Source organism: Siphateles boraxobius, unplaced genomic scaffold, assembly GCF_051911475.1.
Source record: "Siphateles boraxobius isolate OS27281-9 unplaced genomic scaffold, OSU_SipBor_1 25, whole genome shotgun sequence".
Taxonomy (NCBI): domain Eukaryota; kingdom Metazoa; phylum Chordata; class Actinopteri; order Cypriniformes; family Leuciscidae; genus Siphateles; species Siphateles boraxobius.
Genome location: NW_027508866.1, coordinates 12759360 through 12999494, shown reverse-complemented (window position 1 = coordinate 12999494; position 240135 = coordinate 12759360). Strand labels below are relative to the sequence as shown.

At 38.7% G+C, this 240135-nt stretch overlaps 13 protein-coding genes across 22 annotated transcripts; 5 read left to right on the top strand and 8 right to left on the bottom strand.

The window, feature by feature from the left end:
- Nucleotides 1-1220: 1220 nt before the first annotated feature.
- Nucleotides 1221-84393, top strand: mtus2a (microtubule associated tumor suppressor candidate 2a). Of its 2 annotated transcripts, none has more exons than XM_077242732.1 (15): nt 1221-1348; nt 47159-49222; nt 49540-49807; nt 53069-53275; nt 68576-68734; nt 72854-72952; nt 75227-75501; nt 78665-78731; nt 80558-80772; nt 80855-80960; nt 81053-81126; nt 81211-81309; nt 81394-81513; nt 82311-82408; nt 82491-84393. In XM_077242732.1, the coding sequence occupies exons 2-15, from the start codon at nt 47438-47440 to the stop codon at nt 82837-82839; spliced, it is 3921 nt and encodes a 1306-aa protein (XP_077098847.1). In that variant the 5' UTR covers nt 1221-1348; nt 47159-47437; the 3' UTR covers nt 82840-84393. The 2 variants fall into 2 exon arrangements, with proteins under 2 accessions (XP_077098847.1, XP_077098846.1); XM_077242731.1 differs by having other exon boundaries at nt 82308-82408.
- Nucleotides 84394-98854: 14461 nt separating this feature from the next.
- slc46a3 (solute carrier family 46 member 3) lies at nt 98855-104002 on the top strand. The gene is made up of 7 exons (XM_077242729.1): nt 98855-98981; nt 99266-99461; nt 100619-101278; nt 102355-102601; nt 102692-102775; nt 103000-103156; nt 103413-104002. Exons 2-7 carry the CDS (start codon nt 99279-99281, stop codon nt 103510-103512), a joined length of 1431 nt encoding a protein of 476 aa, XP_077098844.1. The 5' UTR covers nt 98855-98981; nt 99266-99278; the 3' UTR covers nt 103513-104002.
- Nucleotides 103724-109126, bottom strand: stoml3b (stomatin (EPB72)-like 3b). Its single transcript, XM_077242730.1, has 7 exons — nt 109016-109126; nt 106983-107086; nt 106611-106683; nt 105392-105474; nt 104581-104784; nt 104369-104503; nt 103724-104218 (listed from the first exon to the last, which is right to left on the bottom strand). The coding sequence occupies exons 1-7, from the start codon at nt 109068-109070 to the stop codon at nt 104030-104032; spliced, it is 843 nt and encodes a 280-aa protein (XP_077098845.1). The 5' UTR covers nt 109071-109126; the 3' UTR covers nt 103724-104029.
- Nucleotides 109127-110218: 1092 nt separating this feature from the next.
- Nucleotides 110219-117660, bottom strand: proser1 (proline and serine rich 1). Of its 3 annotated transcripts, XM_077242727.1 has the most exons (13): nt 117636-117655; nt 117122-117235; nt 116912-116977; nt 116765-116833; nt 116590-116684; nt 116399-116492; nt 116187-116297; nt 116012-116095; nt 115767-115845; nt 115527-115619; nt 113230-114658; nt 112369-112516; nt 110219-112049 (listed from the first exon to the last, which is right to left on the bottom strand). In XM_077242727.1, exons 2-13 carry the CDS (start codon nt 117164-117166, stop codon nt 111924-111926), a joined length of 2439 nt encoding a protein of 812 aa, XP_077098842.1. In that variant the 5' UTR covers nt 117167-117235; nt 117636-117655; the 3' UTR covers nt 110219-111923. The 3 variants fall into 3 exon arrangements, with proteins under 3 accessions (XP_077098842.1, XP_077098841.1, XP_077098843.1); XM_077242726.1 differs by having other exon boundaries at nt 117122-117660; XM_077242728.1 differs by lacking the exon at nt 115527-115619 and having other exon boundaries at nt 117122-117647.
- Nucleotides 117661-117956: 296 nt separating this feature from the next.
- Nucleotides 117957-127649, top strand: vps36 (vacuolar protein sorting 36 homolog). Of its 2 annotated transcripts, XM_077242724.1 has the most exons (14): nt 117957-118140; nt 118740-118808; nt 118952-119022; nt 119152-119266; nt 119454-119543; nt 121473-121559; nt 121917-121949; nt 122053-122130; nt 123464-123598; nt 124431-124496; nt 125409-125473; nt 125794-125878; nt 126785-126861; nt 126949-127649. In XM_077242724.1, exons 1-14 carry the CDS (start codon nt 118045-118047, stop codon nt 127028-127030), a joined length of 1149 nt encoding a protein of 382 aa, XP_077098839.1. In that variant the 5' UTR covers nt 117957-118044; the 3' UTR covers nt 127031-127649. The 2 variants fall into 2 exon arrangements, with proteins under 2 accessions (XP_077098839.1, XP_077098840.1); XM_077242725.1 differs by lacking the exon at nt 123464-123598 and having other exon boundaries at nt 117969-118140.
- Nucleotides 127650-128197: 548 nt separating this feature from the next.
- On the top strand, nt 128198-133309 carry thsd1 (thrombospondin, type I, domain containing 1). The gene is made up of 5 exons (XM_077242718.1): nt 128198-128404; nt 129003-129127; nt 130198-131157; nt 131328-131486; nt 131558-133309. The coding sequence occupies exons 2-5, from the start codon at nt 129070-129072 to the stop codon at nt 133003-133005; spliced, it is 2625 nt and encodes an 874-aa protein (XP_077098833.1). The 5' UTR covers nt 128198-128404; nt 129003-129069; the 3' UTR covers nt 133006-133309.
- A 90-nt stretch (nt 133310-133399) lies between these two features.
- fgl1b (fibrinogen like 1B) lies at nt 133400-137793 on the bottom strand. Of its 3 annotated transcripts, none has more exons than XM_077242721.1 (8): nt 135866-137793; nt 135546-135593; nt 135218-135452; nt 134714-134873; nt 134497-134594; nt 134331-134419; nt 134017-134207; nt 133400-133930 (listed from the first exon to the last, which is right to left on the bottom strand). In XM_077242721.1, the coding sequence occupies exons 1-8, from the start codon at nt 135965-135967 to the stop codon at nt 133747-133749; spliced, it is 1107 nt and encodes a 368-aa protein (XP_077098836.1). In that variant the 5' UTR covers nt 135968-137793; the 3' UTR covers nt 133400-133746. The 3 variants fall into 3 exon arrangements, with proteins under 3 accessions (XP_077098836.1, XP_077098837.1, XP_077098838.1); XM_077242722.1 differs by having other exon boundaries at nt 135546-135619; nt 135871-135978; XM_077242723.1 differs by having other exon boundaries at nt 135546-135619; nt 135866-135976.
- tpte (transmembrane phosphatase with tensin homology) lies at nt 137794-148717 on the top strand. The gene is made up of 20 exons (XM_077242720.1): nt 137794-138026; nt 138161-138264; nt 138413-138482; nt 138644-138721; nt 138805-138852; nt 139033-139194; nt 139515-139634; nt 139729-139828; nt 142853-142916; nt 143097-143161; nt 143271-143331; nt 143440-143521; nt 143637-143725; nt 143804-143865; nt 143948-144028; nt 144136-144241; nt 146047-146144; nt 146333-146428; nt 146546-146616; nt 146713-148717. The coding sequence occupies exons 3-20, from the start codon at nt 138433-138435 to the stop codon at nt 146813-146815; spliced, it is 1536 nt and encodes a 511-aa protein (XP_077098835.1). The 5' UTR covers nt 137794-138026; nt 138161-138264; nt 138413-138432; the 3' UTR covers nt 146816-148717.
- On the bottom strand, nt 148458-154359 carry smpd1 (sphingomyelin phosphodiesterase 1). Its single transcript, XM_077242719.1, has 6 exons — nt 153849-154359; nt 152511-153286; nt 151505-151676; nt 150475-150551; nt 150001-150146; nt 148458-149534 (listed from the first exon to the last, which is right to left on the bottom strand). Exons 1-6 carry the CDS (start codon nt 154071-154073, stop codon nt 149137-149139), a joined length of 1794 nt encoding a protein of 597 aa, XP_077098834.1. The 5' UTR covers nt 154074-154359; the 3' UTR covers nt 148458-149136.
- A 492-nt stretch (nt 154360-154851) lies between these two features.
- On the bottom strand, nt 154852-173217 carry ilk (integrin-linked kinase). 2 transcript variants are annotated; one of them, XM_077242716.1, is made up of 13 exons: nt 172999-173217; nt 170583-170863; nt 164402-164567; nt 164027-164122; nt 162223-162319; nt 161989-162072; nt 161734-161819; nt 161536-161645; nt 160256-160383; nt 159934-160055; nt 156870-156969; nt 156433-156563; nt 154852-156350 (listed from the first exon to the last, which is right to left on the bottom strand). In XM_077242716.1, the coding sequence occupies exons 2-13, from the start codon at nt 170669-170671 to the stop codon at nt 156201-156203; spliced, it is 1359 nt and encodes a 452-aa protein (XP_077098831.1). In that variant the 5' UTR covers nt 170672-170863; nt 172999-173217; the 3' UTR covers nt 154852-156200. The 2 variants fall into 2 exon arrangements, with proteins under 2 accessions (XP_077098831.1, XP_077098832.1); XM_077242717.1 differs by having other exon boundaries at nt 170583-170858; nt 172999-173149.
- Nucleotides 173218-177297: 4080 nt separating this feature from the next.
- Nucleotides 177298-179684, bottom strand: timm10b (translocase of inner mitochondrial membrane 10 homolog B (yeast)). Its single transcript, XM_077242715.1, has 3 exons — nt 179511-179684; nt 179261-179356; nt 177298-178081 (listed from the first exon to the last, which is right to left on the bottom strand). The coding sequence occupies exons 1-3, from the start codon at nt 179535-179537 to the stop codon at nt 177533-177535; spliced, it is 672 nt and encodes a 223-aa protein (XP_077098830.1). The 5' UTR covers nt 179538-179684; the 3' UTR covers nt 177298-177532.
- Nucleotides 179685-179821: 137 nt separating this feature from the next.
- On the bottom strand, nt 179822-184924 carry LOC143749970 (uncharacterized). 2 transcript variants are annotated; one of them, XM_077242714.1, is made up of 6 exons: nt 184830-184924; nt 184039-184152; nt 183866-183929; nt 183655-183722; nt 183469-183542; nt 179822-180903 (listed from the first exon to the last, which is right to left on the bottom strand). In XM_077242714.1, exons 1-6 carry the CDS (start codon nt 184834-184836, stop codon nt 180511-180513), a joined length of 720 nt encoding a protein of 239 aa, XP_077098829.1. In that variant the 5' UTR covers nt 184837-184924; the 3' UTR covers nt 179822-180510. The 2 variants fall into 2 exon arrangements, with proteins under 2 accessions (XP_077098829.1, XP_077098828.1); XM_077242713.1 differs by lacking the exon at nt 184830-184924 and having other exon boundaries at nt 184039-184218.
- A 1852-nt stretch (nt 184925-186776) lies between these two features.
- LOC143749969 (nectin-4) lies at nt 186777-195396 on the bottom strand. Of its 2 annotated transcripts, XR_013207097.1 has the most exons (10): nt 195038-195379; nt 193366-193728; nt 193166-193284; nt 192933-193086; nt 192705-192820; nt 192466-192619; nt 190081-190455; nt 188475-188583; nt 187626-187719; nt 186777-187522 (listed from the first exon to the last, which is right to left on the bottom strand). XR_013207097.1 is itself a non-coding variant. In XM_077242712.1 (9 exons), the coding sequence occupies exons 1-9, from the start codon at nt 195093-195095 to the stop codon at nt 187426-187428; spliced, it is 1530 nt and encodes a 509-aa protein (XP_077098827.1). In that variant the 5' UTR covers nt 195096-195396; the 3' UTR covers nt 186777-187425. The 2 variants fall into 2 exon arrangements, 1 of the variants encoding a protein (XP_077098827.1); XM_077242712.1 differs by lacking the exon at nt 188475-188583 and having other exon boundaries at nt 195038-195396.
- Between the last annotated feature and the right edge of the window lie 44739 nt (nt 195397-240135).

The following is a 240135-nucleotide window of genomic DNA, read 5'->3' as shown; positions in this document are numbered from 1 at the left end:
AGTCCTTGAATTTGAGGATATTGGACCTGGAAAGTCATTGAAAGGTCCTTGAATTTGAAGTTAACCAAGGTGTGGGAACCCTGTATATATATAATGGTAATTCTCAAATGTTTAAGTAACGCAGAAGTTTCCCCAGAATCCCCAACAGTTTTCTCAGGAGCATTATTGCCATTTGTTTTTAGCTGGATTACAAACAACCCTTGATCAACCAATCTGACCTCAGGATCATTTAGTCTAGAATGTATATTATGAATTTATATTAAGAGCATATATTTATAAGTTCTAGTTAAACTTCATAATCGTACCTGCTGACTGGCCTTTAATCATGCAGACTTCACATGCTTCACAATCAATTGATCAACATACTATCTTTATATTCCATGAGTAAATGATTTGTAAATAACAAATCCTGCTCTTTATAATGCTGAAAACAATTACGCATGTGCAGAGGCCTTGTTCACCTTTATTTAAGTAGGTTTTAATAGACTAAAATTTCTTCTTATAATATGCAATAATGTTCCTATATGTTAGTTGAACACATTTCACATGGTTGTTTTGAACTCTTGAAATGTAATTCAACCGTGTGTTTGTGTGTGTGTATATATATATATATATATATATAGGCTGCTTAAATAAAATAAAAAATAATAAATTTGTAATGAGGCAAGTAGCTAATGATAACTAACAGCAAAGTACCATCTGAGATGTATCCAATATTGCTTATTTATATACTATAAGAAAAGAGAAAGAAATTCTGAAATTCTTATTACATCACCTGCTTCATTCTAAAGGTGTTTTTGTCATTTTGTGTGTTTATTTTTTGGACCATTTCAAATGTGGTGAATTTAGTATAACATTACCCATCTGGAGTGGTTTAACGTATGTCTGCACTGTAAATGACTGTACTTACTGTTTAAACTTGATGCTGTAAATAAAATACATTTTGGAATTTATGTTTGTTATTTTTATTGTTATACCATATTTATTGATTTAAATAAATTGCCCTTTGTTTAATTAATCGGCTTTACGCTTCGAAAACCCAGTAATTTATGCTTTAGCTTCAAAATGTATTTATGTTCACGTTTGTTGCCATGACAATAGCCGCTTGGTGACGGCGTTCCGCAACTGTGGTGTGATTGCAGTTCCCCGCAGTGGCCGGAAGAGGGCAGCGTTAACAGGTACCACACAGCAGCTGCAGCATCCCGGATGAGGGAGAGAGCGAGAGAGAGAGATGCTCCACTCAAAGCATCACGCCGGAGCGAGATCGTTCAGTCAGCGAGTCTGCTGGGGAAGAGAGCGGCCGGTGAGCGGGCTGAATGAGGGAGGACTCAACCTGGGATGCTCCAAGGTGAGTGTCCATGCACTGAATTATGGGCTTTTGTGACTTATGGAGAAATATTTACATGTAGGCCTACGGGTGATTTGAAGCGAATGCATTTTGAAGCTAGTGCTGTTTTGCTATTCAAGGACACGAACTTAATCTTTAATGTGATGGCAGATGACCCTAAAGGCTGTTTGAGTTTACTTTCATTTGTTTGTTTTTTCTGCACAGACTTTTAAAAGATATATGCATGCATTTACATTATTATGGTGTATCACTCATAGACACGTTTGGATATGCTGAAATAACCGACTAAAGTTATAAATATTTGTATTGTTTTTAAACTTATGCAGTAATTTTCCACATAATTTCTCATTTAATGTTGCTTTTCTCGATGGATAGATAGAAAAAATAGATCTAGAGCATACATGCACAGGCATGTTTCTACAGTCAAGTGTGATAAGGAAACACATCCTCCAAAAACTCAAGACTTATGCACATACACACCTTCATATGATGAGATAAAGATGTAAACATCCCTCTAAAGCATTCTAGATCTGGTGTTGAGAGCTGCTGTCTCCATGGGATGTATCAGAATAAAGGCAGAGCCTCGGGCACAGCTTAGAACTGACTTACTTAGCCTGGAAATGAACTTGACGATCGGCACATCCCCAGCAACCGCCCCTATAGGAATAAATGTTTTTCCATAATTAAGTTTTACGTCCTGAAACGCCTTTAATCCACTTTTATCTTATTTTGCTTTCGCTTAGTGGATAGACCTGGGTCGTGACCAAAACAGAAAAGTATTGCAGCTTCACAAACACCTATCTGATAAAATCTGTAGTCTCTCTCAAGGGGATACTAGATGTGTTGAACTAGAGGAGGACGACTGATGTGAAGTAAATAGGTAGAAAAGGAAAAGGAAGTGTTCTTAATTCTAATTCGAGTTGTTCTAATTGCCGATAAGGATTATAAAGGCTTTCCCCCTAAACAGAATTGTGATCCACTTCTCAGTCAATATAGGATGGACAAGAATCCAAGAGAGACCTCCAGTTGTCCGTTTAAACGGGAAGTCACTGATTATTGACTTATTAAGCTTGGAGTCTAACCATAAATCGGCTTCAGAACATGACCCGTCTGTTACCTTTGGAAAACGGCTTTGCCGGGACGTTTTTCCTGCCATTAGCTTCAAACCATCGCTCTACCTCTAAAAAATCCTCCAGTAACACAGAAGTGCTTCTATTCCTTGACCCGGTACGTGGATCACAGATTTAGAGTAGTTCTAGCCTGCTGAGAACATCGCACTTTTCACTCTTTACCTGTCCTAAATCCCTTCTCTCCTGCAGAGAGGCCTTGTAAAGTGCCCTGTTCTCTGTCTCCTCAGCCTGTCTTAATCTGGCAGCTCTCCCCCTGTAGCACATCGCCCCTTTTCCCTGAGATGCCCATGAGGGCTCTCTGATCTGTCAACTGGATCGATCTTCCCTCCCCTTACGCTGCTATTTAGGCTCCTTTCCAGCTTTTACAATAGCTAAGCACAATTTGAGTCACGCCAAGTGAGTCGGGAAGGCTAGAATCATATATCGCTGTAGTGTTTTGAGATTGATTTCTTAATGTCGCCACATGAGATGATACATGTCCTTGAGGCTGAGAGGAAATGGTATCTGAAGCATTGGCACTATGTGTGTTTGCTTCTGCTAACAATCCTCTGGCCACTCATTGTTCTTTATTATCATATACCGCATTATTAAATTAGCTATTTTATCATGTGTTTGCTCAGACACAAAGCTTTGTGATAAGTCAATAAAGCAGCCAATTTTTAGCTATTTTGAAATGAGCTGCTTAGCAGACACATTAGCTTTGCTTTCTGTCAGTTCCAAATACAACAGCTTTAATTCATAATGCAACATTTTCAATCAGATATGTCAAAGATGTTTATGTCTTGCAAACATACTAAGATAAAAAGCTAGTTGGTGAAATCACAAGATATTTTAAGACTTTTTCTTCTGCTTATACAAATAGTCAAATTACAAGGCCTGTTATGATACATTAGCCAATCACAATCTCTTTCTGATGGTTTGAATGTGCCTAAAGACTTTTGTGAATCAGGCCTGGCGGTTAATAGTTAAAAGTCATGCTTATGCTAGTCATCTCATCAAGTAACTGCTTACAATGTTTACCAGTCATATGGAGGAAACGCCTCGAGAGGCTTTATTATTTTAGTTTTATGTAGAATTTAATGGGGTTGTTTTGTATTTTATGTAACTTAAAACCCTCAGTGTGGTTTGTAAACCAATTTGATGCATTGCGTTGCCTACAGCGAAACTGGCTCGCTTGACTTTTTTAATGCTCTGTTTTTTTGGGAAATGGTGAAAAATGACTCCCTCGAAATGCGCTCCCAGACACGACCACGCTCTCATTTGCATGTGATGTGTCATTAAGGACTGGAGATGAAATAAAAGAACTGTAAAAAGGGAGTGATTTGAAGAGCTTGGGACCTTCTATATTTCTTTCTCCAGAAACCATAGCCTTTCATCTATTAAACTCTGGCAAGAACCGATGCGAGGAGCCGCTCTGTAATATCTAAAACTGTCCTTATGAGTGGGTAGAACACTTGAAATATGATTCTAAAGTTGATAAGTTAGAATCACTTAATAACCTTTTACACAGTGGATGACTAAAAAACAATTGATTATTACACTATGAATGAATTGTGCGCTCTGGTACTATTATTTACTATGTTAATGTGATAGCAGATGACCCTTATAATTACCGTTATGAGATTCCGACTCGTAAAAAGCGTTCACGTCCATGTAGAACTCGTAATTACAACTTGTAAACCGAATTTTCTGAGAGCTCCGACTTGTATCACATTGTCATAGAAAAATATTAAGCAGAGAAACTGTTTTCAACATTGATAATAATAGGAAATGTTTATTGTGCATCAAATTAGCATTTTAGAATGATTTCTGAAGGATCATGTGACTGGAGTAATGATGCTGAAAATTCAGCTTTGCTATCATTGGAATATAATCATTTTTTTAAAATATTATTATTAAAATAGAAAACTGTCATTTTAAGTTGTAATACTTTTTCAAAATATTATTGTTTTTACTATATTTTTGATCATATAAATGCAGCCATCTTTCAAAAGCAATAAAAAATATCTTACTGACCCCAAACTTTTGAGCATATATATGATTAAGCTTTTTTATTACGAGATAAAACATTCTTCAAATTATTATTATTATTGTTTGCACTTATGATCGAGCACACCAATACATAGTTTGTTGACTTGTGGGTGTTTTGGTAATGTGCTTATATAATACATTGTTCTGTAACAGAATGAACTATTTGGATGAGTATAATGAGTGTGTATGCTGTGTTTACACAGGTGCTTTGTGGCATAATCTATAAATCAAGAGTGCTTTGTTTGTCTGAGCCTTCTCATTGAATCAGAATAATGTACCTTTGCCGAATAGGTGGTGTAAAGCCTGACATTTTTCACTGCGGTTATGGATACATTGTCTCTTTGAAAGAAAATTGAGAGACTAGCTGATAAGTGGTGACTGAAAGCTTCCGGGATTTTCCCAGGGGCGCTTCTGTAATGGCAACCCACAGCTCACCTCTCTTCCACCCTCCACAGTGACCTTGATAGCTCCGTTGAATGATGCAGTCACACAGTCTTGAGTCCAGAACTCACAGATCTTCTTTCGCCCACAGAATCAAACTGCCAACCCATCCGCTCGCTCCTATTTCCTTGTGCTACATCCATTCGACACGTTCTTCGAGCGCAGCGTGGAGAATGAACTTAGTCAGAGCTGGAAAATCAGTTTTATTATATAAAACGGCAGGTCAGTTCAGGGTTATGGAGCATTTTTACCCCCTGAGGAGTGAGTTACCCCTCGTTCACCTCGCAGGAGCATCACCACCCCATGGTTTCTCACCCTCCAAAGCCCTGAAGTATTTATAAGAATCCCACTTTCCCTCCCTCTCGCTCTCTTTCACACGATCACACCATTACAGTTGGCCTTAAAGGGATAGTTAACCCACATTTTTTTGTTGTAATTATTTTCCCACCAACATGTCGTTTTGAGCCCATATGGTATGTGTGTGTGGGGGTTGGTTTCCATGTTTTATGGGGACTTTCCATGGACTTTTATACTGCACAAACTGTATATTCATGCCCTAAATCCTATCCCTAAACACAACCCTCACGGAAAACTTTCTATTTTCTTCTAAAATATTATTACAATTTAAATATATATATATATATATATATATATATATATATACAGTATCTCACGAAAGTGAGTGCATCCCTCACATTTCAGCAAACATTTTAGTATATCTTTTCAAGGGAAAATACTATAGAAATGAAAGTTGGATATATTTTAGAGTAGTCAATGTGCTGCTTGTATAGCAGTATATATTTACTGTCCTCTTAAAATAACTCAACATGCAGCCATTATTGTCAAAATAGCTGGCTACAAAAGTGAGTACACCCTAAGTGAACATGTCAATACTGTGTCCTAAGTGTCAATATTTTGTGTGAGCACCATTGTTATCTAGCACTGCCTTAATCCTCCTAGTCATGTAGTTCTGCTGGCGTTAGACACATGACGCTTCTCCACCTTCCGCTTGAGGATCACCACAGGTGCTCAATAGGGTTCAGGTCTGGAGACATACTTGGTCACTCCATCACCTTCAGCTTCCTCAGTAAGGCAGTTGTCATCTTGGCGGTGTGTTTGGTGTCGTTATCATGCCGTTCGGCCCAGTTTCTGAAGGGAGGGCATCATGTTCTGCTTCAGAATGTCACAGTACATGTTGGAATCCATGTTTCCCTCAATAAAGCTCAGCTCCCCGGTACCAGCAGCACTCATGCAGCCCCAGACCATGATGCTACCACCACCATGCTTGACTGTAGGCAAGACACAATGTTCTTGGTACTCCTTACCAGGGCATCACCACACATGCTGGACACCAACTGAGCCAAACAAGTTTATCTTAGTCTCATCAGACCACAGGACATGGTTCCAGTAATTCATGCTCTTGGACAGGCTGCTTTCAGCAAACTTCAGCGGGCTTTCTTGTGAGCCAGCATCAGAAGAGGCTTCCTTCTGGGACGACGGCCATGTAAACCGACTTGTTGCAGTGTGCGGTGTATGGTCTGAGCACTGACAAGCTGACCTTCCGCTACTGCGACCTCTAAAGCAATGCTGGCAGCAATCATGCGTCTGTTTTTTGAAGCCAGCTTCTGCACCTGATGCACAGCACGAGGACTCAACTTCTTAGATTGACCCTAGCGAGGCCTGTTACGAGTGGAACCCGTCTTGGAAAACCTCTGTTGACCCTGGCCTGTACTGTAACTCAGTTTCAGGGAGTTACCAATCTTCTTATAGCCTAGTCCATCTTTGTGGAGAACAACAATTCTAATTCTCAAATTCTAGAGAGTTCTTTGCCATGAGGTGCCATGTTGAACATCCAGTGGTCAGAATGAGAGAATTGTACTCAAAGCACAAATTTTAACTGCTCTAATACTAGATACTACAATTTATATGGTCCTGTCAAGCAGACAAAAACATGAAGATGATGAATAGGACATGTGGCTTTGCATGGTTAAACGACGTACAGCTATTATCACTTAGGGTGTTCTCACTTTTGTTGCCAGCTATTTTGACAATAATGGCTGCATGTTGAGTTATTTTCAGAGGACAGTAAATATACAAGCAGCACATTGACTACTCTAAAATATATCCAACTTTTATTTCTATAGTATTGTCCGTTGAGAAGATATACTAAAATGTTTGCTAAAATGTGAGGGCTGTACTCTCTTTTGTGAGATACTGAATGTATGCATGTATGTGTATATATATATATATATACGGTATATATTCATAGTTCAATAAGCTGATTTCTTCATGGGGGCAAAAAGAAAATCCCCACAATATAAAAAAAACCAAATACTTATTCACACATACAAATCTGACTGTCAGTCATTCACATCCTTTATTTTTACACCCATTTATCTACTAGTCACTTGCTCATTAACAAATTCTCATCTTCATACCTTTCTGTATTGTCACCATCTTTTTTCCTTTCTCTCACTGCCACATCCTCCATTCTCTTTTACACCTCTCTTATGTTCTCATGGTTCCTCATTTCCTTCCTCCTCATTAATTATAGCCTTTCTGCCTGTATAGGAAGCAGAATCTCTCCGTATAATTACTGTCAACGGCTTCGGTCCGTTGTCATGGTCTAGACGGCCGCTGAGGTCGGCGCAATAATAAGAGCTCACTGACCACAGTCAAATTCATCTGGAACCAGTGCTGGTCAAATTAAAGCCTGCCTGTCTTTGTCAAATGAATGCTTCTGGAAAACCAGAATTGTGAAAGTAATGATTGATGATTGATTGATTGGCTCTCGATTTGTCTGTAATGGTCTCTGCTGATGATTAATCAGAGGTTAAAGGTTAAACTGTGAGGTTAAATATCAACAGAGGTGGATTTTATTGTTGCATTTGAAGGCCAGAACATCATATTCCTTCGTAATTCAATTTCATAGTCAAAAGGATTTTTTGTGACTCTGAAGAGAATGAGAAACGACGCAGTGTGTATGTGTGTGTGTGTGTGGGGCGGGGTCTCTGCAGTATGCTGTCACTCCTCCCCTTCACGCTGCTCCACACGAGGCTTCGTGTGTGTACTCAACCATGCCTTTCTGTTTACAAGGCTGACGCGTGATGGGGGAATGAGAAAGAGTCAAAGAAAGAGACTAAAGCTTCCTTGCATCTTTAAAAGAGGAGAAAGATACAAAGAGAGGAACATCAAAATAATGGTCTGATCGGGAAAAGAATAAGTGTGTATTTTCTATATGTGGTGGTTGTCCTAAAATGAAATGAACTTTGTGGCTGAATGTATACATAGTGACCGAACGAAAGAAAGGTGGCATTGTGACAATGGAAGAATCTCAATAAATATGTGCTGATATTGGCTCAGACCTGATACCAACCCCCTTTTCCTCCCCCCATAACTCCCCAGACGCTTTGCAGAATATTTTAACCCTTTTGGGGAATCTATTTTACATTCCACCTTTTCCGAGGGAGGGATAAGCCTCTTCCCATCCTCCTAGGACTGAGTCACGGACCTTTTGTCTAGTGATTACTGTTTCAAATAGCTATGAAAGAAGATGTTTAATCTTCTACCTCAGTACTGCGAGCATTGTTTTTACCAGAACGTGTGCTGTCTCTCTGTTGTTCTCTGTCTCAATATGAGGTGTGAAATTAAGATTTTAGCATCATGAAGATTTGATCTTGATTTAAATTAGCCTCAGTCATACACTATATGTATGGTTCCCACAGTAATTTAAAATTTGGAAATATCAGGAGATTTATCTGTGAAATTATTAAATTCTTATATTGAATAATATATAAACGCATTTCGGCTCAGAAAGCAGATTATTTTATTTATATTCTATTAGCCCAATATATTTATTATTTATACATTTATTTAATTCATTTTAATAGTTTATTTTAATTCATTTTGCTGTTTTATTTATTATATTTTATTGCATTATGCATTATTATTATTGTACACTTTTTACAGCATTTATTCATCCTGGTTAATGTTAATTTATAAATATGCTTTTGTTCATTGTTAGTTCATCTTATTTCATAATACAATAACCCATTCAATTTTTGATTGTTAAAAATATTACTATTAATATATGTAAAAATTGTCATTAATCAAAATTAATAAAAGCCGATCAAATACATTGTTTAGTGTTAATTAGTTTTAACTGTTGCATTAACTAATCTATACCCCTATTGTAAAGTTACCAGTTATTATAAAAATACTCATATTAAAAGAGTTATATTAATAGAAATGTTTATAAATCTAAATTAAAATACTAATAATCATTTTGCCCCAGTACAAGTTTATTGGCAAGAGAATGATGAATTATCTGCTACTGTAATTTTAACCAGTTTTATATTTCATGTAACAGTGCTATATTGTCTGTGGGATGGGTTTTCTCTTTACAAAGTCTATAATTTGTACAGGAATCTTTGTTGCAATGCAGTATGTGATCAGGGGACGTGTGTGTGTGTGTGTGTGTGTGTGTGTGTGTGTGTGTGTGTGTGTGTGTGTGTGTGTGTGTGTGTGTGTGTGTGTGTGTGTGTGTGTGTGTGTGTGTGTGTGGATAGAGGACTCAGCATCAGGACAAAGATACTGCGCACACGTGGCGGCAATGCGCAGATGCAGTCGCCCTGCGAAGGGATAAAAGCGCACGCTTGTGTGTGTTTATGTGCTGAACTCTCTCTATAAGCAGTCTAGACAAAGAGCTGGCCCTGTTCACCCTGTGAGAGAGAGCGTGAGTGAGCGCATCGCTGCAGTCAGAGGTAATAAAATGTGTCTCCCGGTCCAGGACAAAGCAGCTGAGGTGGTAAGGGGAAGACCGAGAGAGAGAAGGAGGTAGAGAAAGAGAAAAAGATGTTGGGGGAAGGGTTCCACTCTTTCTTTGTTCCATTTTTCATGAAAACCCCATTGTGTGCAGGGAGCCCTGTCCTGTCCTGCCTTGTCCTGTGGGGAGATTGCTGGAGTAATTACTGTTTCTGTTTTTTTTAGAAAGAGATGAGAGGGTTGAGGAAGGCTGATACTGGGGTTCATTTCAAACCCCAAGAGGACCAGCACCGTCCTAAATTCTTTCCGCCACCAGTGTAGACAGACACACATTGCAACCACGGATTCATAACAGTAAAATCTCTCTTAGGCATTACCAAGCCATCAGGGTTTCTTTAAGCACAACATGTGACACTTTGACCTTTATATGAAAATACAGCATCACGGAAAGTTGATTTTTAAAATTTTACTATTTTGAAGAGCTGTCACTGACTTGATCAGTTTCAAGAAAACTAAATAACATTATTAGGTCATCCACATTTTGTGTGGATGACACTTAAGCCCAAAGTATATTTCAGTTTTTGCAGTAAATGTTTAGCGCATGCATACTTTCAAACTATACCCCCATTTAATAGAGTATGCAAACACAGGTGTCTAATGTTATCCTAGTATTTTTAGATATACTTATTTTTATAAGTAGGCCTAATTAACTTTTTTTTTAAAGTAAAATTTGGGCTTTATAGTGTAGATTTATGCATTCTCACAAAAAAAAACTACAACAGATTTTGTTTCTTATACTGGATTAATGCAAACATTGAAGTCTATGCAAATGTGCAATGATTAAATAATACACACTTTATGGACTTACAGTTTTTTTTTACTTTTGTCAAAAAACGAAACTATGCATTTTGTGGAAGAACATTGTTTTGATTGTGCTTTTGCTCTGCGTGACTGTGAGGATGAATATGGTTATCCTACTGCTCATAAAACACTTGAATTCACTATTAGGCTTAACAGTTTAGATGGAAAGGATCTCAAGCTCACTAGCTGAAGACGTTAATGTAGCTATACCCAATAATAGTACTTCCCCGTACTTCCTCGAAAATAACCCATAATGAAATGACCCTTCATAATAGATAATGCTTTACAATGCAAAAAGAGCTCATGAGCTCAGTCAGGTTCTCCGTTTGCCAGCACATTCTCCTCTGTTTGACGTTTGATTCCCCAGAGGTTCGAGATTCAGCGTTATCCATGTCAACCTTTCTCTCTCTTGTTGTGAAACTAAACTATGCCACACCAAACATGCATGAAAGTAGCCGTATTCTCTATTTACGGATATGACAAGACATGCACGGGCGAGTGATTTATGAACGCAATTTTCCCCATGAACCATCCCACTAGGTCTAAAATATAAACACTTATAATATGCTTTGTACCATGTTTTGTACCATGCAGTTCAATGCATTATAGGCAGCAATGTCAGTCATATAATAGGGCTTTTAGTTTCTTGTAACTGAAATTGCAATGACAGTGATGGCACATTTGTGTGCAAGTCTGTAGGTATACAAATATGTGAGACTAGTTTGTCTGCTACTCTTATGGGTTTATCCTCCTTTCATGATCTTTATTGTTGCACGCTGAGCTGTTGTTGGAATAAGAAATGCCACTATTAAGAAAGAAAATAGGCAGGCAAAGACTGTTTTTCATGAATGTGTTCATGGTATGTTTGCACCTGTGTGTGTGTGTGTGTGTGTGTGTGTGTGTGTGTGTGTGTGTGTGTGTGTGCTCGTGTGAAATGCTGTGTATCTCAGGTTAAGTGTTGTTTTCTCACTCTGAGGTGTGGATGAGGCGGTAATTATATGGCTCAGGGTCAGTGTTTTTGTTTCTGGCGTAAGTGTGTTTAAGTGTGTGTGTGTGTGTGTGTGTGTGTGTGTGTGTGTGTGTGTGTGTGTGTGTGTGTGTGTGTGTGTGTGTGTGTGTGTGTGTGTGTGTGTGTGTGTGTGTGTGTGTGTGTGTGTGTGTGTGTGTGTGTGTGCTTGACTTCCTGCTCTGTCAAATGTCAATCACACAAAGTGTTTGTGTGAACCAGCCGAGATGCAATTAAGCACGGAGTGCTGGTGTGATAAGGTGCCGTGAGCTTGTGTGATGTGTGAGTGACGTCTGTGTGCGTGTGTGTGTGTGTGTTTTATCAAACATGCAGGCATAATTGCTTCAGGATTGCTTCAGGATGGAAGCATAAAAAAAATGCTGTATATTGGTTGACTTTAGAAGAATTTACATGCTATTATATATGGTTATGTCTCTGTATATCAGTTTCCATAATTTGTAGCTGGAAATGTCTCTTCTTTATGCGTGTAGCTACAGGAAATGTGCAAGTATGCCCTCTCTTTGTGGCTGTATGGGGTGAAGATTGGGGAGGTTTCAGAGATACACAGATTGGAATCAATTGGTACAATAGCAGTCTGTCAGTCAGTTGGGCGGTTTTAAGTGAGGTTTGTTTACTGTGTCTCACAATGTCCCCTTCAGTTTATTCTGTCTATTGTGTTTGGTGATATTATGTGTTAATGTTTCCTCTCAATTTCAAGGGCTTTTCAAGAGCTTTGCAAGAGCTGTGGAGTGTGTACTGTTTGTGTTTCCTGATGAAAAAGCTTCTTAAATTAGCCTGTGGTGGTTTTTCCAAGACCAAGTCTGGTCAAGCTGTTTTTTTGATTCCAACAAGCTAAAACCAGACAAGGCCAGCAAAATTTTTAAAGGGGTCATATAATGGTACATGCACTTTTACAAGTTGATTATACTGAAATGTGTGTTGGCAGTGCCTGTACACAACCATCATATAATGATAAAAATCCATCCAGTGTTTTTGTTTTAATCTCCTTATATGTTTTCCCCTGCCTCAAATTCATACTTTGCACGTCACGTCACAAGTACTGGCTGGCGGGCAAGAACGTCGTTCTCTAGCAACGAAACCCAGTAAACTAATCAAGGATCTTGCCAGGACGTCGCCAGTTTTAATATACAAAAGTTGGTGTTTTGTAAACAACATGTCAGATAGTTGTTGTGCGGTTGGATGCACTATTATTCAGCATAATTTGGTTAAGAAGGTGCATGTAAACGTCCTCATTCCCCGAAAGTGAAAGTAGAAACTGACTGAGCTTTCAGCATCTGTCGCTGCATTAACGCCGCGTTCTCTCAGAGACGACGACTAACGGTATAGTGACGACTATCTTAATTTACTGGCTTAATATTTCTCTTGTGGACCTACATTAATGACAGTAAAAAATTAGAAGAATGTTTCTTTTTAAACAAGTTTTTCAAGCTGCTTTTGATTTTCATAGATGGCAGAGTTGTGCTGTTCGTGAACTAAAGACAGTTTTTAGGCCTATATAATTTTTGTGATATTATTACTATTTAGTAATTGTATTGTTTTTAGTAATAATAGTGTCATTAAACATTTTGTTAATGTGCTATGGAAACAAAATAGCCTCACTATATAATTGATTGTAGTATTGGAAATTTGCAAGGCTGCAATTCCCCTGCAATTCCACTGTTTGTCGCCATTTTGTCAGCGTTTGTTGCCCGCCAGGTATCCATGGTAGTCACGTGACTGCAAAGTGTGAATTGAGCCATTCGTTTTTGTGACGTCAATAAAACGGACGCCCCTCCCACGATTGTTAATTGACAGCAGCGTTTGTATGGTTTCAACACAGACCCGCCCTGAGCGAGCAGTCATCATAGTCCGCCATTGTTGATACACTGAAGCACAATGGCTTCGAAGCGATTGTGGTGTTCTGTTCTTGGGTGTAATAATAAACACAGCAGTCATTTTAATGTTCCTAAATTCGAACCGCTGAAGACGCAGTGGCTGAGTTTTATTTTTGAAGGGAATATTCCCAACGATCTACGTAAATGCTTTTATGTTTGCGCTAATCATTTCTCACCAGACTGCTTTATAAACGAGTGTCAGTGTAAAGCTGGTTTTGCTAAGAAGTTGGTCCTGAAAACAGAATCGGTAACGTTACCAACTATTCGTGTTCCTGCTACACCTCCAGAAGAAGTGAGTGTAACGTTTTATTAACCTTTAAATATTAATCTTTGCAACTCGCTTGCACGCTTCATGATGAATGCGGCTAATGTTTACACTCAGGGTATATTACGGCATGTTCTCTCTGTAATGTTATGACGTTCTCAATATAATTCATAATCCCACGTTTATAATGAACAACTCGCTATGGTTAATGTTTCAGCACTGACAGTTGTACCTAACACTGACATAACGTTACGCATCACTGACAAGCCTACATTTACCCAAAAAAAGTTTTTCAAAATCAATCTGTCAACGAACTAACCTATACATCAGTAAACACATAGTGTCTGTATCTCACTACTCTAAGTTACCCTGCCAGTACATAAGTTACAAAAATAGTTTACAAAAATGACATTACGTTAACCAACGATTCAGAAACGTCCTGTTCGAGCCTTAATTGTCGAACTACTTCGGGGCCGTCATCTTTTTCCGGGTCCGACTCCAGTTCAAATTGATACGGTAGAACAGATGTTTCCTCAGAGACTCCCGCTGCCATTCTTGTTGCAAAACATACCCTCAACTGATGTCAAGGGCAGGCAACACTCCGCGTGCATTGTCAAAACGCCCCAAAGAACAGAGGGGCGGAGTGAGCAAAGCTCATTATCATTTAAAGGCATATGCACTGAAAGGGTGTGCTGAAAACAGAGCTGTTTTTGACCTGGTAAAATGAGTGTTTTCTTACAATACTAATGATAATTTTTAATAAAAGTATATTACAAAGTTTTCATTTAGACCCTAAAGATTCATATTAACTTGTACAAAAATGGCATTATATGACCCCTTTAAGATGGTGGTTTTGTCTGTAATTAATGTTCCTTTATTTAAGAAGGATTTTTTTTAATTTAAAATAGAAATCGTGTTTAACATTAAACATATCTTTGCTGTCAGCTTCGGTTGATTTGAATGCATCCTTGCAGAACAATAGTATTAATTTCTTTTTTTAAAATCTCTTGAACGGTAGTGTATGTGCTTGCAAATTTGTTTTTCTGTCATCGTGCATGCTGTTAAAGGAAATAACCTGTAAAGTCTCACCTGTAACATCTTTTATAAATGATTAGACAATTCTTGTATTTATCATCTCTTTAGCATTAATTTGCATGTCAAGTCCATGTATTCATATATTTAATATGAAAAGTATGTAGAGATTTAATATACTGCTAAGTCTTAGAAAAGAGAGTGTAAGATACTATATGCCCTTATGAATTGTGATTGACAGGATTATATGAACGTTCTTCTCCTGAACGTTATTACACTCTCTTTTATACCGCATTCACATCATTACTGTCAAAATACAACTGTCTAAGATACAATTTAAGACATTTACCCTGCGTGTCACACATCTCATCAGCCTTTGGTTAGGTCTGAAATGACAAAGGTGGTAGTTAAGCGGATTTCTTCAGACCTGCATTGTTATGGAGGGCGCGGGGGTGTAAAGAGAGGTGTGTAATGATTCTCCTGTCTTCTGCATATCTCCTCATTATTCACCTCTCTTTCTCAGTCTGCAGGATCTGTTTATCCCGCTGAAATCTTATTTGAGAGTCCTAGAGTAATAACTCTGTCTATTTTCCTCCGAATCACCTGACCTTCTGATAAATGGATCGGAGATTATGCATCTGACAAATGGATTTACATGTGACATAATTAGGATGGATTTGGTTGCAGGGGTGCAGTAGGCAGATCATTCGTAGCCCTCGGCAGGAGGGATTCATTTAGAAGCCGAAGACGGAAATCTTGTTAGAGACACTGGGAGGGATTGTTTTTTCTACCACCGTTCCCCAAATCTGAGCAGCACTAGAGGCTAATGATGTGTTTTGCTCTTCTGTTGTGCAGATACCTGTGGAGATTTGAATGGGCAGCTTGGTTTCATGTTCCCAAGCCCCACCTGTGCATTTTGTATTTGTAGAAAGGAAGACAAGAAAGTATTTAGGAGGAAGAGAGAAGCAGAATAGGATTGAGCCGTGTTCGAATCACTATTTCCCACATGAGCACCACAGCTCGACTAATCACTATGCCATGGAACTGATGTATCCGTTTAATTTTTACTCTTCTCTGTGGTTTACGGAAACAATAGCGACAGTCACCTGTTAACCTAGGAGAATTAGGGCAATACCGCTTGTGTTTGAGCTGAATGTAGCCCGTAGCTTTCTTCTCAGATCGATGAGTCCACCCAGCCGCACTGCAGGTGCTGAAGCTGCATTTAGCTCTGTTCCCATGACTCCGTCTCTCTCTGACCCCTCTCTGCATATCCATACTGCACTGGGTTAGCACAAGAAACACTGATATCATACATCTCACAAACCTACTGTAAACAGATTCTCATTTGAGGCAGGAATCTGGGTCATTCAGTTTTGGGTCTCTCTCAGACTAGTTTTAGCCTCAGATGCACACCCACTCAGATTGCCCACAATCCTTTCACTGACCATGCTGGGGTGCATTTCCCGGAAACTTTGTTAACCAACTATGGTCGCAAGTTCTGTTTTTACCAACCTAGTTCACCCAATTAGCGTCTCCCCGAAACCATAGTTCCAACAAACATTTGCAAACAACACAGCAAAGTTGTGTGGTTAGAAGCATTTTCTCTTTAGTGTAATGTGGACTTACATAGATCATTGTCTTAGGCACAATAAGAAAGCTAACATGCAGTACATTCTGATCTTTCACTCAAGTCAAGTCAAGTCAAGTCAAATATATTTATATAGCGCTTTTCACAATACAGATTGTATCAAAGCTGCTTCACAGTATCAATCAAAACAACTTAACAATGTTTGTTTATTACTGGAAAAAAAAAAGACAATCCAAGTTTGGTAGAGCTAATCAATGGTATGATTGGTTAATTAATTTGAATATCCCCAACTGAGCAAGCCAAAGGCAACAGTGGCAAGGAACCGAAAAACTCCATCCAGTGACCTAATGGTGTCCTAACACCCCATCAAATGACCCAATGGAGAAAAAAAAAAACCTTGGGAGAACCCAGGCTCAGTCGGGGGCCAGTTCTCCTCTGGCGTTTATGAACTAGAGGCCGAATTTACAGTAACTGTAAGATAAAAATTTATATGAATGCCTGGCTAAATAGATGCGTCTTCAGTCTAGTTTTAAACTGGGAGAGAGAGTCTGAGCTACGAACAATATCAGGAAGGCTATTCCAGAGCTTCGGAGCTAAATGTGAAAATGCTCTGCCTCCTTTGGTGGATCTGGATATCCTAGGAATGACCAAAAGCCTCGAATCTAGTGATCTTAAAGAGCGCGATGGATTGTAAGGCGATAGAAGATCCGTTAAATAGACTGGAGCTAAACCATTTAGAGCTTTATTAGTCAAAAGCAATATCTTGTATTTAATACGGAACTTTATAGGTAACCAATGAAGTGATGATAAAATCGGTGTTATATGATCATATTTTCTTGATCTAGTAAGAACTCTAGCGGCTGCATTTTGGACTAACTGTAGCTTGTTTATTGAAGATGCATGACAACCAGCTAATAAAGCATTACAGTAATCTAGTCTCGAGGTCATGAATGCATGAACTAACTTTTCTGCATCAAAGACTGATAGCATATTACGTAGCTTAGCAATGTTTCTAAGGTGGAAAAAGGCTGTTTTTGTAACATATGAAATATGCTTTTCAAAAGACAGGTTGCGGTCTAGTATAACACCCAGGTCTTTTACTGTAGCGGATAAAGTAACAGGGCATCCTACTATGTTAAAGTCGTGCTGTGAAGGGTTTTGTGGACGGTTTTTAGAACCGATAAGTATTACCTCTGTCTTGTCTGGATTTAATAAAAGAAAATAACGCGTCATCCAATCTTTTATATCATTAACACAATCTGTCAATTTGGATAATTTAGCGTATTCATCTGGCCGTGATGAAATATATTTGAGTGTCATCAGCATAACAATGGAAACTAATTTCTTGTTTCCTTAGAATATTACCAAGTGGCAGCATATATATTGAGAATAATAAAGGGCCTAACACAGATCCCTGCGGCACTCCATAGTTTGCCGAAGTTATAATCGATTTTTCTCCATTTAAGTAGACGAAATGGTAGCGGTCAGATAAGTATGACCTGAACCAGCTTAATGCTTGTCCTTGAACACCAGTGTAATTTTGTAGTCGATCTAAGAGTATTGTGTGATCTATAGTATCGAACGCAGCACTAAGATCAAGTAAAACTAGTACTGAGATACAGCCTTGGTCCGAAGCTAAAAGTAAATCATTTGTGATTCTAACAAGGGCAGTTTCAGTGCTATGATGTGGCCTGAATCCAGACTGAAACTTTTCATAGATGTCGTTTTCTTGCAAGAAAGAGCCGAGTTGAGCAGACACAACTTTTTCTAATATTTTTGACATAAATGGAAGATTCGAAATGGGTCTGTAATTTGCTAGGTTATTTGGATCTAATTGTGGTTTCTTAATAAGAGGTTTTATAACTGCCAGCTTGAACGTTCTTGGAACATGACCTAAAGATAAAGATGAGTTAATAATATTGAGAAGAGGCTCTTCCACTATAGGTAACACTTCTTTCAGTAGTTCAGTTGGTATAGGATCTAATAAACATGTTGTTGTTTTAGATGAAGTGATAAGTTTATTTAACTCTTTTTGTTCTATGGTTGTAAAGCATTGTAATTGTTCTTGCGGGGTGATAATTGCGGCTGAATTATAAGGCGCGAGCAGAGATTGAACGTTTACGATTTTGATTCTGATGCTTTCAATTTTCTCGGTGAAGAAGTTCATGAAATCATTACTACTAAACTGTAACTAGGTATTTTGTTCAGACGACGTCTGTTTATTTGTTAGTCTAGCCACGGTATTAAATAAAAACCTTGGATTATTTCGGTTGTTTTCTATTAATTTGCTGAGGTGCTCCGCCCTGGCCGTTTTAAGGGCCTTTTTATAACGTGACATACTGTCTTTCCACGCGATTCTAAAGACCTCTAAATTAGTTTTTTTCCATTTACGCTCTAAATTACGGGTTTCTCTCTTTAAAACATACGTAGTATTATTGTACCATGGTGCTATACTTTTTTCTCTGACCTTTTTTAATCTAATGGGTGCAACAATATCCAATGTTCTAGAGAGAATGGAGCTCATAGTGCTAGTTAGTTCGTCTAGTTCATCTGTTTGTTTGGGTTCAGGCAGCAGCTGGGACAGATCAGATAAGCTATTTGAGAAATGATCTATGGTGGATGGACGAATTGTTCTACCTGGTCGATAACGTGGCGCAGCATGACATATTATAGCAGTGCGTAATATGCAAGTTACCAAGTAGTGGTCAGTGACATCACTTTGCGGTACAATATCTATATCGGTTGGATCGGTTCCATATGATATAATTAAATCGAGTGTATGATTAACACGATGAGTTGGTCCGGCAGCGTTTTGATGACCCCGAAGGAGTTTAATAAATCTGTAAACGCAACCCCTAACGCATCATTTAAATTATCTACGTGTATGTTAAAATCTCCAACAATTAATGCTTTATCGACGTTGACCAAAAGATCTGATAGAAAGTCAGCAAACTCTTTTAGGAAATTGGCGTAAGGCCCTGGAGGTCTATATACGGTAGCCAATGCTAGAGATAATGTGTTTTTTTTTCTTACATCTAAGAGCGTAACATTTAGCACAAGCACTTCAAACGAATTAAACCTATGACGAGTTTTCTGAGAAACATTAAGGGTATCTCTGTAAATTGTTGCAACACCGCCACGACCGATCAGACGGGGCTCATGCTTATAACAGTATCCTGGCGGAGTAGACTCATTTAGACCGAAATAATCATTTGGTTTAAGCCAGGTTTCAGTAAGGCACAGAACATCGAAATTATTATCTGTGACCATTTAATTTACAATAACCGCCTTAGGTGTGAGCGATCTAATGTTTAGGAGACCTAGCTTTAGAAATTGTTTTTGTTCACTACTAGCGAGATTTTTTGTTTTAATAACAATTAGATTTTTTCTAGATCCCGCAGTAGATTTATTATTTGATCTTAGTAAACGAGGAATAGACACAGTTTCTATGCAATGTTCTACACTAGTATTAATATCAATTAAATTGGTGCAGTAGAGACTGTGATTTGGATTTTTGGTTACTTGTCAAACGGTATTTAACATCTTGGAGATGTTATCCGACAGAAGATCTGCCCCGATTCTACTTGTTGTAAGCCATCAGCGCGGAAGAGCCTTGGTTGCTCCCAAAACAGATTCCAATTATTTACAAAAATCAGTTTCTGCTCATTGCACCATGACAATAATCATTCATTTAGCGCGAATAATCTACTGAACTTTTCATGCCCTCGTCGGTACGTAGGAAGCGGTCCAGACACAATAATCGATGTTTCAGGCGATGTGCTGCGTACCGTATCGATAAGGCTCCTGAAGTCTTTCTTCAGAGCCTCCGTCTGTCGCAGCCTAATGTCGTTAGCTCCCACGTGCAGCACAACAGCTCCGACGCGCGCTCGTCACCGTTCAAGATCTCAGTTACCCGCGCATTGATATCGAGAACACGAGCACCAGGAAAGCAGTGACTGTGCACCTTACTTTTACCTAACGTAGCGTGGACGTGTCGGACGGTGGAATCGCCGATGATCACAGCATCGCGTTCCGTTTCACGAAGAGGGGAGAATCGGTTCTGAGTGGAGATTTCGAAAACCGGGAGGGGCGAAAAGATTCTTGTCCTGGCTCGCGGCTTCCGCGGAACCACCCAGGCTTCGTGGTGGTGTGTTGGAGCCGGAGTGAATGAAACCAAGGCTGATCGTGACCTGGACGCTTGGGACCAATGCTGAGAAACGCACGGAGTAGACGAGGTCAGCGTCAGCGGGTTACTAACGTTAATCACTGATCCGTGTGCATCAGCGCGTGATGTTTCAAGAGCTAAACGCCGGTCTCTCAGCTCAGCTTGTCTCTCTAGAAGGTCACGGATCTGCTTTTCTACAGCTTCTAATTCAGACTGCACCGCGAGCAATTCAGATTTATTCTCATCTGATATGTTCGCCATTTTAACAGATGGACAGTAAGCAATGATGCAACGAGTGATGCTATTAATATTTATACTAATTTATGACTCAAGTCTTGGGTAAAAACCGTCTTTTTAGTGGTATGGGTGTAATGTAGACGCACGATAGACGGGAAAACAAACAAACTCACAGCAGGCAACGAGGCTGACAAAAGCAGTCGATCGCAGGGCGAGCAGCAGTGAAGCAGTGTCTCGCTCTGCGACCAACAATCAATGTTCAAACCGTATTTGCGGTTCCAGCCGTATAATGGCCAACAGTCCGAGTTGTAATTATGAGTTAAATGATGGTTCAAAACAGAATAAAGAGAGAAATACGGAAAAACAGAAGGAAATACGAAGCTAATACGAGGCTTAGACAGCCACGACGCAAACAAACTCACAGCTCACATCAGGCAGCGAGGCGGACAAAAGCAATCGAGCAATCGATCATGCAGTGTGAATTTCCGGTGCCAGGTGTAAGTGTAGGGTATTACTTTATTGCAGTTATGTTGCATATAACTGCCTATACAAATTGTATTCTACATCTAATACAAGTCAAGGGAACGAAAGCACAATTTATGAAACATAATCATGAACAGAGATGTGTATTTTTGTTATGTAAGCTATTAAATGAGGGTCATACGACTAGTTATCTTTCCAGAAATGCATTTCCTAACAGCCAAATGCCACTCTTCACCCACGGACTGTCAGCACAGCATGCCAAAATGTTTCACTTGTGACATAACACCGTCAAACCATTACCTATAACCTATTTTTACATAAACATATATCATTTTAGGGGTTTTGTAAGAATAAGAGTAATTTTATAGAATTTTATCGTTTTTTATGGCAAAAATCCTTACAATAATAATTTGTAGAATACCTAAAAGAGCCCTCTGTTAGCATTATGCTAGCAAAAAGAAATATTTTTGAATGGGCATCAATGGAGAAAGATGTGTTATGGTGACAATGGGCTAAGCTTGAGCATGTTAACCATTCTAACTAGCAAAGCCCTTATGGTGCACTAATGTTTGATAAAGTATGTGGTAATGTGTGTACTAAGACATCTTTTAAAAGGCTAATTCGTTTGCAATAGGGATTCTGTTGTGTGTGGTTGATGCTAGTCATTTGGCACTCTGTGCGTGCAGTGTGTTTGGTATGTCATTTGGAAAGAGTAGCATTGTGGGTAGACCCAGCAGGGCTTGATACTGCAGGTCAGGATTTGGAAGTGATCTGCCATTGTTGGCCCAGCAGCTCTCCACCCGAGCGAGAATAAGCCTCCCCATCCCACTCACTGTTCCTGTGGACAAATGTTTTTTTGGGCAGAGTAATTTGATTTTAGCTTCTCAATTCCTTCTCACCCCTAATTCAATCTCTCACCCCTAATTCAATCTCCCGCCCCAAACTGTGTTTATCCTCTTTCTATGAGGGCTGCGTGATGAACAGACCTGACTTTTTTCTGCAAAGTGCCTTTCAAATTCTTTCATTCATTGTCTTTTTTTTCTGTTTGTCTGCCTCCCTCACCCTCTCCCTTTTAATCTCTGTCCGCCTTCTTTCCCTCATCATTTTAAGGTGGTATATGCTCATATTGCTGTCGATTCTGAACAAAAATAACAAAAAAGCCTATTTGACTGCACAACGTTGCTCAGCAGTGCTGTTTATGACTATTTGTCATTTTACCATGTATGTCTGAGACAGCTTGAACGCTCCATGTTGCCATGCGGTCTCCTCAGTCCCATACTTCATCTTTCCCGTCTGCTGCCGTACTCAGCCTTTTGCTCTAGACAGTCATTTACCAAACAGATAAGAGCCTCGATGACTGAGTGTTATTTAACACAGGATCAGATTTGGTTTAAGATTGGGTGACAGTTTGGTTCGATAAGCTTGTCAAGGACAGTACAATATGAAATTTATTATAAAAGGTCATTTAAATATTGTCAAGATAAGCACTATCCATATGAAAAAGTTAAATAACAATTTTATAAGATGGATATCATTGCCAAATTTAGATATTATTAGTATTATTATTATATTAGATTTATGAAAAAATATGTATAAATTGTTATGTATAAATTATCTGTGTATAATTATGTGTATTTTTATTGCATTTTTATTTATTTTTTTAACATGGGCATTGGGCAACAGTTTGGTCAGATACGCATGTCTTTTTTATCCACTTATCAGGAACAGTACATATAGAAATTATTTTAAAATATCCCTTTATCCTTTTATAAGATAAACACATATCCATTAAGTTATACAAGAATCTTTTATAGTAGATTTATTGCAAAACATAGATCATCTATAACAATATATATAATTAATAATTGTGACCAGTATAATATTATTAATAAACGCATACAAATAAAAAAATATAAAAATTTATCAATATATACATTTATTATATTATTAATTTGTTAAACAATCCTAATTTTACTCTTTTGCATATTGGAAGGTATTTGTCTGCAAATTTAGGTTGTATGCAAATATAGTCAGTCTTAAAACATCTAATTTCATCGCTGATTTAAAAAGGAATCTGAAAAAAAGTTTCACAAAATTTTCAGACATAAGTGGAGATTTCAGGACACTCAATAGAGCAACGAGATACCCATTTTTTACCTTGATGGGATCATATTGCTTTATATCTCCTTGACCGAGTTCTATCAGCAGTGAAGATTAAGGTTTAGCCGTGCTGTACCTCTCCAGGTGACTCCTCCATGACAGAATAATCATTCCAGCACAGATAAATAACCCCAGAATGGGATGTGATGGAGTGGGAATGGATTTGAATTGCACACCCACTGCAAGCTATTTTCAGTAGACAAAGTGTGTCCGAGGACATGTTAGTGAGCAGCATACTCTACCTGAAGTGTGTGTGTGTGGGTGTGTGTGTGCTTTCCCAACCACCATATTTCAAGGGAGTTTACCTCTTCACTGATTGGTCAGAACTCAGCTTTCGTCTCAGACTAATAACAGAGTAAAAAAAAAAAATAAATAAAAAAACAGTAAATGTCATCTATTTACCTAATGGGGCTATTTTTTGGTTTAGTTGTCCTCCTCACCTGCAGAGTGCAAAAAAAATGAACATTGAGCAGTGATCGGGACAGCTCTGTAAGGCACATGGCGACAGGCCGTCTCTCCCACCACTGTGCCTCACCTTAACACAAACACACCGAAGAAAGAGTTCTCAAGCAGTCTGCGAGATAGGGTTGTCATGGCAACGAGACCAGACCTGTAGTTTCCCTTGAATTATTTTCATAATAACCATGTTATTGTGTAATCTCGTTTTCTGATATTATCCTCAACACCCTCCATGAGAATATTTAGCTCAAGGAATTCATTGTTTCCTCATCAAGCTTTCTGACTATAACCCTTAATACATGTTACCATGGTAACCACCATAGTGTCCACCAAAATACAATACAGTTATTGCTTTCTACAATAAAACCATAATTAATACAGGATCTCATTCAAACACTTTAAGAAGCAATAGTTCGCCCACAGACGAAAATTCTGTCATCATTTACTCCCCCTCCTTTCGTTCCAATTCCTGTATGAATTTCTGCCTTCCGACAAACACTAAGGATATTTTGAAGAATTGGAAGTCAATGGAAACTTCCTCAAAAAAGTCAACTACCAACATTCCTCAAAATATGTTATTCCAAACCTGTATGACTTTATTTATTCTGCGGAACATAAAATAACATATTTTGAGGAATGTTGGTAGTTGACTTTTTTGATAGCTCCAACATGCATTTTAGTCTGGGACTAGTCTCAAGCCTTGTCTGTGGAACTGGGGGAGAGTGTTTTGGTGGAAACTGGTAACTTTTCATAAATTATGTTGTTGTATACTTGTGTTAGATTTTGCTATATTTGGCTGAGCAGTTAGATTTCTCTAATGCATACAATAATTAAGTTTGACCAGAGCTCTTGTGGGACAGAACTTTGTACATGAAGACAAATGGGCTACAAACAATAGGACACTTTTAGGACCTCCTACAGGAGATTGATCTACCCTGCAATCATCTCTGAGAAATGTGGTTTCTGTTATTCACACTAATCAGTTTATATGGCCCATACATCTGTATTTGCTTCACACCTTTACAGACACAGGCCCTGTTTACACCTGGTATTAAGATGTGTTTTGGTCGATCGGATCACAAGCGGCACTAAATACAGGTGTAAACAGGGTTTAAAACGCTTTGAGCTTGTCCACTTGGGACCACTTCCAGAAGTAGTCAAAAACGCATTTAAACGGATTGCTTTCATAGTGTAAACTTTTATGTGGTCGAAAGTGTTCGAACAGGTGCAAAAGTTGCCTACTGACCTAATGCGTAAACATTATGGGAAGCGCTAGCCAGACGAGATTTAAAGTTTGTTGGCTGAAAACCCAAATTTGGTTTGAAGATTTGTTCTCTCACCATTCCTAAATTCTAATGTGTCTTGTGACTGTCAGAGCAGAAACAAAAGCTGCTGCTCTCCGTTTGTTTTTCAGTCTTCGTGCGCGTTCATATGTAAGTTGCGTGAGCTTATATTGTCCGTTAGGTCGAAAGATCTGAGAAAACTATAGATTAACCTACCCATAGACCCTCCCCACGAAGAAATCAGGACTGAAGTGGTTGAAAGTGGACAAAGCGCTATGTGTTATTTCACCTACACTTCTTGGCTTGTACTTGATTTACCTTAGTTACGCACATTTATGCATTACGTTACATTAAGTGTTTCCCGCGTGAGGTGCTTTGTGTTGTACGTTGCCATGACTTCACGCTCACACGAAACTTCTACGATGGTACCTTAACGTTTCACAGACACACCGTGAAACATTGCAAAAATAGGCTGAAACCGCTGAAACGTGATGCCTGGAAAATGCAAGTTTCAAGATATTTGGAATGTTTTATAATGATCTGCATATCATGTTGTGATATGTTTTCAGTGCTTACACCGAACCCAAATATGTTCAGTCAATAGTCCTATCGGACGGTTATGGTTTTTATGGGGTCGTAAGGTATTTTCATAATTTAACTTACAGTAGTTGGTCTGTGATTTTATTGCCGTCCGAATCCAGAATGTCAGTGTTTGTCTCCCATCACCCGCGTCATTTTTTTTTTTTTTTATAAACACCAAGTTCGTGTGATGGTTTAATTGCCATCCGAATCCACAACTCGAGTTTACAAGAAGAGATCACTTAAAAAAAATAACTGTTTAAATCCTTTTTGATCTCTGCCGATCACCATACGTATGATAACTGTTGAGCTAAACTATAATTTTAAAGATTTAGCCTACTTTATTACTGAAATGCTGGAAAGTATTTACAAGAAATACTTGTAGATTTAATTATCTGCTCCACCTCAGTGAACAAAAAGGAGAAAGAGAAAAAAGGGTAACACTTTACAATACGGGTGCACTAATATGCATTAATTCATGATTAACTAATGCACAGATAATTATGAGTTAATGTATGATTCATGAAGAACTAAACCATTAATTAATTCTTACTGCATCAGCAACTAATACAGAGTCTATATGATTAATAGATTAAGTAATACATGAATTGATATTAATTCAATGTGTCATTGTGTATTAATTCCTTAATAACATATTTTATTAACTAATAGTGTAAATTAATGTGTTAATTACCACATTTGATAAAAGCTATGCACTTCAACTACCAGTTGTCTGCTTTAATTAATCATTAGCTAATGATTTGCAAAGGTATCATTATGTTATGACTTTACTTGTTGAGGCACATCATTATTAACTAGTCATTTAGTAATTGTAGTAATTTACACGTGAATTTGCACTAACAATGAAGTAATTAATCATGTATTAATGTGTACCTGTATTATCTGGAAGTTGAAATACAAGTCTTTCGCTCATTCTGGTAATTAACATATTAATTAACACTATTAGTTAAAAAAAAATAGTTATTAGGGAATTTATTCACAATTACATATTTAATTAATAACTATTCATGTATGAACTAATACATTAACCATACAGACTCTTAATTAGTTCCTAATGGGGTAATCATTAATGAATAGCTTAGACAATCATTAGTTACACATTCATTCAGTATTATCTGTGCATTAGTTAAGCATGAATTAATGCTTATTAGTGCACCCGTATTGTAAAGTGTTACCGTAAAAAGCATGTAAACATTTTGAAACGGGCCGTTATTGTGACAGCAATATATGTTCCAATTTTAAAATATGTAGGCTATTATGCACAACATAAAAAATACAAACCATGCATCTTTATTTTAACCTCAAGAGGCTGCATTCACTTTTTTTGAATTACATCCTTTTGAGAAAATGCAAAAATATAAGAACCATTTCGATTCGAATATGGCATACGCGCGTCTAGCTTCCTATTTTATAAATGAGGATTAAATAATAAAATGATTCATTATTTTATTAAATAAAATACAAATTTATCCGTATTATTCCAAGCATTTGACATTTTATTTACAGCAGGCAGTCATGTGACTGACCACGTGAGCAGTGCGTTCGTGTGTTTGTAGACTTACAAAACCGCTCTATAAATCGCCATCCGAATGCATGAGTTTTATCACTGAGGTGTCATGCATGATGCAAATTTATTTTTACAGACGTCCACAACACATGAGAAACAATTAATGTCCAAATAGGGCTTGTACATTGTTTTCAGTAAACATAAAACATTTGTAATAATCTGTTGCCCAAATATTTTATGTAATGTTGAATTGCTTTGCTTGTTAAGATAATGTAAACCCATGAGGCAAGAAAAACTTAAAAGCATATATCTTAAAAGTGCAATGTGTAATATTTAGGAGGATCTGTGACAGAAATGCAATATCATATACATAACTATATTTTCAGAGATGTATAAAGAACTTACATAATGAACTGTTATGTTTTTATTACCATAGACTGAGCCGTTTCTATCTACATACATCGCGGGTCCCCTTACATTGAAATACCTATTTTGCGCCACCATGTTTCTATAGGAGCCCTAAACAGATAAACGCGTTTGTTTCGTCACTGTTGTTCTTCGTGCAAATAAGCTGCTAAAGTCAGCGAATAGAACACTGACACAATGATGAACAAGTAACAATAATATTTGCAATAACCTATTTTACTGAATAATTAAGTAAACAACCTCTTCATTTATCTTTGTCTCAGACGACCATAACTTCTGTTGGTTGCAATTCGCAACCTCACCACTAGATGCCGCTAGAAATTACACAGTGCACCTTTAAAACTTCTGGTTACATGAGCCTAAGCTATTTTCAATAAAATCCATGCAAAACTTAATATACCGAATATTCTTCAGTTTTATGCAAAACAGAAATACGACAAATAGTCAGATCTCTGTCATGTGGCCAAAAAATCTTTTTTGCATAGTCGTTTGACACAACTAACTGTAACTGTAACAATGTATCTTACAAGGTAACACGATGTAACCTTGCTCTCACTTGAAATGTGTCCCTACATTAAGTCCTTGAATTTGAGGATATTGGACCTGGAAAGTCCTTGAAAGGTCCTTGAATTTGAAGTTAACCAAGGTGTGGGAACCCTGACAAAGGAGATGGTTTAAATTCCAGTTGTAAACGGGTATGTGTCTCCCTCGTCTACTTGTGATCCGATCGACCAAAACACATCTTAATACCAGGTGTAAACAGGGTCACAGATAGAGTTGACTGCATTCTGAGCCACAGTCACAATGTAAATGCATCTGACTAAAGACTGAAAATAAACATAATATTTCACTTGTTAATGTGGCACTTTTAGTTGTTATTTGTTTGTCTTCTAGACTATTTATCTAATTATCTAATAACTGTCCATTGTGTCTCATAACCTTCCTGCAAATAAACAACCTTGTCTCCTTGACGAGGTCGGAGCGCATGGGATTCACATGTGCAAATTAAAAATTAAAAAAACCGTGAACATACAAAGCACACTCATATTATATACATTTGTAACACGACCATGTGGATAAAGTGTCAGATCCAATCCTTTCCTGTGTGTGTGGCTTGTAGCCTGTTTTTATCATTTTCTATTGTGGCTGAAAGGTGTCATCCATCACTTGTATTGTTAATGTGCTGATATTATTCCCCATGTTGCTCATGTCTGCGGCTGTAACTTCATCGACCTGACCTGTAATATATATATCAAAACCCCGGTTTATATCTTTATATACATCAGAGGATCTAGATCACTGAACACATGAATCATATGAAGCGCTTTTTTGGGGGGGTTTGGAGCTTGACAGCCACTATGTGGAAAAGAGCAGCATGAACATTCTTCAAAATATCTCTTTTTGTGCTCCTTTTGGTCCTTTTCAAAATTACATTTGTTTAAATGTGATTGTGCATTAGCTTTGCTTTGCTTTGAGATGAGTGTGTCTTGTTTACTCCTTGTCTGCAACAACAGCTCCCACATCATCTCTTATCCCTCGGTCTCTCTCTTATTCTGTGCTGTTTAAGGTCTGCAGTTTAATTGAAGTTCTTTTTGGGCCTTTCTTAAGAAGCTGAACTGAAGGTGCTCAGTGCAGGAGATGTGACAGCTGTGACTCTCACTCCTTTATTCTCACCCTCTCCATTTAACACTTCCCTCCTGCTTCTCTATCTCTCCATATATTTATCTCCTTTTTCTCACCCCCTTTCACACATCCCACCCTCCAAGAAACCTTTTCAGCTCAGGTTAGCTTTCATGATCTCACTCTATGCCTCTCTTCTACTGTCTCTCTTTACCCCTTTCTCTTTCCATGCGCTCCTCTCCTGGCCTTTGTCTGTCTGTCTGCTTATCCCTCGCTCTGCCTAAAAATTCTGGGCATCCTGGAAAAAGACACTGTCGCTGCCAGATGGCTTTCTTGGCAATCAGTATGGTTCCAATGCATCCTTTTAGCTGGCAAACTACATGCAAATATTTACCCCGCTTTATTACAGGACTCCAATTATCTCTCATGTGCCTGTACTTCTTTACCAGCATTTGTAAGAGGCAGAATACAGATGTGTGTGTCACAGCTGCCACACTTGAGCCCTCTTTACACCTGGTATTAAGATCCATTTTGGGGGAATCTAATCAAAAGGATTGGTGCTTTTTTTTTACCTGGTAAAAACTTAAGGTTTGAGGGGAAGTTCTCGAATTTTATGAATGAAAACATTATATAAATTATATAAACATGCCTGCTATGTAACGCTTTACTTTAAACCTGCACTATAAATTCATTGATAAATGCATTATAAATCTATATTTTTAATTTTTTTTATAATGTTGTTATTAATATAAAATTGTAGATTTAAAAAAAATATGTTATTTTAGAAAACCTGTTTGAGTGTGTATAGAAAAATGTCTATATACTATATATATATACAGTGTATATATATATATATATAGAGAGAGAGAGAGAGAGAGAGAGAGAGAGAGAGAGAGAGAGAGAGAAATATTGTTTATGAAATTAGATTTTATTAGATTAAATATTAAATCATAATATATAATCCTATATTTAATGAATTTTCATGAAAGTGGTCCACTTTTTACATAATAATAACCTGGCCTATAGAAGTACATGTACTCCATAACACATCTGACACATCACATCTGTATAGAACTCTCTCCCCCGATCACTCTGTTGTGTTAATACTATTTCTGAATTTAAAACTATGCTCAAAACTCACTTATTTTCTGAATGTCACCATTCTTAAGTTGTACTACATTTCGTTGTGTCTGATTGTATTCTGCTGTATGCTGCCCTGTCTACATAATTCTCCTTTACTGTACTTTTACTCTCATCTACCTACTGTTGTTTTGTTTGTTATCATTGTCCATTGCCATTATTGTTGCTTGTTCATTTTAAAGCGTCCTTGAACCCTAGAAAGGCGCTATATAAATAAAACTTATTATTATTGTTATATAAGCATTACGTTAAGACTAGTGAATCAAGTGATTGCTGAATGATGTGAGGCAAATTTCCAGTCATTCTGTAAAACGTATCCGGAATGTTTGTGACTAAAATCTCACTCACTTGTCATAATGTTTTGAGGCACTGTCAAATCCTGTCCCAGCGGAGGAGTGAGAGGAACTTGACAGACAAACTAGAGCATGCTCGACTGTTGTAAAGAAGCATCTTGCATCCCGTTCAGTGGGAGTGTATCAACATTTTCTAGTTGCTGAGACATCAAGGACATGAATTTTCCATAAGCGAAGTCTCTCGGGGTACTCTGTGAGAAGTGTTTTTCAATATCAGTGTAAATGTGTGAATTGCTCATAAAGTCTTAGCTCATATAGGGGTCACCTGAGTGAATACAGCTGGTCTAAAATTTTTACTTGCCTAACAAAGTGCGTGCATATTACCAGCATATTTATACACGCTGTATCCTCGTATTTGTTAAATAATAAATAATAAATGTTAATATACAAACTTTTGAAAGTATACCGTTGTGTACCTGAGCAATACAAATGTCAACATGAAAGTGGTGTGATGTTATTGATTAGAAACCAAAGTAATATCCAAATTTCCAAACATTGTATCCTTCCATGACCATGTAAATCCAGTAAACCCTACATGAAACATTTTTGGATGGAAATAATGTAACAAATATAAGACCTCTATTTTTTGTTTTTAAATAAGCCTGAAGTCATCAGATTGATCATGTCTCATGTTTACGGTGGCATTACAGAAATGTACACCATGTCAGGGTCTCTTCAGGCTATGTGTATTTGGCAAACAAGGTCAATTAATCAGACCGGTTTTAGTAGATGAGATTTGGCCAGAGTCAAGCTCTACAACCAGGTCAGTGTGTCACAAGCTCCCTGTCGAGCTCTGTTAGGAGATATAGCAGATCCATAATCAGGGATACTCTTTTGAAAATATGTACAGTCACAGAGTTATTATTATTTAAAATGTTCCCTAAATTCCACTTATCTTATTAAACATTTTTGTTGTGATAAACATCAAAATTTGTTCTTCTCTCCGAACTGTCCATTGTTTGCTACTGTGCCTTTAAGAACTTCCTATTGCATGTAAAAGTTTTTTTGTATGTATTTATTTATGTAGTCACCAAGGCTGCATTTAATAATATTACAATTCAAAATAAATGTTTTCTATTTGAATAGCTTACATTTAAACTAATTTCTTGTGATGTGATGACAAAGCTGAATTTTCAGCATCATTACTCCAGTCTTCAGTGTCACATGATCCTTCAGAAATCATATGCTAATTTGCTGCTTAATTATTTTCAATTATTATTGCTGCTCACTTATTATTATTATCAATGTTGAAATGTTTTTGCTGCTTAATATTTTGGGAACCCTGATACCTGATATGAACAAGAAGCTTATTCTTTATATAAGAACATTAATGGTAGTTTAAAATGACCAGGGGTTGTGAAGCCACAAAAGGGTTAAACATTTTTTTATTTCTCATGATATGGCCCCTTTGAATAATCTCACTTTGGTCTTTGTGAACTAATACCAGAGATTTTGGCTCCCCTGATGTGCCCTGCACTGACTGATCCCCTTATAACTACAGTACAAAACTATATTCATGCAAGCCTCTTATGTGACCACATGCATTGTTGTGCTGAAATATTTAATTCTCCTCTCTAACTTTACATTTTTCACTGTGAAGTTGCCATGGTGAATGTCCACATGTTTTGGATACCCTCACTTCTCATATTCATTGTTCAGGCCTCTTCTTTCACATCCTTCTTATTTTGTCTCCGTGGCCTTTGATTTTTGCTCTGCACCTTGATTGACACACACATCCTCAATCCATGACAGGAAGAGAAGGGCTAAGTACTATTAGTCTCGCTGAATTAAGCCTGTTTTCTGATCTGCCACTCTCTTCCCTTCCTCGGGCCAGTCCCCAATCGCCCCCGCCGTGGCCAAGCAACAGCAAAAATATGGTGATGATTCATGCGAACCATCAATAATTCCCAAAGCAGTTTCGATTTAATTAAGCCCATCTACTTGAGCTCGTTGTCTCTATTGAGTAAATTGAAGGTGCTGACTATTCATTTTCTGTTATTATTAGGAGTTAAATGTTGGACGGGAGAGCTGGTGCCATGTCCTGTCACACTCCGCCATGCCCCAGTTACACACTTGATAAACCCTCTTTTCAAGATTGGCTGGCACATTCACCCTGACTCAGGCATCTGTTCCTGCCGCGTCTGGCTGCTCTGAGGAGCCTCATGGAGCTTTTTGGTCAGAGCACATCGAGTCAAACACAGCAAAGAGGATGCTTTTCCTCATGGTGCATTCATTTATTTTTTTCTCAAAAAATAAATACATTAGTGCCAGCTTGCGATAGAGGACCAGTGGGCTGGTATCAACAGCATTAAATAAATATCAATTAAATAAATAAATATATAGTAATTAACTAATAGAATATTCGCTGAGACATAAAAAATATAAAAAATATTTGTTTTTTCCAAATTTTTATGCATTTATTTCCAAATTTATTTTTATATTTTAACATATTTTTTATATTTATTTTGATGTGTGAAATACTTATTCATTTTTTTATTTTCAAATTTATCTATTTATACATTTGTTGTGTTTGTTTCAGTTAGTTATTAACTGCTATTAACTCTTTATCGATTTAGCTTTTATTTAAAAGATTTAGTTTTCATTTTAGCTTACATTTTTGTAATTTTGTTGTGTTTTTTTCTTTTTATTTGTGAATTAGGTTTTTGTTTTACTAAATATTATAAATTAGTTTTACTTATTTTATTACTTCAACATTTCTAATTTAATTTTTAAAGTTGAAGTTTTCATCTTATATTTCTATTTTATTTTAGCTTTTTATCAATCACAGAAAATTATTATAATAGTTTTAGTTTCATTTAACAATAACAACACCAACTTTTTTCTGCATTTAATATTTTCTTAATTTCTCAGTCTTTTCTTCATTTCTCAGTCTGTAGGAATAAGGACCAATGTTTTCTACTTCAGGCATTGAGCTAAATTATTTAGATTTAAATTTATCATATTTGAGGAAATTTTAGACCGCTAAATGAATGTGTTGACAGGACAGAAGTAGAAAACAGACTCTTTGGCACATGCTGAAGTTGTGAAGTCTGTGCTCTATCTTTAGGCCCAGGTTAATTAACTCCAAAGGGGGCTTGAGAAACACCCGATGGCCAAGACAAGCCTCCAGACCTGGCTGAAGCACATAGCAAACCTGTCTGTCTGTGTGAACCTTCCTTGCCCAGCTGTCACTTCAGTTAACCACAGCAGAGATACGTAAACACAAGAAAACCATGCGAGTTAACATTGAGATACCATGCCAGATTTGTTGCTATATACAACAATTTTCCTGCTGTGATGTTCATTTTTTTCTTAATTACTTCAACCAGAATTTGTTAATTAGTGTTTATTTATTAATAGGTTGTTGATTGTTGTATAGATCAGGTATAAAATTTTAATTAATTTGTGTTATTATTGGAGGAACAATATAAGAGGAGAACAACAAAGAATTTAAAGGGATAGTTCACCCAAAAATGAAAATAAGTCCATGATTTACTCACCCTGAAGCCATAGGTGTATATGACATTCTTCTTTAAGACGGATACAATCGAAGTTATATTTAAAAAATGTCCTGGCTCTTCCAAACTTTATAATGGGAGTGAGTGGGCACCATTTTTTAAAAGTCCATTCAAGTGCATCATATCCATCATAAAAGTGTCCCAAACGGCTCTGCGGGGATTAATAAAGGCCTTATGACGCAAAGCAATGTGTTCTTGTAAGAAAAATATCCATATTTAAAACTTAATCGACTTAAATAACTAGCTTCCGGCAGACGGCCGTACTCAAATCGACTTGCGCCAAAAGAGTAACACTTGACGATGTATGACGTAGGATGTAGGAGTAGCGTAAGCTTTGACGCCTCTCGCTGATCAAACAAACAGGCCTGGGCAACCGAGATCATCATTACGTTGTGCATCTAGTTCAAGTGTTACTCTTTTGGCGTAAATCGATGCACTCTTCAAAGGTTAAGCATAGACCCGGGTTGTCATTCACTGTTACTGTGTTCTTTCATCATGGCTAAATGGGGGTGTACACCTCACATTGGGGTGAATTCAGTTCCCCAAAATTAGACGATTTTTAAATTTATAGAGCTACAAGTAAAGACACATTTCAACTCGTGTGCAATTTGCTGCATTTTCACACCATAGTAGAGTTGATTTAGTCATGCACAACCCTACAATTTAAAAAAAGTTGTTGTATAAGAGTACATATGTGAGTCAGCTCAAACTTTAGCAATCTTCTTTTCACATGCAATAAAAAGTCACTCTGTGTGCATCTCACAACAGTTCCTATACGAGCGATTTATAGATTATCATGACAAAATATGCTAATTGTAGATAGTTAACTCCACATCAGCAACAAATACATCAACTAACCATTCAGAGACGTCCTGTTGCATTTCTACATGTCACTTCTTCTTGAGTCTCTCCATCTTTGCCTGACTCTGTTTTAACATTAAAGGCAGAACAGTTTGTCATTTTAGTGTGTCTGCCTGAGGTAATCGCAGCTACTAATACACAAGAGCTCTTGAAACTCCGCCCTCTGAGGCAGCTCATTTGCATTTAAAGGGCCAGGCACAAAACGGTGCGTTTTAGCTAACCCTCAAAAAGTGACAACTTTAACATAAATTATATAAATATATCTGTGGGGTGTTTTGTGCTAAAACTTCACACACACACTTTGGGGACATCAGAGATTTATTTTACATCTTGTGAAAAGGGCATTTTACCACCCCTTTAAGAAGCTTATCTAGTCAGCTAACATATTGTATGTTACATTATGCTGTATGTTAGCAGAATATATACTAAGTGAATTTGGGAAAAGAATATGATTTTTATGTAGATTTATAATGAGAACATTAACAAGAAACAATAGATTGTTTGTCTTACCCGCTGAGCTCACAGCGTTGGCGTAATTTATTTGTGCAGCTCAAATTTACACTTTGCAAATACATATAGATCAAACATGCTGTAATTACCAATTAGCAATATCAACAACACTATCAGATCTGACCATACAGACTGACAGGGCTGGAAATGTCAGGGGGCTGAGTCACGTTACTGGCACTAAGTAATGACTTGAATGCACTTCCAGGAGCAAACAAGGATCTTGATCCGGTAATGTCCTATTTGTGTTCCAGGTACCTCTCACACCTGTAGAAAAATATCAGGTTAGCTCAGCATGAACTGCTTTAATGTTTTGTAAAAGCTACAGTATGCAAGCCTTGGGAGTTTATCAGCTTGAAGGCAGTGTGTTTAAGTACAACATGGTCTCAGGACAGAGTTCTCCTTCCTGTTTTTCACTTCCTCCTGACCAGGCCTTGCTTTGGAGTTAGTCTGTCTGTCAGTCTGTCAATAAGCTGGCTATATAAAAGCCAAATGAGGGCATTTTCTAACTGCGATAAACAGAATGTGTTTTTGCTTTTAAAAACGAGATGCCTGCCCTGTAGTGGACTAAAAACAATCGTAGAATATACAAATGTCGTTGCACGTGCAGATTCACGTTCTGCGAGATGTTGAAAGAAAACATATAGTAAATACTTGATTCTGAATGGTGAAACGCAGCATTCAGAGGTCTAGTGTTTCTTACTATCTTCCATGGCAATGCTGCGTATCAGTCCATTCCACAACTCCTGAACTGAGTAGAAATCTTACCTATAGGCTTCTGCTAGAAAAATACCCGCTTTTACTTACAGTGATTCCGCTCAGTTACAAAAGAATCAAAGGAGTAAACTCAAGATGAAACTTTTGAGGATGTGAATTTTCCAGTATACACAGTAGAAGAACTGAATATATCATTACAGCAGGCGGTTTCTCATACTGTCATCATGCAAGCCATAACATAGCTCACTGATAAAGCTTGATTGTGCATCCTGGGGTTTCAGATTAGTGCCCCGTTGATATTGTCATATACTGCTTGTATTTATATATGTGACCCGTACTGGCAAAAGTGCTAGCGATCCCAATGCTCTGAATAGCAATAAAACATCTATGAAATGTGATTTTCAAACTCAAGTTGATGTAAACAAAATGATCTTTCGTGATTCCAATACAGTAGGCCTACATACTGTAACAGAATTAGAGTATTTCAAAATATCTGTCTTGGCGAAATATTTATGTTATGTCTTAAATAAACATTTGGTTAACTGTAAGGTAAAATCATCTGAGGTGAAACATATTATATCCGTGTGGCACAGTAGGTATGACATTATTTTGCATAATGTAATGATAAAAATTAAACTTTCATATATTTTAGATTCATTGCACACCAACTGAAATATTTCAGGTCTTTTATTGTTTTAATACTGATGATTTTGGCATACAGCTCATGAAAACCCAAAATTCCTATCTCAAAAAATTAGCATGTCATGAAAAGGGTCTCTAAACGAGCTATTAACCTAATCATCTGAATCAACTAATTAACTCTAAACACCTGCAAAAGATTCCTGAGGCTTTTAAAAACTCCCAGCCTGTTTCATTACTCAAAACCGCAATCATGGGTAAGACTGCCGACCTGACTGCTGTCCAGAAGGCCATCATTGACACCCTCAAGCAAGAGGGTAAGACACAGAAAGAAATTTCTGCACAAATAGGCTGTTCCCAGAGTGCTGTATCAAGGCACCTCAGTGGGAAGTCTGTGGGAAGGAAAAAGTGTGGCAAAAAACGCTGCACAACGAGAAGAGGTGACCGGACCCTGAGGAAGATTGTGGAGAAGGACCGATTCCAGACCTTGGGGGACCTGCGGAAGGTCAAGGTCTTGACCCCCCAGGTCAAGCCACTTTTGAACCAGAAACAGCGGCAGAAGCGCCTGACCTGGGCTACAGAGAAGCAGCACTGGACTGTTGCTCAGTGGTCCAAAGTACTTTTTTCGGATGAAAGCAAATTTTGCATGTCATTCGGAAATCAAGGTGCCAGAGTCTGGAGGAAGACTGGGGAGAAGGAAATGCCAAAATGCCTGAAGTACAGTGTCAAGTACCCACAGTCAGTGATGGTCTGGGGTGCCATGTCAGCTGCTGGTGTTGGTCCACTGTGTTTTATCAAGGGCAGGGTCAATGCAGCTAGCTATCAGGAGATTTTGGAGCACTTCATGCTTCCATCTGCTGAAAAGCTTTATGGAGATGAAGATTTCATTTTTCAGCATGACCTGGCACCTGCTCACAGTGCCAAAACCACTGGTAAATGGTTTACTGACCATGGTATTACAGTGCTCAATCGGCCTGCCAACTCTTCTGACCTGAACCCAATAGAGAATCTGTGGGATATTGTGAAGAGAAAGTTGAGAGACGCAAGACCCAACACTCTGGATGAGCTAAAGGCCGCTATCGAAGCATCCTGGGCCTCCATAACACCTCAGCAGTGCCACAGGCTGATTGCCTCCATGCCACGCCGTATTGAAGCAGTCATTTCTGCAAAAGGGTTCCCGACCAAGTATTGAGTGCATAACTGAACATAATTATTTGAAGGTTGACTTTTTTGTATTAAAAACACTTATTTTATTGGTCGGATGACATATGCAAATTTTTTGAGATAGGAATTTTGTTTTCATGAGCTGTATGCCAAAATCATCAGTATTAAAACAATAAAAGACCTGAAATATTTCAGTTGGTGTGCAATGAATCTAAAATATATGAAAGTTTAATTTTTATCATTACATTATGGAAAATAATTAACTTTATCACAATATGCTACTTTTTTTTAAGGACCTGTATATATATATATATATATATATATATATATATATATATGCTGTCTGTTAAATATATTAAATATATAAAAATATATATATAAAATATTAAAATAAATAAATAAAAGTCAAATGAACAGTATGTTTTTACGGTTTTAAAAGTATGGATTGTTTCAAAGCAACTTTACAGCTATAATAGAAATTATCCTAACAGATTGTTTAGGCTTTACCACAGCTCTAGGACAAAGTTATTGTCCAGCTAAAGATAGTCTTGATTGATTCACTTCCATTGCGAAGATCATTAGTTATTAACTTAGCGAACATGACACCGTTCTAACAGAAAAACCCTTAACACACTCCGGCCACCCATCCTCACAAAACACTGCCTGGTGTCTCGAGAACGCACTCCCTGAAATAGGTTCAAAGTTGAAAACGCTCTGCACAAACCTCAAAAACGCAAACCCGCGAAAATGCATCACGTGCACATGTGCATCACGTGTTCAGTCGATAGGTATGCGTGTTTGAATATATACTGTATGTGCGCAGACGTGTAGTCCTTCTTCACAAATCATCTGGGGTTGAAGCTTTATTTTTCGTCAGTTTAGCCACTGTTTCAAATAAATACCTAGGGTTTCGTTTATTTTCTTCTAATAGGGTTGAAAAATAAGCAGATCTAGCAGCTTTTAAGGCCTCTCTGTATGCAATCGTGCTCTCTTTCCATGAAATGCGAAATGCCTTTAGTTTTGTTTTCTTCCAGTTGCGCTCCATTTTTTCTGGTATCATGATGGGAAAATAAAGTTGAATATATATTTTTCCTGTAGATATTTGGTTTTTATTTGGTTTGTGCCAAATTTGGTGTTGTGGGATTTTAAGGTATGCTTGCTAGGTGATTTTGTTTTGGAACCTTCAGAAAACTTTAACTTGATTTTTCTCAAAAATGACTTAGCTGACTCTGCCGACTTCACAAAGTTGTAGCTCAGTAATTTTTTTTCCAATTACTCATTTTTGAAAATTTGCTCATTCCGACTCCTTTTTCCAGCACGAGTCACATATCTCGCAATTATGGGATTCACTCCATGCAGTGTACCTTGAAATCAGTCTTAATTTGCCTGTGGGTATGTGGGTGGGTGATTTTTTGCACTTCATCAACCTGCAGTGTTGGGGGTGGAACTAGTGACAGTCTGATGCCGCAACGTCAATATGCTTGTTCTCAGATTGTTGCCCGTTTAACCGACTGTGATATGGATTGTATGGGCTGTCTCTTCTCCATAGACCTCCTCTCTGATTTCCTGCAAAAGCATTTGCATCTTGCACTTGATGCTTGAAGTGATTTAGTGGTCACTTCTTCCTGTCATTCCAGCATAAATTACTCAAGTCTGTGCAGCAAAAATCATTATAGTCAATGCTTGAAGCGAGTCCGGTGTAAAAAAAGAAGCAACCTCTCTCTTCTTAAAATCTATATTGTGATTGATTGTAACCTACCTAAGTCACTGACCACCTACCCACCCTCTCTACCTAGTCAGCACATGGAGTAACCCCAACCCCCTTTTCCCTATTGGGAAAATGTCAAACTGACCTTGCTTTATTCCCTTCTCTGGTTTGCACTATATCTACGTAATGAAACAGCATCTGATTTCTGTTTCCATGTCTAAATCATAATTATAGACATACAGCTGTCAATGTTTTATAGAGAAGCAAAAAACTCACCTTCAACCAATGGTGTATTTTCATCATTTCTATCCCAACTGACTGCAGTATTTTTGTTTGTTTGTTTGTTTGTTTTTGTCCCATGTGAGCACTGTTGTTAATTACAAGCCATTTCACACTCTCACTAATTGTCTTTTTTTGTTTTTTTTGTTGGGCAAACTTGTACAGTAAGAAGCCAACAGCTCATCTTTTTTTCATTTATATATGTCTTTTTTTCAAATTGGCTGCCTGATTTGGTGCTGTAGTAATTTTGACCTGGCCACTGAGATTTTAATAGAGAATGCCATGAAATATGTAGATAAATTAAAGGAAATAATCAATTCATTTTGTAGAGGTGCCATTAATTCTGACTTATTAAAAATGATGCCACACATGGAGTAATCTTTTTTGTAGTCGCAAGAATTTGTAGCTAGTTTTATTTTTCATGCTTGAGTCAAATACTTTACATTTTATGCATTGCTTTATGGATAAAAGGTGTAAATGTAAATGCACACCTTTTACTTTACTATGTTTACAGAAGTGGTGTGTGCCTTTAAGCTGTTTTATAGCCTATTCATTGTAAACTGCAATAAAACAACAAACAGCCATTCGTTCCTTCAATAAAATAACAATGATTTTTGCTTTAGAATTGGTAATCAGGAAAACGTCTCGGTTACGTATGTAACCCTCGTTCCCTGAGTAGGGAACGGAGACGTTACGTCGGATGACGACGAATGGGGTTTCGCTTAGAACACCTATCGACTTCGAGTATTACAAAACGAGCCAATGGCAAAGAAATGCCATGGGTCTGCGGAATTTGCATAGCGTATCTCCGCCTTACCTCGTGGGTATAAAAGGAGGACGCCGGCAACAGGCAGATATGTTTCTTCGCTGAGGAGCCAAGACTGAGCTCAGGCGATCCCCGCGGTACAGCGGAAAGTGGCAGGAAGACGTAACGTCTCCGTTCCCTACTCAGGGAACGAGGGTTACATACGTAACCGAGACGTTCCCTTTCGTTGTCACTCCGAGTTACGTCGGATGACGACGAATGGGGTTACCAGTCTAATCACGCCACCTTCTCAGCTGTCTTCCAGTGCCCTGCGTAAATCTGAGATCCCTGTCGTGAGACTGGCACGGACGAAGGACTCTTATTTAGCACAGGAATACCAAGGTACACTGGGGAGCATATCCCAAAGTTTAGGGGAAATATGCAATTACTGCCAACCCAGAGGGGGGGGACTTAGAGAATACACATATGACCCGAAGGAGACATATGGAGAACACTGGGGTGTCCAGCCGCAGGTGGAATAATTCAACCCCAGGGGTGGCAAGGTGGCTTGCCAAGGGAAAGACACATGCTCAAAGAGGCTTACAGTGGAAATACACATGTGGGGGTCGCTCAGAGGAGGGACCATGCACACGGGAGGCACCTAGCCGACGCACAGGCAATAGACACTGGCGCCAACGTCAGGAGTGCTGGAGGAACTCAGGGCTTTTCGGGGAAGCTCACCTGAGGAGAATATCGCACGTATCCAGTCCGTGGAGTGGAACGGCGAGCAAGCGAAGACACCTGAGCGGGTCCAGTACTAGCTGGTTGAAGCGAGTACATGAGAGGACACTGGCTCCACTCGGAGATTGTAGAATCTGGCGAATGTGTTAGGTGTCGCCCAGCCTGCAGCTCTGCAGATGTCTGTTAGCGAGGCGCCATGCGCTAGAGCCCAAGAGGATGCCACACTCCGGGTGGAGTGGGCGGTCACACCAAGGGGGCACGGTCGACCTTGCTGCTGGTATGCCAAGGCAATGGCGTCCACTATCCAGTGAGACAGCCTTTGCTTGGAGAGAGCCTTTCCCTTCAGCTTCCCACCATAACAGACAAAGAGCTGGTCTGAGGTCCTGAAACACTGCGTCCTGTCTACATAGGCGCGGAGGGCGCGTACTGGACAGAGCAGTGCCAAGGCTGGGTCTGCCTCCTCCGCGGGCAGCGCTTGCAGGTTCACCACCTGGTCCCGGAAGGGAGTGGTAGGAACCTTGGGCACATATCCAGGCCGGGGTCTCAGGATCACGTGAGAGTAAGCCGGCCCAAATTCCAGGCACGCTTCGTCAACGGAGAATGCATGCAAGTCCCCCACCCTCTTGATGGAGGCCAATGCAACCAGGAGCGCTGTCTTCATAGACAGGAACTTAAGCTCCACTGATTGCAAAGGCTCAAAGGGAGCACTCCGCAGGGCAGTTAGAACCACTGAGAGGTCCCAAGAGGGAACGAGAGGAGGACGAGGAGGATTCAGTCTCCTCGCTCCTCTCAGGAACCTGATGATCAGGTCGTGCCTTCCAACAGACTTACCTTCGACTGGGTCATGGTGTGCGGCAATAGCGGCAACATAGACTTTCAGGGTGGAGGGAGACAGCCTTCGCTCCAGCCTATCTTGAAGGAAGGAAAGCACGACACTAATCGAACATCTCCGGGGGTCTTCTTGAAGAGAAGAGCACCAGTTGACAAAGAGGTTCCACTTCAACGCGTAGACGTGTCTCGTGGACGACGCTCTAGCGGAAGTGATGGTAGCCGCCACCGTAGGTGGAAGGGTACTCAAACCTGCTTCGTCCCGTCCAGGAGCCACACGTGGAGGTTCCAAAGATCGGGACGAGGGTGCCATAGGGTGCCCCGTCCCTGAGAAAGGAGGTCCTTCCTCAGGGGAATCGGCCAGGGAGGTGCTGTCGCGAGGAGTACTAGTTCGGAGAACCAGGTCCGGGCGGGCCAGTATGGCGCGACCAGAATGACCTGCTCCTCGTCCTCCCTGACCTTGCGCAGGGTCTGCGCAAGAAGGCTCACTGGGGGAAACGCATATTTGCGGCCCCGCGGCCAGCTGTGCGCCAGTGCATCTGTGCCGAGCGTGCCCTCGGTCAGGGAATAGTACAGGGCGCAATGGGTCGAGTCGTGAGAGGCAAACAGATCTATCTGTGCGTCCCCGAACTGGTCCCAAATCAGCTGAACCGACTGGGGATGGAGTCGCCAATCTCCCGGGAGGGGCTGAAGCCGTGAGAGCTCGTCGGCTGCACAGTTCAGGGCTCCGGGGATGTAAATGGCATGAAGCGACCTCAGATGCTTCTGACTCCATATGAGGAGGTGGCGGGCGAGTTGCGACATACGGCGGGAGCGTAGACCACCTTGATGGTTGATGTACGCTACAGTGGCGGTATTGTCTGAACGGACTAGTACGTGTTGGTTCTTGAGCACGGCCCGGAAGCGGCGCAGAGCAAGACGTACGGCCAGCAACTCGAGGCAATTGATGTGCCAGAGGCGGCGGGGTCCTGTCCAGGAGCCCGCGGCAGCACGTCCATTGCACATGGCACCCCAGCCCGTGGAGGAGGCATCTGTCGTTACAACAACATGCCGCGAAGCTCGTTCCAGGGGCACTCCGGCCCGTAGAAAACTGAGGTCCGACCACGGGGTGAAGGTCTGACGGCAGGACGGAGTAACAGTTACTCGGAAGGTGCCGTGTTGCCATGCCCACCTCGGGACTCGGTCGCGAAGCCAAAGCTGAAGCGGTCTCATATGAAGCAATCTGAGCGGCGAACCGCGGCTGCAGATGCCATATGCCCCAGGAGCCTCTGAAGAAACTTCAGTGGAACCGCCCTCTTGCGCTTGATAGTCTCAGGCAAGTCAGCAATGGCTGAGTGGAGAAGGCGACCAAGTCCATACCGAGAAAAGAGCTCCTCTGCACGGGGCAAAGTCTACTCCTTCCCCGGTTGACCCGAAGGCCCAGACGAGCTAGGTGCCGGAGCACTGGGTCCCTGTATTCGCAAACCTGGTCTCAGGAGTGAGCTTAAGACAGCCAGTCACCGAGATAGTTCAGGATGCAAACCCCGTGTTCCCATGGAGGAACAAAGGCAGCCTCAGCAACCTTGTGAAGGCGCGAAGAGACAGGGCTAGCCCGAATGGGAAAACAGCGTACTGATATGCGCGCGCCCTGACAGCAAACCAAAGGTATGTTCTGAGTCGAGGGAGAACGGAGACATAAAAGTAGGCGTCCTTCAGGTCGATCGCTGCAAACCAATCCTGTGGCCGCACACATCCAGAAATGCGTTTGGCCAGGAGCATCTTGAACGGCAGCCTGTGAAGGGAGCGGTTCGGACCAGGATTGGCCGTAACCCACCAGACTTCTCCGGGACAAGGAGGTAGGGGCTGTACCCCTGGACCTCCTTTCGGCTGGAGGGACAGTCTCAATCGCACCCTTCGCCAGTAGGGTAGCAACCTCCGCTCTCATGATAGGGCATAGCCATCGACCAAAGTGGAGCGGACTCCCCTGAAGTGGGGAGGAGACCGTGCGAACTGAATCGCATAGCCGAGCCGATGGTTCGCGCGGAACAGAAGGGAAGCTCTAGGCAGGCTCCCAACTGTGCCAGCGGCGTCGAGAACCACAGACGTCCCTCCGGTGGTGCAGCGAAGCGGAATGACCGGCCCAGACGTGGACGGCATAGCGGCCCGGTGTGGGGGCAAGGTCAAAACCGCACCCTGACAGAGGAGGCCAGGGAAGGACCAGCGTTCCACAGGGGCCTGCTCTGTCAAGGGTCTGGCGACAGAGGGGGACAGGGGCGAAGCGGTCGTGGACGGCACGCCGTGTCAACCACCTCCGGGACAGAGGGGGACGAGGAGAGCACGGCATGTGGGCGGCGCTCTGTGTCGTCCGAACTCTCTGTGCTCAGAGACGGGAGAGTCAGTTCTTTGGAGAATAAGGATTCTTCCCCGGCCCTCACCCGGGGAAAGGAGTGGTCCTGCTACCAGCTCCTGGAAAGAACTGAGTCCCATCTCTGAGGAGCCCATCCCAAGAGCGCCGCTTAACCCGGCGTGTAGCGGGGGGCGGGGCTGGAGAGGACTGTTTTGGCGTCCGACCGCGGCCTCCAGAGCCGGCCCGGCTGAGCGGGCGGGGTGGGAGCCGCGGGGGAGCGCCCACGGCGGAGGGCAGACCGAGGGACCTGAGCGGACGGCGGGGCCGTCGGGACAGAGTCAACCTCAGTCTGCTCCATCCCCGAGGAGCCCGTCTCAGGAGCGCCGCTTAACCCGGCGTGTAGCGGGGGGCGGGGCTGGAGAGGGGCTGTGGCGTCCGCCCGCGGCCCCCAGAGCCGGCCCGGGTGAACGGGCGGGGTGGGAGCCGCGGGGGGGCGCCTTCGGCGGTGGGCAGACCGAGGGACCTGGGCGGACGGCGGGGCCGTCGGGACAGAATCAACGTCAGTCTGCTCATGAGCGGCTGAGAGCTGTTGGTCAAGCCCTCAACCGCACCGCCGGAGAGGGCGACCTGGGATATGGGAATGTCGGACAGACGGGTCCGTGCGACACCAGCACATCAGACAGGTTCAGCCACAGAATGGTGAGCATCACCTGACCCAGGGAGCGTACGGCCACTTTCGTCGCTCGGAGAGCAAGGTCAGTGACGGCGCGCAGCTCAGTGAAGAGCCCTGGGTCAGTCCCGCCCTCGTGCAGGTCCATGAGCATCTGGGTCAGCCATGGCATGCAGAGAGGCGGCTGCCAGTCCCGTGGCACTACAGGATCTCGCCACAAGCGTAGACGAAAAACTACAGGCCACGGGCGGGTGCTTAGGATTGCGCCGAGAAGAAGCACTCTGACACATAGCATCGCAACAGAGCGTTCAGCCGGGGGAACCCCAGTGTACCCAAGGGCAGCGGCCCCATCGAGGGGAGGAAAGGCGGATGAGATCAGCGAGCGGTCCTGAGAAGACAAGGGGGTCTTCTAGGACTTCGAGATCTCATCATGCACGTCCGGGAAGAGAGGTATTGGGGTTTGCCACGGACGAGGGTCGGCGGCCTTACCCAAAACCAATCGTCCCAGGAAAGCATGGCCGTCATCTCCGGATCAGACTCAGGCACAGCCGTATGCACACCGGAAGGTGGCAGCTGTGACGAGCCCTCACTTCCAGAAGACTCAAGCCCACCTAGTGATGCTGCAACAGACATGGCATCTTCCTCTGTAGCTTCAACTGAAACACGCGGGCCACCAGAGGGTAGACTCGCGGAAATCAGCAGTTCACTAGCGGGCACCGTCATTGAAGAGGGGGGCTGGGGTCACGGACACGTAGTCGGCGCCTTGTTCCAGACCGTAACCCTCAGGTCACCCTGGCCACCAGCCGAAGATCGGGGGGTGGATGAGGGGACTCTCACTCTTGCGAGTTCACCGAGTCTCGACCTATATATGACGCGATGATCATGTTCCCTTGCGAAAACATGAGTCACCCACGAGCGCTGTTCAAGCATGATCAAACACACTAGACAGCGCTCGTGCCCATCAGAGTCCGATACCAGTCCGCTGCAACCAGAAATGCACGGGCGAGCCGTCTTTAAAAAGACGTGCCGCGTGCGAGCTCTTTTATGAGAGGAGAGAAAAAAAAACTCCGCGATGTTGAAGCGCACAGGGAGACACACACACACTGGCAGATTACTGCACAGATCAGCAGGCACTGTGAGCTCGCTGCAGATCGCCGTCACACCAACACCGGAGAGAGAAGCTCGTCTCGTAGAGCGAAGTCAGAGATGACTGTGGAGTGAAGAAATACTCTTGGCTCCGAAGCGAAAACATATCTGCCTGTTGCCGGCGTCCTCCTTTTATACCCACGAGGTAAGGCGGAGATACGCTATGCAAATTCCGCAGACCCATGGCATTTCTTTGCCATTGGCTCGTTTTGTAATACTCGAAGTCGATAGGTGTTCTAAGCGAAACCCCATTCGTCGTCATCCGACGTAACTCGGAGTGACAACGAAAGGGAACTAACCTTTAATATAAGAATGAATTGTTGCTTAAGATTTGAGTATCAGTAAAACTAACCAAAAATATACTTAAAATGTAAAGAATTTAAACCCTAAATATTTAAATCTAAATAAATGCAAATCTTGTAAATGTTGTAACAGAAATTTAACAACCCGTTTGGACCCGTGCTGATGCACTCTCTGCACTGTTTACACAATTTTATGTCTTATCTTCTGTGCAGGTTTGGCACCAGATGAATGAACAAGGCATTTCAAGGTCCTGAAAGCTGATATGATTTCATCAAGTGCATTGCCCTGTTGAGAAGCAAACAAATACAGCTCTGTCCTTTGGCGGTATATTGGAGTAGAAATGGAAAGAATGTGAGATGATGTTGTGATACTGCACTCCATCCAAACTGCAAAATTTGCAGGACAAGGTGAAGGCAAATGAGGGAATAAGACCTTTGATGGATCCAGGATTACCGTGGAGCTTTTGAGAGAGAAGCTCAGACTGATACAACATGAATGTGCAAGAAAATATACAAACCGGTGAAGACAACCAACAAGGAGAAATACGTAATGACGATGAGCATCCTTTGCTAGAAACTGTGGAAGACGCCAATGCCAATCAAATCACCAAAGAGAAAAATCATTCAAATAACAGAGAGCATGGCAGCCCACTTCCCCCTCTTGTATCACACTCCGAAGCCCAGGAGAGGATCATTATCTGGGGAACACATGCTCAGAGTGAAGACCCTGAGCTGGAAGAGTTTGAACTGCTTGAGTGTCATGGGTTAGAAACATTTATTGTGGAAGAAGAAGGGATAGACATGTCGAGTGTGAGAAGCAGAAAGAGAGCAAAGAACCTCTCTGACAGGACATTGACATCCACATCTGTCAGCGCTAGTGTTGGATCCCCTTGGAAAGACCACAATGAAAACCACAGTGTGGATGGAGATGCAAATGAGAACTCACAGCCCCTTGACCTCAGGACCTCTTGCTCTCGCTCTGGGGTAAACAGGACCCTGAGAGAAGCACGAAGTGGTTCTGAAAGCAATGTTTTTTCATCTTCTCTTTCTACAGTGACCAGTCTCAGTGGAAGTTTAGCCAGTGCTCTGGACAGTGCAGGCCGCACACAGTCTCTCTCTTCCCAGTCCATCAAGTCTACCTCAGGCATAGGCAGGAACCAGCAACCATTCTACAACCACTCAGAGAGAAATAGGGAGCTTTCCAGGGATTTGGACCAAAACCATAACTCTACTACTCTGCCTCAGGAATCACAATATGACCGAAGTAAGCTGATCACTCAAAGTGGAGTGTATCCTTCAAATGGAGCAGTAAAAGTGCAAAAATTCCCAATGGAAACAGAGCAGAATGGCAGGAAAAGGATGTCAACTGAGGTGGCGAAAGGTATGGTGAGGGTGCTACCTTCTTGTAGGCAGCTAGTCCGCCCTCTTTCTACTGAAAAACGAATAACCTCAGGATATCCCAGCTTAGACACCCAGGCAGACCAGCAACAATCCCACTCCTCAGAGACAGATCAAAGCCATCAACAAGTGCTGCCGACTACAGAAGTCTGCAGTAAGAAGTCAAGCACAGAAATGCTTCCAAACCAGACTTTCACCCGAGAGTCCCAACACTTGAAGAGGCAGAGCTCAGTAGATCGTGCTGCAAGTCCCTCCAGCCAAGAAAGGAAGACTCACTTCAGTCGGCGGACCTACAGCAGTCCCACTAGACCTTCGACACCTCCATCCCCCAAGACTACAAGGTCTCCTCAAAGACAGCCTCCACCCTCACCCATCAAGACTTTACCTTCTCGAGCTCCTCAGTTGGGTTATGCTGGGTACAGCTCAGGCTTAAGAGCCCCAGTCAAAACAACTATAAACACAAGCAACCATAAACCTCCTCCAACAATGGAGGCTTCAATGGAGACCTCCCCTCCAAGCAAGTGCCCGCCAAAACCGAAAAGTGTCCGACCCAAAATCATCACGTACATTCGAAAGACCCCGCAGGTGAAACCACAGTCTCTTGAGGGAACTTATGAGGTGTCATCCTTACCTACAAGACTCTCAACATACAGCAGCACACAGGCCAAACCAGCGGTAGGAGAACAAGGGGAAGCCACTGTGCTCAGTGCCTCAAATTTACTTTACGATAAGTATCGACAAGAGATGCAGAAGGTTCGGTTCTTCTCTCCTGGACTAATGGTGTCTGGGATTAAGCCACCCAGCAACACCATGCCCCAAAAAATGGCAGGCCGAGCAGACAGCTTCTATGGTTCTCTTAACAAGCCTCTATCTGCAGCTGTAAGGAATCCACTAGACATTTAACAATATGCTGTTCTTTAACTAAATACTTTTGTTAATTTATTGGTAAATCTAATTACATGTCAAATCTATTACATGATTAGATTGGTAAAACCGTGAGTAATTTGATAATGAAATAGTGTGCTGTAGAGTATTTAACAGACTACTCCCTGAATTTTTTATTGAGGGAATGTAAATATTTTATAAGTTTTTTAAAATGTAACACTTGTTATCTTCAGTAGATGAGTTTATGTACTACTGGAAGAGTTTATTGACTGCAGCTGCAACGTGTGGTAATGTAATGTTTTTTTATTTAGGTGGGCAGGTCTCCAGTCACCTTTGGATCTCCTGTATCTGGAGCCGAGGATCCTTCTGGTCCCCTTATGGAAGCAAAGGATACAGGGAGTCTTTTTCGTCCACCACGGGGCCTAAGACCCCAGCTTGGCGTTGGTGCAGTAAACAGGACTCCCTCTGCAGCTGCGAAGAACAGGATGGTCCAAACAGGCCACCCGAAGTCACCATTGACCTTCAGTCAACCAATGCAGGCAGTAAACCCGACCACTCAAACCCCTCAGGAACCACAAGGTAAGACAATGACAATGATTTACTTTGCAAGGCAAAATGAGTCAAACGACTTGGCTTTTATACAATTCACACAGATTTTTAGTAGTAAAATTGAATGCTTTACATGCCACACTGGTGTAAGTTCAGTAGAAACCCATGCCAAAGTAGTCATAGAAATGTTTTTTGACTGATAGAAACACCAAGGCTTCATCCTAAGGGTGGAAGTGACTCTGGAGTATTTTGAGATGAATAGATTTAAATAGAAAGAAGGAAGATAACACCAGAAGTCTTCTCATCCCTGTCAGCTATCCATTTGTAATTGTTACAGATAAACTCATCCCAGTCTCTAGTCAGTGTAAAATACACTTTACCTCCTGGCATTCAGTTAAATATAAATAAAATTCACATTCATCTTGTGCCATGAGGGAGCTCTGTCTAAGCTTAAAAGTTACTTACCGTTTCTAAAGCACACTTCATTTCCGACAACTTTGCCTGCCAAGGTAAAGATATGAATTATTTCATCTTTATATAACTACCAGCATTGCCATCATCCTACATGTTTTTTTCTAGAGGGCATCTGTCTATCTGCATACCGTTATCTCACAGCAAACCCATGACAGTCTCCATTAATGCGGATGCCGATTTCTTGCTGCTTGGCCCTGTTTGTGATGCTTTGAAGTGCAAAGCAATAAACAATTTAGTCATGCCAATATTTGTAACTACATCTGGACACAATTCATAAAAATATTTTAACCATTATATGATTTTTATGGTGTAAGGATGCTACAGTAAAGTAGATAAAGTCACAGGCTTGTGGTACAGAGTTTTACTCTGATAGTTTGACCCCTAAAGAGCTGTAGAGTACCTTCTTTTGGCATTGTGCAATGTATTTTTTTTGTGTTTTTATTAACATGACATATGTCACAGTTATGTTCAGTTAGTTTGTTTTCAAGGACTTTCAGTTTCTGTTTCTGTTTTGTCACATTGCATTCCCTTGGTTAAGTTCCCGCCTGTCTTCTGTCTCCATGGTCACACATCATTATTAGTTAGTTTGGTTCAGCTGTGTTTAATTATCACCATTGTGTATATACGTTCTTCCTGTTCACTCAGTGTTTGTCCGGTATTGTTTGTGTTTACGTTTACATGCTGTCTCGCTTGTTAGTTCTGAAGTATTTAAAAAAAAAAACTTCTTGTTATTCGTTATCCTCTTCGTCTTCCTTGGTTATCCCATTACAAAATACTGTTTAGCAGCATTTCATTATTATTAATACAGTTAAATGTTTATCACTGAACCAATGATGGCTTGTTAAAAGAGCTCTAGTAATGTATTCATGCATTTTAACACTCAGTAAGAAATCAATGAGTTCTTGAGCTTCAATCCATAATTATACATTTACATACAAACACACACATACACACACATTCCTTTTCCTTTTTCTTTATTTGTAACACTTTGAGTTAATGACTCCACTGTGGTGTTAAAGGGGCAGTTCACCCAAAAATTTCAGAATTGCTAAATTTCCAAGCTTCTCTTTTCCATACAGTAAACAGCTGTGGTCACCATTCACTTTCTTTGTATGGAAAGAAATAAATAAACATTGAAAATGCTAAATCAAAGCTATGTTGGATGACTAATGATCTGGGCAATCTGGAAATACTGGGAAGTAGGAACAGGAAGGAATAAAGACGATTGATGGTGGGGAAAAAATCCCAGAGAGAGAGAACAGGAACACATTTGTCTTTAATGACCACAACCCTCAATTTCATTAAAGACCTTGATGGCCCGGGGTTGGGGTGGGAGGGGGTGCTGGGGGAAGCGATTGAGCCAGGGAAACTTTGATTAGAGATGAATGGATGAGAGGGTGCTTTATTGTGTGCATTTGCTTGAGTGTGTATGTGTGTGTTTTCATTTTTGAAGAATGCGTCTTTGAAGCATACTGCTGACACTGCAGTCTAATAAACGTCTGAGAATGCGACGGACAAAATGAAAAACGGTAGATTGTCATTTAGTATGCGCTACGGTTTGCTCCAATCACAGCGTCTTGGGAACAGGGAACTCGAGGTGCTTTATCTCCAAGAGCAGGAGGGGATCATTCTCTCCACCTGCCCCAAATTATGACCTTAGGTGGGAGGAGACTGCCAGTTCAAAGCAAGCCTGGAAGTGGGTCCCTAAATTAATTTGTGCGACTTCCCTATTCTTCCTGTGCTTCCTAAAATCATTTTTTTTATTTGACAGCAGGACAGTTCCCATGGTGCCAGCAGTAAGAGGTATCTGATATGAAGACCTACAGTGCAAAGAGCTGAGAGCGGGGGGAAAAAAGATAATGATCCTTATTAATTGCATGTAAACAGATTTGATCATCTTTACTGGTGTAAAAATAAGCACGTAGGGTTAAGAAAACCCACTACTCTATTCAATTGAGGCCATTATTAAGAACTGATATCATAATAATTTGTGCACAACTGCTTTTAGAGGAATCAATGGCCTCTTTAACAACTGACCTCCTGGACTAATTAAAAAAGAAAGGGCTTCTGTGGAGACCTGCAAACTCCTGTTAAGCACCAGACGCTGTCCAATCAGAAACACACAATTGCAAGTACATCCAGAAACCATCCATACACTTTTATTGCACATATTTAATAGATTAATGAAATTCTTAATAATTTATATTAAAGCTTTTTGAGCTCATATAGGGGCTTTATGAAACATCTAAGATTATGTTTTGCAAACATTTTATATTAAATTAGACTCCCTCCGTGGATGAGAAATATGACTCATCGCTCTTTTCCATGTGAAAATTACAGTGATATATATGTTGATGAATGGCCAGTCATGCTGTGGGCAGAGGCGGCAGACAGCCGCCAACCTCTTTATGATTCTTTAAGGAGTTTTTTAAAGCGATTTTTACCTCTCATCAGAGAGAGGCTGTAAAACACCACAGTCTCTCTCTCTATCCTACTGTGAGTATCTTTAAGGCCTGTCTGCCTAGAAATAGTTCATTTTAGGACACAACGCTCATTTTCTTTTTTTTCTTTTTCTCTGAATTTATTTTCCTGCGTCCGTTTCTCAGTTGCGACAGTCATGTGATCATGCATCAACAGAAAACATTTCTGTGTCTCATTTTGTCACAGCATTATATCAATGCAATTAAACATATAACTATATGTTGTCCATAGTTGACCTCCATGGACTGAAAAAAGCAGTATGTGGTGGTTTTTATTTCCTAGAACTCTTTTTTTTCAGTGAATTTGAGTACTAATCATAGTCTTATTCACCCTCAGATCAGAGAAAGACTGTGGCGACTGGGTTAGCTGCTAAATCCTTCCTGCCGAAGCCAGCTCAGACTGGCCTCCGTCCTCCTGGATACTCGCGCCTCCCGCCGGCTCGTCTGGCTGCCTTTGGGTTTGTTCGAAGCTCTAGCGTTTCCTCCGTGTCCAGTAACCACTCGACCGACAGCACACGGAGTGACCCCTGCCGACCCGCCTTCCGTGAGTTACTGAAACACAAACACAATGCATTCAGATATATAAATGTAGATTTGTACAGTGGGGCCTGGAAATCTGAAACCACATTAAAATGTGTTAATGTTTTTGAAAAAAGCACAAAGAGGCTGCAAAAATGCAGTAGTAATATTGTGAAAACAAATATTCTAATTGTTAAAACAAATACTTCAAATTGTTGCCCTAAAAATTTATTAAATTAGAAAAATGATAAACATAAGCATTTTCAATTGAAGTCTCAGACTTTTAGACCCCTCTAAACACCTGTACACACTACAATTTAAGATGCCATCTAAAGTTAAGTTCATTGTTATGCGAGATCCCTGAGGAACAGTTTACATAAAAGCATAATGCTCCAGTTAATTATAATGCAATTTGCATCATTTTATTAACTCTGCGTACAAGGCAAGCAGTACGCAGATCCCCTTTCATTAACATTTTCTGCTCATAACTGTGTGCTCTAAAATGGAATCATGGGATATTAGGTGTAGTAGACCACAAAACACACAAAAAGTTGAGTATTTGTTTTACAAAATCAGACTTTTCTTTAGTTGGCCTTTGTTTTAGGTCACAGAAGAAACTTTGTGTTTGATCCGAGTGGGCTCCTTTCATAACTAGCTCCGTGAGTCAACATGAAAGATCCACAGAATGATCAGAGCCTGCTGAAGTAGATTCCAGTCTGCTTTTAAAGGGGGCCGTCTTTGAAAATTGGCATCGGCATGCGGCGGCGCATGTGTTTTTAATGCGACCTACATAAGTGATGTTGGCCGGGCTTCTCCTGGTAACAGTTGACGTAGCTCCAGATTCAGACATCTGGAGTTACATGCGTCATTGGATGAGTTATGTCATTAGGTCTTTTTATCCTGGAATCACTTGGGAAGAGGAATCCCTCAGTGTTCATAGTCCTGTTTGTATGGAGCAAACAGATGCACAAGAGAAATACTGAGAAAATGAAAGTGGGAAGGTGTGTTACAGTGGCCCCAAACTCTATTTTGTAAACAGGAGTCCTGAAATACGTTAATTTTAAAGATAGACAGCACACTTTTGAAGTTTGTTTAAAATTATAAAACAGATCAAATGTTTTATTAAAAGAATTAACAAAAAGGATGTCTTCGTATATTCATGTTAAATGAAATAAAGGCCAGTTAAAGATAAATTAAAGGGATAGTTCAGCCAAAATGAAAATTCTGTCATCATTTACTCACCCTTGTGTCATTCCAAACCTGTATAAAAAAAAACATTTTATGACAAAGATATTTATACAGGTAGATGATGATAGAATGTTTAGGTGAACTATCCCATTAAGTGATTTCTGAGAAACCTTGTTGAAACTGGATCGGACCGAACACTACAACACACTTGTAGCCAATCAGCAGTAGGGGCCGTATACACTCATGATGGGAGAGGAGAGCGAGTGAGCAAGTGGGAGATTTAAAAAAGACTGTAGAAAGAGAGATGGCTGAGAGACATTACAAAAGAGAAAAGGTCAGAGGAATATCGCTGGAAAAACAAGGGTTATGATCAGGCAAGAGTTTTAGAATTCTTTAATATTAGAGAAGCTTTCCAGACCTAAGCGAGGAGGCCTGTTAAGCGAAAATGGACGCTGTGGTTTCATTGTTTTTGCTCCGTATGTGAGTAACATTAGTTTTGCTATGTTTCACAGAACCAAGATATGCTATTGTTTTAATGTTATCTAACAGGACAGTTTTTGAGTGTCATTATCTGGTGTGCTGCTGGCGACTCTTGCTTGTATATGTAATGCATGTTCCTTGTCGTTCATTCGCCATCTTAGCTTTATTTTTCGTGAAGCATTATTTTGCTTCGCTTAGGCTATAAAGAGACATCAACTCTTGCATTGCGTGTTTGTGCATTTTGGTAGAGCAATGAATGGAGGGGTGTGGTTTTTTTTGGGTTGTTTCTCAGAAACTGCTTACTGCACCTTTAAGGAAAAGATCATTTCAGTTGTAGTTTTTTTTTTTTTTAGTACTTTTCAATTAGTTGCTAAGGCAACATTTCTAATTTTCATCTAATTTTTATATTTAATTTGATTTCAGCTCTATTTCATGTACTGGAAACTGTTTTTAATAGTTTTAGTGGTAGCATTGCAGTTGGTGCAGTTACAACTTTGTTGGTTGATATAAACCGAACAGCATGCAGACATTATTAAGTGTCCAAATACTTTTTTAGGCCACTGCAGATGTAATTGGGGTCGTTACAAACAGTGTTTTGTATCTGCAAAATGTCTAACATCATTTCTCTCACCATAGTCATGTCCTGACATATACTGTGTGTCTAAGTTAGAACTCATTACTGAAATTTCCATAGCAAAGTTTATTATTCCTTGTTGAAATTAGGCCTATGATCCACCCAGCAGGGTGTGCATAATATTTAGTACAGTCGTGCAATGCTTATTGCATACATTCAATGTGTGTACGTATGAGATCTATTTATAGTCATTGTATTTTCACATTCCTTCCACACTATTTAATATGTAAGTCAGAGGTGCAAATGACTCTCTCTCTCTCTCTCTCTCTCTCTCTCTCTCTCTCTCTCTCTCTCTCTCTCTCTCTCTCTCTCTCTCCCCCCCTCTCTCTCTCTCCCCCTCTCTCTCTCTCTCTCTCTCTCTCTCTGAAGTGTTGAATGTGTTACTGGGTTGATTGCTGATCTGATGGTGTTTCGAGTGCATATTGACATTCTGGAGGCCTAGAACAAACTCAAAAAGCAGTCGAACATTAGATCAAATGAATGCTGTCACTGAGAATGTGGCTATTGTTAGCAGATATTAATGATCTTTAGGTGTGTAAATAGAACTGTGGAATATAATGGCACAAGTGTATGAATTTTATGAAGAAGCTTTACCCCCTGAGAGCATCCTTGTGTTGTGACCACCTGTCCTCTAGGTAAACAAGGGCATTTGCAGGTTGTGTGTGTTGTACTCAATGTCTTGTGTAATGACCGACTGTTGCTTTAGGCTTGGTGGTGAATCAGTGTGAAATATTGACCTAGGACTCCTGTAGATACCAGTGGCCTCCCTGCGGGACTGGACGTCACATACAGTTGATCGATTTCTCAGGTCTGAACCATTGAGGCATGATCCAGTTGTAATTGGCTGAATTGGAGAGTGTGAATGATGACGGCAAATCCTATTAGACTTATTAAGGTGTCATAAGTGTTTGAGCAGCCGGATAGGTAGAGTCAATGTTTGCCTCTCATTTTCAACCTTGTGTAGATTATTAGGCTATGCTTTAGGAGATGAGATCTGTCATGTGGGCTGTGTTAGTCTCATGTCATGGCTTGATGTTGTCTAAAATATCAGAGGAACCTTTAAAAGTGATAGTGAAAAAAAAAGTGTTATTCTTGTCATTTCATGTCGTTCCAAACCTATGTGTCTTATTTCTCACATGGAGCAGAATAATAGATATTAGGTGAAATGTTAACGCAGCTCTTTTTCACACATTGAAAGTGAATGGGAACTGGGGATGTTAAACTCTAAAAAATTACAAATTGGCGTAATGAATTTTCCATAATAGTAGTCCATATGAGTTGTGCACTATATTCCAAATGATTGAACCCACAGGATAACTGTGTATAAGCAATAAAGTGAAGTCTAAGTGTTAAAATCATACCTTCTGCCGTAGTTTAAGGACGCAAATGAGATTTGCGAGCTGCAGTAGTTATTTTAGTTGTATACTATTATAGTATTAAATAATATTTTGAAATAGTTGTTGTTCTACATTTTCTTTTTCATTTTAGTTTGTCATTTGCTTTGTTATTTTTATATATATATATATATATATATATATATATATATATACACACACACACAGTGGCTTTGATCTGTTTGTATTCGTTTTGAGTTCTTTACTTTAGTAATTTAAGTTGTTGTTTTTTTAAGTTTACATTTTTCAGCTAATATTTATATTTGATTTTATTTCAGTTTTTTTTTTATTACCAACAAAGATTTTTTTAAATAGTTTTAGTTAAAATAACAACACTGTGTGTTAGAAAGGAAGATTTTCATTAAAATGCATTAAATTATACATTTGCTTTATTCTTTATCAGTGTTGGGCATGTTTCTTAAAACAAGTAATTAGTTATAGTTACTAGTTACTTCTCACAAATAGTAACGGAGTTAGTAACTAAGTTACATCATTATAAAAGTAACTAATTACCAGAGAAAGTAACTATTGTGTTACTTTTTAAAAGAATGTTCAAATAGGCCTATGTCAAATAACTTTGATGCCCTCTGTATTAAATATGTTAAATGAATGAAATCGACACTTAATAGAATAAATTATTATTATAAAACATTGAACACTAATCTACACTATTTTAATGAGGCTGTGGGACAATGTGAGAGACACCTATTAAATTCAAAAATTTTTAACAAAATTATTTATTAACATTAAATAATAAATAAAACATTAAATAATAATAAAAAATATACATACTCTTTGTAGTGCATATTAACATATTAACATGAAGTGCTCTCTCAATATAGTACTGAAAAATTTACCAAAAAAATAAATAATAATAATAATAATAAAATAGCCTATAATATTTTGGGAGTTTATTTTTATAACCTACAGAGGACGTCATCAACAATGTTTTCTGGGAATGTTCCTTGCAGGTTATTTTCTGGGGGTTTTCATAACCTAAAGTGAACGTTCCCTATTATTTTTAGGTTTTATTTTTATAATCTAAACAGAACCTTCCCAGAACGTTCCCTGCAGGTTATTTTTTAGTTTTTATTTGTATAACCATGTAAATTAATTAAAATGTTGTAGATGATACCAAATAGGCTATAGAGATTATTCTAATGCTGAAATTTGTCATTTATTTATAAACAAACTATATAATGCTCGGACACCCTCAGTCTCTCTTGCGCAACTGTTGAGCGCGCTCTCGGACACACTCGGTCTCTCTCGCGCATTGTTGAGTGCGCTCGCCGCGTTCGCTTCGCTTTTGTCCACTCCGGCGCCTCATAAACACACACACACACACCAGAGAAAAAACTTTGCAGGTCCTGCTATGGCGGTGAGAGAGCATACTCGGTTGAAAACCGCTTCAGTGAGTTAAATTACAGTAACGCCACATTTTTTTGTCAGTAATGGTAACTGCGTTGTAACGGGGGAAACAGTAATTCGTTTGATTACTTGTTACTGAAAAAGATAGCGCCGTTAGTAACGCTGTTTATTTATAACGCCGTTATTCCCATCACTGTTCTTTATGTATAGCTAACGTATGACTGCAGAAGACTTGAAATATATAGCGCACAAGTCATAATGGGCTACTTTAATGTTTTTATGTCTTATTTGGTATTTTTAGAAATTGACCGCACCTGACCCCATTCAATTTCGTTGTATGGAAAAGTGTTGCACATCCTACTGTGTTCCACAGAAGAAAGAAAGACTTGGGGTTTGGAACGATGTGTGGTTAGGTAAATAACAAAAGAATTTTCTTTTTTTGGGTGAACCATCCCTTTAAGAAGATGTGAACGATTATATCTAACAGTGGTAGTTGTAAATGAATTTAGCTAAAGAACCAAATGAAACAACAATTAATTGACATTTATACACATGAATCTATCTTTGTCTCTGTCTGTCTATGTCCTATTTGTCTCAGTAGGGGAGTGAATAGCTTTAGCGGGCTGATATTAGCCACTGCGCTGAAAGGCAACACTTCGTTTGAAGCTGTTGGCTTCTGACTGTGAGCTTCTGAGAATCCCAGCATCGTCTGACCTTAACAAAGACCCAGACAGAGTTTCTTTATATAGAGACATCACAGCCCCACCTTCACTCTTAGAGAGAGCGCAATAAAAGATGCAATTTTACAGCAATTTCAAAATATCACTCATCTATTCCCTCTCTCCGGCTGGGGCAACATATCCTCTTCTTTATCTTTTTTTTTTTAATCTGTCTGAGTGTAATTTATCTTTGGAGATTGCTAACTGTCAGTTTGTTGGTGTGAGCTCCCAGCTTGCATGCAGCATTGATGGATGTGATCACATGCCGCAGCCTGTCGGGAACATGCCATAATCTCTTAATTCTTGCGTTTTCTTCATCTCAGTTCATTGTCTATTGGGGTTTCTTCAGTGACATTCGCTCCTTGAACATGACTGGTCTCTGGGATATTTCAGATCTCCTCAAGTAAAATCATCAAGAGTCTGAAATTCAAGTCACAAGTTTGAAGTTTTTCTAGTTAAGATGCTTGTATAAAATAGATTTCATATAGTGTGCAGTAACACTTTTAACTTGAAGCACTAACAACTTGAACATATCAGATGTGACCTTTCTTGTAACAACAAAGTAAAGTACACATTGAGGAGATTACACACACATTCACAAACATACATGCCTACACTACAACACAAAGACAATGACCTTCAGTCAAGGTGATGCTGCTTTCATTGATTTTCATTTGTATGAGCTCGTCCTTAGATATGTTTTGTTTGTATGTGAAAGTCTAAGGGTTCTGTAAGGATATTGATCTTGTAGCCCCCCCTTGTTTCCATGGAAAGGGTTAGGGTCTGTTCTAATGTTCTATACACTAAGTATGAGCAACTACGGTATATGAGCAACAGCGATACTTGCTTCATAACTAAATAACTACCTCTTATTCTTTACACTCCACATTTATGTCCAAGAGAGAACTGGTCTCTTTTATGGTCTGTGTTTAGAAGAGTTTTGGGCAATTGTTTCAATCCAATAGTGGATTTAACATCGAAATGTTAAAATGTTTTAAATGCAACCTTCTCCCTTTAAATACTTTGATGAGTTACACAAATAATTTATGCAATTTTATATTATTTATTTGAAAGTATAAGTAAAGCAGTTTCATGCCTATCTTTGTATTGTTCAACTGGTTCGAGGTTGATATGGGATTTAGAAAGTAATTAGTAATACGTAATACAATACTTTTATAGAGAGCAATCAGTACAGTAATCACACTGTTGAAGATGTAATTAGTAGCTAGTAATTAATAATTTTTTTTAGAGTAACTTATCCAACACTGACTATATACTCAATTTGAGTTATAAAACATCCAGCTCCCTGGACAGATATTAATCTGGGAACAATCTCTGAGGAAAACATGTGTGAATATTGTCTGAGATCAGCATTGTGTTCTGCACTTGGGAACTTGCACCACTTACACAGCTGTTGAGAAGTAAGAGAAGAGAAAATGAAAGGGAAAAATATCAGTACTGAAGTGATATACCCGTTTTCATAGTGGAATATCTACTACCTTTTTTCGATTTTTGCAAATACTAGGCATCCACTGCTGAACAACTCTGCCAAGTGAACTACTTTCTTACGTCTAGTTGACTTCTTTTTTTTGTAATACACACTGCATTGTGCACACTACCTTATTTCTGTTATGACAACTCTCGGAAGATTGGTATGGTAATAGAGATTGGCATGGTAATGGATATGGCAATGTTAATGCATTTGGTCTTGCAGCTGTTGCAGAGCAAGTAGAGACTTGCTACTGCCAATACATTCAAGTACATGTCCAATACATGTAAGACATGCTGCTGCTGCTGCTGCTGCTGCTGCACATGTAACATACATGATATAACCCCCGTAGCAGATCTATACAGGTGGAGCTGGGGAAGGTGGAGGGTTTCTGAAAGCACTCTGCAGACTGCTAACAGCAACACTACTGGCCACTGATGCAACAACAACAACCAATTAGCTGTGCTATGTAGATAATGACATGATCGCTACCAATTGAGTTAAAGACCTATCAGCATAGAGTTCCGTGCCAGAACTATGTATATATAACTAGGAGGACAATATTGTATTCTAATTTTGAGGTACACCTTACATGTACCTATGCTATGCACACTACATAACATTGGCTCCATCTCAATTTGCATAGGCTTCTCGTGGTAAAAGCAAAAGTATTTTGTGTAGTAAGCGGTGTTATTTTAGTATTATTTTTATTTTTATATTTTCAGTTTTCATTTTAGTTTAAGTTTTAATAAACTAAATCCTTTTTATTGTTAATATTTATATTATTATTACATTTAAAATGATTGTATATTTATTTTAAAACATTTCAATATAGCTATGATTAATGTTTTATTTTTGTTTTCAGTTTTAGTAATTTAAGTAATTTAAACTAATTTTTTTAGATTTTCTAGATGCCAAGGCCACATTTCTAATTTTCACTTCATATTTTCATCTATTATTTATATATTATAACAAATATAATATAATTAAGATAATATAATTACTATTATATTATTTTAGAGATTAATACTCCAAATACTCCAGAAAAAGTACAGTTTACAAAAGTAAATCATCCAAGCACAATTTGCATACTATTTAAATGTACCATACTATAATTTAGGTTATGCTAATTCTAATCTCACATATTATTATTCAGGACAAGAAATACACTTCTCATATTGTAATTGTAAAACTACATAGTATGTAATTTAAACACAATTCTCATTCACTGCACTACACACTATCTAGAGCACACTTTTCATGTAGTCTGAAAAGAAACAACGGAAGAACAGGATAGAAAAAGAGTTGGAAAAGAGGAAAAGGAGCGACAGTAGGAAGATGTTATAGACAGTGAGGAGAGGTGGAGAGGGGGAGGTGTGAGAGCACAGATGCCATCGCTTCAGCCCATCTCTGACTCATGCACACTGCTGAGAACAGATGGTTCACCACAGCATACATGCACACTCACACGCACAGGAAACATTCTCACACACTAAACATGTACGCTTTCACTATAGGTTTGTTGCTCTAGATTGCGTACGTTTTTGTCTCATTGGTATGTTTAATAAGTGTGCTTCTAAGTCCCACATCTCTGTGTCTGTCAGATTTGACGGTGGGCAGTCTGTTCTCGGGGTACCCTACTGCTGACTCACACACTCACCAAACCGCTGAGCTCTGGATGATCCTACTGCGCAGAGAGATGCTAATGAACTTTTTCTCTATTTTTACCCCTAAGTACTGTCTGTTTCCTCCTGCCTTCACAATCTCAGCTGTACCGTGTAAAGACTAGCTCTGATTCTAATGTATGGCCTATATCATAAGCATTACTCTTCAATATTAATATGACACCATGATGATTTTGAATGACATTACATGTGCCAGCCTGCGTTAGCACTGACCTGCTCGCTCCTTATCGATAACCACATAGGAGCCTGATTACCTCACATGTCTTAATCCCATTCTATCTATTTCCCTGAAAGCTTTTACAGGATTTCTTCTGTGGATGAAGATTCAAACCAGGCTTTTCTTCCTCAAAATCCCAAGCCATCTCCAGCTCTCTGTTTCAGCTAACTTCCGTTTCCATTATCCCTCTTAAGCCTCCCAGAGAGAGCGCAAGAGAGAGTGCGTTTCTCAGAGTGCTGCCAGGCCGGTTTTTTATCTTCTACTATTCCAATACCTCCATTTTTTCCCTCTTTCACATGAATGTTTAATGTTGTATCATGGTCAGCTTGATATCATGAGTTAGGTATTGTGTTATGAGTAGTTATAGATAGTAAAAATGTAAAAAGCATCTTCTCATAGTCTATCAATGGTTAAAAAAGGGTAGAAATACCTAATCAGGTAGTACAGGGGCAGGGGCGTAGCCATCATTTCAAAAGTGAGGGGGACAGCATGTCAAGTGTAATACCAGTTTTATTTTTCTTCAGACTTTTGTTGACAGATTTTTGCTTAATTGGCTTAATATGCTATTTATTTTAAAGCAGAAAAAAAGAAAGAAAGTTGTCCAGTACTTTATATTGCACATGCAGGGTTTTTCCTGGCTTAAAACTAGGCGAAGGTGGTAAAATCCTGATCATGTATTTTAATAAGATAATAAAATGTGTATTTTTCATAGACCATCATATAGTCTACTGTTTTACCACAGTATTTTCGTAGGTGGATCTCTGTACCTCTAGGGGGGTCCGGGGGCATGTCCCCCTGAAAGAAGATTTTGTACATTTTAAAGATAAATTCACTAATCTGGTGCACTTTGAGTGCCCCGAATTCGCTGTTAAAAATAAATAATCCAACTGCCCAAACATATGATATTCTCTGATTTAGATATCTGATCATCGCATTACAATTATTCAAATTATCAGTGTTAAGCATGATAATATGGTTAAATATCACACTGAAGCTGATTTAAAAATAGCATTTACTTAAAATAAAAGTTCTTCTTTTGGCAAAATTACATTTTCTTACTAGCCTAAACAAAGTCTGTCTTACTAAACTAAAACTTTCCAATTGAAAACCTTCAAACTTCAAGCTTTTAAAACTACTACAAACTTTCTAGTTAGGATTTTTCAAGAGAACTTAAAGTTTGTCTACAATTTTTTTTTTATCTAATTGTAAAGTGTTACCAAATTATGATAAACTTCATGTACACATGTTACAACGCTGCCTGATTCAAGCAGATCGTGGCTGTTAATGCATGAAAATACAAGTTCAGCATTAACATTCACCATGTTTATTCTAAATTGAAGGGCTTTGATAACATATCTGTGAAAATAAAATGCATTACGAGTAAAAAAAGATTGAAAATATGGCATGTTTGTTCGGGTAGTGAATTTACAACAAAACCTGTTAATTATTCAACAAGAGAAATAGGCGGAGTTATTCATCATTGTGCAACACAATTCGGATACTACATGACAACTTACTTACAGTGCTTGACTTTTTCGTGAAAAAGGAGTGAAGAGTTTTTTGCCATTTTGAACTCTATGAAACTGATGGATTCGGCGCGGGTGCGGGCATGTCGTAAGCAAATGCACGAGTGACTGATTACCATGGAAACGTGAAAGTCACGTATAGACTATCCTTGACTCTTTTGATTTTAAATATCGATGTATACACACCCGTGAAAACCTCAGCTTGTCTTTGAAACACTTGCCCTATGAAAAAGTGCGGGGGACGAATTTACATTGTATAAAAAGTGGGGGGGACACGTCCCCCCCGTCCCCTACGTAATCTACGCCCATGTACAGGGGTGTCTAACTGGGGGTTTGCAATTTTCAGTGGATCCATGATTGTAATTCAGGGGATCGACCAATTATTGTTTGATCTCTTTTTTGAACTGAATAAGGTATTTTAGTGCACACTACACAGGTGTACTAGTTTGTATCTAGTGCACAATGTGATCGTGTTTTACTGCACACCACTTTGTGATTTCATACTGTACTATGCTGCCTTGTGCACACTGATGTCGTTACTGCACACTACTTTTTGTACATTATTGAACATTACATAATGTTCTGATGTTTTACTACCCTTAATGACAGATAATGGTGTGGGACAAAAGTGCACACTTCTTAACATGATATTGTTTCATTTTGTGGTTTTGTGATTTCGTACTGTACGCTAACTAGTGCACACTACGTTTTGTACTATGGTACTATGTTGAACATACTAAATACTTTATTTCAATAGTCCACCTTAGACAATCTACTAACTATAAGTAACTTTGCAACTACATGTCAACTAACAGTCATTAGAGTGTTTGTAGACTGTCTGCTTAATATCTGCTAACACGTTAATTTGATGATCCACCAACAGACATTCTACTGTCTTTAAGTAACTTTGCAAGTACATGTCAATTAAGTCTACCAACCCAAACACTAACCCTAACCTATACTCATACTCCAATGATAGTTAGTTGAAATGTAGTTGCGAAGTTACTTATATAGTAGTTAATTGGATGTCTAAAATGGACTATCGAAAATAGCCAATCTTAGTCCAAAATAGTCCAATAGTGTAACCTAAAGTTTTAGTGTACACTACTTTATGTACTAGTTTTGTACTATCTAGTGCATATTTCCTAATGTGGTATTTTTACCTAGTGCACTCTATAATGTCCTACTACCGACTACTTTTTGTACTGTATTAGAGTATACTACCTAGTCCATATTACATAGTGTCCAAATGTTTTAGTGCACACTACCTAAAATACCAGTTTGTTGTTCGTTTTGGCCCATTGGTCCACTTCCTGTAAGCAGTGCTGAGCAGTGAATCAGTATTCCACAGGTCCGTTTGGTATTAGTATTGGAGTGGCACCCGTCCTGCCATGTGGCTGTGAGTGGAGGGGTTTCATTTGCATAATGTTTACTTCCAGGCATCCTCAGGAGCCCCTCTGATGCTCTGTGCTTAATAATGCATCGCAAGCGCCATCTCTTAATGGGTCACTGCTGTGTTCACCGGGCCTGATTTTTCATTCTGATTTTTTCGCTGTGCCATCTAAATGTTGGTAGATGGGAAATAACCTTCTGTGCTGGAATAACATCTGGGCCCATTCGATTTCCTCTGTCACTTATAAGCCATCCCAATCCTTATCCTTAACGTGAGCTCTTTCCTCACGATATTTTCATTCCTCTTGCATCATTTTGCTTTCTATTTTCACTTCTTTGTCTGTCTGTCTCTCCTTTCCTCTATAGTGGGCTTGTCAGTGGTGATTTAACTATCTATCCCTTATTTTATCTCCTCCCCAGCCTATCATTTATTTCTCTAATAGTGGTGCACAACGTGGGGTGCATTACTATTCTCTCCTCCTTTCCGACACATTGCTTTCCTCCATCTCTGCTAAAATCCTTTCTTTGCTTTTGTCCTATCACATTACATTTGTCTCTGTTGGCCAGAGAAGAAGTGCTGATTATTTGGTTCTGAATTTAATCCACACCAGAACCGCATTAAATTAATCTTCTGCTATTTTTCGCATTCCCTTCTGGTGCATTGTTATGATACATTATTCAGCTCAAACTGAATTGTATATTTGTATTACACGTATTAAGCTGAGAATTTGTCTTCATTATGATCGAAATGTCAGCAGCATTGTTTTCAATTTCAATTCAGCAAGTGTGAATTGCTTCTCTGCACTGTATTTCCAGGACCGTGTGTGTGCGGCGTGTGCGTGTGTGTGTGTGTGTGTGTGTGTGTGTGTGTGTGTGTGTGTGTGTGTGTGTGTGTGTGTGTGTGTGTGTGTGTGTGTGTGTGTGTGTGTGTGTGTGTGTGTGTGTGTGTGTGTGTGTGTGTGTGTGTGTGTGTGTGTGTGTGTGTGTGTGTGTGTGTGTGTGTGTGTGATTTTATTTTTATAAACTTAATTTTATATAAGATTTTTTGCTTTTTTAAGAAGATTAATTAGATCTTAGTCCATTCATTCCATATTTGCCAAATACCAAGTGTACTCATTTCTGAGCTAAATAAATGAATTTGAGATTTCCCTTGATTAAAAACATACTTGTCAACAACTCAAGCACTAGAACAGCATAAGAATATAAACACACCTGCAGATGATAGTTGGGTTCAGTATGTAAAAAGACCGCTGCATGGCATGTGTGAATGGAAAAGTTCAGTGAACTAGAGAGAAACAGAGGCTAAATCCTTTGGCTTCATAAATCAAAATGTAAATCATGTAATCCTGTGTTACTACAATGCACCCTGCCAGTTATTTATATTATATATATAATTGTGGCGAGCAGGACGAGCAGTGAAGATCAAGAGAGGACAGGCCTGGACTTGTGTTGTGTGTGTTTTATTATGTGACAGCTGTAGTCCGTGAGGGGCTGCTGTCTTTTACTTTCGTTTTGTATTTGTTTATTTTATTATTAAATTGTGTGTTGAATGTTCGCCGGTTCCCGCCTCCTTCTTCCCATAACATCGAACATTGCTACAATTAAATTTTTTGATTGCATTTATTAATCTCAGCAATTGTGCTACCAAAGTTATTGAAATAAAAATGATTTTTGTTTTATTCTATACCAAATATAAATTATTAATTTAGGCTTAAACTTACAACCTGTTATATATACCTGTTTTATTTGATTCAAATGTAATATTTAATGTTTAATTAATGAAAATAAGAAAATCACACCAATCCAGATTTTCAACTGTATTAATACATATTCCAAATGTTGTAATAGGGTTGCAAAATGTACAGATCTCATTTAAAACAAAACAAAAAAATAAACAAACAAACAAACTGCTCATGTACTGTAGAGGTTCAGTCTGTTTTTAAACCATTTTCTTAAAATGAAAAAAGTTTCAGATCATATATTGTACTTTCTTTCATAAAAAGTGATGTGTATAGCCTATATAGAGCACGATGCTTTCTACTGACTTTTAACGGTAGATATCTTAGGTGCACAATGTTATCAAATCCACACGAGTATAATATTCCCATCATTTGGATGATTATGTAAATCCAGAGAGCTGATGAAACTAAAAAAATCTTAAGGATTGAGTCTCTGTGCTACTAACCCAGTTACACACAATGCAAGCAGTTAGGTGGTTCTCACATTTGGGGGAGAATCCACCAATGAGCAGCGAGATTCATTTCCCGGCAGCCAATCAAATGCGTCTCTCAGCTGCTCTGCACCGTAACATATCCTGCTGTGAGAGCTGGAGGGCTGTGTGGCACTTCCTGTTGTCTCCATCTATGAAGCCAGAACTTTGTTCCAGTTCTTTACCCTTATCCAATCACCCTCAAATTGCCTTTATCGCAGAATATTCTTGCCATAGATAAGTGATTCTGTTAGTATGTAAGTGTGGTTATGTTTAATGCCCAGTAAAGGCTATATATTTCATGCTAACAAAATCTCTTTGAATTAATGGCAGTTGTTGGCTGCTCTACTCTTCAGGTTATATGGGAGTTATAAAATATGGTATTTAAAAACACTTATGACAGTGTACTGTCAGCATTTCTGCATCTGTCTGCTCTTCTCGGTTCCTGGAGTATTCTTTCAGCACTTCATAAATCATAGAGATAGCACAGCAGCAGAGCAGCATTCTGTACGGGCTCCCTAGAATGGTGTCACCTTACAGTCTGAAACTAAGCTAAAATAGAGAGGAAAGTGTCTTTCAAAGGACCTGTTATATAAAAGTGCCTATGTGATTTGTGAAATCTGTAATGGCTCATTGAAGAGATACTATGTCTTGAGTTCTTTTTTTTTTCTTTTACATGGCAAGCAGTTCTCATTTTATTGCAGCATTTAGTCATATTAAGTTGAGCTGCGGTTATTGATCAAGCCTAGACTGGGATAAACGGATGGTCTGGGTTCAGTTGTGGGGTTAATGAGCAGTTGGATGAATTCTTATCCACCACAGATGATGAATAATGTGCTTAGATAGCAGCAGAGTGAGACAGCGAAGGTGAGAGCGAGATGAGCACAGTCTGATTAAGCATTCACAGTAAATCAGAGAACAAGAAATTGAACTGCAGTATTCAGTGTCTAGACTACTGTGTGATGCACAATGAATTATATGCAGCTCAATTGCAGAGCAAAACTTTTTTTGAAAAAAATTTCAGGGCCCAACAGTATAAATGATGAGCCACCGTTTCACCGTGTCACCACATCGCCCCCTGGAGATGGATCCAGAGCACCCTGCCGCAGCAACCCTCAACCCCCCAACACTCCTGCACCCACACGCCGCTCGATGCTGCCCCCTTCTCGAAGCTCCCCTGTGGGTAAGTGGACCAAACCTCCAAATTTTCAGCCAGTATGCACTTCAAGAAGTATGCTCTAAACAAGATTAAATCAAACCATAATGCACTACAAGGCATATGCACCACTAATACAAACAATGATATTCAGTGCTACAACAAGCATGTTTAAATAAGCATGTGCTACATGAGGTATGCACTACTACAATTTTTTTCTCAACTTGCATGCATCACACAAATATGCTTCAGCTGTTATATACTATAAGAATGAACATCAAATAGTGCATTACAAGTTGCTCTCTGATTAGTATGCACTACGAAAAGTATGTGCTTCAGTAAGTGTACACTTTAAAATGTATGGACTACGTACTGTAGCTAGTATGTGCTTCAATATGCTCTATTAGGAGTATGAAATGTATGAATTTCAATTAGAATGCACTCTAAGAAGTATGTCCAAAACAAGACTAATTCCATTAGAATGCACTACAACTAGAGTGATCTGCATCCAGTACTACAACAAACATGTGTTTAAACAAGTACGGACCACAAGAGGTATGCACTATATAAGTATTTGTTTCAACTAGCATGCATTACATAAATATGTACTTAAGCTAGTATACGCTTATGCTATAAGAATGAATTTCAAATAGTTTATATTACAAGATACTCTCTGATAAGTATGCACTTCAACTAGTATGCACTACAAAAAGTATGTTCATCACTAAGTGTACACTATAAAACATGGACGTAGTATGCACTTCAGTAAGAATGTACTATGAGTATGTAATTCAGCTAAAATTTCAATAAGTATGCACTACAAGAAGTACGCTCTAAACAAGGATAATCCCATTAGAATGCACTACAAGAGGTTTAGACTACTAGAAGTATGTTTCACATAGTTTACATTAGAACTACTGGCATTGCACTAAATATGCCCTAGTATGTACTAGAAGTTTTGTTTGCTTGTTTCTTCATAATACAGGATGAATTTAGTTCAGCTGGCGTGTTGAAATATCGAGGTTGCATGCTTCTTCCAGAGCTAGAAGTGACCTGTCAAATGTCATGATGAATTCTCAGACAGCAGCTCCAGTTTGAAGACAGACCTCCACTGATCCATGGGCACAGAGCTGAGAGTGTACTTGTCAGGCATAAGTAAACAGCGTTACCTCCCTGTCCATGTCCTCTACAGAGTCATTAATCTCCTCTGTGTGTGTGAATAATGGGACAGTCCAGTTGGTAGGTGTTGAGGCCTATGTTTAGTCAAGACTGAAATGCAGAATTTTCTTTGAAAGAAAAAAAACAACCTTTCTTAGTGTTCAAGAAGTAGGCCATTCAGACTCATTCATCTTCAGCCCAGCAAAGGGAAAATGGCTTGTCAACTTTTATGTGCTGTACACACGTATTGAAGCACATACTTTTCATGGAGTTGAAGTGCATACTTGTAGAAGTGCACACCTCCTATAATACATACTTTTTGAAATATGCTTGTTGTAGTACTGGCTGAAGATCACTTTAGTTTTAATGCTGTCTAATGTGAATAGTCTGGTTTAGAGCATACTTCTTGTATAGTCTAATTATTGAAGTGCATTCTAGCTAAATTTCGTACTTGATATAGCGGATTCTTATTGAACTGCATGCTAAGTCTTTATAGTGCACACTTTTTGAAGTGCATACTTATTGTAGTGCATACTGGTTGAAGTGCATACTTATTGTAGTGCACCAGTCGTTGTAATGTAAAATACGTGAAATCTAGACTTAATATCTTGTAGTCCGTACTGTATGAAAAATGCGTGTTCTAGTATTTTTTGAAGATCAATCTAGTTGTAATGCTTTCTAATGGAATAAGTCTTGTTTAGAAAATACTTATTTGAAGTTTATACTCATTGAAGTGCATACTAGTAAAATTTTATACTCCTTGTGCATTTTTATTAAAGCTGATACTAGCTGAACCCTATATATTTTATCGTGCACACTTAGTGAAAGTGTATTGTAAATGTAATGTACACTATTGGAAGTCCATTCTTATAGTGTATATTAGCTGAAGTACATATTTGTGTAATGCATGCTAGTTGAAACGATTACTTGTAGTAGTGCATACCTCTTGTAATGCGTACTTGTTGAAACGCATGCTTGTAGTACTGAAGATTACTCTATTTGTATTGCATTCTGTTATAATTAACCCTGTTACACCTTGTAGTGAAAACACATTAAAGTGCATACTAGCTGAATTTCATACACTTGCTTGCAATCACCTATTTATCTCAGCTTAGTTAGGTCGATCATTAAGAAGTAATCATCCGATTAAAGCAAGTGATGAACCATTGTGCATGCTGGTGACATTTCAGAAGAGCCTATCCAATCAGAACTCGTCTATGACCATTTAACCAATCTTTTTCCTTCTGCCAAAAGGATAATGAGGCTATTAAGATGCCTTGGTCCTCTTCTTTCCTCTTCATCCTCCTCTTTTTTATAACATGTCCCCCTCTGTCTCAAGTGGTGTTATCAGTTCTGTCCCATTTTCAGCGTCACGTTTTCCGATCCTTAGCCACAGCTCTAAGAGCATATAGCTCTGCCTGCTGCTTCCCTCTTTGTCATCCTGAAAAAATCTCCAGAACCCTGGAGGGACAAAAAGGCTGCCAGGGCAGCTGGCCCATCATGAATTACCGATTTAGGGTTAGCATGCTGTCAAGGTAGTGAGCGATGACAACATTCATGAGACACTGCTGTTAAAAAACATTTCAGAGATCCTGTGCAGCTATCATATAACTCACTGGGATCGAAGGAAACCAAGTATTTATAACACACATGCAGGCTTTAGGCTGCCATACTTGAGTTAAGCATACTCACATGCACCCACCCATGGTGCACCAGTGCCTCTGATGCCGTAGGTGCTGTCTCAGCATGGGGGGTGGGGTAGAAGTGTGGTCTTAGGGAGGGGGCAGTCTATTGGGATTCTAAAAGGGTGTCTATGGCTGTCTGCTACATGTCGAAATGAGCTGGCAGTAATTAGGTGCCCTGGGACCCCTGTTGCAATGTGATGTTTGTGTGTGTGTGTGCTGTGTTGGGGAAAAGTAAGCCAAAAGCAGCAACCCCAAAAACATAAGCACCCCCTTCTGTTGTGAGATGGGAGATTTGAAACTAGCTCCAACCCAGCAGTGTCTTCAGTCTTTTCCTATTATTCCCCAGGCAGTACCAGTCTCTTCTGTTCGGGTGATATCACCAATAATAATAAAATACTAATTTGTACATGTAAATACTATATTTATAATTGTATTGTACTATCAGTGTTGGTATGTACATTTTCGGTCATAACACAACAAATAAGGGATCTTATTGTTAAATTAAGAAGTCAATCATGCTCTTCAAGGCTGTATTTATTTAATCAAAACTATATTTAAAATATTACAATATTTTTTGTTATTTATTATATACAATATATATATATATATATAATTTTTTTTTCTGTTTAAAATTTGATTTATTGATGTAATTGATCCTTCAGAAATTATTCTAATATATTCTGCTTTGTCGCTCAAGAAACATTTCTTTGTATTATCAATGTTGAAAACATAATGCTGCCCTAATACATTTGTGGAAACATTTGTTTTTCAGGATTCTTTGATGAAAAAAAAAGTCCAAAAGAACAGCATTTGAAATAGAAATCTTTTGTAACATTATAAATGTTTATGTCACTTTTGATCTATTTAATGCATCCTTGCTATGCGTTGACCATTTTATATTATGATCAGGGCCATTTTTTCAAATCAATTTGGGCTGACCACAGATCTGAGATTTGTGAGATTGATTTTTTTTATATATTTATACTGTATTCTGTACTGTATGTGCATGGATGCCTGCAGCCTCTCAGAATATCATATTGTCCAGCCTGTGTGGCAGCAGCGTTATTTTGTGGTTGGCTGCCTCTTATTGGAATCGATCCAAGGACCACTGAGACCATATTATGACTCCATGGAAGAGGAGAGCGATACGAAAAGAGATAGAAAAGGGGGTGGTGTTTACTGTTGCAAATGCATTCATGGATTTGAAGTCACATACACTGTATGTTTGCCCCAAGTGAATGTCCTTGAATTCAGGAAACACCTACACTGCCATTAACTCACCAATGTCTTTCTTTATCTATAGCATCCCGTAAGGAATTCCAGAAGAGTTCTGATGGCACCCGTTCATCTCTCTCTTCCCCTAAGAGACTCGCTGTAGTGTCTCCTAAACCACAGTCTCCAGGTAACCAAAACAAAGATCAACCTAAGATTGCTTTCCTTTCTTAGCTGTCCCCTGCTGCTCTACAAAGTACAGTGCTTCCAGTAGATGATGTCACACTATTGGATGAATCTCATCTGACGCTCACATCTCCACTGAAAACCTATTTCTTTTTCTATCTATACACACACACACACACACACACACACACACATAAACATAGAATGAGAGAGTACTACATTTAAGATGTAATCAGTGTGGCCACTGGGGTCACTGTCCAGCTGTCATTGTTGAACAAAATGAAACAATAATCGAAACAATACCCAATATTCAGCATTTGATCCCCACAGTACTGTCTGTATCCCTCCTGGTGTGCAAATTATGGGTTTTGGGGGTCCGAACTCATAATTAGAGTTTGAATCCATTCGAAATTGACATTAAAACCAAATGTTTGGGGTTCTTGAGAAAGGCAAACATATTAGGAGGTTTCAGAGTAAATCTTTGCCCGCTTGCTTTCTTTGTCTTCTGATGAGCAGGGAATCTACCTAACATCAGTTTCGCCCACCTTACTACCTGAAAAGCAGTTTTTCTCTTTGTTGTCATAGAGACTGATTCTCAGACCAAAGACTAAGCCGCTTTAGGAGGACGTGGCTGTCTGTTTGTTCGTTTGTTTGTTTGTTTGTGTGTGTGCGTGCGTGCGTGCGTGCGTGCGTGCGTGCGTGCGTGCGTGCGTGCGAGTGTGTCAAATTGTGTATAAGTCAGCATAATGTTTAAAATGTTTATTTAAATTGATGCTAGTTTTGTACAGGAACATAATTTTGATTAAGCTTAGAGTATTAAGCTTATACACTATACACAGAGTATTAAGAGTATACTTTAAAAAAAAATTTTTTTTTAAAGATGTCTCTTGTGATTACCAAGGCATTTATTTGATAAATATTTTGTATAATTTAAAATTTATTCCAGTGATGGCAAAGCTGAATTTTCAGCATCATTACTCCAGTCTTCAGTGTCACATGATCCTTCAGAAATCATTCTAATATGTTAATTTGCTGCTCAACAAACATTTTTTTTTTTTGCTTTTAAGATTACATAACAAATATGACATAATATGACAACACAAACGTGACATAAACATTCACTTATTCACATACAGATAATCGAATGAAAAGAAAGGGAACAAATCAATATATACGCTCAAGAAACATTTAATATTAAAACATTATGGGTTTTTTTCAGGATTCTTTGATAAATAGAACAGCATTAATTTGAAATAGAACTCTGTTTATAACATTATTAATGTATTTACTCTCTTGATCAATTTAATGTGCCCTTGCTGAACATTTTTTTTTTAAATCGCCAAACCTTTGAACGGCAATGTATCTCAACATTCTATACAGTATGCAGCCTACAATGAACATAGGACAGCCATAGCTTGCTAAAATGTATATAGAGGTTAATTCAATATCTAATACGTCAGTAAAGGACATTGAAAAAATTTTATGCCAGTCATTAACAAACAAATTGCTTGCACACTCAACACTAAGGACAACAATGACTCCATCACAGCAATTAACAGCTCTACACAGACAAGTCTTTTTTCTGAAGATTGGTTTCTACAATAATGATGGCCGTAAATCATCTTGTCATTCCATTTGGCTCAATGTGTTTATCAAATTCATCAAGAGATGAATGCTAACACACAGCTGCAGTAAGAAGAAAAACATTAGCTGCTATTAGCATTAGCATGAGTAGTTCTTTAGATTCCTTGCTTATCTTGAAGCACATTATGCCTTGGTTTTATATTTTATAAATGAAAAATCTTTTACTTTTATGCTAGTTTTTGAGTTTATCTCTATATAGCATAAATAATCGATAATGTCTTTATGTAACTTCCATGAGGGCTCATCTGTCTTGATGTGACTAATCTATAACCTACATCCATTGTAATGCATATATTGTGAATTGCAAGTATTTTATTATTATACTTGAACTATAAGATTTGGTTTGTTTAGCCACTGTGCCATTAGCTGTGGGTCACATACCTCATTTTAACATTACAATGAAACCAGTCTAGTCTTTGAATAGTCCATTTGCTTTACTTATAGAGTATTCACCTAATCCAGTTAGGTATAGAAATTATGGTAAAGCTTCATGTAAATTGTTTCGTGGTTGTTAAGCGCACAGTACTCCCTGGGGTGTCTTAGCATTATGGAGGCCGTTTTATTCACACAGGGCAGTTCTGATTTTAATTAAATAGTTTTTTTAGTGCTGTTTCTTTTGTGTTTCCCACTTTAGTGCTTCAGAGGCAACAGAAGGCAACAGTGGCAGTCCGAGGCTCAAGCATTCAGATTTTGCCTCGTACTGGCTCCCCAGGTCCAGAGAAGAAAAGAGAAGAAGAGCAGAAGAAAGAAAAAGAGCGAGATGAAGTAGAGAGACACGAGGAGTTGCAGCTCTTGCAGGGTCGCTATGAAGAACAGGCCAAGCAACTGCAGGCTCTTCACACAGAACTAAAGAAAACCGGCCTGGGTCTGGAAGTCTTTGTCATCTGTACTCAGCACTTTTCCCTCAAGGTATTTTATTGCAGATATCATCTAAACATCACATTTTCTTTCACATGTGACTGAATCATTAGGCGTTGGGCATACTCGTCTAGTTTTTTGTTATTACCACTTTACACATTTTAATATCCTTAAAAGTCATCAAAACTATTAAATGAAACAACTAATTTTATTTTTATTTTATTTTATTTTATTATTCATAGGTAAATGTTTGGCAACAGTTCTTCTAACCCTAATTGATGGAGTTTGCAGCTTTCCATTTCTTAAGCAACCATGTAGGATATGGCCATATTCCTGGATGACAATGTCAAGATTTATCAGGCTTAAATTGTAAAAGAATGGTTGGGAGGGAGCATGAGGAATCATTTTCACACATGAATTGGCATTTTTCACACATGAATTGGCAATAAAACGATCTTGTATTGACAATGCAAGAGTTGAGCACTTTTGTACACACTCCATCAATTAGGGTTAAAACTGTTGCCAAAAATTGCTATAAAAATAATAATCACAATTTTATTCATTACATTTTTGGAGATTTGGTCATCCCAAAGATGCTGTTTTCTAAATGTATTGTTGTTAAGCAGATGCAGTACGTTCAATCAATCATGATTCACAGTACACTAACTATAGTGACATTCCTTATGGCACAAACCCTGTGATCAAATGATTTGCACAATGATGTTACGGTCTTCACATGTCATCACTACATGAGATGTTTGTGTTACCATGCCAAAGCCTCAACCATTAGGCAACCACTAGTTTACTGAAGAAATGAAACATCCAGTCTATCTCAACCACTGCAAACTGAACACTCAAAAAACAAAACTAACAGCCTAAAATAACAGCCTTTTTCTAATCTATCATGAATAGAAGGATGAGGTAACTGTGTGCAAGAGCAGACCGTTGAGTCACTGTTTGCACACAGAATCACAACAAGCATATCACTGTCTCATATATATGAATCATATATGTTATCATCCTTATTTGTAATTCGCTGTAGATAAAAGCATCTGCTTAATGAATAAATAATGTAAATAAAAGATAAAACATTTTTAGAAGCACAGTGCCCCCTGCTGTCCATCAGTGAATGATTGCCTAAATTATAGATCATGATGAAAAAAAAAACATTGGTCCCCTGTTACCTCAGGAAATGCAGGGCCGGCACGAGGCATAAGCGAACTAAGCGGCTGCTTGGGGCCCCTTGGCCACCAGGGGGCCCCCCAATCGAGTCGAAAAATCGAAGAATTTTTTTTTTAGATGACTTAAACAAGTGACATAAATGAATGAATTAATATGAATGAATGAATGAATGAATAATTTAAGACAAGTAAATTCAGATTTCATGATCAATATACCTACCTACAACGGCTGCTGGGTTTGCCAACGTTTAAGTCATGCGCATAATCTAGACACCTCGCGCGTGCATAGACAATTCGTGCGCAACTGTGCATAGTCACGGTAATGTTAAGCCATGTCACAAAAAAGGACGTATACCTCTGGTGCCGAAAATAGAAAGACAAAAATGACAGAGGAGGGGACAAAAAGAGCAAGATAAAAGTATGTTTGCATGATTATTTACAGTGTGTTTTGTGCAGCAATTGACCCATTCCTATCTACGGCAAGCCCCGAGGGGAAAAATACATTGCATAAACACATATACAACGAGCGCCAGTACATCATTACTGCTATTATAGTAACAGGCTTTGTTGGATTCTGTCATGTACAATCCAACAAAGTCTGTTACAATAATAAAAAAAAAAAATAAAAAAAAGATTTTGAGGACAGTTACACTGTATTGAGACAGTTGAGAAATAATAATATTTTTACAGTTTTCAACAATAATTGTCATTGTTGAACCCTTGCTCTTATTATGTTTCTGATTTCTCAGTTTTGTCATTATTTTAGCAAATAATTTATATGATATGTTTTGAGACAGTTTGTTTTAAGAAGTTTCAGAGAGTTAGTAAAAGTAAAGTAAAAGTTAAAACTTTTTTATTAAGTATTTATTTTGTATTAATAAGACATAACCTCACTGTATTCATTTATAATGTTTCGTTATTGCGTGGTATTTGTGTCAATAATCGTCAAGCACAGGTGACTCCGCGTAGTGGGAGGGGACCCCAAATTCAAATTCTGCTTAGGGCCCCCAAAAGGCTCGGGCCGGCTCTGAGGAAATGCATACTAATTCGAGACAAACTTTAACAAGTCAGTGAGGGGTCTGAAACATGATGGCTTAAAGTATACACCCATTTATTCAGTATGTTCCAGCCTAATGCCCACATATACTACATTAATATTAGTTGCATTCCTCTCCTCCACATGCACTCCTGTTTGTCTGTTTAGCAGTAAAAGGGTTTACGGATAGAAGCTGAGTGTCAGTAACCTGCCAATTCCTCCCACGCCTGGCAACTCTAACATAAAGCAATCCACATTTTATTAGTTGTTATAATGCATGTTTCATTTTTAAGTGCTTTTCATTATCAGGTTGGTATACTGTACATTTTCTGTTAAATGCACACTAGAGTGATAATGCTTCTGCAGCATTGCATCAATTTATTTCTTCCTCATTACCTTACACTTACAGACTTGTCATTTGTGTTTGATTTTGTTTTATAATGTTTGTCAGTTTCAAACGCAACATTATCCGTATTCATAATTAGATTTTATTTAGGCCTTAATAGTAATGCTAAATGCAGTATGCAGTAGGTAGTCCACACTAAAAGTACAGTATGTGTTTATGTGAGGGTACATTGGTTCACTGTTTATGGATGTGATTATTGAACTATTAATTAGTAAGACTATGTTAACCATTAAAAAAATGGACATACTATAAATTGAATCCTAAATGTTTTATTTGTTGTTTACCCTGATATTGCTGAGACCAAATGTCCCTACAAAAATGGTTAAACCTGAAATCACCTTCATTACAGAAACTAGCCTAAAGGACTGAAAATGTTCCCCATGAGGAAATAAGCTAAATAAACTTAATATAATTAAAATAAATATTCATAAATAATACAATAATCCTGGAATAAATCATTAATAAATAATGAAAATACACTTAGATAGATATAGATGTCAATGGAAAACTAGCCTTGAGTAGCCTAATATTATATTTAATTGTTAGTAGTGGATCAGAATAAAAGCAGATGTGTGTTATTGTTTGTTTCAGAGTGAAAGTGCTGAGGAGAAGGAGAGAGAGTTGTCTCAGGAACTCAGTCGGATTCAGCATGAAGTGGGTGAGTTTCCAGAAACTTCTTAGAAAAGAACAGTTGCCGGTTGCATAAACGTCTTAGACTAGTCTAACAATTTAGTCATCAATTATGTCAAGGGTGTGTTTAGTTTGGTCTGTGTTTCTTTAGTACTTTGATTTGGTTTGTCTCTGCTGTTGTTTATTGTTTGAGTTGTTATCCTCTTAGTTGGTTTGCACTGTTTCTAGATCAGTTTCCTTTGTCTCTGTTCAATAGTTACCATGGTTTGTCTAATTTGAATCCAAAAAGTGACTGAGTACCTCTTGAACTACAAACACAAGTAAAAAGTGTTCAGAAAACTACAAAACATGGCGGATCTACGCGACCGACGGTTAATTAAAGAGGTTTAGATAAATGGGTTTAAGTAACTAATAATCAACATTTAAACTGATAAAAAATATTTATGTAATGTGATCTGTGTTATATTTCATCTGCAACAACGACGTGAACTTTTATAAAGATCCGTTTGGCCTTTAACTTTTAAATGCATCTTTATGCATGAATATGAGGGAGAGTCTCCGCATGAAAGACCCGTGACTGGTAGATCAACGTGCTACTGCATTTCTCTCCGATACGGTAGGAAAAAATAAATAAAATGTGGAGGATTTTATCTTTGACAAGATGATTGACAGGTCAGTTTACCTGACAGGATGCGTGTAACTAAGCAACAGAGAGCAACAACACTCTATTTTATGACATGATAGTATGCCTAAAAGCTTGTCTACTCTTCTGCTACACACTCAAAATTATGTACTTTTTCTCCACAAAAAGAGCCCATACTTTTAGGGCATAGTATATGTAGGCGTATTGAGAGGCAGCATTGGTCTTTTCTCCCTTCCCAGACAGTTAAACGGCTTCTCGAACAAGAAAAATCTAGGGCGGGACCTGATTTTGTTAATCGAGAATTGATTGGATGGTTTGCTATTGTTGTGATGTCATATGAGTGACAGGTTGCCCCACCCTCATGCCAGTAAACACATCATCAGAGAAGAGAAAAGATGTCGCTGCAAGGGAAGGGAAGTTATTGTGATTAACTCTTTCCCCGCCATTGACGGAAATGTACGGTTTTCCTTGTTTTCACTGTTATGCGGTAGGGGCGCATTGCCACATCTTCTGAAAGAGCACTGAATCTCCTGATCAAAACACAGGCGAAGAAGCAGCAATATGTAAAATAAGGCGATCATCAACATTAAACAGCATATAAATCAAAACTGCCTAATGTTACTGAATAAAATGTTGACCCAGGATGAGATATAGGACTGTGCAAGCATTAGGGGTGTTGATGGATTCGATCTATCTGTGTTTTGATTATCGTTCTGAATCCGATCCAGACATAGTCTTTGACAAAAGCGCAATTTTCTCAGCTTTTTGCTCAAAATGTTGCTTTTTTTAATGAAACCAGATTCAAGTGTTGATAAAAAAACAATACATTAAGCTATAATAAAATGTTTCTTTTTTTTCTTTTTCTTTTTATAAAGCAGAGGCTCTGTTCTTTCTTTTGATACATACCACAAAATATTCTGGGCACCATGAAACTTTTATTAAATGATCAAAAATGCTGGTGGGGAAAGAGCTAAAGATTATGAGGGTTAAAGATTATGAGATTATGAATCATTATAAATAATGATTATGAGCACATTATTATTATTTTTAATTATGTGCACGATAAATCATTTATAAACTGCAATATTTCTTTTTTTTAAAAGCATTGTCAATTTTGATTTCATTTCTTCTTTAACAGTGGCTACATTTTTGCAACTGGCCCCTTATTTGCGATATTTATATCCATATGCTCTGTTTTTCATATCGCCCAGCCTTCAACGCAGCTCGCTGGGAGCGTCTTCAGAAGGAGAAGAGAGAGCTGGAGGAGTGTTTTGAGAGGGAGCTGAGAGAGTTACAGGTCCAGCAGGAGTCTGAACTCCTAACCTTAGAGGAGAACTTGAGATTACGGCACGCTTCGGACAGAGACCATCTCAGAGCAGAGCACCAGTCAGAGGTGGAGGAGTTTCACACCCAGCATCAGGAACAGGTTGGATCATCAGGCTGAGGGTCATGGGAGATCATTTAGGATGGCATGAATTTGAAAACTCAACTGTGTGTTTTGTGTGTAGATCGAAGAATTGACTGCCAACCATGAGGCCGCCCTTGAAGACTTGAAGACCATGCACAACATCACCATGTCAACACTGCAGGAGGAGCATGCCAGGACAATGAGAGGTGAGGGTGCCATTTGTAATACCGCCACTAACCAGCTGACAGAAGTGTGGGGAAGAGCGTAAATTCTATATTCCTCATTTCATTTCTCTTAGACTTAAGAAAAGCCCACGAGCAGCAAAAAGCCAATCTAGAAGAGGACTTTGAGAAACTGCGCCTCTCACTTCAGGTGATTTGTTCAGTGACTCAAGGTTTAAGATTTTGTTGCTACTCATCCAAAGGGCTTCATTAGTAACAGTACCGTTTCTTTCAGGACCAGGTGGACACTCTGACTTTCCAGAACCGAACTCTGAAAGACAAAGCCAAGCGCTTTGAAGAGGCCCTGAGCAAGAGCACTGATGAACAAATCGTGGTATATATAAAGGGACATTTATAAAGGGATACTAGGATTTAGGCACACAAACGCTGAAAGTAAGTATTGTAAATGTATTTGTAGGACGCACTGGCCCCGTATCAGCATATCGAGGAAGACCTGAAGAGTCTAAAGGAGGTTCTGGAGATGAAGAACCAGCAGATTCATGACCAGGAGAAGAAGATTTGTCATTTGGAGAAAGTGGTAAGCTACAAATGAAAAGGTGTGCAGGAGAATTGGGAGTTAAAGTATCTTCCTGTATTCAGTTTTAAGTTAAGAAAAGAAATCAAATTGTGGCCCAATTTACAAATTTGTTCCCTTGTTTTAGTTGAATCAAAATGAGGGAATAAATTAGGACAGCATAGCCACGATTTATTACAACAAGGGAATGAATTAATAAGTCACGGTAACTAATTTTTAATTCATGGCCATGATGTACTGTATATATTGTTGTCCATGTCATGTATGGGGCTAGAATTTTTTTTTTTTATCTCAAGTAAAACCCCACCTTTGATCAAGGACCCCATGATATTTATCGCAGGATGTTAAATAAGGATTCATTTCTAATAAACTGAATTGATTTTATAGTGAAGTATATCTACACTCCTTAGCTCTGACTTTTTACAACCCCCTAATAACAATCAACAAAACAAATCACACAAATAAAGAATTGTATAAATATTAAAGCAAGGACAATAATCCTTTCCTGATCCTTTTACTGCTACAGTACATTATTTATGATTTGGATATTAAATCACTTTCCCTTTAAAACAGCTTTTTACTTTCTTTTCAGCTCCTTTCAAGGTTATATTATTTATGATTTGGAAATAAGAACGCCGTCCATTTTAAAGCCTCGTTTTACTCACTTTTCCTTTCATCTTTTACGTTTCTCATTGTTTCGTCCTCACGTAAAACACATTTCAGTCCACTGTTGTTCAGGCAGGGGAAGTTTGTGTAAGAATTTAATGTGGAGCTCTGTGTTCGCTTGATCCTTCGAGCAGGCCCAAAAGAACCTGCACCTGGAGGAGCGGGTCCAGGTGCTTCAGCAGCAGAATGAAGACCTGATGGCCCGCATTGACCGCCACCTCTCAGTGTCAAGGTCAGGATTTAAAATAAGATCAAATTATTCTTGCAAATTCATTCTTTTGACTAATCCTGACCGTTTCATCCTGGATGTATAGACAACTGTCTGAGGAGAACGCAAACCTTCAAGACTATGTGGAGAAGGAGACCAGCGAGAAGAAACGTCTGAGCCGCAACAACGAAGAGCTGCTCTGGCTCCTCCAGACGAGTCCTCACCTGTCGCCTTCCTCTTCTCCCATCCACAGAGCCTTCTTCCCCGGCCCTGATATTCCCCCTTACCCTTATTCTCCAGGCCCTGGTAACCCCACACACTCCTCTTCTCCTGGCCACTGTACGCCCACTCACAAGGTGGCTTCTCCGGGACCTGGGACGCCCACTCTGAGAGGCTCATCAGCAGCACGCTCGTCCCCCGCACGGATCCCGAACGCCAACACTTTACCCAGATGAGCTGTCTTACTGAATCTCAGCTGCCTCGCTCATTTTCTGTTACTGTCCGTCCTGGACGACAGTGCTTTGTTTTGATGTGCGGGCCATGATTTACTTTAAAAAATGTGGCAAATTTTATTACGATTTTACCAACCCCAACTGCCAGACAGAGATCTAACACCCTCTGTTATTTTCATTCTTTGAATTTCAGCTCAAAGAATTTTGAATTGGAGAATTGAACTCTTGCATCAGAATGAAAGAGCTACTGATGCTAATGCTAATGACGTGCTGCCGACAATGCTTGGGAAGCAGAATACTTTTTGTGTATACAGAAGTAGATCGGCTTTAGATCTGACTCTTAAACATGCTGTTGGACTCCAATACAAATGTCTGTAGGTTCTCCTGAATGACATGCGAGAACTTTATACAACAAAAAGCACTTTAGGTTTCTGTCCTTCCTTCTTCCTACAGATAAATGCACCAGCATTTTTTGCTGTCTGTTTTATTTTTTTATAGGATGTCTTCTGATTTTTCAAATCTCCCAGTGTTTGAGTTTCGATCCAGAATGTTTCAAATTTGTCAAGAAATAGGCAATACACTGCAAAATTTAATTTTCTTAATATTTTTTTCTTACGGTGAAAATATCTAAATATTCTTTAAAATATTCTCTAAAAATTACATGACCAAATTACATAGGATATGACTTGTGTTGAGCCAATTTTATTGAATTATTTATATATCCCAGTTTGCTTTTTTAAAAGTACAACTTAAATATATATTATTCATACACTACTGTTCAAAAGTTTGGGGTCTGTAAGATTTTTTTATGTTTTAGAAAGTCTCTCATGCTCACCAAGGCTGTATTTATTTGATCAAAAATACAGTATAATAGTAATATTTTAAAATGTTTTACACTTAACTGTTCTATTTTAATTTATTTTAAAACGTAATGTATTCCTTTGATGGCAAAGCTGAATTTTCGGCAGGCATTAATCCAGTCTTCACAGTCACATGATCCTTCAGAAATCATTCTAATATGCTGATTTGCTGCTCAAGTCACATTTCTTATTATTAGAATGTTATGGGTGACTGTATATAGAGTTCAACGACGATTAAGAATGCAAGGAAATAGTCATCACAGGAAACAGGGCAGAATCAAGGGGTAACGTCCACTTTACACAACCTAAATGAGGTAATTAATGAACAACAGGTGAACAGAATCATTAATTAAACACATGAAGGAACTAGGTCAAAAGACAGGACACACAGACAAACAGGAACAGAGCTAAAACACAATGAAACTCAACCATTACAGAAAAATAATAATATTTTTGTGCAAACCATGATAATGTTTTTTAGGGATTCTTTGATGAATAACAAAGTTTGAATAACAGCATATATATGAAATTTGTAACAATACAAATGTTTACTGTGATTTTGATCAATTTAATGCATCCTTGCTGAATAAAATTATTAATTTCTATTTAAAAACAAAAATCTATAAAAAATGAATAGTAGTGTATAATAATAATAATAAAGCTTAAATGTTTAGATATTTGTAATGAAAAACAAAAATTCTGATTAAGAAAAAATATTTTTTGCAGTGTAAAGGCCTCTTCACTTTGTCTTAAGCTGCGATGCCTCCCACTGGTGCATGAGCAGATCATTTCCTGGACCCACCAAAAGACTAATCCAGCTAATATCAAAACCAGCTTTTCCAAGCAAGTGTTTCTTCATACACAGTTCAGTTTGCCTGCTGACATGATTTTGACCTTCCGTGGCACAGATTCATTGCGCCAGCTCGATTAACTTGGCAAAAAACTCTTCAGCATCAAGTCTGTTCTTCATACTGTATCTGACAAAACAAAAGCTCTGACTTCATGCATGACATAAAACAGTAAGATCAGGCAAATGTAAAGGTACCGACTACAGGAAATGTTGTAAATTGTAGTAGTCATTTTTATTAGTAATTTGTATTTTAATGTGCATTTTGCTACTTGATGTGCATGTGATGTAAGTCTTCCATTCTTAAAGGGATAACTTAGGTCACCCAAAAATGAAAATAACCCCATGCTTTACTCACCTAGCCTTCCTTCAGTAACGTCAGGTGCTTATGATTTTTAAAATGGCAGTGAATGGAGGATGATTTTTTTTAAGCCCAAAAAAGTGCATCCATCCATGATAAAAGTAAATCTATACAGCTCCATGATGTTAAAGGACTTTTGAAGTGAAGCGATGCGTTTGTACAATAAAAAAAATCCGTATTTATAACTTTATCATCTATAAAATAACTAGCTTCCGGCAGTCGGCCTGCGCAAGTCGACTTACGCCAAAATAGTAATATTTGACGCGATGTATGATGTAGAATATAGGAGTAGCATAAAACTTTGACTCCTCTCGCGGTTCAAAACAAATGTTTCGAAACAGGTGTTTTGTTTTGCTCTATCCTCTGACTGCGCTTCCGCGTTCGTCAATACGTCATCATGCGTCAGATTACTCTTTCGCCGTAAGTCGATGCGTAAGACATTCTCTGGTACGGCCGTCTGCCGGAATTTAGTTATTTTACTTTGTAAAGTTTTAAATGTGGATTGTTGTTTTTACACCAACACTTTTATCATGGATGGGTGTACTTTTTTGGGCTTCAAAATATCATCCTCCATTCACTGCCATTATAAAGTTTGGAAGAGCCAGGACATTTTTTAATATAACTCAGATTGTATTCGCTTGAAAGAAAAAAAAGTCATATATAGCCTATCTAGGAAGGCTTGAGGGTGATTCATGGGGTAATTTTCATTTTTGGGTGAACTAACCCTTTAATGTGAATCCTAGGATAGTTGTGATGTTAGGGTAGACACATGGACTCCTGGGGATGATAGCTTCCACCTCAGATTTTTTTGTAATGTTTGAGGACAATATTTTACCCATAGTAATAGGACAATATATTAAACCTAATGTCACACCTGTCAGAGATCCTACTACCAGGTGTGTTACAGGTGTGGACAGGTTCACGGAGGTATGGTGGTTAAACGCGTATTTGGATTTAAGCTATCTTTATTGTAATGCTGGTTAACTTTTGTATTACCTCTGTAGAGTGTAGCATAACCTAGAGAGAGTTTTCTCTGTACGAGTGAACTAGAAAAGAATGTAACTGCGTCTTTAAATGTTGTATGATAAAGTTCAGGGAAATTATTTTGCTCTGTCTCTGAAAAGGTAGTTTTCTGAATTAAAATTTTTTTTTTTAATGAAAAATACGACATTCCTCATGCAAAGTGGGTTTTGATATTTCAAAGAAAAAAGTTAATTCTTTTGGACATTTTGGAAAATTGGATTTGTTTTCTTTTCGTTTGTGTGTTTTTACAATTGATACATCTTTCAATGGTCAACCTTCTACACTTTTGATACAAAGAAGATTTTTTGTAAACTCTTCACTGATAATATTTTTTCTATAGTATTATCAGTTGGTGCTTGTACAGGGTATCGTACACAGAAGTACAATAATCTGCTATTCAAGACCAGCAATCTACAAAAATCCACTCACAGAGAAAATATGTTTGCAAATGTTTTTCTTCATTTGAGACTATTGTTTACTGTTTATAATGTTTGTTTTACTGTGAAATGTATTTTATTTTAATTCTAATGCATTTTCAAAATAAGTAGCTTTGCATTATGAATTAATTTAATTTGCTTCTGTCACTGTGATAATAACGTGTCGTTGTTAACTTTCCATTTCTGCTACTCTGGCACAGATGCTAATGAGTTTTTTGGATGTTTCCTGTCAAGCACAATAACATTATATACCACCACGTTAAAAAAAAAAACATTTAAAAAGCACTTATTTTTAACCATTTGATTAAAATGTAAAACAGGAGCAGATCAGCTTAGCCTAGTTATGTCATGATTCTGCCCTCGTGTCCTTGATTTTCTCTAGTCTTGAGGCAGGATCATGACAGAATCATGTTTTGTGTGCAAGCACATGGTCTTGTGTTTTGAGCCATGTGCTTGTGTTGTCACGTCACCCCGCCCCCTTGTTATCCTCGTCTCGTCATTATTGTCTAGTCAGTTTCACCTGTCCTTGTCTAGTCAGCTTCACCTGTCTTTGTCATTAGTGTCTCCCTATTTAATCCCCTTGTGTTTGCTGTCCTGTGTCGGTACATTGTCTAACTTTGCGTGTTAATCCCTGTGAGTATATTGTCTGAAGACCTGTTTAATCAGTATTGTGAGTTTGTTTCCTGTCAAGTCAGAGTCTTTGTTTGTCATTGTGTCTTAGTCTTGTTATACTCTGCTCCAGTCCTGTTTTACCCCCTCGTGGGTTTTGTTTTCTGTTTTGGTCCAAAATAAATCATTTGAGTGTCATCTGCTGTCTGCGCCTGGGTTCTCCTTCCATCTTCTATGACAAAATGTACCGACCAGAAAAGAACCCAGCAGACGTTCAGTCCTTCTCCGCTGATCTTCAGCCTTCTGACCCGGAACTGTGGTGGCGCGTGGCTATCTCTGACAGTTCCAATGGCAAGCTTCCTTTCCCTCCCCAGGGTGAGTTGACCCTGAAGAGGTACGCCCAGGTTGTTGAGGAGAGGAGGTTCTTCCTGCCGGAGACCCTGGTCAACCGCTACCTCGTCGCGGGTCTCAAAGTCCTCCCTCCCCTTGCTGAACGAGAGAGTTTGGTCCGCCGTCCGTTTCGCAACATGGTGGACTACTTGTCTCGGAAGGAGCAGCCAGGTCCCCCTGGTTTTTCACCTCCTGCCACACTTCCAGTCATCCCTGAGGGTCGCATGTTAGCCGTCGTGACACAGGAGGACCAAGCGTCTTCCACCCTGACTCCCGATCCATCACCCGTGTCCGTCAGCCCCCGTGGAAAGCGTGGAAGACGTTTGTCGTGGGAGTCAGCGTCTGAGTCGTCCTCCACGGAATCCCCCTTGCCTGCGGTGGAGTCGCCAGCACCTGCTTCGTCTCCCTCTTCGCCCCCCTTACCGGTCTCAAGCCTGGCTACGGACTCAGCTCCGCGACCCAGAAGGAAGAAGAGGAAGGGAGCCTCTTGTCCTCCGTCTCTGTCTCCCCCTGAGTCCGCGATCGCTGCCCCAGAGCCCGCTACTTCAAGCGCCGTCAATGAGCCCGCTCCAGCAAGCGCCGTCCATGAGCCCGCTCCAGCAAGCGCCGTCCATGAGCCCGCTCCAGCAAGCGCCGTCCATGAGCCCGCTCCAGCAAGCGCCGTCCATGAGCCCGCTCCAGCAAGCGCCGTCCATGAGCCCGCTCCAGCAAGCGCCGTCCATGAGCCCGCTCCAGCAAGCGCCGTCCATGAGCCCGCTCCAGCAAGCGCCGTCCATGAGCCCGCTCCAGCTAGCGCCGTCCCAGAATCTACTGAGAGACTTGCGGCCGATCTAGCCGCAAAAGAGGTTCTGAAATCGGTTTCTGCTCGTCAGGAGATGCCCATCTTCCTTGCTGCCAAGACCCTCTCTGATTATTTGTCTTGTCTAGCTAAAATCCTCGAAGTCCCTGTTTGTCCTGTCTTGTCTCCAGCCCCCGAGCCTGCCGCTGTGATCGCTGCACCCAGTCCTGCCCCTTCGCCTGCTATGTCCGCCGTCAGGAGTCCCGTTTCCTCACCCTCTGTCTCTGAATCTGTTGCTGCTACCACTGAAGCAGTATCCCAGTCTGTCTCCACTAATTCCCGGACTGTTTCTCCGTTCGTCCCTGTCTCCACCAGCCCCCGGACTGTTTCTCCGTTCGTCCCTGTCTCCACCAGCCCCCGGACTGTTTCTCCGTTCGTCCCTGTCTCCACCAGCCCCGGGACTGTTTCCCCGTTTGTCCCTGTTACCACTAGTCCCCGGACTGTTTCCCCGTTTGTCCCTGTCACCACTAGTTCCCGGACTGTTTTCCCTGTCGCCACTAAACCCCGTACTGTTTTGTCCAAGTCCCCCCCTCGTGTGTCCCCCTCCAAGCCAGCCCGGATTCCTCGTTCCCCATCCTCATCCCGTGGACCTAAGACCCCCAGCACACCCATTCACCCTGGATCACCCCCCATGAACTCTGTGTTTCCTCCACCACCTCTTCCTTGTTTTTTATTTTTAATGTTTCATCCTAACCCGGTTGTTGTGTTTTCGTGTTTGCCATTACTGTTATTTGTCATGTTTTGTTGGTTTGTGTCGATGTCTCAGTCTGTCATGTCCCGTGTTTGATGTCCCCTTGAGGAGCGTCTGGTAGCCGCTCCTTAAGGTGGGGGTTCTGTCATGATTCTGCCCTCGTGTCCTTGATTTTCTCTAGTCTTGAGGCAGGATCATGACAGAATCATGTTTTGTGTGCAAGCACATGGTCTTGTGTTTTGAGCCATGTGCTTGTGTTGTCACGTCACCCCGCCCCCTTGTTATCCTCGTCTCGTCATTATTGTCTAGTCAGTTTCACCTGTCCTTGTCTAGTCAGCTTCACCTGTCTTTGTCATTAGTGTCTCCCTATTTAATCCCCTTGTGTTTGCTGTCCTGTGTCGGTACATTGTCTAACTTTGCGTGTTAATCCCTGTGAGTATATTGTCTGAAGACCTGTTTAATCAGTATTGTGAGTTTGTTTCCTGTCAAGTCAGAGTCTTTGTTTGTCATTGTGTCTTAGTCTTGTTATACTCTGCTCCAGTCCTGTTTTACCCCCTCGTGGGTTTTGTTTTCTGTTTTGGTCCAAAATAAATCATTTGAGTGTCATCTGCTGTCTGCGCCTGGGTTCTCCTTCCATCTTCTATGACAAGTTAGTTGTTAAAATAGAAAAGGAAAAAATACACTACAACAAGTACACAAATGTTTCAGGGATGTGCCTTCATTTAATGTGCAAAGTAGCATAAATGAAAAGGGTTTTCACATTACAGCAGCCTTACAAACAGTTACTATGCTTCTAATATCTGGATTAATGCAGGAAAATAATGCAGGCATCTTTTTTGCTTATTATTTTTATTATTTTATATATATATATATATTTCTAAAATTATAAATTAAGTGGTTTCCCTTCTAATTCATTTAATTTTTCATTTTTTTCATTTTTATTCTTTGCATATTTATGTTTTAAATGTATGTCTCAACAACAAACCTCAACAACCTCAATTAAACAATCATACTGCACCTGCTCTTGTTTATAACCAAGTACAAAATTGTCAGTAATCCACATTTATTATAAGGAGTAGCCATGTACTTACTTGCATACTTAAAAATCTTGAAAGAGCTCATTAGTTTATTTCCTTTCTGCCCTCAAGACAGACTTCACTGTGGCAATAGTCCATAGATGGTGATAAATGATATAAAACAACAGTCAGGTTCTGAGACACACTGACTCTTTGTCCTGTGGACATCTAAACTACTGAATGTCAACTTAGCCCTGAAAATACTGACTGTAAATGTACACTGGGAGTGGTGGAGTCACTTATTGTACTGAATGAAATTCGTCCATCTGTCTATTTACTAACATTTGACTTCTCATGTCTTTTTTGACTGAACTTTCAGTCGCTTGTAAGGTACTATTTATTGTGTTGTAGTGCACAGTAATCAATGCATGTTTGTCTTGGCGGATCATTACTTCTCTGTGTACGTTTTCAACTTGTGATGGTTCACGCTGTAACTGTAGCATAGAGAATATAATAAGGAATGGAAAGAATTTATATATAACTCATTTGTATTCGCTATGGGGGAGGCGATGAATATTAAAATGTTTCAAAAGACAATGCTCATATGCTTTGGTTTATTTGTGGATGTTACTATACTATAACCACACACACACACACACACACAAAAACTATTTAAACAATTAAGACACCATGCAGTGTTCATGTTTGAAATAGTTAACCCTGGGTCATTGCAAACTCCGGCTAAACTGAATCCTGGGTTATTTTGCTTCACATTTTACACTGCTCATACTTAACCCAGGATTAGTATAATAACGTCCTGGTTGCGTATGCAACCCACCGTTCCCTGAAGGAGGGAACGGAGGACGTAGTCGACGCGACTGAAATGGGATCACGCTAGGGAGCCTATCATCTTCGATTACTATTGAACGAGCCAATGGAATTTGGCGTGCGTGATTTGCATCACACACTCCGCCCCCGCGGCGCGGGTATAAATACGGAAGTGGATGCACGCACTAGTTGCTTTTCGCTGAGGAGCCGAGAGTAACCCGGGGTCAGCGGTGGTCCAGCGGTAGTGGCAAGGGGACTACGTCCTCCGTTCCCTCCTTCAGGGAACGGCGGGTTGCATACGCAACCAGGACGTTCCCTTTCAGTCGATAACGTCGGACGTAGTCGACGCGACTGAAATGGGATCAACCATTGAACACGCCACTAACGCTGCCACCTTCCAGTGCCTAAACCAAAGCCTCCTGATGCCCCCGCAAACTTAAGGCGGGGAAGGACAGGGCTTAGGCCAGGGAAGTCACTGCTGTTCCTACAGGACCACTGGGAAAGCGTTCCCCGTACGTTGGAAGGAAGGGACGCTGCGGAAGCCACATCCAACCCGAGGGAGGTAACGTGGAGAATACACATATGAACTGGGCGGAAACCGGGCAGTCCAACATATGGAATGTCACTGGGGTGGCTCCAGCCTAAGACGGGGGGAGACACACCGGACAGTGACGGCAGAGAGACTCTGCCGAGGGAAGACACGGGCTCACCGCAGCGAGCCGTATCGTGGAAGAATACAAATATGGGGTCACCGAAGGGACCGCAACATATGGACCCAGCCTAACACAGGTTCCACACTGCTTACGAGTGGTAGGCCTAACACCAGACGTTCCGCACGTCCGACGTCGGAGGGGTGTGGAGGAACTCAACAGGGTTCAATTTTAAGGGAACTCAACTGGAGTAGAAAGGCGCACGTATCCAGTCCATAGGAGGGGAATGGCGCAGCAAGCCGACACTTGAACCGGGCTCACGGTGAAACTGGCTTCATGAGAAGGGAGCCTACGGGAAGCAGCGGTTCAACCAGGTGTCGTCCAGCCCCCAAGTCTAGAATCTGTTTAGCAAAGTATATCGTCAACGCCCAGGCGGAGCACTTTACACTCATCATAGAGGAGCTCAACACCTAAGTGGACATGTTGCATCTCGGATCTTTGCCGAAATGAAGGCAAGCACTAAGTGCAACTTTGCATGGAAACAGCCTTCCCTCTCTGCTGAATTCCAACAGATATTTGAAGAGCTGGTCTGAGGTCTATGACTTGCATTCTGTACACGTCCAAGCGAACGGACAGAGAAGCCAGGGCTGGATCTGCCTCCTCCAGGGCAGCGCTTGCAGGCTCACCACCTGCTCCTATTACGGGAGAGGTAGGAACCTTGGGCACAATCCGAGCCGGGGTCTCAGCTTGTGAGAGTTAGCCGGCCCAGACTCCAGGCACAATACGTTGACCGAAAGCGAGCAAGTCCCAACCCTCTAGTAGAGACCACGCGAGCAGGAGAACTGATATAACAGAATTTTTAACTCACTACCTGCAGTGGCTCAGGGGCGGTCTCTGCAGTGCAGTCGCACCAGGGACAAGGCCCAAGAGGATAAAGAGGGACACAAGGATTTACAAGACCTTGCTCCTCAGGAACCTGACGATCAGAACGTGCTTCTGCATACTTCTGCAACCCGATGAGCGTCGTTTAAACACCGAGGCAACACCATTTTGAGGGTGATTTAGGAAAACAGCCTACTGCAACCCATTTTGCAGGAAAGAGAGCACTGAAGTGATCGAAAGCTTTCAGGATCTCCTCTGGAGAGAAGACGCACTCAACGACTAGGTTCCACTTCTAAAGGCGTAAGCACGCTACCCCATTCTAGGGGGTGCTCGCAGAAGTGATGGTAACTATCACACATTCTTGTGATAGCCACCTGAACCTCCGCGTTCAGATGTAAGACCGGCCGGAATCCCCGGGGGAAGAACGCGTGCCATCGTGCCCCGCCCCTGAAGAGTTTTCCGGGGAAGTCAGGAAGCTGTTGATGGGAGCCAGGTCTAGTTGGGCCAATAAGGGGCAACTATGAAGACCTGTTCCTCTCCTGACTTGGCACGTAGGTGCAAGTGACGGGCGCAAAAGACAGGAGCATTGCTCAACACAACATGTGAAGATCACTGGGCTTCAGGAGCATTTTCTGCTCAGCACTTGGGTGTGACAAGTTCACTGAGCTTCAGGAGCATTCCTGCTCAACACCTGAGTGTGATAAACTCACCGAGCTTCAGGAGCATTTCTGCTCAACACTTGAGTACGAAGAACCTCACTGAGCGACAGGAGCATTTCTGCTCAGCACTTGAGTGTGACAAGTTCACTGAACTTCAGGAGCATTCCCTCACTGAGCTTCAGGAGCATTTCTGCTCAACACTTGAGTGCGAAGAATTTCACTGAACGACAGGAGCATTTCTGCTCAGCACTTGAGTGTGACAAGTTCACTGAGCTTCAGGAGCATTACTGCTCAACACCTGAGTGTGATAAACTCACTGAGCTTCAGGAGCATTACTGCTCAACACTTGAGTGCGAGGAACTTCACTGAGCACCAGGAGCATTTCTGCTCAGCACTGCGTGTGATGAATTCACTGCGCTACCTGTGATGGACTCACTGAGCTACAGGAGCATTGCTGCTCAACACCTGAGTGCGATGAACTTCACTGAGTTTCAGGAGCAACTCTGCTCAACATGAAGTGTGATGATCTCACTGACTTGAGCAGCGCAAGGCGACCCTGAGTCGCCGTCACTTCTTAGAAGGCTCACTGGGGTTAAACGTATTCTGCGGGCCCCTGGGACAGCTGGGACCCAGTGTTTGTCCAAGGGTAGTCCGCTCGGTTTACCCAAACACTGGCGGAAAAATAAAACCGGGGGGGCAATTGAGCGGCCCCGGAATGGTCAAGACCCAGCGGACCCAGGGGATGGAGTCTCCACTTGCCCTGGCTATAACTGTCGTGAGGCTCGATGGCGGCACGATTGAGTAAGCGGGAGGGGTGGAACAAGGCGCCCTCAGAAGCGTCTGACTCCAAGGAGGAGGTGACGGGAGAGTTTGTGACACCCGCAATGTCTAACAACTCGAGGCACGAATGCCCGTGTAGTCGGGGGTCGCCCAGGCCCCCGTTAAAACACGCCCTTTGTACATGGCCCCTCTGCTGAGGAGGGTTTGGCAGCAGACCGGGATGAACTATAGTCACACAGGGAGAGCTGCTCTGCCACGGTCACCTCGGGACTCGATCGTAAAGCTAGCGCTGAAGCGGTCACATACGGAGGAAGCCAACTTAGGCTGCGCTATCGTATACCCCAGGAGCCTCTGAATCTTTTCAGTGGGACCCTTTCTCACTTCAACACCAGCTGAACACATTCTCACTGGAGAGACGTGTTGGACCGAGTACCTCCCCAAAACTGAAAAAGAGATACTCAGCCCGTGGGCGAGATTACTCTCTTCCAGTTGACCTGAAGACCCAACGGGCTCTGGAGCACTCGAGGGGAAGGACACCACGTGTCCTTCAGGTCAAAGCTGCAGACCAATCTTGGGCCAAGATGGTCACGACCCACCACCTAGTAGCACGAAGAACGAGTTTACAACTGGCCCTCGTACCGGCTGGAGGAGCGGCTATATCAAATCCTTCGCCAGCAGGATAAGATAAGCACGCACAAGTCAGGAGCACTGCTCAACACTTGGTGTGAAGAATATCACTGAATTTTCAGGAGCACGTCTGCTCAACACCTAATGTGATGTTACTATCACTGACTTGAGCAGGGTAGCCGAGCCTGAGGTGGGGCAGCAAAGTAGAGATAGTGGTGTTAGTGTGCAGTGCAACACTTACCTGTCTCCACTAGCGGCAGGGGACGTGAGAAGGCGGATGACCGGGTCCTCGAACGCCCCAAGCTGCCTGTTGGCGACCAAGGGAAGCTGGGGGATGTAAGGCTATTATACAGGGTCACATCCGCCATACTGGCCCACTTGGGACTCAGGAATAGAAAAATTGCTCTTTTTCTGAATATGTGGGTACCGCTGACCCCGTTTTTATAGGGGCCAGCGGCGGAACAGACACACACATAACAAAAAACTCCAGCCGGCCCTCCAACCAGCCAGAGGGAGTGGATCGGCGACCACTCCACAAGCAACTCTTCCATCCCTGAGAGCCCGTCCAGGTTCAGCGTTTTCTTTTGCGCTGGAGCTTACCACCTGGCTTGGCAGCGCCTGGAGCGGGCTGGGCGCCCCTTCCGCGGCCGGCTCCGCGCCGGAACCTGGGTGAAGGCTGCTGCGGTGGTCCGGCGGGAGCTGAGGCGGCTGCAGGCGGACGCCCTCGGCGACGAGCAGGCGGAGGATCTGACCTCGGGGGGCGGGTGAAGGCAGCAGCGTCCCTCCGAGGCAGGATGTGCCGGATGGCCTCCGTCTGCTTCTGAGCTGTAGAGAACTGTTGGGCAAAGTTCTCCACAGCGTCGCCGAATAACCCAACCTGGGAAATGGGAGAGTCCAGGAACCGAACCTTGTCCGCATCTCTCATATCGGCCAGGTTGAGCCAGAGATGGCGCTCCTGGACCACTAGTGTGGACATCGCCGAACCCACCGCGCGAGCTGCAACCTTCGCCGCCCGGAGGGCGAGGTCAGTTGCAGTGCGGAGCTCACCCATGAGCTCAGGGTCCGAACTACCCTCGTGCATGTTCATGAGTGCCTGGGCCTGGTGGACCTGGAGCAACGCCATGGCATGCAAGGAGGAAGCGGCTTGCCCACAAGCTTTGTAAGCCTTGCCCGTAAGAGCGGACGAGAACTTACAGGCTTTAGAGGGGTGACGAGGATCACCTCTCCAGGAAGCGGCCGCCGTTGGGCATAACTGCATCGCAACGGCCCGCTCCACCGGAGGGATAGCCTCGTAACCCTTCACCGCTCCCCCATCAAGGGTAGTGAGGGGGGAGGAGCTACTCAGGCGGTTTCTGGCAGAGAAAGGTGCCATCCATGCCCTCGTAAGCTCCTCATGCACTTCAGGAAAGAAAGGAACCGGGGCGGCGGACTGAGAACCAGTACGGCCCGCCCCGATATACCAATCATCCAACCGAGACGGCTCGGGACACGGTGGAGGGTTCCACACGAGCCCTACCGCCTCGGCGGCCTTTTTCAGCATAGCTGACATCTCTGGATCTGGCTCGGGCAACACTGGTCTCCCGGAGGGAGGCAGTGCAGCCGAGTCATCATCTCCAGAGTTCAGCTCCCCCTCCGATGCTGCGATTGACAACGTATCCCCTGGAGGGGCCCCAAATGACACGGCTGGCCCGTCCATTACAGAGGGACCAGCGGGATCAATGGGGAGCTCCACCGGTTGCGGTGTGAAAGAGGAGTGAGGGACCCACGGGGCGTGGCCGGGCGGATTACCCCTCACTGTGATCCTCAGATCACCCAGCTTGGACGGCACCCCAGTCCTCCTCTGGGAAGGTAACCCAGAGGAAGAACAGGGGCGGGGCCCAGAGGTGGGGACTGCACCAACGCCTTTAACGAAGGCGAGTCTAGATCTCAACACCGAGATGGACATGTTCCCGCAGTGAGAACATGCCTCATCCACGAAAGCTGCCTCAGCATGCTGTAAGCCCAAACATGCGACACAACTTTCGTGACCGTCAGAAGGGGATAGTGCCAGACCGCACCCAGAAACGCACGGATGGAATGGCATCTTGAAAAAGACGCACTCACACCCGTGTTGCTCTTTTAGGAAATGGGACCGTCACCAGTGCCGGAGCACACAGGGAATGACCGCGGCAAACACTGAATAGTCTTTCAACTAACAGTGAAGCACTCACTTCTCGCCCTCTAACCAACCGTCAACACACAAACAAACAGTAGAAATTTGATGCTGTTAAAACAGCAGTTGAGAGCTGAGAAGCTCGCGATCACCGCTGCACCACGCTGTAGAACACCAACACTGGAGAGGTCTTCCCGCAAGAACACCGACACACTCGCTCGTTGAACACAACAGCACTCTTCAGAGACATCAAAGACGAACGGCTCCGAAGCGAAAGGCAACTAGTGCGTGCATCCACTTCCGTATTTATACCCGCGCCGCGGGGGCGGAGTGTGTGATGCAAATCACGCACGCCAAATTCCATTGGCTCGTTCAATAGTAATCGAAGATGATAGGCTCCCTAGCGTGATCCCATTTCAGTCGCGTCGACTACGTCCGACGTTATCGACTGAAAGGGAACTGCTGTTCCATTCATTTCAGATGACTTTGTCCCATGACATGCAATGCGATTAATCTGAATTTAAATGTAGAATAAGTCCACACATGCACCGCATATATTATGATCACATATCTTAAGTCAATAAAGAATGCAGAGGTTTTTTTTAACTCTTCTTTTAATCCAACACTAAGAGGGGTTGCTTTTGAAAGCCAGACAAAATGTAAATTCGATTCATTCCCGACATTTCATTTTTTTTATAACTTTTTTAAACTACTTTTTCAAACTCATCCTATTCTGTTTGTCTCACTAAATGTATTTATTGTAATATTGAGGTGTTCCGTTTTATTTCGATTTTAGAAAATTCAGCATGTGATTGCTCTCCTCACAAATCAACTGTTTCTTGTTTTTCACTGGCATGTCAAGTGGTTTTGGGTTTAGTAACTAATTAGTTAATTGGTAAATTAGTAATGGAGTCATAGCTACTTTTATTTAAGTATTTTATTTAGGTATTGCTACTTTTATTTATGGTGTATACTCTTTACACCTCTGTAAAATTGGATTTGCAAAAGTTTAGAATTTAAGTTGGTATAGTTTTTGGTTAATTTAATGGTTGTGGAGATGTAGGCTGATATATTCTTGGGTGTGGCTCATTTGTACTAATTGGCCTTTATTTTGTGAATTCAGGAAACAGGACACTGAGAGAACATGCCAAATTTCTGGGCGTTGGTTTCAAGGTGAACACCTTAACAGTGTGTGATATAGTTTTTAAATATATAAATATACATTTATTATACATTTACTTACAATTCTCTTAAATGTTCTTAAATATTTTCTAATCTAATAATTAATTAATTTTCTTATAAAATAGGCCTATATATATATATATATATATATATATATATATATATATATATAATTACTTTTTATACAAATTTTCTAATTATAGTATAATTTATTATATATAGGCTGTAGTACTATAATTATTTACTAACTTATACTTTTACTAATTACTAATAACTTTTATAGATAGCGCAAATATTGCTGCTTCAAGTCAAGGTTCCGGATGCTCCTAAGATTTTGTCCCGCAAGACGCTATGGTCCAATAAGCATGTAAACGAAACTCATGGCAGGCCGCCAGACTAAACCCTGGGTTTGGGTTAACGTCCTTCTTTGCATGTTTGCGTTGCAAGTGTTCTTGATTGGTAGGATATATCGGATTTATTCCGCACGCATGTTAGGCTATAGCTAAAGGCTCTAGCATTGCGCAGTGCGGCGACTAAACTATCAATTTGATCCAGAATGGCCTTTTTGGATTAGAATGTAACGGTCTCTTCATTCCATTTGTGGCGTTTTCTGTCACCATTTGACATTTTCCTTCTAAAACGCTGATAGGCTACAATAGCCTACACTCTGTTTCGTGACTGCCCAATAGACTTGAGTAAGAGACACGCTATTGGTTGTCGGTTGTTGAAAACGGTTATGAATTGTTCCGTTATCCCGGGTTAAAATATGTGTTTAGAATGACGATAACCCAAGGTTAAGCGTAGTCTTAAAAGCCCTAAAACGTTTGTAAACGTCTTTGCAAACAAACTTCACAATGTTTCTGATGTTTTAGCTCGATGTAAAAACATATTTGTGGGTGCGATGTTTCTTTAAAATAAATGGCACTTGTTTTTTGTTTGTTTAGGCTATTTGATTTTTGCATCTAATGCAAAGACATTCTTATATTTTTAAACGTGACTGAAATTACCAAATGCATCTACTCATAACATCTCTCTTATTGGTTTCCACTCCTCCCATCTTTCTGCTACACAAATACGTGTTCTGAGGGTGTGTGTTCCTTTGAGGATTTGTAGTCTTGACAAACAAACGTAAGGAGTGGAAGTCTTTGTCTTACAGGTTTTAAAGTCCCAAACGAATGATAAGATCAGACAGTGCATAACATGACATGATGGGATCTTTCTGTTCGCTGTGCCCTGCGACTTTTCAAGTGGATTTGACGGCAAAGGCAAACATGCTTTAAATATGGAACGATTTCTCCCATTATAACTTACAGGTAAGAATCACCTCTATCTATCTACTCTTAAAAAACAAAGATTCCAAAAAGATGTGTTTGCTGTTATGCCATAGAGGAACTATTTTTGGTTCTATTTTTAGTTGGATGTTAAAGGTTCTTCTCCATTGATTTCAATAATAAAGCAGACTGTCTGTCTGTCTATCACTGTAACCAATTGACTTTTATTATTCACAATAGATTATTGAACTCATTTTTTGTCATTAGGTTTAGTCACTGTTTTATGTCTTCTCAAACATCTCTCCTGCTCCTTTTCCCTGATATAGAGCAGGAAGTGTAATGGGTCGTGTGTACCTGATCGAGCTGGCAGTTGGCATGTATGCGTTTGCCATGTTTATGATGTACCCTCTGCTCCAGCAGTATGTGTACCGTAGGCTGTGGTTTGAGCTGAGCGGAACAATTTATCCTGCTGAGAGTCTGTCTCACTGCTCAAACAACCACAGCTATGTCACCATTCACCAGGTGATTCTTTTTTGATTATTCAGTTATGGCCAATTTCTGAATTCTCTTTTTAATCTCTTCTTTAATCTTATTTTTAATGGTTTTTATCTATGTTAAGGCATTTATCACATGTTCTGTGCAGATCTGAGTCTAATGGTAATGATATTTTTAAGTTTTTGACAACACAGGTTAGCTACCAGTCAATTAATCTATAACTTGTAAATGTATAAAAAGGAAAAACAAATGGATTGTTTCTAAAATATGCCAAGCTACTTTATAGAAAAGTTGTTGGAAAAATTATCTATAATGCTTTGCGTTATGGCAATGACAGCTGTATTAAGGACAGCAATTCTTTGTTTTTTTATTTACTTGCATCTTGATTTAATACCAGTTTAATTTAAATTATGGATATTTTTTTATGTTTCTAGAAATGATGCATAAATTGATCATATAGGGGAAATTAAAATGTCTGGGTATAATGAAGCTAGAATAAAATGAAGGATAAATAGGTGAAAAACTTAAACTAAATGAAAATGAGAAATGTTAAATATATTAAAACAATTAAATAAATAAAAAAGACAAAAGCACATAACAAAATCACTAACACCTAATATAAACTGAAAACTTTAATAGTACATAAATAATACTTTAAAAAAGAAAACTCTGGTCCAACCCCAAAATTGTAACCTTCAATATTTAGAAAAATTCATGAAAAAATCCTTGAAGAGTCACAATGAACAATTTAATGCTAATTTAATATATATTTAAAAAACTAGAAAAACTTAAATACTTAAATTCAGAGAGAGACAGATGAAAACCTTTGATACAGAATCAGGTTTGACATTCATTTTGTTTATTTAGTTCATTCAGTTTGCTGCGTCACTGTAAAGTTTACATTGATGTTCATATCTCAATAAAGGAGTTCTAGAGAACCGGTTATATTAAGTTGAGCTCAAGTTGTGTGTGTGAGAAAATTTCTTTTCAATTCACAAGCCTTTGTTGTGGATCTGCTTGTCATTTGATACATTCGAAATACCATTATCCTGTTTCTAGTTCACTTTCACTATCTACTTCTCTTTCTAACTAAAGCCAATCAACTAAGCTTTACAGGCATAACTAGGCAGAATTTGTGGGTAATGATAAACATTTGAACCTCCAGTTTTTCTCTCCTCTCTCAGGCAGTGCAGAAGGAGACATCTCTTTTCCTCCTCAAGAGTGAACTGTGCTTCCTCGTTCCCAGTCTCATATCCGCGCTGCTCCTGGTCTCATACAGCGACTACTGCGGGCGTAAAGTTGCCATCGTTCCTCCGCTGGTGGGCGACACTCTGTTTTCCCTGAGCTACGTTTTGGTCAGTAGATTCTCCTTCAGCCTCAATTACCTGCTAGCTGCCTCCTTCCTAACAGGCCTGATGGGCGGACCCACCAGTCTGATCGGCGGATGTTTCGCCTATGTGGCCGACCTCTGCGGAGAAGATCCAGAAGGACAGAAGACTGTCCGGATGGCTCGACTGGACATGATTTTAGGGGTTTTGTCTGGCTTAGCTTCCCTTTGTACTGGATTCTACATTGAAGCAGCTGGCTTCACTTGGCCCTTCCTCACCACTGCGTTTGTGCATCTGGTAAACCTCCTCTATGTGCTGGTGATTTTGAAGGAGTCCCTGGTTCTTCCGAATCCCATTCTGTCCGCGTCCTGCCGCTCAGCTTCAGAAGCCCCTCGGCTGCGACAGTCTCAGGCTCTTACCGCCCGTCTGCAGGGCGTCTACCTGCTCTTTGCGGCCTCCAAACGGAGAAGGAACGTAGTGCTGTTGCTCATGCTTGCTACTTTTGCCTTTTTCAGGGTGATTATGATAATTCTGACCTTTTTTACAAGCTCCATTAGTTGGAGGTACACCATAAGTAAGGGTGAAGTGTGTACGCTTTGTGCCTTTACACTGTAAAAAGATTATATTATCAATAAGTTATGACATGATATGTTTCTACATTGCTTTAACTCAACAAAATAAGTTAAGCAATTTTCATCTTTTTATATAAATTATAAAAGATTCAACTCATTTTTAAGTCAGTTTAATGTAGTTAAAGTTGAAATGACTTGTATAGGCATTGGTGAATGTACTTAAAAATTTAAGTCAGCAACTTTTTTCTTCTTTTTTTTTTTTTTTACAGTGTAGTGGAAAAAAACTGAATTGCAAAAATAATGATCAGGTTATATTGAGAGGTTATACTATAAGCTGTCTGAAGTCATACGATACAATTGACCCGTTTCAGCTTCAGAGTAAAAATAAATAAAATAAAAGGTTAATTACACATTTATTTACTATTTTTAAGAGAGAGAAAGTTATACTTTTATTCAGCAAAAATGCATTACATTAATCAAAAGTGGCAAAGAAATGTATAATCATACAATCATTACAAACATTTTCTATTTCAAATAAATGCTGTTCTTTTGAACTACATTAAAATCAATTTACAGCATTGATAAAAAGAATAATTTCTTGATCACTAAATCAGCATATTAGAATGATTTCTGAAGGATCTTGTGACACTGAAGACTGCAGTAATGATGCTGAAAATTTAGCTTTGCCATCATTGGAATAATTATCAAATATAATAAAACAGTTATTTTAAAATGTAATAATATTTCATTATATATCTTTTTTTACTGTATTTTTGATCAAATCTCTTATTGAGAAACTTCAGAATCTTAAAAAAAAAATCCAACCTATCCCAAACCTTTGAACGGTAGTGTATATGCAAAAATAAAAGTAGTGTGTGTGTGTGTGTGTGTGTGTGTGTGTGTGTGTGTGTGTGTGTGTGTGTGTGTGTGTGTGTGTGTGTGTGTGTGTGTGTGTGTGTGTGTGTGTGTGTGTGTGTGTGTGTGTGTGTGTGTGTGTGTGCGTGTGTGTGTCCCTCACAGGTAGCTCTGCAGGGTGGCATGTCCATCTTCATCTTGTATGAACTGAACACTCCTCTGTGCTGGAGTGAGGTGTTTGTGGGTTATGGCTCAGCTCTCTCCACTGCTATCTATCTGGTGAGTTTTGCCGGTGTGGCACTGCTATCCCGCTGTGTGCCTGATGCCTACATCATCCTTCTGGGGTTGATGTCTGTGGCAGCCGGCCTCATCATGGCAGCGTTTGCAAAGTCTACCTTGCTCATGTTCCTGGGTAAGACTGAGTTTGGACATTGATGGAGTTTCTAATGGATGGATGGACTATTTTCAGGTGTTACAATGGTGTATGTTTTATTCATTGCAGTGCGGCTGCCTTTGCTGCTGTCCATCATGCCGACTCCAGTCCTACGATCCATGATGTCCAAAATAGTGTCTGGATCTGAGCAAGGTAAGAAACTAATAGTGTAGAACATAGTAGAATAACGTTTTTAAATAATTTTAAGTTCAGTTTAATCATTACAGTATTTTGCACATCATTCCCACATTCCTAGCAAAATAAATACAGGAGTTGCAAAAAAAAAAAAAAAAAGTAGGACATTCCCAATTCACATGAACTCTGAATTATTGATGGCTGTGTAAGGAGGTTTCTTGTGGCTGTGTGTTTGTGTACAGGTGCCATGTTTGCATGTATAGCCTTTGTGGAGATGTTGAGTGTTGGCGTTTCATTTACAATGTTCAGCAGTATCTATGCATCTACACTGTCCTGGTTTTCCGGGTTTAGTTTCCTGCTGGCTGCAGGCCTCACTGTCATACCAGCCACCCTGATCTGGTGAGTGTCCCACCGCTATAACCTCCATTATCCTTGTGAAAACATGTTTTTATTCAAGAAATAGTTCAGCCAAAAATGTAAACTGGTATTTATCAAGCTTTCTGAGGCCATAGTGTAACAATCCAATGCAAGGCCTTAATTTTTAAGTGCATAGCAAATCATTTCCAATGATGATATTATTATCCATTTAATTCTATTTAAAATTGTCACAGATTAAATTTTGATATGTAACTTATACTGTAAATCTTCCTATTAGTGTTATTCTTTGTCTCCGTCTGGATGTGTATGAAGAATCTGTGATACTGACACAGGAGAGCATGGAAAACCACACAGAAATCTTTGAAATTCCACCATGACACGGACACCGGGAAGTCTTTGACACGACAATAGTGTCCTCTAGTGGAACGTTAGGATATAATTACGGGAATGGAGAGGATAAAACTCCGGGATTAAGAACGTCCAAAAGACATTCTTGGTTTCTTCTTCTCCTAAATGAAGGATTCTTTATGATGAAGAACAGCTTGAAGACTTCCATTTGTAAAAAAAAAAATGGCTAAAGAAATTCTGTTTTTACGGTAGATTTTATTTAATTTCATGCATACTTCTATAAGAATATAAAATTGGCATTTGAAAGTTGCATAATACTTTGATATACTTTCTGAGATATGACATAGTATTTTTTTAAATAAAGTCATTTGTTAACCTTAATTTGCGTCACTATTTTCTGGTTATATATATATATATATATATATGACATCATTCCTACAACATGTAATAAACTGAAAAATGTGTAAAACATTGCACATATGAAAATAATGTAAAACCTCTTAATAAATGACTAGCAAACATCTGTACACTTTGAATATTCAGCGATCATTTCTTCATGAAGTGACTGATGATGTCCATGGGCAGAGGGAAGATGATGGTGGAGTTCTTCTCAGCTGCGATGGTGCTGAGAGTTTGGAGATATCTGAGCTGAAGTCCGGATGGAGACTCAGCGATCACCAGAGACGCCTCCTTCAGAGCCCTGGATGCATTCATCTCTCCCTCTGCTGAAATGACCTGCATTATCACAAAAAGTATTAAGGTGTGGCATCACATACAGAGCCAATGCACACAGAAACCAAATGTTGCATGTCGCCAGACTTCTTTTTGTTTTTTATCATTAGAATACATTAGGACATATTAGGAAGGTTTGGTTGAAACGCTCACTTTTGCTCTAGCCTCACGGGCTGCTTCGGCCTCGGCCGCCATAGCTCTCTGCAGCTGCTGTGGTAGTTTAACATCTTTAATCTCCACCCGCTCCACCTTGATACCCCACGAATCTGTGGCCTCATCTAGAGTCACCTGTAGCAGGGAGAAGAATTGTTGGACAAACTGCAATTATAATCGGGGGCACCATTGTCTCTTTTCATCAAGCACACCTGCATACTGTGGGAGATGCTTTCTCGGTCAGAAAGGACCTCAGCCAGGTTTTTGGTCCCCAGGACGTTCCTCAAGGTGGTCTGGGCCAGTAGGCGGGTGGAGTAATCCGCATTGGACACGTTTGCCACTGAGGCAACAGGGTCACTTACCCGGAAGTACACAACACCATCCACAGATATTGTCACTGAGTCTTTGGTCAATATCTAAATGCAAACAAAAATGAAAAATGTGGAAACTTAGTAGGGTACATTGCTTAAGTAAATACTAAGTGTGAGTCTTAAACTGATAAATGTACGCTACATTTTGTATTAAACATTAGGCTGTACAACAATTGAGTAATGTAGTCATTCAAACTATTGTTTAAAAACACGGATTCATTCAGGAATAAAACTAGGGACATCTTCATTAGTGAGTCAGTCATTCACTTAGGCTGAATTCAAAATTGCATACTGCCATTAGGCTACAGTTTTTCCCATATAGTATGGCACAAATAGTCAAAATATTATGCTAATATTCCGAATTCGGCCTTAAACTTTGCATTTAAAAACAGTTTCATGCAAGAACGAAACATTTGGCTTTCCTTACGAGTGAGTTATTGAATCGTTCACGGAAACAATTAATTCGAAACACTGATTTGTCCAGGAACTAAACTTTGCTACTCACTAAGACAGTTACTGTAAGTCCGCTTTTACTTCGATTGGAACTATTTTTGTTGGTGGAGCTAAAATAGACAAATTAAACGGCATTTTGTTTGTTACATGTAAGTTAGGCTACTCAATATTAACTTCTCGTTTATTGCTTTTACTTTACCTCTTGGGGAGGGATGTCAAACGAGATGGTTCTCAGATCCACTTTGACAAAAGAGTCCGTGCAGGGGATAATGAAGAAGATTCCTAGACACATTTTGTGACACACAAGTGACATTTTTTAATTATATTTGTTATATGATCTGTGTTATGCACATTGATTTGTCTGACACCTTGTACAGGAGTTTGAGCTTGCTTGTGGGTTATTATTGTTTTAGAACAAGTTCTGTAAAAGTCCTCAGCTGATGTAAACAATTGAAACATATACATATCAGAGGAACGTCCCAGGCGAACATCAAAAGCTGGTGTTACTCCAGCATTTGTTTAGCTGAGAGACAGAAAGTTTCTTACTAAGTTCTAAAGAAGGTACTTAAAACCCCTTAAGTGTCACGGGCCCACCGGTGGGCCCAAATCCTTTACATTTCTAAAACAGTAATATCCTATACTAAACCTAAACTAATCTTGACAAACTATATATCATTTGAAAGCTTACAATATCTAGTTTCCATATTTGGTGATTGATTTTCAAAATAAATTACAGAGGAGCCGTAATTTATCAATTTGCAACAATAATATTTTCATACTCTTAGACCTTTATTTTGAAATAGTGATGAACATGAGTGTTCTTTTTATGTTTCTTAGAGGTTGAAATCATATCAAAATCTGCCAAACTTCTCATATTACTTCTGAATAGGATGTCTACTTCATAAATTGTATGAAAATTGTGGAAATAATGGTTCATATCACTCAAAACACATATGGAAATGGAGGCGCCCTTATATGGGCAGTAATGGAGTCTGGTTGTCATCTAGTGAAAAAGTTTGGTACTGCGCCCTAACAAAATCTTACTGAAAGCTCATTTTTTGAAATATCAACCTAAAATTTGAAACACAACTTGTTCAGATTTTTGGCTTTGATATTTTTGCAGTTTTAGAGTCGCCCAGGTTTTGAAAAAATATATTTTATATAAAATATGAATAATTAAATGTTTTACATTGTACATTTTCATAAACTCAAACTTCTATAACTTTTTTTCTGTTTCACTTTCTTAATTTATTTCACTTCTACAAAAATCTGCCAAATGTCTTCTTTAAAACAAGACCAATCTTACGTCTATATTCCTAAGCATTCTTGAATTACAACCATTTAAGTTCGAAATGTGCATTTTCATGTATATTCAAAAAAAGGGGGGTGACACTAAAAGGGTTAACGTTCTTGTTTACCTGGTCCTTTGGCTTTTCGATCTGTTATCCGCCCCAGCCTAAATATGACAGCACGCTCATACTCTTTCACAATCTATAAAACAGCAACGAAACACATAAAGTGGGTTATAAAACATTTGAACAACACGTTCAGGCATCTGCTTCCTGTTAAAATACAATACTTATATATCAGGAAAGTGTTTAGTTATCTTACTTTATAAGATTAATTATTAAAATTATGGTAGGCTATAGATAAGTAAAATACCGATATGAGTTGTAATTTTGAAATGTGAAATTTTATTTAATACCTTAATTTTTTTATTTGAGAGCCTAGTAATAGTAATAAATACTTTTCAAGATTATTTGTTTTCTTTGTTCTATTGTTGTTCATACCTTAATGCTTATGAAAACGCTGATTGGAAATATTAAGATGCTGAAAAATGCAGAGATAATCACAAGGATCCACCCACAGCAGCCCAAACCCCCATTATTTTCACCTGCAACAACAGAAAACATTATTTTCACCTGCAACAACACATGACTATAACATGAAGTTACATAAGAAGTCAAATTCAAAGTGTAGCAGTCGACTACTAAACTTAAAATTAGCATTTTATTTTGATGGTTTTGTTTGAAGAGGTGCTAGCAACTTATCCATGACACTCACACCGTGAACCACATCTTACCAGATGATCAGTACCAAAACAAATTCCTTGTGTGTGCAAGCACAATTGGTAATAAAGCTCTTTCTGATTCTGATCTTATCTTTTACCTTTAATCCTGAGTAAAAGCACTTTAAACCAATACATTCAATATGGGCCCCTCACTGGATCAACTCAGATAAATGTGTCACCAGGGAGACACGCCTCATCACCACAAATCGATTCTTGGTGGCCCTTTATGAGTGGGTGAACACTGGCCCACACACCCTCTCATTACTTATTACTAATCATGTAAGTGTGATGGATAACGGCCGTTTCACACCGCAAGCATGAGCGGCGCGTGAGCAGCACGTCAGCGCAACTACATCGTCACTGAATCTGCAGACGCGCGCGAGTATTCACCTATTCACACTGGAAGCGTTTGTACAGCGTCACAACAGCGGCTCCCTGGCTACATAAGGCTACATATAAGCAAGCATTTCTTTACAAGGACTTTTGAAAATTTTGTTTTTAGAAGTTGGTGGTCATAAACACGTTTGAAGTTTGTTCAAAGCCCAAACTGAATAATTAAAAACAAGTTTGATGGGTAAATTTTCTATTAAATGTTATTTTCTTTATGTTAGTCTTCATTTCCTTTTCTGACATACTGCAATTCTTGTTAAAACACACTAGACATGCAAATTCTATGCGTTTTGGGCACTTTTTGTGTGAAATCATATTAATTGTGTCCATCAAAAGTGTGCTTTCACTTTAATTGAGCGTGAGCAGCGCAGCAAAAATAGACTCGAAGCCGAAACCCCCGCTTCACTGCTGCTCATGCGACGCTCCTGCTTGACGCTAACGCGCTGCTCCTGCTCGCGGTGTGAACGCACTCATTGATTAACATGCACGCCGAAAAAAATACGCGCTGCTCACGCCCCGCTGACGCTTGCGGTGTGAAACGGCCGTGAGCCTACACTAACTTTTCCTCACACTCTACACACGTACAATTTGCAACCAAGAACATGTTTTATACAGTCTATCATGCTAATTTAAGATAACAATTAACACGCGTGCGTACATTTTCACATTTGACTTATCAAGTTCAAATGCAGTGTTAAAAGTAGCCTAATGACTCACTGTACTGATTATTGTAGAATACAGTCAAGAGTCTATAGACTATTTTGTGTCAAACTGCTTAGAGCAATCTATTCACTTAAAAGAAGAAATCATGAAACTCTCTTAATCTGATGTGATTATTCAAATCAGAATAATGGGCCAACTTCAAAACCTCAAAATGCTGAAAGGTTCTCTGACTGTCACCTTCTCTTTTTCACTTATATTGAGAATCATTTTAAATAGTCCTGCGGTTACTATTCTGTTAGCTTCCCTACATTGGGTGTAAATCAATTAACTTCAAGCTTAGTTAACCTTTCTTGTCTGTTCCTGGTAATTATATCTGAACAATATCTGACTAGGAATACTAAAACTACAATTAAGTACAACACCAATATGAACTGTATATTTATTTATTTCTCTTCCCTAATGCAGGAACAATTGTGATCCGGTGTGGAAAATTGACTACTTTGCAAATCAAACTAATGCAAATTATATAAACCTAACAGATGTCAAACACAAACTCATTCAACAGTAAACCATACTAAAGTGCTGTAGTAGTTTTAGTTAAGACGGTTACTATATTACTGTATAATATTCTCAGCATGTTACATGTTAAAGTCCACAGTTCAAAGACAGAAGGACAGAAAAAAACAGAGATCATCTTACTGATTAGAGTCTGTTTGCTCCGGGCACCTCGCTCCATCTCAGACTCCATTTCCATGCGGTTGTGTTGCTACACAGTGTGTGTAAAAGACAGTACTGGCTTTGTGGGTAAGTGAGAGATGTATTTGTTCCGCTGAAGCACTTCCCATGAAGGGTGTGGCCTTGCTTGCAATGCAATTAGAAGATCATTTACAGACCTTAATGGTCTTATGACACCACTCACTGTGTGTTATCTAGCTGATGTTTTTAATGAAGGTTATTGTGATTTCTCTGAAACACATCCGTTCGTTTTAGCCTGCTTCCCCCTATAAACGTTTGAATACATTTTTCCAACTGCTTAAAAACCTTTTTTTTTTCTTGTCTTGTAGCAAAACCAATAAACCATATCAGCAAATTATGAAACAGCCTGGTTGGTAAATCAGTGAAAGAATTCAGTTGTAAGAATTTATTGCTGTTAAACTGTGGGGTTAAGTGGTTTTGTAATGCATATTTATTGCAGATCATTCTGATGCGTTTATGGTTAGTAATTTACTATATAAATATTACCATTGTATTACTTATATCTAGTCTTGGGAGGATTTCCATTCATTGTTTACACGGAGGAACTTAGTCATAGGTAGTGTTGCATAAATCCAAGTAAAAGGGAACGAAAGGTCGAGTAGAAACTAGTCGTGATGAAAAGAGTCTCATGATTCATGACGTGGAAAAGAGTAATGCCGTGATTTCATGTCTGCTATGTGGCCAGTAGAATGGGTTAAGTAAATCAGTCAAAATAATCTTATATTTAAAATCAGTTCTCTGAATAAGTTCACAAGCAAAGACCTCAATATTTACCTAGCCAAGTTTTCTCTAACATTCAAAAAAGAGAAATCAGTAATTCCTTACAACACATTATTGGTGGTAAATTAATATCACTTTTCTGAATAAATAATAGTAACTAATAGTAAGTTTTTAGTAACTAAAAACCGACTGTTTAACTAAATTATTTTTTAAGAATTAATCTGTACATGAATGCAGAATAGAATCCTGGAAGCAAATCTATTTGAATTTGGTTTTGTCTGTAGTGACTACTGGCATTGTATCTCATTTTAAAAAGTTAATGTGGGTTTATGGTTATTCTGGAAAGTCCTTAACTGACAAGTGATAAATCATTTTATACCACTGCTAACCAAAAAAATACAGAATAAAGACAAACAACAAAGAAAGTCTAAGAAAAGAGCTTTTATTTTATTATGTTGTTAGAACATACTAACGATTATCTAAACCTACCATATTCTTTATTATATTTTATAATATATAATGGAAACAAATGAGATCTACATATATTGTATACATGCAAAATCCATGGTTCTGACTCTTAATATCAGCAAAATTGCACAACAGTGTAAAATCTGTAACGCTAAAGTCACTTTGGAGTTGCAAAGCAACTCAGTCAATTCCTGTAGAGATGTCTGCAAGGTAAGTTGGGGAAAAATTAAATCCAGAACAGCTACAGTACAAAGAGCAAACATCTTATTTACCCAATCTCAAAGGGTATTTACATGTACAGTATTTGACCAACATCTGAAGAAAAGATCAGTTAACTCACTACTTCGTGATACAAGGAAAGTAAAAAGAAAAAAAAATTAGACACCCACACTATTCACAGTTCATCTACTGGTGTATATTTAAAATTAATTTTAGTATTTTTAGTAACATTTAAAATTTTTCAAAATAATCATAATGCTTAAACAGAGTTAAGCCCGAATTACTTCTACACCCCCCAAAAATAATACTTAATTTTAGTATCCATTTCATCCTTTCAAATACATATGACAATACAGTAGTCCATTTCTCAAAAGTCAATCAAAATGATGATCTGCTAATGCAGAGCACTATACCACAAGTTTATGTCTCGATCTGAGACATTTGAGTCTCTTCTACAGGAAATTAGTGGAGAGTAGAGCTGCCACATAAGTTTGCATTAAAGGGTTAGTTCACCCAAAAATTAAAATTCTGAAATTAATTACCCTCATATCATTCCAAACCCATAAGACCTTCGTTCATCTTCGGAACACAAATGAAGACATTTTTGATGAAAAATAACGATAGCTTTCTGTCCCTCCATAGACAGAAACCCAACGACCACTTTCAAGGCCCAGAAAGGTAGTAAAGACATCATTAAAATACTCCATGTGACACCAGTGGTTAAACATTAATGTTATGAAGCGACAATAATATTCAAAGTGCGCAAAAAACAAACAAAAATAACAACTTTATTGAAGAATTTCTTATTTTCTGTATCAGTCTCCTACGCTGTTTATGTAATCACAGTGCAGCACTTCCGGGTTCTTCATCAGAACGCAGACGCCAATTGGCTGACGCTGTTCACGAGAGCACCACGACACATGCGTGAGAAGCTGACGCAGGAGCTGGCCAATACAAAGCCGGCATTCTGACATATAACCCGGAAGCGCTGCACTGTGTTTACTACGTCAACAGCGTAGGAGACTGACACAGAAGAGAAGAAATTCTTCAATAAAGTTATTTTGTTTGTTTTTTGCACACAAAAAGTATTCTCGTTGCTTCATAACATTAAAGTTGAAGCACTGGAGTCACATGGACTATTTTAACAATGTCTTTACTATCTTTCTGGGCCCTGAAAGTGGTCGTTGGGTTTCTGTCTATGGAGGGACAGAAAGCTCTCGGATTTCATCAAAAATATCTTCATTTGTGTTCCGAAGATGAACGAAGGTTTTACGAGTTTGGAAAGACATGAGGGTGAGTAATTAATGACAGAATTTTAATTTTTTGTTGAACTAACCCTTTAAGCCGCGTCTTTTTCATGCAGAGCACCACCGTCCACAATGTTCTGCATTGTTTACTCACACCACACGCATAGTTTTCGATATGCCTGTCCTCTTATTGCGCTCTACTGCCAGCCCAGTGATGGGTGCAGGCCAGGCTGCAGAGGGAAGCTCGAACCTGTGGCTGCAGGGTAGTTAGTGAATCCATTCGGCTGGGGAGGGTAACTGTCCAGCGCTGATGCTGAGTGAGCCTGCAATCACATGCAATGAAACAAACTATTTAATTGAGTCCCAAATTCTTCTCAAAATCTTGCTCGTAATCATAATAACAGGTATAATAATAATAGCCAGTGACCCTTTAATAATCAATTAGCAGAGACAGATAGATAGATAGATAGATAGATAGATAGATAGATAGATAGATAGATAGATAGATAGATAGATAGATAGATAGATAGATAGATAGATAGATAGATAGATAGATAGATAGATAGATAGATAGATAGATAGATAGATAGATAGATAGATAGATAGATAGATAGATAGAGACAAAGAACATGTGTGCTCTACCTGTAAAAGTGCAGATTGCATTGCGGAGTTGTGTAGACCAGAGAGGGCAGCAGAAGATGCTGTCGTGGAGAAGCTGGGCATCCCTGGAGGGAAAGACAGCAACCCTGGGAAAGCTCCACCTCCAGGGGCCTGAAGACTTCCAGTTAGTCTGAGTAACACATTATGATTATCTTACTTGATTATCTTACTGTCACAAAAAGATTGAATTTGTTAGGTAGTTTCACAAATTCAAAGTCAACCGTGCAATCAGAAAAGCTATAGCAAATGACATACAGTATGTGTTCACTACAATAACACCCCTTGACAGCACTAATTCACGTGTAATATGTTGATGAGAGACTCACTATCTGAACTTTGAGTTAATAAGCCATTTGACCATAAAATACTTGAGTGGTTATGGTTTACTTTGACAGATTTTCAATTTCTTTGAGGAATACATACCACTCTGATAATACGAAGAATAGAAAGTATAGACTTTGGACTTTGCAGAGAGCATATCAACTGGAAAATGTTTGACATTACAAGTTCCCAACCCAGTGACCTGCCTTACTGACTACTGCCTACATAGTCCTTCTAAGGCAGCATCCTAACTGAGATGAAACCCCATACACACAAGTTTTGAAAAAAACAGTCCATTTCTGATTATATTCAACGGTTATTGATACTTTTCAGTATGTATACATAACTTAATCAAATGTAATTAGGCTTCCTACATTTTGGAAAAGCCTTTGTGTTGGATAGTGCACTTATATCGCTGGCTAATTAGGCAGCTCACAAGGTTTTAGAACAGTTGTTTCCATATCAGATACAATTCATATGATCATGCAAAGTAATTAAACAGAAGAAGAAGAAAAAACATACCCAGCCTGGCCAACCAGAGCAGGGTTGAAGTTAGAGCTGAATGCAGAGGCGAATCCAGGAAGCACAGGAGAAGAGGAGGAGACTCCTGCTGCTGCGGCGGCTGCTGCGACTGCTGCCTGTAGAGGTGCCACGGTGGCTACTGAGGAAGAGGCTCCTGGAAGCCCCATTAAGGAGGACAGCACCGGACTACCTGCTGAAGGGGGCCCCGAGCCTCCAAACCCTGGGAAGGCAGGGTTTGGGCCAGGAGGAAGACCCGGGAATACTGAGGGAGACGTGGTCAATCCCAGGCCAAAGGGGGAGTGAGTGGGAGCACTAGAATGAGCCAGGCCAGAATACACAGATGAGACCGGAGGAGTAGGAGTTGACGGGGAGGAAATGGAGGACTGGGCTCCGGAAAAAGGAGACATTGCTGAAAAATGCGGAGCAGGGCTGCTTCCAGACTGAGAGCCCAGAGCAGAGGAAAGACTGTGTAGTCCGGCTATAGTGCTGGGCAAAGAAGACTGTGGCGAGGCAGCACCATGGGCCATGCCCACAGGTCGGGTAAGGACAGCCGAGTTAGGCATTACTAGAGAGCTAAGAGAAGGGGTGCCAGAGCGAGAGGGACCTTTGAAAGCGGAATGGACAGGACTGTTGCTACCACTACCCCCACCATGCCGGGCCATGGAGTTGGCATGCTGCTCGCTAAAGAAAGCAGGGCTAATCATGGCTGCCTGGGATGTCAATCCAGGAGAGGGTTTAGGACTATGAGCAGCAGGAGCCACTGATAATCCTCCAACACCTTGCATGATGGGAGTAGAGCGTCCAGGAGTGAGAGAGGACATTCCTGAGGGTGTGTAACTACGGATAACTGAATGTGCCTGGGTAGAGGTAGTGCCAGGGTACGGAAGTGCTGACTGGGAATCAGAGGAAGGTGGGTAACCCTTCTTTGAGGGTAATCCCACAGCTCCATGAGGAGTCAAGGGGTCGCCAGTCGCTCTGGGAGTAGGTGTGAGGCAACCGGAAGGCGTTTCAGCACGGGGAGCATTGTGGAACGGAGAAGGAGGCATGCTTGTACTTGGCCCGGGTGTACTACAGGGTGTTCCAGATGGGGTATGACTTCTGATGACTGAAGGGGTGTTTCTACCAGAAGGGGGCATGCCAGGGAATGGAGAGGGAACAGGTGTAGTGTGGCCACTGGAGTTAGAAGCAACTTGGGGAGAGCCAGCTGGGGCAGGAGGCCCTTTGATGACTGAGGGCGAGGGTGCAGGAGTAGGGGAGGGGGTTACAGGATTCTGGGATGGGACCATGCCTGGGAAAACTGGAGTGATTGGTGTGGTAGGCTGAGGCTGGGGGGTGACAGGAGTAGATGGGGTGGAGCTATGAGGAGAAATAGCAGGTGTGCCAGAGATACTGGAGGCTGGATTTTGTTGACTGACATGTCGGCTGTAACCTGGATATATGAAACAATAAGCACAATGAAATATTAAAAGAAGAAATCCCCATTAAATTTAGACACCACATGCATCTTAGTTTATTAGTGTTAGACGCATTAGAAAGAAAGCACGAGAGAATTCAGGAAATGTCCCAATCTTCTAGAAGCACCATAAGATGAGCAATGCAACAGAGCAAGCATTCATGCTCAAAACATTGACTGACAATATGTCACAGTGCCCCCTAGTGATAAAAGCAAATCAGGCAAAGTGTTCTGGGTTCAAAATTTCCACTCATCCCCTTGGTTTGTAAAAATATAAATACTTGATAATAATACTAATAAGTTATATCCAATAAGTCCTTTCATGATAATGTAAAGCTGGTAAATTGTAACATTTGCACAATTGTGCAAAGACACATAAGGACCTTTTATAAAGAGAAACAAAGTTACATTTAGGCATATTACTAAATCTAAAACATTACTTTTCATTACAAAAAAATGTTGTGCACATTTGTGCTCTTAACTTTCAAAGTTAGTGTAGAATACTTCCATTGCAAGTGCCTTAGAGTAACCTAGTGTCGTTAAAAAAAAAAAAAAAACTCAGAACTTTGCTTTCACACATGGATTCCGGAAAAATCACAGTTAAAATAATATGCATTTTAGAATTTGAGCTCCTTATAATCAGTCGTAGCAAATAGAAATGACAATATTAGCTCAGTTAGATCAGTAAAGAATGCCCTGGAGAGAGTTTTAAGCATGAACATATTGCATGCTATAGGTGCTGCAGGCAGATTTTTTAGCATGCCATGGTGAGGTAGCGTCTACATTGCCGTTGCAGCTGTTAAAGGCAGCACACAGTGCTAGCAACAGCAACTGCACATTGTACCTGCCGAATTGAGAGTGGCTCGGTAGGATGGGGGTGGTACAGTGGCAGTGATGACCCCACCTACTGACACCAGACCTGCGTTGTTGTACGCACCTGAGCAGCATCCACAGAAGAGGGTAAGAACATTCTGCATTCACTTCCATATTGTACACAGACACTCTGCTGGCACATACATGATCTACTTTCCAAGACAACTTATTCTTGATCATTCTTTTCTAATCTGAAGAAAAAGGGTCTTACTTGGAGCAATGGTGGCGTGTGGACGACATGGCGGGATAGGATATGGCACAGGTCTGTGTGGATTGTATGTTGCTGGTGACTGTTGGAAAAATAGAAATATATGCAATAAAAGGACCAATAAAGATATGATATCAAAGAGACCAATCCATTATCCAAGATAACATGATTATTTGCCATTAATGAAGTATAAAAAGCTTTCAAAGATAAATTTGTTAGGGCAGTAACACCTAGCCAGTAAAAAATACCGGTTTGCTTGGTCCGAGTATGCGCGCAGCAATGCCCTTTCCATCCAGGGTTGCATCCTCTCCATCCTTTTTGGCAGAAATTCCCTTGAAAGTTTCAATAAAAGACATAATTATTTTTTAATAGTTCAATTAAAAGATATGCATTTAAATATATTTATTAAGTAAAGGAACTCACAGGGAATGTTCCTGTGACCTGACTGGGTTTGCCTTTGGGATAAGGGTTCCCTGGGATCATCCCACAGGATGAAATCATCGCCACTGGAGCTTTACATCCCACTTTACACACCTGAACAAATTACAGACGTGGCCTGCATTAAAATCCTCATTCATTTAATACAATCAAGACTTAGCAAAGTTTGTAAATCCACTTGAAGGAGTACGTTTTACCTGCTCTAGGATTCTTCTTGCACGTTTCTTCTCAGAGAGGTGAATACGAAACGCATCCTCCACAGGACGGTAGTTTAGGGCATCAGAAATATTTCTATAAAAAATACATTACATATTTGAATGCTTGATTATATTTGAATTGTTTGGATATTTGCTGATGCGTATAATCATTTCTGTAGAGTGTAACTTACAGCGCTATGAGTTCCAGTACAATTATTCTGTCCTTTGAGAATGTGAAACAATTAAGGATGTTTGCAACCTTTGTTGTTGGAATTGCAACCATTTTCTGCAGGAAAAAAAACATGTTATGTGGTTAAATTGTGTCACAAGATTGAGGATAAAGAAATAAAGAAGCAGAATTCTTACATGTTGCAAGGCTTTGACAGCCTTTATCTGTGGCTCTGCCCAGGAGAAGTATTTCAAAATGTCAATCACCTGAGGAAGGAAGTTTGACAGGTAAGCAGATGTAAAATGCTGCAATTACTGTTCACTCATGTTACAATGTCAACATACCTGTTCACTGGAGAAATACCCATGAACCTGTTCTATAGCTTTGATTCGTTGATCTGTCAAAACACACTTCAGAACAAAGAAATTTTTTTTACAATATTAATGTTATACTGTTGCTTATTCAATATTGAACATAATAATTACTCCAACTGATCAACACTCCCTCCTTCCTTAACAGATAACTCAATATTATTTTATAAATATAAATGGTACCTTTCTGATTTCGTCCAAAACGATATCAAAGGATTTCTTGTCCATCTTCTCTGATCACTGTATTGATTATCAATCTCTCTTACAGCATCTCAATGACAAGCCTTCATTCACCTGCTGATGGGAAATTTCATGCAGTAACCCCTTTTAATTATTCACAGCACTGCTATTTGAATTCATCAACTTTCTGCATATAATTTTATATATTTTTTGTGAATCCAGAATCTTTTCGGACAGGTTCAGCGAGTCCAACAGAAGGCTGGCGGTCTCTTTAAGTGCAGACTGGCATAATTGACATGAGGAACAACAATAGTCCAGTGCTAAATCCACACACTCTACGTATGCATCATTCTTCACAGACATGCAAGTCTTTTATCATGCTTGTACAAATTTAAAAAATCCGCCGAAGTGATTGAAGTTCATAGTTCACGCGTTAATTTAGCTTATTTTGATATAGCTTAGGTGTTTGTTGGGGTTTAGCAGAGATGCTAAAGGCTGCAGTTCGTCTGCGACTTACTTTGTCAGGACCCCGAAATGAAAGAGTCTGCTTCAAAATGTGCCTCAAGAAGTTGACATTTTATTTTGAAATAAATGCCATTTAGTAAATTATTTATATTTTACTATCCATATATTAACTCAGTTGTTGTTTTTAGATTTGTCAAAAATATTGACGATTACTTGTAACAATGATAAACAAATTATCTATGATTACAATTCTCACAATATGAAAACGGAAATATGTGTATATTTGAAATGTATTTATATGACTTTATATAACACGTATTAAATGCAATTTTTCGGCTTTATTTGAATGGATTGTCATATTTCTGAGACAGGCGCCTTCGCGGACATCTAAGCGGAAGTAAACAGCTGTAGCTTCATGTTCTAGTTCTGTTCTTCACTTTTGTTTTATTATTTTGATAAAAATGGACAGATTTGTTTGGACAAATGGGCTCCTTGAGATGAACGAAACGTTAGTAATCCAACAAAGAGGAGTGAGACTTTACGACGGGGAAAACAAGGTAGTCTAAGCTTAGATAGTTCATTTGGATTCAGCTGAAAGTTATAAAATGACATCCATGTGGAAGATTCTGTTTTGACAATAATGCATAAGATTATAGATAAACACAAATATATTTGAGATCATGCAGTTGTCATATTGCTTATTAAAGATGTTAAAAGGGAGAATAAAAAAATAAATTGTAGAATTAAACATTTTATAATACAGAAGACTAACACTTTACAATAAGGTTTCATTTGTTGAATTTTGACATTAGTTAACTACGTCAGCTTCTAAGGCATTTGTTAGCCTTAGTTAATGTTAATTTTTTTTAAATGAAAAGTTATGGTAACATTAGTTAATGGACTGTAAACTAATGAATGAATAAACAAGGAAGAATTGTACTTTTATGAACTAACATTGACAAGGATTATTAAATGTTGTAAAAAATATATATTGCTCACTTTTAGTTCATGGCATGCTAGTTTTAATACAGGACCATTAACAGATGCGACCTTATTGTAAAATGTTACCTAGTAGACATAATAAAGATATGCTTTACTTAAAGGGTGTATATTAATGTTCTGTAATTCACAGATTTCCCTTTTTCCTCTTTGACAGGCTAAACTTGATGTTGGAGCCATTCTTCTCAGTACCCATCGCCTGCTCTGGAGAGACCAGAAGAGTCATGTAATGTCATCTTCAGTATATTTTCTCAGCACTTAAATTGATTCTTCATCTTGTCTTCGTTTCCTTTTGCTTTAAACAAAGAACATTTGAGAGCACAGTGTATTTGCGTACATTTTTGATTCCTCTAATATGTTGTTTTTTAGGAATGCTGTATATGCATACCCTTGTCACAGGTCATATTCTTTGAGGAGCAGGCGGCTGGCATCGGAAAGAGGTGACTGCACTGTAACATCAGCATGCAATTCACACATCTGACATATGGAACATAATGGAAGCTACACCCTGTAAATCAGCTTATTAATCTATATATTAAAAGTAAATTGTTGCCTTTCAAACCCTGCAGTGCCAAGATTGTTATTCACCTTTATCCACCCCCTGAAAATAAGGAGCCAGGCCCCTACCAGCAGAGCAAGTACTCTTATATAAAGCTGTCCTTCAAGGAACATGGGCAGATTGAGGTCAGTAACTGAAGGAGTGATGTCACAAAAATATTTCAACTGAGATGATGCATGGAGATAATTACTCCACTAAATCTGGCTTAATACAGTTTGGAGCATAAGCAGTCATGACACTTAGACAGGAACATAGCAGATGAGGTGTTAGGAAGGTGTAAATAAGGTAACTCGTGCTGTGTTTGATGTGTAGTTTTACAGACGTCTAACAGAAGAGATGACTCAGAAGCGATGGGAGAATACACCCGTCTCACAGCCGATCCCCACAGTAACAGGACCCAAGGTCAGCTCACACCGAGACTTTGAATGCTACATAATGTTTTAATAATATACAGTACATGTTTTTTTTCTTTTTATTGTTTTGTTTTTGTGTTTATTTAAAGATCTGTATTATTTTGTAAATATTTATGTGCTGATGGCTTAAAACCCTTTTTGTAACTATCCAGTGTCATTTTAGTATTATTTATATACTATTATAGTATGTATTCATATTTTGAATATTAATTGAGCTGAAATATAATATACTTGTTATCTAATTTTAATTCAAGTTTTTGTAATTGTTATGCGTTTTTGTCATTGTAATTATTATTATTATTTGTTTATTTAATATATCTATTTTGTGACAATGCTGTTCGGTTTGGTTTCAGCAAAACATTTTTTTGAAAGAAATGTAAACTTTTTTTTCAGCAAGTATGCATTAAAGGGATGGTTCACCCAGAAATATGAATTCAGTCATAGTTTACTCACCCTCATGTTGTTCCATACCTGTATGAGTTTCTTTCCTCTGTTGAACACAAAGGAAGATATTTTGTAGAATGTCGGTAACCAAACGGTTGATGGACCCCATTAACTTCCATAGTAGGACAACAAATACTACGGAAGTCAATGGGGACCAGCAACTGTTTAATTACCAACATTCTTTAAGATATCTTCTTTTGTGTTCAGCAGAAGAATGGAAATCATACAGGTTTGGAACAACTTGAGGCTGAGTAAATGATGACAGAATTCTCATTTTTGGGTGAACTACAGTACTTGGCCTTAGTGAACACACCCATGCTAAAGTTGACTAAAAAGAGAAATAAAAAATCATCTTTTGGAAATTGATCTTAATGCCTTAATTTAAAAAAATGAAGAAAAATCCAACCTTTAAGGACACCAATTTTCTTTGTGAATAAATAAATGTTCAGGACACCCCTATGTTAAATTCCCATAGAGGCAGGCAGATTTTTATTTTTAAAGGCCAGTTGTTTTATGGATCCAGGATACTATGCATCCTGATAAAGTTCCCTTGGCCTTTGGAATTAAAATATCCCGCAACATCACATAGGCTACCCTTCACCATACCTAGAGATTGGCATAGTTTTATTTTAGTTAGCCTAATTGCTGGTTTGATTTGCATTGAGAGATGATCTTATGGAACGTACTCCATGCAAAACTCTAGGTATGGTGAAGGGAATGTGATAATGTGGGGATATTTTAATTCCAAAGGCCTTCCTTAAAGGCCTTTCCTTTAAATTGAAATATTTGTGTTAAAAAAAAAAACGTTTCTTTTGAACTTTCTATTCATCAAAGAATCATGAAAAACATTTATCACAGTTTCCCCAAACATATTTAGCAGCACAACTGGTTTCTATGCTGATGATAATAAGAAATGTTTCTTGAGCATCAAATGAGCATATTAAAATGATTTTTGGAGGATCATGTGATACTGAAGACTGGAGTAATGATGCTGAAAATTCAGCTTTGCATAACAGGAATACATTTTTTTTAAATATATATTCAAATATAAAGCAGTTCTTTTTAAATTGTAATGATATTTTCCAATATTGCTGTTTTTATTGTATCTTTGATCAAATAATTGCAGTTTTGATGAGCGTCAGATACTTCTTTCAAAAATATAAACAAATTTACCAACCCTAAACTTTTGAATGGTAGGGTATGTTGTTGTTTTACTTTAGATATATTGGTTTATTATATATATCTATATATAATATAGACAACTTTCACATTTGTATGGCAGTTGTTTAAAGATTGTGTCTCGTAAGGAACACGCCGTAGCCCTGAAACAGTGACTCCTGGGCAAAACCCTTTCCTTCCTGTTCCTTTGTTATTTGTTTGCTTTTTTTTTTTTTTAGTTATTGTTTGTGCGTGGGTGTGCTTAACAAAGACTGAGGCTCGTTTTTCTCTCTTCTTTTTTCCTGTGGTTCTGTAGGCAGGAAGGACACGTGCAGTGGGCATTGTGGGTATTGAACGGAAGTTGGAGGAGAAAAGAAAAGAGACAGATAAAAACATTTCTGAGGTAAGAAACAGACTGACAGGTAGTCATATCTAACCTAAAGAGCTCTGGGATACTAGCTTGATATAGTAAGGAAAGCTGTGGCCACAATCAGGCATTGGGCCCCGTGACCCCCTTTTGAGGGGCCCCTGATGTTGAAAGAAAACGGCACCCTGTGTTTAATGCTAAATGACCTCATAGCTCTGATAAGCTTTCTGGCACAGTTATAAAGGAAGATCAAAAGAGACTGCACAGCGGTGGGATATCCTGTTAGGTGTGGGCACACCCAGTGATTTACAGGTGATTTTGGCTCTTGATAGAGAGGTATTTTGGTTATCACCTTTTTCACTTTTCCATTCTAATATCTGTCTCTTCTTTCAGGCCTTTGAGGATCTCAGTAAACTAATGGAAAAGGTCAGTCACTCAGTAGGTCTGTGGGTCGGCCTGTGTCAGGCAGAATACAGCCATGGTCAGCTTTATCGGTCTTGTTACAGTGACTCACTATCTTTCCCTGTAGGCCAAAGAGATGGTGGAACTCTCCAGATCCATTGCCAACAAAATCAAAGACAAACAGGGTGACATCACAGAAGATGAGGTGAGCTTAAAGACCCTGAGGGGCACCGGTGTTTCACTGAGGGGAAAAGAGCAAAATAAATGTGATTGGCTGAGATATTTGACATAAGCCAATCCGTAATCACATACTGGATATTATACACTACCATTTAAAATTTGGGGCTGTAAGCTTTTTTTATTTTTTTGTCAAATGTTTTTGCTTACCAAGGCTGCATTTATTTGATCAAAAATACAGTAAAAACATCAATACAGTGAAATAGTATTACAATTTATAATAACTGTATTAGATTTGAATATATTTTAAATGTAAATTATTCTTGTGATGGCAAAGCTGAATTTTCAGCATCATTACTCCAGTCTTCAGTGTCACATGATCCTTCAGAAATCATTCTAATCATGACTTTCTTGAAACCTTGATCATTTTTTTTCAGGATTCTTTAAAAAATAGAAAGTTAAAAAGAACATCATTTATTTGACAGTAATATTTTGTAACATTATAAATGTCTTTATTGTCACTTTTGATCAATTTAAGCATTCTTGCTGAATAAAAGTAATAAAAGAAATTATTCTTTTTTTATCTTGCTGACCCCAAACATTTGATTTGCTAGTGTATATACACATATGAACTTGTAAGTGGAGGTTGTTGCCTTTTTTTAAGGTTGTTTCCTCCTCAAATTCTATTACTGCTTTTATCCTGCTTAAGTTAATAGGCTTTCTTAGATTACATGTAGATAACAGCTGCTATTTGTATTATTATAGCTATCTGTTTAGTTTTATTTAGCCTCTATATGCACAGGTATGCCTCTAATAGGGTGTATATCAATCCTTCACTTTTGAATAAAATATTACATTTGATCATGTATGTATATTTGTAATTTTCTCTGGCTCAGTGGAGTGTCTATAAGTCCAAAGCTTGGAAAACATTGGCAGTGTAATCCAGACAGAGCTCAGAGATCCCAGTGTCTCGCAACATACACTTTGCACAGGGATGTCAAGAGCTGGGAAATGAGACAGTGACACAAATAGAACTTAGAATCGAGCTGAAAAGCAGCCAGGATTGAGACCCACCAATCAGAGCGTATATTGTGCATGTTTCTTAAGTGCAGGATTGCATCCAAATGGACACATATAAATATTTATTGGACAGAAAATGACCTGTTATTACAGAAGTCCATAATCAGATGAGTAAAAAACTTTGGCACATCTCAAAATGACTAGATGCGTTTTGCACTGTAGAAATGTTGAAGTTCACATTCTAAAACTGGCTGTTAGAATTTCGCAGTGTTGTTAGTAGGCTATATATTTAGTGTAGAGCTGCAATTAAATTAGTCATGTTTTTTTGTGCCTTCTGACAGACCATCCGTTTCAAGTCTTATTTGCTGAGTATGGGTATAGCCAACCCAGTGACCAGAGAGACACACGGCTCTGGCACACAGTACCACATCCAACTCGCCAAACAGCTGGGAGACATCCTGCAAGCCCCACTGGAGGTGATAAACCGTGTCTCTCTATGATTCCTATGAAACATGCTTAACATGCTTATCAAATAGTTTTACATAGCCCTGTATAGGTGTAGTAGCCCTATATATATATATATATATATATATATATATATATATATATATATATATATATATATATATATATATTATTATTATTTTTTCTTTTTCTGTTCAACAGTTTGTGGTCAGTAAGAGTTTTAGTCAGCAAGGATACATTAAATTGATCAAAAATGACAGTAAAGACATTTCTAATGTTACATAGAACTTTGTTCCTAAAATCCTGAAAAAGGATCATATTCTGAATAAAAGCTGAATATTAGATTGATTTCTGAAGATCATGTGACACTTGAGCAATGGCTGCTTTGTCATCACAGGAATAAATGACATTTTAAAATGATTAAATTGAAATAATTTTTTTCACATTGTAACAATAATTCACTATATTACTGTTTTTATTATGTCAAATAAATGCAGCCTTGAATAAGACCCACTACAGCCTTCAAAAACATAAAAAAAAAAACTTTTGATGTGTGTGTGAAACACTGGTGTAGATCTGTATTCTTCTTAGTACAGTAATTGCAACTGAGTTTAATATTTCATATCTGTTTGTTGATTTTATTTGGTGAATAGTTGTGTATGAATCATGATAATGTACAGTCAGCTCATTATTATCTCAAAATCATCATTTTGTTGGGGTTTAATTTGTTCTAATGATCAGCTGGCTGTACATTTTGTCTTACAGTATGTCATTATGTGAATTTTATCCTTCCTTCCTTAGCCTTCCTCAGCCTCTACTGATCTTTATTATCTGTCTCTGTAGGAGCGTGGAGGAATGATGGCCCTCACTGAAGTGTACTGTCTGGTGAACAGAGCCCGTGGGATGGAGGTAAGATGAATCTGGACCGCTACAATCAAGTAGCACTGAGTTAATCAGATCTGATCCTGATCTTCTTCCAGCAACATTAAGAGTGAAGCTGATGATGGAACAGCCATCTGGAGAGTAGAGAGCAAACCCTCACATGAAATCAGAGCATGATGTGTTTGCATGTATATCACTACATCACCGCGTTTTGTAAAACTAGCTCTCAGGTTCATCTCTGGGGTATGCTAACTTTATTAACATAAGAAAAACTCAAAAATTTAATTTAAACGTTTAAATTATTAATACGTAGGCGTAAGGATCTTCTGATTAGACTTCCATGAGGGGAGAGAGACTTTTCTTATTCTATTTTCTACTGTCTTTTTTATTTAAAGTATATGCATCTATTTATTTATTTTAATATTTGTATTATTGTTATTTTATTTACTATTTTGTTTTTTTTAGGGTTCTTCTGGTGGCTTTAATTAGAAAACTTGGGAATCAATTATTAATAAAACAGTTCAATAAAACTGCTTATGTTTGAAAAATCTTTTATCTGCATGGACGTGTAAAAATAATTTAAAAGATAATTTGATATTTGTATCACAGCAAGGTCAGTTCAGGGTTAAAAATGTCATGTGTTGTGACTTCCCAAAACCTAATATTTATAAATAAAAAAATCTAAATATTAACAAGAAAAAATAAGAAAATAAGATTGAAAATAAGATGTGTACATGTGTACACCTTTTACTTAATGGTTACACCACAATTACATTTTTAGAGTCATTACATTTATTTGAAATGTCTCATATGAAATATGCATAAAGATCTATGTAGTTCTAAAGTAAAACGTTTTTTTTTTTTTGATAAATATTTGAAAAACTTTCTGGATGAATCCTTTCAAGACAAATAACCTATCTCTCGCAAATTTCTTCCCAGCTTCTCTCTCCGGAGGACTTGGTTAATGCCTGCAAGATGTTTGAGTCACTGAAACTTCCTCTACGGTAAGGGTGTGAGCATTTATATTGTATGTGTGTTTGCGCGAGTAAACATGAACGAATGAGCATGTGTCTGTACGAGCCAGGCTTTGTAGGCAGAGGCGGGTCAGCGTGGGATCGGTCAGCCGCTTCCTGGCAGACTTCCTGTTTTCAGGACCCATGTCCGCCCTCTGTCTGTTGGCTGCATTTTCCACCTTTCAAAAGATAACAACCATTTGACTCATAAACCGCAGTTAGGTTGCATACAATTAGATTATAAAGCAGTAGTGACTTGTTGGGTTCTTAAGTAACCAGCAACAAAAACCACATTTTTCTTTCCATGTCAGGTTGCGAGTATTTGACAGCGGGGTGATGGTTGTCCAACTCCAGTCCCACAGTGAAGAGGAAATGATTGCCTCAGCTCTAGATAACGTGAGTGTCATGCCATCATTTTCTCCCATCTGTGAAAACACTTATGTGGCCATTCAAACTTCATGCAGAAACTTTCTGTCATGTTTAATTACGGGTTATATAACCACAAACTTGTACAGCCAATTTTTTCCTCTTCTATTGAATGGTCGTGGTCAGAGAGTGAGAGAGGCTTCCCATTTCATTCTCCTAGAAATTGCATGAAATGAACCACCTTCAAAGTGTTTTTGGACAAGGCTCATCTAGCAGATGTGATTGGGGGTGGTGTTTTAGGTCAAAGAGCTGGAACGTGAGGCGTGTCAGATTAGAAATTTCCATCTCTGAAGAGTCCAAGACAGAGGTGGTAAAGGAGAGGAATGTTCAAAAAAACAAAGCATATTTGAAGATCGTTTGACATGAGATGACAATTATTGCTCTATTCACATTGTTTCAGCTATTAGATTCGGTATATATATTTACGAAACCTGTCAAGATCATAAATGGGTCATATTTCACACTAAAATAAGAATCAGAAATTAGATTTTGCTCAAATAAAATGAAGCTTTTAAAATAGTAAGTAACCATTAAAATGTTTAGCTTTGCAATGTCATTTTCATTATGTCTTCTCAATGTTTCCCCCCAAAAATAGTCATTACCGTAATGCAAAAAACAATGCAAAAATTATATATTATTTAAATTATAAAATCTTTATATAGCATGGTTGTAGCTATTGTATTTTAGATTATTTGGTCTTTAATTTATGTTTGTGTAAATCACAATTATTATTTTTTTACTAAAAATAAATAAAATTCTTCAGTCAGTGTATTGTAATAATGACGATTTTGCAATAATCTAAAAACATGGAGCGGTGGTTTTATTGGGAATCCATTTGGTTTAATTGAGGTTGCCTTCTCTTTTGATTTTTTCCAGGTGTCTGATAAAGGCTCCCTCACTGCTGAAGAGTTTGCCAAGCTGTTGGGACTGTCAGTTCTCCTTGCTAAAGAAAGGTACAGGAGACATCCTTCTACTTATTCATCAATAATTCATCCCTCAAGTGTCTTCACTGTATTTTGATGTATCGCTCTTTTTTACAGGTTGTTATTAGCTGAAAAAATGGGTCACTTGTGCCGAGACGATTCAGTAGAAGGTCTGCGATTTTATCCCAACCTGTTCTGACGCACGAGGCCGATATGTTATGGAACCTTGCTGGCTCTCAGCTCCTGTTGGCCCCAGATCTCCCTCAGAACTGATAACTGATTAGCTCTCGCTCTGGACACAAGTGTGCACTCACTTTCCATTGTGTTTTGTCAATAGGGTCTTTCATGAATGTTGGTCAAGGTTACTGCATTCTTCTGTGTGTAACATGTTTAGTGATTTCCACAGCCTTTAATGAATAGGGAATTACAGAAATGATCATGCAGAGGATGCAGTTTCTTGGTGGAATCAGTTATGTTGATACTGTGTGTGATTCCAGCACATTCAATGCGGTTAGATTGTCAATAAAAATATGTAGGTCATTTTGCATTAAATATGAAAAGAAACAGGAAATCTTACGATTATACTCAGGAAAAAAAAACTTTTAATGCTACAATAATTAGAAAATTCATCTGACACTCTTGGTGGGAGCAATCTGCTTTTCCCCTTATGGAAACATAAAGTCTTCCGCACTTATTTTGGAAAGTTATGTAAAAATAGAATTTCTATTTAAAAAACATTTTCTGTCTTTGGTTTTTCTTTCATGTGTTCATTTATCTTTCTTGATTATTTCTGGTCAATTAAATTATGTTTCATTGGTGTTTTTTATTCTTGTTTATTATATCAGATGTTTCACATCTGAATGTTGTTTTTTGGCACTATTGCTAATAGTGTGGAATTTAATAATACTGTTTTTCTAAGGTCTATTCCACCGAAACATGTGAGCCAGTAATGACAACTGAGATTACAATGAGTAGACTGTTCCTAAATATAGTTTAATATATTAATGAACTTCAAAGTTTACCTGAAATGTCAAGTTCATCTTGAGACAGACCTCCCTATTGTGAGGATATTTATTGAGAAGAGGGTATTTTATATTAAGCAGATGATTCACTGCTTACTTCTGACATTAATGTTTGTAACATGAACTATTGTATCGGATTGGCTGTATTAGTAGAGCCAGCACAAAACCTCTGCGCGGTCACTGAGAAATTTGTGGTGGCATTTCTATTGAAAATGGACGTGTAATATGCATTTTTTTTTTCGGAATAAGTAATATAAAACGCAGTTCTTCGTAATTCGTCGGCCAGACGTAAATACTAAATAGATTTTTGTGGAGACCAGACCGCATCCTAACCTAATTTCCCTAATAACAAAAGGTGGAGGAAACAAGACAACGCGCGCTCACGGTCGCGCAGTCTGCGAATAGTGAGGGCGCGCTCACGAGAGCCCGTCTCAGATCAGGACCGCTCCGTGACGTTCAATCGTTTAACGCTCATAAACAAAGCTCACGGTAATATTTTAGCCCCATAAGGATACAAGAGCAGACGGTATTCATCCGACTCGATGTCAAATGTAAGTAAAGTACTTATAACATCTACGTCTATATAGGTTATTTACTTTTTTTTTTGCGCATTTGGGATATTGACTGGTTTCGTTAGCCTATTAAGTGGCAGAATGCACGAGTTTTTTGATAATACTTATTTTTACAGTGTCCTTGTTACTCACGTTACATATAGTTCCTATAGTAATTAGCCTACTATAAATTATAGCCTACATACTATAAATTACATAGCCTAATTACATGCAACTAATCCTAATCTTAACCCTATAGTAAGTACATGTAGTTAATTAGCCTAATATTAGCCCACTCAGTACTTAAATGTATAATTACACTGTAACAATTAACGACACCTTAAAATAAAGTGTAACCGTTTTTTATTATTATTTTGTAATAGATCAGTGTTATATAGGCTACATATCTGGAAATGTTTAGCCTACCTTGTGTTTATAGTGTTCACATAGTGTCTCAACAACAATTTAGCAATTTCTATTTTTACGATAAAATATAGGCTAATTAATTAAAAATATATTCATTTGGTATTCAGTCTGGTATTGAGAATGAACGTATTTGATTCATCCCTTGTGTCTGATTGAATTGTGTCTGTTTCAGGACAGAGAGAATAATAGTGGTTTGGGGTGATGCGGACAAAGAGGGATAAGAGGCTGCATACGTCGGAATGACACAGGGTTTCCTTACAGCAACCCCATTTGTGCTGCTCTTCCTGTTGGGATTTGGTGAGAAGGCGTTCTTGCATTTAAAGAAGTTTGGCAATGGCAATTCAGCTTTTATAGAAAATCATACCTTAATGCCCCTAACAAGCAAACCAAAGGTGACTGTGGCAAGGAAAGGAACTCCAAACAATGCAACAGGTGTAATAAAATATTTAGTTCTCATTACATCTGCAGGGATCAAATCTTCAGTTTTATGATCCAAATTCCCTACTTCTCATGCAAAATAGTGTTTAAATGAAGGTCAGTGATCAGCATTTTCAAGTCCACCGTGGTGAATCGGGTTCAGTTGGAGAGTAAAATGGAGGGAGGGGGAAGGGAGGGTCACCGACTTTCCTGCACTCTCTTCCCCTTGATGCATTTGTTTTTTCTGCAGGAAGTGACCCACACACACACACAGCGTTTGTAAATCACAATGCCTCCTCAAGTTCTCATACTCCAGTAATGGACAAGAGTAGAACTTATCTTAAACTTGAAAACTTATTATTATTAAGTAGTATGAAGACTTCTATTTTCATCTGGCATAAAATGCACAACCTGAAATTTAAAAAAAATCTATGGTAATGTCAGAGACAAACCATGAGGTACCGCCCCAGTGACAGCTACGTTGTTTTCTCAGTGAGCCATACTTAGTAGCAATAAAGCCAAACAAAAAAAAGTTACATTTCTTCCAGGCCTGTAGTTAGCAGTCATCTAGCTTTTTTAGTGATCTGAGCCAGAGGAGGGCCACTACCATAGAGACTTAGTTTCTAGTGTTGGACTCTTTAGTTTTGGGCAAGTAAATAACCAAACCACACAGAACAGCCTTGTAATTGCATTGCAGCATTGTAGCAAACACTCAGAATGCCTTAGTAAATGCATAGCAACACCCTGGCAACCACCCACCCTAGCAACCACCCACCATAGCATCAGTGCGAGTTTTGCATGAACAAAGATTACTAAAAAGAACTCCTTGACTCCTGGCCACATTAAGCTACTTTATGTTACATAGTAATACCACAGGTTCATTACATTTTGCCTACAAAGTTTTAAGTCTATTCATTGGTTTTAATTTATATTTTCCCATTTTCCCATAGCGATGGCTGGTATCAACCTCTGGCCATCAATGCACATTGCCTTGAGCAATGCCAGTGTGTTTGTGGATTACAACACCGAAAGCAACTTCACCAACCACAGCCTGACAGTGTCATTGATTGACATTGACATGAATGTTACAGTGCTCTCCAGGTCACTTCTTTTTAACCAATCAGAAGGGTCAATGGAGTTTAACTGCTCCTGCTTCCTGTATGCAGGTAATTTCAGATACAGACTGGAGCAGAAGCACAACCTTGGCGTGTCTAACAGAAGTGCCATCTGGTGGTGGAGTCCTGTTCTGCATGTGCACTGGCCCACCTTTCACTTGGCTGTGGATCGTGGCAGCAACAACCAGAGTTCTAATGACATTAGGATAGGTGTGTACACTAATGACCACTTCCATTCTTGTTCTAGCAGCAAAGCTTCAACTCTCCACCTCGATGTCAGCTACCTTGAACAAGTCCAGATTGGGAGGAACACCTTTGAGAAGGTGCAGAACCGGATAAGACACGATATCAAAGTAGTTAGGTCACAGCATGTGGAGATGCCATGTGCGTCCCCTCTGACAGAGCGGGGCTTCATCAAGATCTCCCTTAAATCCCCTGTCACCCAGCAAGACATTAAATCCTCTGGTCCTCTTTACCTGTCCAGCATGTTTGCCTACAAGCTTCATGTGGATAACATTTACAAAAGTGGATGTGAGGGAGCAGTGTCTGTCCGTCGAATCGCTCCTCCCTGTACAGTTACAAGTGGAAAAGTTCTGCTTTATAAGGAAGAGAGTAACAACAAGGCCATTTCTTCTCACATGGCCTTCAACTTCCTCACGCAAGGGGAGAATGAGACTGAGTTTAACTGCTCCGTCTTTGACCCCGGCAGGAATAAGTACTGCTTCCATTTCACACTCGTCTACAGTCAGGCTCCCAGTTTAGCACACACCTGTGTGATTGTGCAAAGACATACAAGTGAGTCTGCTTTTACCTGTCGTGCATGTACAAAACATAGCTATTTTAATCTGGAATTAGCATTACTTACATTGTCAATTAGAAAATAAATTTAGTAATGTAATTTAAGGTGTTTATGTGTATAATATACCGTATTTTTTATGTATTTTCTCTCTCCAATTGCCCTGAAGAAATGTGGGGACCGTGGCAGCCATGGAGTGGTTGTAGTGTGACGTGTGGTGAAGGGGTGCGAGAGCGTGTCCGTGAATGTCTGCTGCCCTCTAGTGGTGGAATGCAATGCACTGGGATGGTTAGGGAGCAGTCTCACTGTTCGTTAGAAGACTGCACTGGTAAACATTTTACTTTTTTATATATTTTATTTTTTGACATCTGAACAAACATTTATTTTTGTTTTTTTTAGAGGAGCTTCCCTCTCCACCCCTCACTCCACCGCCAGCTGCAAGCACACCCCTAGCTGGGAATCTAGTGGTAGTGGCTGGGATTTCCCTGTGCCTGGCTGTGATTCTGGCCACCATCTTTATCACAGTGTGGAGAAAACTCTGCCGTGCTCCAAAGTGCAGCTCCATGCGCCGTGGCTCTCTGCACTCTCCCAGTGGCCGAAAGAACTCTGATGAAGCTTCTATCTGTGGTCACAGCATCCAGAGACCCAGTTTCTCTGAAAGTCTCCAGACAGCTCCTCTACAGAAGGGATTTACCTTGCCAGCAAAGCAGGGACCTTCGGACCGAGGTGTGTTGGCTTGTCAACAGAGCATGTCTCTTCCTCTTCCCCTTTCTCAAGACCCAGAGAGAATGTCTCCTTCTGGCCAAAAGATCCTTCCCCCTATTTTTGGCTACCGTTTGGCTCAACAGCAGCTCAAGGAAATGAAGAAGAAGGGCTTAAGAGAGGCCACTAAAGTCTACCATGTGTCCCAGAGTCCAGTCGATGACACCATGCTAGAGGCAACGGCTTCAACCCCTGCCGGTCTAACTCCTGCACCCCAAGCACTTGACAGCCCGGAAGAGTCAAGCAGCAGCCACTTCCGCATAAGGTCTCCCTTTCTAGAACCTACGTGGTCTCCCAAAAACAATGCTTTATCAGATAGACAAAAAGTGGACTTGTTGTTGGGTCCACCAAAGTCTGCATTCAGTGCCAACACCCGTCGTCTCGAGCGCACAGCAGACTGGGTGGAGATGGTAGAGCGTAGTAGAGTGCCCTACTCCAAGGATCCCAATTTCAGGAGATCCTCAAGTTTCCACGAGAACAACCAGCAGCAATTTCCTCTGTCCCGACCTTACCGAGAAAGAAGCATGACCCAGGTGACTCCTCGCCAAATACCAGAGGGGAGCTGTAGAAGCAGAACCTGGGAGCATACGCTTCCTGAACTTGAGGTCTGGTCTTGTTCCAGTCCTAGAATGACTGATAGCTCAGTGGACCACAGGAGAAGACCATGGGTTGACACTCCTCCATCTCAATCAAACTCGAAAGATTCAGTTCCAATGACACCAACAAAAGAGCCCTTGGTGGATCGTCATCATGTGGCCAAGAGCCCATCTTCCGCACTGGATCGAGCTGAACGGGCAGAACAGAACTGGAGCAGAAGAGGTCCCTCGCCTATCCAGAGGAACATATTAGCCAGGAAGCTACGAGAAGCTAATTCATCTACCTGCCAAAGGCAACGCAGTTCCACATTCTCTACCTCAGACCAGCGCAGGGGACGCTGTCGCAGCCTTCCTCTCTCTGCGGACTACAGCAACTCCCCATATAGTCTTACAGAATCAGAGCAGCACATGATGGACATTTCTGGATACTTGGGTGAGGATGATGGAGTAGAGGTTGTGACCATTCATAAACTTCATAACAATTCATAAACAATCCTGCATTTCTGAGAGGTTCTGACACTCTGCTGAAGCAAACTCAAACTTAAAAATAAAAGCTTTATTGGAATGAAGCAGGTTATTTTGCTTCATGTGGACTTTATATCCTTGTACTTCAAGTGAAATCTATGATCAATTTTTATTTATGGGGGTTTGACTATTAATTTGAAAAGCCATTTTTGATATTATCCATTATCCATACGACAAGAATGATAACTTTTGGATTTGATTGTACACTGGAAAATGTGAATTCTCAGGTTTTGCATGACAGATACATACAGTAAATGTAAAAATGAAATTATTTTCTGAATGTTTATTTTTACTGTTGACCATGTTAAAGATATATTACAAAAATAGTTTGATACATAATATCAATCAAGACTTTCAGTATGTTTAGATGCTGCTTTATTATGGTACACATATTTTATACTAAGATTGCTATTATATGAATGCATGCAAAGTTAAAATATTCCATTTACCCTTTTACACAAAGAATAGATAATTCTTAATATCAGATAATATCAGAACATAATAATAATAATATCAGAACATAATGATAATAATTTTAGATAAGCCAATATATTCATTGAATCTACCAAGATCAGTTAATAAGATCCTTTCTTGATTTTGGCAGTCCTCTGGTTGACAGAAAGGTTCAATAAACTACAGTAAGCGTTATAGTTAATACACTGTAAAATACATAAATGTGCACGATGAGACTGTTCAGCTGCCTTGCTACTCCAGGGGTCCTCCTCCACTCCCTATGTTGTCCATGTAGGAGCTGGGCCGGAGCTTCATGGCCGTGTGTCTGAGAGAGTACCACAGTCCTCTCCATGTGCCCCACACTACACCATTATCATATTTGGCTTTGTACTCTCCACCTCTGTAAAACCTTCCATTAAGATTGGCAGCATGACATCTGTAATTAAGCAACAGGTAACATAAAACAGGGTGTTTAGTATACAAAAAGCTGTACCTAAAAAATCAGAAAGTCCTCAGTATCACCTGTTATACCACCAGCCTCCCCTGTTCTCTGCAGCACAGCTTCCTTGCAGGTAGCGATCGTGATCTTGGTCCCGGGTGCTGAATTGCATGCCATTATGAGAGGCTGACCACTGCTCCACCATATTGGATCCTCCAGACAGGGCATCTCCCGCCTGACCACTGTACATTCCGTAGTGCAGCCTATATTTATCCTGAGAATAGAGGAGGAATGATGTGAGCAGAGAGGAATGTGATGAAACAGGAGACTTCTCATCCGTATAAATTTCGTAAGGCTGGAATTAAAGATCTAATGGTAGGAACCAAAATAAACTTACCTTTTCATCTGATACTCTGATGCTGTCATACATGGCATATGATCTCACTCCATTCCAGTCCATCAGTTCAATTTTCAATACATTTTCACCTAAAGAGGATTTAGAAAATATTATTGTAGAAGCAGAGCAAAAAAGCAGAGTGATAAAATTATCTTCCAAATCTTACCATCACTGAGCAGGGCATGAATATGATCATTCCCAAGCCAGAATTCATCTTTACTTGACTGGAAATTACCAAATCCATTTTTATAATCTTCCCACTTTCTGTGAATAGAAATGGTGATTTGATCATACAGATCTTTAGGTCTAAATGTGAACAAAAAACGGTAAGCAAAAACATACACTATTGCAGTCATTTGCATATGACTGTGCATTAGACTTACCTATCGAAATCTACTTTCCCATTGATCCGTTTTTGAATCACAGTCCAGCCAGCACCATCATCCATGTCGCAGTACACAAGGAACGGTTCAAGTAACGGTTTGGGTTTAATCCTGTAGAATCCGCTTCCTGGTTTTAGTCTATCATGTAGCTCAGTACAATCTAACGGACATATACATTACAGAAATAATAATACAACGATTTGACCATTTTGAGATTGTTTTTACCCCCATCAAATACATATTATTAAAGCTTTAACTCTCTGTTTATCACAAAGTAGACACGTAGCCTACTTTTCTGTTCCATTTACGTCTGTTTAACCCCAGCAATAAGTTAAATGCAAGAAATACAATTAATAGACATGAGTCCACAGACAGATGGGTTTTTAAAATGTTATTAACTTGACAATTTGTTCATAAACAGTTCTCATAAAATTCTAAAAAGGTTTAATTATAAATAGCCTAATATACATTTGCATAAGTGTCTTATAAGTGTTTAAATTTTACCTTTGTCATGAACTAATAATGAGCCTCCAGTACTTGGTAGGGTTGGTGAAGGTTCCGTGTTGTTCTCAGAAGTATTCTTGTATTCAAGTGATAGTTCCAGGTTGGGAACCAGCCTGAATCGACGGTGAGCACGCAGTTGCATAACTTTCCATTCCCCAATCAACAATTTATTATTCAGCATACGAATCTCTTCCTTCAGCGTTGATACTTCAGATGTTTGGCATGCTTTCTCTGCCTTAATAAATAGACAACATTGCTCTTTTGTTATTTAGGCTATTTAATGTCCAGACACTGTAGTACAAACATTATGGTCAAAGAGTGAACTTACTGAGATTTGAAGTGACGTAAGAGCTTGAAACAGCAAGATAAAAACCAGCTGTGGCATGACCATTTATTAATATTCTTCACATGAAAATAGTGAGGTGTTAATTTTGTCAAATTATAAAAACATCAACTGTAAGCATATAGCTTTTCCACTTAATTTGCATAACGTTAAACAGTGTAATGTTTAATAAGTAAAGTAGTAGTAGGCCTATTTAAAGTTTTTAAATGTAAGTAAATAAAAGCAGGCCAAGGCTAGCCTATACGAGAGTAAGCATACATTAAAAAAATACAAGTTTATTAAATATAGGCTAAATGCATACATACAGAACGTGGTGTTCTTTCCTCTTCCAGATTAGGTGTCAATGAAATGCCTTCCAGACGGTCATTTCTAATATTTATAGGCTGTTGGTTCCGCCTGGTCCACATTATCTGTTCTCTGGGTCAGAATGAGGCTTCATCTTCCCCCATTCCACACATACCAGAAGCAACAATGTAAAAGATTTGTTTTCTTTAAAATTTATGTGTAACATCTGTTCCGCATAAAACACAATTTTCAATTATGTTTCGCAATAGTGCATCAGCCATTTTCGGATAAGTTAATTGCATGGGCGTCACTAGGTCCTTTTTAGGGGGCCTTCAACTTCTGCCTAGCCCCCCTAAAAATGTGATTAACTACACCAATTCGTGATCGCTTCAGTCACCTTTAAAACATGAAAAACATTTAAAACAGCAGCCGAGGACAAGGTGTGTGTGTGTTCATCTGAGCCTCATTGGTCTGTCACTGCCCGTCAATGTCAGAATATTTGAGATGACCAATCAAATCAAAGTAGGCGGGCTTTATGTTCACAGACGCTGCAGAGCGCGAATTTTAGCAGCGCGACGACGCTTCACTAGTATGCTCAAGTGCGAGATGTAAGTAGCTAAACTAAACATTTCATATTTGACAGCTGTTTTAGGTCATAAATGTTAGACGAATGACAGAAATAATCAGGCAAACTAATAAAATTTTGTCTAATTATGCCATTTTGAACTGAAAAAAAGCCTTATGTAACATGATTCATGTAACGTTAATGTAATAATTAGTTTACTGTCATTGTGAGGGGACAAAAAACATTAACGAAGCCGTTTTCATCATATTAGGCACAATTAATATGAATGTTTACATATTGTGAATTAATATTATAATATTAATTTGTAGCCTTCAGTAAATTAAGAAAGCCAATCTTTAAGGGAAGAGACAGGGCAAGATAAGGAGACTGAGAGAAAAAGAAAGAGTGATGGCTAAGTGGCTTAACTTATCTCTTTTGGCCTTCAAACGTCTTGAAATGCACATATGTTATGCACAAAGTTTGAGAGTGTGATCCATTAGTTCATCAAACTTAGTTACCTACGGTAACGTTAGCTTCAGTAACATTAAATGAACATGTTTACTTCTCTGACACAGACAAAAATGAAAAGCCTATATCAGTCAAAGCTCAGCTTTAGAGCCAGGGCAAGATTAAAAACAAAGAGAAAAGAGAGTGATGGAGATAACAGAAAAATAATCTACTGCCCACTGACATGGTTTTAAAGCTATTGTTATCCCATTTTTTTGGCCTTCAAAATATCTTAAAATGCACATGTAGAATTTTTTTTTATTGTCTAGGGGAAGCCTAATGTTAATTAGCAACTATAGTTAATAGTGAGAATTAAACTAAAGTGTTACCTTTTTTAAATCATACACTCATTGGGGGCTTAGCCCCCCTAAAATGAAAATCCTAGAATCGCCCGTGGTTAATGGTGTTTTTGAGGCTTCACGTGTGTGTTCTACGCAAGCAAGAAGCGTACGTGCCTATGTGTCTGGAAAGAAAATGAGGGCGAGTAGGCTATACATCATAAAATTGACAGAATTGTAATTTTAAGATGAACTGTTCCTTTAATTCTTACACAGCCTACGTCGTTTTAACACTTTTAGATTTTAATTAAATCATTACCTCGTTGTTTTAGGAAGCTGGTTTCACACAAAAAAATCCTAAATTACTTTTTGAAAATAAAAAAAATAGAGTAGAAAGTCTACAAGTAGCCTAGAAGCGCGCGCACGCACACTCACACACTTTAATTAAAACCATATTTTTATAACACTACGAAGTTTTATAATGTCTCATTGAGCCTTTTTGTTTTGTTATTACCTTCACCGCTCGTCTAAATTGATTTTGTGTGATTGTTAACTTGTAAAGCGCAAGAGGAAGTTAAAAAACCGCTACGTCCGCATCAAAAGGGGCGGTGTGAATGTGTGAATGTGTAAGACACAAGAAAACTACTGCTAACCTTTGAACCTCCTTCCTTTGTTATCGCAAAAAATCACGGGACTGTCACCGCTCATAAAGACAATCATGGAGACATAAAACAAAAATACTGAATATGTGACTGTCCAGATATCAGAAAAGCTGCGAGTCAAGCAAAAAGAAGGAAAACAGTTTTCCCGGATGCGCTTTTTTTCTGTCAGGTTTGTATCGCTTTTTCCAATGCTGGCATTCCTTTGCTATGATCTTGTTCACATTGGAACAAACAATTGCTTGTTGTATTACATTATGCGGATTTAATTTAGGGCTTCGTTGATTTAGAAACCTTGTGTTGCAGACAACTTTTGGGGATTAGTGATTCATGGGATATTAATAAGAAAAATCTCTTAATCCACGTCTGAAACCTTACCTTTGGATCCACTGAAGATTTATAGGTCTAAAGTAAGTACATTTTTGTCATGTTAGGGTTAGTTAGACCCGTCCTCTTTATTTCTCAATGTCATTGATTATTCATATTTATTGAGTAGATATACCAGCTTTAATTGAATTAAAGTTCCTCTGGAATGTTTAATTTCTTGTAATCTTTCAGAGAGAAACTTTCCTGTAAAAATGACATCCGTGCATTTTAACCCTGGGTTAGATTCCAAGGAAGTTAATGGGTAAGTGAATATAATTAAATTAAAGTAACCACCACTTCAGCAGCATCATGACCTTTACTCCCCCAACTTTAAATGAGTAATTCAGCACTACTCTCAGCTCCTAAAATTACACGATCCATGCAGTATGCTTGTATTTTTGTACTGTTTTTATGTTGGCCAAGTAATGGGGTGAAAGAAGAGGCAGAGGTGCAGATCGATGATGGAAGGGAAGAGAATGAGGAGCCAGACACTATATACCAGTAAGTAAGCTTCTAATTTGTTGACAATGTGATGTCTTAAGACAAATATTCTTATGTCTCATTCTGTTTGATTTATTTTGCAGCCGTGTCCGGAAAATTATAACTCCTTTTGTGATGTCCTTTTTTTTTCGGTGAGTGGGATCATTTCATTTCAGAGTGTCATATAAAGAGGCGGCTCACAGGACCTATAAAATCCTATAAAAAAAGTACTTTGATCTTTTACATTTTTTCCTTTTTTTTTCATTCCAAATTTTTTCAATTTCCAAAATTTTAGGCTATGTTTTAATGACAACTTCTGTTCTTATTTGTAGTGTTTTTGGCCTAGTACTGATCATTGTGGACATTATTCTGGTCATTGTGGATTTGTCCCTTTCCAACAAGAGTCGTGATGTTGGAAGTGCACTGGAGGCTGTTTCACTTGTTATTTCCTTCTTTTTTCTCATTGATGTGCTGCTTCGCGTCTATGTGGAGGGGTTAGTAGTTTTTCAAAATTATTTTGCAAACTATAAGTCAGCACAAAATGTTAACGTAATGCTAACAACAACCAATAATGCTGTAGTGTTCAAGTCACTCATGATAGGAAATGATCTACAGGAAACACATTTTCCCGGCATTTTCTGTTTTTCCAAAATGAGTTTTTATCTCTCCGGAACAATTTCCTAGAGCTCAAGCACAACAATAAATGTAGTGGTCTGCAAGCTCTGCATTAATACTGATTATATATGAGTGATGCAAAGGTATCTATTCCATAGCAGTCTCTGATCAGCCATTTTTAAATCATCTTCTTTCTCAGATTCAAGGTGTATTTCAGCTCCAAACTGAACATAATAGATGCTTGTATTGTGGTAATTACCCTGGTGGTCACCATGATCTACGCATTCTCCGATTTCTCAGGAGCAAGCCTGATTCCAAGGTACACCAGATTTAACGGAAGGCATTCATGGTTGATGCTTACATTTCATCCAATATTATACTAATGTAACAATGTTAATATGGTGTGTTTGCAGGGTGGTCACGTTCCTGAGATCTCTGAGGGTATTGATTCTGGTACGTATCTTCAGACTGGCATCTCAGAAGAAAGAGCTTGAAAAGGTCACCAGGAGAATGGTGAGTGACCCAAACAAAGGAAATTGCCTCATTTTGTATCTTAGTGATTGTATCTTTTCAGCCAATCAGATTGTGAGTGTGATTTTTGTCTGTTTTACACCACATTATTTCAATCTGTTTATATATACTTTCCATTCCTATTTATACTTTTTAATCCATTTTAAAATTAAAGTGCCCAATTATGCTATTTTAAAGGTTCCCAATTTAGTTCTGAAGGTCTCCTACAATATGTTTACATACATCCAAGGTCAAAAAACACAATTTTCCCATAATATACATTGTAGCATCATGTGTTTTGTCACAGTGTCTGAAATGGTTCAATTAAGGATTCGGTCTCTCTAAACCCCTCCTTTCCGAAAGCTTACTCTGCTCTGATTGGTCAGATGGCTCAGTCTGTTGTGATTGGTCTACTGCTTACAGTACGTGTCAGAAACCAAACGTCCATTACCATATCTGAATATCAGCTCTGGAGGCTTCCTCGGCAAGCCTGGGAAAACCCAGACGAACTTCCGGCAAATTTAGATTTGCTCTGCAAGTTAGTCTGGCGAAGAGCCCATTCAAGCTCATTTCCAATCTTTCCAAATCGAGGCACCAATCACAAACGTTGAGGCGGGCTTTACAAGATGACGATCGATCTGATTGGTTTTAAGGTCTATCCAATTGCTTACAGAGGCACTTGAGCGACGTCCGTTGGTGACGCCCCTTTGGAAATGAGCTGTGAATGAACCTTCCCCAGACTCAGTTACGACTGAGAAGGGTCTGGTTTTAACCAGGCTATTCCTCGGCACTTGATACACGGTGAAACGAACAATAAGGAATGTTGTTGGTTTTTTTTAGTGCAAAGTGGATTTGCTTTTGTAGCACAGAAAACAGCGTCTTCTCGACCTGTCGACAACAAGAACCAAAATCTTTCAGGCCTCAGCTACAACTACAGTGTTTGAGGGCGGGTCAAAGTAGATGTTTTTCACAGACAGCCAATGAAGACCATAGGCTAAGATTATGCAAATTTGTTACAAACCTAAATAGGTTTGTGCAGGTCATAAGACTGGAATTTTTGACGAATCATTTCAGGCAGTTCAGAATCTTTTCCTTCTTTTAGGAGATAAAACATTTTATTTATGATACACTTCGATCTTCGCAGTCCTTTTACATTCACAAACACAAAACAAAAATGTCCTTTTACATTCACAAAAATCATCTGGTATAAACACTACATTTAAGGTAATATCCAAAAAAGCATAATAGCTTTTTATGGAAGTAAAATAATGGCAAATGTTTTTGAAACAAAATTCCTGTTGAATTGTACTACTTGAAAAAAATATGCCCTGCTTGTATTTTAATGCATTGTATTTTTAGGGCTTGCATTTTTATGGGCTGAAATTTAGCATGGTTGAATATTTAAGCTGCGAATATTTAAATTCTAAACATTTCAAACACATTTTCATTAGTAAAATTTCAATAATCCATATTCACCTTTCAGATTTCACTTCCAAAATATTCAAACTGATTAAAAATACAACCTATAATATTCAACAGGCGGTTTTCGTTCCATTTTATTTCGCTTTGCAAATTCACTTCCACAAATTCAGTGGTTCAAATTCGACAGTAAATTCAACGTTGACATCCAGGAACTGCAGGAAAAGCAGTAGATTACTGAGCATAATCTCCATCTACTGTTAGTCGACCTCACCAGCAGGGGGTGCAAGCGCGTGTTGTTGATGAAGACCAGAGCAACAGTTAGAGCAAGCCATTCATTCATAAAAACTAATTTACAACAATTGAGCATGCATTAAGTTTTTAAACAAAACGCTTAACGTAGCTTAATGGACTAATAAGCCCCTTTCACACAGCGCGTTGATCCCGGAAAATTGCCGGGAAATTGCCAGAACACCTTCTGTGTGAACGCAAACACGACCCGGGATTGATGCCGGGATTGATCCTGGGTCGGGGACCTAGTAACATTGCCGGGATCAGTCCCGGAACGCGCGCTGTGTGAACAAAAGCCGTAACCAATGCCGTGTCGTAATAATGACGCTGAAGTGAAGTGAAAGCAGGCTAGTGAAACAGTACGTAATGCGCTAGTTTATGATCGAATCAGAGAATAAAAATGCACAAGCGTGGTTTCTCGAGAGAGAGAGAAATCGCAGCTCATAAGCAAACTATAGACGCTGCTGAGACATTACATGTCACATCGATGTCACGTGTCTTCACGGGATTTTTACGAACCAAAATCAAACGAACCCGGGTCAAATCCCGGGTCACTTTATCCGTGTATTTTCAGGAATCTCTGTGTGAAGGGGCTATAAAAGACCAAACTCGCACCTTATTGGGGAAGTATGCCTACATATACATGTTAATATTCCTACATACATGATTAATCTGGGAAGGGTCATAGCACTTTCATATTGTTGTGCTATATTGTTAGTTTAACCGTTTTACCGTTTAAGTCGCTTTGGATAAAAGCGTCTGCTAAATAATTATATGTAAACTTGGCTTGACATTCGCACATTTTGGGACCGTCTCTAAAGTAACATTGGTAGTCCTATAGGCCTAAACGTTTCTAACTTCAATAGCAAACTTCAATTTATTTGAATAAATTGCGCATTATGCCTGACACCTACATGAACACTTTACAGTTGGTTTTATGACTGCAAGTCGTTCTCTTCAAATGCTATTGAAGTTAGAAACGTGTATACCAATGTCGTATGTAACTTTAGAGACGGTCCCTAAATGTGCGAATGTCCAATGTCAAGCCAACTTATGCCAGTATCACTGAGAATCGCTCAGCTTTAAAATTTGCGCGTTAAGTTCATATTCTGAGTTCTTCTGCTTGCCTGCGAGTTTGGTCTTTTATATCACTGTATTAGTCCATTAAGCTACATTAAGCGTTTTATATGTCCAGCATGGGAATCCTGACGTATTGACGTTTTTGAAATGCTTTTTTCATGTTTTCATTTTTTATTCATGCAAGGCAATTTTTTGTTTAAAATGTTCTACATAAACTTTATATAATCATTTTCACAGGTGTCCGAGAACAAAAGACGGTACCAAAAAGATGGGTTTGATCTGGACCTCACATATGTCACAGGTTTGGTTGCACTTTATTTTAGTCAGCAGAAATCTAGACATTTAATTGTTCTTGATTTTTTTTTTTTTTTTTCTGTCTGTGGTTATTTTATTTTTTATCAGATCATTATAAACAACATTGAAATCAAGTAATTTGCTAACCAAAGTGATTCATCATTGATAGTGTCTTATCTCTCTTCAGAAAGAGTCATTGCCATGTCTTTTCCATCTTCTGGGAAGCAGGCGCTTTATAGGAACCCCATCAGAGTAAGTCACCAACATAACACAAATGTTTAAGAAGATTTTAATCAGATGTAAAGTTGTTCAGAAAACATTGCAACAACTGTATGATCAATACGTAAATGACACATTTCAGGAGGTGGTTAGATTCCTGGACACCAAACATCTTGATCACTACAAGGTGTTTAATCTCTGTAGTGAGTAGAAGATTCTCTTCATGATTATTTGACCTTAAATGCCAGTAAAGTTAACCTCAGATAATTTCTAAAAGGCATGATAATAATGGTAGCCAATTCTTGTTTCAGGTGAGAAGGGCTATGATCCAAAGTTCTTTCACTATCGAGTGGAGCGTGTTATGATAGATGACCATAACGTGCCCTCACTCGAGTAAGTATCTCTCAGCACAACTGAACATAAGAACATGTTGCTGAAGTGGCAAATCTAGTTTCCAGCCAGCATGTTGTCATGAATCTCTGTTGATCTCTGTCTGTTCTCCTGTCAGTGATATGCTGCGGTACACAGCCTGCGTTAGGGAGTGGATGGCGGCAGACTCTCGGAATGTGATCGCCATCCATTGCAAAGGAGGAAAAGGTCTGTTGTTTGATGGTGTTTTAATGCTGTATGTAAATACAGTCTGAAATGTTCAATGGATTGGATTTTGTTCAACAGGGCGGACTGGGACGATGGTGTGCACATGGCTCATCGACACTGACCAGTTTGAGAGTGCTCAGGTACAATCCGGTCATGAATGTTGACATGTAGAGACTTTCTCATCCAAGATTGTATTCAAATTTTCTTTAAACTATCTTACAGGAGAGTTTGGACTACTTTGGCGAGAGACGGACTGATAAAAGCATGAGTTCGAAGTTTCAGGGTGTTGAAACACCCTCTCAGGTGTGTGAAACTGCATTAGAAGCCATGGATCCATTTTGGAGCAATGAATGTATATGATCTTTTTTTTTTTGTATTGATTTATGTTCTGTTCATTTTTGCACTTGCAGAGCAGGTATGTCGGTTATTATGAGATCATGAAGAATCAATACAACCGACAGCTACCACCTCAGAAGAGCCTGAAAATAAAGAGCATTCGAATCCACTCCATCGCAGGTCAGACCCAGCCATTAATCATGACAACTAAATGAATATCAGCATTATACAATGACTATGTACATATACAGACATGTGAAAAAGAAAGTACACCCTTGGCGTACAATTCAATTGTTTGACATATCAGTACATAATAAAAAAAAAAAATCTGGTCGCTAGCAGGTCTTTAAATTAGGTGTATACAACCTCAGATGAACAAAAACATGCCATATTACACCATGCCATTATTTATTTAACACAAATAAGGCGAAAATGGAGAAGCCATGTGTGACAGACTAAGTACACTCTATGATTAAATTGGTTCTAGAACCACCTGTAGCTGCAATTACTTGTAATCATTTTCTATGACTTTATCAGTCTCTCACATCATTGTGAAGGAATTTTGGCCCACTATTCTTTACAACGTTGCTTTAGTTCATTGAGGTTTTTGGTATTTGTTTATGCACAGCTCTCTTAAGGTCCCGCCGCTACATTTCAATCAGGTTGAAGTCTGGACTTTGACTGGGCCAGTGCAACACCTTGATTCTTTTCTTTTTCAGCCATTCTGTTGTAGATTTGCTGGTGTGCTTGGTATCATTGTCCTGTTGCATGACCCAATTTAAGCCAAGCTTTAGCTGTGGGACAGATGGGCTCACATTTGACTCTAGAATACTGTGGTATACAGAGGAGTTTATGGTCTACTCAATTCTGCAAGGTGCCCAGGTTCTGCGGCTGCAAAACAAGCCCAGATCATCACCCCTCCAACCACCATGCTTGACCGTTGGCATGAGGTGTTTGGGGCTGATGTGCTGTGTTTGCTTTTCACCAAAGTGGCGCTGTGTATTATGGCCAAACATCTCCACTTTGGTCTCGCTGTCTAAAGGACATTGTTCCAGAAGTCTTGAGGTTTGTTCAGATGTAACTTCGCAAACCTAAGCCGTGCTGCCATGTTCTTTTTAGAGAGAAACTTTCTCCTGGCAACCCTTCCAAACATGCTATACTTGTCCCGTCTTTTTCTAATTGTACTGCCATGAACTTTAACATTTGACATGTTAACTGAGGCCTGTAGGGTGTAGTTCTTGGGTGTTTTGCCGGGACGTCCACTCCTGGGAAGATTGGCAACTGACTTGTTTTCCACTTGTGAATAATCTTCCTCACTGTAGAATGATGGACTTCAAATTGTTTGGAAATGGCCATAGAACCCTTCTCAGATTGATGGCAGCAACATTTGCTTCTCTAAGATCATCTGATGTTTTTCCTCCTTGGCATTGAGTTAACACACACACCTGAATACTCCAGACCAGCAATCTGACAAACATAAAACATTAATAGAACATAAAATGAATGGAAACACGCTGCTGCTGCTGCTGCTAGAGAGAGGTGGGGAGGTGGAGGGATAAAATAATAATTTGCATAGCACGCAGTCGTGGTTATAAAGGGAAATTGTAACGGTTACATGAAATCACTTGCCTGAAAATGTTACATTGAACAAGCCAATAATAACTCAAATAGAGTTTCATGGTTGAACTATAAATGTCTGTCTATCTACTTTTCTACCTGCAGTATATAAAACCAATATTTCAAAATATATTGAATATAAAATATAGTGAACTTGAATATAAAATATAATATGTTCATATTGATGATAATCACATATATATATATATATATATATTTTTTTTTTTTTACATATTGCATATATTTTTTATTAATATTAAACTATATTTTCATGCTATTCAACTTGCATTAAGTAAACATTAAGTAAAAAAAGAAGCAAAAACTAGATTGGTAGATTGTATAAAGCAGTGGCTGTGGTTGTTGTTCAGGTGTGGGGAAGAGCAATGGCAGTGACCTGATGGTGAAGATCATAGTGAAGCGAGAGCTCGTCTTCCAGGGTGTTTGTGCTAAACAGCAGAACTGTACAGTAAGTATGCAAAGCTGGAGAGGATTGTTGTTTTGAATGCATGTTTCTGTTCTCTAAAATAGGCTCAAAGGGCAAAGCTAGCTACTTTTCGCATACTAAACACTTACGCCTATGCACATTTCTTAGTAGGATCTATAGCTTTCATTTCAGTCTGATCGTCCTGTCGTGTGTGTGTGTGTGTTTTTCAGGTGTTTCCTGACACTGGTAGTAATGCAGTGGTCATCAGTTTGCAGGAAGGGCCTGTCGTGACTGGAGATGTGAAGGTCATGTTTGAGTCCAGTGCTGTAAGCCTCCACTATTTTTAAGTATTTAATTGACCCATGCGTTTTATGAAGTGCTGTTGGCAGAAAGTTTGAATGAGGTTCACTGGGACTTGAACTTCCCTTTTTCTCTCTGTCCAGGGTCTGCCGAAGGGTTACGAGAACTGTCCATTCTATTTCTGGTTTAACACCTCTTTTGTTGAGAACAACAGGTGGGGTTTTTTTGACAGTAATGTTGGGATTTGTTTTGTTTTTTTGTCATCCGAGAGCTCACTGAAATCTTTTGCAATTATGTTTTTGTGTCATAGACTGTATCTCTCGAGGGAGGAGCTGGACAATCCACACAAATCTAAGACCTGGGACATCTATAAGGAAGACTTCGGAGTGACCGTGGTTTTCACAGACCCTTGAGGAGAACATTCTCCGAGAGCTCCGAACATTTTTGTAGTTTCTTATGAGAGGTGCATTGAAAAGCTACAACTTGAAGCAAATGTTAACACTCCACGTGAACCTATAGCTTTTTGAGATTTGAATGTGATTTTTGTAAAAAATATTTTCGCTCCATTGCATTTCCATGGTTGTCTTTTTGTGTAAAGAATTGTTGAAATGCTCAGTACATTTTTTTTTTTTTTTTACTGTGGTTCTATTTATGTTTGGCTAAAGTTTAAAATTCTGTCAAGAAAAAATACCAAACAAAAACATTTACATATCAAACACCTGCTTCCATGGAAAATACTTTACATATTTCTTGAGTTTACATGCTGTCATCAGGCATTATATACCGGCCTCTAGTGATTCTGACCTGCACTGCATCTATGTTTTGAAGAGTCTTTGATATGAGAGGGATTCTTTATAAGTTTAAATCGAAAAGATTCTTTTCTGGTTTGGGAAAGAATGATTTAGAATAATTACATTGGATAAAACAGAATAAAGGCCCGTCCACACTAAGATAACTATATCTGAGTCCAAACCAGCGAACGATATCGTTGTTTATTCTAAGCGCTTGAAGCAGGATGGATTTTGATTGGCTGTCAATGTTTTTATCTTTCATCAGCTGGATTTGATTTGAAGTGACTCAAACGATATCGTTTCTCTGTGCCGTTAGCGTTATAGCTCGTTTATATCGTTTAATATTGAGAACGATTTTTACAATGATACTTAGTTATTGTTCTTGATGTGAACGGGCCTTAAAATTAGCCATAAGAATTGGCCATTTTACAATTTTAACAGGGTCCTAATCTGTTGTTGTAAATTGAATGACAACTCGAATCACCAATTGCATGTGGATTAATTCAACATAAGTTAAATATACACATACCATAAAAGTTGGGGTTTAGTAAGATTTGTTTCGTGTTTTCATAAGAAGTCTCTTCTGCTGCCCAAGGATGTATGCATTTGATCAAAGATGCAGTAAAAACCATAATATAATTTAACCAAAACTGCTTTCAATTTTTAATAATTTTTTACAGTAGTCAACATTTTAAGTGGATCAAAAAAGTTAATCAAAGTTAATCTAAGACAAGAATGGGCATTGTTTAAAATTCATGTAGGCTAACTTTTATGAAAGGTTTGGTCCACTTCAAATGTTAACTACTGTAAATGTAATTAATTCCAGTGATGGCAAATCTGAATTTTCAGCACCATCACTCACTCTAGTCTTCAGTGTCACATGATCCTTCAAAAATCATTCTAATCTGCAGTGTACATACCTTAAAGGGGTGATATAATGCCCCTTTTTACAAAATGTAAAAAGTCTCTGATGTCCCCAGAGTGAGTATGTGAGCTTCAGGAGCACCTTTCTTAGCAAAGCCATATAGAGCCCTTTGTTGTGTGGCGGGGTTTATCTACATTTTGGGGCTTGTGATGTCACTAACCCTGGAGAAAACTTGTGCAGTCCCTACCAGGGAAAATTTCTGTAAAAGAAAATATCTCCCTTTGCTTTGAACTTTGAGACTTTGCAGATGTTGTTTATGCTCAAACAGCAACATTACACACTAAAGTTAGAAAAGTGAAATCACAATCAACCACCCCTTTAAACCTATAAACAAACCACTTCAAAATACTTTGTTTAATAAGACCTTCAGATAACCCATGATTACAACATTCATAAAGTCCCACTTCAATTGCAAAATCATTTATCAGCAAGTGTTACACTCACACAATCTCCTCAGTACATAATTTCTTTACCAATTGAAACAAACAGTGTGTAATGACTTGGTGTTGAATCAACAAACTTTTATCTAATAATATTGGCCTTAAACAAGCTCCAGTGTGCATAGTGTAGGTCAATGCAGGAAGAGATAAAAAAAAGAATCTAACCACTATCACTTCGAGTGACACAAAACACTCTGAACCCTTTAAGTGAGAATGAGCAATCGTGGTTTTTATGAGGCTCTTACACACCACTTGGTTGTGAGGTCACTACCTGTTCCATTTTTAACCAGTAATGCTTTTCTCAGGTTCACTGCTCTAAATTACACGTCTTTCCGAGAACTGACTTTTTAACCCAATGATGACCAAACACTAGAGCTGTTAATGCCAGCAATGTCCATAGCAAGTCAGATAAATAGCAAACAGCAAAACAAGAACAAAAAAAATCAAACAGTTTGATGAGGTTGAGAACAAATGCTACCAAATATATTAAAAAGAAAGTGCTAAATAAATCAAGAGTCTGTGACGTTAGGGTGGTATTAAACCCATTAGGAGGTCTATGGCCATTTTTTTATATTTTCTCAACACATTGTCTTCCTAAAAGAGTGCTTATCTCCGTGTAGCACATCACATTGTATTAAAATGTCGTATCGCCCGCTGTGCAGGAGACAGATTAGTGACGTCTTGCAAGTGTCCGTGCAGGGCTTTGATACGTGGCCTTTATGAAAGAGGTACCAGAAGCGCTGGAAGACACGGTCATCATTCACCATGATTTTGATCAAACCGTCCATATCTGCTGGGAAGAGTGTGGACAAACCGTAGGCCTCAGAGGCGCGGTACAGCGAGGTCCATGACGGGCTGGGGTAAGGTTTTGAAAGCCGCTTGTTGGCAAGAGTCAGGTTGAGAATAAAGGTCTCGTGATCCAAAACCATGCGACTGCTGCCTGGGTAGTTTCCATCCACGTAATAAACACGATATCCTGACCATAAAAAGGGATGTTATAGCCTAGTAATAAACCATTAAAAACTGACAATGATTTTACCATAGTTAAGTTTATCAAGAGGTTTTTTACACATATCGAGGTTGCCAATTTTTATAAAGACACCAATGCCACTAAATGCGAACATAAAACAATGCAAAATGCTAAAATAAAATAACCAAATGCTAAAATGAAACAAAAACCAAAACAAAATAACCTAATGCTAAAATAAAATATAATGTTAAAAAAATAAAAAAATAAAAAAATAAATAACAAAAAAAAACTAACTGAACTAAAAACTAAACTAAATAAAATAACAATACAAAAACAAATGCCAAATAAAATAAATAAATAAAAAGAGTCCAAAAGAAAACTCAATATAAAAGCTAAAATAAAAACTAGATGCTAAAACAATATAAGCAAGATGCTACAAAAAATACAACTACTAATATGGTTCAATAAGTACCTGGGTTCAGGTTGACATAAGTGGTCACACTCGGGGAAATGAAAGCCACACTCAGTGGACGGGTCATTGTTTCCTCATCATAGAACATCTGAAACTCATCGACGTGAGTGTGTCCGAAAAACTGACCAGTTATGGTGCTTTCATATCTGAAAGAAAAAAGAAAGGATTAGAAAGGAACCAGACTGATCACTAAAGTCAAGTTGACTCAAGTGAACCATTAACCACTGTACTACATACACCTACCGATACATATGGCAAAAACACACAATTATCTCAAAAACAGGCAGTTACAGTCAACATGACCCATTTTCACAGCAATACGGCACTTATGATCATAAAAGACACTGTGTAATAACCCTTTAGGCTGCAGTCATGCAGTTGTGTTGACCCAGCTACGGGTTACAACAGATGAAAGTGAACGAGTTGTGTACAGCAGGATGGGCTATACAATTTTCACACAGAACAGTGACTGACCGGTTGACTATATGATAGTAGTTCCAACTCCAACTGCTCAGGCAGAGACCCGGCGGGATGTGACCGATGATGTGGACCTGAGAGAGACCAGACAGAGCTCTGCTTAGATTTGCTTTTGAACACAACCACAAACAACATCTTGGTATAAAAAAAAATTAAAAAAAAATTTCCTGGACCCTTCTACTAAATCATGTGACATTTAGTGGTAAAAACAATAGATTACAATACAGTAATGGCCAAAAGTGATGTCCAGCCTAGGATAATTGTTGACGTCATTGTCAACAATGTGCGTTTAAGATTTTGCAAGCATATAGCGTAGTTGTGCTAGTCAAATGTTTTATTTGTGATGACGCAATGAAACGCCAAATTGTGTTGATTTAATTTTTGGTTGCTGATCGTTCGATCACGTTCCGCAGCCCAGTTGCACAGTCCAATGGACAGCCCTGATATCATACAAAGAAATGATGAACATGCAAAAACATGAGAAAACCAAAATAATATTGTTGTAGTCAATGTATGCTTTTTCCTGGGAAGTTTCCAGATAACATTTTTTTGTATAGTAAAATAAAACCTGCATTTGTTGGGCTGTATTTTCCCAAATAATTTTGGTAGATAAATACCTTAAAACTTAGTTTTAAAAGTCCTTCATATTTAAAAAAAATAAATAAATTATACATATATAATGTTTTCCTCAAATTTGAATGGTTTAATCGAACTTTTAGGGTCATTAAAAACAAATATCCCCACTGGACATCACTTTTGGCCACTACTGCAGATCATTAGCATTTGATATGTAATGTTAAAATTAAAACTGAAACTCTGCACCCACTGCATCACAAATCCGCTTCTGGTTGGTCTGACTCATGACCAGTTGCTTGGTTGTTTAAACACTTCTAACCCACAGACACAAACACTTTTAGTGCAACTTGTTAAACTGCTGCAACATGCAAAGACTACAACACTGTTCTGTTTTCTCACGTTCTCAGAGAACATCTTTATTTTTTTCTTGAGTTCTGTAAACTTCTCTGACCTTCTCTCCCTTGTTCTCAGACTCTTGTAGTATGTGAATGAGCCACTGGAGCTGATCGGCCGGGTCTGTGGAGTTCACCATCAGCCAGTAGTTCTCTCGTGCACAGAAGTTCATGTTCAGAGACACCAGCCTCAAACCACGCTGAACTTCCACAGTGTAGAACCCTCCACGCCTGGAGAAGACAACACACAAACAAACAAACAAACAATTCAAACAAATTGTATGTTTCCATTTAAAATATTATTAATTATTAAAAATTATAAACCATAGCAATAACAAGAATACTAATATAAATGATGATAATAATTAAACTGTAGGAGTAATAAAAGACCAAACATATCTTTAGTATTGCATTTGAAAATAAAGCTGCAAAAATATAAGTAATTAATACTTAAACAATAGCAATATCAATAAATAATGTTATAATACTAATATGGTTTATTATTTATAAACCATTTATTATTATTATTATTATAATACTTTATAATAGTTAAATTTAAACAGTAAGAGTGAAAACACCAGAAAAGTATCTATCCATCTATGGTATTGCATTTAAATATTTAGCTACAAAACATGATAATAAATTAGGTCTAATAATAAAATCATAGCAGAAACAATGATAGTACTACTACTATATTTTTTTAGTAGTAGTAGTAACTAAAAGGGAAAACTTCACCAATGTAGCATAGCATTTAAAATATTAAGCTACAAAAAAAGTCATAATTGATAAAAATAATAATTAAACAGCATTGATATTTATTATTATTATTATAAAACTATAAATGTGAAAACATCACAAATGTATCTATGCAGTATTGGATTTAAAATATTAAGCTACATAATATGATGTAATAATAATAAAAAACAATTAAAAAAAATAAAATAATTAAAAACAGTTAGTTACAACAACAACGTTCTTAATATGATTTTATGCATTTATCAGTGACAGTACTCATTTATATCAGAGTGTGATATAGTTTGTATAGTCTTTTGATCAGTACTTTACCGCATGGTCTCGAGTGCTTCCTCAGGCAGCCAGGACGCCCACTCTATCGCCATAGTGTCATACAGCCAGCGGGACGAACGATTCCCATGTACAAACGGAGGTGGGAAACTATTCACCGGAGTGCTCTCGTGATTCCCCACAGATGGGTACACGGTTACATTAGGCCCCAGGTGTTTGAGTATCAGTCTAGAAATGATGGCGAGCTCGTTCAGCTGTTGTTTCCGGGTCTGAGACCAGACGTTGTGTGCTGGAATGTCTCCTGTCCAGTACACCCAATCCCATGGGCCGGATTTGGCTAAGGTTTGGAGGAGATTCTCCACTGTGCGTAGAGGCAGGTCACATTTGCCATATGTGCCCCAGTATCCGGCTCCAACGTGATTCCAACTGGCCCTTCCGGAGTCATTCCGACAGCACAGTGGCTTCTTACAATCTACGAGGCTGCCCTCGGAGTACTCCGCATCCCAGTGGATATCTGTGAGGAACAGGATCCTGCTCTGTGGAGAGCCTGGTTTAGGAGGGGTGGGTGGTTTAATTGGGGGTTTGGGGACCTGTGGCAGGGATACATTCCAGGGGGCATAAATATCAAAATGGCCACACGAAGGTCCAACCAGCAGAGCACAAGCCTCCGAGGGCCAGAGGTAGGACTCCTGCAGCGCACGGATGAAATCTTCTCGGAAGAGCTCAGTGATCTCTCGGCACACATCTGGATCAGCGAGGTGCAGTCGGACACAGGCCTCTCCCAGAACACGTGCCACGCGCTCCTTGTTTGAGTCACTCTGGTCATAAAGGAAGCACAGAACTTAATAGTTGCCACTCTTTATTTTCATGGACAGATCAGAAACTTCACTCAAATTATTTTGTACAGGGGTATTTGAGGTTAGAGCATATCAATTAAGAATATAATAATCTAACAAAATATATTTTGAATATGCTTTTAGTTTAATGTACATTTTTACTTTAATGTATATAATGAAAATAAATTGTATGTAATTATTTGAAAATGTTTTTTCACATTTTAAGTATTACTTTAAATAATTATATTAATGCATATAATAGAAATATGCTTTTAAATAAATGTGTGCATATATATATATATATATATGATTTACTAATTCTACGAATATTAGCCTGCTATAACATAAATATACACGTTTTTACATATAATATTTTGGCCTATGACGGCAGGCAGCTCAACTAGTATCTTACTGAACAAAACTGAACTGTGTGAACTTCACTTTCAGCTTTTTAAAACAAGACAACATTTATTACAACAAGAAAGCCAGGGGAGTAAAAACAGGCAATAACATCATGGGAAAAGCGTAAAAGTGCGTGTCTCACCAGCAGCGCGATGTCAACCGAGGCGAAGATCGCTTTGCATACCACGCAGGACATGTTGTGCCAGCTGAACCCGAGCTTCAGCCGATCAAACTCCTCCACGAACCTCAGCTCGGGCGCATCTCTATCACCTTCAAGAGGGTATGAGAAGACAATAAGCACCGAAAATAATGTCCAGACCATGAAGACACCGCTGCAGGCGGACAACCCGAAACCTGGACGCTTCATCCTGTGTGCAACACTGCGGTAAACTGTATCAGTTCCCCGTCATTACATATAAGGTCTGTAGCGACGACTCCAGGAAAACGTGTTTATTCTTGAACAGACCCTGAGGAAGAAACTGTTACGCCTGGAGTGTATGTGTAAATAAAAGCAGCATCAGAATAAGTTTGTTTTTAAGCAGTTGTGAATATCCAAATTGTGTTTTGAAGAACCAGTTGTCTGCCCTCCTCTCACAACCGAACCGCGACCCGTGTAAACCTGTCCTGAAACGTTTATATAGCCTCAGCTGACTGATCACGTGACATGCTGACAAAGCTTTTGTCAAGTCATGTGCCTTACTGGTTTTGTAAACATGAAATTATTATTTATAATACATTTTTATATATTAGTATTTTTTAAGTATCTTAAAACGTCCAGGTGGTACAATTATTGAGAGATTGTAAAAATAAAAATAATAAAAAAAACTTAAAAGGCTGACATTTCAATATACAGTATATAAAGAAATGGTGGAATTCGTTTGGTTTATATTAATAAAAAATTGTCCATGACAAACATGAAGGAATTTTGATGATTTTTTCTATGTGACAAGAAAACACAAACCCTTTAGATCCTCAAAAACAAATCAAATTTTGTTCAGAAAAAAAAAACTTTTTATAAGTTTAAAGAAGCTTTTTATTTAGAAGTAGCTTAAAGCATATCACAATGCAAGACACTGTTGTCAATTTTCATGTCAACAACCCAATAATGTAGTTTCTGACTGATAAATGAACACAATTCAAAACACTTTGCATGGCCAAAACATTTTATTTGTTCTTACTTTCTTTTAGTAAACTTTAGTTATCATGAATAAAATATAAACAATCCAAATCTCCAAAATAAAGAATTAAATTTCATTAAAAACCTCACAGGGTGAGAAAACAGTAAGCATAAGTTAGATAACAAGTCTTTTTTTCATTATCACTGATATTTGCTTTTCAAAACAAAAAGTGAAACTAAAAAAAGATAATTTATGCATGTCAAGTAGGCTTGTCTCTTGGTTTTTCCTATTGCATACTGGTGAGCGGATAAGAGGAACACTGTGAAAGCAAAACAAGGAAGTAAATAGATGTAGTGTTTAGAAAAGCAAAAAAATAAAAGCACTCATGGGCAGCCTAATGTATTGCCCATGAAAAAAAAACACATGTATACAAGTATAAAAATCTCTCAGATATTTCACCACGTAACATGCTTAACATGTACAATGTAAATTAGAATACAGGAGCCGGAGGCATGTTAGTTACATAACAGAGGATGCAGCAATCATGCATTTGTATTGATCAAGTAAATATGTAGGTTTATGGGAGCTAGAATTAGAGATATGACCCATGATGCGTGTCAATCCATGACACAAACATTCTCACATTTGATGTGACGTGTAAATGGCTCTTCCTTTAAGCATATGGTACCTTAATCTAACATATCAGGGTTTTATAACAAGTATTTCCCTGCTATGAGAGGGACTGTACAATCGTGATATTACGATATTACTTCATAGTTTGTTTTTTGTTACATGATAAGGCATAAAATTGGCATTAGCTATTGCATTATTGCACTGCTTTTTTTTTTTTTTAAAACAGATGAATCTCAGGCAAACTTGGCCTATAGGACGTTTGTTATCAGGACAATTTAAAGAAAACACAGTTGAAAGACAATGGCACGATGCTTTAAATACTAACAGCGGCTGAGGAGATTTTGAGTTTGGTGGCGTCCCTCTGAAGGAGTGAAAATGGCAGAAATGGAGCGAGTGCACAAAAAGATGCAGAAAATGTGGGAGTGGTTAGTTGAAAACTGATTTCACTGTACATTCACTGCGTCCAAAGACCGTTGCCGCCACATCTTGTTTAATGGCTATAGAAAACAGGAGCATCAGAAAACACGAAAAATGACAGATGAACATATATATGCACAAACACACGTCATCATCACTGATTGCATGAAAGAATATAGGATAGTGAGAACGTGGCTTTTAAAAATGTTCAACAGCGCTTCCACAAAGCGTTTTTTTTTCTTTAGCAGAGGGCTACAGTGGCATAGAGCACTTTGGTGAGTGGTGCATTTTAAGGCAATACTGTGAACAGTGTTTGCAGGGCTGTTTCATTTGTCTTGCATCTTCTCTAGGATGGGCACGATCATGTCAAATTTGGGCCTCTTGGCGGGGTCCTCGTTCATGCAGATCTTCATTAGCTTGCAGATGTGGGGGGAGATGCCCGGCGGGATGGTGGGCCGCAGTCCCTCTAGTGCCACCTAGCGGAGAGAATACGGATAAGGGTGTTTGGTTTGGCTCTTGCTTGCTAAAGTCAGGTGCATATGATGGAATCCATCTCACCTTCATGCCGATCTCCATGTTTGAGAGGTCAGCGAACGGCACCTCTCTGGTGACGAGCTCCCAGAGCAACACGGCGAAGCTCCACATGTCCGCAGAGCGCCGGTTTATCTCCTCGGGCTTCTTCTGCAGGGCTGAGAGGAGATGTGGAGGGAGGTGTTAAGGTATCAGTGGATCAAAACTTCAGTTTAACATTACATTTATTGCTGTTCTGCAAGTTTTCGCAGGCAAACAGGCGAAGTGTTAAATCTGCTTGGTTTGAAAGTGACTTCGGTGTAAGCGGTGCTTCATGCATCACTACACTATTGGCAGTAGACAATGGACTTTTTTGCGTTAATGCGCAGAAATTTTGCAAATGTGACGGTACATTAGACTGATATATTGGATAAAGTGAGAGGTTTGAAATGAAGAATTTAGAGAGTGAAGGAGAGGAATGATACCTTCAGGTGCCACCCATGCGGGAGAGTACATCCTGCCGGGACACTGGAAGGAAAACTTCACATCTGCCATGCTTATCCTGGCCGTCATGTCCTCGTCAATCTGATGTCAGGGAATCAATTAGAACAGTTTCATTAGGATAACTGAGCATGAAACGGTTATTTAGGAAAAACTCACTGTTTTTGCTTCATACAAACTGTAGAAAAACTGAAGCTTAATCAGTGTACCCTCCTATTCCCATTCCTGTTCTAAATAAATGGGAAACTATTACTTTTTTTCAGCAAGGATGCATTAAATTGACCAAATGTGACTTTTACATTGTTAGAAAAAAACATTTAAAATAAATGCGTTCTTTTGAACTTCTATTCATCTAATAATCCTGAAAAAAACATGCATCTCAGTTTCTGCATATTGAAATACTATAGAATATTAAGCAGCACAACTGTTTTCAACATTGATATGATAAGAAATATTTCTTGAGCACCAAATCCGTATATTAATTTTTTTTTTTTAAAGGATCACGTGACGCTGAAGACTGGAGTAATGATGCTGAAAATTCAGCTTTGCCATTAGGAATAAATTACATACAATTTATTTGTGAAAAAGACACATTGGGATTAGCTTTTACAGACATTCTAAACTCTATTGGAGTTAGACAACACTGTTGAGGGAGAATGAGTGTCAGGACCTACTCATTGTCGTAATCATACTTTAGATCTAATATTGTCACATGGAATCAATGTCACATGGAATCAATGCCACTGCCGTCTGCAGCAGAGCGATGACATATCGATAATTATTTTAATCGCATGTATACTTAATTTAGCCAAGGTTGCAAAGCCGACTCTGTGTTATAAATATGGTAGAACTTTCACTTCTGCAACTAAAGATTGCTTTATAAATAATCTTCCTGACCAGTTTCATCTCGTCAACATCCCAGATAGCTTAGAAGAACTCGATGTTGCAACAGAAATTATTAATTCTCTTTTCCAGCACTTTAGACACAGTTGCTTCATTGCGCTTAAAGAAGACTAAAGGAAATAGTCCAACACTGTGGTACAACGAGCACACTCTGGCCCTTAAGAGAGCAGCCAGAAAAATGGAGCGTAGCTGGAAGAAAACAAAATTAGAAGTTTTTCGCATTTTGTGGAGAGAGAGCATGATTGCATACAGAAAGGCCTTAAAAACTGCTAGATCTGCTTATTTTTCAACACTTTTAGAAGAAAACAAACACAATCCTAGGTATTTATTCGAAACAGTGGCTAAATGAATGAAAAATAAAGCTCCAACACCAGAGGTTTCCAAACAGCACAACAGTAATGACTTTATGAACTTCTTTACGTACAAGATTGATAATATTAGAGAGAAAATTATAACTTTGCAACCGTCTACAAAAGTATTGCATCAGGCAGTGCATTGTAGTCTCCCTGAGGAAAATTTTCATTCATTCATTGCCAAAGGAGAGGAAGAATTGTCTAAACTCGTTAAATCATCTAAATCAACAACATGTATGTTAGACCCTATACCGCCTAAGCTATTGAAAGAGAGGCTTCCAGAGGTCATAGATCCTCTTCTTAATATCATTAATTCGTCTTTGTCACTAGGATATGTACTGAAAACTTTTAAGCTGGCTATTATTAAACCTCTTATTAAAAAAAACACAACTTTATCCTTGAGAATTAGTCAATTACAGGATGATCTCGAATCGACCTTTTATGTCAAAGATACTAGAAACGGCAGTATCTTCACAACTATGTTCCTTTTTAGAAAGAAATGGTATCTGCGAGGATTTCCAGTCAGGATTTAGACTGTATCATAGTACTGAGACTGCTCTCATTAGAGTTACAAATGATTTGCTCTTATCATCCGATTTTGGTTGTATCTCTCTATTAGTGTTACTGGATCTTAGTGCTGCATTTGATACCATCGACCACGAAATTCTTTTGAATAGACTCGAAAATTATGTTGGCATTAGTGGAATTGCACTAGCATGGTTTAAATCATACTTATCTGACCGTTATCAGTTTGTAGCAGTAAATGAAGAGATGTCTTATCGATCAAAAGTTCAGTATGGTGTACCACAAGGCTCAGTACTAGGACCGTTGCTGTTCACCCTGTACATGCTAACCTTAGGTATTAGTTTTTACTGTTATGCGGATGATACTCAGCTCTATATTATTTTTGCACCCGACGAAACGCACCAATTAAGAAAATTAACGGAATGCATAGCTGATATAAAAATTCGGATGACAAGTAATGTCCTACTACTTAATTCTGAAAGAACAGAGCAATTAATGCAAAAACAGAATGCAATTTTCTTCTAGAAACAAACTTTGTTGCATTATTTTCATGTTATCACTGTGAAGCTGCTTTGATAAAATCTGTATTGTAAAAAGCGCTATATAAATAAAAGGTGACTTGACTATTGAAATAATAATTAAAAAAATATATTTCACAATATTGCTGTTTTACTGTATTTTAGAATAAATTAATGCAGCTTTGGTGAACATAAGAAACTTCTTTCAAAAACATTTAAAAAATGTGTAATGCTAGCAGTACAGCTCTTAGTAATTTAATACTCGTGCAGTTTTGCCTTGGTTTCACTTCTGTTTGTGGGTCAATGACAATCCATTGTGCTTTAAACTGATGGTGACTTACACAGATTTTTATTTTCTAATGGACATTACAGACCATTGATGCTTGTTAACTACAGACAATAATAAATCCACAACTAAAGAATGTTCTTTCGCTGCAACACTCTGCAACTTGAATCTCTCAAATTGTGATGGGATGCACGGAAACTAAACAGAGAACTAAGACCGTTTACAGCATTTCCTGTTCACAGTGGTTTATCCACTGAGACAAAATTTATGGAGGGCAAGTTCCACTGAATCAGTCCCACATACCATGACAGTGAATAAACTTGTTTTTTTGCAATGACTGGTAAACACTGAGTAATGAATGTGGCTCATGTTGCCTAGTAGTAAGACAGGAATAGACACAATGGAAAACCCCACAGTTGTAAAAACCAAGTTTAGTGGGAAACGTCTGCTTTACGCTGCTCACCATGACACTCTTGCTGTTGAGATAATGCCGAGGGATCATGGGCTCCAGTGTGTGCAGGAAAGCCATTCCACACGCTATATCCAGGGCAAACTTCACAGCCTGCGTCTGATCCACAACAAAGTCTAAATGGACGAGAGAAAGAAGAAGATACAAGAGAAGTCTTGAGAAAGACATATATTTACTTATGCTGAGTCAGAAAAACAAAACTCCAGAATATCCAGAACTGAAAGAGCATTTAAGCATATTTTCAATAATAAACATTCAAATGAAGCAGACATACACCACATGATTTTTCTGAGACAGTAATGTGTGTTTTACTCACTGGTCCCCTCGTGAAGCACATTGTAGAGGGAGCCATAGGGCATCCAGTGTGTAATTATGATTGGATGAGGGGCGGGCGGAGCTTGACATGCCCCCAACATGGGCAACACATTGGGGTGGGAGAAGATTCTACAGCAGGGGAAACGGGACCCATGAACACACAGATACAACAGACCACTAACATGATGGAGACATTTCACAGATTAAAGATGACAGATCAGGACTGCCCTCTCTTTTGGAATAAAATAGTTCACCTAGACTTTGTTTTTTTTCCATCTTTAAATTTGTTCCCTTTGGTATTGATGATATACTTGTATTGACGATAACCATGATATTTAGAATATTTCAAATTGAATCTGGTTGACACTCCAACATAGTAGGTGTACACTTCTGTATTTATGGTTACAAACACTTAATCTCTCTCAAAAAAATAAAAAATAGAACACAAAAAAAAGTTAGATGAATTTGAATGATAGCATTTTCTTTATTTCAAGAGAAATGAACGCGATAATGTTGTACTCCTAGTACAGAATCAGCTTGATTTGTGAACTAATCGCGCTTTTGAGTCTGATCTTTATAATAAATCAGTGGATTCAGTTCACAAAAACAGTCTGAATGATTTTAATAATCCGGTTGCAGGAGTTAACAGCTAAATGAAGCAGAAGGTTAACGGTGAAAGACAACTTAACTGATGTTAAACTATCGTAAAACTAAGACGACTGAATATAGTGCAAAAGCCGTATGAAGCTTTTTGAAGTTTAAAATTTTAAGTACGGTTAGGACCTTCTTTAAACTGCTCTGTTTGTTTCCACAAAATAAAGAAAGTCATACAGATATGGAAAATTGCCATTATCATCAGATAATAGTATCAATGATTTAAAATTATATTAAAAACATTTTTATATTTTCTGTTTGACTTAAGTTACAGCTTTAATAATTTTGTTGTGTATTTTTGACATTTTTTAAAGTTTTTTTTTATATAAATGTCCATATAGTTTTGATGAATTTTTATTTCAGTTTTAGTTTGTTATTTTAGTACATCAAGTTAAACTAAATGAAAATGAGAAATGTTTGCTTGACAAATAGCTGAAATAAAATAAGTTTCTTTAATATTTTTATATATTTTCTATTATCATTTCTATTATTTTTTTAACAAGTAAAGAAATAGTATACTAACACTATAATAACTATAATAACCCTGATTTGGAATGAGTATATAACGTCAGAATTCATTCCCTTTAATCTGTGTAATCTGGGCACATTGGACTGGCGGTTCATCACCTTAGTTTAGGATACTCTTCATTGAAGTCACGGCTCTTTCTAGTAGTCCAGTCCCGCACATGAAGCATCTTGATCACAATCTCTGTGCCCTGCCAGCGGCCCTGCCACAGCTGCCAGAGAGAGACATCAGTGTTTCCATATACGCTCTGAGACATGGTTTGGGTAGCTATTGTGGTTTAGTTTGGTAAATGCCCTCACCTCTCCAGAGTGATTCTTGTTGATCTTGGCCAGCATAGAGAGCTGCTTATAATCTATGCCCGAGGTTTTGTTTAGTGTGCCGTTACCTGCAGACATCATGAAAAAAAGAAACAATCAAACCTTTATTGTGGATAATTCATATAAACTTATATTGCAACCTATACACAGTTACACTGAATGACAATAAAGGGCTTGTTTGCCAAAGCATTTGCGTTATGAATGTAAATGAGAATCAGATGTTCTGAGGGCGCTTACGTGGTCGAGTTCGAGTGGTTCCCTTCCAGAAAGAGTCCTTGAAAGGAACTTTGGACAGGCTCTGTCCCTGTTTCTCCGCCAGCTCTGATTCATAAACATAACAGAATTATTAGGCCTGATGCAACATATTATAACAGAAACAAATCTCTGAAGCTTCACAATGTAAGAAAACAATCCTTCAACAAATCTACAGCTGACGTCACATTTGCTACATTAGTAAATAAGAGTGTTTACCTTTCAGATTTGCAGCAAGCGGTGGTTTGGCCTTGTCAACTGGAGTTTCGCCATATTTGTTGCAGATGCTCACCTGAGCACCATTATTGACCAAATCCTGGAGAGAAGATATACAATAACATATCAGGTACAACAGAAACTCAATTCAAAATCAAGGTATCAATTTCAAAATTCCATATTTTTTCAGATCCAAATTTCCAAAATCCTCTGAAGATTTCTAAGACCATATTTAACACAAATAGTTCATGCAGCATTATATTTGGTATATAGTACAATTCTTAAGTACATATCATTGGTTTTCTCATAGTGATAACACGCACTTACATGATGAGAAGAAACCTAAAATGCTTTATAACCTGCATATTCACGTTTGATACTGTAATCATGGTTTGAGGTTGCAACATCACCAAACAGCAAAGTACAGTATGAATGAAATGGTTTGCTCCTTTATCTGTTGCAGGTTTGAGTGGCATGCGCACATTAATTTAGTGAAGTTCAAAAGAGACTTGCATATGTTAAAGACACAGTTTTGCATAATGAAAATGTGCGCCTTGAATTCATTTAGTTGTGTTTGACAATCACTAAACGATACTAAACTTTTGCCATGAATTTACTCTGCTTGTATGATAAATCTTTAGAAATTCTTAATTTTATATTTTAGAAAACTGAATATGGGATATTTTTCCATACTTTTCCCAAACCTGCAAATTACTCAAATCAAATTCCATACTTTTCCAAAAAGCACAGGAACCCTGTAAATTGTTATGTTTTGTAAACCACTGAATGCCAATGTTTAAACATTTCCATTATTTCTGCTCAAATGTGAAAGTTATAAAAAAATGCCATGTTGTTGTTACCTTTTTCTATCAGTGTTATTTTACTATTATTTATATACTGTTTTAAATGTTTGTTTTTTTTATCATTTTTTGAATTGGCTTTTATTTTATAGTTTTAGTTTTAATTTTAGTAAGTTTTAATCATTTTATTAAATGCATTTGTCATTTTTTTATATTTCCATTTACCCCAGTTTCAGTTATGATAATTTTAGTACTTCGGTGTATTTATTTTAGTCACTAAGTCAACATTTCTTATTTTCGTTTAAGTTTTCGATACAATAAAAATGAATCGGAACTATAGAGCTCCAAAAATGATGTAAATAAAAAAACAAAACACAAAAGTGGTTAATATGACTGTAACCACTTACGAGGACTATATTCCAAGTCTTCTGAAACCGTTCTAAAGCTTTATGTGAGAGCAGACCAAAATTCTAACTTTCATTTATAACACAAGAGCAGCTTAGACATTCTGCAAAATATCTTTAGTTGTGTTCCACAGAAGAAAATTATGTACTTTCCCAACAAAAAGCTATTGTATGGATTCAGAAGACTTGGAAGTTATTGCATGAGGACCAAGTGAACCACTTGTTCATCAAATATAATCAATACTGAAAATATAAAAATTCATAGACATATACGTACTTTTTATCAGTATATTGGTTGCGCAAACGGGAATTTAAACATTCAAATAATCTGTAAAATAAAGGGTCTACGCTTTGTAATGATACCACATATGACTGTTAATGTTCCACCAGGACGTTTAAATATCAAAGGACGATTGTAATTACACAGTTCCGGACCCATTACCGGTTTACGACCGGTAATGGGTCCGGTTTTTCAAAGCTCTTGTCCCCATTTATTATAATTACATGGAAAACAGCCATTGATTTCCCCTCAACCAACTGAAATGTTTTCAAAACAATCTAGAATTTCTCATTTTTCCCCAGCAGAGGGCACTTCAGACTAACCTCAGCCACCAGGTCATGGGCCCAGAAGCAAGCATAATGGAGAGGGGTGTTGCCGTGCTCGTTTGCCGCATTGGTATCTGCTTTACACTGGATCAGCTAGACAACACAAACCACAACAGCAAACACAAATCATCCATTTAAAATCGGTTTTATAGAACTAAAAGGCAAAAAATTGACATTGTCAGTTCCTTTATTCCTTCTTAAGAAGGTTTAAAGTTTGTGTGTGTGTAAGTATTTATAACTCTGGGAGCTTCTGTTTGCAGCTGTGTGTTTGTTTACACCTTTCCATAACCGTTGTGGTCACTGTGGTTGTTCAGGTGTAGATGTGTGAGTGTGCGTGTTAGTGAGCGTTTATCCGCTACGTTCTGTTCGCACCTTGGCCAGAATGTCACGGTGGCCGTGGCTCGCAGCCAGGTGCAGGGGTGTGTCGTCTCCACGGTTCATGACATTGATGCGCGCCCCTCTCATGATGAGCATATCCACGACACCCGAACGACCCTCACGGCACGCCCAGTGCAACGGACTGAACCCGTGATCATCCCTGCGAGAAACAAACATATGTTAGCAGACGAGTCAGTAGCATATCATAGTTATCACTTAGTCACACTCAAAAAATATTTATGCCTAAATTTAAGATTGACGCATTTAAATTTCATTTAAAATTTCCATGTATATGGATTACACAGTTTTAACAATCTAATATCTGACCTGTTTCATTCATAAATGACTGACAGATATGCATCACATTAAGCTTGTTTGTTAAAAGCAATATTTTTTGAGTGCATACATGTTGGGAAATGATGAGAGTAGTTTCATTTTTGGGTGAGTTGTCCCTTTATATCAAGGCAGTTGTTTTGGTTGGCGGTAAACTGTCTCCAGTCAGGTTAGTGTTCTCTCTCTCAGCTGTCTGTCTCCAGCCAGTTAAATATAAACAGCCGTTAACTGGCCCTTTCCTCTAGATTATGTGTACCCCCTTCCCCACCCCCCGCCCCCCGCTGTTTGAGTCCGAGATCCGTTCTCAGGCCTTCTTATTTCCTTTTCAAAACCGCAGTAAAACTTTCACTTTCTTCAAGTCGACAGTGACAATAACAAAACAGTGATCAGATCAGAGCCTGTGCATTAGTGCTGCTACTGACAGCTCACGTGAACTTATCCAACTGAGGTTTTTACTATTAAAAGCACTGAACACAACTGCTGTGAAAGTGTTATAAAGGTAAAGTCTGCAGCTGGTTATGCTCATCCCCACAGAGAGCAGTTGTAAAGCCTGTGGTAATGAAGTGTTTGTTGAAGAGCTGGGTGTGTGGAGTACAGTAGGAAGCCTCTGGATAAATAGCCAGGCCAGTAGCGTGGCTAAACTTAGGGGTAGCTGCTGAAACCTCTCACAAGGTCCTGCCGGAACAGACCAACCCCCCTACACACCCCACACACACACACACACACACACACACACACACACAACACACAGAGCTGAAGGGGTTAAAGACAAAAACAACGTACAAAAAATAAAGATAAATAAAGAGGAAGAACCCCTGCCCCCAAAAAAATCAATTAATTAAATTGGATTGAGTCCTACATGAGCTTCCCATTGGGAATTCTGGAATGTTCATTATGTCCTGCCAAGCAGCACATTTCAAGGAAAGAATGCAAAAAAGGCATGGAAAGAAAGTTGCAAACAAAGCAGGACAGCAGCAAAGAAAGGAACCTTGAAAAAAAAAAAAAAAAAGGAAATAAAACAAAAGGTAGGAATTAAGAAAGTACAGAAGAATAAAGCAGAAAAGGAAGAAAGTTGGACAGAAAGGAAGGAAGCGGAGAAGAAAGTAAGAAAAAGAAAATTAAATGAAAAAGAGAGTGGAAAACAAAGGAAGTGTGAAAGGAAGAATCATAAAAAGGAAGAAACTGTGAAAGACAGGAAGAAAGTTGGAAAGAAGAAAGGAAGGAATTAAGAAAGTGGGGGAAAAGAAAGCGGAAAAGCGAAGAAAATGGGACAGAAAGGAAGCCAGTTGGAATTAATGGAAGGAAGTGAAAAGAAAGAACAGAAGAAAGAAAGAAAGAAAGAAAGAAAGAGAAGAAAATTGGACAAAAAAGGAAAGAAGAATAAAAGGAAGCGAAAAGAAAAAAAAGAAAGAAAGAGGCAAGATAATGGGACATTATCAAGAAAAAAGCAGGGAAGCGGGAAAGGATGAAATGGAGGAAGGACAGCTGGTCAGAGTGTCAGAGCTCATCATTCAGCAGCGCTCCATCACACTAATAAAGCAGCGGAGGCCTGGACTGAGGAAACCAGAGCGGGAACCACAGGAAATGAGATTCAGCAAGCTCTAGCGGCTCCTCTCCTTAGCCTGTGTGAGTGAGCGGAGCGCTCCGCTCAATTCATGCCCAGTTACAGTCCCTTCTCCTTGTAAGGACGTGAAGCATGCACTGTTAACAAGCGCACACACACACACAGAAAGAGAGAAAGGAACGTTTACGCTAACACACTTACAAAGTACAAAGACAGACTATGTAAACATTGATACTGGAGTCACACAGAGTCTCAAGTCTGCGGTTATACGATCAAAGAGTTGAAAAGCTCTCTTATTAAGAGCTTCCTCCGGCCAAAAAGCATTCTGGGGTTGCACAAGGCGATGATTTAAACGTGCCACTCCACATCTGAGTTCAGGTTTCTAGCTTTCAGCACTGGTGGAGTAATCTGGTTGAGTGAAAGCTCATACTGAATTAGATCATAAGCCACACATCAGTGAGGCGCCATGGTCTATAAACATATCTGAGCTAGCAGGCTAGTGAAGTGGGCCAAATTGAGGTATGTTACAGGAAATGTAACTGAAGCAGGGCAAATAATATCGCTGGACAAATAAAAGCTAGTTTCTGATTCAAACCGCACATCAAAAAGGATGTTATATTTTTAGACAGTGCGGCTAAAAATAAGAAGTTAAAATACAGGAAGCATTTTTCATAGTAACTGATTTCAGAAATTTGGGTCTTATTGGCTTGAGCTGCAACAGCTTCATTGTCTGTTTTAAAACCACAGAGACAAACACAGCTGTAACCTGGCATTTAGTTTCTTAGTATCTCTGAGTCCTGTCCAGACTTTAAGAATGAAAAACAGCTACAAAAAGTGTCAGTTCCTCTTTGAGTCACAATTTTCAGAGCAGACTCAGTCAACTTAAAATGGCATTCGCTACTAGAAAAGCACAGATGCAAAACTTGGGCGATGACACGGATATCCGATCTTCAAAACAACTTGAAACATAGATGTTGTAACACAGTAATATACATTGCACACAAGATCCCTTCCAAAAAACAGAAAAGTTAATTTGCAAGAGTACAGAACTACACACAGAAAGTCAGAGAACTTGTTTGTTTTTTTACTTTTAACAAAAAAATGTTAAATTTACTCAATATTTAGTCATATTCTTTTAAAATTAGTACATTTATTATTTTACATTTTACGATAAAAACACGTCAGTCCAAACTAAATTTGACAATTTGAAAAATTACATTTATTGATATTTAAAAATCACGTATTAATAGCCTTGTCAAACTGTTGAGCTTTAAAGATTACATGAAATCAAAATGTAATGTTTTTACTTTTTTTAATACATATTAGTGTTCTAAATGGTTCTAAACTAAACACGAGTTATCAGTTAATTTGTAAATTTATCAAAATCTAAAAACTTGAACGTTGAAATTAATGTTTTATAATAAATTACATTTTTGAAAGTCAAATGACAAAAATGTAACTTTTCAAATTGTTGTAAAATTTGTTTGGTCGGACACATTTTTAGCATTTTGTTTAATATTGATTTATAATTTTGCATATTAAAGATTTACCAACATAACTGAAACAGAAAAATCTACTGTGTGAATTTGACATGGCTCAGATTTGAGTGAACCTTTTTCTACATTTTTCTTCTTGCTGTTTCATTATTGTAATAATACATTTAAGTCTTTGTATTTCTTGACAAAATTAAAAAAACTGCATCAATAACCATTTTCACCAGTAATTTCAATTTCATTGATGAAATTAACAGTTCTGATTTAATCCATCTGGAATTTATCAGAACATTAAAAAAAGTGAGTTTGCCAAAACAATGTCTAGACTTTTTGGGAATTGCTAAACATTATTTTCCCTTCAGTTGAAAGGGACGACCATTTCAAAAGTCGAATAATTTTTATATTTTAATGAAACAGCATACTAATAAATCATAGTGAGTAATATATACTATTTTAATTTCACACTGACTTTAAAGATAAACAAATAAAACCAACAATTTCAAAATCAACTTAAACAGAGGCTTCAGGCATAATGGCCAAAATATAAGGACATTTCCATAGAAAACATCTAGATCAGTTAAGATGGACACTAAACAAAGTTCAGTGTGTTGACTGACATGCTGTAATGCGAAGCATAAACTAAACCCATGTATATCTGCTATTTCCTGTCTCCTCCCACAAAAGCGTAAGGTCGTGACATCTGAAGCCATGCTAAAACTCTTCATGGCCCTTCAAAAAAACTGAATCACACTGCCCCTCTTCTTTATAGCAGTGGAATCATTTTATTAGGCAATCCTCAACAGGCTAAAGCAAAAGGCAAATCCCTTAGCTGGAGTTTTTCTATTTCTGGAAAAGGAAAACACTTTGAGATGGGTAAGAAGGGAGGGAGGGAGAAAGAGAAGTGACACAGAGAGGACTGGTATGGCTCAAGTCAGCATGCTTTGCTTGGTGAGCTCATCGTATGGAAACTATTCGTCCCAACCATTTCGTTTTAGCCCAGACTGTTCTCTCCTCCCCTCTTATGAGTCACAAATTAGACATAGACTCCTACTCACACAGGTTTGTGAAAGATCAGCTGTTGTTTAGAGTAGGGAATTGACATATAGCAGACAACCAGAGCGCTAACATATGAAGGGTTTCTCTAATTTAAAAAAATAAATAATTGCAACCGGAGTTGGCATTTTCCCCAGCTGGCTGTTTTTCAATCCAAGTAAGTCAAACATTTCCTTACCGTCACAACTTCAGCCATGTGAAGAGCACAGGAAATGCCTAGATTGTGATCTACATCGAACACTACGGCACGCCTCGCTAAATGGTTCATCTAAACTAGCCGCTGCCTGCAATCTGCTGATTTTGTGCTGAATCAGCCCCGGCGAACCATTAGTCTCCGAACTCTTCCTTTCAGGTAATAACTCTTGTGGCTGACAGTTCTCGGAGATCCACCTGAACATTTTTTTTCTCTCTCTTTTGTGCTTCTCAGCTGTTCTGGGATGTATTAGTGAAGGAAGGCAGGCCAAGGCTGTTTTGTGAGAGGGAGCTTGGCAGAGTTGGAGGTATTTGAAGAGGGTGCATGGATCAACTCTGTGTATGCTTTACGCCATATAGGGCTAGAAGTGAAATTCTGGTCTTCAACACGTGCGGAATCTTCTTCATTTCGTTTGTAAGACATAGACAGGATATTTTAGGTTGCATTTCTTTAAACTTAGGCTAACCATGATGAGTTTTCCACAAAAGGCATGCACAATATTAACATTCTATAATAATAATTTAATGATATGATCCATTACTGATGACTTATATTAATTCAAAATAATATTATGACTAGAGTTGTCAAAAGTACCGACTTCGGTACTGAAATAAAAAAAAAATGTCTTGATACAAGCATTTCCCTCTAGCATTTTGAGCGCTGTTGAACGGATTCTTAAACACCTCTGATTGGCCATTGTGTTGACGCGATCTACATACATGTCTGCGATCGGCTTCAATGATCAACGCTTCAAAAAAATATGGTGTCTTTGACGCTCTTCATTGAGCACTTAAAAGTGGCGTCTATCAACGGCCGCTTTAAACGCTCCCGTGTGTATCTCTGTAAGTGCTCGGTTAAGAGCGTCAAAGACATCATATTCAGACATGCGTATATGTTGAGCTCGTGAACACAATGGCCAATCAGAGGCGTTTAAGAGTCTGTTCAACAGCGCTCAAAATGCAAGAGGGAAATGCTGGTATCGTCACATTTTTAATTTTCGGTACCAAAGTCGGTACTTTTTGACAACTCTAATTATGACTAATAAGAACTAAAAAAAAAAATGTAAATCAATAATTTTAAATGCTACAAGTGAACAAGAGTAATATACTAATACTGAATCTCCTTAATGCTTCAAAGCCATCTGATTGAAATATAGAACCCATGTACGCCACGACAGGCCAAATAACTGAATGAAATCCACAACAGATGAAAAGTGATAAAATCTACCCGCATCGTCTTTCTGAGCCACTGCACCCAGGGATTAAAAGACAGATAAAAGTGTAAGGGGTGAACTAAGGGACAAGCCTTGACAGAAGATCCTTCTCCATGTGTGCACAAACAGGACATTTTCTTTACAAAACAATCCAAGTTTCGCAAAGTTTTTAGAGGGCGTGGCCTCCAAGGATCCTCCCCTACCCGTTTGAATGAGAAATTAAGGTAATAACAGCTAAACCAAGACTGTACAAAAACACAGATAAGAGGCATCTACAACCACACTGGAATCTACCTAATAACAGCTTTGACTAAATTCATACTCACCCCTGGTTTAGGTCATTTTCTGTGTTGTCCAACCAGAGGCGGACAGCTACCGCATTGCCTTCACGGCACTGAGTGAAGATGTCATCCATCTCGGCACCCTCTCTCCTCTCACACTACCCGGAATCCTTCGTCCCCTACCAGGACTGTCCTGGGAGAGTCGTCTGATGCAGCTGTACCCTGAAGATGACAGGCGAGGGCTGACAGAACATCCAGCCAGGGGAAGGGTGTGTTGGGACAGTCTCTTCACTGCCTCAGGGCAAGTTTCTGGTGTCTGCGCTGCACTGCAGAGAAACGAGAAGGAAGCTCAGATGAGCTGTCCTGGACCCAGTTTGCACAAAACACACTGTCACAGTCCAAGTCACTAGGGAACAATGACTAAAAACTGAAAAATAACAAGTAGCCAGCCAAAAACGGAAGGGGTGAGGCTCAATGACTCAGTCTTGTTTATTAATTTATACAAATAAATACATGCAATTCATACACCTGACTTGAGCGCAAGGTGTTTTTTAGAGGGGGAAAAGTGTTTTTTACACTTTGTTTCACACCTAACTGTTTTGTTAGGTGTTTTTTACTATGCTTTTTGGAGGGGGAATAAAGTCAACATATTGATCCTGATATTATAATGAAGAAGAAAAAAAGTATAACAAAATTATTATTGAAAAGTAGATTTTCTTTCCTTTACCATGGACTCTTATATGTCAATAGCTATGTTTCCATCCAAATTGCTAATTCAATTTATCCACAAAATTGGATTATCGCATAAAACATTTCCGAATAAAGCAACGTTTCCATTCATCATTTCATCATACATAATTTTCATACATCAAAACGCAATAAACGCTGTCATGTTATCTTGTGTTCGGATGCCTGATATTTGTGAATGCAATCATGTGAGACATTATACAAATGTCACGGCAAAAAACACATTTTTTTGTTTGCGCATTGAAGGATTTATTCTGTAAATGTGTTTCCATCGTAGTTTATGCTCGTAGTTTATGTTTCTTGTGGGATAAAAAAAAGTATCCACCTCAATTGAGTGCATGTTTTACATGCATTTTTAGAATTTATGCACATCTTGGCACATCACTAAACTGATCATGGTTTCCATCCAGCTTTTTTTATGCAATATCCCAAAATGACCATAAAAATAGGTGGATGCAGACATAGCTAATGATCCTTATTCTTCAAAATATCTTATTTTATGTTCCACAAAAGAAAGAATATACATTGAATGGAAGTTACACATGTTTAGAATGAAATGAGGGTGAATAAACAACAGAATTTTAATTTTTGGATGAGCTATTCCTTTAATTTACCAGATTTAAGCAATGGGTTAAAAAAATTGTTAATTAAGTGGTGATAGCTTAGGTGCCGAATTCAATGTAATCATGCAGGTCTCAGCTTGTTAGAACATACATAACACTCCCTTACTGAGTCCAAAAGATCCCTCTGCCAACAGAATGTGTTTCTTCAATACTCTGACATCACTCTAACTCATACTTTAGTTAAACAGGTCTTCGCAAAGACCCGTTATACTCATGAAAAGCTACGTCTGTGTCTGTTTCTGTTTAATTAGAGAACTTAAGTTCATGTCACATTTATTAAAAACAAAAAGGAAAATGCGTCAAATACATTTAAGAAGCTATTTCTTATATAAACTATCATGCACTGTATACTTTGCTGAGAATGTTTGAGTTGGGAAACTGGAGAGACTGTATTCACTTACAGAAAATGACAGACAAATTAGATAAAAGCAGGCTGATATTGATTCAGTTAAATATTAATTCAATCACAAAGACACTAGAAGGTAAACAAAATAGTTAAGACTCAGAAAGATAAAAAAAAGTTCAAACAGGCAGGCAGACAGTAAGAAGACAGATATGTTTATGAGTGAACAGACAGACAGACAGTTATGTTCAGACAGAGAGGCAAGTACGTGTTCAAACAGAATGGGACACATATAGAAATTGACAGAAAAATACAGGTCAGATCTATAGATATGTGTTCAAACAGAAAAAGATGGGTATTTGTTCAAGACAGAGAGCAAGATAGATAGATAGTATTTGTAGAAGACAGGTAGGTACGCGTGTTCTCTCAATAAAACTGACATTAGCCGCGTAACTTAGCTAACAGACACTCCATTCAAAGAGATTCTTAAGACTCCTAATAATGGGTGAATAAAAAGAAGAAGAAAAAAACACGATGTGAATTATAATGTACTTAATCATGCACAATTTATTTATGTTCACTCTAAGCTTTATGTATGGCTATTCAGTAGTAGTTTTGTCTTGCAGTGAGCTAGTACGCTAATTGTGCTAGCAGTCATATAACGTTACGCCCACAGTCACTGAACTTCACGATCAACACACGATTCATGCTTCCTTCACACTCAATCGATCATAACAACCACCATTACCTGTTTATGTGGCCGCTTTCAGCTGGAGAGTACCAACGGTAATGACTGGGACAGTCCGGACCGAAACTCTTCCAGCGTCCACACCCTACTAGAGACCGAGTCTGTGATCTCCTCCCCACCGACAGACACTCACTCATTCCCCGGAGAACACGTCACTGCAGCGCCCCCGGCTGGAGAATGAAGAAAACATGCGCCTCGGGACACGGTTTTCAGAACTGTGCTTGAGGTCATGATGAATATTCATTTATATACACGAATTTACCAAACATCAGCCCAAACTTAGAGAATTTGCAAGGTCTTTTCTGTTACATCAGTATTAGAGGTAAATACTAAATCTTGCATTCTTCTACACACGCAAAAACGTACTGTGGCAGATGACGACCATAAAGCCTGCTAAAATAAGTTACCTGGGGCCTGTTTCAGAAAGGAGGTTAAGTGAAAACTCTGAGTATGTTAACCCTGAAATGAGGGAAACTCTGGGTTTTCTGTTTCAGAATGGGAGGTAAGTCAAACCTGAGAAAGCAGGGTAAGTCAAGCCCGTTTCTGAAAGAGAGGTAACTTATACTCAGAGTCAGTTACCATGGTAACTTACTCTGTGAACCTAACCTGGTCGGGAGCAGGTTTACTTCCATAAACCCAGAGTTTATTTCGGTCTCCTCCCCTTTTTCAAAGAGGAAGTGGTGTTTAAACACCTCATTCATTTTTTCGGTACATTTATTCATTGCTGTTTTTCCCCCCAATTTTTTTTAATAAGATGAAGTCTATATAACTTCTTAACTGGCAACTGAAAATACAGTAGATTAGAGTTACATCATGTAGCTCTAAACAAATTCTACAGAATTAAACTGTGGCATTCACTGAAAATCACTGAACTGTGTTCATCTGTGCACCAGAAGTTGATGGACCTTCCTCCTACTGTTCTTCCACACTCTGGGGACGAGGGAGAGATAAGAATATCCGTTTATACTTACATATAAACTTAGTTTCTATAGGCTACTCCAGATAAATAATGTGAAGAAATGTGAATGTGTAGATTGTTTGATGTGTAGACACATAATATTAACATTTCCTCTGTAGGCCTCTCTGTGGCAGTAGAAACTGTTTCTTAATCCCCCATCGTCCTGTGAAGATGAGCATTTGGTTGAGCACATTTTATAATACTATTTGTCATAATTTCTGGTGTATTGAGTAGGCTACTTACAACTGTCTGGGGTTCTGTTGGGACAGGAGGCTCCAAAAGACAGGTATTACCATCAGAATCTGTTGGGAGCAACAAAAAACCCAACCCAAAGTAAAATATATGGAAATATCAAAAACACCCTATATAAAAAAGAACACATATTGTTATCACAATCACATACACCTCTTACATATTATGAAGGCACTTCAATCTTCGGGAGTGACTGGCTCTGATGAAGTCCCTCCAGGAATTCCCTCAGCCATTGGCCTTCCAGCATTCAGGCTAGGGCCATCTCCATCTCCTCTGCATCTCCATCTCCATCTCCTCTGCATCTCCATCTCCATCTCCTCTGCATCTCCATCTCCATCTCCATCTCCTCTGCATCTCCATCTCCTCTGCATCTCCATCTCCTCTGCATCTCCATCTCCATCTCCTCTGTATCTCCATCTCCATCTCCTCTGTATCTCCATCTCCATCTCCTCTGCATCTCCATCTCCTCTGCATCTCCATCTCCTCTGCATCTCCATCTCCTCTGCATCTCCATCTCCTCTGCATCTCCATCTCCATCTCCTCAGTATCTCCATCTCCATCTCCTCTGCATCTCCATCTCCTCTGCATCTCCATCTCCTCTGCATCTCCATCTCCTCTCCATCTCCTCTCCATCTCCATCTCCTCTGCATCTCCATCTCCTCTGCATCTCCTCTGCATCTCCATCTCCTCTGCATCTCCATCTCCTCTGCATCTCCATCTCCATCTCCTCTGCATCTCCATCTCCATCTCCTCTGCATTTCCATCTCCTCTGCATCTCCATCTCCTCTGCATCTCCATCTCCTCTGCATCTCCATCTCCATCTCCTCTGCATCTCCATCTCCATCTCCTCTGCATCTCCATCTCCATCTCCTCTGCATCTCCATCTCCATCTCCTCTGCATCTCCATCTCCTCTCCATCTCCATCTCCTCTGCATCTCCATCTCCATCTCCTCTGCATCTCCATCTCCATCTCCTCTGCATCTCCATCTCCATCTCCTCTGCATCTCCATCTCCCCTGCATCTCCATCTCCTCTCCATCTCCATCTCCTCTGCATCTCCATCTCCTCTGCATCTCCATCTCCTCTCCATCTCCATCTCCTCTCCATCTCCATCTCCTCTGCATCTCCTCTGCATCTCCATCTTTGCGAGCCTCTTCCTTCTTTCTGTTGGCTGAGTAGAAGTCAAATGAGAATGAACATTTAATTGTGTTAATTAGACCTATGTCAAAAATGCTGCTGCACTGCAAGACACTGGATGCTATTTAGTTATTTAACATGTCAAATGTTTGTAAAGTCAGGTAGCCTACATCCATGATATTCTCAAGCCATACCTGACTGAATTATGTTTTTATATTTCATTTTTTCAGCTGCTATTTTCTTTTAATGCCTGAAGGATTGCACCTACATGAAAATTAAAATTAGGTTGAATAACATACTGTTCTTCCAGTTTCACCTCTGATATTATAACAGTTGGGTAAGTTACTCTAAAATAGTTATTAATTACTAACTACAAATGACATCTTCAACAGTGTAATTAGATTAATGTAATAATTACTATCTCTAGAAAGTATTGGTCTACTTATTACTAATTACTTTATAAATCCCATATCAACCTCAACCACTTGAACAATACAAAAAGAGACAATAAACTGCACTTTTAATGCTTTCAAATTAACAATATACAATTGCATGAATTATTCTTGAATTGACCAAAGTGTGTAGAGAGAGAAGGTTACAGTAAAAATATACCTTTAAAAAATGTTATGTTAAATCCATTGTTGTTTTATACAGAATTGTTCTATAGTCTATGCAGTATTTAATGCAATGACATCATATTTAACTTTATATTACAGAAGAATTAAGAGTAATCCCTTTATTTAAATTACAGTATTTAGATTACTTGGTAATTACACCCAACACTGTATAACAGTAGCCTAATTAAAATGTAAACTTACGCATTGACTCGAGCAACTATTTTCTCCCAAACCAACTCTCTCGATCGCCGCTGCTGTCCTGTTGCTTAAAAAGAAAATGTTTGCGTACTGCTGATGAGAAATTTGCAGACCTCTTTTTGTCTGGTGCTGTTACCATGGTGACTCATAATATCTGTGCTCCATTGATAGTGGCTTTTTATAGTTGTGGTGCACGCGCTTAACTCCGAGTCAGTCAACTTAGAGTTGATTGAACTTACTCATTTCAGCTGTTCTGAAACCGAAAACTCAGAGTTTCCCCTCTCAGGGTAAGTCAACTCAGAGTTCAAGTTTTAACTCATAGTTAGTTGAACCTCCTTATTGAAACAGGCCCCTGTTCTACAACAAAAAAGTTATTTTGTATCATATTAATAATTTAACTAATTGAATAAATAAATAAACAAACCATCGTAGATTTTGAAAAAAAAAGCTATTTAAATCAGGGTTATTATAGTTAACCAAAACTGAAAACATCACTTAAAATAAATTTTAATGAAACTTACATTTGTCCAGTACACTTTTTCCAAAGCAAACGTATTTATTTTTCATTTAGTTTAACTCTAAATGAGTTAGAGAACTAAAATAACTAAAACTTAAATAAAATTAATAAAAAACTGTTCATTCATGTTTTTTAAATAAAGACAGAAACACTAAAAAGTTACTAAACCTTAAACAAAATTTTTAATGAAACCAGTAAAAGTATTTAATGTATAAAATATTTAAGCTGGTTGTGTGGTTGTCTCTAAAAAGCTTCCAATTACAATTTTATGTTTAAATTACATCAAAAATATAAAATATATTTAAATAATTTATAAATGTTTCAAATAAAAAGAATACTAAAATTCTAATTCACTAAAAGAAAGAGTCATCACTATCAGCATGATTTCAGTGGTGTAATGAAAGTAAAATACTCATTACAAAGTTATTTATATATGTGCAAATAAAAACAGGCTATATCATTTTCATAACATTCATGTGATGAAATATGCCATGGACAGACATATCTTTTGGGGGAAAAACGTTTTTTCTTTTTTAATCAGCGTGGACCTGCTTAATAATAATGAGATGAATAAATATACCAAATACAGATTTTATAAACAATTATGGCAAAATAATTATCTTTAGTTTCCACATGATGCATTTTATTAAAAGAGAGTTTACATGTTAGCCGGCAGAGCATCATTATTCAACGTTGTAATAGAGGTATTTCAATATTTATGAAGCCAATTCCACTGAGAATGATCAATAGTCATAAAAGGCTTCTGTAACTTTTGGCTGTTAAGACTGAATATGCAGCATAAACAACATCTTCTAGACGTATCATCTCTGCCATGTCCCTGTTCTGCACATCGCCATCAAGATGGAGTTTGGGGGGCCTGTCCCGCTCCCCCTGCAGATCGCGTTTCAGGGACTGATGTGGATGTTGCACTGCTGGCCTTCAGATTGAGTTTATCCACTGCACTTGAGATGGGACCTACACCTACTTTAGGTACACTAGAAGATGTTGAGATCACTGCTGATGGTGCTACTAGTCCCTCTGACTGCATTTCCCCAAAAGCTGAGCCATTTGTCAATGATGATGTCTCAATATCTGATGGATTATTGGGAGATGAATGTATCTGCGGGCTTTCAAGCATTGGTGTTGTAGTTGAGGGGATCCCCAAAACTGGAGAGGATGTGGCTGGGATCTCCAGGGCTGATGGAGACTCTGTTGATGTGTCTGTGATGGCAGTAGATGGATTTTCTAATGCCGCTGCAGCTTCCGCTTTAGCTACTTCTGCAGCTTTGCTCTCCATCTCCTGCATCCGCTTCTGCACCATCACAGGCATCAGCTGCACATACGTGCCCATTAAACGGTGATTGGTCCTTATTAACTTACCAGCACAACTGTCCACACAACGCTCCTGATAAAAATAAAAACAAAGGAAAAAGAAGCATTATATGAATGTCATAGTGAATTTATGTATAATGACAGAAGTGACTCAATCTGCACTAAGCCCAATAGATTTTTAAGGCCCGTTCACACCAAAAACAATAACTTAAGATAACTATAAGGATAACTATATTAGCATCCACACCAGTGGATGATATCATTCTGTTTACTCTAAGCGCGTGCTTGTCTGTCACTTTAAAGGGATAGTTCACCCAAAAATGAAAAGCGACGAGAAGAGCGTTGTGTTTCTGTGTTGTACGTCACACGCAATCACACACATGACCAGCCTCAGCCAATAGTGAGCCTACATGTGACGTACAACACAGAAGCACTACGCTATCAGACAAGGTGAACTGACTCGAGGCCCACAGAGAAGGAAATGAATAGTTGAAATAAAGTCGTTATTTTTGGGGGGGTTTTGCGCACAAACAGTGTTCTCGTAGTTTGATAAACTTAGGGATTGAGCCACTGTAGTCACTTGGACTATTTTAACGATGTCTTTAATAACTTTTCGGGGAACAAGTTTCAATCCCTTAGAAGTCTATGGAGGAGTGATCAGCTCTCAGATTTAATCAAAAATATCTTAATTTGTGTTCCAAAGATGAATGAAGGTCTTACGGGGTTGGAACAAAATGAGGGTGAGTAATTACTGACAGAATTTTCAATTTTGGGTGAACTAGGCTATCCCTTTAAATGCTGGAGCTCATTATAGCAGGATGGATTCTGATTGGCTGTCAATGTTTTTATTGTTCATCAGCTGGATAAAATCCTTCTGAAAGTGATTCCAATGAGATCGTTTCTCCGTGCAGTTATCATTATAGCTGTGGTGTGAACTCTGCATTTATTTAATATTGAGAACGATTTTTATGGACTATATCTTTTACAGAAAAACATATCCATTTATTGAAAATGTATGCTCCTCGATGTCAAAATATTTCATATTTTAGTGCTGTCCTGATTTGCATTTTTGCTCTATTTCATTTCAAATCTTGCCTGACGATGTTGACGAGTATGTTCTCTGTCTTTTCGTGTAAATGCTAAAGGCAGAAAATGAATGAATGAAAAATATCTCACATCTCTGGGACACATCAATTAAGGTATTTTGCATTAAAACCCTAAGTACACTTATTATAAATCATATTTGCCTCACCTCATCCATTGTCAGATTTCTGTAGTTGAAATTGCTTGTGCATCGCTGGAAGCAGATTTCCGTCATGCGATTGTAAACGAGGAGGAAGTCCCGCAACTAGATCACAAAAACAGAACAATAAAATCACAAACATATTTGAATACAAAAAAATAAACATATACGTATATATTATATATAACGGTACCTACTAACAATATAGAAAACAATTGTCACATTCACACGTATGGACGGGACGGACTTCCATACTTACATTTCGTAGTTGACCATCGTGGTCCATGACAATATTGTTGGACGTATAAATCAAGTGAAACGTCTATATAAGTGCAAATATATTACAACTGAAAATTATTAAAATAAGAAAGGATGTCGAAGAGCGATAGCATGACTTTCAGCAGCGCGCGGCCATGTTTACAATCACGTGACTGCAGGAGCATTACGTTACGTCATGATTAGTTGCGGCGGAAGTAAAAAAAAGCTGCAAGAAATAAATCGCAGCTGAGTTTGTGCTGTTGGATTTTTCTTGTCTTTCATGTCGGTATGTGAAATGAGCAACAGGAATACTTTTTTAATCCTTTCTTTTTTATTTACAAGTAGATAAAGAGTGTAAGAAAAAGCTTTCAATCTATCTGTCATTTTTGTTCTTGTCATTTGACAGTTAATAGCAGAACAAAGTGAGACATTTTCATTGTAATTGTTTGGTAAATGTTATGGCATTTTATGGTAAATGTTTACATCTTCAGACATTCTTCAAAGCTTTCAAAGAAAAAAAGTCAGTCATATAAAAAAAGTCTCAAAAATATGTAACATCTCTAACAGCTATTATAGGTTAACAGCCCTTATGTCTTGTGCGTAGGCCGTATAGGTGCATTGAATTACTTGAGTCATCAATCAACCTTTGCACAAACAGACTTTTATTTGTTGTCTTGAAAATCTAAAAGATAGCAAGAAACGAGCTGATTAAATATTTGTTAACATTCCTCTTAGTATAGAACAACATAACAGACCAAAACTGTAAGCCTTTAAAGGCAAGAAACAAGAAAGCACATTTAAAGTGGTAAACCTATTTAAATGTGTCTCAATTGAACGCAATCTCAGAGTGGATAGCTGGTCTCTTCTGCATGTTTTTGCACAGAGAGAAATTATTATTTGGCTTGTGAACCATGTGCTTTAAATACTATTGACAGCACCACCCACAGTTTCCTGCGTTTAATCTCTTAAGATGCTAAAGGATTGTTTTAACTCTCACAATGTTAACTGTCCTGTTTTAGACTTTGTCTTGATCTACCGAGGGAGTGATCAAAGCCTTCGTGCAAATTTCTGTGCATTGCGAACTCCCTCTCTCCGTTTTCATTTCTTTCCATTTCCATCATTTTTTCTCTCTCCCTCTCCCTCTCTTCTGCCTCCAGGGCTACTTGATGACTGTTGAGGTAGATACTGTGACGTGACACCATGAGGCTGCTGCTCCGGGACGGGAGGGTGACATCATCCTCGTTATCCTGGTCCATGTAATTCTGTTGTGATGCGGGTTGAGGATGCGTCTGGGCCTGGTGAGCTTGAGCCTGTTTTTGATATTTTCTGTTTTTCTTACGCTTCTTATTGACAGTCAGATCCAGAGAGGCGTAGGATACATCCCCCTGCTGGACCTGTGAGATAATAACAAATCTAAGCTGTATTTTCATGATCTAACATTCAATGCAGTGAAAAAAAAAAAAAAAAAACTTGCTGTACCTTGCCTCATTTTGGCATTCAGGTTGAATTGCAACATAACAAAGGTCATCAAAAGAATTTTGCAATAAGTTGCGCAATACTGGTAAAAAGCTTTCTCTAAGTCTCAGATTGTAAACTTGCGCTATGATATCTTGCATCTCTGATTTTAGTGTTGAAATAGTGTAAAACTCAGTTTTAAAGTCAGCGTGAAACGGAAGTTCAAATAATCTTTTCTTCCCAATTGTGATGTATAGCCTAGTGAAAAAAAAAAAGAGGGCAGAACTTGATTTTGTCCTTAGAGTGCAACAGTGCCTGTGCACTTTTTTCAGCAGCGTCAGTTTTTGGAAGCTTTTTTTCCATTCATTTCTCCCATAGGTATTTTAAAAAAAAAGTCTTTGTTAAAGCGTTATAACCCATGAACCAAGCCGATCAGCTACAAGGTGATTCATAAATCATTCAGTTTTTTTTAAATCAGACAAAAATACAAAGGTACAAGACTGTGTACAATCCCATGAAGCATTGCGAACAGTATAATCAAATAAAAAAGTAATGGAATAATATAAAACTACTCATTTAAAAATGTTGATTTTATATATATATATATATATATATAAACAATTTTATATATAGGCCTAAAATTAATTGCAAAATATGCATATATATTCAAATATTTTAGTATTTTGAGAGCATATAGGGAGATTAATTACATCAATTACATCATTTGTGGTGCTTCATGGGAGTGGGCGGAGCTAAAGAGCTTTTTTGCACTTTTGCTCTCTGATTGGTGGAATTTTCTGTGTTAATGTTGTTTTGTTCACTACGAATTCCACTGTTAACAATTATTTTAAAACTAAGTTGAAATAATGCAGGCTAACATCTTTAACAGAAGCAAATCCTATCTATTAACAACCCTGTAGCTCACAGTAGGGTTGTCTTTAAAGGTTAAAAAAGGTTTAAAAATCTGTTTCCCTATGAAGAAAATGTTTTACTTCCGGAACCCGACTGTTGCACTGTATTGGGAATTGATTTGATTGTTGTTGCCCTCGCATGGGTGCACGTCATCAGAGTTATTGATTACAGACTGAGAGGGCACATATAAAATAATGATGTTCATGAATAAAACATTTATAATAAGCACTGCAATTAAAAAATATGAATTGTCAATTTTGATTTCATAGTGAATTTAACTTGCCAAAAATGTCTCAATATCTCGCAGAAGTACCTTTATTGCTGCTCAAACCTGAGCGCTTAGCTAGCGAGCTATTAATGTGGCATAACAATGATGCCTTTGACAAACATACTGCTGAAAAGTGGTCTGAGAACTCTGACCACAGCTGCGTTCATTAAAAGCCTTGCTTCTACACACGTGTTTGTTTTCAGTAAAATGTGTGGGAGGGCGAGCTTAATATAGTTATCATGGGTACATTCTCACGCAGCCCTTGAGAAGGTTTTGAAATTTAAAACATCTAGCTATTGAACTGTTTATGAATAATGTCTCACAGTGCGGTACTGGAAGTTCTGCTTTTTAATTTTGAGCGTCTTTTTTAAGTGTTGTAACATGTAATACGTGACAGATATTACTTTTAAAACTGTATAATTTAATAGTTGCTGCATAAAACAAGACCGAGAACCCACAAATAAATATTACAGTTACAATACTGGTAAGAGTTTAATTCGCGATTTGTTTCTGGTTGGCCATCTAATGACTAACCAATAAACAAAAAACAAGTAAATAGATGGATAAATACTGTAAAGTAAATATAAATAAATACATAAGTAAAAATAAATATATAAAGAGCAGATTTTTGCGCATCTTTCATAAAAACTACGATGAACCGTACAGAAGATCCATGTTTCTACAGTTACTGAGTGAACTCATTGTTTTTTAATTTAATATTTCAGCATACTAATGTACAGTAGTGGCCAAAAGTGATACCTTTATCGGTTTATCCAATATTATTAAAAATTATTTTTATAAATAGTATAAGTAAGGAAAAAAACTTTTTTTTTTTAGCATATTGCATAGTTGTGCTTGGAGTCATTTGTTTTATTTGTGAAAATGCAATGAAACATTGTGCGGACATCGGACAATTGTGCGGACATCATTTTTGGCCAGACTGTCATACAAAGAAATTATGAACATATGCAAAAACAAGAAAGAACCAATGAAATATAATTTTGTTGTAGTCAATATATGCTTTTTGTTTTTCTATGCGTTTACGTTGTGCATGTTTAACAGGTTTAATTTTTTTTAATACAATATAAAACATGAAGCTGTAGTTTTCCTTTTTTCCCAAATAAATGTGTTTGTGTGGTTTAGTGTTTTGCTCTTACCTCATATTTAATATAGATATACATTTAAAAAAAACATTTACTCATATATTGATGGATTATTTGAACTTAGATTCATTAAAACAAATATCTCCTCTGGACATCACTTTTGAACAAATACTGTAGATCAAATGTCAGCAATTTCCATGTGATTTGTTGGAAGACAATACCTTTAATCCCTGCTTTACTGTGCTTGCCTGTGCCATTTGTTCATAGCAAACCTCCGGAGACATTTCGAAAGCTCCTGAACAAGCATTAAATAGCAATGTCATCATGACAGCTTCATTATGAATAGTAAATAGCAGACAGACATTGGATTACTTAAAGTGATTGGTGTATTTGTGAGCTAAACCTACCGCCTCCATCTATACATATATTCCCATAAATAGGATTTTCCTGTCTTTCCATCTCATCATCTTCAAACCTGCAACACATAACCAAAATGTATTTACATAGGGTTGTTACTGTGGAAAAGGATTATTACGAATTAAATCAAAACTTTTTTCTGTCAATCAGAATACATTATTACATAAAATATGAATTTGATTCAAACAATGTGATCATCACCTGTAAGACTGAAGTGAATCTCGACGTAATGGCTCTTCTCCATATTCAAACATGTTTTCATTAGCTGATTAAAAAAAGATACAGTTTGTAACTGTGAACTAACGTTGTTATACATTTCTTCAAATGCATCTTTTTTCATATATGTTCTGTAAATGTCAAACTATGAAGCATACCTGCGGAGTTTTTATTCTTTCTTCTTAATAAATAGAATGCAACATTTATAGACACAGATATCAGCAGTGCAATAGATGTCAGAGAAGTAGCCACATATGGAACTGTGCATGGATCTAAATGTAAAGAGAGAGTTAAATGACAGATCATGATTTGATATAATATTGCATTAAGTTCCCATTACACCTTATATAATATTCATATTACAAACTTTGATTATTTTGCCTGGCGTTTTATTTTATAATTCTTTTTTCTTCTTTTTTTTCTTCTTAAACATTTAAATTTTTTCTGTCATATTTGCATAACATTTTAATAGCCATATATCATCTTAAAGAGTATATAAGCACAAACCCTTAAGAACATTAGAAAAAGTTGGTTAAGTTTCCGGAGATGTCATATCACTGAATGAATTTCATGAATCTAACAAAATAATTATTATCACTCATATCATTAATACACTTCTCTAGTCTGGATCAATTCATAAATTCGTGTTATTAATAGGCTAATTGTTTTGTGCAGATTATTTACTGTATTATTCAAAAGAACTTTTAATATGTCAGGTTTTAATTTCAATTCATCAGTCTTCTAAGTTTCTAAGTTAACCAAAAAACGATGTAGAACCATACAGAAAACACACAAAACTACAATAAAAAATTCTGATTTAGTCTGCCATTATACTATAATCTCTTCTGAGACAACAAAACAGCTTTCATTTAAATACCGTGTGATGTGATGAAATACTGTTAGCAAAGAACATTGACATACAGAAGTGATAAAGCATTTTTCCTCTTACCTGACATCCTGTTTTTTTAGGGTCAAATGTCCGATAAAGCCTCGTTTGATAAAACCTTTCACCTGTACGTGAGCATGTTCAACAAGAAGTGCACCAGAGTTGTGCTATTTTTATCGTCTTTAGACGTTTTCGGTTACAAACAGGAAACGTGACGGCTACCTTATTCGTTGCAAACATTCACTTCTCAAGAGACACACTGAGTCTGAATTGTGTAGTGTCATAAACCACTCACTGTTGTTGAAATGTACATTGAAAACATTTAATCTATATGGTTATCATTGTATTTATTCAAACAAATTATGTGTGAAATGTTTTTTAATGCTTTTCTTTGAATTTACATTTGAAAGTTTCCTTATTGCTTTTTGCATTTTGTAAAATTTGTTAAATCAGTTGAATGAAAATCAGTTTGTACTCTAGTTAAAAAGTTTATTTCGCATACATTTCAAATCTTGCATTGATTTTTTTGTGAGTAAAATGATGCTGTTATTTTAAAAATTAGGGGAAAATTAAGGATTGAAACAGGGATTCAAAACATTGAGTGGGCTGAATCCACACCAATATTTAAATTAGTGGTTGATCAATATCAAGGGATTTTCAATGGCCAATTCTACAATTGAATTAAATTCTTCAATACCCTATCATGAATATCTGGTTACGTCCTTATTAAATGAATAAGGAATCATACAGCAATGTTATTCTAGTTTGTACAAATTAATGAGTAACAAATCTCTGCATTTACATATTATAGTATACAACAAAAATATGATAAAATGTCAAAGACAAACTTATGAACATAAGCGTTCTTATTCTTACAATTTATTGTAATATCCATAATATAAGATAAGATATTAGAGTGCTATTTTTCAAAAGCGGCGCTATATTGAACTTGACACACACTGTACTTTGAGTCAAAGGTAAATGAATTATTTTTTTTTTTGCACATTTCATGTTCACAAATAACTATTATTTTTCTCATACACCATTGGTATGATACTCAACATAATGAAGTGCAATAGTATATTGGATGCATGATTATAAAGTGCAGGATACAGATGATCTGAACACTGAAACAATCAATCCTTTTTTCTGAATTTTCCATTTCCGACCACAATAGCGAGAGCAGGAAACGTCCCTCTGCGTGAACGTGTCGCTTCTGTTGTAGCAAAGAACCACAATGCACAAAACTCTGTACAAAAAGCATCTCTGTACTCTCTCTTTCTTGTTTTCTCTCTGTCTTAGCACAGATACACTCTCTATCAGGCATATGTCTCTGTTCATTTATCCGAAATGCCTTTTATTTCCACCTTATCCCAGAGTAAATGAAGGCTTGTTCTCAGGGGTAAACCGCATTTTAAAATGCCAAACTTTGTGCTGTTATTGCAAGTTATAATAAATGGTGACCAGAGTTGGCATTTGTTTTTGTAGATTTGGCCTGTAAGGTTAAGGATACATACTGTCTCTGTTGGTCACTGTCTGATGTGGTTTTGGCAGTTGGTTTGGCTCAACTATCTGAGGTGTAACTGTGGTTGTATGAGGCCTGAAACAATCAGTTGCTAGCCTTCGCTTTGTTAACATACATGCAGCCACAACATGAGCCAACATTAACATGTAGGCTTTAGGCCTAATGTATCTGATTCATAATAGCGCTCACTTCTTCTCTTTTTTGTTGTTGTTGTTGTTGTTGCTGTATTTTAATGGTATTAAAAGTCAACATTGCAATAACCACCTGATCCTTTAAACATGATAGATGATTTTCTGATGATTAAACTCTAAAAGTTTCCTATAGGCACTCATCATATTTCAGATTTCTGGAATTTACCTAGTTTTTGACCCAACCTCCACCCCTCCTCACATGTTGTTTTCTTCAAAAAAATCACACATTTTAGGGATTTTTTTTTTACATTGCTGCTATGTAGGAGTAAAGCTAAGTATGTAAAACTCAAGATATTCAATAATATATTTAATGTTTGTAAAGCACAGTAAAAATTCTATCACAATTTTCACATTTTTTAAAAGATACAAAAAGAACAAATATTTTTTAGAGCAATAGATTATATGTACATCCTATTCAAAAAAGACACAAATAGAGGAAATGTGCAGTAAAAGAAAATCACATTATAACACAACAAATGTGGGTGACTTCATATAAAATAAAACGTTGAAGGGTTATTTTACGCAAAAATGATAATTGAACGAGTTTCATTCATCTTCGAAAAACATATATTTTAACACATTTAATGTTTATGTGTTTGTCAATGTTTATATGTAAATAAAAGCATAAATTAAATCGATTCATCATTTAAAGTTATTCGGAAGACTTGAATTAAACTGCTCAATTAATATGGATTACATTTTAGTAATCCATGGATTACATACATTTTGGTTGATTGGGCTTTGAATGAAGGAAAATAAATCTCTTAGGCATCATTAAAAATAACTTCATTTGTGTTTTGAAGATGAATGGAACTCTTATGGGTTTGGAACGACATGTGAATGAGTAATTGATGACAGATTTTGAGTGAAGGTTTTCAGCAAAAATCTTCCAGTCAGTATATATGTGGCCCACGGTTTGTGAGTACAAAAGTGCATGACACATTCATACAAGAATATCAGTCATGGGGACATCATGGTTTCTCACTGATGTGTATTTGACTGGTGGTGGAGGAGGTTTGAAAGGGGGTGGCATATCCATTCTGAAAAAGAAAAAGTAAAAATGTAGATAAATGGACTGAAAATGTGTAGGATGCAATTATGTAAAAGGACAGTGGATGTGCTGATGATTTTGGCGAGTCTCACTTTTTTTGGTTCAGGTGTCTTTTGTATAGAAGCACAATCAAAATGAGCAACAGCAACACAATCGGAACAGCAATATATGCTGTGCTTTTTGATTCTGAAAGAGAGACGAGAGATATGCAAGGAAGAGACAACCAATAATAGTTTTATGATTAGCTCAAGTCTTGGCCTAAATTCGTATCCTGTTGATACTGTCATGTGCGCGTCTTTTTGAAAACAACACATTGATATCAATCATCACAGACTTTAAATCAAACAGAATCTTATATGGGTTTCCCTGTTACGGCCAAAAAATATCAGATGACTTCATTGTGTGTATTAAATTTGTTTAAAATCAACACAAAACATTAGCGACTAATTTTATTCCTTGATATGAGTCATGAAAGTTTAATTCATAGTTTTAATTTATAATTTAATTCAGAGAATACTCCAGTTATAGCCTAATACATGACAGATGATTTAATATTATGAATTTCCAAGTGAAAATAAAATGTTTTTTTTATTTTTTATTAAAATTTTATCCATTGGGTGATTGCCGGATGCATTACCGTTGTTGTGCCTAATTTTGACTAATCCAAATCCTAACCCACCTATTCCTAAATCTACCTATACTGGGGATTAGGGGGTAATAATACGAATCAGAATTCGGTGTTGTACAGAAATCTTAATCCCTGTGAAATTTTGTCTCCCCTCCTTCTTATTGGTCCATTTGTTGGGGAGGCTGGTACCTGAGCGGTCCCTATCTTTTAAAACCCACCCCCCACACGGCCACACATACCTAATCCTTAATCTCACCCTCATAGGAAGATGCAGGGGGGATAATCTCACGGGGATCAGATTTTGATACCACACCTGTTCATGAAAAGTGGGTGCTCCGTACCAGAATGGACTCAAGCCTGAATGCCAAATTGATGTGGTTGATTGTGCAGGCCTGTTTGAACGGGATGGGGATAAGTTCTTCCTAGAGAGCATGAAGAACCTCAATGTGGTAAAGCTTATTTTTAAATCCTTTGTTATTTTGCCTATTATTGCTAAAACATTTCAATGAACACTAACCGGTTTTAATACTTTTAGAATGTTTCAAAAGTTCTTTTTTAGAAAAAGAGTTTTTAAACTAAATAATTTGAACCAATTTCTTTGCAAAATGATTCACTCTTTCGAAGCGTTCAGAACACCAAAGACTTGCGGCACCTGCTGGTCAAAATAGGGTAAATGCAACTACAAACAGGCTAAAATACCATTAAATATTCTGTAAAATGTGTGTTCTTTTATCAAAGTGTAATGCTTGTTGAGTGTTAGGAAGAGCTTGGCAGAATAGGTAAATGTCCTTTTTGTATTATACACACAAGTACTAAAATTCATTATGTTCATTAAAAATAAATATACATTTATAAAATGTACCCAAGATCAGTTAAAACCATGTTATGTTCATGAGTTTAACAGATCAATGCCATCTAGTGATGTTAAAATGGTTATGAAACCAAGGTACGACAAAGTAACGAAATCACATGACTTGGCGAATTTGATACAAGCTCCGAAGCACTGGTTCGAAATGGTTAAAAGGTTAGTTCACCTAAAAATGAAAATTCTGTCATTAATTACTCACCCTCATGTCTTTCCAAATCCGTAAGACTTTTGTTCATCTTTGGAACACAAATGAAGATATTTTTGATGAAATCTGAGAGATTTCAGTCCCTCCATTGGCAGCTACGCAACGTTGACGCTTCAAAAACTTCATAAAGAGATCGTAAAACTAACTAGGCTTTTATTCACATATAAATATTCCACAACTCACACATCAGTTGTGATAAACGGAAGCTCAAGCAGGTTCGCTTGACGTGTGAGAACCAATGAGGTTAATTCTCGTGTGTTACACAGCAAGTTTGAGCTTCAGAAAGGACCAATGAGGTTTGTTCTTGCACGCCAAGCAAGTTTGGTTGAGCTTTGGTTTATGTTCACTGATCAATGTTTATATGTGAATAAAAGTCTAAATTGAGTCTGTTCATCATATAAAGCGACCAGGTCTCTTCAGAAACTTTGTACTAAACCTCTAAATTCAAATGAATTAGTTTTATGATATCCTTGTGAAAATTTTGAAGCGTCAAAGTGTCAGTTGTGTAGCTGTCAACAGAGAGGCAGAAAGCTCTCAGATTTCATTTAAAAGATCTTAATTTGTGTTCTGAAGATAAATGAAAGTCTTAAGGGTTTGGAACAACATGAACTAGGCGAACTAACCCTCTTATGTTTCAAAACTTCACTAAGGCGCTCCTCACAAGACCGTACGAACTATGTGACATCAGAAAATGAAAGTCGTTTCAGGAACAGAGCAAGTTTTTACATTTTGATAAAAGATTAAAAGAAAAAAAATTCTTTGGAATAACATTCCAGTGAGTGTATGTATTAAAAAGGAAATATGGTCAGTTTTGATTTCATGGTGACTTTCAGAAGAGTAATTTACCTCTGGATGTTGTCACAGTGGTGGTGGTGTTTTTCTTCCTTGTAACAGAAGTAACAATTTTTCTTCCGGTAACTGTTTCTGGACGTGTGCTTGGATTTTCTGTACAAGAGCTGACTGTAGATTTTACAGTGTTTGTATGTAATGTAGATGCATTGCCAACAGGTGGAGCGGAAGATCTGCCGGCGAGAGGAGTGCTTTTGCTGGTGTGTCTGGGTTGTAGGTTTGTTGTGGTAGCATTTGGTTTTGATGTGCTGGTTTGGAAGTGACCAGATTCTGTTGTTGTCTCAATAGCACCAGTGTTCCATGAGCTGATCCCCATGGAGGTAAAGTTCCTCAGATGTTTGGTGATTCTTACTGAGGAAGGTGTTGTCATTCCTTCAACAGCAATCATTATAGGGAAAATGAAACATATGACGGATGTTAATATAATATAATATAATATAATATAATATAATATAATATAATATAATATAATATAATATAATATAATATAGTATAATATAATATAATATAATATAAAACAATATCTGTGATCGACTGGCCATCCTTCAGGGTGTTTCCCTGCCTAAGTTAGAGACACTGAGAAAGGCTCCAGCATTCCTGCCAATCTACATAGGTTAAAGGGATAGTTCACCCAAAAATGAAAATTAGCCCATGATTTACTCACCCTAAAGCCATCATAGGTATATATGACATTCTTCTTACAGACGAATACAATCGGAGTTATATAAAAAAATATCCTGGATCTTCCAAGCTTTATAATGGGAGTGAATGGCCATTTGACTTTGGAAGTCCATTAAAGCGCATCTATTCATGATCAAAGTGCTCGACACGAATTTGTGGGGGTTAATAAAGGTCTTCTGAAGTGAAGAGATGCGTTCCTGTAAGAAAAATATCCATATTTAAAACTTTATTGACTAAAATAACTAGCTTCCGGCAGATGGCGGCCGTTTGCATTGATTTGCACCAAAAGAGTGACACTTGAACTTCACACACAAAGTAATGACGGCAAATGACACCTCGCTGTTCAAACAAACAGCGCTGGGCCACTGCGTTCATCATAACGTTGTGCGTGAAGTTCAAGTGTTACCCCTGGAGCCTTCTGGAAGGTACCATTCACTCCCATTATAGAGCTTGGAAGAGCCAGGATATTTTTTTTATATAACTCTGTGTTTGGCTGAAAGAAAAACAGTAATATACACATGGCTTGTGGGTAAGTAAATTATGGGATAATTTTCTTTTTTGGGTGAACAAACCCTTTAAGTGGTTTTGAAAATGAATTATATTATAATATATTATGATTTCCATTACACAAGAGTAAATGTTAAAACTTCATGCTGATTTGTACTCGGCTCTGTACTTGTACTTGTACTCTGATTTGTACTTTCGCCAAGATAAGCACCAACTAAGACGTACTGTAGCTTTACAGTAACCTATGCTTCTTCATCGATTTACGCTTCTTTCCATATGGTGATGTGAATCTCCTTCTGTCTGGTGTTAATGACTGCAGTGTATTTTGCGGGTCAGCACACAAAATGGCTGCAACCACAGTGAGGTCCCCCAGTGTATCAGCATGACAACCATCTGGATTGAGCTGATTAGGGAACATCTCTAGGGTCTTCAAGTGGGCACCTTCCGTCCTCAGTGTTTTTCGTCGACTAGCCCACGACACCTCAAGAGGGCTTGACGGTGACTCTGGCGTCCCAGAGTCAACCCCCTCCGTCCCCCACTCAACTCAGCCCAGCTTACTGACCTTTACCTCCATCCTGCTGCTGAAGTTGCTCCTTCCTCATAGTTCACATGTGACCTAACCACAATCTCTCCCAATCTCTCCGCAACCCGACCATACGTGCCAACCCGTTTGACTAACCCGTTTTGACCACTTATATAAAATTTGTTTGCACAATGATTTTATTCATTGTCACAATTAGTCTGACATGGCAGAGGAAGTACTTATTACTTGCACGGTGACCCAAATGAATGATAATGATCTTATTTGTTACATTAGATTATTTAGTTTATTTATGTTTTCCTTATGGGGACCATCAGCTGGTTAAAATATAGATGATTTCAGGTTTTAATATCCTTGCGGAGACAATTAATTCCACAATGTAAGCAAAACCTGACCTTCACACACACAGAAACACACCAACAGCCTTTCCCAAGACAACTCCTGGAGAGTTTTGACCGAGGGAAATTGATCAATTTACCTCTGTTCCAAAATGTATAATTAAATCATGGACTTCAGTGGTGGTATTAGGTTTTTCCATTGTTTGTCTGCTTTGGGCAAACTGTGAGTTTATCTTTTCATATTCACAGGTAAAAATGGAAGTGCCATATGATCGCAATTATATAAAAAAAAAGGAAAATAAAGCTTTTTCTTACCTTCGATTTGCTTTGAAAGAACATGGATAGAAAACTCTATGTCTGTCTGGAGCGAATTGTCCTGAAAGACAGCTGTCAGTTTGTATGTCCCTGACTGGTTAGATGTCACGGAAGTCAGAGACAAAGTGTCTGAGAGAGACAGTGTTGTGTCATCCTAAAAATCATCACATGAATTTGTCATTTTAATCAAGCTGAGTTAATACACTACAAAATATTTATTTAAAACAATACTGCCTTACCCTCATCCACTTATATTGTAAGTACTGAGATGCTTTTGCAATACAAGAAATCGTCACATCTTCACCAAAATTGACATTAAAAGGGCTGCTTGTGTTACACTCAATGTCATCAAGAACTGTTTGGAAGAATAGGATTTGATAGGGATTTTGTTTACTTATATAAGCTTTAATTTAACAGAGAATGATAAAGATTAATTCAAAAACTTGTTTTGGATTCTCAACACTCACAATTGACAGTCAGTGCCATAGTGGTATTGAGACCTTGCTGATTTTGGACAGATGAGTCCCATACAGGTAAACAGATGTACAGATCGCTGTTGTTTCTGGTGACGTTTGGTAAAATGAACTCTCCATTCAAGCTATCCATCCCAAATAGCTTGTCCTGATGAGGAGAATGAGATCAACACAACAGCTGTATAGACCGTGGCATTTAGAAATGTAGATTTTTCAATCTGACTAACCTTTGACCGTCTAAGTTCATAACGGAGTGGTGGAGGGCTTGCTGAACAAGTTATTTTCATTTCATCTCCCTCTTTTATGAATCTGTATGGATGTGACATCTTCGCTGATGCTGGAGGCTCTGAAATTTGCACACAGCAGCTGCTTGTTCACTTTTACATTTTTGAGTGTATGAGAATGTAGGTTACCGTGAGCAGTTTACCTGTGACCTGCAGCTTTGTAGTCCTTTTAATCGAGCCATTAGGATAAGAAGTAATTTCGCAAATATAGTTTCCATTGTCTTTCATTGTAACTTCATACAGGGTCAGGACAGAACCCTGTAGTTGTCCAGTTTTTGAACTGGTCATCGTCGTCAGAAGAGGACCGGTTTGAAAGTACATTTCTGGCATTTGCGGATGGAACACCACGATCTTCTTATCATTCTTCTCATTTTCATTCTGTTTAATCCATTCCAGCTGGATAACTTTGATTTCATGTTCCTCTCCCACATAGCATGGCAGGCTGACGTTCTGTCCCTCCACAGCAGTTACGGACACCTCATGATGTATAAGCATTCCATACGTTCCTGATAAACCATTTTCATGAGTGAGAATCAGTTTCTTTCATGAAACTACAGATTGTATCATTGGTCAATGTTCATTTATTCTATGTGTTATTGACAAGTTTTCACCTTTAGGGCATTATAAAAAGTACAGTGTCATCTGTAGTGTAATTTTATTACATTTAATTTTATTATAAAAAATACAGTGTCATCTGCAGTGTAATTTTACATTTAATTTTATTTTTAGATATATTTCTTAATTTTTTTTGTACATTTTTAATCATGATTTAAAAATATTTCAAGATAAAAGTTGATTTTATTCATTTATTGTTTTTACGCATTAAATAAAAGTTAATATATTTCCCTTAAACCTTGTATGCATGTGAGTGTGTCACCATTATGTTCTGTTTGTTTAGTTATCATGGACTTTCTGTTTGTTTTCATTAGTCACATGTGTTCCATAGTTCCATGGACACTAACACTAATCATCAAAGCTGTTCGTTATTTTGTCGTCACCACCATGTATTTAAGTTCCTCCTTATGCACTCTTCAGTGTTCTGGTATTGTTTGTGGTTATGTTTGCATGCGGTCTCGCATGTTCGTTGTCTTTTGGATCTATTTAAATTAACCCTGTGTTAAATCTTCATCTTCCTTGGATTAGAGTGAGCCTATTTTAATCATCATTTAAAAATAGTTACATATTCTAAGATATAATGTGTTTTATTTATTTATACATGCATACATTTTTATCATTACATTTTTTTTGTTGCACCACATGGCATCTTACAACCTGAATTAACCTTGCTTTGTGATTAAATCACATTGTCTGATATTTTTAAGGGTTTATGTGGTCTTCTATGTGATATCATTTCCTATCATGTTTTGTTGTTGTTTTTTCAGGATGTTTCTGCTTGTTGGTTGGACCAATTTTTGAAATATTAATAAGCAGTGAAGCAGTTTTGTTTCAAGCAGTTTTTTTGTTGTAATTTTTTTCCCTAAACAAATAATAATAATATAAGATGCTTGATAAATACTTTTTTTTTTGCTCTCAACAATTAATTATTTTAATTATATGCTTTTGTTTTTATTATGAAATCAGGACAGTTGTATCATTCTGTAATCTTTGAGTTAATTCATTTTAACACAGAAATGAAAATCAGGCTTATCATAGGAGACCTGCATTTAAGTCAAATTTTGAATGCATTTTTTACTAAATTAATGAATGGGACAAAACAATCACTTTCACGTCATTAAACAACTAACCACATGGCCAGATCATTTAAAAAGCTATTAAACGTTTTTCTTTGTAGGTAGAAATACAAGCCCCTCTTACCTTGTATCATGCATAAAATAAGAAGTTGGCAAGTTGCCTCTGTCAGCAGAAACTCCATATCTGTGAGACCAACAGTCTTAACAGAAAGAGTTTAACAACAGCAGCAGCAGAGATACAGGAAATGAGCTACACCACCAGAGAGACAGGAATTGGTTTCCTTTCATAGTCTAACAAGATTTACTTCTGTGATCTAGTTGCTTGGTTTGGCTTAAGCTGTGCAGTATAGTTTTATTTTCATTCAAACAGCTTTCTTAATGGAGAGCTCTCTTATGTCTATGGAGTTTATAGTCCTGATAAGCACAATGCTCTGCTTCAACAGATAATTATGACCTTATTTCGATTATGCGTCGACAGTCAGCACGTCTTCCTCGATTTCCTGTCAGAATGCAATGTGACAAGTTGCGGCCACATTTTCGCACATACAGCAGACACACGGTAAAGATCACATCAAATTTGAAAACCCCTGCTGACATTAGATGTTATTGTTTGTGGAGATTATATCAAACAATCAGGCTGGATGGCAAATGTCCCACTGGCCCCCATAAACATTTAGCTTCTTTCTTTTTGTTATTATTAGAATTTACTGTTAGTTCACATTTTTAAATGAGACGTGTCAGGAATCTACAGTGGAGAGAGTATGAATGCTCAACAAACGCAAGATATTTCAGCCTACTAAAGGTGTTACATATTCAGGATACATTAGTAGGGACAAACCAATATTATAATTCTGGCCAATATTAAAATTCTGTATTATTTTGTCTAAAATAAATTGATGGAAAATAAAACTTTAAAACCTAAAATTGAGTGTAGTAATAAATACTCGGAATGAATCATGTTATGTAATCAGGATACAAAAAAGTAAGGAATGCACTGATATTAAAGTTCTGGCACAAAAGCCGATAATTACTTTCATGTTATTTATTGAAATGATATGCTATTTGCCTAAATCAATGAAAAAATAAAACGCATTAAATACGTTCCCTTGTCACGTACACTGTAAAAAATTCACCCGTATATTTACAGTAAAGAACTGGCAGCTGTGGTTCCAGCCCTTTACCGTAATTTTACAGTTTCAACAATACTGTAATTTCACAGTAAAGTACTGGCAGCTGTGGTTCCAGCCCTTTACCGTAATTTTACAGTTTCAACAATGCTGTAATTTTACAGTAAAGTACTGGCAGCTGTGGTTCCAGCCCTTTACCGTAATTTTACAGTTTCAACAATGCTGTAATTTTACAGTAAAGTACTGGCAGCTGTGGTTCCAGCCCTTTACCGTAATTTTACGGTTTCAACAATGCTGTAATTTCACAGTAAAATACTGGCAGCTGTGGTTCCAGCACTTTACCGTAATTCTACAGTTTTTAATTTTACGGCTGTGCTGTAATTTTTAAAGTACTGGCAGCAATGTTTCCAGCTATAATTTTACAGTATAAAAAAGTTAGAATATAAATACTGTTTTCTATTTACTCTATTGTCTGATATCTATTAGCATCCCTATATGTAGCATAATGTATACAGACATTCCAAACAGACATTTTACTCAATGGAAAAAATAAAGACAAAATAGAGTACATTCTTTGACATTTATTTAAAACAGGTACATGTTTTAACAATACATTAACATTATTTAAGAAAATAAAAAAAATAAAACAATCACAGAAAATACATTTTAAATTCCAATGAGAGGATCCAAAAACAGAAACCTTACGAAGAGGTAAAAAAACCAACAAAAAAAACAGCCAACCTCAGCCACCATGCCAGAGAAGAAGTCTGGGACATAATCAAGTGAACCCAACGTAGGAAGAGGCGAAAAACAGCCAACGCGTCCCACATCATCTTTTGACATCTGGTCTGAGGGGAAATCCAAGTCTGAGAAGAAAGAAAATCAAGAAAATCTTAGTGGTAAAATAAAGCACATGGCAAAAACTAGTGATCACATACTCTGCAAACACTTTTAAAAGATACATAAAATTATCATGTTAATGTACTTAATTAATCTTAGAGAGCAAATGAGGGTGTATGTTTGATACAGCATGGAGGAAAAACAATCTTAACAAAGATTATGGGGTTAAGACAAGACCAGAAATTTTAGCTGCATGTGTGTAAAAGAAAGTGATTGTGTGTTTTCCAGTTAGCCGGAAAGGAGTAGATAATTAATTGATTTGAGTGTGTGTATGTATGTATATTATTAGTGTATATATGTATAGAGATCTGATAAGTTATATGTGCAAACAAATGTTTAAAGCACGTTTGAGAGTACAGTGGGAAAAAAGCTATGTTAACCCTCAACCTTTTGGAATTGGTTGGTTTTCTGCATTAATTGGTCATAAAATGTCATCTGATCTTCACCAGTCACAAGTATAGACAAACACAATGTCCTTAGAGGGATAGTTCACCCCAACAATTCTCATTTACTCACTCTCATGCTATAATACATTACAATCTTTGAGTCCATACAATGGCATTGATTGGCTGCCATTCTTTTGACACCTAAAAAACAACACAGCGATCAGGACATTAAAGGAACACGCCGACATTTTGTGACTTTAACTTATTCACCGTATCCCCCAGAGTTAGATGAGTCCACACACACCCTGTAACTCAGCCTGACGCACCCACCGCTAGCCTAGCTTAGCACAAAGACTGGAAGTAAATGGCTCCAGCTAGCATACTGCTCCCAATAAGTGACAAAATAATGCCAACATTTTCCTATTTATATGTTGTGATTTGTATAGTCACAGTGTGTACAAATAACAAGGTCATATGATACACAGCCATCTTTTAACAGTATACATAATGGGAACTATATTCTCAGAAAGCGTAGCACTACTTGGGCAGAGTGATTAGTGCAATACTCTGAGCGAACTCTCTGCTCCTCACCACCGGGCTTCTCAGGCGCTGCAAGCAAATCACTCCGCCCCAAGTAGCAGTGCTTCGCCTTCTGAGAATATAGTTCCCAGTATGTATACGGTTAAAAGATGGCTGTGTATCATATGACCTTGTTATTTGTACACACTGTGAATATACAAATCACAACATATAAATAGGAAAATGTTGGCGTTATTTTGTCACTTATTGGGAGCAGTATGCTAGCTGGAGCCATTTACTTCCAGTCTTTGTGCTAAGCTAGGCTAGCGGTGGGTGCGTCAGACAGCGTTACAGCACGCACAGAGATGAAAAGGGTATGGACTTATCTAACTCTGGGGGATACGGTGAATAAGCTAAAGTCCCAAAATGTCGGCGTGTTCCTTTAATGTCTCGATCGCTGTGTTTTTTTTTTTAGGGTGAACTAGCCCTTTAAGCTAACAACACGCAAACAATTACAATCTTTCATGTCTTTACTAAACACATCTCATTAAACAGTAGAAAGGAATCACTTGCGCCTCAGCCTAGCCAGTGCTCTCGGAACAGGACACAACAATCTGAAAAAAGGACCCAAGGTCTATAGGACCAAGGAGCAGGACCGGAGCACAGAACGTTTTAATAAATTTATTAGTGTAAAATGACCAACGTTTCGACGCACATGCGTCTTCTTCAGAGTCTCTGGCCCTCTCCATGTCTATAGCTGTGAGACTTAAAGGCTTCAAACTTTCGAAATGTTTTGTTGCAACCAGGCAGAGCACAACTAAAAGTTATATTAGAAACATGCCTGTGAATTCGCATGTGCCTTACAAATGCACAAATGGTACTGCATGCTTGTGCACAAAGTTTGCAAGTATACATGGTGTGAAACTCACCAAAGATTAGGGCTGTGTATGGTCTCAGTAAAACATTAACGTCAATAAGTGAATAATTCCTAGAAAAAAAAGAAGAAGAAAATAATTATTTCGAAATCTTTAACCAAGCAAAGAAATTCGACGTCAGAGCACGGAGAACATTGAATAGTGATGTCTCAGCTGCTGAGATTGAACTGTCTGTCTGCAAAAACGCGTTTCGCGCCTAAAAGTGCAGTCAATAATATCCACATCGTCTTTCAAAAAACAACCTCTTTGACTTTTTAATACTATGTGCATGTCAATCTCACAAAAACGCAGGTACTATCACCACTAAATCGAATATAAATATCTAACGTTATTTTGCTTTTGGGAATTTTAACAGCTTTACATTATTTGCATGGGAACTAACGTTAAACAAATTGACCACTAAATTTTAATTACTATAATGGTTCTGGATATTTCGAGTAGTTTTATAATTATTCTCCATCTTATGTGCATGATATTATGCGAATAAAATTAATGCATCTGGTAATTGCTAAGAAATTCGACGTCAGAGCACGGAGAACATTGAATAGTGATGTCTCAGCTGCTGAGATTGAACTGTCTGTCTGCAAAGACGCGTTTCGCGCCCAAAAGTGCAGTCAAAAATAGCCACGTCTTTCAAAAAACAACCTCTTTGACTTTTTAATACTATGTACATATGAATCTCACAAAAACGCAGGTACTCGCACCACTAAATCGAATATATATATATATATATATATAAATATCTAACGTTATTTTCCTTGTGGGAATTTTAACAGCTTCACATTATTTGCATGGGAACTAAACAAATTGACCACTAAATTTAAATTACTATAATGGATCTGGATATTTCGAGTAGTTTTGAAATTATTCTCCATCTTATGTGCATGATATTATGCGAATAAAATTAATGCAGTAAGATTCGCATCGTGTAACGTTAGGCTACTGAATCAGAAATTAATTTTAAATCGAGGTAAGGGTTAATACAAAAGAAAGCCAAACTAATTTATAAATGGTAACTTAACTTTAACCAAGCAAAGAATTCGCAGTCATAATTGGAGCTCAGAGAACATTCATGAGCAGGCGAAAGGCCTCGACCGTTGAGAGCTCTGTCTGCAAAACGCGATTCGCGCTCAGTAACTTAGCACAGTCAAAAATACCTCGTGAAAAAGGCGATTTTACAGGTTGGGAGCAACATAATAGAATAACAGCAAATAAATAAACTTACCTTAAACAGTGTCCTTCTTTAAAACAGCCTAGAGGAGTGCTGCGAAACAATTCTGCTCTTTGACGAAAATAGACGGCGTTGAATATGCCCCGCCCCCACGTGCTATTTTTTACAGTCCAAGACTGTTTTTTCCAGGAAAAAAATGGGTTTACACGTAAATGCTGTAAATTAACCGCAGGTAATTAATTTATGGAACATAGACTGTAAATTTACAGGATTAAACTGTTTATTGAAATAACAGTATTTTACTGTCGGAAATTGGCTGTATTTTTACAGCAATTTTTAACAGTGTACAGATCCACGAAAATGACAAAAATGCTGTATTATGTATGTTAGGCCAGTAGATGGCAATGTCAACTTGTCAAGAAACACTATGTGCCTATAGGCTTAAAAAATGCCATTGCAATTTAAAGGTGCAGTGTGTGACTTTTAGCGACATCTAGCGGTTCGGTTGCGAGTTTACACTTAGGGCTCAGCCCACTGCTTACCCCTCCCTTTCGAAGAAGCTACCGTGTCTTAAACGGGACAAACATAGTCGTCTGAGACGACAGAGAATAGCCAGAGTAAACCAAGTTTCTGTACCACAGTCCATTATAAACCACATCATGGATAAAGTTTACAAAGCCATAGTACGGTGAGGATCAAGGGTCTTAATACGTAATATAATAATAGTAATTAGTTGATTGTCTCACGAACGTAACCAGCACATTTCTACCCACATAGCAAACCAACCCATAATACAGCGAGGGAGAAGAACCACATGAAACTATGCAACTATATATTTTTTCTAACAGGGTAGTACAAGTTTAGATGGCTAATATGAGCTGTTACTGTGGCTGAGCTGGTTAAAGCGTTAAGCCTTCTTTAAACTCGACGCGTCCGCATGAGCCCAAAGGTGCGTGCGGCAAAAATGACGTGATTGTAACAGCGCGCGCGCCTCGCATCCCCTAGACACCATTTACTACACACAATAGGCTTTTTTTCTCTGATTTTGGAAACTCGATCGACTTAAAATGCTTACAAGATCGACAGGTTCGTGATTCCTGTAACTGTTTTACGGTCAATGACAAGAGTACTAATCAGCTGTCTCACGAACGTAACCAGCACATTTATCCCCACATAGCAAAGCCATAACACAGCGAGGGAGAAGAATTAAGTTTCATATTTCATATTTCATATTTCAAGAATCATATTGCATTTCTGTTAATAGATACTCAAAATTTTTACACATTGCACCTTTAAACGAAAGGCCAAAATGCATAACAATGAAACTGTTACATGTAAACGGACCCAAAGTTAGTCCCTGATTTCCCCTGTTTATTTTCCATATAGTCACTGATTAGATTAGATTCAACTGTGTCTATTGTAGTTCCCTTTTTGCCCAGCCCTGAGTTTCAGTCGTTTGTTGGTTCTCATTATAGGTTTATGTGGTCTGAGTTTCTTCCGTACATCTCCAGTGATCTTCTATATGTGTGGTTTTGTTAACAAAGACTGTGTATTACCTCTTGTTCTCCTCCGTGCGTGTTAGCTATTACCACACACCCCTGACAGTTAGAGAATGGCAGAAGTGATCTAAATGTAAAAATAAGAAAAAAGAACATGCACAAAAATAACCTCAAGAATGATTGGCAGATAACTGGTATGGTACGATTTAGTAAATCATGCATTACTATTTTTAGGTAAAAACGTTTTACAAGCAACTGCATTACTGTATGTCAGAAGAGCAGAGAGACCTTAGATTTAACTCTCAGCTGTCTCACTTCTGAACTAACTACCTTTTACTCAGAGAACATTCACATGTGCCTTTTCCATTCCTCGTGGCTTTTGAAGCTCATTATCATTGTCTTGTAGAATAAGATCAAACTCTCAAACTATGAAATAATAATGAAGCAATGAGTGCTGTAAATGGGAAGAGTAACACACTATTAACATTCTTGATTTAACTAACAATAAACTATGAATTACTAATTAGCAAGTTACAGCGATTGAATGTAGCAGTTCACTAATCAATAACTAAAAAATGTTTCATACCTGTAAGAAGTTACTGTAGTTCTGAAGTTCTGTAAGAACTACTACAGTATATTCATAATTAATGTGAATAATGCGGTATATAATTAATTCTAAAGTGAAGATCATGGGAACCCACTAGTAACGACCGAAGAACTATCAAATCCTTCAGAAGAAATTACTATCCAAAATCTTAAATGCTCTCAATGACTTCAGTCATTACTAACTTATGCTACTACATTATTCACATTAATTATGAACCTGTATATAGTAGTTCTCATAGAAACTACTCTTTTTTTTCTTCTTCTTTTTTTATAACTCCCAGAGGACTGATTAGCTAATAGGGGGGAATTCAGGGTGATTGTGACACTTTTTGCCATTGAGATGACTTGGATAATGTGTCCCAAACAACCTGAGTTCACAACCACATTCAACTGAGTGCTTACTTACTAATCCATTAATCAGAGTTTTGTGTTAGTTACTGTAGTTGAATGTTAATATTGCGTAACTCATTTGTGCCTGTGTAGTAATTAATTTATGATGAACAGGATTCTAAAGTGTCACCGATGGCTCTATTAAATTCTTTGTGTGTGTTTGTGTGTGTATGTGTGTGTAACTCTAAATAAGATGAAGCGAATATAACACGAGGTGTATTTAATCAACTCAAAACCAGACAGCCAACATGTGAAAAAGTGTGTAAAACACAAACAATACCGGACAACTGAAGAGTGTTCAGGGAGGAATTTAAATACATGGTGATGATGACAAAATAAAGAACAGCTGTGATGATAATCAGTGACCATAAAATGAGTGGCGGGAAACAAAGAAACACAGGTGACTAATGAAAACAAACTAAAAGTCTATGAAGTGAATTAAGTTGAACATAACCAGCAGCCATATCACCCTGTAGCCCAAGACTGGTTGCCCTCTAAAGCTAAGCAGGACTGAGCCTGGTTAGTACTTGGATGGGAGACCTCCTGGGAAAACTATGTTGCTGCAGGAAGAGGTGTTAGTGAGGCCAGCAGGGGGCGCTCACACTGTGTTCTATGTGGGTCCTAACGTCCCAGTATAGTGACAGGGACACTATACTGTCAAAGAGCACCGCCCTTCGGATGAGACGTTAAACTGAGGTCCTGACTCTATGTGGTCATTAAAAATCCTTTTCTGTCCTTCGAAAGAGGTGTGTAACCCCGGCATCCTGGCCAAATTTGCCCCTTGGCCTCTGTCCATCATGACCTCCTAATCATCCCCATACACTGATTGGCTTCATCACTCTGTCTCCTCTCCACTAATAAGCTGGTGTGTGGTGGGCGTTCTGGCGCACTATGCCTGCCGTCTGCACATTGGTGGTGGTTGAGGAGATTTCTCCGTTCTATGTAAAGCGCTTTGAGTACACAGAAAAGCGCTATATTAATGTAACAAATTATTATTATAACGGTGACAGTGTGGGTCTAGGGATAGGATATAAGTGACGTTAGATCCATGAATGTGGCAGCTGATAACAGCGTGGGGAAATAAAAGCTGTAAAATATCAAATCAAAGCAGCATCTTGGTGATTATGGAGGAAATGTGACAAACGTATTTAAGAGATGTAGTATTTAGAGAGAAAAGCAATGATACAGAGTAACAGATACAAATAGGGAATTATTTGATAAAGGGTCTGATGTCCTCAAGTTAAATTACTTCCAAAGGCCAAGAGCGGCTGTCGTCTGTAATATTTGCTTGTCAAAAGAACACACTTTTAAGACTTTGTATTCTGCCAAAGGACTAAAATATCTTCTTTCATTGTAGGACTCAGTGAGCACAGCATTTGATTCAGAAAATGAGTAAGTGTCTGATGTAATCCATATACATAACCTCTAAAAAGTGTGCTTGTGTGTGTTGGCGTGTCACTTGTGTGTGTTTTTTCCTCTGAGGCAAAGACTCTGGGACAAATTCAGTGAGGCTGAATATGATAAATGCAGCCTGCATCATTTTAATGAATAATTTGATTAATAAAATTGTGCAAATCAGGTAAACAGGCAGTCAGCCAGACTTGCTTGTCGTTATCAGGAATGACACAAATGTCTTTGAGCTTGTAAATAGACAGAAATTGCACCCAGACAAGAGTAGTGGAACAAATGAAGTTCTGATTAAGTTTCGTCAGATGGTAACAATCATTCTGAACCTGAATACACAAAATCATGTTTAGCTTCACTATAATGAGACTTAAAAGGATTTTACTGAGTTCACCAGACTGTATTATGCTACGATATCTTGGCTTATACCCAGTGGCGGCTCCAGGATTTTCTTCTTGGGGGTGCTAAGGGGGGCTTAACAGTTCAAAGGGGGTGATAAGAATAAACAATCCTTAATGAAAAAATATATATTTTATTGTATTTGAAATATATTCTCTTTTTCAATAGTACATTGCAAATATACTAACAAAAAATGGTACTATCTTTAAATATATTAAAAGTATATTAGCATCATGCTTTCACCTATTTTCACAGTACAACTTTTAACACACTTTAAAATAATTGTACATACGTAATGAATTTGTAATGTACATTTAACACAAATAAAGTACACTTTAATATCACTAATCAAGCATGTAATTAGTCCCTATACAGGCATATATGTCCATGTATATATTATACTGATAGCGAGGGCTTTAAAACTGCAGCAAGCTAAATTAAGGAACGAGCTTATGCTTTTAAAACGCAAACAAAATGGAAAAAAGCGCAGGTGTCGAGATGTGTTTACAAAAATTGAACTTTTAACTAGACACGGCATTTTAAAACATGGCGCGAGAAACTGAAAAAGCAGAAGAGATGCAATAACGGTCAAAGATGTTTGTTTAACGCATTAATCTATGTGTTTAGATCTATAACAACCTTTTCTCTTTATTTTTTTCATCACCAAGCCAGCTATTGCGAACAAAGTGAAAAGTGATACTGAGAGTAAAAAACAGGAAAATCAATAGGAAATCATTGGGGTTTGGCTGTACCGGTGCTAAGCTAATTTTTGGTGGGGCCAAAGCCCCAGCAAAGCCCGGTATAGCGCCGCCACTGCTTATACCTTAGTTGTGCTCAGCTCAAAAAATTCCGGTGTCATACAAGATCCTAGTCTCCTGCAGAATACAATCTCTTTCCTCAGTGCCTGATCAAAAAACGCATTATCATGATATCTTGCAAATCAAAAGAGCTTTGATTAACCTGTTTGTGCTTTCCTAAACTAGTAGGCTAAGCTGTTAGCTTAAGGGAAATATTTAATTTGACCTTTTCTAGCCTCTGTATAATATGTGATACTGTATGTGTGCTTGTTAACCAAATGCTAACTGAAAACAAATAAGGTGAAATGTTACATTTGTTCATTTTTGGTTCATATAATTTCATTGGCAATATGTAGGCTAAGCTGTTATGGCCTGTTAACCAAAAGCTAACTGAAATGGCTAAAAGAGATAATGTTCAATTTAAGGCTCGTAATTTTGTTTTGGAGGTCTCCTACAACAGGTTTAGGCTACATCAAATGTCAAAAAACAGTTTAATTTTCTCATAATATAAATTGCACATCACCACATTGTTTAATGATTCTCAAACTACTCTCAGATGAATCGGTCTCTCTAAATCCCTCCTTTCCGAGGCTCTACTCCGCTCTGATTGGCCAGATGGCCCAGTCTGTTGTGATTGGTCTACCCGCATACAGCGCGTGTTTCGGATGCTCCATCCCTCTGCCCCATCCCACTGCTCAATCCCACTGTAAAGACAGTAATGATGGCGTTGAAGAACCACTTATTCAACCCGAACCGCCATCACAAGTATGACTTGAGCAGGACGTTTCTCAGTGGTAGCCTACACTACTCAATTTAATGTAGGCTACATTATGAGATGTTGCAACTGTAATTCCTCACCATCAGCATTAACAAGAGTATATCCATCAACAAAACGATGTGTATTTCTAATTTATTTCTGGAAATTGAAATATTGGTAAATTATCGCATATTGAATTAAATTGTATTATTTACATGTGAATCGACCACATCACAACACAGATCAACCGTCATTTTACTGTTACTTTCATCCGGACATCTTACCACCACGAAGGCGTTATTCGGGTCAACAATGGCACACATTTTTACTTTTTATGAACATATAGCTGAATTATCAGGAGAAATAAATGACAAAGTCAGTCGCAGCTTGTAGCGTCTGAGGTTAACAGTAACACAGTGTAAGGCAGGTGCCAGAAAGTCTGGGCTACCCCTCGAGGAAGCAAACGTCTCTCCTGAGAAACCCTCCCTTGCATAATGATGGAACAGCAACATCCGAGACACAACACACAGTGCAACTCACACCTTACACCTCACTTTTACAATCTCCCCCTTCTCCCCCCTTCTCCTCCTCACCTGAAACTCACTGAAAACCCATGAAATGTTAAATGTGTACAAAAAAGTAACTACACGTTTGGTATCATTTAAAGTGTCTCATAAAAATGGTCTCATTCTCCCAACCATAATGAAAAGCTAAAAAGAAGTTACAAAATATGAGAAAAGTGATGTGTCCCTCAAAGGTGTTCCCTCCCTCAAATCCTCCATTCTAATCTCACAGTTGTGAGGCCCTCACTAGGGGACCAGATTTAATTATAATGACAGACACCAACATATCGTGGAGTCTGTAGATTGACTACCCACACAACCGCTGTGTGTAATTTTCGTTGCCAGGTAATAATTCCTACAAATTCCTCGATTTCTGAATTATTGTTATGATATGATTAACTGATGATTTTATTCTCATGAATTGGATTTTGAATAATTCATTTTATTACCTGGTCAATAAATTCTAAACGTTTGATTTTATTCTGACTGACTCTAAATTTGTTCTCCCAAGTAGATTAACTGGATTCGTATGCTCCCGCAAGTTTGCGTCAGATTAGCGACGGCTAATACTTTGGCACTAGTTCAAGTGTACTTGTTTTGTAGAGACGGGATTTTCCGTTTAGGGCAGCAAACGCGCTGCTTGACCAACCTAAATTTGGGTACGTCTATTCTACTGTACCTCTGTCTTACTTTAATGTTACTTTAGATAAGTGTACGTGAGAAATCACTGGCTTGGCCAATCCAAACTATTATAAGGGAAGTAAAGTTGGTCATCTCATACCTATAATAGGGCCAAAACCACCACTAAAGTAAAACGATTGAATTAGATTCAAGTGTATGCAATTCAAGGAGACTAAAAAGAAAAGTATATTTGATTGTGTTAGGGTGAATCCGACCGTCTGAGATATTAGTCAAAAACCTCTGTTTGGTGACAAAACTGGCGAGATTGTGACCCGCAGAAGATGCGAGAACCTCTGAGCGGCATAGCTTCCTAATCTGAACGGGTAAAACATATTTAAAGAGTTTAAAAAGAATAATCAAACATTCGCTCACTTTTAATGATAGCCTACCAGATATCATTAAAACCCTTTTCATTTATGGAGTCAGATGAAATAACGAGTCAATACATATGAAAATATGTATGATGTATTTCATTTAATCTTGAATGTTGCGAAAAAGGAAAGACTTGTAACACGCAGAGACCTTCAACACCTGCTGATCAGAAGACCCTCATTGGCCTGATCAAGCGCGGGTTTTCAACAGCGTGCAACACTCCCTCTAGTGGCAACAGTTGTACCCCCCCCCCCCCCACCTCAGTAAATGACTCGGAGTACAATACAATAAATGTCCTCTTTTTTCGTCAAATCATAAATAAATGAATTCATTGAATAAATAAAGAAATATTATTTATAAAACAAACATTACCTTTTGACTACATTATAATAAAGGCTAACTGAAAACAATTAAAGGGAAATGTTTTTGTATTTGACCATTTTACCTTCTGTAATATAGTGTGAAATATATAATTAGACATTATGATTACGAATAAATAGATTGTAAAGCAGTTTCCTATCATTTAATCAGACACGTATACAAAAGTTGTCCAACAGACTCTCATGGCAATTTTAATTATTTTACATTTTGGCGAATTGCTGGCTAATTTGTATGAATTCATCTCATCTGTACATTTTCGTACCATCTGATGGTTAGCTTTAGGAGTGGATTTTCATGCTTGCTCATTTCTGAAATCTAAAATGTAATTGTTCAAATTCTTTCAAAATCACCACTGCGTGAAATTGCTATCTTTTCTAATGAGATCGGGGTTAGTTGTCTCAGCCAGTGGAATCACTTTGGGGTCCAACGACTCTGTTGGAAAATGGGATCTTCCACAACATCAGAGTTTTAATTAAAAGTAATAATAGTTTTAAAACTATTAAAAGTATAAAAGTTGCCCGAAACAGTTAGGCCAAAACTTATATAAACTTACATAAGAAACCAATCTACATTTATGAGAAATGTCTTTGTTTTTATGAAACAAACCCAAGTTTGAATTTTATCAACACTAGTTAACATGAACACGACGACCTGAGAGTGAGCTATCTCGCACATCGTTATGTATTCACTTGTGTTTTATTAGTAAAGGGTGTAAAGGGCTCTTTTGAAAAGAACTCACTCCGTCTATATGCATATCATTTATTTTTGAATCTGACACACAATCAATGCATCAACAACCTTAATAATGATAGTCCACCTCCTCTTATGGGATCTCTATTAGTGTTATGTGAAGATGAATGAAAGTGACCTTTTCTTGAAGGTGTCATCACTTGTGTTCTTTTGATCATTTTCTCATTAGGTCACACATTATCATGATTACACTGAGTGGATTAAATTAGGGCAGGCAGCTAAATTCAGGTTGGTAAATACTGTGTGGTTTAAGCAGGATACAAAATGAACATCTTGTGCTAATGTTGGTGAAAGGAGGAAATTATAAGCCATATATTTCTTACTGTTCATGATATGTATCTATTTATCTATATCTTTATGAAGAAAAACAATATAGTTATGCTTTTTTGCAGTTTTTCGTCTTTACATTTCTTAGATTTATTTATTTATATACCATAAAGAAAAACATGTAATCTGTTGAACTTTCTGATAAAATTAGAGGCCAGTTTTCGTTTATCACAAACGCCTATTTTTAATCCCAGTTACAGTCATGGTCATTTTATTGGAATAATGCTATTAAAGGTTTAGTTCACCCAAAAATGAAAATTCTGTCATTATTTACTCATCCTCATGTCGTTCCAAACCCGTAAGACCTTCGTTCATCTTCGGAACACAAATTAAGATATTTTTGATGAAATCATAGAGCTTTCTGTCCCTCCATATAGACAACAAAATTATTACCACTTTAAAAGCCCAGAAAGGTAGTAAAGACATTGTTAAAATAGTCCATGTGACTCCAGTGGTTTAATGTTATGAAGTTACAAGAATTTTTTTTTTTGCGCAAAAAAACAACAAAAAAAAAACGTTTTTCCGCAGGCAGTCAATAAAGACCATAGACTGGCGTTATGCATTTTTTTTACAAACTATATAGGTTTGTGTCAGGAAGTGAGGCTGGAATTACTGGCGACTCGTTACGCCATTCAGAATGATTCTTTTTTTTTTTGGGAGACATTTTATTTTATTTTACTTGCACACTGATCTTTCAAATTTAGCAGACCCTTTACATTCACAAACGGCTATATTTCACACCGCATGAAAGGTTATATTCAAAAAAGCATAATAGGGGCACTTTAAAAATTACAAGGGCAAATGATTTTAGAAAAAAAATGACATGCACGGATAAATATAAAATGAATATTGCTATATTACGTTAGAATACGTTAAAAATTGTCAATTTGATTTTATGATGTTTGGATAGATGAGTAGATGCTAAACAACACATATCTAAGGCAAAGATGCAGTACTACACTAGCTTGTCTTTATTTGTTATCTTCAGACGGGATGTTGTGGTGTTTTGAGTGAAAGATGCCGAGTCTCTTATCCAACAGAGAGGTCACACTGCAGTGTAAGTCTTGTCCCCTGCAGCAGAAATGGTTTAAGTGGTTCGCTCAAGGGCACGCTAGCGGTGCACAGTGGACATCTCAAGGAGATGTCACAGGCCTAGCATGCCGGCGGCAGCAACGCTCAAACTCCCGACCTTCTGGGTGGCAGCCCACTTCTTCCTGTTCTTGCATTGTGCAATGACAATTTCAAGCCAGTACTTTTAAGAGTATGACTGAGAGCTGTGAAGCTTGACACTGCTTCAGATCTGTACTGACCACTTTATACTGCAGGTCAGTCAGATGATTCAATGATGGAGAGAGATGAGATGTTTCACATCGCTCTTTTTGTCCTCTGATCTCCATCCAGTGTTCATTCCCACATTCTGTTATGTCACTCTTGTCTATCTTAAAGGGATAGTTCACATACTATTTTATTTTATTTGAGTATTTATTTGATCAGAAATACAGTAAAAACAGTAGTATTGTGAAATAGTATTACAATTTAAAATAACTTTTCCATCTGAACACATATTTATTATTATTATTTGTATGTACACTTGCAGGTTGTGCAATTATTTTAGGCACTAATTTAAACAATGCTGTTATTTTTTAATATTCCTATTAATAATTAGTATTTGTGTTGAGTGCACATTTTATTGATGTACATTTTTATTTTTTCTGCCAACTTTGTGGTATGACTAACTGGACCCTGAGGTATACATGAAAACCTGACAACAGTGTTAATATGAGGAAGAAGTTAAATTGACATTGACCTGTCAACAACCATGTCCCACTCAGCCTACTGAGCTGCTATATTGTTTGAGTAAATAAACCTTCCTTGATGGAGAACCTGGTCACGTCTGTTAAGCTCTGACTCATTGTCTACATCAAATACTCCTTCATGCGCGGCTGTTGTGGACCTTTTCACAACAGGACTGCAGTTTCTCCAACATTCCAACACTCTGTTTGACCTGAAGAGAAAGGCCAATAAAACTGTCTTTCTCTCAGATAGGTCAGTCTCTAGGGGGCTCTAGCACCTCTCTTCAGAGAGCTTGAGGACCGTTCTGCTGTCAGAGACTGAGTGGCCCACTGGCTATCATGCCTTTCTGCACAGTGAATCCGATCAAACCTAGCAGTGTGTGCCGATATCAGAGGACTATTCTTCGTGGACCACTGTCTTTTAATAATAATAATAAAAATAACAACAAGAATAAATTATTTATTTTTCTTATATAATTATTAAATAATTATTGTATTTATTTATCTTGTTAAATGATAACAAGAAATGTACATTTGTATTCTTATTTAATAACAATAATAATTGAACACATTCATTAATATGTATTTATTTTCTTATTTAATAATAGTAATAATTATTTATTTTCTTATTTAATAATAACAATAAATCATTTAATTGTTTTTTTGTTTTTAATAATACTGTTTTAGTATATTCAATAATAATTAAGAAAAATAATATGTAATTATGTATTTATTTATTTTCTTATTTAATAATAATTTATTATTTTATTATTCAATAAAAACTATTCAGTATATTTAGTAATTATCATCATTATTAAATAAGAAAACACATTTTATAATAATTATTATTAATTGTCTTTTCTTATTTAATAAAAACAATTTAACAAATTATTATTATTACAAATGCAATGAATAATTATTATTCATAATGTTATTATTTTACATATTAATTATAATTACAATAAAAAATATGTATTTATTCTCTTATATTTGTTTTTTTATGTGTGGTACTGAGTTTGTGAAATCATGATTTATTCGTGAAAATGTTTGCACGAATGAGACCCATAGACACATGGAAACCAATGATGTTTGATCATTGACGTCAGGTTTTATGCTGATAGTTCAGGGAATTCAGGGGGTGTTGTGCTGAACTGATATATAAGTCTAGTCTAGGTTAATTTTGCCGTTACACAGATCGTCATTCAGCCCGGCTGAAGCTTGTTCTGGCCCTCAGCCAGATATAGCTGGCAGGCGTTGGGTGTAGTGGGCTGATGCAAGCCCGACAGGCTGGTCTCTGGGGTGTCTGTGTGGCTCTGAAGTCTTTTTTACCTGGCGTGTAAAGAGAGGATTCATTTACAGCCTCTGTCTCTTTAGCAGCTGACAGCGGGAGCTCAGCTCTTCCTCTGCTTAGCCTTTTAATCACAACCATAAAGACTAGAGTACACATGATGCTTTTTAGTAGCCAAGAACACTTGGACACTCTTGAAAACAACCACACAGAAAAGCATATCCATACACATGTATCACACAACCACATTTCCACTATGAAGGTGAGTTGTCTATAGTTGTCACACAGAGAACTTAATTCTGGAAAATTGGGCCACTTTTTGACAGTCGTTTCAATGTCAAAAATCTATATCTCAGGAACTATGGTTTTGGGTCAAAAATGCTGGACTCTCGCAGAGGTTTGTATGTTATTGTTTTTTTATCCAATTGGTTATGCAGGTTATTACTTTTTACAGTACGCAGTTGTATTCGCCAAGACAATATTTTATATTTATATGTTTTTCATAATTAATTGTATCATATCACATTACAACACATTTCATCACACTTTGGACAAATCTTTGATTTAAGTGTTTATACATATTAATATGGCCTTTAATAATTAATGCAACCTGATGAATATTAACTGGAGCAAAAATGATAGCAACTATGTCGGCCTCCCCTATGTTCTCCAGTTCACACACATCTTTGTCCATAGACCACCTGTAAATTTCTTATAGCTAAAATCAATCTTCTGTTTTTCACGTTCTGTCCATTAACATGCCTTTTTTTCTGCATTTAAAGCTCCAGTAGGTAACTTTTGTAAACAAATATTTGTTAAAACTGTCATTATGTCCTGACAGTAGAATATGAGACAGATAATCTGTGAAAAAATCAAGCTCCTCTGGCTCCTCCCTGTGGTCCTACTGCCATTTGCAGAAATACACCGCTCCCGGTCAGAAACAACCAATCAGAGCCAGGAGGAATGTCTTAGCAGTGTCAATCACGCTCTTGTACGCGCGGATCACCCCTCTCTTGCACAGCGCGAGCGCGTACCGTCGTTCGTGACTCTCCTGTTCAAACTCGTTCATCCAAATGAACAAATCTTTTTTCGAGTCATTTTGTTCATTTAACGAACGAAATGACTCGAAAAAAGATTTGTTCATTTTGAACGAGTCTTTTTCGGAGTCATTTCGTTCATTCAACGAACGAAATGACTTGAAAAAAGATTTGTTCATTTTGATGAATGAGTTCGAACAGGATCAAATGACAGTTTCAGTGCAGCTTCAAAGGGCTTTAAACGATACCAGACGATGAATAAGGGTCTTATATATAGCGAAACAATCGGTCATTTCAAAAATAAATAAAAAACTTTAAGTTTTATAAGCACTACTGCTCGCCTTGCTCTCTTCTGTGATGCACGTTCGTGATCCTGTTCGAACTCTTTCGAAATCGTTCAAACTCGAATCTTTTTTCGAGTCATTTCGTTCGTTGAATGAACGAAATGACTCCGAAAAAGACTCGTTCAAAATGAACAAATCTTTTTTCGAGTCATTTCGTTCACAAAATGACTCGAAAAAAGATTTGTTCATTTGGATGAACGAGTTCGAACAGGATCACGAACGTGCATCACAGAACAGAGCAAGGCGAGCAGTAGTGCTTATAAAACTTAAAGTTTTTTATTTAATTTTGAAATGACCGATTGTTTCGCTATATAAGACCCTTATTCATCGTCTTGTATCGTTTAAAGCCCTTTGAAGCTGCACTGAAACTGTCATTTGGTCCTTGAAACGTTTGTGTCCTATTGAAGTCCATCATATGGAGAAAAAGCCTGGAATGTTTTTCAAAAATCTTAATTTCTTTTCGACTGAAGAAAGAAAGACATGGACATCTTGGATGACATGGGGGTGAGTAAATTATCAGCAAAAGTTTTTTTTAAAGTGAACTAATCCTTTAACGTTATCTTACTAGCTATTTATAACTTATAGAAAGAGTGCAACGTTATAAAGTTACATGTATTGCAAAATACATAATGATTTGAGGACCAAGTTTGTAGTCAAAGTATGGGCAGGCCACAGTCAATGTAAAGCATATTGTTGATGTTTCGTCCCTATTAGTGAATGTTCCATAACTGTTTATAATCCGCCGTCATCAGTGGTCCTGCTTACTAGCCTGCGTGTTCACGGCAGGCTCCGCTGTGGGGGAGGAGCTGTGGAGGGAGGGCTGTAGCGCAGCAGAGAGCAAGGGGGTTGGACCTGTAAGTTGTGCTTGTTCAAATTTTCAGGCTAAGTCAACATTTTCTCAAAACTCCCTACTGCAGCTTTAATACTCTCATTCTTCCTTCCTGCAGGCGTTCTAGTTCTGTGAAGTGAATCTACTGTAACGAGTGCTTCATTAAATGACTGGTCTCGTGCCATCCCCGAACCCATGTTTTAATATCGACACCTCGAACCATTATTTCATCTTCTCTCTGACTGGAGTATGTTCATTTCATTTTAGTTGTATAAAGCTGAAATTGCTTTAAAACACAATTTCATAGGCTATTATTTTTTTCACGCCTCACTTTGGGTGTAATCGGCTTGTTTATATGCAGGCTTTAATAATGAGTTTCTCTTCGTTAATTTAAGAGAAGTTTGGAAATTAAATTTCAATCTTAATTAAACCCCTTGATACTGCTTCCAGCTTGCTTTGGAGATTAAATTGTACCTCCCCACAGATGTGTAATGCTACCTTTGAAGGTCTGAGAACTGTTCCCCTTGTACTATCTGTAATTGAAAGTGTACGTCAGACTCTGTCGTCTTCTAGTCTGAACACGTCTGCCCGCTGCAGACGCAGGTAAAGCGTTCTTGACTTTCGTTTATTTTGAATAGAGGGTTGGAAACCTCTCCTCAGAGCATGTCTTGTCATTGAGTGTCCACAGGAGACTGTTTTAATCTCAGCCTTTATCATTGATTTTCTTCCAAAAACTGTAATTTCTGGTGGTGTTTTAGCTCTCTATTTCACACTGTGTGGTCAAGGTGACTTGGATCATGCTGGTTGTTTTGATAATTGATTTTGATTTTCAAACTGTATACTTTTGAAGAAAAGTCTCTAACCTTCTTGTGTCAGGGACATACATTGGTCATTTCAGGACACAACGTAACTGAAAAGAAATGTTTTTTCCGTTATGGAGGAACAAATGTGCATAAGGACGTCTTCCACCATGTCAGCACCACTGCTCGAGGATGAACAGTTTTCACCATGAAGAACAGCCTGTTGTGACATCTTTGTTTTGCATGAAGGATCTCCAGAGATATGCTCATTAATTTAATGACTGATACTGGGCCTCTAGAAGTTTCCGGCTATGCTAGATTACATAAACACGCATTAAGGCGTGGAGAAAAATGCCATTCCAAGGATCGTGTCATCTATGCCTTTGCTCTGTAAAGACACGTGGGTTAAAAGTCGAGGGGCACGTACAGGTTCCAGGATTGTGCTTCAGAGGTTTAGTGTATATCATGTAATTAATCAGGCTTTAAATTGGTTCCCAGTCGCAAAAGGACATGCTTAATCTACTGGCTGCTTTAAAGTAGACCTGTTTGGGAATCATTTAAAGTGCAGTGACACAATGTCCACACATATTGGGAGACCTTGAGATACTTTGCTTTTCTGTTGTTGCAAAAGTTTGTGGAGGAGTTTGTGTTAATGGGTGTCATGCTACATCAGTTTTTTTTTCTTTTTTTTTGGCCAATACCAGTGTTATCTTTTTATTATTGTTCTTGGTGGGATAATAATAATAATACATTATTAATACAATATATTAGTAATAAGGGTAAAATAAGATATAATTGTTGTTGTTGTTATTATTAATATAGTATTAATATAGGTTTAATTATAATAACAGTTGTTATTTTATACAACAACAACAATAATAATTTTAATAATAATAATTGGTATGTATTAACAATATATTTCTATTATATTTTAATATATTTTGTTACTGTTAATGTTATTATTATTAATTTTGTATATATATATATATATATATATATATGTGTCAAAATTAAATCACAGATCATTGTAAATTATAAATTCATTAACTAACTAACTATATATATATATATATATATATATATATATATATATATATTTGACATTAATATTAGTAAATTAATTTGAAATAAAATGATCTGTGTTTTTAAATTTTTACCTACCAATGTTGTCACATGCCTGTCCTGTCTCGTGTAGCACATGTGGTGTTTGTGTTCCTGTCTCTGTCTCGATTCCACCCTCCTTGTTATCTCATTATTGGTTTCATTTGCCCCACCTGTTGATCCCTCTTTACCTGCTTGATTTGTCCCTTTTATAAGTTCCTTAGTGTCTGCAGTTTGTGTCGGTTCGTTGTTTTGTATACGTCTCCTGTTTTCCTGTGACCTCCGGTGTGTTTGATTTTGAAGTTGTTGTTTTGTTTTATATTATGTTTTTCCCTCTTGTGGGTTTTTGTTTTACTTTATGTTTCTTTTATTAAATAAATCACTATTCTTTTGCAATTGAGTCCTCTCCTAGTTTTCTTTAGTTGTCACGTAACAGAACGAACCGACCATGTCGAGGACTCAGCGAAGGAATTCACGTCACCCACCAGCTCCCCCTGTGTCGTGCCCCCACTACGAACGTATTCTTCGTTTTCAGTCGCTAAGTTCCCTCCGCCAACAAGGGACTGGTATGAGGAAGTTCGCGGCCGAATTCCTTAGAACAACGGAGGGATTAAGATTGAACGAAGGGCCACTTAATGACCTTTCTGGCTCCTCCCTGTGGTCCTACTGCCATTTGCAGAAATACACCCTCCCGGTCAGAAACAACCAATCAGAGCCAGGAGGAATGTCTTAGCAGTGTCAATCACGCTCGTGTACTGGGTGCTCAGGAGAACGTATGATGGGAGTACCTTTGAGGCGATGGTGGAGGGTCTCGTTCGCGTGCAGGAGCGAGTGGCCAGGAAGATGGTCTCTCGTCCGGTGGTCCCGAGTCCGGTGGTCCCGAGTCCGGTGGTCCAAGTTCCGGTGGTCCCAGTTCTGGTGGTCCAGGGTCCATGTTCCGGTGGTCCCAGTTCCGGGGATCCCGAGTCCGGTGGTCCTAGTTTTGGTGGTCCCGAGGCGGAGGAGGTGGAGAAAGGCCTCCTCAACGATTTGTCCAGTGGCCCTTGATCCAGAGACCATCCCAGAGGCCCAGGCGCCGCCCAGGCTCCTTGCTCTGCCCGCGCCGTCCAGGCGCCCTGCTCTGCCTGCGCAACCCCAGCAACCTTCAGTGTCTGTTCCTGAGCCGGAGCCAGTGTCTGTTCCTGAGCCGGAGCCAGTGTCTGTTCCTGAGCCGGAGCCAGTGTCTGTTCCTGAGCCAATGTTTGTTGTGTCTGTTGTTCCTGAGCCAATGTTTGTTGTGTCTGTTGTTCCTGAGCCAATGTTTGTTGTGTCTGTTGTTCCTGAGCCAATGTTTGTTGTGTCTGTTGTTCCTGAGCCAATGTTTGTTTTTGTGTTTGTGTCTGTTGTTCCTGAGCCAATGTTTGTTTTTGTGTTTGTGTCTGTCCTTGTGGCTGTTCCTGAGCTGGTGTCTGTTCCTGAGCCGGTGTCTGTTCCTGAGCCGGTGTCTGTTCCTGAGCCGGTGTCTGTTGCTGTTCCTGAACCGGGTTCTGTTCCTGTGCCGTGGTCGCCCGAGTAGTCGTCTTCGCCCTGGTCGTCACCGCCATGGCCGCCCGAGGGGTCTTCACCGCCCTGGCCTCCCGAGGGGTCTGCACTGCCCTGGCCGCCCGAGGGGTCTGCACCGCCGTGGCCACCCGAGGGGCTGTCGTCTCCGCCCTGGCCGCCCGAGGGACTGTCGTCTTCTTCGCCCTGGCCGCCCGATGGGTCGTCTTCTTCGCCTGGCCGCCCGATGGGTCGTCTGCTTCGCCCTGGCCGCCCGATGGGTCGTCTGCTTCGCCCTGGCCGCCCGATGGGTCGTCCGGTTCGCCCTGGCCGCCCGAGGGCGAGTCGTTCGCTTCGCCCTGGCCGCCCGATGGGTCGTCTGCTTCGCCCTGGCCGCCCGATGGGTCGTCTGCTTCGCCCTGGCCGCCCGATGGGTCGTCTGCTTAGCCCTGGCCGCCCGATGGGTCGTCTGCTTCGCCCTGGCCGCCCGATGGGTCGTCCGGTTCGCCCTGGCCGCCCGATGGGTCGTTCGCTTCGCCCTGGCCGCCCGATGGGTCGTCTGCTTCGCCCTGGCCGCCCGATGGGTCGTCTGCTTCGCCCTGGCCGCCCGATGGGTCGTCTGCTTCTCCCTGGCCGCCCGATGGGTCGTCTGCTTTGCCCTGGCCGACCGATGTGTCGTCTGCTTCGCCCTGGCCGCCAGATGGACTGACATTTCCACCCTGGCCTCCTGAACTGTCCATTTCCCCTGCCACACCCTGGTCTGTCCTTACTGTTCCACCTTGGTTTTGCCCTCCCGCCCCTCCCTGGTCTGTCCCTCCCTTGTCACATGTCTGTCCGGTCTTGTGTTGCACATGGGTGTTTGTTATGTTGAGCCATGTGCTCTCGTCATTGTTGACCCCTCCCTCTTGTTATCTGATTATTGGTTGATTTGCTACACCTGTCTGTCTCGTTACCCTCCTTGTTTGCCTTCCTATTTAGTCTTCCTGTGTTTGCTGTCCTGTGCTCGTTCGTTGTATTTGTTACGTCGTGTTTGTGTTTGCGCCTTGCCTTGCCTTGTTCTATGTAGTTTTGGTTTGTTTATTTTATGTTTTATCTTCATTAAACACTTCTTTCGCTCTGCTCTGGAATCCACGGAATTATTCCCACACGCACCGTGACAGAACGGACGAGCCACATGTGGATCACGCGGAGCGAACTTTGTCCGGCTGAGAGGGAGAATGGAATTTCTCTCTTTAAATATTTCTCCCTGTGTGCCCAGAGGAATGAGGAGAGGAGGGCAGCTGAGTCTTCCTCACTGGTATCTCCTGGAATGGGATCATTGTCATCGGATCAGTCGAGCGTTGGGAATCTGTTTATGGTTTTAAACAACTTCGAATCTGCACAGATCCGTCAAAAGGGACGGAGAAGGAGACATAATCGGTCTGCCCAGTCAGAGACTGTTCACGTTCCGTCTGCCCAGCGAGAGACTGTTCACGTCACGTCTGCCCAGCGAGACTGTTCACGTCACGTCTGCCCAGCGAGAGACTGTTCACGTCACGTCTGCCCAGCGAGAGACGGTTCACGTCACGTCTGCCCAGCGAGAGACTGTTCACGTAGGGTCTGCCCAGCGAGAGACTGTTCACGTCACGTCTGGCCAGCGAGAGACTGTTTCCGTCACGTCTGCCCAGCGAGAGACTGTTCACGTCACGTCTGCCCAGCGAGAGACTGTTCACGTCACGTCTGCCCAGCGAGAGACTGTTCACGTCACGTCTGCCCAGCCAGAGACTGTTCACGTTCCGTCTGCCCAGCCAGAGACTGTTCACGTTCCGTCTGCCTTCATGGACCTGGACTATCTGGAGCGTCTGGCTCGGATCCTGGAGATGTCTGTGTCTGCTGTTCCAGAGCCGGAGCCAGTGTCTCCTGTCCCAGAGCCGGATCCAGCTGTTCCAGAGCCGGAGGCAGAGCCAGTGCCCGTTCCAGAGCCGGAGGCAGAGCCAATGCCTGTTCCAGAGCCGGAGTCAGAGCCAATGCCCGTTCCAGAGCCGGAGGTAGAGCCAGTACCCGTTCCAGAGCCGGAAGCAGAGCCAGTTCCCGTTCCAGAGCCGGAGGCCGAGCCATTGCCGTCTGCCTTCCTGGACCTGGACTATCTGGAGCGTCTGGCTCGGATCCTGGACATACCCGTGTCTCCTGTTCCAGAGCCTGAGCCAGTGTCTGCAGTTCCAGAGCCGGAGGCAGAGCCAGTGCCTGTTCCAGAGCCGGAGGCAGAGCCAGTGCCTGTTCCAGAGCCAGAGGCAGAGCCAGTGCCTGTTCCAGAGCCGGAGGCAGAGCCAGTGCCTGTTCCAGAGTTGGAGCCAATGTCTGTTCCAGACCCAGTGTTTGTTTCTGTGTTTGTGTCTGTCCTTGTGACCATTTCTGTTCTAGTGACTGTTCCTGAGCCGGTGTTTGCAGTTCCTGAGCCTGTGACTGCTGCTCCAGAGGCAGAGCTAGTGCCTGTTCCAGAGCCAGTGCCTGTTCCAGAGCCAGTGCCTGTTCCAGAGCCGGCGGCAGAGCCAGTGCCTGTTCCAGAGCGGCAGAGCCAGTGCCTGTTCCAGAGCTGGCGGCAGAGCCAGTGCCTGTTCCAGAGCCGGAGGCAGCGCCAGTGCCTGTTCCAGAGCTGGAGCCAATGTCTGTTCCAAAGCCAGTGCCTGTTCCAGTGCCAGAGCCAGTGTTTGTTCCTGTGTTTGTGTCTGTTCTTATGGATGTTACAGTTCTTATGGCTGTTCCTGAGCCGGTGTCTGTTCCTGAGCCGGTGTCTGTTCCTGACCCGGTGTCTGGCCCTGAGCCGGTGTCTGGTCCTGAGAGGGCATCACCGCCTTGGCCGCCCGAGGGGTCTTCACCGCCCTGGCTGCCCGAGGGGTCTTCACCGCCCTTGCCGCCCAAGGGGTCTTCAACGCCCTGGCCGCCCGAGGGGTCTTCAACGCCCTGGCCGCCTGAGGGGTCTTCACCGCCCTGGCCGCCCGAGGGGATCCTCACCGCCCTGGCCGCCCGAGGGGTCTTTGCCCGGGCCGCCCGATGGGTCGTCTGCTTCGCCCCATCGTCCCTGGGTCGTCTGCTTCGTCCCTCCCGTTTCCCCCTGGTCTGTCCCTCCCGTCCCGCCCTGATGTTTCCTTCCTGTCCTGCCTTGGCCTGATGAAGCGTCTGGTAGCCGCTCCTTAGGGAGGGGGTTATGTCACATGTCTGTCCGGTCTTGTGTTGCACATGGGTGTTTGTTATGTTGACCCATGTGCTCTCGTCATTGTTGACCCCTCCCTCTTGTTATCTGATTATTGGTTGATTTGCTCCACCTGTCTGTCTCGTTACCCTCCTTGTTTGCCTTCCTATTTAGTCTTCCTGTGTTTGCTGCCCTGTGCTCATTCGTTGTATTTGTTACGTTGTGTTTGTGTTTGCGCCTTGCCTTGCCTTGTTCTATGTAGTTTTGGTTTGTTTATTTTATGTTTTATCTTCATTAAACACTGCTTTTGCTCTGCACTGGAATCCACGGAATTATTCCCACACGCACCGTGACATCCCTGGGCTGTTCCTCCCTGGTCTGTCCTTCATGTCCCTAGTGGAGCGTCTGGTAGATGCTCCTTAAGGAGGGGGTAATGTCACATGCCTGTCCTGTCTCGTGTAGCACATGTGGTGTTTTGTGTTCCTGTCTCTGTCTCCATTCCACCCTCCTTGTTATCTCATTATTGGTTTCATTTGCCCCACCTGTTGATCCCTCTTTACCTGCTTGATTTGTCCCTTTTATAAGTTCCTTAGTGTCTGCAGTTTGTGTCGGTTCGTTGTTTTGTATACGTCTCCTGTTTTCCTGTGACCTCCAGTATGTTTGATTTTGAAGTTGTTTTTTTGTTTTATATTATGTTTTTCCCCCTTGTGGGTTTTTGATTTACTTTGTTTCTTTTATTAAATAAATCACTATTCTTTTGCAATTGAGTCCTCACCTAGTTTTCTTTAGTTGTCACGTAACAAATGTTAGACATGAATGTGTGATTAGGAAACTGCATTATGGACAAACACGTTCTTTTTTTTTTTTAAAAAACCTACAATAATCATGCAATATAGTCAATCATGCAAAATAGTCAAAGAATCAAATATTTTTTGGGGGGCAGTATTGATTTATAAATTGTTTTTTGTCTCACGTACAGTCAAAATTAGTCGTACTGGTTTAAAAAAACAAGCGGGTGAATTAAAACAAATAAAATAAAAATTTGGCCAACATCTCTTTAAAGCCAGACATGGTGTTAACTGTGATTTTGTAATATTCTGACATAATATTCTATTGTAGTATTCTGACAGATTATAGATAATCTGTGTACTTCACTGCACTGTTCAGTGTCTAATATGCCAACACCTCCTGCAAGCTTCAAGTAATTGTTTTACCGATCCTCCACAGGATGCTGTTTCCTCAGAATCCCACTCTTCCTGGGATTCATTTGTTCCCTGAGAACAACAGTGCTAAAGGGACACCCAGGAAGTAAAGCGAGTCTCTGAGGCTGCCTCATCCTGATCAAATCTCTCGACCACTTACTGTAGCAGACTGCCAGAAGCTATTAGCTGTATCCTGACAGAGACGTGCACAGACAGGTGCTCCTACCATCTCAAAGATGTCAATTAGTATTAAGAACGACAGGTGCCTGTAGCCTGAGCAGTATTTATTTTTACATTGTGTGTGGCCGCGAGTGAGAGACAAAAGAGAAAGTGAGAGCTGGAAAGAAAGACCGGGCTAGATGTGTGCTTTTGTATATTTGTTGAGATGACTAGATGTATTTTTTTCATCAAATAAATGTAGCCTTGGTGAGCATAAAATCTTACTGAACACAAACTTTTGATCGGTAGTTTGTATATATAACCTGAACCTGTATTATCATCAAATGAAACTGAACTATCAATTTATATCGGACTAAAATAACCTTAATTCACCACACATCCCTGGTGTGTGTGCAGTAGTCATGAGTGTGCAAATATTCCAGCACATGATAATAGACTCTCTATCTCGATCCCAAGTGGGAATAGCACTCTTCTTCTACATAAGTGTTTGGTGTGGCTGTCTCGGTAAACATCCAACATCCCAAAGAGCAACACAAACATGTTCCATATTCAACTGCAAACAGCCTCTTCCAGCAGCGTGTGTTGTGGAAGCCAATCCGTGACTGAGTAATGACTAATTTCCTTACAGAGAGACTGCTGGAATTCTCTAGAGTACCCAAAAACAAAAGTGTTTGTATGTGGGTTTCAGACCCATAAATTTCACAAATGTACTGCATGTAAATCTGCTGTCATGTGAATCCCTCACTTAGAGATGACTATGTAAGCCTGGTGACTTCACTGAAACCCCAAACCCCCCATGGCTAATACCCAACGAAACTGATCCATGACTCAACTCGTCTCAATGGGCCATACCTGAGCACGCAGGACTGTGGGGGTGTGAACCAGTGTCAAGCCTTTCCAACGGATCAGTCGCTGGAGAATACGAGGCGTCCCCACTGTCATAACAGAGAGGAAGTGAGAGTCGAGAGTCTTCTTTGATGGACCATTCATCTCGGCACACACAGCTGATGTCAGATCAGTGTTAACTGAACTGTGAGCAGTAATGACTCACTGAAACACTGCGTTCAGGTACTCTTACACCCGTAGAGATGGATTAAATGGAGAGGGGTTGATCTGACTAACCATTTATCAGTTGTCTGTAATACGACTGTACTTCCATAACCAGAAATTGCATTGTGGTGTAATTAATCACTATTAGTACAAGCTTATTTGCACATGATTGTTTGCTTTGTACCGTCTGTCATTATAATCAAGCGTAGGTGATTAATCTGGAATTTGCATGAATAATAACTGTGTCTCAGTTGCTCACTGAAAGAGAATTTGGTTGTCGTATTTGATGCTTGTGACACAGCTGGCCACCTTTCACTAGAAGAACTCGTCCCAGAAAATATTAGCATCAAACTAAATGAAGGTAGAAATAGCTAATGTTAGCTGATATGTAAAAAATAAACAATGGCAAAACCACTATGATAAGGTTGGTTGTCTAATTGTGTTCTAGGTGTTCTAATTGTCATTGTGGGTGTGAACCGGCCTTTGCAGTTAGGGATTGTGAACTAATATATTTATCAATTTCTAAGTTTGATTTGCCTGAATAGTGTTAAAGTCCCCTGTTGTGAAAATCAAATTTTTTTAACGTTGTTTATATGTCTATGGGGTGTTTTTAATGTGCTTTAAGACAAACCATATGCAAATTCATAAGTCAACACCATTGCTGAGTATTTTCTCTCTAAAACTGCTGTGAAAAAAATACTTTTTTTGTTTAAAATTGCTGGTGTTTCTGACGTCACAAACTACCTTGTAACCAATCACGTCAGCGTGTGGGCGGGCTTTAGCATATCATTATATACCGTGAAGCAAGGGAGTCTCAAGAGAAGACAGGTTATCCCTGTATTTTTTTATGATGAACTATATGCCTTTCTCCACTGACGTTCTGAGTTGTTCAAAGCGTGTTCAAATTGTTAGAGGGCAGCTGCCTGACTCTGAGATGACTAACGGAAACATGGTTTGTGTAACATTAGCAACACATTATTAGCTGTTTAATAACGTAGTCAAGCAAACGGCTAATCATATTAATTACTGTTATGTGTCCGACGTTGTAAAGAGCGATAACATTGCAGCATTCACCTCAGTTGGCCAAAAGAATTTTCTGAGCTGGTGTGAGTGAGTGGAGGCGGGGCTAATTAGCATATTCACTGTTCCAGCTATACTAAATAAAGTAAGGGGTGTAGAGTTACATTTTAAGGCATTGCATTTTTTTTCACTGGAAAAAACCGTTTAAATATGTAATTTTGATGATCAAAAATATTGACTACAGGGGGACTTTAACACTTTCAAATTCAAAGTAGTACTTGGCTACAAAAAAGGTAGCCCTGCCTCCAAACTCCTGCCATTGTCACTTTATCACTATAAAGCTGCTTTGAAACAATCCATACTGTTAAAAGCGCTTTATAAACAGTGTTGGGGGTAACTTGTTACAAGTAACTTGAGTTACGTAATCAGATTACTTTTTCAAGTAACTAGTAAAGTAACGCATTACTTTTTCTTTTTACAACAAAATATCTGAGTTACTTTTTCAAATAAGTAACGCTAGTTACTTTTTCACATTTATTGACTGACAGCTCTCCTGTCCCCATGTTGAGAGAAATAAAGTGAGGTGTTGTGTGCATTTGCATTGAACATGCATTTACTCATCTCACTTGCACAAAAACATTCAGTATTCCTCAAAATGAATAAAAACAGTCAAATGCAATCTCAGAATTTTGTGCAAAAGTTTTATAATTAAGTATGTTAAATTACACAAATATACTTTATGTATTTAATCTCACTTTATTAACCAATGTCTTTGCTGCTGACCTACAATGATCTAATTCAACCATACTAATAAGCAAAAATGACTTTAGATTAGGTTTAGAAATAAGAGTGTTGAACTTCCTTCTCCTGTATCCTATTGTTATTTAATCAAGAACAGCAGCAGCTGAAAGGTTTGTTTGAGCGGCGCCCTCTGCTGTACAGTAGTAAATATGCATTTCCTTCAGCCTTAGGCTTATTCATTTAACTTATGATGTGAAAGGGCCTTAACAATTGGCAAAAATAGATTGTTTTAGCTGTTATTAAAAAACAAACAAACAAGCCCATGCAGTTGAGAAAAAGCAACGCAAAAGTAATGTAACGCATTACTTTCCATAAAAAGTAACTAAGTAACGTACTTAGTTACTTTTTTGGGGAGTAACACAATATTGTAATGCATTACTTTTAAAAGTAACTTTCCCCAACACTGTTTATAAATGCAGGTGACTTGACTTGACTTGACTACTATTTCATTATCCTGACCAGCCCAGCCCAACACAGCAAAAGTAGGTCAACCAATGGCAGGAGTTTGGCGGCGGGGCTAACTTTTTTCTCCAACCAGTGGGAGCTTGTAGACAGGGTTGCCAAGTCAAGTTTTCACGCAGAATTGGTCTACTTTTACCCCTGCTTTCACAGATTAGTCCCAAAAGTAAACACTAGTCCTAGATTAAAATGCAATATTGAGCTGTTTTATCTGAAAAACAACTTGCATCTATATCTTAAAGGGGAACTTGGCAACTATTTGAACTTAAAACCGTTTAGAAATCATTTGTGTGGTTAAATAACCTGTTCTGGTGAGAATGGTGACTTTCCCTGCTCCCCCCATCGTTCCCAGGCGGAAAACCAACCCTGCAAAATAGGACTAACGTCCCGGTAAGTTGGAAATAGGAAGTCTCGTGAGAAGCGAGAACGAGCAAGAACGAGCGAGAAACGCGAACTGCTTTATGGCAATTCGACGTTAACACACACGCCATATGATACTGTGTATGATGTATTACCCACCTCGGTAGACATAGCTCCACATCATAAAGTTGTCCAGCTCCGATAATAACAAATGCACATGAGCAGCGGTTGAGGAGGGGGCCGCAAGTGAGTTTTTTGTTGTGAAATATACGCCCCACAGCTGTAGGGGGAGCTCGTTGAGACAATATGCGACAACAGAAGTGAAAATCAGCAAAGAAATGGCAAGAGTTGCCAAGTTCCCCTTTAAAATATCTTAAAATACATCAGTTCCATTGTTTTGTCTCAAGATGCACACCAATAATATTTTTTTTAAGACACCTTTATAAAAGCTACTTAAATGTCCTAATAGAACTAAAGTCTAATCTTGGCTTAATCTAAACCCTGTCTGTGAAACAAGGCCTGAAACTCTTGTTATGGGTTAATTCTCCAACAACCCGCAGGATAAAGGTCAGACATTTTGCATAAATTATATTTGACTGAAGTTTGGGCTATTTGGGCTAGTTTTGTTACGGAGACCTGGCAACCCTGGTTGTGGGGTTTGTTGGAACACCTGACTGGAATTACACACTACAGCTTTAGTACAGATTACATTTAAGGCCACTTGTTTTAAATTACAAAAACTTTTTTGTTGAATAACACAGATGATAAAGAGGCTTGGTATTTCATGTGCAAATGATTCCTAATGTCTTGGCAGTGAAATGAGACCAGAGCACCAGTGCACTCTCCATCTTGTTTTCAGCGTATAAACTAGTTCTTCCTCTGCTAACTCAATCATAGTTGCTAATCACTTGTGAGTGAGTCACAGAGGTGAGTTGCTAAGTGCTTTCTGGCTGTTTCAGGCCAAAGACCGCAAAACTGTACGTGGCTAATGCAAATGCATGAGTGCTTAAATACAGAGTGGAAAACAAAGCCTTTAAACTGTGTGGAATGTGCATATTCTTGACATAAAATAGCAGTTAGACCTAGTGAACACACTTTTTATTTAAATGCGATGTGATATGTCCTAGGGATTGCCCGCATGTGAGTACTATGTGTTTGTAAGTGTGCTAGCATGTGTGCGCGTGGACATGTGTGTTTCCGATGATGTAACGGTTATGCATCTGGTGACAAATCCGATGAGGTTCTGCGCTCTGTTGGACTGAGGTCACACTATGCACCAGAACAGGAATGAATCAGGGTGCTTCAAATCTGATTTAGGTTAATTTTATTTGACCCTGTCCTCAAGCTTTTCCTCTCCTCACAGCAGCGCATACCTTGCACATATTAAATGAGCAAAAATAGAGATGAAAAGGTGAATATATCAGGCATGGCGTGAGGAAAATTGTTCCTTCAGGTCTTTAGTACTGTGACACAATTAACCGCTTATTCAGTATACAAAACCTTTACATTTATGCAGTTTTCAGTTGCTTTTATCCAAAGAAATTCAAACCCTTGACCTTAATGTACTGTTTGAGCTGCTTGAACGCTAACATAAATCTGAAGAACTCCGTGTTATAATGTTGCCATTGTTTTTGCTGTTTAAACCAATACCGTCTGTGCATCCATTAGCTCGATTTTATATCACACCATTTATTGTTACATTTTCTTTGCATCCTTTTCTGAATGTAAGTGTTTTTATGCAGTATACTTCATTGTTTTTGAAGTATTGCTTGTTTTCTATTTCTATGTATCAGTTTCAGGCCCATAATAAAGAGTTCTCTTCACTCTTGCTACTAACCAGATTCTCTTTGAATTGCTTCTTGAATTCAGAGATTGTAGAGGTTGTTAACCTTGACATTTTACCCATGATGATCTTCCTCTTCATGTTAGGTAAGAGTTTTCTTCAGAACACTCTTCGTAAGTGAAGTGAGTATGTAAAGGATGTAGGAGGTGGAGGAGAGAGTTTCTATTGAAACATCCACGGAACATCTTTTTTATTTCTTTAAAAAAAATCAAAGGAGCAGTTTTATCTTCAGGGAGTAAGCTGGCCGTTTTATTTTTTTTACTGAAAGCAGCCCTCAAGCAGTTTTTTGTGGCCCAAATGAGATTCTGCTATACCATTTGTACTGCTTTATATTCAAGGTGTGATTCAATTCAGCATCAAACAGAAAACTATAATCTGTTCTGTTCTGTAAATTGTCACAGCACTTCAAGTGTAGGCAGTTGCCTTACTTATAATGAGGGTTATTTAGTTTTGACACGTTGCAACATTTTCAAACTATTGTTCGTTAATTATAATGAGGCTTATTTAGTTTTGACACGTTCCAACATTTTCAAACTGTTCAAAAAATGTTTCTGGTTGCTAGCCAACATCACAATTTATAATTTGAAGCGGTGTTTGCAATATGGTGATTAAAAAAAAATATTACATGTTTCTGTCAAATTATAAACATTTTAGAATTCAATTTTGTGGAAAATTAGGAGTGTGGCCTTTCTTTGTGGTCCTTGAGCTTTTTGTAGTTGAGTAGCTCCTAAACACATGAAACAAAGAGTCACTCAGAGGCACATACACATGCCCCCTTGTACACACTCAAACACAAAATGGATGATGAGTCCGCATTTTGAAATTGGAGTGCCTTGTGCTCTAAAAGCAAGCCAGTCCCTCTTTAAAGCTCTTCAGAAGCAATTCTCATCTTTAAAGATTTTGTTTTGAAGACAAGAATGAATGAAATGAATGAAAAATGTATCCAACCTATGAAATGATTGCATATATAGAGACCAGAACAGCAGAGGCGGAAATAAGCTCTAATGACATAATGACATAACTAGTTTCTTTTGGCATTAGGGAAAATGCCTCATCCCACCTCAGAGTTGTTGTTTTTTTTAACATCAAATTTACATACATAAGGAATTCCTGACAGTTAAAGGTGTTTGATTTGAGATAATTTGTTGTAGTCATTATCAAAATGTAATCATGTTTTTCTAGCCGACAAGAGTTGCACGAGTCAGACTCTCTTGTGAAGTTGTATATCAAAAGGCAAAACTGGACTATGCATGATCAGAAAAATAACTGGAGCGAGTGTGATGAAACTTTTGGTAAGAGATAATCATAATTACCTGCATTCAACATTTGATGCGTAAATAACCAGATCGAACTGAGGTTTTCGCTAAAACCCAAAATACTGGCAAACAATTTGCATGTCATTGAATAGACGCAAGTGTAATATGATCCAGGTTGGAATTGCTTACTAAATTCAGGTCATGTTCACGTTGTAATAACATGCCTCCCAATTTTGAAAATATCAAATTTAATTTCCAATAAATCTCTGTGAGGCTATGTTTTATCTGTGACTGGCTTTATCATTTAATTACATTCAAAATACAGACTATTATGTGATGCATGCCGTGAGACTGACTCACATATTGCTTGGATCAATCAGAAATGGAACCAGGAAGTTTGTGTGAGTTCTAGTAGCTGCAGCAAAGGTTTATCACAACATCTTGTAAGTGAAGTGAAACCAAGACATCCGTACCATATCAGAAATCTGTCAACAGCGTTTGGCTTTAAAACCACATCAAGAAATACATGTAGTTTGGAATTTTTTTTTTTTTTTGTTTTGTTGCTTCTGCTAGTTATGAATGTAATGGTCTGATTGTTATCCCTTTCTCTAGAGCAGTGAGTGAAATAATTTATTATCAAAGTAATGATCTTGCTGAGATCAATCGAGCCTTTTCTGGAGGGGATTGGGAAACAAAAAGATTATTAGTCAAATTTCTCAGTTTTGAAACTACAACACCTCATTTTCAAAACTTTCCCAGGGAGTTGCTTCATGTGCCTTGTTCTTACAGAGAGCTGTTTCAGCCATAAACCAGTACATTCACTTTTCATCAGAGTCATTTGGGTGAGATGTGCTTTTGTAGCATTCTCCTGCACAACAGAGAAAAGGTGCAGTAGCAAGGCAGTTGACACACATCTACACACATAACTTTCCCTGAGCGAAACGAGTAAAAAAACATTCAAGCTCTCTCCTTCCACCTTTCTTGCCCATCATTTCTCTCTTTCTCACTCTGTCCTTTCTCTATTCATACCTCCCTGATAAAGAACTCATTCTGTGCTTTGCATCTCTTCTTATATCAGGCATAGGTTTGCAGAATTAATCTAAATTATATTCAAGATTATAATTAAGCAGTCTTGAAAACCATTTACAGTATTCCATTTAGGTCGACTCCCATTGTGACTCGACTGTTTACAACATGTTTACTCTATACAAAATAGCAGTTTAACTGAATCATTCACCACAACCGGTCCTAATGAGATGCATATTGTATTTTACTTCTGTTCACTAAATAAACCTCACCTGACACTCAAAAAATAATGCTAAAATAATCAGTGTGAAGGCACCATCTTGATTTACTGACAAAAATCTATTTAACCATCAGCGTGTTTTGGATATGTCAAGGTGAGTGAAGAGAGATATTGAAGAGTGGATCTGGTCTAGCTAAAAAGCAGGGTCTAGTGTCCAGGGGTGTAGCACCAAATTTTGGGCCCTGGGTGCAAACTATCTTGCTGGGCCCCCGTACCAAATTAGTAATTACAGTTTAAAGTTTAAATGTGTACAATAACAATGTACCCATTTTGCTTATTTCCTCTTAACACTTAATTACTAATTACTATGTGTTAAAACAGGCAATTCCGCTAAAAGCTCACCTTGTCTCACTGTCACATCCACCTCACTGTCACTGCTTTCACGTGGCCATGATGAGGGGCCTGCTGCTGCAGGGTCTGAAACTGAAATATATGGCTTCAAATGGTTGCTAAAATATCCTTTATTGTCACAATACCTTTTTTAAAGTGTAGTCTAAGTGCAAGTTAATTGATGATTATTTGTCTGTTTAAAATAAATGCAGACTATAGAATCACAGGGTACACTAACCGCCAAACTAGACATTCAGTCTTTGAATTACGTTTTAAAATAAGTCATTTTCAATCATTAAGATGTGCATTAAACTGAGAACAATCCTGTACCTAATGTAAGAGCGTGCGCGAGCTAATTTGCATAACAATGCGGTAAATAGGCGCTAACGATCTGTGTTTTCGCGGGTGATAGATTTTGACAATGGAGGGAAATATACAGTGTTTTCATGTAAACTTCTGACTCTGGGGAGAACTGCAGCAGAAGAGGAGACAAGCTGAGCAGCTGCCTGTAGTGGCAGTGTGTTGAGCTCCCGGCCGCCTGCTTCTCACTCCCTGTTATTTACCCAGAAACATTGTTTGCTCGCTATGTAGGGTGTGATACTATAAAGCATACCTGTCAACACTCCTGTTTTTTTGAACTCCCGTAATTTGCATGGCCCAAACTCCTTTATGAATAATCGGACAGGCTCCCAGGCTCTAGACTCACTGCGTTACTTGTTTGCCGCCGGCTGCCGTCTATGGGCGGACGCGGAAACCATTTGGAAGGGGGGGTGGGGTCCAGAGTGTCTGGCACTGAGTTCATTCTCTCAGTTGGTGTTATCAATATATTTTGAAATGACTAATGACATCAATTGGAGGGCCCAATTAATTCGAATTAGGTTACAAAAAAAATAAAAATAATTATGGGATTTCAAAGGGCCCTCTCCCTAGACGGGGCCCTGGGTAGTCAGGTCCACTTTTCCCCCCACTACCACGCCCCTGCTAGTGTCCAATCCTGCTCCTGGAGGGCCAACGTCCTAGAGAATTTAGCTCCAAACTCCTTCAACACACCAGCCTAAAAATTTCTAGCAGAGGTCCTAAAGACCATGATTAGCTGTTTTATGCTTTCTGTACATCTAAAGACTCTGAAAAGATTTAGAAAAGACTTTATAAGATTATCAGCTCACATCTAAAGACTTGGGTTCACAGTTTTTAGTCTCAGACTAAAGACTTGCGATAATATCAAACATGTTTGATATGAAAGACTAGAGAAAGACTGGCATAAATCGGGTCGCCGACTGCAGATTATCACCTCACATTTAACGATCGAGACGACGGGAGCGCGCTGAGACTCCAGTAAGATTCCTAAAGACTGCCGGTCTTTAGTCTGGGACTGTGAAAATCCTTTGGTGTACGCCTGGCATTAGGCGTGCTTAATATAGGTTGGAGCTAAACTGCAGTGGCCCTCAAGGAGCTGGATTGGGCACCATTGGTCAAGTGCATGAACATGCTCCGGACCAGAAGGGGGCATTGTCTTCTTATCAGCAGCTTCAGCTTGGCTACCCTAGAACATCATGTCTAGATTACTGTGACAAGTGCTTTCATAATGCAGGGTATAACACAAAATAAGTTTTAAAGGAGTCATGTATTGAGAATTAAAAATTCAAACTTTGTTTGAGTTTCCTCCCACTCATCAGTTCCCATGGACACTAATCATCATCAAAGTTACTCACCTTCACTCAGTGTTTGTCCTGTCTCATTTTAGTTAGCGTTTGTGAATGTGTTTTTACTACCTCCTATTATTTTCCCTGTTGGATTATTACCCTGCATTTTAACTTTATCCAGATCTTTATCTGTCTGTCTACAACCATGCTAACATTGATAGTGCGTCAAAAGGCCGCCTCTGCAGAAGATCAACGCCTACTTCCACATTGCCTCTTTAGCCCGATTCGCACATGTCATTTAGTAGTAAGTATGAGAGGATTACTCCAGCAACAAAACGATAGTGATGGCTCTAAAGGATTACAAGACGTTTTTCAGTATCAAGTTGTGGAAAAACAGATTTTGCATTGCCATTCTTGTGATCCTAACATTAAGAAAGTGCTGATTAACTTTATTTTTAACAAGGTTCCAGTCAGATTGTGTCATTAAGACACTGTTCAGTTTATCGCTTCATTTTACGGCGGATTTGTTTTTAAGCAAGACACAGTTCGACACAGGCTTTTCAGAGAGACTGAAAATAAAAGACGATGCACGAAACACTAAGTTATCCTGTCAACTATAACTGTGGTAACTTTAAGTTCTTAAACTTTATTTGCCACAACCTTATACAAGACTTATAAAGCATATGTAATACACATAAATGTTTCATATTTTTGGCAAATGTTTCAACTGTGTAATGAGATATTTCTCAACATTGGAAGTTCTCAAAACAAGCCCACATGTCTAATGTCTGGGCAGTTGAAAATGATTTTAATATCCAAACCTGTTACCCAATCATAGCAGTGGGCGTTTACTTCCAAGTTTTGAATGCAGCACGCCCATTAAAACAGAGTGTTTAAAGTAGTGGCCAAAACAGGATAGAAAATAGCTTGTTACTTCAAAATGTAAAAAACTTGATAACATTATAAGTGGGCCTCAGAGAACATTATAAAAAAATCTAGTTCATGACCTCTGATTTGTTATTCATCAAAAGCGCTCATTGTATCAGCTTGACTTTTTTCCAAGTAGACTTTAAAACCCCTGTGTCCCTAACTTCCAGAAGTTGCATAAAGCTAATATGATTGAAACTGCTAATATTCGGAGGCCACTTGCAAGTTTCCTCAGGAAAGTTTTGGGATCTAGGCAGCCAGTTATGGTGAAGGATTTTGTAAAGCGTAAGCAAGAAACAGTGTCTTGAGTGGAGTTCTTGCACATCAAGGAAGTTGTAAGATGCCAGAGAATTTGCAGATGTTAAAAGCAAGTCCAGCATCATCTTGTTAGATGCACTCAAATGGCCATTAAGGAAAGGGTTTTAGTAGTTTAGTTGTCATTTTGAGATCCATTAAGGAGAGGTGGATCAATGAAGACAGCAATTTAGTGGGGAATGTCTTCTAAAGGTGCTCAGTCATCAAGGTTATGCTTTATGTAATCGGTTGCTATCTAGTTTGATCTATCAAAGAGGTATGCAGACTACCTTTCTGAGATTAAAGATGTGGTACTAGAAACTTCCAGGCAAGTGTGTTGGGACAGGTTGGAGCTAAACTCTTATGGAGGAATACGTCTCGCCATCTAAAGGCCTGGGCACACTTCAAATTCCGAGTTTAGATGCATCTTGCGCGCAATCGTGTCCGCACAGCTTTCAAAGGACAAAACCGCTGATGAGCACGGATGGCTGAGTTTGACACATGCATAGTACAATTACATATTGCCCCATATTGGTTGTACCCGCACAGTCCGCGCGGTCTTAAAAATCCGTCTGCATGCGGACGAGGTGCACGGACGTCCGTGATCCCTCCTGATGACGTGCGTGGACGGCCGCAGTATACTTTAGGTTTAAGTAAAAGAGCCAATCACCGATTGGTAAATTCAGTGTGTCACTGCAGCTGCCGTTTGAAGCTCCTACTGCTATAGAAAGAGTCAGTGATCTGAGACACGCACCTAGGACTGCTCATGGTCATTGGCTGATCCAGACTAAAAAAAATCATTTTTTGTAATGATTTGAGCGTTCAGAAGCAAAATTTATGAGACAGTTGTTATCGGATTTAATTTGTGATTTCAAATGTGGAATTACATCATAAGCTTAGAGAACAGCTTTTGAGAATTTGATGATTCCCCATTCAAAGAGATAGGAGCTGTACTTTCATGACTGCCCGAGAGGCATTTCAAAGATGGCCACAGAGTGAAATGCCTTGCCTGAAAGGGACTTTGATTAAACACCCCTGGGCTATGGCAAGAAGAGTGGTTTTATTTGATTTCTAAAAGATTTGTAGCTTGATTTTGATACAGGCCAACTCAGTTTCATTTCTTTGTATGCAGCTTGTTCCAAAGCTTAGCTTTGAAAACTAACCATTACCCTAATCCTAAGTGAGACTTCCAAGTAGTTTCTAACATCAGAGAGCTCCAGTGTGTCTTCTTAAAGTCTGAAGGGGCAGCTCTCATAGATGAGGGAGTCTGACAGCAGTAGAGAGGTAAGGCAGAAGATCGCAAGAGATCTCATGGTATGGGATTTAGGTGCCAGGGAATATCTGCATTATATGGGATGGATTCAAATGGGGTTATGATCAGACCAGGTTATTACCCATTTAAAGTTTCAAAATAAAACCTCATATCATTTTTTTTCTCATATCAATGTTTTCCAAGTCACAGCATATTGTTGCTAATGTGTTCTCTGTATCGGATGGGAGGGATTTAAGTGGTTCTGTCATTTGCCAGCCTAGAGTTTGACTTCCAGAGAGTTTCTAAGTCACCTTCATTTTTATAGCGCTTTTAACAATATATATTGTTTCAAAGCAGCTATACAGTGATAATAGGAAATTACAGTAACAGAGATTGTTTTGGCTTTACAGCAGCCCTAGAATAAAGTTATTTTCCAGCTAAAGTTAGTTTTGATTGATTGTTTCACTTCCGTTGCAAAGATCATTAGTTATGAAGTTAGGGGCCGCTAACACGACACCGTTCTAACAGAAAACTGTCAACATGCCCCGCTCACCCGAACAAACAGTGCCTGGTGGCTCGAGAATGCAAACCCAGAAATAGATTCCAAGGTGAAAGCCTTGACATTTTTTGAAAAAAAGGTTATCTCTGCGCAAACCTCAAAAACACAAACCCGTGAAAACGCTGACGGCGTGCACATACACATCACGTGTTTAATCTATAGGGATGCGTTTTTGAATATATATGCGCTGGCGTATAGTCCTTCTTTACAAACCAACCCTCAACAAACTACTTGTCTGGCCTTAAAAATTTATTATAAAGAATTATTTATTGCTTCCACATAGCCATGTGAACCGGAATTATCCCGACAACGTTTTATCTGTACAGAGGTAAGGGGAAGGGAAGGAGGCCTTCACAGGGGAGACACTAGTTGACATTTCAGGACTGCGTTGTCGTCGTGTCCAGGCGCAGGTCCTTCATCAGATCTGGATATGGCCTGGATCCGGCAAACTGCGGTAAACCTCGGGATAAACAGAGAGACTAATATTAGCGTAGACGCCATCCTTCTTATGATGTAACGAGTACATCAGGATTTATGGAAGTGTTCCCGGTTCCGGCTCACCTAATCTATGCATCTCATAGAGGCACAAAATCTCTTTCTCTGACCTTTTTCTGGTCTGTTCTATGCTGGTGGAATGACCTGCCCAACTCAACCAGAGCTGCTGAGTTTGTGCCCATTTTCAAGAAACGGCCTAAAGAGAGACATTCACACAAACTTCTAAGGCTTTTACATTACAGGACTACACACATGGCTAAACTATCATTAGCTAACACTCTTTCCAGAACAACAAAACTGTTTGCAGCTTTGGAGTTGTCTTTTGATTTGCACAGCTAAGCAGAATTTTGTTTTTGCCATCCCAATGCACCCCCTGCTGAAAATATGGCTACATTTAAGCAAACTCTACATCCAGAGAGTCTGGAGTTTATCGAGATGAACTTGAAACATTGTTTTTGCAGCTTCGCATTAAAAAATGTGTATGTTTGATGCTGGGGCTGAATAAATTTGTAGAGTTCTGCTTGCAGAGACGGATGATTTTGTGGCTGAAATATCTTTGAGCCAAGCCTAACTGCTTCAGGCTTAGTCAATTTATTGTAATATTCTGGTTCAATGAGAGGTTGGATTTCATGTGAATATGGCATTATGTCAGAACAGCCAATCCTCTCTTCAGGCCATTATAATGCCTTTCTCGCTATTTTTGGATTATTACTGTCAGAGTATCAGTGAGAATGTTACAGACTTTCATCACCTCAGTTTGCTTCATACTTTGAGCACACTGTTTTGATAATATCTGTACCCGCAACAAGAGTTTTTTTTTTTTGAAAGTGGGATATTCTGTTGGTAGTAGCAGCATGTTTAGATAAGCTATTCCTACAATACTCAATTTGAATGTAGCTAAATTCTCAGTAAAGGATGCAATTTTGAATGAGATTTAATCAATTATAGAGATATTACACTTTTTTTAATCCCTGTATGGGGATCCTTTTTTAAGTGCAAATAGATTTTTAAAGCAGTGCTATATCTGGTAATAATCAACAAGAATATAGTTAATCAAAGACATGTAATCTATAAACTTTGACTTAATCCTCAATATAATGTGCATATTGTTCAGTTAAATTTGAATGATACTCAATAATGAGTATTAATGTTAAAGTCTGTTGTCTAACTGTTATTTACATAAAATTTTGTTATCATATTTGCAAGTGCTAGTTTGAAAGATAGGCTACTCCAAAGCTGCCACCACTGCATATTAAATAGGATTATTATTAAACGACAGATACACACAGATATATTGAATTATAAAAGCATTGATTTGATTTTAGTGAGATCTTGTGCTGTCAAATGACTTTGAAGTAGTCTTAATGCTTATGGAAATAAAGAAAACAAAACGGAGAATGCCTTTGTAGTGTCATTCAGGCATGTTCAATATTACGAATAAATGTTTTGTAAATTTTATCTGCTCTGATTATAGATGATTGTTTCCTTGTAGCTGAACAGCATCCAGGTTGGTGGTGTCTTTTTATTTGTTAAGGGCTGAATCAGGTCTCATCACAGGAAGTGTACCAAATTATATATTGGCAGATGTTTTTTTTGCGGATCCATCCACAAAGCAGAGTGGATTTGTGCCTTTAATCCGCAAAAAGATTAACGAGAAGGGAGATGTTTTGTATTATTCTACCAATGTGACATAGGAACCAAACAATTGAAATATTTGAGTACAGAGCTGTTCAATTCATAATCCTAAAATCTGGAAGAGAATTAGCATTTTGAGACATGGTTTCCCTATGATTTTTTTCTATTGGGTTTTAAAAAATGGATTTTAATTTAGGAGTAAAAAAAACGGGAAAACGTATATTGTCCAATTTACTCAAACATATTCTTTGTGATCTACGCAACACTGTTGTGTTTCTCTTCTAAACTTGATTTCTTTGCTTTTTTCAATTAATGTAATTCTCTGAAATGTGTAATTCGCTAGATTAGCCTACATTATTTAGGGCAAATATAAACTAACTAAGCACTCGAAAATAATTTTTGCTGAAACTAGTTCCCAGCATGCTTTGCTTGGGCCTTAATGAGGAGAGTAAAAATGTTGAAATTAAGTGTTGTTTTACGTGTTTTTAAGTAAGAAAAGGGGGAGACTTGACAGTGTATAATAGCGTTTAAGTTTCAATTATGTTGGAATTATTAGAACCATTTAAATTACACTGGGTTACCATTGCAGAGAAGAGTGGAGCATTTGCTTAGACTGTGGATTAATACAACATTGTTTTGTCTAACATGCTTAACAAATAGTTTGATTATACAATCTTATAATTTAATCATGTGACACAAAAATATAAGAAATTGAATGAATTAATCCATTTTGAAATCACTTACCTAAATTACCTAAAAATGACTTTTTATTATGACAACAAACTATGTTTAACTTAATTGATTCATGTGGAACCAACGCACATGATTAAATCAACACACTTATTTTCAGTGTTGTTAACTAGAAGACCGTTTTTTGCACTAAAACATAAATTATAAACACAGTCCAGCCTAAAAAATAATATACAATAGCGAAATACACATTTCACATTGTGACATAATTCATTTATTCCATTAGCGATTGCAACATTATTTTACATTTTATACTTATATATACTTAAGTATTAAAACTTAAATATTAATACTTATACTTAAATAAATGTAATTGTAAAAGTCACTGAATGACTGAGTCAAAAAAGAAAAACACATTTAGGACATATTTTGGCATAAATCCTATAACTGGACATATGCCTACTCAGAGATGACGCAGAAAACAGATTAGCGGAATGTTCCCCAGGATGAACGTCTGCGTGGTAAATTCATTCGACTTATCTCACTGTTTTGTACATGCCTGTAACAGTTCTGAAACAATGTCTCACTTTTCTGCACAGAATTTGATTAGATATCACTTTTTTTTCTGTAACCTTAATCTTCTTGTTTGCATGACAGTTCCTGTAATCCCTGTTTTAGAGTATGACATTTAGACACAGATTGAGCCAGATTGATTGAATTGCAATGACATTAAAAATAACAGCAACAGTATATGATATCATAAAACACCCTTCTCGGAGCTGAAAAGTAGATTTGGAGAGAAGATTATGGAGGTGTGTATGGAACTGGGGATAGAGTAATCGAAATGACAAGACATGTTTCGGCACCACTGGGCACGTCAGACACTATTTTGGCTTTTAACTGACAAAGTGCAATGTGGGCAAAGGCAGCCCTGATGGTAAAGTGATGTGACATTAAAAACAGCAACTCAGCTAATTACTAAATTTGAAAGATTTTTTGTCAGTGTGTGAGAAAAATGAACACATTGTGAGAGGTCTGTATGGTTGGAGAGAGCTAAAGATTTTTAAAATGTTTTCTGAGAACACAGACAACAGAACAGCATACTTCAGACAATCGTCTTCAAAAGGAGGAGACATTCTACTCTGTTTGTTGTTGCAAATTAGTCCTGCCACCTCTGGCATTTGTTGAAATACATTTCAGCCGTAATAACACTGGATTATATGCTGTCTGGAAGCATATATGCTTGTCATAAATGCCAACTCAATTGAAGTCTGTACTGAAAGATGTGGCCGGGGAAGTAAATTGTGTGTCTTTAGAGATGAAGTCAGATATCTGCTGATTTTGTGCGTTCAAAAGAGGATTTACAAATAATCCACAAAAGGAAAGAACTATTATAGCGAACATCGCCATGTCTGTCAAAACATTTAGGAAATTGTGGTTGTTACGGCGTGGATTTATTGAAAAGAAGGAGGTGGATGGTAGGAGACATCTGAGGGGAAACATTTAAAAGGCTAATAAACAAGTAAGAGAAAATTATGTTCCTTGGCTTGTGACTCCTCGGACAATCCCGTACACTGTCTTTTCTGTTTTCTGCTGTCTGCTGTTATAGGCCTCAGAAGCTTGTGCTTGGACGCATCAGGCTATTTTGGGGGAAGCAGGTTTCGTGATTCCAATAACGTCGAGAACACTGCCCTCCTAGTTTAGGCCGATCCCATCTGACGAGCCTCCAGCACTCTCTGGGTCCACACTGAACACTCAGGCCCTGCTCCTGCTAATTTCCTACTGCCCCGAAATACAGCATGGGTATTGCAGAGTCTGCTGTTATGCATGAAGGCATCTGTATTTGTGTGCATGAAGAGAGATATACAGAGAGAGAGAGAGAGAGAGAGAGAGAGAGAGAGAGAGAGAGAGAGAGAGAGAGAGAGAGAGAGAGGAAAAAAAAAAAGATAAGCAACTATCTTAATATGGCCAAGAGTATCTGAACACCCCAAATCCCAGTTTTCTAGAATTGGGACATAAAATATAGACAACTATATATTTTTATGTAGAAGAACCCATTTCAAATTAGAGTTATAAT

Coding starts and splice junctions, on each gene's coding strand:
- mtus2a (XM_077242731.1), top strand. CDS start 47,438: ATGAATGTGCAAGAAAATATACAAACCGGTGAAGACAACCAACAAGGA. Junction 49,223..49,539: donor ACAAGCCTCTATCTGCAGCT/GTAAGGAATCCA, acceptor TTTTTTATTTAG/GTGGGCAGGTCTCCAGTCAC. Junction 80,773..80,854: donor ACACCCAGCATCAGGAACAG/GTTGGATCATCA, acceptor TTTTGTGTGTAG/ATCGAAGAATTGACTGCCAA.
- slc46a3 (XM_077242729.1), top strand. CDS start 99,279: ATGGGTCGTGTGTACCTGATCGAGCTGGCAGTTGGCATGTATGCGTTT. Junction 99,462..100,618: donor GCTATGTCACCATTCACCAG/GTGATTCTTTTT, acceptor CTCCTCTCTCAG/GCAGTGCAGAAGGAGACATC. Junction 103,157..103,412: donor ATACCAGCCACCCTGATCTG/GTGAGTGTCCCA, acceptor TCTTCCTATTAG/TGTTATTCTTTGTCTCCGTC.
- stoml3b (XM_077242730.1), bottom strand. CDS start 109,070: ATGGAAATGGAGTCTGAGATGGAGCGAGGTGCCCGGAGCAAACAGACT. Junction 107,087..109,015: donor GAGCAAACAGACTCTAATCA/GTAAGATGATCT, acceptor CTGTTGTTGCAG/GTGAAAATAATGGGGGTTTG. Junction 106,684..106,982: donor GCGTTTTCATAAGCATTAAG/GTATGAACAACA, acceptor GCTGTTTTATAG/ATTGTGAAAGAGTATGAGCG.
- proser1 (XM_077242726.1), bottom strand. CDS start 117,166: ATGGACAAGAAATCCTTTGATATCGTTTTGGACGAAATCAGAAAG. Junction 115,846..116,011: donor TACTCGGACCAAGCAAACCG/GTATTTTTTACT, acceptor TTTTTCCAACAG/TCACCAGCAACATACAATCC. Junction 112,050..112,368: donor TGCAATCTGCACTTTTACAG/GTAGAGCACACA, acceptor ATGTGATTGCAG/GCTCACTCAGCATCAGCGCT.
- vps36 (XM_077242724.1), top strand. CDS start 118,045: ATGGACAGATTTGTTTGGACAAATGGGCTCCTTGAGATGAACGAAACG. Junction 122,131..123,463: donor GTGACATCACAGAAGATGAG/GTGAGCTTAAAG, acceptor GCCTTCTGACAG/ACCATCCGTTTCAAGTCTTA. Junction 123,599..124,430: donor TCCTGCAAGCCCCACTGGAG/GTGATAAACCGT, acceptor CTGTCTCTGTAG/GAGCGTGGAGGAATGATGGC.
- thsd1 (XM_077242718.1), top strand. CDS start 129,070: ATGACACAGGGTTTCCTTACAGCAACCCCATTTGTGCTGCTCTTCCTG. Junction 129,128..130,197: donor GCTCTTCCTGTTGGGATTTG/GTGAGAAGGCGT, acceptor ATTTTCCCATAG/CGATGGCTGGTATCAACCTC. Junction 131,158..131,327: donor GATTGTGCAAAGACATACAA/GTGAGTCTGCTT, acceptor ATTGCCCTGAAG/AAATGTGGGGACCGTGGCAG.
- fgl1b (XM_077242721.1), bottom strand. CDS start 135,967: ATGTGGACCAGGCGGAACCAACAGCCTATAAATATTAGAAATGACCGT. Junction 135,594..135,865: donor AGGAAAGAACACCACGTTCT/GTATGTATGCAT, acceptor GTCATGCCACAG/CTGGTTTTTATCTTGCTGTT. Junction 135,453..135,545: donor TTACGTCACTTCAAATCTCA/GTAAGTTCACTC, acceptor CTATTTATTAAG/GCAGAGAAAGCATGCCAAAC.
- tpte (XM_077242720.1), top strand. CDS start 138,433: ATGACATCCGTGCATTTTAACCCTGGGTTAGATTCCAAGGAAGTTAAT. Junction 138,483..138,643: donor GATTCCAAGGAAGTTAATGG/GTAAGTGAATAT, acceptor ATGTTGGCCAAG/TAATGGGGTGAAAGAAGAGG. Junction 143,726..143,803: donor CCATTGCAAAGGAGGAAAAG/GTCTGTTGTTTG, acceptor TTTGTTCAACAG/GGCGGACTGGGACGATGGTG.
- smpd1 (XM_077242719.1), bottom strand. CDS start 154,073: ATGAAGCGTCCAGGTTTCGGGTTGTCCGCCTGCAGCGGTGTCTTCATG. Junction 150,147..150,474: donor TACTATCATATAGTCAACCG/GTCAGTCACTGT, acceptor TTTTTCTTTCAG/ATATGAAAGCACCATAACTG. Junction 149,535..150,000: donor TTATGTCAACCTGAACCCAG/GTACTTATTGAA, acceptor TTTTATGGTCAG/GATATCGTGTTTATTACGTG.
- ilk (XM_077242716.1), bottom strand. CDS start 170,671: ATGGATGACATCTTCACTCAGTGCCGTGAAGGCAATGCGGTAGCTGTC. Junction 164,568..170,582: donor GAAAATGACCTAAACCAGGG/GTGAGTATGAAT, acceptor TGTTTCTCGCAG/GGATGATCACGGGTTCAGTC. Junction 160,384..161,535: donor GAAGAGTATCCTAAACTAAG/GTGATGAACCGC, acceptor CCCCTGCTGTAG/AATCTTCTCCCACCCCAATG.
- timm10b (XM_077242715.1), bottom strand. CDS start 179,537: ATGGACCACGATGGTCAACTACGAAAT. Junction 179,357..179,510: donor ACGATGGTCAACTACGAAAT/GTAAGTATGGAA, acceptor TTTGTGATCTAG/TTGCGGGACTTCCTCCTCGT. Junction 178,082..179,260: donor GAAATCTGACAATGGATGAG/GTGAGGCAAATA, acceptor TATTTTTATCAG/GAGCGTTGTGTGGACAGTTG.
- LOC143749970 (XM_077242713.1), bottom strand. CDS start 184,186: ATGATCTGTCATTTAACTCTCTCTTTACATTTAGATCCATGCACAGTT. Junction 183,930..184,038: donor AAAGAATAAAAACTCCGCAG/GTATGCTTCATA, acceptor TTTTTTAATCAG/CTAATGAAAACATGTTTGAA. Junction 183,723..183,865: donor GATTCACTTCAGTCTTACAG/GTGATGATCACA, acceptor TATGTGTTGCAG/GTTTGAAGATGATGAGATGG.
- LOC143749969 (XM_077242712.1), bottom strand. CDS start 195,095: ATGGAGTTTCTGCTGACAGAGGCAACTTGCCAACTTCTTATTTTATGC. Junction 193,087..193,165: donor ATGAACTTAGACGGTCAAAG/GTTAGTCAGATT, acceptor TCTCCTCATCAG/GACAAGCTATTTGGGATGGA. Junction 187,720..190,080: donor CACTGTGACAACATCCAGAG/GTAAATTACTCT, acceptor TCTCTCTTTCAG/AATCAAAAAGCACAGCATAT.